Source organism: Perognathus longimembris, chromosome 12, assembly GCF_023159225.1.
Source record: "Perognathus longimembris pacificus isolate PPM17 chromosome 12, ASM2315922v1, whole genome shotgun sequence".
Lineage (NCBI taxonomy): Eukaryota > Metazoa > Chordata > Mammalia > Rodentia > Heteromyidae > Perognathus > Perognathus longimembris.
In genome coordinates, this window is record NC_063172.1 from 141,092 (window position 1) to 412,188 (window position 271,097).

The 271,097-nt window shown below is 51.6% G+C and overlaps 17 protein-coding genes and 2 pseudogenes across 48 annotated transcripts in view; 13 read left to right on the forward strand and 6 right to left on the reverse strand.

Moving 5' to 3' along the window:
- Window positions 1–6,039, reverse strand: part of Znf7 (zinc finger protein 7) — a 15,063-nt gene extending 9,024 nt beyond the window's left edge. For 2 of the 3 annotated variants that reach the window (XM_048358803.1, XM_048358801.1), the window contains exons 1-3: window positions 5,967–6,039; window positions 4,724–4,773; window positions 4,221–4,347 (exon numbers count right to left, since the gene is read on the reverse strand). In XM_048358803.1, coding sequence (XP_048214760.1) covers window positions 4,221–4,347; window positions 4,724–4,750 — 154 coding nt within the window. In that variant the 5' untranslated portion in view covers window positions 4,751–4,773; window positions 5,967–6,039. Of the gene's footprint in view, window positions 1–4,220; window positions 4,348–4,723; window positions 5,474–5,966 lie in introns of those variants that run through there. The other variant, XM_048358802.1, reaches the window with a different exon arrangement.
- LOC125360793 lies at window positions 745–1,016 on the forward strand (annotated as a pseudogene).
- Window positions 6,040–11,342: 5,303 nt separating the features above from the next.
- Window positions 11,343–21,094, forward strand: Znf251 (zinc finger protein 251). Of its 4 annotated transcripts, none has more exons than XM_048359109.1 (4): window positions 11,343–11,388; window positions 12,351–12,483; window positions 12,831–12,944; window positions 19,325–21,094. In XM_048359109.1, the coding sequence occupies exons 2-4, from the start codon at window positions 12,357–12,359 to the stop codon at window positions 20,983–20,985; spliced, it is 1,902 nt and encodes a 633-aa protein (XP_048215066.1). In that variant the 5' UTR covers window positions 11,343–11,388; window positions 12,351–12,356; the 3' UTR covers window positions 20,986–21,094. The 4 variants fall into 4 exon arrangements, with proteins under 4 accessions (XP_048215066.1, XP_048215064.1, XP_048215065.1 ...); XM_048359107.1 differs by lacking the exon at window positions 11,343–11,388 and adding an exon at window positions 11,412–11,484; XM_048359108.1 differs by lacking the exon at window positions 11,343–11,388 and adding an exon at window positions 11,773–11,922.
- A 19,076-nt stretch (window positions 21,095–40,170) lies between these two features.
- On the forward strand, window positions 40,171–110,410 carry Arhgap39 (Rho GTPase activating protein 39). Of its 4 annotated transcripts, none has more exons than XM_048359102.1 (12): window positions 40,171–40,338; window positions 74,791–74,960; window positions 79,383–79,811; window positions 87,790–87,873; window positions 94,354–95,719; window positions 97,038–97,599; window positions 103,833–103,925; window positions 106,899–106,972; window positions 107,927–108,126; window positions 108,845–108,936; window positions 109,498–109,667; window positions 109,761–110,409. In XM_048359102.1, the coding sequence occupies exons 2-12, from the start codon at window positions 74,875–74,877 to the stop codon at window positions 109,953–109,955; spliced, it is 3,351 nt and encodes a 1,116-aa protein (XP_048215059.1). In that variant the 5' UTR covers window positions 40,171–40,338; window positions 74,791–74,874; the 3' UTR covers window positions 109,956–110,409. The 4 variants fall into 4 exon arrangements, with proteins under 4 accessions (XP_048215059.1, XP_048215060.1, XP_048215061.1 ...); XM_048359103.1 differs by having other exon boundaries at window positions 40,180–40,279; XM_048359104.1 differs by lacking the exon at window positions 103,833–103,925 and having other exon boundaries at window positions 40,180–40,338; window positions 109,761–110,410.
- Window positions 110,411–110,965: 555 nt separating this feature from the next.
- On the forward strand, window positions 110,966–113,392 carry C12H8orf82 (chromosome 12 C8orf82 homolog). The gene is made up of 3 exons (XM_048359116.1): window positions 110,966–111,240; window positions 111,655–111,703; window positions 111,891–113,392. The coding sequence occupies exons 1-3, from the start codon at window positions 111,085–111,087 to the stop codon at window positions 112,334–112,336; spliced, it is 651 nt and encodes a 216-aa protein (XP_048215073.1). The 5' UTR covers window positions 110,966–111,084; the 3' UTR covers window positions 112,337–113,392.
- Lrrc24 (leucine rich repeat containing 24) lies at window positions 112,620–117,810 on the forward strand. 2 transcript variants are annotated; one of them, XM_048359111.1, is made up of 5 exons: window positions 112,620–112,730; window positions 115,116–115,368; window positions 115,543–115,821; window positions 115,935–116,103; window positions 116,574–117,810. In XM_048359111.1, the coding sequence occupies exons 2-5, from the start codon at window positions 115,174–115,176 to the stop codon at window positions 117,506–117,508; spliced, it is 1,578 nt and encodes a 525-aa protein (XP_048215068.1). In that variant the 5' UTR covers window positions 112,620–112,730; window positions 115,116–115,173; the 3' UTR covers window positions 117,509–117,810. The 2 variants fall into 2 exon arrangements, with proteins under 2 accessions (XP_048215068.1, XP_048215067.1); XM_048359110.1 differs by having other exon boundaries at window positions 112,633–112,730; window positions 115,054–115,368.
- Lrrc14 (leucine rich repeat containing 14) lies at window positions 117,561–122,170 on the reverse strand. 2 transcript variants are annotated; one of them, XM_048359113.1, is made up of 4 exons: window positions 122,126–122,170; window positions 119,758–120,108; window positions 118,983–119,567; window positions 117,561–118,887 (listed from the first exon to the last, which is right to left on the reverse strand). In XM_048359113.1, exons 2-4 carry the CDS (start codon window positions 120,084–120,086, stop codon window positions 118,320–118,322), a joined length of 1,482 nt encoding a protein of 493 aa, XP_048215070.1. In that variant the 5' UTR covers window positions 120,087–120,108; window positions 122,126–122,170; the 3' UTR covers window positions 117,561–118,319. The 2 variants fall into 2 exon arrangements, with proteins under 2 accessions (XP_048215070.1, XP_048215069.1); XM_048359112.1 differs by lacking the exon at window positions 122,126–122,170 and having other exon boundaries at window positions 117,562–118,887; window positions 119,758–120,660.
- Window positions 122,171–122,328: 158 nt separating this feature from the next.
- Recql4 (RecQ like helicase 4) lies at window positions 122,329–128,780 on the forward strand. Of its 4 annotated transcripts, XM_048359100.1 has the most exons (22): window positions 122,329–122,422; window positions 122,496–122,529; window positions 122,627–122,724; window positions 122,913–123,056; window positions 123,319–124,068; window positions 124,157–124,283; window positions 124,375–124,485; window positions 124,591–124,689; window positions 124,773–124,865; window positions 124,948–125,084; window positions 125,556–125,639; window positions 125,719–125,907; window positions 125,990–126,169; window positions 126,240–126,377; window positions 126,464–126,730; window positions 126,896–127,181; window positions 127,256–127,385; window positions 127,463–127,632; window positions 127,706–127,886; window positions 127,965–128,112; window positions 128,284–128,392; window positions 128,476–128,780. In XM_048359100.1, exons 1-22 carry the CDS (start codon window positions 122,339–122,341, stop codon window positions 128,598–128,600), a joined length of 3,684 nt encoding a protein of 1,227 aa, XP_048215057.1. In that variant the 5' UTR covers window positions 122,329–122,338; the 3' UTR covers window positions 128,601–128,780. The 4 variants fall into 4 exon arrangements, with proteins under 4 accessions (XP_048215057.1, XP_048215054.1, XP_048215055.1 ...); XM_048359097.1 differs by lacking the exon at window positions 124,375–124,485; XM_048359098.1 differs by lacking the exon at window positions 124,375–124,485 and having other exon boundaries at window positions 125,725–125,907.
- Mfsd3 (major facilitator superfamily domain containing 3) lies at window positions 126,980–131,287 on the reverse strand. Of its 2 annotated transcripts, XR_007212834.1 has the most exons (7): window positions 130,416–131,287; window positions 129,955–130,102; window positions 129,770–129,873; window positions 129,592–129,701; window positions 129,210–129,514; window positions 128,196–128,334; window positions 126,980–127,604 (listed from the first exon to the last, which is right to left on the reverse strand). XR_007212834.1 is itself a non-coding variant. In XM_048359115.1 (5 exons), the coding sequence occupies exons 1-5, from the start codon at window positions 131,083–131,085 to the stop codon at window positions 129,317–129,319; spliced, it is 1,230 nt and encodes a 409-aa protein (XP_048215072.1). In that variant the 5' UTR covers window positions 131,086–131,287; the 3' UTR covers window positions 129,008–129,316. The 2 variants fall into 2 exon arrangements, 1 of the variants encoding a protein (XP_048215072.1); XM_048359115.1 differs by lacking the exons at window positions 126,980–127,604; window positions 128,196–128,334 and having other exon boundaries at window positions 129,008–129,514.
- A 2,130-nt stretch (window positions 131,288–133,417) lies between these two features.
- LOC125360551 (alanine aminotransferase 1) lies at window positions 133,418–158,382 on the reverse strand. Of its 8 annotated transcripts, XM_048358593.1 has the most exons (22): window positions 158,253–158,382; window positions 142,369–143,305; window positions 141,141–141,211; window positions 140,927–141,072; window positions 139,961–140,064; window positions 139,768–139,892; window positions 139,546–139,671; window positions 139,392–139,467; window positions 139,186–139,315; window positions 138,901–139,066; window positions 138,279–138,646; window positions 135,897–136,062; window positions 135,654–135,743; window positions 135,433–135,541; window positions 135,188–135,321; window positions 134,808–135,051; window positions 134,633–134,712; window positions 134,426–134,562; window positions 134,153–134,327; window positions 133,912–134,067; window positions 133,722–133,834; window positions 133,418–133,653 (listed from the first exon to the last, which is right to left on the reverse strand). In XM_048358593.1, the coding sequence occupies exons 2-22, from the start codon at window positions 142,625–142,627 to the stop codon at window positions 133,563–133,565; spliced, it is 3,066 nt and encodes a 1,021-aa protein (XP_048214550.1). In that variant the 5' UTR covers window positions 142,628–143,305; window positions 158,253–158,382; the 3' UTR covers window positions 133,418–133,562. The 8 variants fall into 8 exon arrangements, with proteins under 8 accessions (XP_048214550.1, XP_048214551.1, XP_048214555.1 ...); XM_048358594.1 differs by lacking the exon at window positions 158,253–158,382 and having other exon boundaries at window positions 141,141–141,271; window positions 142,369–142,508; XM_048358598.1 differs by lacking the exons at window positions 138,279–138,646; window positions 138,901–139,066; window positions 139,186–139,315; ... (6 more) ...; window positions 142,369–143,305; window positions 158,253–158,382 and adding an exon at window positions 137,200–138,263 and having other exon boundaries at window positions 135,897–136,163.
- A 430-nt stretch (window positions 158,383–158,812) lies between these two features.
- On the forward strand, window positions 158,813–161,952 carry Foxh1 (forkhead box H1). Its single transcript, XM_048358374.1, has 4 exons — window positions 158,813–158,996; window positions 159,861–160,145; window positions 160,432–160,536; window positions 160,641–161,952. Exons 2-4 carry the CDS (start codon window positions 159,972–159,974, stop codon window positions 161,466–161,468), a joined length of 1,107 nt encoding a protein of 368 aa, XP_048214331.1. The 5' UTR covers window positions 158,813–158,996; window positions 159,861–159,971; the 3' UTR covers window positions 161,469–161,952.
- Window positions 161,940–171,052, reverse strand: Kifc2 (kinesin family member C2). Of its 2 annotated transcripts, XM_048358368.1 has the most exons (18): window positions 170,866–171,050; window positions 170,536–170,617; window positions 170,208–170,359; window positions 169,271–169,409; window positions 168,983–169,128; window positions 168,579–168,644; window positions 168,359–168,487; window positions 167,910–167,987; window positions 167,682–167,796; window positions 167,493–167,602; window positions 167,021–167,129; window positions 166,754–166,911; window positions 163,655–163,759; window positions 163,449–163,570; window positions 163,217–163,340; window positions 163,007–163,136; window positions 162,661–162,917; window positions 161,940–162,567 (listed from the first exon to the last, which is right to left on the reverse strand). In XM_048358368.1, the coding sequence occupies exons 1-18, from the start codon at window positions 170,962–170,964 to the stop codon at window positions 162,313–162,315; spliced, it is 2,376 nt and encodes a 791-aa protein (XP_048214325.1). In that variant the 5' UTR covers window positions 170,965–171,050; the 3' UTR covers window positions 161,940–162,312. The 2 variants fall into 2 exon arrangements, with proteins under 2 accessions (XP_048214325.1, XP_048214324.1); XM_048358367.1 differs by having other exon boundaries at window positions 167,493–167,796; window positions 167,910–168,004; window positions 170,866–171,052.
- Window positions 171,053–171,500: 448 nt separating this feature from the next.
- On the forward strand, window positions 171,501–187,428 carry LOC125360432 (cysteine and histidine-rich protein 1). 4 transcript variants are annotated; one of them, XM_048358373.1, is made up of 4 exons: window positions 171,543–172,234; window positions 183,792–184,030; window positions 184,530–184,741; window positions 186,291–187,428. In XM_048358373.1, the coding sequence occupies exons 1-4, from the start codon at window positions 172,142–172,144 to the stop codon at window positions 186,680–186,682; spliced, it is 936 nt and encodes a 311-aa protein (XP_048214330.1). In that variant the 5' UTR covers window positions 171,543–172,141; the 3' UTR covers window positions 186,683–187,428. The 4 variants fall into 4 exon arrangements, with proteins under 4 accessions (XP_048214329.1, XP_048214330.1, XP_048214328.1 ...); XM_048358371.1 differs by lacking the exons at window positions 171,543–172,234; window positions 186,291–187,428 and adding exons at window positions 175,174–175,723; window positions 184,994–186,264; XM_048358369.1 differs by lacking the exon at window positions 171,543–172,234 and adding an exon at window positions 175,178–175,723.
- Window positions 187,429–192,528: 5,100 nt separating this feature from the next.
- On the forward strand, window positions 192,529–206,608 carry Tonsl (tonsoku like, DNA repair protein). 4 transcript variants are annotated; one of them, XM_048358883.1, is made up of 26 exons: window positions 192,529–192,590; window positions 192,673–192,768; window positions 192,871–193,013; window positions 193,694–193,877; window positions 194,113–194,242; window positions 194,491–194,662; window positions 194,748–194,862; window positions 195,545–195,690; window positions 195,780–195,932; window positions 196,166–196,291; window positions 196,454–196,637; window positions 199,773–199,855; window positions 199,958–200,047; window positions 200,917–200,989; window positions 201,092–201,255; window positions 201,327–201,450; window positions 201,586–202,346; window positions 202,441–202,517; window positions 202,822–202,975; window positions 203,054–203,132; window positions 203,551–203,852; window positions 204,062–204,233; window positions 204,879–205,054; window positions 205,416–205,489; window positions 205,911–206,044; window positions 206,368–206,608. In XM_048358883.1, exons 1-26 carry the CDS (start codon window positions 192,566–192,568, stop codon window positions 206,553–206,555), a joined length of 4,125 nt encoding a protein of 1,374 aa, XP_048214840.1. In that variant the 5' UTR covers window positions 192,529–192,565; the 3' UTR covers window positions 206,556–206,608. The 4 variants fall into 4 exon arrangements, with proteins under 4 accessions (XP_048214840.1, XP_048214842.1, XP_048214839.1 ...); XM_048358885.1 differs by having other exon boundaries at window positions 202,825–202,975; XM_048358882.1 differs by lacking the exon at window positions 206,368–206,608 and having other exon boundaries at window positions 205,911–206,312.
- Window positions 206,609–206,747: 139 nt separating this feature from the next.
- Vps28 (VPS28 subunit of ESCRT-I) lies at window positions 206,748–211,186 on the forward strand. Of its 2 annotated transcripts, XM_048358988.1 has the most exons (10): window positions 206,748–206,881; window positions 207,801–207,869; window positions 208,419–208,447; window positions 208,570–208,607; window positions 208,825–208,914; window positions 209,915–210,020; window positions 210,130–210,231; window positions 210,627–210,680; window positions 210,763–210,854; window positions 210,935–211,186. In XM_048358988.1, exons 2-10 carry the CDS (start codon window positions 207,833–207,835, stop codon window positions 211,050–211,052), a joined length of 666 nt encoding a protein of 221 aa, XP_048214945.1. In that variant the 5' UTR covers window positions 206,748–206,881; window positions 207,801–207,832; the 3' UTR covers window positions 211,053–211,186. The 2 variants fall into 2 exon arrangements, with proteins under 2 accessions (XP_048214945.1, XP_048214947.1); XM_048358990.1 differs by lacking the exon at window positions 208,419–208,447 and having other exon boundaries at window positions 206,754–206,881.
- A 2,582-nt stretch (window positions 211,187–213,768) lies between these two features.
- Slc39a4 (solute carrier family 39 member 4) lies at window positions 213,769–220,011 on the forward strand. The gene is made up of 12 exons (XM_048358493.1): window positions 213,769–214,227; window positions 214,619–214,903; window positions 215,345–215,540; window positions 215,636–215,787; window positions 215,871–216,042; window positions 216,293–216,465; window positions 216,566–216,733; window positions 216,805–216,924; window positions 217,010–217,064; window positions 217,166–217,318; window positions 219,564–219,751; window positions 219,833–220,011. Exons 1-12 carry the CDS (start codon window positions 214,033–214,035, stop codon window positions 219,959–219,961), a joined length of 1,986 nt encoding a protein of 661 aa, XP_048214450.1. The 5' UTR covers window positions 213,769–214,032; the 3' UTR covers window positions 219,962–220,011.
- An 11,178-nt stretch (window positions 220,012–231,189) lies between these two features.
- On the forward strand, window positions 231,190–241,853 carry Cpsf1 (cleavage and polyadenylation specific factor 1). Of its 2 annotated transcripts, XM_048358478.1 has the most exons (38): window positions 231,190–231,225; window positions 231,424–231,619; window positions 233,510–233,537; window positions 233,639–233,772; window positions 233,861–233,941; window positions 234,048–234,199; window positions 234,275–234,421; window positions 234,553–234,692; window positions 234,768–234,878; window positions 234,955–235,048; window positions 235,151–235,238; window positions 235,306–235,428; window positions 235,506–235,557; window positions 235,636–235,730; window positions 235,796–235,870; window positions 235,960–236,040; window positions 236,113–236,202; window positions 236,298–236,408; window positions 236,489–236,630; window positions 236,708–236,886; window positions 237,392–237,528; window positions 237,596–237,770; window positions 237,857–238,063; window positions 238,154–238,243; window positions 238,336–238,479; window positions 238,564–238,716; window positions 239,318–239,434; window positions 239,534–239,624; window positions 239,705–239,789; window positions 239,866–240,007; window positions 240,096–240,248; window positions 240,335–240,511; window positions 240,592–240,658; window positions 240,944–240,991; window positions 241,068–241,223; window positions 241,301–241,430; window positions 241,501–241,639; window positions 241,718–241,853. In XM_048358478.1, the coding sequence occupies exons 2-38, from the start codon at window positions 231,476–231,478 to the stop codon at window positions 241,763–241,765; spliced, it is 4,326 nt and encodes a 1,441-aa protein (XP_048214435.1). In that variant the 5' UTR covers window positions 231,190–231,225; window positions 231,424–231,475; the 3' UTR covers window positions 241,766–241,853. The 2 variants fall into 2 exon arrangements, with proteins under 2 accessions (XP_048214435.1, XP_048214434.1); XM_048358477.1 differs by lacking the exon at window positions 231,190–231,225 and having other exon boundaries at window positions 231,377–231,619.
- Window positions 241,854–241,952: 99 nt separating this feature from the next.
- On the reverse strand, window positions 241,953–253,743 carry Adck5 (aarF domain containing kinase 5). Of its 2 annotated transcripts, XM_048358480.1 has the most exons (15): window positions 253,634–253,682; window positions 249,081–249,184; window positions 248,050–248,199; window positions 244,330–244,405; window positions 244,023–244,223; window positions 243,805–243,945; window positions 243,614–243,727; window positions 243,398–243,529; window positions 243,238–243,321; window positions 243,086–243,167; window positions 242,941–243,019; window positions 242,687–242,778; window positions 242,362–242,614; window positions 242,173–242,289; window positions 241,953–242,089 (listed from the first exon to the last, which is right to left on the reverse strand). In XM_048358480.1, exons 1-15 carry the CDS (start codon window positions 253,643–253,645, stop codon window positions 241,984–241,986), a joined length of 1,743 nt encoding a protein of 580 aa, XP_048214437.1. In that variant the 5' UTR covers window positions 253,646–253,682; the 3' UTR covers window positions 241,953–241,983. The 2 variants fall into 2 exon arrangements, with proteins under 2 accessions (XP_048214437.1, XP_048214436.1); XM_048358479.1 differs by lacking the exon at window positions 248,050–248,199 and having other exon boundaries at window positions 253,634–253,743.
- A 12,293-nt stretch (window positions 253,744–266,036) lies between these two features.
- On the forward strand, window positions 266,037–266,674 carry LOC125361008 (annotated as a pseudogene).
- The last annotated feature ends 4,423 nt before the right edge of the window (window positions 266,675–271,097 follow it).

The following is a 271,097-nucleotide window of genomic DNA, read 5'->3' on the forward strand; positions in this document are numbered from 1 at the left end:
AGAGAGAGGAAGAGGAGGAGGGAGAAAAGGAGAGGAAGGGGGAGAGGGAGAGGGAAAGAGATAAGAGGGAGAGGGAGAGAGAAAAAAAGAGAGGGAGAGGGTCTGGGAAGATGGCCTAGTGGTAAGAGCGCTTGCCTCGTATACATTAAGCCCTGGGTTCGATTCCCCAGCACCACATATATAGAAAACGGCCAGAATTGGTGCTGTGGCTCAAGTGGCAGAGTGCTAGCCTTGAGCAAAAGGAAGCCAGGGACAGTACTCAAGCCCTGAGTTCAAGGCCCAGGACTGACCACAAAAAAAAGAGAGAGAGAGAGAGGGAGAGAGGAAGAGTGACTCACACCCCAACAGATTCTTGTGAAACTCAGTGCGAGGGATTGAAACCACAGTCTTATGGTAGGTGAACATTCTGCCACTGGCCTGCACCCCTAACCCTTGCTGTACATTATGCCACTGGCAAAACATCTAGAAAGCTTGGCTTCCCCAGACTGAACAGGATGAAGGGGTGCAGGCCTGGCCTGGTATTGGGAAGAATGTGAGAAAGGGTAAGGGAAGAGAAAGGGTGACATTGCCCAAAAAGAAATATACTCTTTATCTGACTGATGTATCTGTAAACTCTCCAAAATAACTGTTTTTTGTTTGGGTTTTTTTTTTTTTTTGTCAGTTGTGGGGCTTGAACTCAGGGCCTGGGCCCTGTCCCTGAGCTTTTGCACTCAAGGTTAGCACTCTAGTTTCTGGTGATGATGACCTCCTCCCGAGAACACGCCTCTCGCAAAGGATCTTCTCCATCCCTCTCCTGAAGAGGAGAAGAGGAAACACAAGTGCCTGGTGCAGAGCCTCAATTCCTACTTCATGGATGTGAAATGCCCAGGATTCTATAAAATCACCACGGTCTTTAGCCATGCACAGACAGTAGTTTGGTGTGTTGGTTGCTCCACTGTCCTCTGCTAGCCTACAGGCGGGAAAGAAAGGCTTACAGAAGGATGTTCCTTCAGAAGGAAGCAGCACTAAAAGCACAGTGAACCAGGATGAGTGGGAAACCATCCCAATATACACGTTTTGGATTAAAGAAAAAAAAAGTTAGCACTCTATCACTTTGAACCATAGTGCCACTTTCTGGCACTTTCTGTTTTTGTTTATTTGTTTTTTTTTTGGCCAGTCCTGGGGCTTAGACTCAGGACCTGAGCACTGTCCCTGGCTTCTTCTTGCTCAAGGCTAGCACTCTGCCACTTGAGCCACAGCGCCACTTCTGGCCATTTTCTGTATATGTGGTGCTGGGGAACCGAACCCAGGGCCTCATGTATACGAGGCAAGCACTCTTGCCACTAGGCCATATCCCCAGCCCTATTTGTTTTGTTTTTGTTGCCAGTCCTGGGGTGTGGACTCAGGACCTGAGCACTGTCCCTGGTTTCTTTTTGCTCAAGGCTAGCAGTCTACCTCTTGAACCACAGCACCACTTCTGGCTTTTTTCTATATATGTGGTGCTGGGGAATCGAACCCAGGGCTTCATGTATATGAGGCGAGCACTTTACCACTAGGCCATATTCCAGGCCCCTGGCACTTTCTGGTAGTTAACTGGAGATAAGAGTCTCAGGGAGGGTTGGGGTGTAGCTCAGTGGCAAAGCGCTTGCCTAGCAAGTGCAATGTCCTGGGTTCAATCCCCATTACCAAAAAAAAGAAAAGACAAAAAAAAAAAAAGAGAGAGAGAGTCTCTCAGGGACTTTCCTGTCCCAGCTGGCTTTGAATTGCCATCCTCAGATCTCAGCCTCCTGAGTAGCTAGGATTACAAGCATGAGCCATTAGCGCCCAGTTTTATATATTACCTTTATAATAACAACATTTTCTTTTTGCCAGTCCTGGGGCTTGAACTCGGCCTGAACACTGTTCCTGAGCTTTTTGCTCAAGTCTAGCACTCTACCACTTGAGCCACAGTGCCACCTCCAGCTATTTCTGTTTATGTGGTGCTGAGGAATTGAACCCAGGGTTTCACACATGCTAGGCAAGCACTCTACCAATAAGCCACATTCCAAGCCCCTCAACAACATTTTTTTTTTTTTTTTGGCCAGTCCTGGGGCTTGGACTCAGGGCCTGAGCACTGTCCCTGGCTTCTTTTTGCTCAAGGCTAGCACTCTGCCACTTGAGCCACAGTGCTACTTCTGGCCATTTTCTGTATATGTGGTGCTGGGGAATCAAACCCAGGGCCTCATGTATATGAGGCAGGCACTCTTGCCACTAGGCCATATCCCCAGCCCTCAACAACATTTTTTTAAATGTGGCTGACCAACTACCTCTTACCTAGCCCATTCCTGGTCCATCACCCAGGTAGTCTCTCTCTATGTGCGGTGCTGGAAATAACATGGGACCAACAAAGAGTAGGTTTAGTACTGAGTAACATGCACATTGCCTTCTATAAAGTTGAAATCCAGCAACAGGGCATATGTTGCAAGGCCACAAATACAAAAGGGACAAGAGGTGTACTGGCAAGGATAGGAGAGGAAGACTGATAGGACAGATGTGTGAAGATACCCTTGGCATAAATGCCACTCTGGTTCTGGATAGTAGATCCATTTCCTCCAATTCGTCAAGCCAATAATTTCTTCCTTTGTCTATGCTACTTCAAGTTTGGGTTCTACTTTTTTTTTTTTGGCCAGTCCTGGGGCTTGGACTCAGGGCCTGAGCACTGTCCCTGGCTTCTTTTTGCCCGAGGCTAGCACTCTGCCACTTGAGCCACAGCACCACTTCTGGCCGTTTTCTGTATATGTGGTGCTGGGGAATCGAACCCAGGGCCTCATGTATACGAGGCAAGCACTCTTGCCACTAGGCCATATCCCCAGCCCTGGGTTCTACTTTTGACAAGATAATGTATTTATTCATTTTTAATTAGCATACATTAGTTATACTAATGTGCCACATTTCCACACATTTATAATCTATTGACAAATCTTGGGGCTGGGAATACGGCCTAGTGGCAAGAGTGCTTGCCTCATATACATGAAGCCCTGGGTTCGATTCCTAAGCACCACATATACAGAAAACGGCCAGAAGGGGACTGGGGATATGGCCTAGTGGCAAGAGAGCTTGCCTTGTATACATGAGGCCCTGGGTTCGATTCCCCAGCACCACATATACAGAAAACGGCCAGAAGTGGCGCTGTGGCTCAAGTGGCAGAGTGCTAGCCTTGAGCAAAAGGAAGCCAGGGATAGTGCTCAGCCCCTGAGTCCAAGCCCCAGGACTGGGGAAAAAAAAAAAAAAAAAGAAAAAAGAAAAATCTTATCCTATCACTTTCCCTTCCCTCTTCCTAAAGCCATATCAACAGGTTTCGATATTCTATTTTCTTTTCTTCCTTCCCCCCCCCCCCTCTCTTTTGGTCCATTGTAAGGCTTAAACTCTGGGTCTGGATGCTGTCTCAGCTTTTTTGCTCAAGGCTAGTGCTCTACCACTTTGAGTCACAGTGCCACTCCAGTTTTCTGGTTTTAGGACTTTTCTTCCTGGGCTGACTTCCAATCACAATCCTCTCTCCTCAGATATCAGCCTTCTGAGTAGGTAGGATTACAAGCATGAGCCACTGGGACTTGGCTTGTGTTTTGTGTGTGTGTGTGTGTGTGTGTGTGTGTGTGTGTGTGTGTGTGTGTATTGAAGATCAAACTGGAGCATTACACTTGCTAGGCAAGTGCTTTGCCACTGAGCTACACCTCAGCGCTACTATTCTATTTTCTTTTTTTGGTTGTGTGTGTTTTTTTTGTTTTGTTTTGTTTTCCAGTCTTGGGGCTTGAACTCGGGGCCTGTCCCTGAGCACTGTCCCTGGCTTTTTGCTCAAAGCTAGCACTCTACCACTTGGGCCATAGCGCCACTTCTGGCTTTTTGTATATATGTGATGCTGAGGAATTGAACCCAGGGCCTCATGTATACGAGGCAAGCACTCTACCACTATGCCATATTCCCAGCCCCACCACTATTCTATTTTTATACATACAATCTGCATCAATCATACTCATCCTCTTCCACAAACTAATCACTTAAGGAAAACATATTTTTCTAGCTTCCAGAAGTCCAGGTACCTAGTGGTTACCATATAAGAGGCCTGACACTCTCACAGGTTCAAGACCCAGTTAGCCCACAAAGGTCTGAACCCTTAGCTTCCACATTCCTTGCTTCTTAGGGAAGCCTTGCAGGGTGGCTGCTGAATGATGTTGCAGGGTAAGAGTCACATAGGGCAGCCTTACCTAGTCCAGCCACACTGCTGTGGTTCTCCAGCATCACTTCCTTGTAGAGGGCTCTCTGGCCAGAGTCCAGACACTGCCACTCCTCCCGAGAGAAGTGCACAGCCACATCGCCAAATGTCACTGCCTCCTGAAAGGATACAAACCACCACTCCATGGAATTCTGCATTCCAGTCTCCATGGTACTGCATCATGTCTATGTCAGGCAGGTGCATCACAAGACTGGATAAGAGTCACCTGGATCATTCAATCTAAAATCCTAAGAAATCAAGAACTCAACCATGGTGACTTTAGAACCTTCCTCTCCCCTGCCCTCTCCCCCCTCAAGAGTAAATAGGTAGGCTCACTGCCTTGGGGATTAGAGCAAAGGGCCTGCCTGAACCTAGCAGGAGCCTAGTAAGGGCGAAGGCTAAGTTTGAGCCCTGGTTCAGTGCAGATTTCCCAAGCAGGAGGTGAGGGATGCTTCATAAGACAAGTGAGGGAATGGAGACAACCAGATTTCCTACCATGAGGCTTGGTGGGTGGGCATCCATTCGTCCTGGTTCAGATACTTGCTGGAAATCACAAAAGATTCAGAGGTCAGGGTGCTAGTAGCTCCTCTAAATTTTAGAATAGTCAAGGCAGGTATTGTGTCCCTGCTACTTGACCTCCAACCTGATATACCATAACAGGGATATGGGGCTGGGCTGAAACAGCCCTGGTACTTGAGTATCTGTCCCCTGAAGCTTCGTTCATCTTTATGTCTGAGTGTGTATGATGTGTGAATCACTTCACAAACACCCGTAGTGGCTGCCACATGCCATATACTAAGCAGTGCAAAGGCAATAGTGAATGCATGAGGACCTTGTGTCCATGAGGCATGTAATGGCGGGAAGTGATTATCACAGAAACACACAACTATGACAGTGCTGAAGTATGGGAAACTATAATACCACTTAATGGCGAAAATTCTCTCTGGGCCAAAGTCATGGTGATGGGGAAACATAAAGAACATGTCCAATGGACCTGAGGTAGACTGAAATGGTATTGAGTTATCCAGTAGCTCACAGGCAGTAAGATCAGTAGGGAGTGACTAGAAGCTGCAGTAGACAGGAGCCAGAAGAAAGGATGACAGGAAAACGGTTATCAGTGCAACAACCCTTCCTGCTCCCCAGTATATAAACTCCAGGATAGGTCACTAGGATGGCACCAGCCTCAGAACACAAACGGAGGTAGCCAGGTGCTGGTGGCTCACACCTGTAATCCTAACAACTCAGTAGGCTGAGATCTGAAGAGCCCAATTCGAAGCCAGCCCAGACAGGAAAGTCCATGAGACTCTTCTCTCCAATGAACCACCAGAAAATGGGAAGTGGAGCTGTGGCTCAAGGTGATAGAGCGCTAGCCCTGAGTTCAAGTCCCACGACTAACAACAAAAAGGAACAGAACCACACCCACCCCAGACCCGCCCCTTTGCCACTGTCAACAATTCCAGGCCTTCCCGAGCAGAAAGCCAGCGAGGAGGAGACCGCGCAGGAAGGAGGCTCCCCAGGCCTGGAAGGAGGGCCGCAGCTGCGTCTCGCCTCCCTCCAGCGGACACCGGAACCTGTGGCGGCCAGGGAAGGGCTGCGCGGCCCCGCGTCCGCCGACCGTGGACAGACCTGGACAGACCGGCGGCCACTCGGCCACAGAGCCCGGAGCCCGCAGCCCGCGCCCGCCCGCCCGCCAGCCACGCCGGAGCCCGCAGCCGCGCCCGCCACGCCGGCTCACCTGCCCGGGGCGGGCTTAGGGACCGCAGCCGCGCACGCCCGCCGCCAGCGACCGCGGCCTTCCACCCCGTCCGGCGCCCCGCGGACTTCCGGCCGCGCGGGTTGGCCCGCCGGGGCGTCCCGGTGGCTCACAGCCCCGCCTCCAGGACTCAGGGGGCGGGGCCTGACCGGGGCTCCCCGACCGGCGGGCGCGCGGCCGGAGAGGAGGCGCGAGCGGGGAGGGCGGGGCCTGGGTGGAGGGGCGGGCGGGCGGGGGCGGGGGGGGGGCGGGAGTCCCGGGTCCCCGCCGAGCGAGTCTGGAGCAGAGCGCCGGCTCCTCCTCTGGCGACCAGGGCTGGCCCCCGGAGATGGTCACCAGGACGGGGCCCGGCCGACCTCTGGCCCTGAATCTCGGGTCTCTGGTTCCCCGCACGCCCCGTCCGGACTCAGCCGCCCGGTTGGCCGAAAGCCCTTCGGGCACCCCGGCCTCCCCGGGACGGGGGGAGCCGCCAGCCTCAGGGCCGAGTGTTAGCGGGGGCTGGAGGTGGGCTGGGGCCCACTTCAACCGCCGAAGCCCGGGCATGCAGAGACTCCGCAGAGGAAGAGGGCGAGGGCGAGAACCCCGCGTGGGCTCCTGCCCATCCTCGGTGCCAGTCCCCCACACGTGACCGGCTGCTAGGTGTTCCAGGCACCTCCAGATCCACTCTGCCCATCCATGCCGCCCCCCTAGGATTCTGTGTGGCTCCAGTCATTGGAACCCCCCCCTTCACTGTATTATGCTTGAATTCGAGACCCCCCAAAGACCACCAAGAAGCCGATTCTGATGTAAGAGCAAAAGGGTCGTTTCTTAGCAAGCTGGAGCCTGGTCTCACGACCGTCACCGACACAGTGGGTCTGAATGAGAGCCCTGACCTCCCAGTCGACAGGGATTTTATAGGGTTTTCAGGGACCCTCTGTACATCATGGCATTACTCGGCAAATCATATCACGCCGCGGGAAAATAACAAAACAACTCCTTAAAATGATTGGCTCTGGGCTGCAAGGGTGTATGTACTGAACGGAGGATTGTTTGTCCAGTTATTGATTATCTTAATTGCCTGGTGGAACACCTGGCCCTTCAAGTATTTTCTGTTATCTGCTGATCTGTTGCTTGAGGAGTTTACTGCAAGAAGGGGATTGTTTATGCCTTTCTTGGAAATCGGGTCCTTGACTTCTTTCTGAGAGTCTGCATTTTGTCATTGAGATGAGGGGAAGCTATAGTCACGGAGCTGCCAGGAAATGGCCCTTACCTAGTAACAGAACTTTGTTAATAGTTAATCACATCTATGAGAAACATATTCCAGTACACAGCACAATTATCAAACAAGGCAGTGAAGCTTCTTACAAACAATGGCGAAAGCATTCTAACTTTAACTGACCTCTGGTCAAATGAAGTCTCTCTGGCTACCTTGATTATTTTAGACTGCATTTTGTTCAGGCTCTCCACATGGACATGTTCTGCAGTTATTCCAGGAAGCTTCAGGGCCCAGTCAGGCCCAAGATACAATATGGAGGTGCAACAGCTGCTCAGGTTCTTCTTGGTGCTCAGGAAGTGGGGGAAAATAGCTGGACTTGTTACCAAATTGGTGACTCCACTCACTGTTCCCGTGGAATCCCTTTCTCTGCCAGGTTTCTTTCCTAATAAATGTTCCTATCACATTTTCACTGCTCACATCTTCCCTGAATTATTTCCATACTAGACTAGGTTGGCTCAATTTCTGGTAATGCTACTGTCAAATTAGTAACAGAATCAGCCGTAGTCATCAGTCTTCTGGAACATTGTTTGTTTTTTTTTTTATTAATTGGACATAAATTTTTTTACAAGGTGTTGTGCAAAGAGGGTGCAGTTACATAGTAGGGCAGTGTGTACATTTCTTATGATATCTTACGACCTGTTTTTCTATCCCTTGTCTAGGTCAGGTTGACATATATGCAATATACAATGTATCAAGAACATATACAGTATTCACAGACTTGGTCTCTACTGTCTCTCCATCTCCCTTTGTTAACAGTCATATATCAGGGAGATCATGCCCCTTTGTTTTCTGTGTTCTAGGCTTGTCTCACTCAACATTATTTGTTCGAGTTCTGACCATTTCCCTGCGAATAACAGTATTTCACCATTCCTAATCGCTATGTAGTATTCCATTGTGTATAAGTACCATATTTTTTGGATCCATTCGTCTGTGGAGGGGCATCTGGGTTGTTTCCATATTTTAGCTATTGTGAATTGTGCCGCGATAAACATGGAAGTACAAATGCCTTTTTGATATCTTGGATTTTGCTGTTTAGGATAGATGCCTAGGAGTGGTATGGCTGGGTCATAGGGTAGGTCTATATTGAGCTTTTTGAGAAACCTCCATACTGTTCTCCAAAGTGGTTGTACTAATTTGCACTCCCACCAACAATGGAGAAGGGTTCCTCTTTCCCCACAGACCCTCCAGCATTTGTTGTTTCCTGAGTTCAGAGTATAGGCCATTCTAACTGGGGTGAGGTGGTATCTCAGGGTTGTTTTTATTTGCATTTCCTTTACTAGCAGGGATGTTGAGCATTTCCTCATGTGTTTCTTTGCCATTTTTATATCTTCTCTTGTGAAGTCTCTCTTTAGCTCTTTTGCCCATTTCCTAATAGGTTTATTGGGCTTGGAGGGGCTTAGTTTTTTGAGTTCTCTGTAGATGACAGATATCAGGCCTTTGTCTGTTGCTGTGCTGGTATGGAACATTGTTTTTAATGGACTTAATTAAATCCCCAAACTATAATTGAGGTAACAGCATAAAAAAGATTTTGCACATTTTTTTTCATTTTTTGTTGGTCGTGAGGATTGAACTCTGGGCCTGGGCGCTATCCCTGAACTGTTCAGCTCAAGGCTAGGGCTCTACCACTTGAGTCACAGCACCACTTCTGGTTTTCTGGTGGTTACTTGGAGATCAGAGTCTCATGGACTTTCCTGCCTGGGCTGGCTTGAACCTTGATCCCCTGATCTCATCCTCCGGAGAAGCTAGGATTACAGGCATGAGCCACCGGTGCCCAGCTTGCCATTTTCTCATTCTATTTCATAAGCATTAGGCTTGCCAATACACTTTAGTAAAAAAAAAAATATATGAAGTAGTTGTGCAATCCTCACATGTGTGCACAAAGAACTGACTTATCTCTTCTATTGTAGAAATAGGCTTCTTCAAACTCCTCACCAAAATTCTGCTAAGACAAAAAAAATCCCCAAGGATAGGTGTCCTTAACTTTATAACTTCTGTTGCTTCCTTGGGATAGAACCCAAGATTTCTGGAGGCACTTAAGGCCTCTTTTCCACAGTTCATTTCATCCTGGAGATTGTACTGGTCACACTCCCATCAACAAGGAACCCTTTAAGCCTGCACATGGACACTCTCACTGGACACTAACACTGCATGGCATTTTAATTATATGCAAAACTCCACTTGGTCTCTTTTTTCTATCATTGTCATATATACACGTATAAAAACATACATACATTATACTCTAAAAGTGGCATTTCTACTCATGTATACAAATGTATTCCAATCATTCTCCCCTCCTCCAGCTCTCTCTTCTCTTTCCTCAAACAATGTTACCAAGTTTCATTGTTTTCATTCCTTCAAATCACCTGCTCCCCCATAGTCATCCTCCTCACATTCCTCATTAGTCCAACCCCATCCTGGGCGTTGTTGTATTCCAGGGAGCAGAAAATCCACCAAGCACTGTTAAAGGTGACATATAAGTTTTATTAGTCAGTTTGCAACTGCCTTGCCCCGGGCTACCCCAGAGCTAGGAGCAGTTGCAGCCTCATGAGTTTCTTTCCTTTCTTCCTTCCCACAGGCTTTTCCTGGCCACAGGCCTCTTGTTCTCCACAGGCCTCTGTTCTTCATAGGCCTCTCCCCTCTCTGAGGGCCTCCGCTCTCCGCAGGCCTCCGCTCTCCGCCGGCCTCCGGTCCGCTGTGTCCCGGAGCTCTGGCTTCGACAGGCACCAGGCTTCAGACTTTCCCACAGGCCTCAGGCTCTTCTGGGCTTGGCTCCACTCTGCTCCTCTCCGTCTGCTCTCCCCGGGCCTCTGGCTCTCAGCAGGCCTCGGCTCTGCAGGCCTCGCCTCCCTTCCAGCCCAGAGCTAGGCTGCTCCGGCTTGTCTGGACTCGGGCCTCTCTCCACTGCTGGTCCGGGGTCAGGCCTCCTCCATCCGCAGGGCGGGGGTGGGGGGGAGGGGGGCGGCGGGGATCAGGCCTCAGGCCTCCTCCTGCTTTTCTCCTCTCCCTCTTTCCCTTCTCTCCCTGGCTGCCCAGGCAGCCTATATATACACCCGGGGCCTCTGAAGCCCCGGCCCCCTCCTGTCACCAGACCAATTTGGGGTGCCATGTGGCTGGGGGGCGGGACTTCCTAGGCTACCCCTCCCTTACCTGACAGAGCCTGGGCAGTGACACAGTGCGGGGCGGATTTCCCTGCCCAGCCGGTAATTACAGTCCTGGGTCTTGGAAAGTTCACGGAAAGGAGACCCCCACACAGTTCAGTAGGAAAAGAGTTTATTGGGGAACAGCATACTGCTGGCCTGCCCAAGATGGAGGGTGCAGGGGGTGCAAGGGATGCAGGGGAAGGGAAAGGGATAAATCGGGCAAGGGAAGGAACTGAGACTGATATGTAGGGAGAGGGAGGGGAGGAGGTGCGGCCACAGCGAAGACCTCAGAGCCTGGGACCCGTTGTCTCCAGGTGTGCCAGTTACCTGGGATTCGAGTGCTGGGCAGGGGACTTCTAGGGAAGGGGCCAAATGTACAGAGGGAGAACAAGGGAAGGAGCCACTTTTCCTGGGCGTACCTAAAGAGTATCCCCTCAACAAAGCCTGTCCCACTTAGTGTTGAACATGTGAACCTCAGACCTTGTAGCGCATTCCCTCCTTGGCTTCATCTTTCTTTTCATTGCAAACCCAACGCTGCTCCTCAAATTTTACCTTTTTTTTTGAGATCAGGTCTTGCTATGTACCTGGCCCTTAAACCCTAACACTCCCCGCTCAGCCTCCTAGCTCGGGGATTACAGCTGTGCCCATCACGTCAGCCCCAAGCTGCGTTAGGCCGTGATTTATTAGGACATCAGTTTGTGCAACTCTGTGGCTGTGATGAAGATGACCTGCCACTCAGATCCGGTTGGGCCGACCACCAGATTCCAGAGTAGTCGGGGAGTTGCCCCCGCCCACCATAGATAGTAAAGTCCTCCCGGATTCCTAGAGTAGCCCCGGAAGTACGAGGCAAAGCCACCAAGGGTGAGACTGGGCTGGGCTGCAGTTGATTCCGGCCTCGCGGGCCGTCAGGGTCTGAGTGCGCATGGGCGGGCCGGCCCCGACCCGCCCTCTCCTTCTGGCCCCGCCCCTGGCGGGTCGGCGGCCGAGCCGGGGGGCGGGGGGCGGGATTAAGGTGAATTCCCAGCGGGCTCGCCTCGGAGCTGGCGGGCGGGGGCGGCAGGAGCCAGGACGGATGGGAGGGCTTCAGCCCGGTGGGAGTGACGCGCAGGTCAGGCGGCTTCGACGGGCTTGGGGAAGGGGTGTCTGGCGGCAGGTGGCTCCCCGCCGAAGGCCTCGGGTCCGGGGAACGCCGGGGAGGGGGACGGCGGCGAGGGCGGAGACCCGTGGGGGGGGGGCGTCATAGTCTGGAGGCCCGGGGGGGGGGGCGTGGAGGCCCGCCTGGGTGCCGCGCGGTGGAGGCCCGTCCTAGGGTGGAGGCCCGACGGGGGCAGTGGCTGGGGGCGGTCCGGGGAAGGAAGCCGGTCAGGGAACCGGTGCTGGGAGCGAAGGAGGGTCTGCGCACCCCGCCAGGCTTGGGAGGCGCTGGTGGGAGTCGCCCCGCTGCCCCGGGCTGGACCCGGAACCCCGAGCGGCGCTGTCCCAACTCGGGACAGCTAGTTTTCGTCCCCCTGGACTCCACCTGCACTCAGCGTGGGAAAGTTCTCAGGTTTGGGGAGTAGCTGTGGGCGGGGAGGGGGGTCGGGGAGTAATTCTAGTTCTGGCGATTTAGATGTCTCTGCAGGCCACTCCAGGAACCAAAGCCTGCCCCCTTCCTTGGCCAGCTGTTAGGATGAATTTGGGTTCCACTCATGGCAAGAGGCCACCTCTTGCCAACTTGGGATCCCAGAGTAGTCCGTGGCTCGGATGGCAGCTGTCCAGGGCCCTTGACTGATGAGCTGATCAGCGGCTGAAGCCAGAAAGTGTCAGCAGTGTAGACCCGCGCCTTCTCCCAGGAGCAGAACTCCCAAGTTCTGGGGGATAAGGTTCATCAATTTCTGTGCTTGATATTGGCTTGGGCTGCCTCTTCTGCTCCTTTGTGGACCTCAGCACATGCCTCCACCCCGTGGATGCACTCAAAGTACGGTGTCATTACAGGGAGAGATGCCGTTGACCTTCCAGGATGTGGCTGTGTACTTCTCCCGGGCCGAGGGGCAGCAGCTGGGTCCCCAGCAGCGAGCGCTATACAGGGACGTGATGCTGGAGAACTATGGGAACATGGCCTCGCTGGGTGAGGATTACCCTGGTTCCCTGTTTCATATTGAATGTGTCTAGGAACTTGTGGGTTCTTTTGGCTCTTGGGATCCTAAAGAAGGCCTGCCTTTGTCCCCAGGTACCAGTCTGTTCTCTGTTGAACTTATCCTATGGGAAAGAAGCCTTACTACCCATTTCTAGGGACTTTACTCTGTGTTGCCAGTGTCCCACAGTTCCAGAACTAGTGAGAGAGTTCTCTGTTGGCACTTGGCATCCCTTCCCCTGATCAGTTGCACCCATGCACTCAGGGTATTTCTCACCTGGTATGGAGACCCCACAGTCAATATCCTGCCTCAGCTCACTCAGAGTCCTCACTCTCAATAGGATTTCCGATCCCTAAGCCAGAGCTGATCTCCCAACTGGAGCAAGGGGAGGAGCTGTGGGTCCTGGATCTTCTGGGGGCTGAAGAACCAGAGGTCTTGAGAAGCTGCCAGACAGGTGAGCATGAGCTGGAAACTGGTCCTGGGAATGGCCTCTCAGCCCTGACATGGGCTGAAATGAGGGGAAATTGGGAGGGCAGATAGAGTGATGGTGCTTACCTTCCAGGGGCAGACACAGTTCCTAATACACCCATGGGTATATGCACCTGCTTTGAAAGGCTTTTTGCTCCATTTGCTTTGCTTAAAAACAAAACAAAACAAAAAACATAGTTCTCGGGTCATGTCAGTTGTGTTCTAGTGATTATCTTTACACACATTTCTTCTTGTTATATAATACAACTAACTGCCTGTCCTCCTTTGGCAGTAGGTACTGGTACTCTACTGTGTCCTTTTCTCCTTCATCTTTTCTTTCCTTTGCCTTCAGTTTTGGTCAGTAGTTGTTCTCTCTTCCTTTCTTTGAGATGGGGTCTCCATGGTACTGAGGATGGTGTTCAACTTAAGGATTCAAGTGATCATCCTGCCTCACCTTCCTTAGCAGCTGGGACTACAAGTTCATATTAGTACACTAGATTTAATAGTATTTGTGTATGTGTGTGTACATGTGCACGCATGTGTGCACACACCAATACTGAGGCATGAACTCAGAGCTTCTCACTCTCAATTAGCTTTTTCTCTTAAGACAGGTTTTCTATCACTTGAGCCACACTTGCACTTCCAGGTCTTTTCTGGTTAATTAGAAATTAATTAGAGCTTCATGATTTGTCTCTCTAGGTTGGCTTGAGCCTTAATTCTCAGATCTCAGCCTCCTGAGTAAGTAGGAATAGACACTGTGCCTATCTTAATAGTATTTAAAAATATTTATCTTTGTTCTGTTGAAATCTATTTCTCTACTTGATTCATCAATTCTGAGTCATTTTGATGCCCAGCTGCTGAGGCTTATTCTGCTTTTTACTCTTTCCTCATTCCCTTCTTATGTTTTGTTTAGTGTACTGTTCCTCACAGTTATTTTGTATGTCAGCCAGGTGCAGGTGGCTCATGTCTATAATCCTAGCTACTCAGGAGGCTGAGATCTGAGGATTACAGTTCAAAACCAGCCCTGGCAGGAAAGTCCATGAGACTCATATCTCCAATAAACTACTCAGAAAAAGCTGGAAGTGGAGCTGTGGCGCAAAGTGGTAGAGAGCTAGCGTTGAGCAAAAGAGCTCAGGGAAAGGGCCTAGGCCATGAGTTCACGCCCCACAACTGACCAAAAAAGAGAAAAAAAAAAGATACAGACAGTAGGAAGATCTAGTATTGTCAGGGTGTAGGAAAGGGGACTTGGGGATAAATAGGGAGAGTTTGGGGAAATATTAGGGCAGTAGAACTGTTCAGTTCAGTGGCAGATCCATTCATACATTTGTTTAAACCCATACTGTCTACAACACCAAGATTGAATCCTACTGTAAACTATGAACTTTTGGTGGTGATACATCATTAGTTGTAGGTTTATTCTTTGTAACACAGTGCATATTGTTTCTTAAGAATTCAATTTTATTACTGCAGATATTGAAATTCAAATTTGTGATTTTATATCTCCTTCTCAGTTGAGGTGGGAAGAAGGATCTCATTTCATCTTTTTTCACAAGTTCCTACTGTCCTGGGGTTTTCATTCCTTTCATATCCAAATGAGAGACAAGATGGAAAATGAAGATTTTATTGCTCATAATTCTTGGGATGCCCTGAATTCCAAAGGCCAGCAGAGCCTGGTCAGCCTCTGACCAGCCTATGAGAGATGGGTAGAAGGTGAGGGCCTGGAACAACTGCCTTTGATGGTGTCCAAGATATAGACAGAAACAGGAAAGGATGGATTAGAGGGGTTTAAAGCACATATGCAGAAGAGATGCCTGGTTCTAATGGCTTAATCTAGATTTTGTATTTAGTCAAACAGCTAGATATGGATGTGGGGCCTGGAGCATTGGTTCCCACTGGGGAACTAAGAGGGACAGGGCCCAGTGGTTTATGCCTGTGCCGGGCACCAGTGGTTTAGGCTTGTAATCCTAGCTACTAGAGAGGCTAGGATCTGAGGATCATCATTCAAAGCCAACCTGGGCAGGAAAGTCTGTGAGACTCATCTCTAATTAACCTCCAGAAAACCTAAAGTGGCACTGACTCAAGTGGTAGAGCACTAGCCTTGAGCCGAAGAGCTCAAGGACAGGCCCAGAGTTCAAGCCCCATGACCAGCAAATAATAAAGAAATAAATAATAAAGAATTAAAACAAAAAGCAGTAGTTGGAGAACTCAGGGTAAGTACTTCTGTGGTTGGAGTAAACGTCCCCCAAAGCTCCGTATGTTAAAGACTTTGTTCCTAGGGTGGTACTACTGGACTGTAGGGGCTTGTGGTGTCACTGGACTTATATCCTTAAAGGATATATGGGGCCCTTCCAGTCCTCTTACATCCTGACTCACCATGTAAGGGATTTGCTCCACCATGTATTACCTTCCATCGTTACCTGGTACCTCAAGTGGGGGCCTAAAGCAATGGCCTGAGCAGGATCTTTAACATCCATAACCTTTTATCTTTGTGTGCGTGTGCGTGTGCGTGTGTGTGTGTGTGTGTGTGTGTGTGTGTGTCTTTGGGCTTGAACTCAGGGCCTGGGTGCTGTTCCTGAGTTCTTTTGCTTAAGGCTAACCCTGTACCACTTTGAGCCACAGTGCTGCTTCCAGTTTTCTGGTGGTTAATTGGAGCAGAACCAAGATCCTCAGATCTCAGCCTCCTGAGTAGCTATGATTACAGATGTCAGCAATCAGCACCCATTGTATGTGTGTCTGTGTCTGTTGGTACTGAGCCTTAACTTTAGGGTCATTTGCCCTACATGGCTTTTTGTTCATAGCTAGCACTCTTTTCTTTATTTCTTGGTCCTATACCAGGACTTGAACTCGGTACCTGTAGCTGCTTTCATTCATTGGCTAGGGTTCTACCAACTAAGACATGCCTCCACTGTGGCTTTTTTTTTTTTTTTTGCTGGTTAATTGGTGATTGAGTCTCCTAGTGGATTTTTCTGCCAGCTTCAAACCTCAATTCTCCATGCCTAAGCCTCCTGAGTAGCTAGGATTACACTAGCACCTTGCTGCTTTAGCTAATATTTGAATAGGGTCTTGCACTTTTGCCCAGGCTGCCCAAGATTCTCCTACCTTCTGGATAGTAGGGATGACAGAGCCATGCTTGGCTTATTGGTTGAGACAGGGTCTCACTAACTTTTGTCCAGGTTGTCCTGTAAATTTCATCTTTCCAATCCTCACCCCCTAACTAGCTGGGATTACTGGTGTGACTTATGCATACCCTGGATTTGTAAATGTTGTGGGTTTTTTGTTGGCCTTGGGACTTGAACTCAGCCTGGATGCTGTCCCTGACCTCTTCAGCTCAAGGCTCTATCACTTGAGCCCCAGCACTACTTCTGGTTTTCTGGTGGTTACTTGGAGATAAGATTCTCACAGACTTTAATGCTCAGACTGGCTTTGAACCGTGATTCTCAGATCTCAGCCTCCTGAGTAAGATTACAGGTGTGAGGTCCTGTGCCATGCTATAAAGTTTTCTTTAAACAATTTTCATCTTCTATTGTTTTTATTCTTTCCAAGAGCTAGAGATTGAGCCAGGGCCTTAAACGTACAAAGAACATTCCCGGCATTCATCTATTTTTTTTTTCCTACACAGTATCTTTTACTTGGTGACTTATGATGATGAACTGTTTGTAAAACTTTTATGTGGATTTAAGTAATATTAACATTTTTGTTACATACAAGCAAAGTATTCACATTATTGGCCCTTGGAGCTACTCTGGGGAACAAACATGTGAACATTTGACTTGATCTTATTGGACAGCTATTTTTACTGTGCTGGTCATATATAGGTTATAGATTTTTTAGTATCTGAGTCTTACCATTTTTCGCAACATCTTACTATGGAAAATTTTAAACATACATCGTTTTGCAAAATTTTTTGTAATGAACATCATACCCCAATACTTGGATTTTGTCATTAACATTTCCCTTAATCTAAGCTTTTGGCATAAAGAATTTTTTTTCCAGTCCTGGCTCTTGAACTCGGGGCCTGAGCTTCTTTTTGTTCATGTCTAGCACTCTGCCACTTGAGCCACAGCACCATCTCTGGCTTTTTCTGTATATGTGGTGCTTAGGAATTGAACCCAGGGCTTCATGTATGCTAGGCAAGCACTCTTGCCACTAGGCCATATTCCCAGCCCTCAGATTTTGTTGGTAGTGCCACCTGAGGTCAAGGCATTGAGCTGGTATTTTAACTGTAGTGTCCATTTATCACGTGGCTGGCCTCCTGAGATGGGTTGTGGCCCAGCTAACTCATCAACACATAGTTTGGAGAGATTCAGTTCCTCTTCCTCATCCCTGTGACACTGGGCTCACTGCCCGCTGGGTCCTGCAGCCTTCCCTCAGCTCCTCGGATAGGGTATGCCCCCCCCCCCCCCCCCCCCCCCCCCCCAGTCCTGAGTAAGGTCACTTGGAAGCAGACGGTTCCTGTTTTGCTCATTTATGCTTTCGAAGTCCCACAGGCATCCACACATCAACTCAGTGGGAGTGCTGGTGGAGGTCGAGGCTCCTTAGGCCTGCCAGTCCTTGCTTGGCTGTACTTTTCCGCCTCGCCTGGCAGGCAGCTCGGGAACTGTGGTGTGGACACCACTTCCCAGTGGCTCAGTGGTCCTTCGTGGGACGCCACAGCTCCTCATGGGTGCCGTGCCGCGGATAGCCTCCGGGCGGCAGCAGAGGGCCGCGGGGCCAGGCCCAGTGGGGCTGAAGCCTGGCACAGTGGGGCCATGCTGAGCACCTTCCCAAGGTGTGGCCCAGTGGTGAGGGCACATCCAGCTCACAGGGCATCCGGTTAATCTTACATTTTTCCTAATCCACTCATACTGACCATCATGGTTAACTATCATACTTTTCTGGTTGTCTGTCTTCCTGAGTACAGTATAGGCTTATGATTATTATTATAAAGGTGATATACAGAGGAAAGATAGGCATCTTTAGGCCAGAGACAGTGTTTGTATTCCTGTTGTGTTCCATTAGTAGAACCTACCTGACCTGAATATTTAGTGAATGGATTAGTTTGCCAGTTTGATAAGTAAAATGTTGTAATTAGTTTGAACTTTCCTTTCTTTGATACTTAATGAAAGTAGCTGTTTTCATCCTGCCTATTGACTATTTACATCTTTTTCTTTTTCTTTTTCCTTTTTTTGCCAGTCCTGGGGCTTGCACTCAGGGCCTGAGCACCATCCCTGGCTTCTTTTTACTCAAGGCTAGCACTCTGCCACTTGAGCCACAGCACCATTTCTGGCCATTTTCTGTATAAGTGGTGCTGGGGAATCGAATCATGTATGGGAGGTGAGCACTTTACCACTACGCCATGTTCCCAGCCCAACTGTTTACTTATTATTATTATTTTTTTTTTTTTTTGCCAGTCCTGGGCCTTGGACTCAGGGCCTGAGCACTGTCCCTGGCTTCTTTTTGCTCAAGGCTAGCACTCTGCCACTTGAGCCACAGCGCCACTTCTGGCCATTTTCTGTATATGTGGTGCTGGGGAATCAAACCCAGGGCCTCATGTATATGAGGCAGGCACGCTTGCCACTAGGCCATATCCCCAGCCCCCCAACTGTTTACTTCTGAACTCTGCCTGTCACATGTTTTTCTACCTGAGTATCTGATTTTTTTCCCCTTTTTTGGTGCCAGTCCTGGGGCTTGAACTGTGGTCCTGTGTGCTCCAGGGTAAGTACTCTGCCACTTGAGCCACAGCTCTACTTCTGCTTTTTTTTTTTTTTTTAATACCAGTCCTGGCCTTGGACTCAGGGTCTGAGCACTGTCCCTGTCTTCCTTTTCTCAAGGTTAGCACTCTACCTCTTGTGCCACAACTCCACTTCTGGCTTTTTCTATGTGGTGCTGAGGAATTGAACCCAGGGCTTTGTGCATGCTAGGCAAGCACTCTACCACTAAGCCACATTCCCAGCCCCTCTACTTTTGCTTTTGAGTGATTAATTGACCATAAGAGTCTCACAAAGTTTTGAGCCTGGGCTGGCTTCTTCTAATCTTAGTCTGAGTAGCTAGGATTATAGGCTTGAGCCACTGGGGTTATCCCAGAGCTGCTGCTATTTGCATGATGATTTATAGGAGTATCAAACTTCCTCTGTTCATTTGTGTGTGTGTTTTGTTTTGTTTTTGTTGTTTTTGCCAGTCCTGGGCCTTGAACTCAGGGCCTGAGCAGTGTCCCTGGCTTCTTTTTGCTCAAGGATAGCACTCTGCCACTTGAGCCACAGTGCCACTTCTGTTTTTTTCTGCATATGTGGTGCTGAGGAATCAAACCCAGGGCTTCATGTATGTGAGGCAAGCACTCTACCACTAGGCCATGTTCCCATCCCTAATTCATTTGTTTTTGTGTAACAGAACCTGCACTTGGGAACAAGAAGGAACTATCCATTCTAAGCCAGAAATACTCTGAAAAAGTGAAAACTCAAGAATTTATATTCAGAAGCTCAAGGCCTAATTTACAGGCACCTGAGTCCCAGGAAGCTCAGGACCATGAGTGTAAAATAGAAGGGAAGCAGGGAAGCTCTGCTGAGCAGAATTTGAAGAAACACTGTCTTCACAAGAGAGCTTTTAGAGAGGAGTCTGTTGTATGCAGGGAACAACCTACAGAACAGAGATCTGAGGCATGTGGTGTGTTTGATAGAAACTTGAAACCAAACCAAAGTATTGTTAGGCTTCAAAGAAAGAAAATAGAGGATAGAGCCTTTAAATGTGGCATATGCAGCAAAGCCTTCAAATATAAGTCAGACCTAAAACGCCATCGGAGAAGTCACACTGGGGAAAAGCCTTATGTATGTGGTCGTTGTGGGCGAGCCTTTACTCACAGTTCAGGCCTTAATATGCACCATCAAGTTCACACTGGGAATAAACCATTTAAATGTAATGACTGTGGGAAAACCTTTGGGCTCAATTCCCACCTCCGTCTGCATCAGAGAATTCACACTGGAGAAAGACCTTTTGGGTGTAGAGAATGTGGGAAGGCCTTCAGTCGAAGCTCATCTCTTATTCAGCATCGTGTGATACATACAGGACAGAAACCTTACAAGTGTAATGACTGTGGGAAAGCCTTCAGCCAGAGCCCTCAGTTAACTCAACACCAGAGGATTCACACAGGAGAGAAACCCCATGCATGCACTTGGTGTGGGAAGGCCTTTAGTCGCAGCTCAAGCCTTATTCAGCACCAGAGGATTCACACAGGAGAGAAGCCCCACAAATGCAAGCAGTGTGGCAAGGCCTTCAGTCAGAGCTCTAGCCTTTTTCTCCATCACAGGGTTCATACCGGAGAGAAGCCCTATGTGTGCAGTGAATGTGGCAGAGCCTTTGGCTTCAACTCTCACCTTACTGAACATGTAAGAATTCACACTGGAGAGAAGCCTTATGTTTGCAATGAGTGTGGCAAAGCCTTCAGCCGAAGTTCTACCCTTGTACAGCACCGCAGAGTGCACACAGGAGAGAAGCCCTATAGGTGCACTGAGTGTGGGAAGGCCTTCAGCCAGAGCTCCCAGCTCACGCTACATCAGCGTGTCCACACTGGAGAGAAGCCCTATGAATGTGGAAGCTGTGGGAAGGCCTTTAGCCGGAGGTCAACCCTAACTCAGCATCAGCGGGTTCACACAGGGAAGATTCCTCTTGGAGGCAAATGCAGCCCAACTTTTGCTCATGACTCCAGTCATCCATCTACCAGAGAGAGATGTGGCAGGGCCTTCAGCCATGGTGAAAACCTCATTCTGCACTGGACAGTTCATACTGGTCAGAAGATCCTGGGATGTAATGAATGTGGGAAAACACTCAGCCCTACTCAGCCCATTATGTATCAGAAAACTGATGCTGGGGACAAACCTTTTAAATGCCAAGAGTGTGCAAAGGCTGTTGGTGGGGGTTTAGCCCTTATTCAACACCAGGTAACTCCTGTTGGAGATAAATCCCTGTTGAATGATGGATCTCAAAGATACTTTATTCATATCAAAAAGATTTTCCAAGAAAGACATTTTGAATGTGATAAATATGAGAAACAGTAATAGATCATCTTGTTAGTAGAGATGGTAGAATAGAAGAAGGCACAAATATTACTACCAAACAAAAGTAAATAGATTGGATGATTTTAATTAAATGTGAAAGTGAACAAGAGAATTCATACTAGAAAGCAGTTATCTGTATAGAGGTTACTGTTGTGCTCATGAGTGACCTGTGTGGCACCACATTCATATGTCATGCTGAAAGAGTGGGATTCCAAAGGCGTACACTTACCTAATTCCAGGAATGCCCCTTCTTCCAGAGATGGGGTGTTAAATAGTCTTTTCTAAGTCCAGGTTTGTGGCTGAGAGTACCCAGCTTCAGGACCACTGGGAAGATTGGAGCCTTTCCTCCACCACCACCATGTTCCAGCTGGTCTCCCCCCTGCTCACAGGAGCCAACTTCTGAAAAGCTCAGCAGAGGAGCAGCCCTTGTGGATCAATAAGGCACTGACTGCACGTTTTGTGTTGTTTTGTTTTTGTCGGTCATGGGGCTTCAACTCAGGGCCTTGGATGCTGTCCCTGAGCTCTTTTGATCAAAGCTAGCACTCTACCACATGAGCCACAGCTGCACTTCAGGTTTTCTGATGGTTATTGGAGATAAGAACTTTCCTGCCTGGGCTGGCTTTAAACCATGATCCTCAGATCTCAGCCTCCTGAGTAGCTAGGATTACAAGCATGAGCCTTTAGTGGCTAGCCCATGTCTCCACTTTTGAGAATTGTGATTGCCAGTGGAATTGTTTTGTTGGTTTAATATGTAGTCCAGGTCTCGAACTCATGATCCTCCTGCCTTAGCCTCCTGGATGTTGAGATTATAAATCTAACAACCATGACCAGCTCACCAATAAGATTCTGTAATAGGTTTCTTGAGGTATAATTTATATAAAGTAAAATTCACTTTCTCCCCCATCATCCTCATCTTTTTATTAAAGTGATAGGAAAGTTTCTTAGGAAAAAATGCAGGTCATCTCTAGAATGAGAATGACCTAGAATTCACTGTTTTTAGTGTAAAGTTCTACAGGTTTTAACAAAAACATAGTTTTGTAGCCACCACCACAAATAACATTTCCATCCCTTTCCAAGATTCTTTTCTGTCTCTATAGCTTTAGGCCCTACTTGCAAGATCACACTGGGTAGCCTTTTGAGTATGGCATAATCTATGTAACACATTGGAATTTCACCCATATTTTTGCATGTATCAGTATTTCACTTTTCTTATTGTCAAGTACCAATCCATAGTGTGGGTGAAAGCAGTCTATTACTTCACTCAATAAAGGATATTTGTGTATTCTCCACTTGGAGCAACTATGAATAAAGCCGGTACAAACATTTAACTTCCTGCTGGTTTGTAAACTTAACTTTTCAGTTGTCTTGGGAAATTACCTAACTTGAGGGGTTAAAGTCATGGTTCAGGTAGTATGGACCTTGTCAATGAGCATAAAGTATCAGAGAGCCAATTTGAATCCCAGTCTCCCACAAGAAAAATTAAAAAGCCAGAAAATAACTAAGTGGAGTTACTGGATCTCTGGCAAACTTATCCCTAACTTTTTTCCCCCCAGTCCTGGGGCTTGAACCTGGCCTGAGCACTGTCCCTCAGCCTCTTTACCATATGAACCACAGCCCACTTCTGGCTTTTTCTGAGTAGTTTATTGGCAATAAGAGTCTTACAGACTTTTCTGCCTTGGCTGTCTTTGAACCTCCATCCTCAGATCTCAGCCTACTGAGTAGCTAGGATGACAGGCCACAGGGCCCAGCTGGCTGTGTTCTAAAGTTTCACTGTATAGTGTTGTGCCAAGTTGCAAAACCACCACCAAGAAGACCACCGAGACTCAGACATTCTGAAATGCAAAAGCAAGGCAAGGCTTTAAGCGAGCTGCGACTCGGGCCTCGTCCTACCCACTGACACAGCGGAGGTTAGGAGGGAGCCCCAAGCTGTGATTACACAGGGCTTATAAAGGCAAAGAACAAGGTTACAAGAATCAGGTGTTCAAGTAAGCAAGATTAGGACACAGGTACAAATCTGATTGGCTCAGGGTTTGATTCTAAAATGGGGTTCATGTGGTAAAATGGGGTTCACATGGTAAAATGGGGCCTGACTTCAAAGTCTGGCACTTCATTTCCCCCTTTTTCTTTTTGGTACCTTGGGAGCCAATCATGGCTCCATTCTGTCCATTTCAATGGCTTGCATGTCTAGGGGATAATATAGAGGTAAGGCATGGGCCAGTAGGGCCCAATGTAGTAACCAAAGGGCCTGTCACCATTTCTTACAAGTATAGTCTCTGTACCTCTGTTTTGCATGCCTCTAGTTTATCCTGACTCATCTTCCCAGAAACAACTCTGGTCCCTCGGTTTTAAAGGGGGGCTGATGGGTGAAGATCATCCATCTTCCGTAACTTCTTCAGGCTGACTCAGGGGCGTTGACCTTACCTAGCCAGGAACCTATAACCTTAGTCTACTTTACCAAGGGACTGCAGGATTACTGCAAACTGAAAGTTAACTTTCAGCTATACAGACTTACCATTAGCTGTATAGTGTTTCGTATCCAAATGTAAGCAACAAAATAATACGTAAACTTCTCAGCTGTGCTCTTAAGGGTTGGGTGGCTATACCCGTATTCCTGAGCAAGCCCAAAACTACCTAAAATAAGGGGGTCACCTCACTTTGGAATGAGCTGCCAAAATAACATCAACACTAGCCAGGGTAGTAAGGAAAGAATGCAAAAAGAAAATTATAACAATATTCAGTCTAACTTTCTTTTCTTGAGGCGAAGGCGAAGCGGCTGAGTTGGGTGGTGCTTGGAGACCTCCCATGTTCCACCACGGTAGTCGTCCAGGGCAAAGGGGTCAGCTGGCCTGGCGTGGGAGCAATGAACCCAAGTGGCAATGCCGTCTAGGGTTCCTTCCACCGTGGTTCTAAGGATTTCAGTCCCCTGGTTTTTGAGACAAAAGCCGGTCCGTTGTCCGACCCAATGGTGGATGGGAAGCCATACCTGGGTAGGATTTCTTCCAGGATCTTCTTAGCCACTACATTCGCAGTCTCATGCTTTGTTGGATAGGCTTCAACACATCCTGAAAAGGTGTCTACAAAAACTAGCAAATATTTGTAATTTCTGTGAAATCTTCCCAATATACGCCTGGCCTATTCCCACAGAGGCGAGCTCCTTTAGTAATCTGTTGATTGGGGGCATTGGCAAGCTGACAGACCTTGCAATTTTTAACAATATCTTCAATAAGTTGATCTCCTTGTCTAATTTTCACTTTGGTTTGTCGGAGCAAGTCCTGCATTTTTCGGGTTCCCATGTGAGAAGCTCAGATTCTCTTAAGGATCCCCTTACCCAGCCCTTGTGGCAGGATAAGTTTCCCTTCACAAGTTTTTCACCAGTCATTGTTTCCTTCTCTGTCCAGGGGTTTGTGGGCCATGGGAATTTTCTTTATCCACTCCAAGTCTTCTTGGGAATACTGGGGCACAGGAGGCAAAGCTCATGGCCCTGGGTCTACTAAAGTCTGTTCCCAGGAACTCTGACTTGTCTGGCTGATTTAGGCACAGGGATTTTCAGCACAGTCTACGTGCATCTGACAGCCAACGCTTGCTCTCTTTTAATATGAAGCCCAGATGGGTGACTTCAGGTTTACAAATTTGTGCCTTTTAACATTCTAGTTTGTAAAAGCATTTTCCTGACTGGCTGGGGAACTGATCTCTGATGACCTAAAAAGTTACCTTTGCAGGCCTTTAACAGATCTCAATAAGGACACAATCTCAGGTCTACAAGCTTTCTTTCCTAAACAGATGTATCAGCTTAAAGTTCTCACTGCCAGTCAGAGCTTTGAGTAAATGCGGGGGGGGGGGGGGGGGTTGAGATTTTAATCTATCCTCTCATTTGACAAACTTACCCTTACTAACCACTATCACAGATGACTGGCAAGTTCCTGCCCAGTAGACAGACATGGGCATTGGAAAGGCATGCTTATGAACTATTCTTCTAGGACTTCCCGGCTTTGATTAACTTTTGAAAGGCCAAACAGCAGTGACTCTAGGATCTGACACCATCTCTGCCATCCAAGCAGTGGCTTACTGCCTCTGGATGCTCCATCACTTTTGTCCCAGGAGGAGTGACTTTCCACTGGACTTGGACTCAGGGCCTGAGCGCTGTCCCCCAGCTCTCCAGCTCAAGACTAGCGCCCTACCACTTTGAGCTCCACACAACTCCATTCCCAGCACTCTGCTGGCTGATTAGAGACAAGTCTCTCACAGGGACCTTTCTTTGCCCGGGCTGGCTTTGAACCGCAGATTCAGATCAGTGAGTCTTATAAGGGGCCACTTTACTCCAATTATAAGCAACAAGGTGGTCCACACAGAAGTAGTTTTTTTTTTTTTTTTTTTTTTTTGGCCAGTCCTGGGCCTTGGACTCAGGGCCTGAGCACTGTCCCTGGCTTCTTCCTGATCAAGGCTAGCACTCTGCCACTTGAGCCACAACGCCGCTTCTGGCCGTTTTCTGTATATGTGGTACTGGGGAATCGAACCTAGGGCCTCGTGTATCCGAGGCATGCACTCTTGCCACTAGGCTATATCCCCAGCCCCCAGAAGTAGTTTTTAAGCATGCTCTCTTACCTGGAACTTATTAAGGGTCAGTATTAGATCTCGACAAACTTGTAGGAATCACCTGTGCTTCTCTGTGGGCCTGCTGGAAATGGTTACAAAAAACCTATAAAGAAGCTGGAATGGCAATTAAACATTTTGGTAGCCATAATTCTCCTTTTCTCACTTTGCAATAATTATTTAGGACAATTTTACTTCCAAATTTCTTATCTAGAAATGTATTCTTGATTTCCAAAGCCTTTTTAACACTAACAACATTTTAGCTTTTATCTGCATCGGAAAAACTGAAGCTCACAGGCATTCTGAAACCAGGTGCCGCCCTTTGCCTATGGGCTGCTTGTTTCAAAAGAGCCTCTTTTTTTTTTTTCATTCAGTCCCAGTTACTGCATGGCATGAAGACCTTTGAATTTTTCCTTAATGCAAGAATTACAATTAGAAATACTTATCCATTCAGCTTTCCAATATATTAGTGAGAAACATTGGCCCATTTTGCCATTTCTTCCTACATACATAGAGTTAATGAGAGTTTACTTCTATCCCCATTAGTTTAGTATATATATATATACTATATATAGTATATATATATATACTATATATATATACTATATATATATAGTATATATATATATCCTTTTAAATCCAAATTTCTGACACTTAGCTCTGATTTTTTTTATTTTAATTAAAGAACCCTGAGAAATCCTTTAAAGCATTTGGCAATGCCCAAACTTGATGACCCTTTGACTTTAGACTTAAACTTAGTTTTGCATCATACTGCATGCAGTCTTGAACATGTTCACACTCACACATGCACACACATACATTTTCAAAAGATCTTAAAGCGCGTTGAATAAGCATCGGCCGTACATTTTAAGACAAAAACTTTTTTTTTTTTTGCCAGTCCTGGGGCTTGGACTCAGGGCCTGAGCACTGTCCCTGGCTTCTTCTTGCTCAAGGCTAGCACTCTGCCACTTGAGCCACAGCGCCACTTCTGGCCATTTTCTGTATATGTGGTGCTGGGGAATCGAACCTAGGGCCTCATGTATACGAGGCAAGCACTCTTGCCACTAGGCCATATCCCCAGCCCCTTAAGACAAAAACTTTTAACAAATGATTTTAGCATTCTCCAGCCTCATTTTCCAGGGCTTGATAGTTTTAGTAAAACATTTTTAGTCTTAGTAAAACATTTTAGCGCACCAAACAATTTTCTGCTTAAGAAGGCTGGGTGGGGGTCCCCCTAGAGTTCTTTTTTGCGGACACTCTGACTGACTGATTGTGGGCTGTCACCTGTACATCTTTCCAGTGAGCTAAAGTCAAGTCCAGGGGAGTGGAAGGAACGTTCCCCATCATCCGTTTGTTAGTCAGGCACAGCACAAGAAAGAAACACAAAAATAATCACAGGCACAAAGACCAGACAACACTTACAGACAGACTTAGGGAGCCGCGGCTTACAGGTTCGATTGTGTCTCTCCTGCCCCTGTGAGGAGGCAGACCACACAGTCTCACTGTGTCTCTCCTGCCCCTGTGAGGGGGCAGACCACACAGTCTCACTGAGTCTCTCCTGCCCCTGTGAGAGGGCAGACCACACAGTCTCACTGTGTCTCTCCTGCCCCTGTGAGGGGGCAGACCACACAGTCTTGAGGCTCTCTCTCTCCCGTTCCTGTGTAGGAGCGGACCGAATATCGAGTGGACTAGACAGGCGCCCGTTAGAAGGGCCTCCCGGTCCAGTCCTTCAGGTCCAGGGTGGTAGTGGGAAGCCTGAGCCCCCTGTGGAGGGCTTGAGGTCCCCCAGGACTGCCCATATGAGCGTGTCCACTCGGGCTGGTCCTTCACTACCTACAGGTTCAGATTCAAGCGGCTGGCCTAAACAGAAAACAAAACTACAAATCACACAGACACAGACACACAGAATGAACTGCCCTATTTTCTTACCTTCGGAGTCTGGGGTCTCAGGGGTCTCTGGGGTCATCCCGGACGAAACCCCAAATGTTGTGCCAAGTTGCGAAACCACCACCAAGAAGACCACCGAGACTCAGACATTCCAAAATGCAAAAGCAAGGCAAGGCTTTATTTAAGCGAGCTGCGACTCGGGCCTCGTCCCACCCACTGACACAGCGGAGGTTAGGAGGGAGCCCCAAGCTGTGATTACACAGGGCTTATAAAGGCAAAGAACAAGGTTACAAGAATCAGGTGTTCAAGTAAGAAAGATTAGGACACAGGTATAAATCTGATTGGCTCAGGGTTTGATTCTAAAATGGGGTTCACGTGGTAAAATGGGGTTCACGTGATAAAATGGGGCCTGACTTCAAAGTCTGGCACTTCAATAGCACTGGAATAATCTGGAAGGACATGATTACATCTGATTTTTTTTTTTTGCCAGTCCTGGGGCTTGAACTCAGGGCCTGAGCACTGTCCCTGGCTGCTTTTTGCTCAAGTCTAGCACTCTACCACTTGAGCCACAGCGCCGCTTCTGGCCATTTTCTGTATATGTGGTGCTGGGGAATCGAACCCAGGGCTTCACGCATGCGAGGCAAGTACTCTACCACTAAACCTGGCTGCTTTTTATTTAACGCTAGCACTCTACCACTTGAGCTACAGCGCCACTCTGGTTTTTTCTATATATATGGTGCTGAGGAATTGAAACCAGGGCTTCATGCATGCTAGGCAAGCACTCTACCACCAGGCCACATTCCCAGCCCCTACTTTTAAAATTTGATTTTCAATTTTGAAGCTCCATCTGTAGCATCTGAAGATCTCAGACTTCTGAGTAGCTAGGATTATAGACATGAACCACCAGTACTCAGCGGAGAATCCTTTTTCTAACCTACATCTCTAGTCTTGCCTGAAATAACATCCTTCAAAGAGTCTTCCTTAATCACTTCTGTCCTTATTGGGGTTTTGTTTGTTTGGTGCCAATCCTGGGGCTTGAATTCAAGGCCTGGCCACTGTCTCTAAGCTTCTTTTGCTCAAAGAAAACATTAACCACTTGAGCCACAGCGCCACTTCTGGTTTCCTGGTTGGAGATAAGGGTCTCAGAGAGTTTCCTGGCCTGGCTGACTCTGAACCATGCTCCTCAGATCTCAGCCTCCTGAGTAGTTAAGGTTATAGGCATGAGCCACTGGCACCTGGCTCTTACTGTGTTTTTGTTTGTTCTTTGTTTTGTTTTTGGGCTTGAATTCTGGGACTGGGTGCTGTCCCTGAGTTCTTCAGCTCAGGGCTAGCACTCTACCACTTGAGCCACAGCTCTACTTCTGGTTTTCTGGTAGTTAATTGGAGATAACAGTCTCACTGACTTTCCTGCCCAGGCTGTCTTTGAACAGCGATCCTCAGATCTCAGCCTTCTGAGTAGCAAGGATTACAGGTTTGAGCCACCAGCTCCCAGCTCTTACTATGATTTGATACAGTGTCTTGAAGTGTTGCACAGGATGGTTTCTAGCTCACAATCTTACTGCCTCTGCCTCCTGAGTTCTGGGATTATAGGCATACACTACTACACTTAGCATTTGTGGGGATTTGGGTTTGAATGGTATGGTTTTTTGTTTGGTTTGTTTTGGGCCAATCCTGAGGCTAGGACCTACAAGTGCCCACATAATTTCATTAATTTATGAGCTTTGGATAATGCATAATTTGGTCGTTGTTGGTCATGAGGCTTGAACTCTGGGCCTGGGTGCTGTTCCTGAGCTCTTCATCTCAAGGCTAATGCTCTACCACTAGAGCTACAGCACCACTTCTGGTTTTCTCATGGTTAAATGGAGATGAGAGTCTCACAGACTTTCCTGCCTTGGGTGGCTTTGAACCAGCCTCCTGAGTGGCTAGGATTATAGGCATGAACCACCAGCAATTTATAATCTTTTTTTTTTTTTTGACCAGTCCTAGGGCTTGAACGCTGAGCCTGAGCACTGCCCCTTTCTCTCTGCTCAAGGCTGGCACTCTACCACTTGAACCACAACACCACTTCCTGTTTCTTTGTTGTTGTTTATGTGGTGCTGAGGAATTGAACCCAGGGCTTCATGCATGCTAGGCAAGTACCCTACTGCTAAGCCACATTCCCAGCCCAATTTATAATCTTTTAAAAGTTACAAATCAAGAATGTATTCAAGAGTGCACTGGGGCCAGGTGTAGTGGCTCACACCCATTGTCCCAGCTACTTAGGAAGTAGAGAATAGAAGGAATATATATATTATATATATATATATATTGCCAGTTGTGGGGCTTGAACTCAGGGCCTGAACACTGTCCCTGGCTTCTTTTTGCTCAAGACCAGCACTCTGCCACTTGAGACACAGCTCTACTTACGGCTTTATCTGTATATGTGGTGCCAAGGAATTGAACCCAGGGCTTCACATATGCTAAGCAAGCACTCTACCACTAGGCTACATTCCCAGCCCAAGGATCATAATTTGAAATTAGTCAGGCAAAATGCTATCTTGGGAGTGCTGGCCTTGAGCAAAAAGAAGCCAGGGACAGTGCTCAGGCCCTGAGTTCAAGCCCCAGGACTGGCAAAAAAAAAATCATCTCAAGTGCTGGATATGTGGCTTAGTGGTAGAGTGCTTGCCCAGCACGTGAAGCCTTGGGTGTGATTCCTCAGTACCCCATACACAGAAAAAGTTGTGGCTCAAGCGGTAGAGTGTTAGCCTTGATCAGAAACAGCTCAGGGACAATGCACAGGCTGAGTTCAAGTCCCAGGTCTGGCCAAAAAAAAAGATTCATCTCAGTAAGCCAGGTATTTAGTGCTGGGAATATGGTCTAGTGGTAGAGTGCTTGCCTCCTATACACGAAGCCCTGGGTTCAATTCCTCGGCACCACGTATATAGAAAAAGCCAGAAGTGGCGCTGTGGCTCAAGAGGTGGAGTGCTAGCCTTGAACAAAAAGAAGCCAGGGACAGTGCTCAGGCCCTGAGTCCAAGCCCCAGGACTGGCAAAAACAAAGTTGAGCAAACTGATGGATATGAGCCACCAGTCCAAGAATCTGTTTAAAATTCAGAGTTTTAATAGTGACAAATCTTATTTTGCCAGTCCTGGGGCTCGAACTCAGGGTCTGGGCACTGTCCTTGAGCTTCCCTATGCTTAAGACTACCACTCTACCATTTGAGCCACGGTGCCTTTCCAGCTTTTCTGTGTCTGTGGTACTGAGGAATGGAACCCAGGGCTTCATGCATGCTAGGCAAGCACTCTACCACTAAGCCACATTCCCAGCTACCATAAAAGGCCTATTTGTAAACAAACAAAATAAAAAGGTTACTAATGGTTTTAGAGGAATTCTCTTCCTCAGGCCTGCTTCTAGGGGACCCAGCCTTACACACAGGTTTTGCCCGTTTTCTCCCCTTTTTGTTGGTGGTGGGGCTTGAACTCAGGGTGTAGGTACTATCCCCGAGCTTTTTCGCTCAAGGCTAGCTTCACCTCTATCACTTTGAGCCCAGCACCACTTCCGGCTTTCTGGGGGTTAATCGGAGATAAGTCTCACAGCAGTCCTCATTCAGCACCAGCGAGGGACTCTGAAGCGTTTGTTGATGGTTCTCCCGCGCGCTCGCACACGCACACAGTGGGCGGGGCGCCAGGGTCCCCACCCTAGGCCGGTCCCCCCTTACTCTCCTCCAGGTTTGGAGCTGCCCTGGGCCCGGGAGGGGATGCTTCCTGAGCTCCCGCCTCCAGGAGCGCGACCACCACACTACCGGCCCCACCGGCCCCTCGGCGCCTGAATGGGCGGGCAGTGGCCCCCAGCCTTAGCCTCACTCGCTACGGGCGGAGTCATCGTGGGACCGGAACCCGGACTGTGCGGGCGAGCGCCTGCGCAGAAGTACGCAAGTCTCGGGAACCCGGGACCACCACCTGAGATGGCCTCGGGTCACTCGGGAATGCCAAGTCGCTAGTCAGTGGTGCCGGTCCCCGACTCTAGTCCGGCCCTTGCCCTTCGCCGGGCTGGTCGCAGCCTTCCCCGGGGATGGAGTGGTGGACTAGAACCGCAGCGGCCTCTCCCGGGGAAGCACAGGTCTCACACCCGGGGGTCGCCTCGCCGTCGGGGAGGTGCCGGGGTTCCGAGGCCGACTCGGAGCTGCGGCCTGGTGTCCAGCCTAGCGCTCCGCGACGCCGGGGGAGGGGCGGGGGCTGGCCGGGGCCGGTCTCTGCGGGGGCCGAGTTCCAGGCTGCCCACCGGGTGGAAGCAGGGCAGAACTTGAAGCGGAGTGCGCTCGCGAGTCGGTTCCAGGTCCGGGGTTTCTGGTCGAGCACCGTGCCCCGAGGTGATTTCCAGGAAGCGGCGGCAGGCCCAGGTCTGGCTCCTGGTCAGGGCTTCAGAGTCGCCGCGGACCGCTGCGCACGGCCCGGGGCGTGAGGACCGCTGCCGGCTCGGGAAGCGTGCGTGGAGGTAGAGCCGGAAGGGGCGCTGAGGCCCAAGTGGAAGAGCGCTAACCTGGAGCAAAGAAAGCTCAGGCACAGCGCCCAGGCCCAGGGTTTGAGCCCCAAGCCGGTGGCTCACGCCTGTAATCCTACCTACTCAGGAGGCTGAGATGGGAGGATCGGGTTCAACACCAGCCCGGGCAGGAAAGTCGGTGTGGCTCAAGCTCAGGGACAGCACCCAGGTCCTGAGTTCAAGCCCCACAACGGGATAAAATAAAAATAAAAGCAAAAACCATCTTTGTATTCTGCCTGCTTCTAGTCCTTCTTAGGCTTTAAAGAAAAAAATAGGACTGTTACGAATGAATTCATGCCAGGCGCCGGTGGCTCAGGCCTGTAATCCTAGCCGCCTAGGAGGCTGAGATCAGAGGATCCCGATTCAAAGCCAGCCCGGGCAGAAAAGTCCGTGAAACTCTTATCCCCAAGTAACCACCACAAAACCGGGCAGTGGTGCTGTGAGCGCTAGCCTGGAGCTGAACTGCTAGGGACAGCACCCAGGCCCAGAATTCAAGCCCCACAACCGACCCAAAAAAAGAAAAGAAAAGAAAATGGAACAACGACACTAACAGTGAAGTAAAGCTGTATTCAGGCTGAGACCTACAAGCTACACAGAAATTTGCTTTGACTTTATAAAAAACATGACTATAGCTGGGCGCTGGTGGCTCACCCCTGTAATACACCGGTAGGTACTCAGGAGGCTGAGCTCTGAGCTGTGAGGACTGCAGTTCAAAGCCGACCCAGAAAAGTCTGTGAGACTCTAACACCCAACAAACTATTCAGAAAAAGCTGGAAGTGATGCTGTAGCTCCAGCACTAAAGCACCAGCCTTGAGCAAAAGAAGCTCAAGGACAGTGCCGAGGCACAGAGTTCTAGCCCAAGACCAGCCTCCCCTCTCCCCCCCAAAAAAAGCATGACTACACTAGTTCTTCCTTACTCATGTTTTGATTTCCCTGGTTTCAATCAACAGTCTAAAAACATGAAATAGAAATTTATAAGAATAATAAAATTATATGCCATTTTGAATATTGAGATGAAATCTCTCACTGTTCTCTGCCCCATCTGTCCAATGTATCAATGTCTTACTACCAGCCTGTTGGTCAATAGCCGCCTGAGCTATAGATGTCATAGTTACAAGTCTTTGTGTTCAAGTAACCTTTATTTTACTTAATAACTTCAAGTAACAACATTAGTGATGTAGGCAATATAGACTAACCATAAGTTGCTTCCTTTAAGTGAAAAGGTGAAAAGAAAATATAAAGTCTGTATAGGGCTCAGATTTGTAATTCCCTGGGAGTGTTGTCTTATAGATAAGGGGAAATGTCCATATCTCTCTTCTCTTTGCACAGGGAAGCCTTTAATTTCCCTCTTGATTTCAGATTTTCAGATGAAGACAAAATACAAAGTTAACTCCAAAGGAAAAATCTTTTGAAGAAGAATTATAAGAAGTAACTCAGAAAGTTTTTCTAAGAGGCAATCTAGAAGAATTTGAATGCCAAGAAGACTGTGGAAGTGAGACAGAAATGGAACATTCATGGGAAAAATTTACAAGCAAGGCAGGAGATGGTTCCTTTTCCACAAGGGAGGGTCAGGGAAAGTGGCTATCTTTCCCCTCAAAATCAATAGAGCAGGGAAAGACCAGGAATGTAACAAATCAGAGAAATATTTGTCTCTGGGCACAAAGCCTGTTGCACACGAGAGACAACCTGGTGCACACCTGGCCCACACCAGAGAGACCCATCAGATGAAAGATGAGTGGGAGCTAGGCCCAAGAAAACAGAAAGCAGATCCTGGTGGGTCAAAGCTCTGTGGATGTCATGTATGTGGAAAATCTTTCAACAAGAACTCAGACCTTGGGGCTGGGAATATGGCCTAGTGGCAAGAGTGCTTGCCTTATATACATGAAGCCCTGGGTTCGATTCCCCAGCACCACATATATAGAAAATGGCCAGAAGTGGCGCTGTGGCTCAAGTGGCCGAGTGCTAGCCTCGAGCAAAACGAAGCCAGGGACAGTGCTCAGGCCCTGAGTCCAAGGCCCAGGACTGGCAAAAAAAAAAAAAAAAAAAAAAAAAAAAAAGAACTCAGACCTTACTTGACATAAAAAGGATAGAATCTCTATAAATGTATCCAATGTGGGAAACAAATTTAATTGTGACTCAATTCTTATAGAACATCAGAAAGTTTACCCTGGAGAAAAATTGCATATATGCAATGAATGTGGCAAGAGCTTTAGGAAGGAGGTATCAAGAGTTCACACTGGAGAAAAACTGTACAGGTATAATGAATACAGCAAAACTTTTAGTGGAAATTCAAACCTTATTAAACATTAGTTGATATATACTAGTGAGAGGCCTTACAACTGTAATGAGTGGAAAAGTCTTTAATCAGAAGGCAAATCTCATTAAACAGAGAATTTACACTGCAGAAAAGCCCTTTTCATGTAAAGAATGTGGGAAAAGCTTCATATAACCTTTATATCTGACTCATCGCAGAATGCATTCTGTGGCTGTCTTTTTTTTTTTCCAGTCCTGGGCCTTGGACTCAGGGCCTGAGCACTGTCCCTGGCTTCTTTGTGCTCAAGGCTAGCACTCTGCCACTTGAGCCACAGTGCCACTTCTGGCCATTTTCTATATATGTGGTGCTGGGGAATTGAACCCAGGGCATCATGTATATGAGGTAAGCACTCTTGCCACTAGGCCATATTCCCAGCCCCTCTGTGGCCGTTTTGTATGGTATGTGGACAAGCCTTTGGGAACCCAGTCATCTATAGTGGGCCCTAATCTAAAATATATAGAAGCTTGTTCTCTACCATTTGAACTACAGCTCCACTTTCAGCTTTTTGGGGGTGGGGTTGGGGTGGAGGAAGGAGTGCTTAATTGGAGATAAGAATCTAGTGGACTTTCCTGCCTGGGCTGGTTTCAAACTATGATCCACAGTTCTCAGCCTCTTGAGTAGTGAGGACAGGTGTGAGCCACTGACACCTGCCCTTGAAATTTTATTTTATTTCATTTGCAGAGTTGGGAATTTGACCCAGAGCCTTCTTTTTTTTTTTTTTTTTTTTTTTGGCCAGTCCTGGGCCTTGGACTCAGGGCCTGAGCACTGTCCCTGGCTTCCTTTTGCTCAAGGCTATCACTCTGCCACTTGAGCCACAGCGCCACTTCTGGCCGTTTTCTGTATATGTGGTGCTGGGGAATCGAACCCAGGGCCTCATGTATACGAGGCAAGCGCTCTTGCCACTAGGCCATATTCCCAGCCCTGACCCAGAGCCTTCTGCATGCTAGGCAAACAACCTACTAATGAGCCATACCTTCTGCCCCTACAGGTATGTGTGTGTGTACACTGGCGTTTGAACTTAGGACTTTACACTTGCTAGGCAGGCACTCTACCACTTGAGCTATACATGCCTACAGCCCTTTTAGCTTTTGCTATTTTTTTATTAGCATCCTGCTTTTGCCTGGGATGGACTGCAGTCCTACTTATTCTTTTTCATAGCTAGTATGACAAACATTAGCCACTGTACCTAACTTTATACTTGGTTAAGATGGCATCTTGAAAACTTTTTGCCCAGACTGGCCTTGAACCCGTGATCCTCCTGATTTAATCCTCCTGAGTAGGTAGGGTTACAGGCATGAGCCACTACGCCAGGCTAGTATTGTGATCTTTATAACAGTGTCGAGAATGTTGAAGATTGATAGTAAACAGACTATGTATTCGCATTAGCATCTGGGATGGGATAGCAGGTCTAGATCCACTCAGTGTGATCAAATAACAACCTGTTTAACCCTTCAACATCACTTCAAATCGTCCCTGGTACACTGGGACACTTACTCCTACCTGGTGGATGCTTAACAACTAGCGTTACTATTATCATCATGATATGCTATACCACATTCAAGCTCAAAGGGCAGCATTCTTTGTGAGCTCTGAGAACCTTAGAGATAAATGATTCTTTGAATGAATACAAGACACACTTCTGACCTGCTGCTTCTGGCTTGTGCTGTGGACTTTGTCTTTAGCCAGTCACCTAGAAGTGCTCCCAGGACATCGATATCCTGCCGGGAAGTAAAGCATTTTATTCTGCCTCTCTCCTTAGTTCTCATCCTGCATGGACCCCAACAGTCTTCAGCAACATGGATTCTGATAGCCTCATTCCATGAGACTATGTAACCAACCCAAGGGCCCCAGCGGTCCTTACCACCAGGTGCATACCCAGATGCCTTCTTGCTCTTGAACTGCACAGACCTTAAGATTCCCCAGCAGCACCAGGGTTCTTCTTTCCTCTCAACATTCTCCAGGTTGGACAGTCTCATGTCTATGGCATTAGTGACCCTCAATATGCCCGAGTTTATATAACCCAGACCTGGACAATTTTCCCACATGCTCTGGGTCTTTATTTATTTATTTATTTATTTATTTTGCTAGTCCTGGGTCTTGGACTCAGGGCCTGAGCACTGTCCCTGGCTTCTTTTTGCTCAAGGCTAGCACTCTGCCACTTGAGCCACAGCGCCACTTCAGGCCTTTTCTGTATATGTGGTGCTGGGGAATTGAACCCAGGGCCTCATGTATAGGAGGCAAGCACTCTTGTTACTAGGCCATATCCCCAGCCCAGCTCTGGGTCTTTTTGTACAACCTTGTTTGTTCTGAGGTTGAGTAGAAGATGTAAAGATATCCCTGTTGGGATTGAGTGGCTAGTGGCAGTAAAGATTCAAGATGGATGTTTAGATTCAGAGCAAGGCACTTAGCTGCAGCTCACCTGCCTGCACATCTGGACAGCAGGATATTATCCCTCTTTTCTTTTTCAGTGTATCTGTCAACCTACATCTGCACCTTTCCACCCAGGGGTGTACATGCCAATGATTTCCCCCGTGCTCCACCCCGCCCCCCGTCTTGGAGTTTGAACTCAGGGCCTGAGCACTGTCCCTAGCTGCTGCTTCTTCTTCTTCTTCTTCTTCTTCTTCTTCTTCTTCTTCTTCTTCTTCTTCTTCTTCTTCTTCTTCGTGATGACACTAAGAGATTTAAGTATTATTTATTTAGATTAACTTGGAACCCTTGAATCCACAAAGTAAAATAGGATATCCAGAATATAAGCAAATAGAGAAAAAAAGATGAATTAATTACTTCTACTTGGGAATGGTACAGTTTATTCTGGAAGCAGTTTGATATTAAGTCAAGTTGTTGTTGTTTCCCAGTCCTGGGGCTTGGACTCAGGACCTGAGCACTGTCCCTGGCTTCTTTTGGCCTAGCTTCTTTTTGCTCAAGGCTAGGACTCTGCCACTTGAGCCACAGTGCCACTTCTGGCTTTTTCTATATATGTGGTGCTAAGAAATTGAACCCAGAGCTTTATGCATATGAGGCAAGCACTCTAGGCCATATTCCCATCCCTCGCCTTTTATTTTTGTAAGGAAAAACAACATAGTGTGTTTATAGCCTCTTGGAAACTACTCAGTAGAGGGGAGAAAATGACAAAACAAGAGACAGGAGTTGATCCAGTTTATCCAGGAGCCATGGTCTTTGATAGAAGCATGGAGAGGTGGCCTGGAGCTTTCCAGAAAGATAGGAGGCATGAGTAGGGTCAGGAGAGGTACAGTAGGGCATTCCTGAGGTTTAGAAGTCGGAGCTTTGGAATTAACACCCATACTTCTCAAGCTCTTCTGTGAAACAGAATCAGAAGGAGTTATTCCAAACTCGTTCTATGAAGCCAATACCATACTCATCCCAAAACCAGGCAAGGATCCAACAAAGAAAGAAAACTACAGACCAATCTCTCTAATGAACACAGATGCAAAGCTCCTCAATAAAATATTAGCCAACAGAATCCAGAAACAAATTAAAAATTCATTCCACAATTGTAAGGCTGGTTTAACATACAAAATCAATAAATGTAATTCATCACATCAACAGAGCCAAAGTCAAGAACCACATGGTTATCTCAGTTGATGTTGAAAAAGCCTTCAACAGAATACAACACCCATTCATGTTAAAAGCTCAGGAGAAAATAGGAATAAAAGGAACATTCTTTAAAACAATAAAGTGATCCACGTAGGAAAAGAAATTAAGATATCCCTATTTGCAGATGATAGGTTCTTATACTGGAACGACTCCAAAAACTCCACTCCCAAACTCCTAGAACTAATAAACCAATTCAGCAAAGTAGCAGGATACAAAATTAATCCACAAAAATCAGTAGCCTTTTGGTATACCAACAGTGTACAAGCAGAAAGAGAAATCAGGAAAACAACCCCATTTGCAGTAACTTCAAAAAGAATAAAATATCTAGGAATTAACCTAACCAAAGATATAAAGGACCTATTTAATGAAAACTAAAAAAAATTTAAAGAGAGAAATCAAAGAGGACACAAGGAAATGGAAAGACATTTCCTGCTCATGGATACACAGAATCTATATTGTAAAAATGGGCATACTGCCATACCACTCCTAGGCATCTATCCTGAGCAACAGGAACCAGGATATGACAAGGACATCTGCACTCCGTGTTCACTGCTGCACTATTCACAATAACGAAAATATGGAAACAACCCAGATGCTCCACTACAGATGAATGGACTAAAAATATGGGGTACCTAGATACAATGGAATTTTCCACTGCCATAAGAAAGGATAAAATAATGGCATTCGCTGGAAAATGGATAGAACTAGAACAAATCATGTTGAATGGGACAAGCCAAGAACAGAGAGACAAACGGTATGGTCTCCCCAATATAGGGGTGTTAGAATTAAAATGCAAAGAGACAAAGAACACAGGTTACAAGATACCAAAATACAGTAAAAAAGAAACAACACAGAATGAGTGGAAAGTGTGTGAAAATAATAATAACAATAATATAGCAGAGGCAACCATCAGCTACAATAGACACTGATGAAAGTGAACTAGCAACTCATGGGTAGGAATGGGAAGGAGGGAATGAGTGCAAGAGGGAACAGATGTTACTAAACAAAAGGAAAGTAATGTACTTACCATCTGAAATGGAGGAAATGATTTCATAAAGTTCATAGACTTTGTATGTTATGTAGAGTATAATGATAATTTTCATCATTGTGAAAGTTAAAATGTGTACTGTAGTAACTTAAACCCAGTTTAAAAAAAAGAAATGAGCTTTGGTTTCTGTGGAGCCTTAACTAAGGGCCTGCTTTGGACAGATTCCCAAGATAGCTTGGAAGTGTGAAGTGTTCATTTAAAATTATGGTAAAAGAGTCAAGGGAATCCAGTCAACCATGGTGTCAGCAGCCATGGAAAGGACTGTAGGACTTACCCGCATTGGCTTTCCTCAAGCGGGCAAATTGCAGAGGGAGCGGGAAACACACAGGAAACCAGAGCTTATCCATGAGCATGAGGGTGCAGTGTGAGCACTCCTGTGAGCAGGATGGGTACCCATAGGGGCCATAGCATGTAGTGGTGGGGTGAGCTGCGGATTTCAAGCACTGGACTTTGCACTTTGTCAAAGTGGTGGGGCTGAGCCTGGCCACAGATAGACTGCTGTGCTAGTGTAGGAGTGTTTAGGGCTGGTTTATCTTCATTTCACTAGAAATGCAAATACCACTTATAGAAGTGAAGGAAACAAAAGGGAGCTCTTTCCTTTTTGAGAAGAGTGTTGTAGCTGAGTAAAGTACTCAGAGAAAAGATTATGGATACAAAGACAATAATAAAAAGAGAAATCTAGACATTTAGAGTGCAGGAGACTTTAGAGAACTGCTACCTTTCCAGGGACAAGAGGGAAATCTCAGGTGCAAAAATCCCGGTATGGTTTGAGCAGGTAAAAATGACACCAAATCCACAGGGTGACCACCTGACAGTTACCATTACATGTAGGGAAGAGGAAGAATGTTAGCGGTGGGCTGGGCAGAAGCAGGTAGCCGGGGGAAGGGACGTGCACTGGGGCAGCGGCATACAGCCGGGCAGGGCCATGCAGTGGGGGTAGGGGCATAGAGTGGGGTCAGGGGCGTGCAGCGGGGCAGGGGGCGTGCACAGGGGCAGAGGCGGGTGCGGGGGGGGGGAAGGGGCAGGGGCAGGGGCGTGTACTGGGGCAGGGGATTGCAGCGGGGCAGGGCCGGAGGCGGGGCCGGCAGGCGGGGCGGGGCCCGTTGCTGGTCCCGGCATGCCGCGGGCCGGCGTCCGCGCACTGCGGCCGGCCGGCGGCGCCCCCTGGTGGTGGCGGCTCGGGGGCGGAGCCGGAGGCGGGGGGTTGCGCTTGGTGACGGGGGACGCGCGGCCGCTGCGCTCTGGGCCGGCGGCCGTGGAGACGCGGACCTCAGGCTGCGGAGGCGGCTGCGCCGGCGGTCGGGGAGCCGTTGGCGGCTGAGGTGCAGCGCGCGGGCCGGGATGAGGGACGGTGGCGGCGCGGCCCGCGCGAAGCCGGCCGGTGAGAGTGCGGGCGGTGGGCGGCGCGGCTGGGAAGATGGCGGAGAGGCCGCGATGCGGCCCCGCGGCCTGGCGGAGCCCGCTCGGAGGCCCCGCGACCGGCCAGCTCGGAATCCCAGCCCGTGGCGACCCGTGGGGCGGGAGGGGCGAGTCGGGCGCTGCAGGCCCGGAGCGTGGCGCGTGGAGGGCCAGGCTGAGTGTGTGAGGGTGGGCGTGAGGGAGCTGGGCCCGAGGTGGGGCATGGGGTGTGAGGGTGTCTGGCCGGAGGGTGTGTGTGTGAGTGTGGTGTGTGAGGGCGCCGGGCCCGGGGTGCCCCTGCTCGAGCGTGTGTGTACGTGTGTGAGGGCGCCGGACCCGAGGGTGTGTGCGTGTGTGAGGGCGCCGGGCCCGGGGTGCCGCTGCTCGAAGGCGTGTGCGTGTGTGAGGGTTCAGGGCCCAGTGGTCGATGTGAAGGTGCCGTGGGCGAGGGCGTGTGTGAGTGAGGGTGCCCCTGCTAGAGGGTAGGCGTCAGTGTGCAGGGCCCAAAAGAGATGGTGTGTGGGCCCGGCCTATAGGTGGCCGAGAGCACGCCTGTGCCCTTGTCCAGAGATAATTGTGAGTGTACGCACAGCCTGAGGGTGGCTGGTGTGTGTGAAGGTCCTTGGCCTGTGTGAGCAGGAGTGCCCTGCCAAGAGACAGCGTGCGTGCGAGTGCCTACCTAAGGGCAGGTGTGAAGAGTACGCGTGCCCGGCCTTGAGAGGGCAGAGAGGTGTGCCCTCCCTGAGCGCGGGGCGCCATCGGGTTCCCAGGTGCGGTCAGGTGGGGACAGATGGTGCCGGCTGGGCAGGTTCTGGCGTCGCGGTTCCGGGGGAGGCTTTGTCCGCTGGGCTTGCGGAGTCGGGTGGGCGTCTCCGGAGCGGGTCATGGCTGCCTCCGCGTGGCGTGCCCTGCTCTGCGGCCCGGCCTCTGCGGCAGGCGCTAGTGGGCCCTTCCTGGGGCCTCCAGAGCGGGAACTCCCTTGTGTCTGCCGGTGCCCGGCGGGGTGTAGGTGGGGGTCGCCAGCGGGTAGGCTGCGCCTCTTGACCAGGATGTCTTTATTTTAAGCCGAGCAGCCGGTTCCGGGCGCGGCAGCTGTGGGTGTGTTCCATGCTGCTTCTCACCGCAGCTGCTGTGGGCGCTGCGCAGCCTTCAGCGGCAAAAATGCGGCTGAGCCCCCTCCCCCTTCCGTGGTGAGCGGGTTTGGCCAAGCCTCCAGTGACCGCTGCTGGGAACCTACAGTTGCAAGGCTTCAGTTCATCCCCTGCCAGACAATATGGACATTTGTCTTTGGGAGCAAGGGAGGGCAACTGAGCCTTGTGTCCCAGGCGCTGGCTAGAAACAGCAGGTAGTTTTGTCCATGGCTTCCTCTTACAAGGAAATAGAGGGAGGGGAATGATAGTGAGTTTGACTTGACAGCCAGAACACTCATTCCCTAAATCATCTTGGGTGCTTATTGGAGATCCTGCATGCTGGTAGCACTTGGTCTATCTTGCAAAGATGCAGAGCAGATTGACTGGAGGGCAGGTTCTGGAGCCAGACTGACCACCTTTGAGTGGTGACTCCTTCTTTACTGGCTTTGTGGTCTTAAAAGCAAAGGCTCTGTGCCTTTGGTTTCTTGGCTGTAAAATGGGTACAAGTAATAATATTGGCTTTAGAAGGTTGTTGTGAGGACTCAGTGAACTAACACTTGTGAAAAAACTCATGGTGCCTGGCATGTTGTAAGTGTTAGGGGTGGTTCTTATTGCTGAAATTTCAGTCTGGTAGGGTTGTGTGTTGTAGGGTTAGATTTGGTTATATAGGATCTGCAGGGTTGGGATGGGCTGCATTGGGTATGGCAGAGTGCATATGCTGGGCTATGGAGTTCTTCAGTTGTCCACCCACACCTGTCATTGGAGTATTCCATGGAATTGGAGTCTGTGGCTCCTTTTCCCCTCCCCTCTCCCCTTCTCCCTTGAAATAATTGGAGCATTTTATTGTATTACTACTATTAGTAGTACCAGGGTTTAAATACAGGGCCTTATGCTTGTTAGATATGGCTTTTGTTTCTTAGACAAGTAAACTGAGGAGAAGCAGATCTTTGTAAAGAAGCATGTCTCATGTATTCAGATAAATTATTATATTGAACTATTTTTGGTTTGTTTTTCTTTTTTCAGTCCTGGGGCTTGAAACCAGGGCCTAGGTGCTTTCCCTGACCTTCTTTTGCTCAAGGCTAGTGCTCTACCGCTTGATCCACAACTCCACTTCTAGCTTGCTCACTCTTTTTCTTTCTCTCTTTTTCTTTCTCTTTCCCTCCTTCCCTCCTTCTTTCTTTCCTTTCTTCCCTTCCACCCCCCTCTCCTTCTTTCTCTCTCCCTTCCTCCCTCCCTTCCTTGGTAATTTGTTGGAGGTAAGTATCTCACTTTCCTACCTAGGCTGGCTTTGAACCACGGTCCTCAGATCTAAGTTTCCAGAGTAGCTAGGATTATAGACATGAGCCACCAGTGCCTGGCTCCAGCATTGTTTGTTCATTCATTCATTCTTTCTTTCTTTTCTTTTTTTGCCAGTCCTGGGCCTTGGACTCAGGGGCAGAGCACTGTCCCTGGTTTCTCTTTGCTCAAGGCTAGCACTCTGCCACTTGAGTAACAGCGCCACTTCTGGCTGTTTTCTATATATGTAGTGCTGGGGAATTGAACCCAGGGCTTCATGTATTTGAGGCAAGCACTCTTGCCACTAGGCCATATTCCCAGCCTCTTTCTTTTTTTAGTGTTGTTGGTAGTGGGACTTGAACTCAGGGCCTGGTCACTGACCCTGAGGGTATTTTTTTTTTTTTTTTTTTCAAGACTAGCACTCTACCACTACCACAGCCCCACTTCCAGTTTTCTGGTGGTTAATTGGAGATAAGAGTCTCATGGAAGCTGGGCATGGTGGCTTACACTTATAATCTTAGCTACTCAGGTGGCTGAGATCTGAAGATTGTGGTTTGAAGCCAGCGGGGGCCGAAAAAAGGCTTACCTCCAATTAACCATTCAAAAACTCCAAGTGGTGCAGTAGCTTAATTGGTAGAACATTAGCCTAGCCTTGAGCACAAAGAGGCTCATACACAGTGCCCAGGCCCTGAGTTCAAGCCCTACAACAGACCAAAAAAGGAAATCTCATGGACTTTCCTGCTCAGGCTGCCTTTGAACTGCGATCCTCAGATCTCAGCCTCCTGAGTAGCAAGGATTACAAACAGGCATGAGCCACTGGTGCTTGGCTGTTGGCATTCTTTTTATTTTTATTTTCATTAAATTTTTTTTTTTGCCAGCCCTAGGGCTTGAACTCAGAGCTTGGGCTCTATCTCTGAGCCTCTTTGTGCTCAAGGCTTGCACTCTACCACTTGAGCCATAGCGCCATTTCTAGCTTTTTCTGTTTGTGGTACTGAGGAATCGAACTTAGGGCTTCATGCATGCGAGGCAAGCACTCTACCACTAGGCCATGTTTTCAGCCCTGTTGGCATTCTTTTTAAACAAACAAACATTTTTTTGGGAGATTGAATACTTCTAATGACCACCCTAGAATACTGCAGTTCTTACTGTACTTGGGATAGGAGAGCTTGGTGTTTATAGAAATAAAGTATAAGCAGTTGTGGAAAACATTGAATTTAACTTACAAAACATTTGGTAAAACTTCATAGTTTATCCTTTTGAGAGGAAAGATAGCATATTAAACTTTGATAATGAGGATATAAGTCACAGTCAAAACTTGGCACTACAGCCAGGAGCCGGTGGCGCATGCCTATAGTCCTAGCTACTCAGGAGGCTGAGATCTGAGGATCGCAGTTCAAAGCCAGCCTGGTCAGGAAAGTCCATGAGACTCTTATCTCCAGTTAACTACCAGAAAACCAGAAGTGGAGCTGTGGCTTAAAGTGGTAGAGGCTAGCCTTGAGTTGAAGAGCTCAGGAACAGCATCTAGGCCCAGAGTTCAAGCCCTATAGCCAACAAAAAACAGACAAAAAAAAAAAAAAAGCAAACAACAAACTTGGCATTACTAATGGCAATAACATTTTGCCTTCCTAAACTGTTGGAAAGAGTTAAGACTTGCCTTAGATCAAATTAGAAGAAATCTCCATCAGATTCAGTCCCCAATCCTCCTCAGATCTGGTCACACCATTCCTCTTTATCCTGTTAGTATTGAAAGCAAGAATGGATGTTTAGAAAAAGTGGAAACAGCTGGGCACTGATGGCTCATGCTTGTAATCCTAGAGACTTGGGAGGCTCAGATCTGAGGATCCCGGTTCAAAGCCAGCCTGGGCAGGTAAGTCCATGAGACACTTTTTTTTTTTTTTTTTGCCAGTCCTGGGGCTTGGACTCAGGACCTGAGCGCTGTCCCTGTCTTCTTTTTTTTTGCTCAAGGCTTGCACTCTGCCACTTGAGCCACAGTGCCACTTCTGGCTCTTTTCTATATATGTGGTACTGAGGAATCGAACCCAGGGCTTCATATATATGAGGCAAGCACTCTTGCCACTAGGCCATATTCCCAGCCCCTCCATAAGACTTATCTCCAATTAACCACCAGAAAACCAGAAGTGGAACTGTGGCTTAAAGTTGTAGAACACTAGCCTTGAGCACAAAAACTCAGGAATAGCACCCAGGCTCTGAGCTCAAGCCACATGCCTGCCTCCGCCCCCCCCCCCGCCAAAAAAAAAAAAAAAAGTAGCAGCAAAGATAGATTTTACTTAACTTTTTTTTTTTTTTTTGGCTAGTCCTGGGGCTTGGACTCAGGGCCTGAGCACTGTCCCTGGCTTCTTTTTACTCAAGGCTAGCACTCTGCCTCTTGAGCCACAGCGCCACTTCTGGCCATTTTCTATATATGTGGTGCTGAGGAATCGAACCTAGGGCTTCACATATAGGAGGCAAGCACTCTTGCCACTAGGCCATATGCCCAGCCTAACGATAGATTTTAAAATGTGTATCCTGTTTCCTCTTTACACATATGCTAGATCAGGAGAGCCCAAATTTAATAGTCTAGTAAGTATAGTCTCTAGTTATCTCGTTGGTTCCTTGGTGCTATTGAGAAAAAAATCCATGAACTTTGTTCCTAAATTGTGGTAGCTGTTTTAACTTGTTTTCGATCCTGTGCCCACCCTTTCAGCTTCTCAGGTGTCCTATACAGACACTGTAAGTCTTTGCTCAGACCAGGTATGTAGCTCAAGGCTAGCACTCTGCCACTTGAGCCACAGCGCCATTTCTGGCCATTTTCTGTATATGTGGTGCTTGGGAAATGAACCCAGGGCCTCATGTATATGAGGCAAGCACTCTTGCCACTAGGCCATATCCCCAGCCCCCAGGTATGTAGTTTTCTACTTGCAGTGTTGAGCTAGATTGGGCATCAGATACTGAGTCCAATTTCCCATTGCTGCCTTTCTTGTGGCAGGGTAAATGTGTTGATTAACAATGGGACCTCTTGTACCCACCTTACTATGTTTTTCTTTCTTTCTTTTTTTTTTCCAGTTTTTGTTTTTTTTGCCAGTCCTGGGGCTTGAAATCAGGGCCTGAGCACTGTCCCTGGCTTCTTTTTGCTCAAGGCTAGCACTCTACCACTTGAGTCACAGTGCTACTTCCAGCTTTTTTCTATATATGTGGTGCTGAGGAATCAAACCCAGGGCCTCATGTATACAAGGCGAGCAATTTACCACTAGGCCATATTCCCAGCCCCTGTTATGTTTTTCTATAAGCCTTTGAGTTGCCCCAATCTAAATTTGACAGATTTTCCCTGTGCCCTGCTGTCCAGTCCTCATCATCTGGCCACTATTTCCAACCTGCAGGGACATTCTTCTTCATCTGGCCTACAGTATTGTTCTAGGAGCAGCTAAACACAGGGCCTGACAATGCTGTAGCCAGCACTTATTGGATGTGTCCTCCTGAATTTGAATGCATTAGCAGTCTCTGCTATCTTGTCAACCCTTGAAGTAAAATAATGACACAAGTGAACTTTATTGCCAGTTATAAGTTTTGATGATGTGGAATTATACCCCAGTATACATTATCTAGAAATTTTGACATCCTAGTTTGCTCACTGGGTGGAGTTGTTCTTGGTTTACCCAGTTGATCTATTTCATACTTTCCTCTTAAGTCTTTGAAATTCTGTGTTAAACCCATAAGTCAGCATAAGAATGTTGAAAAAATATTCTGTACAAGGAGTGCTCAAGTATTGCTTATTCATTACCTTTAAAATTGAGTAGCCAGTCTGTGTAAATAGTTGTACATGTATTGTAATGCCATAGACTTGTGGAGCTTGGAAAGGCAAATGTTCACTAAAGAAAGAAACCTTTAGCTGAGCACCAGTGGCTTATGCCTGTAATCCTAGCTACTCAGGAGGCTGAAGTCTGAGAATCGCGGTTCAAAGCCAGCCCTGGCGGGAAAGTCCGTGAGACTCTTATCTCCAGTTAACTGCCAGCTGTGGCTCAAAGTTGTAGAGCATTACAGTTCAGCTGAAGAGCTCAGGGACAGTGCTCAGGCCCAGAATTCAAGCCCCAAACCAACAAAAAAGAAAGAAGGAAGGAAGGAAGGAAGGGAGAAAGGACCCTTTGGCTGGGTGTTGGCAGGAGGCTAAGACCTCAGGATTGAGGTTCAAAGCCATCCTTTTTTTTTTTTTTTTTGCCAGTCCTGGGCCTTGGACTCAGAGCCTGAGCACTGTCCCTGGCTTCCTTTTGCTCAAGGCTAGCACTATGGCACTTGAGCCACAGCGCCACTTCTGGTCGTTTTCCATATATGTGGTATTGGGGAATTGAACCCAGGGCTTTATGTATATGAGGCAAACTCTCTTGCCACTAGGCCATATTCCCAGCCCTCAAAGCCATCCTTGAGACCCTCCCCTCCCCTCCCCTCCCCTCCCTTCCCCTCCCCTCCCCTCCCCTCCCCTCCCCTCCCCTCCCCTCCTTCTATTGGTCCTGGGGCTTGAACTCTGCACCTGGGCACTCTCCCTGAGCTCTTCAGCTTAAGGCTAGTACTCTACCACTTTGATCCACAGCACCACTTCTGGCTTTCTGGTGGTTAATTGGAGATAAGAGTCTCACAGGCTTTCCTGCTCAGTCTGGCTTTGAACTGAGATCCTTAGATCTCAGCTTCCTGAGTAGCTAGGATTATAGGCATGAGCCACCGGCACCTGGCAGCTGTGAGACTCATCTCTAATTAATCTCCTGAAACCCAGAAGTGGAGCTGTGGCTCAAAGTGGTAGAATGCTAGCTTTGAGCAGAAAAGCTCAGGACAGGACCCTAGGTCCTGAGTTCAAGCTCCAGGACCACTACACACACACACACTCCCAAATTCATTCTCTAGACCAGGGATCAGTAAGTTGCCGCTCACTTGCAGAACATCTAGATGTTTGTCAATAAACTTTTATTAAAATATAAGCATACATGTTCAGTTTTGTGTTGGTTTGGTTGCTTTGGTGGAAATTTAATAGTTGTGACAGGTAACGTGGCTTTCTAAGCTTAAACTTTTGTTGTTGGAGGTAGTAGTGGTGGTTGTGGGGCTTGAATTCAGGGCCTGGGTTCTGTCCCTGAGCTCTTTTGCTCAAGGCTAGCAAAGCTTGACCTCTTTACTTTGGCCTGTTTACAGAAGATGTATGCCCTAGGAATTTGGAAGAGAAAGGATTGCAGGCGATAAAACCAATAAGGGAAGGCTGCAGGTAATAAAACCAATAAGGGAAGGCTTCAAGGAAAGAAGCAATCCATAGGCTGAACCTGACTTAGCCAGAATGGGGAGGACTGAGCACATCAAAACACCCACTGATCATAGGTATTTCAAGTTAGGGAACAAAGGGAAGAAAGTAGATTATGTGTGGTTCCTGGTAGTTTAAAATTTATGTAAAGAATAATGGGGGCTGGGAATATGGCTTAGTGGTTGAGTGCTTGCCTAGCATGCATGAAGCCTAGGATTCGATTCCTTAGTACCACATACACAGAAAAAGCTCAGAGTGGCACTGTGGCTCAAGTGGTAGAGTGCTAGCCTTGAGCAAAAGAAGCTCAGGGACAGAGCTCAGGCCCTGAGTTCAAGTCCCAGGAATGGCAAAAAAAAAAAAAGAATAATGGAAAATGAGGGTAACAATGGTAAGATCTTTGGAGACTTCAAATTTGAACCTCCTCCTTCTTCTTCTTCTTCTTCTTCTTCTTCTTCTTCTTCTTCTTCTTCTTCTTCTTCTTCTTCTTCTTTCTTCTTTCTTTTTTCTTCTTTCTTCTTCTTCTTCTTTTGCCAGTCCTGGGCCTTGAACTCAGGGCCTGAGCACTGTCCCTGGCTTCTTTTTGCTCAAGGCTAGCACTCTGCCACTTGAGCCATAGAGCCACTTCTGGCCATTTTCTGTATACATGGTGCTGGGGAATCGAATCCAGGGAGGGCTTCATGTATACGAGGCATACACTCTTGCTTCTAGGCCATATCCCCAGCCCCCAAATTTGAATTTTCTAGGTTATAGGAGCTATTACATTTATGTGAGTAGTGGCCATCCTGTTCAGCATTGACAGAAGAATCTACAGAAGAGGAGATGTTCCTCTCCGGGGAATTTGCAATAACATAGCCTCATGTTTCTATGGATTTAATGAAGGTCTTATATCATGCTTATGTGCGTTTGCTTATCACCTTGGTTTATTATTTCCTAGGACAATTGCTTTTTTTTTTTTTTTGCCAGTCCTGGGCCTTGAACTCAGGGCCTGAGCACTGTCCTTGGCTTCTTTTTGCACTCTGCCACTTAAGCCACAGCACCACTCCTGGACATTTTCTATATATGTGGTGCTGAGAAATCGAACCCAGGGCTTCACGTCTATGAGGCAAGCACTCTTGCCACTAGGCTATATTCCCATTCCCCAGATCTCAGTCTTTTGAGTAGCTAGGATTATATATGTGAGCCATCGGTGTCTGGCTTTTGCACATTGCCTTTAACATCAGCAAAAACATATATGGAGTTGTGACTTAGATGATAGAGCGACAGCCGTGAGTGAAAAATGCCAAGTGACAGCACCAGGCCCATCATTCAAGCCTCAGTACTGATATACATACAAAAAGATGAGTTTGGGCTTGGAGTGCCTTCAAAGAGTGGTCAATAGACTGTGCGAGTAAATGTAATTTCTTCCATGTTGGCTGTTTCCCACTAACTTGGGCCTCTTTCATGTCTTGCTTTCCAAAGTATAGCTTGTTTACTTCTCAATAGATGGACTATTTTCTTCAAATTTTTGGCTTATTTATTTTTGATATATTTGCATGGTACTGAAGTACAGAGGTTCTCAGTGAGCCCTCCTTCTGATCTTTCCCAAGGATCCTGGTTCCCTGGAAGATTAGCTGTGACCAGCTTCTTCCAGAGGTCTTTGAAACTATGTAGGCATCAGGTGTTCTTATTCTTTTTTTCTACCCTTTCCTTTAAAAAAAATAATTCTGAACTTTGCCCTTTTCAACTGTGTTGAGAAGTCATTGCTTCGCATTACTTCTTTCAGGACATTCATTTTTATAGCTTCATGGTGTTCTACAGTATGGATGTGCTATTTATCTAACCAACTACTGCTGGCAATATTACACTTGGTACAGTTACAAGTAAAGCTTCAGGAAGAACATGTTGCAAGTACTCCAGAGATCGATCCCTCCTAGAAACACCACTTTTCTGTCAGTTATTTCATGATTTCTCTGTGTGTATATTGGTCCTATGGAGATCTGAACTCAGAGCCTTGCACTTGTTAGGCAAGCATGCTACCACTTGAGCCTCTGCCCCAGTACTTTTGTCTCAAGTTTTTTGTTTGTTTGTTTTGGAGTTTTTTTTGGTGCTGGTCCTGGGGCTTCAATTCGGGGCCTGTGCGTGTTCTCCCTAAGCTTTAGTGCTCAAGGCTAGTGATCTAATCACTTTGAGCCACAGCTCCACTTCCAGCTTTTGGTGGTTAGTTGGAGATAAGCATCTCATGGTCTTTGCTGCCAAGAGTGGCTTTGAACCATGATTCTCAGATCTCAACCTCCTGAATAGTCAGGATTACAGGTGTGGGCCAACCCATCAGTGCCCAGCTGTTAAGTCTTTAACTTTGATTGTTCCTCCCATTTTTGTTTTGTTTTGTTTTGCCAGTCCTGGGGCTTGAACTCAGGGCCTGAGCACTGTGCCTGGCTTCTTTTTTTTTTTGTAATTTATTTATTAATTAAACACATTTTTTTTATTCGTACACAAATATTTATAGTAGTTTGATGCAGAATAACTAAAAATTGGAAACAAACTATATCAGCTTTATGCACAATTAGCAAAAGTTGGGAACTCTTCAAATGGAAACCAGTCAACCAGGTGACGAATGAACAAACGTGCTGCGTCCATGCAATGGAGTATTATTCTACAACAAAAAGATACAAGCTAATAATATATACAAACTAATAGCATATACAAAAATATATCACTAGCTCATTTATGATAATGAAAAAATGATTGTGCTGATTGTGAGAAGCCAGCAATGAAGGCTAGGATCCCATTTCTACAAAAATCTTACACAATACAAGAGGCTGTGGCAAAAAAAAAAAAAAAGTCAGGTCAATGCTGGTTGAACTCAAAATCAAAAGGAGCCACAGGAGACAGAACAAAGACCAAAAAAAAATGTGGAAGAATCTATCTTGCTTATAGCCAAGTTGTACATTATAAATAGAAGCAGGAAACTGCCGACAAACTTTACCTCAAGAGGTTGAGGTCTGAGTATTGCAGTTCAAAGCCAGCCTAGGCAGAAAACTTTGTGAGACCCCGATCTCCAATTACCCACCAAAAGAAAAGAAAAAGCAAGAGGTGGTTCAAATGGTAAAGTAAAAAAGCTCAGGGATAGCATCTAGGCCTTGCATTCAAGCCTTCGGACTGGCAACAACAACAAATAATCAATTATTAAACACAAATTTTTTGACAAGGTGTTGTGCAAAAAGGGTACAGTTACATAGTAGGGCAGTGTGTACATTTCTTGTGATATCTTACACCCTGTTTTTCTTTCCCTTCCCTGGGTCAGGTAGACATATATACAATATACAATGTACCAAGAACATATACAGTAGCCACGTGGCCTACGCCCAAGAAAATTCGCCTAGGGCTTTAAATGTAATGTTGATATTAGACAATATGTCGACAGTAGTCTTATATGAACGTACGTACATAGCTTTTGAGCTATTGTATTCCACTGAGAGGTCAAATTTTGACCTTTATATGTTGAGTAGTTGTTTGGTTTTAGTTACATAATGTTGGGTCGCTGACCCAGTCCTGTGGGAAATACCATTTGACAAGCAGTTTTTGGTTTCACAGACTTGGTCTCTACTGTCTCTCTGTCACCCCTTCTTAGCAGTCATATATCAGGGAGATCATGCCCCTTTGTTTTCTGTGTTCTAGGCTTGTCTCGCTCCACATTATGGGGAGGGTACCCTGGAGATTCTCCAGCTCCGTGCAGGTTATAGGCTCTTCTTTTTTTGCTCCTTTTTGTTTTCTGCATTTCTCCACTGCTTCTGGCTGCTGGTTTTGCTGGGTTCTTGATGGGGTGTTGGGTGCTGGAGTTCCCAGCTCGCTATTCAGTTGGAGCGAGTTGGGGTGCCTCTCTACTGTGGCGGCACCATCTTCCTCTCCCTGGCTTCTTTTTTTGCTAAAGGCCAGCACTCTACCACTTGAGCCACAACACCACTTCCAGCTTTTTTCTATATATGTGGTGCTGAGGAATCGAACCCAGGGCTTCATGTATACGAGATGAGCACTTTACCGCTAGACTATATTCCTAACCCCGTTCCTCCAATTTTTAAATACTGTAGTAGGTCAGAAAAATTAGTTTCTCCATTGGAAATTGGTTCGCTTTTTGTGTATTCTTATGTGTGTGTGTGTTCACAGTAGTTATATTTATAGCAGCTGAGAAGTGGAATGAGTCAGATGTCATCAATAGATAGATGAGCAGAAAGTGGCATATTGATAAGCTGGAATATTATTTGGTAATACAAAGAAAGGAGCTGTTGATTTGTGCTACAACACAGATGAACCTTGAGAATAATATGCTGGATGAAAGAAGCCAGACTCGCTGGGTACTGGCTCCCGCCTGTCATCCTAGCAACTGATGAGGCTGAGATCTGAGGATCCTCATTCAAAACCAGCCTGGGCAGGAAAGTCTGTGACACTCTTATCTCCAATTAACCACCAGAAAACCAGAAGTGGTGCTGTGGCTCAAAGTGGTAGAGCAGTAGCCTTGAGCAAAAGAGCTTGGGTACAATGCCCAGGCCCTGAGTTCATGCCCCATGATAAAGAAGAAAAAAGTGAAAGTTGTACATATCTGTGAATATACTAAAAATTTACACTTTTTTTTTTTTTGTGGTCCTGGGGCTTGAACTCAGGGCCTGGGCACTGTCCCTGAGCATCTCAGTCTCCAGGCTAGTCTTCTACCATTAGAGCCACAGCACCACTTCTGGCTTTTTTCTGAGTGCCCCAGGACTAATCAGACTAGATGGTGTAGATGGTGATGTTGCACTGAAATGTTTGCCCTGAGTACTGCTTGTGGTTTTCTGTCTTGGTCTTTTTTTTTTTTTTGCCAGTCCTGGGCTTGGACTCAGGGCCTGAGCACTGTCCCTGGCTTCTTTTTTTGCTCAAGGCTAGCACTCTGCCACTTGAGCCACAGTGCCACTTCTGGCCATTTTCTATATATGTGGTGCTGGGGAATCGAACTCAGGGCTTCATGTATGCGAGGCAAGCAAGCACTCTACCACTAGGCCATATTCCCAGCCCCTGTCTCAGTCTTTACCACTATTCCTTGGAACTCTGATAGCAAGCATGTTCTTCCCAGAAGTCAGAACCATGCTGAAACCCACACAGGACATTCCCCCAGACCAAGTTTCACATTATTTGAGTATCAGATTGTATCTAGTCAAGGTGAAGCAGCTATGGAACCTCCAGACATTCTTATTTAATTGCAATGGTATTGATCTTTTGCTTTGTATTCAGAATTCAGCTTGTCATAAAAAATCCTAATTCTTCCAGCCGGAGGCATTAGAAATGCTCTGGTTCTTAAAATCCAGAAGAGTAATTCTGTGGATCTCAGAGACTTTCATGTGGAAATTTCTTAGGGATGTGTCTTAAACCTTACTCAGGAACAGAGCCCTTTTCCATGGCTCCTCGGAGTTTGAATGCCTAGTTCTGTATTTGCTAGTCCTACTTGTTTTCACCTTACTTTCAATCTCTTTTGTCACCTGCTGAGTGCCAGCCATTTACTAGTCAAGTTTCCCTTAGAGGAGGCTTTGTTGAAGGCTACAGGAGATTGTTCTTATACTTGTGGGCAGCAATGCTGGCAGTATCCTGAGGTACTAGGTAGCCCATATAGCAGCTATGTAGGTAGCCCAAGGAGTCTTGGTAGCCTTCTGGAGAAGGATGTCTTACATAGGAAGGAGGACTTTTGAAGGGGTGGCTGTTCACCAAGCTCAGAAAGAGTTTATCTCAAGTGGAAGGAAGGAGTTAGTAGGCCTGTGGACAGATGCCAAGAACTTACGTGACTAGAGTACCCTGTGTAATGAGGGAATGAGCAATGTGAGAGCCGATCATTAGGAGCTAGAAGTATAGGGTGAGACCCCTTCTGAAACTCAGTTTCTAGCACTAAGCACAGACACACATATTGGTGACAATTGTAGAATGCGCATAGAAGGACAGGGATGGGCAGACCTACATAAGTGGGGTAGATAACGAATCAGGGCCAGTTTCCTGGGAGTGAGACCAAATCTAGGACCTGCAGAGAGGGTGGTAGTTTGGCTCTAGTTGCAGTACTGGGGCAGGAGCCAAGAGAGCCAGCAAGGCCAGGAATTGGGGCTGGCAAGGCCAGCCAGCCCATTCTGAGGGCTGATCTAAGGCACTGTATTTGAAGCATCACTTAGGCCTTTTCACTGTGTCAGTACAAAGTCTGGATCCTGTCAGGAGTCACAGAAACTGTTCCATGGTACAGGTGAGTGAGTTGTGGGGCTGAGGATAAAAGTTGGTGAAGGTCAAGGTTGATAGGAGGGGCTGGCTGTTCACAGTCTCTGGCCCAGGCCCTGCATTCCTTTTCACTGCCAAGTAGTACCCTTTGTAGGGATAGACTGCATGTCATTTGTCCATAGACCCATTGATGGACTTGGTGATTATAAAAATACCGCTACTTCTGTTTAAGTTTTTGAGCAGTTACATGTTTCTGATTCTTAGGTATATACCTTGGAGTGAAAATAGAATTGCTGTTTATTCTGTGTATAATTTACGTGTGTGCACGCGCGTGCATGCACACGTGCACATATGTGTGTATGCACACGTGTGTGCATGTGTGGGTCTTGGAGCTTGAACTCGGGCCTGGGTGCTGTCCTTGAGCTTTTTTACTGGATGCTAATACTCTTATCATTTGAGCCACAGTTCCACTTTCAACTTTTTGCTTTTGAATTGGACATAAGAGTTTCACAGACTAACCTGCTCAGGCTGGCTTTGAACCACAATCCTCAGATCTTTGCTTCCTGAGTGGCTAGGATTACAGGTGTGAGCCACTGGTGCTCAGCTGTTATTTAGTTTTAATTAAATACTCATATACTACAAGAAGTGGTTGCTATGTTGAACATAGTTGTTCCAGGAGGGGCTGGTATAATAAGTATCCCTTTGTTTTGGAACACAACTGAATGTTTATCATCAAAATGATGAGACCAGGGGCTGGGAATATGGCCTAGAGGCATGAGTGCTTGCCTCTTATACATGAAGCCCTGGGTTCGATTCCCCAGCACCACATAAACAGAAAAAGCTAGAAGTGGCACCGTGGCTCAAGAGGTAGAGTGCTAGCTTTGAGCGAAAAGAAGCCAGGGACAGTGCTCAGGCCCTGAGTCCAAGCCCCAGGACTGGCAAGATAAATAAATAAATAAAAATAAAATAAAAATGAAAATTTATTTTAAAAAATGATGAGACCATTACTAGCCTTTGGGAAGTTTTTATTAATCTGGTCATGGAGGTGAGATGAGACATGGGGGAAGGAAGGCTGAAAACATGGAAGCTATCAAGAAGGAACTCAAACTTGCATAGGTGAGAGGCTGTAGGATAGAGACTTGGATCAGATTAGAGAAGAATGAAGAACATTCTGACCCTTGTGCCTTGGAGCAGAGCACTTGATTCAGATATATTTGGTGTTTGAGAAAAGTGATTTGGAGAGTACCATTCAAAGAATCTCCACTTGGCATTTGTGAAGTTGCATGGACCTGGCAAAAGGTTGGGTCAGGGCAGGGATTTTGTTTTGTTTTGTTGCCAGTCCTGGGGCTTGAACTCAGGGCCTGAACACTGTCCCTTGGCTTCTTTTTGCTCAAGGCTAGCACTCTACCACTGGAGCCCCAGGGCCACTTCTGGCTTTTTCTATATATGTGGTGCTGAGGAATTGAACCCAGGGATTAATGTATACGAGGGGAGCATTTTACCACTAGGCCATATTCCTAGCCCGAGGGCAGAGATTTTGAGCAGCCACTAAGTGCCTCTTGTAGAAGCCATGGGAACAAAAATTCAAAGGCCCTGTTGAAGAGGGAGAAGAGCTATAGGGTGTCCTGCAGTAAAGGGGAACACGAGCGTCTAATATGGGGTAGCTAGGGAAGAGTCTAGGAAGGAGCTGGTCAGTGAATGTGAGTGTAAAGCCAATGAATCAGAGCAGAAGACTTGAAAAATACTGAATTGTACAGACAATTGTACAGACAAAGACAGCTTTGCTCTGAAGCCCTACAAAATATTTTACAAATCTCCTTCAGTTAGGCTTGAATGTGGAACTTGATAGTAACATTTGTGTCTTTAAATCAGAGGCCTTTGATTTATAGATCAGATTAAATGTGATAGAAAAGGGAGCATTCAGGAGCAATTGCTGTGACTAAAGCAGGTCTTACTGGAAATGTAAAGATGAACTTTGTAAACTTGCAGAATATGTGCAATTTCACGTGATTACACCTGACTGGATCCATATAAGTATCTTCCCAGCACATGCAGACTGTGTGATGAACCCTAGCCTCTTTGCTATGTTGGTACTGAGCATCCTTTTGCTGTCCCTCTGCATGATGCTAGCTGGCTAACTGCCTGTGGATTTGATTGTAATAATCATGACCTTTACAAATATGAATTATTAGTTACTCTCATGTTGGAAGCAGTCTGAAATGGAGAATTGCATTTAGTAAGCTTACTGGAGAGTACTTTTGGGACCAGCACTGGAAAGAGAGCCCTGGAGAAGGTAAGTGGACTACCAGGTATCCAGTCCACAAACAAGATGAGGACACTCTATGTAAATCAGTGCTTTGTAGTGCTCAGTGCCCATGTTTTGCCAGATTCATACCTCTTATTTACTAAATATTGATACCTATCTCAGTACTAAACATTAATTAATGTTTCTGACTTTTTACACATAGAACACATTATTTCTCCATTTCTAGTCTGTATGACTTTGAGTTTTTGTTTTTTTTCCTGCTTTATTGCACTGGCTAGAAATTCCTGCAAAATGCCATACAAAGTACTGAGTCAGGGGCTGGGAATATGGCCTAGTGGCAAGAGTGCTTGCCTCATATACATGAAGCCCTAGGTTTGATTCTCTAGCGCCACATATATAGAAAACGGCCAGAAGTGGCGCTGTGGCTCAAGTGGCAGAGTGCTAGCCTTGAGCAAAAAGAAGCCAGGGACAGTGCTCAGACCTTGAGTTCAAGGCCCGGGACTGGCAAAAAAAAAAAAAAAAAAAATACTGAGTAAGGTTCTTTTTTTTTTTTTTTTTTCCTATTATTTGTACTGGTAGAAAGTAGTTAGAGGTTTGCTTATATGCCCTGTCACTTTGGAGAAGGCGCCTTCAATTCTCAGGGTTTTCTGTCCTTACAGCCAGCCTTTCCCTGACACCTGGACACTCTTGCTTCACATACTCTTAGATCATCTCATATAGTGTGTATACTTGCTAATTGTCTGTGGTTAGCTCAGATGTAGCATTAGGAAAGGAGTGTTAATGTGTGAGAGCTAGATAGAGTGTGGCATAGATCCCACTTCCTGTGGCAGAGCTGCAGATGAGCCAGGAATTTTCTTTGCTTCCACCTTGATACCCAGTCAATGATGTGGTGAGTCCTTTGCCCATTCTAGGCCTGATGTTTTATCACCTGCTGCCTAGGTAGATCAGATGGGAAGCTGGCAGTGGCTGACATCTGCTCCCAGGCCTGAAGGAGCTTGGGGTGGTGTGGCTGCAAATGGCAAAGAACCTGCCTAGTGGGATGGTCTGATAAAGCAAACCTGAGTTCTAGAGCAGGAATAAGGCCAGCTTCTGGATGAAGGCACTGCTCTCACTTTTAGTGGAGGTGCCACTGATTGCTGAGTACTGTACATACCTAAGACCCAGAGAGAGGTAGGTGTGAGGTTGTAGATGTGTTGGGCTTATTATAACTGAGCTGAAGGCAGGGGTTCCCAAGGTGGCATCTCCAGTGAGAGACTGTGGAGATAGAAGCCACAGATACAGAATATGGATCTGGAAACTTGGGGAAAAGAGGTGTTTTGCCCAGAAGCTGCATTCATCTGTAATGTTTCCAAAAGCTTTGTTTAGGTACAGTGTGTGTTCCTTACCTGTTAATTATATAATTCAGTAGCTTTTAGTAAATTTACATAGATGCACAACCATCACCGTGGTCCAATTTGAGAGTTGATTCTATCACCTCAAAAAGAGTCTACTAGCTCATTTTCAGCCCAGTTCTAGACTACAATATAGCCACTTTCTGTCTCTATAGTTACCTTTACTTGTCATTTAATACACATAGAATCATAGAGAAGGGAGCTTTGTATTGGGAGCACCTGGGTCTGGGCTCCCTCCCCCTTTGAGCTAGCAGTAGAGAGGCCTGGACCATTGTGAAGCCCAAAGCAATCACTGGCTCCCAGTGCCCCACACACCTGGGAGTCATGTGCTAGGCCTTCATTGGGACTCCCAGCGTGGTCGTGTCTGCCAAGGTTGCTTGTGCTTCTTGGGCACAGCATTGCCTTTCTTCCTTTTATATATGACACTCTTCATGACAGCAGGCCCTGTTCTCCTCTTTTACTCTCAGCTTTGCTGGGAGACTTTTTGTCTGTTCTGTTTACCCACTAGCCTAATTCCTTTTTTTTTTTTTAAATAAAATTACTTTATTGTTGTATAGAAGTGATGTACCGAGGGATTTCAGTTACACGAGTCAGGTAACATATATATTTCCTTTCATACAGTGTCTTCTATTCCTTCATTCTCTCCCAGTCCCATCCTCCTGTCTCCACCTATGAGTTGCATAGTTCACTTTCACCAGTGTCCAGTGAGTTCCACTGCTGTACTTTTCACCCTTTTCCCCTCAAGTTTTGTATCCTCCCCTCCACCCTCACAAAGCTAACATGTGAATACATTGTACATAAGGTAAAGAAGACAAAATCATCAAAAACTAAAAACAAAAATTTCTTTTGTTTCCATATCTTGGAGTTTGTTTCACTATGCATATTATTTTATATAAATATGAAGTGGCACTTCAGCATTTTAGCTTTGTGTTTTTTACTAAGAGTATCCTCTTTTGGTCTCACTGTGTGTAAATATCTAGAATCCTGTGTAATTTGTTAAATCCCAGTGCATTTTAGAGCTAACGTCTGCATATCATAGAGAACATGTGCCCTTTGTCTCTCTGATCTTGGCTTACCCCACTTAACATGATTTCTTAGTTCCATCCATTTGTCTGCAAATGACATTATTTTATTCCTTCTAATGGCTGTGTCAAATTCCATTGTTCCACATTTTTTGGATCCACTCATCTGTTGTGGGGCTATGTCTGGGCTGTTTCTATATTTCTATATTCTATGTTTCTATTGTGAATAGTGCAGCAGTGAACATGGAAGTGCAGGTGTCCTTATCACTTCGTGGCTCGTGATGTTCAGGGTGGATGCCTAGGAGTGGTATGGCTGAGTCGTAGGGAAGGTCTGTATTTAGTTTTTTGAGGAACCTCCAGACGTCTGTCCAGAGTGGTTGTACTAGTTTATATTCCCACCAACATTGCAATAGGAACTTTCCTTTTTCTTCACCTCCCCACCAACATTTGTTGTTTGAATTCACAACATTGGCCAATCTTACTGAGGTGAAATGGAAGCTCATGAGTTGTTTTGATTTGCATTTCCTGTACAGCCAGGGATTACAAACATTTCCTCATGTGTTCTTTGCCATTCTTACCTCATCTTCTGAGAAGTCACTCCTTAGCTGCCTTGTCCATTTAGTGATTCGTTTATTAGGTTTGGGAAGAGTTTGTTTTTTGAGCTCTATGTGTATATTAGATATTAGGCCTTTGTCCGATACATTTTTTTTTTTTTTGGCCAGTCCTGGGCCTTGACTCAGGGCCTGAGCACTGTCCCTGGCTTCCTTTTGCTCAAGGCTAGCACTCTGCCACTTGAGCCACAGCGCTACTTCTGGCCGTTTTTCTGTATATGTGGTGCTGGGGAATCGAACCCAGGGCCTCATGTATATGAGGCAAGCTCTCTTGCCACTAGGCCATATCCCCAGCCCTCCGATACATTCTTAGTAAAGATTTTTTTCTAGTTTGTTGGCTATCTTTCTAGTTTAGTAACTATGTCCTTACTTATGCTGAAACTTTTTTTATTTGGGGGGAGTCCCACTTGTCAAGTCTCTCTCCTATCTGTTGTGCCCTTGGGACTCTATTCAAGACGTTTCTACCTATACCTATAAGTTTTAATGTTTCTCCTACTCTGTCTTGCAGTAGTTTCAAAGTTTTGGATCTAACATTGAGGTCTTTTATCCACTTTGAATTGATATTAGTACATGGTGTCAAACAGGGATCCACTTTTAGTTTTTTGCATATGGATACCCAGTTTTCCCAACACCAGTTACTGAAGAAGCTATTTTCCCCCCACTGTATATCTTTGGGTCCCTTATCAAACATCAGATAACTGTAAGTATGTAGTTTTATTTCTGGGTTTTCTGTTCCATTGAAGGTCTATTTTGTGCCAATACCAAGCTGTTTTGTTATTCCATGGTAGAGTTTGAGGTCTGGTACTGTGATTCCATCTACATTGCTTTTTGTTTTGTTTTGTTTTGCTTTGTTTTACAGAATTCCTTTGGCTATTCTATGTCTTTTGTTGTTCCTACTGATTTTTATGGGTTAATTTTGTATCCTGGTATTTTGCCAAAGTGGTTGATCAGTTCTAGGCACTTGGGGATGGAGTTTTTTGGGATCCTTTAGGTATAAGATCATGTCATCTGCAAATAGGGATAGTTTGATTTCTTCTTTCCATATATAATCTCTTTTATGTCCTATTTATTCCCTTATTGCTGTGACTAGGGATTCCAGAACCACATGGTTCCTGATTTTAGAGAAAATAGTTTTACTGGGGCTGGGAATATGGCCTAGTGGCAAGAGTGCTTGCCTCGTATACATGAAGCCCTGGGTTCTATTCCCAAGCACCACAAATATAGAAAATGGCCAGAAATGGCGGTGTAGCCCAAGTGGCAGAGTGCTAGCTTTGAGCAAAAATAAGCCAGGGACAGTGCTCAGGCCCTGAGTCCAAGGCCCAGGACAGGGAAAAAAAAAATAATAATAGTTTTACTTTTTTCCCATTCAGTATGATGTTGGCTGTTGGTCTGCCATATATAGCCTTTATTGTTGTGAGGAATGTGGCTTCTATTCCTAGGTTCTCCAAAGCTTTTAAACATGAATAGATGTTTTATTATGCTGAAGGCCTTTTCTGTATCTAATAAGATGATCATGCGGTTCTTGTCTTTGATTCTGTTGACATGGTGAATTACATTTTTTGGTTTGCTATGTTAGACCAGCCTTGCATCTGTGGGATGAAGCTTACTTGGTTATAATGTATGCTTTTTTTTTTCTTTACCAGTCCTGGGGCTTGAACTCACGGCCGGAGTACTGTCCCAGCTTCTTTTTGCTCAAGGCTAGCACTCTACCACTCGAGCCACAGTGCCACTTCTGGCTTTTTCTATATATGTGGTGCTGTGGAATCGAACCCAGGGCTTCATGTATACAAGGCAAGCACTCTACCACTAGGCTGTATTCCCAGCCCATAATGTATGATTTTTTAAAAAATTGTTTCTGGGGCTGGGGATATGGCCTAGTGGCAAGAGTGCTTGCCTCGTATACATGAGGCCCTGGGTTCAATTCCCCAGCACCACATATACAGAAAACAGCCAGAAGTGGCGCTGTGGCTCAAGTGGCAGAGTGCTAGCCTTGAGCAAAAAGAAGCCAGGGACAGTGCTCAGGCCCTGAGTTCAAGGCCCAGAACTGGCCAAAAAAAAAAAAAATTGTTTCTGGATTCTATTGGGTAGTATTGAAAAGCTCTGCATCTGTGTTCATCAGAGAAATTGGGTGTAGTTCGTTTTTTTGTTGTTGTTGTTGGATCGTTCCTGGTTTGGGGATCAGTGTGATATTGGCTTCATAGAATAAGTTTGGAATTGCTCCCTCTTTCTATTTCATGGAAAAGCTTGAGGAGTGTTGGTCTTAGTTCATCTTTAAAAATCTTATAGAATTTAGCAGTGAATCCATCTGGGCCTGTGCTTTTCCTTGTTGGAAGATTTCACAGTACCACTTCTGGCAGAGGAATCGAACCCAGCGTTTCATGCATGGTAGGCAAGCACTCTATCACTAAGCCACCTTCCCAACCCTTAGGTTTTGAGTATAGGTTTTGAAAGAAGTCCTTTATAATTGTTTGGGTTTCTTGTATGTTTGTTGTAACATTTCCTGTGGCATCCCTGATTTTGTTTATTTTAATCTAGTCTCTTTTTGGTCAGTCTTGCTAGAGATCTGTCAATTTTATTATTTTTCTCATCAAACCAGCTTTTTGTTTCATTGATTTTTATGTACAGTTTTTTAGTCTCTATTTCATTAATTTCTGTCCTCTTTTCCATCTCTCTAGTAGTTTCGAGTTTGATTTGTTCTTGCTTTTCTAGCAGTTTTATTTGCATCATGAGGGTATTTACTTGAGCTGTTTCTGTTTTTGTTTTGCTGGACCTGGGGATTGAACTCTGGGTCTGGCACTGTCCCTGAGCTTCTTTTGCTCAAGACTAGCACTCTACCACTTGAGCCACAGTGCCACTTCTAGCTTTTTCTGAGTAATTTATTGGTGATAAAGAGTCTCACGGACTTTCCCACCTGGGCTGGCTTCCAACTGCGATCCTCAGATCTCAGCCTCCTGAGTAGCTAGGATTACAGGTTTGAGCCACCAGTGCCTGGCTTCCGTTTTCTTTATGTGAGCACTTAGAGCTACAAACTTTCCTCCCAGCATTGCTTTTTTTGTATCCCAGAAGTTCTATTGTGATGTGTTTTCATTGGATTGTAAGATCTTTCTAATTTCTTTCTTAATTTATTCTATGACCAGGTATTAGTAGTGTGTTATTCTGTCTCTCCATGTTTGAGTGCTTTCTGCAATGTTTTGTTGTTTAGACCTAGTTTGATCCCACTTTGGATTGGATTGGATGTGAGGAGTTATCTCAATCCTCTTGTATTTGCTTAAGTTCTTTGTGTGTCCTATGATATGATCAATTTTGGAGAATGTTCCATGTGCTTCTGAGAAGAATGTGAATTGGGCCATTGTTGTGTGGAATATTCAGTAACTATCTGGTAAGTCCATTTGGGTTGTGGTGTCATTTAGTTCAGAGGCTTCTTTGCTTATCTTTTGTTTGGCTGACCTGTCCTTTGGTGAGGGCAGAGTATTAACATCTCCCACTATTATTGTGTATGGGTCTATCATTGTCGGGGTCTCTAGCCCCCCACACTCTCCTGACCTGCAGGAGAGATGGGGAAACACGCCCTGACCAGAAAGGGTCGACAGACCAACCGCACCCAGCCTTCCCTCACCGGAGGACAAACAGATGGCCTGTGAGCTAAGTCAGTGCAAAGTCTCATTTATTGAGGTTGATCCCGCTCTTAAATAAGGTACAGGAGCCAATGAGGTCAAAGATCGGCAGGAAGGGGAGGGGTATACGTGCACCTATCTAGGGACTGAGAGGGACGGCCTGAGCTGTCTGTCAAGGGTGGAGGGCCGAGGGACCAATCTTAAGAGGCGGCCTTATTTTAAGTCACAGCCCACAGGACCGCCTCCAGGTTCACCAGGCGCCATCTTGGCCACACGTGGTCCCAAGGCTGGGAGGCATGGCCAGCTAAAACGCCTTTCCAGCATAATAGCCACAGTGACCCCAGAGCTGGGAAACAGGCGGGGCGGGCTGGGACTTCCTCTGAGGCAAGGCATCTGGGCGTGCCCCACATATCATGTTCTGTAAGTCCAAAAGCATTTAACGTATTTGGTGTTTCATTGTTTGGTGCAAAAGTTTTGACCACTGTGATTTCCTCTTCATGGATCATTCCCTTTATTAATATGTAATGGCCTTCCTTGTCTCTTCCTATTTAATTTAATGAAAAATGTATTTCATCAGATACCAATATGGCTGCTCCTGCCTTCTTGCAGGATGTATTTGCATGAAAGATCTTTTTCTAGTCCTTCACTTGGAATTTGTTTTTATCTTTGACTATGAAATGGTTCTCTGGGAGACAACAAATGGATGGATCTTGGTTTTGGTGTGTGTGTGTGTGTGTGTGTGTGTGTGTGTGTGTTTGCTGGACCTGTGGCTTGAACTCTGGAACTATGGGCCTCGGCGCTGTCCCTGACCTTTTTTGCTCAAGGCTAGTGCTCTACCACTTGAGCCACAGTGCCACTTCTGGTTTTGGGTGGTTAATTGGAGATAAAGAGTTTCATGGGGACTTTTCTGCCTGGGCTGGCTTGGAACCATGATCTTCAGATCTCAGCCTCCTGAGTAGCTAGAATTATAGGCATGAGTCACCAGCACCTGGCTGGATCTTCTTGTTGTTGTTATTAATGCAATCTGCTTCTCTACTTCTTTTGATCAGGGAATTGAGTCCATTAATGTTGAAGGTTATTATAGAGAGATGTGTCATGTTTCCTGACATTTTCTTGATTTCCTATATTTTGCTTCTTTACTCTTCCTGTGCTTACAAAACTGGTCTTCTAATGATTTTTGTCTAATGTATTTTTTTTTACTGATTAATTTCTTCACATTGTATGCTTCCCTTTAATATTCTTTGTAATGCTGGTTTAGTGTTCATGAATCTGGCATAAGCACTTGGCAAGGGGCCTGGCTGGGTTGCTCTTTGACATTTGTTGGGAACTTGCTTATGCCTGGTATGTGGTCAGTTTCAGAAATGTTCCATGCACAGCTGAAAGAATCAAGTGTTACTGCTTCCTGGGCACAGTTTTCTACACACCCACAAGATAGAAGTGAGCCAGTTGGTTTGCAGTCTCCCGCCACTACAGATGTTAAATCTCCTTTCTCCTTTGACTTGGGTCCCTTGTGTTTTGTATTATGAGGTTGGGCACCAGATCTGGAGTCCATTTGTTCTCTCTGTTGAAGAGGTCTTTTCCAGCATTGGCAGAGCTGCCTGACTTTCCCATTCATGGTTTTCTGAATTTCCCTGTGTTATTGTTTTCTCTGTCTTTTTGGAGTTGAACTCAACACCTCACAAATGCTAAATAAGGAAACACTCTCTCCCATTGAGCTGTATTCCCTTATGTCTGAGATATGTCTACCATGATATGAAGTCATGCATCACTCAGTGAGGGAGATCTGTTCTCGGGCATGTGTTCTGTGAACATTATAGAGTAATCTTATTTAACCTAAAGACCCAGTAATGTGGTCCTAGGGGACCTCTACTTTAGCTAGACCATCTATTTATCCATGTTTAATAAGTATACTTTGTTTGAACTTATTTTTGCTACCTTACTTTGTATTCTACCTCATGTCATTTTAGGGATGAGTTGCTTGCTTTTTCTTCCTCCTTTCTTGACCCTTTTAACTATTTTTCATTTTTTCTTCACTGTATACTAAAACTTGGTCACTTGTCCCCTATAGAAGTTGTCCTGGATATTTTAACATGTCCAATTTATTTGGCAAAATCTAAATTCAGCCAGATGCAGTGATACATGCTTATAATCCTTGCACTTGGAAGGAGTATGAGGCAGGAGAATGACAAGCTCCAAGCTAGACTGGGCTATATAATGAGACTCTGATTAAAAAAACAAAAACAACAAGCTAAAAACTACATAATGCACCTAAAATTCATCTACATTTGTGCCTTCCCCAAATGCTTCAGTTTTAGGACCCTCAAGTCTGATGGCAGCACCATCACCATGTTTCTAACAGCCTGACTTCAGGGGGCCAATCTGCAATTAGGACTTCTCTTGTGCCCCAAGTGCTGGATGGCAACTTTTCCTCCAGCCTGCTGAAAAGCCTCCTATGTATGACTTCACGATTTCTCCATATAGATTATTCCCTCTCCTTCTTTCCTCAAAGTGGTAAGTAAAACTCAAGGCCAGCTGCATGCCAAGTCCCTCAGAGGCCTGGCCACTCCATGTGTTCCCCTCTCTTCTCCAGGTTCATAGTTGTGTTTAGTCTTTACCCTCTTGTACTCTGAATTTGTCAGCTTACACAGGTTTCTATTTGGTATCAGTTCCTTCTCATTTTTCTCCAGAGGGTGGTTCACAGCTTTCTAGCTCATTCTTCTGTCAATGTAATTATTCTCTCCAATAACACTGACTTCAGTCTAAGAGTGGAACAGATCTCCAACCAAGGTTGACTTTTCTTCTGGCCCTTTCTATTTCTTTTCTTTTAGTAATGGCAGGGCTCTATTACTTTTAGAAGTCTCCTACATCTCTTGTTACCTGCTGTGGTTTAGTCTCAAGCTAGTTTGAAAGTTGTAAGTGTATGGTGGAGGCCAAGCGGGGAAGTTCTGGCAGGGGTCTCTGAAGATTGAGCTCACTGTGAAGTATGAAGAAGACATGTTTCTCAGCTGTGTACTCAGTTTGACGGGACCACAATAAGTAACTGGAAGTGACTTTCCTAGGCAGCCAAAGGCAGTAGCTGTGGGTGTTTGGATCTCCATCTTCTCTGTTTTCTGTTTGTATCCCTGACCTCATCATTTTTCCCCTGTACTCTATGCGATAGATTTTTCTTTTTCCTTGAAATAGATTATTTTCATAATGACTCTTAATAATTATCAGTCTTCCTGACTAAGCCATCCTCACTCAGCACTTCTGCAAAAGATGAGCACCCTGAGCCAACTGCTGAACTGACTCTGCCACAAATTTGCCTAGAACTATGGTTTTATCCCTTAAGAAAGCTATGAGCAAAAAAAGAAGCTAGGGACAGTGCTCAGGCCCTGAGTTCAATCCCCAGGACTGGCCAAAAAAAAAGATATCACAGAAAGTTAGAAATGAGCTTTAGACCTGTGGTCACTTACATTTACCTAGAACTTTCTCCAGCAAGTAGGGGCCGGAAAGGGCTATGGCTGATTGCTATACAGTTGCTTGGTGCCTGGAGCAGACATTTTTAAGAAGCACTGGGCTGACTTGGGAATACACACTGGTTGATGTTTTTTGCTGCTTGTCTTTGGTGTCCTCCCTAAGTGACTTACATGGTTTTTGCTGCCCTTGAAAACTGGCATGCTTTGCATTTCGGAAATGTCTGTGGCCTTTGAGCCATGAGGCTGCTGAGGTACTTGGAGAAGATAGGTGGTTTATACCAGAAAACATAGGGACTGGCTAGGAACTTCTCTGACCCTTCAGGAGACAGATGGGTGGTAAGCAAATCCCTCCTTTGACTATACCTTTGCAAACCAGGCCTTGAGGGCACCAGGTAGTAACAAGAGCTTCCTTAGGATGGTTCCTGTTCCTGGCATTTTTAGGTATTGGTCACTTTCTCGGGAATACTCCTGGAAAGTAGAAAGGTCTGTGATGACAGGCTTGGCCCACCCCAGACCACAAAGGTTACCTTGATGGAGATACGGCCAGTAGAGGCTTACTAGTCTGTACCATGTCTTTCCCGCCCTTATTGTCATCATCAGATCCTATATCCTCTGTGGAGACAAATGCCTGGCTGTACAGCAAGACGTGTAGCTCACCTAGTAGCTGGCCATGAGCTGACATACTTGCACATACTTGCACACATGGCCCACCAGCCCTGGAGATGGCAGGTGTGGGAGGACATTGTCTTGTGGGTGCTGCTGGCATCAGGAGCAGATTGCTGTTTCTGGGCTTGTTCTCCAAACAGACCCTGTCAGGAACAGCACAGGGCGTCCTCTGTTCCAGAGCTCTGCGTAGGAAGTTGGAATCAAGAACCTAATCGCCTACTCATGACCGGAACTTTCTTCAGTGAGAGGTGGGAGGAGCAGCAGCCATCACAGGGGTGGAGACTAACAGGAGAGCCTGGTGCTAGTGTGTGGGTAGCACCTCTACCCTTTGCTAGATCTTGGGTTTTAATTTTTACTGGTCCTAGGGCTGGAGCTCTGGGCCTGGGCGCTGACCTTGAGCTTTTACTCAAGATGAGTGCTCTACCACTTGAACCACAGCACCACTTCTGGCTTTTTTTTTTTTTTTTGAGTAGTTTATTGGAGACAAGAGTCTCATGGACTTTCCTGCCTGGGTTGGCGTCAAACCATAATCCTCTAATCTTAGAATAGCTAGGATTATAGACGTGAGCCATCGGCTCCCAGCTCATCCTTTTAAAAAATTAATTTTTACTTTATTGTTACTATAGATGTGATGTACAGAAGGAATACAATTACATGAGTCCAGTAATGAGTACATTTCCTTTTGTACATGTCTTCTGTTCCCTCACTTCCAGTCTCTCCCATCTCTACTCACTCGTTGTATAGTTAGTTCACTTTCACCAGCGTCCAGTGGATTCCACTGCTGCACTTTTTCACCCTTTTCCCTCAAGTTCTGTACCCTCCTCTCAACCCTCCTGAAAATATGTACCTGAATACACATAAGGAAAAGAAGAATCATCAAAAATAAAAATATAAAAAAATACTTAAAATTAAAAGCAAAAGAAGAGAGGCCTCTTGTTTCCATAGCTTGGAGTTCATTTTTCATGATTTTATCAGCATTCTTTTTTTTGCTCTTGTTTTGTGTTTTGGGAGATATGATCTCACTAACCCAGCTGGCCAGCTGACCTCAAACTCTTGATCTTGTCTTGCCTCAGCATCTCCAGTGCTGACATTATATATGTATACCATCATACCTGGCTTCTTTTCAACTTTTATACTATTAAGAGGTTTTTTTCCTCCACACTGAGTAAGTTTTCCTTTGTGCTTGCGTGTGCGTGTATGTGTGTGCGCACACGCGGGGGCGTGCGAGCATACCAGCATAGGAGCTTGAACTCCAAGGTCTGGGTGCTGTTCTTTAGCTTTTTCACTGAATGCTGCCACTACCACTTGAGTCACAGCTCTTCTTTGGGCTTTTTGGTGTTTAGCCACAGAGAAGCATCTCACAGACTTTCCTGCTTGGGCTTTGAACCACTATCCTCAGATCTTAGCCTTCTGAGTAGTTAGGATTACAGTAAGGAGCAGAGTGAGGGGGTTGGGCTCCTGGATCTTGTGGTACCAGCTAGCCTCAGATGTCTGTGCTGGCTCTGGGTAGTGCTGGCACCTTTCCTCTCCCTCCCCAGCAACAGGTGAGATGAAAAGTCAGTATTGTTATTCAAAAGAGGACTTCTGTGAAAACAACCATTTCACTTTAAAACAGTTCTTTGACTGAGCTGCCATCTGGCGTGAGGACAGTGTGAGCGCAGACATTGTTTTTCCATGAGTTTCAAATAGTCCTCTTATAAAAAGGCTTAATAAGAAAAAATGCTAGGGGCTGGGAACATGGTATAGTGGTAGAGTGCTTGCCTCACATACATGAAGCCCTGGGTTCAATCCCCAGCACCACATATATAGAAAAAAAAGCCAGAAGTGGTGCTGTGGTATAAGAGCTAGAGTGCTAGCCTTGAGCAAAAAGAAGCCAGGGACAGTACTCAGGCCCTAAGTTCAAGCCCAAGGACTGGCAAAAAAAAAGAAAGAAAAAGAAAAAGAAAAGTGCTATAGTCCTGTTCTCCTTCCTTCATAGAGCTCAAGCCTCTGGCACCATGTCCCAGCTGAACCTTCCCTTGCTAAAGACTTTACATCTTCACCTGGGATTGTTCCCATGCCAAGGATGCCTACGGGAGAGTCCATTCTGATAGGGTGTCTGAAAGTATACAGACTTCTCTCACATCCTGGAGAGGGATTGGGGGTTGTACTGAAAGAGGCTGAGGGAGTAGTTATCAGCTCAAGACACTCAGTGGTAGACAAGGCAAACACTGGAAAGCATCAGATCTGTAGTTGCTTGGCTGCCCCTCTTCTCTTATTTCTCACTCATAGTGTCTGCTTGTGGTGGGCTGTGTCCCTTCATGATTTGTGGGCAAACCAGGACCCTATCCAGGCTTCTGTGTAGGCAGGAGCCACCTGTCAGTTGGGTCTGTGTGCTGAGGACATGTATAAACAAACAGAAATCTTTGTGTGCACCAACAAAGTAGCTCCAGCCACACTCCTTTTCTGTGTGGGGTATAGTCTGGGGTCCTTTTCTCTTCCTAGGAAAAGTTTCAAAAACTGGTCCTAATGAACAGCATTGTTCCCATGACTTACCCACTAGTTAGATCACAGAGCTAGATGCAGTGTGGCTGTCTCTTGGGGAAGTAAAGAGTCTGAGAGAGCAGATTGTCAAAGGCAATGGATGTTGCCAGAAGCACTGTGCTGCTTGCAGGGTCTACACTGTGCCCAAACAGGCCATAGGCATGGGGCTGGGAGAATGGGCCATTGTGTGCCCAGAGCACAGTCGAGCTTTCAGAGTGTGAACCAGTTCATTGTGCAGGACTTGGAAAGCTCTTGATATATGGCTTGGGAATGGACCTTAAGCCTTGTAGAAATGCTGGCCAAGCAGAGACACATTCCTCCTAATTTCTTCTTGAAACCTACTGAAATGAACAAAAAGAATGAAAAATGGGGAACAGGAGCTCATCAAGAATTTGAGACTAGTCACAGTCCAAGAAAGAATGTCAGACAGAAAAGAGCGGCTACTGTCCTGTTTTATAAGACCTGGCTCTTGTAGAGTAATACTTAGAAGACTAGAGTCATACGGGGTCACACCTGCAATCCTAGCTACTCAGGAGGCCTCACTTTCTTGAAGATGTAGGTTTGAAGCTAATCTGGGAAGAAAAGTCTTTGAGACCTCATTTACAATTAACTGGCAAAATGTTGGACTGTTGGACATTGGTGGCTCACACCTGTAATCCTAGTTACTCAGGAGGTTGAGATTTGAGGATTGTGACTCAAAGTCAGTCCAGGCATAGTCTGTTAGACCCCCATCTCCAAAAATAAGTAAAAAGTAGGGTTGGATATTGATTCAAGTGATAGAGGGCCAGCCCAGCAAGCTTGAGGCCTTGAGTTGAAATCCTAGTTCCTACAAAATAAATGGAACTAAGTTAAAAACAAAAAACAGTATCTGGAAAATTGGCAGTTATTGGGTAATTACTTTTATATAAGCTATGAATTGAAGAAGAAGCCAAAAGAGAAACTAGAAAGCTTTTGAATGGAGTTAAATGAAAATACAGTACTTTGAAATTAAGCAGTGTGTCAGAAGCTGTATCCAGGGAAACTTCAACAGGAAACACATAAACTAGGTTTAAAAACTTTTTTGTGAGTGTGCCAGTATTGGGGCTTGAACTCAGGGCTTCCCACTCTCACTTGGATTTTTTGCTTAAGGCTCGAACTCTACCACTTGAGCCACATCTCCACTTGTAGCTTTTTGCTAGTTAGCTGGAAACAGAGTCTCAGGATTTCTCTGCCTGGGCTAGTTTTAAACCTTGATCCATAGATCTCATCTCCCTGAGTAGCAGGATTACAGGTGTGAGCCATTTGCACCTGGTTTCCTAAGCTATTTTTTTAAAGATGCAAGTCACTGGGCTGGGGATATAGCCTAGTGGCAAGAGTGCCTGCCTCGGATACACGAGGCCCTAGGTTCGATTCCCCAGCACCACATATACAGAAAATGGCCAGAAGCGGCGCTGTGGCTCAAGTGGCGGAGTGCTAGCCTTGAGCGGGAAGAAGCCAGGGACAGTGCTCAGGCCCTGAGTCCAAGGCCCAGGACTGGCCAAAAAAAAAAAAAAAAGATGCAAGTCACTAAACCCTACTTCCACCTGAAAAAAAACAATACTAGAAAAAGGAGATAATAAAGACCAAGGGGAATTGACCATAGCATGGGCACTGGTGGTTCACACCTGTAATCCTAGCCACTCAGAAGGCTGAGATCTGAGGATCACAGTTCAAAGCCAGCCCAGAGAGGAAAGCCCATCTGTCTCATCTCCAGTTAAGCACCATGAAATCTGGTAGTGGAGCTGTGGTTCAGGAGGTAGAGTGCTATCCTTGAGCAAAAGATCTCAGGGACAATACCCAGGCCCTGAGTTCAAGCCCCATAACTGACAAAACAAACAAACAACTAAAAATGCTTTAAAGTACAGGAGTACATTTAGCTAAATGTAAGATTTGAACACTAGAAGTACAGAAAAAAAAAAAACTGCTGGAAGAAAGCAGACCTAACGATCTGGAGGGACATTAAGTCATGTGCTATTCAGACTTGGTGATCAGCTGCTGCTATTCTTCATCTGGCCACAGGTTCAACCAGGCTAGTCAGGGTCCCCATAGACTGCTGTAGAGCCCAAGAAACTGGTTCTGAAATTCATAAGGAAATACAAAGATGCTAACATAATCAGAACCCTCAGAAAGGAAAGCAAGAGTGCCTTATCTTCTGACACAGGGTCACTAAATTGTCCTGGCTAGAGGCAACTATCTGAGGTGAAGCTGGGTCTGATCTAAAACGGTGAGCAATGATCTGGGCTGCCCCAGGCTGTGCACAGAACATCTTTGCTCCTTGCCAGCTTGAAAGGGTAGATAGAGAGGCATACGTACAAATGGTTGGTTATTTGACTTACTTTCCTGCTATAGTAGGTAACTTGTAAGTTTTTCAAAATTTCATTAAACTTGGTTGATTTTTTTTCTTTTAATGTTTGAAGCCATAATGGAAGGTAACCTGTCTTTCTCTTGAACAAACAAGAAATTAGGAACATTTGGGTTCTTGTTCAAAAACAGTGTTCCTAGCTCTTTGCATGTATGTAAATGTTTATTTGGATATTCAAGTGGCAGCAAGGAGAAGCTTGGGACATTTCTTCCCAGAGGAATTCTTTACCTTCTGGGAAGTAAAAGAATTGGCTGGACCTGAGTTAGATTTGTCTTGCCCTCCATGGTTGGCTATGCCCTCACCTAGTGCTTTGAACCTTTTCAAATTTCCTGTTAGTACCCATGGGATGTCCTCCTACTTGGGAGGGCTGAGTCCTGATACCAGCCAGAAATGGGCTGGGAGCTGGGAGGAGGTCCACAGAAGTGGAAGCCCATGCATGCACCCTGGCTGGAGACAGGAGGGTGACATCCATGGGCCACTCCTCTCATGGCTGATCAAGAAACCACTGGTTCTGATTCTTGACAACTGCATCTATTTTTACCTGATTGTGAACTTTATGAAAGGGAACCTCATGGTAAGTACAGTTGTGTCTGCCTTCTTGCTCTCATTGTCAAGTTTGGAAGGCATACTTATTGTTGATGCTTGCTTCTCAGTAGATCCCATATGCAATGTCATGATAGTCTCCGAGAGCACGGGGGCTGTTTCATGAGGATATCCTGGGTTGGCAGGGGTGTGTGTGTGTGTGTGTGTGTGTGTGTGTGTGTGTGTGTGTGTGTGTGTTTGGTGTTAAGAAATGCTGTAATTTAGCAGCATTTGTTGGCACAAGTTTCGTATTATGTTGTTGATGAGTGTTTCCTTGATGAGGAATGAAGCTGAGTACATCTCTAGGATTGTCGGTTTTCTGCCCTTCTCATTTATTTGTAAGGATCTTTTTTTAATGTTCTGGGTGTGGCTCTTTGTCAGGTCGAACACACCATGCTTTGTGCATATTCCATGTAAAGCATATTTCCCAGTATATACTTGCCATTTTTTTTCTCTTTGAGACAGGGCCTCTCTGTGTAGCCCAGGCAGATTTCAAATTTATCATACTTCTACAGAACTCCCAGGTATTGGGATAGTAAGTATGTACCACAATGCCTAGCTGCCACTATCACTGCTTTTTCTTCTCTTATCACTCTTGTTTTTGTTTGCATGTACGTGTGTGTGTGTGTGTGTGTGAGAGAGAGAGAGAGAGAGAGAAAGAGAGAGAGAGAGAGAGGAGGAAAAGGGAAAGGAGAGAGAGATCGGCTCTGGGTGCTGTCCCTGAGCTTTTTATAAGGCCAGTCCTGAGGCTTAAACTCAGGACCTGGGCACTGTTCTTGAGGTTTTTGGTTGCTAATAAAAAAGTATCTTAGCCGGGCATCAATGCTTCACACCTATAATCCTAGCTACTCAGAAGGCTGAGATCTGAGGATCACAGTTCAGAGGCAGCCTAAGCAGGAAAGTCTGTGAGACTCTTACCTCCAATTAATCACCAGAAAACTGGAAGTGGCTTTGTAGCTCAAGATTTAGAATGCTAGTCTTGAGCTGAAGAGCTCGGGGACAGTGCCCAGGATGAGTTCAAGCCCCATGACTGGGGGGAAAAAAGTATTTTGTAAGTAAAAAAAGCCTCCTGAGTATCTAGGATTAAAGGCATGAGTGGTCTGAGGATGATAGGATGGTTCAAAGCAAGCTCAGTCAAGAAAGTCTGTAAAACTCTTATTTCCAATTAAACACCAAAGCCAAAAGTGGAGCTGTGGCTCAAGTGGTAGAGCTTTAGCTTTGAGGAAAAGCTCAGAGACTGTTCCCAGGCCCTGAGTTCAAGCCCCAGTACCAGCACATACATACATGTGCACACACATATACACACTTGCGTGTACACACACACACACACACTATCTGGTGTTTTGTTGGTGGTGGTGGTCATGGGGCTTGAACTCTGGGCCTGGGTGCTGTCCCTTCGCTCTTCAGCTCAAGGCTAGCACTCTACCACTACAGCATCACTTCCGGTTTTCTGGTGGTTAATTGGAGATAAGAATCTCATGGAAATTTCTGCTTGGGCTGGCTTTGAATTGCGATCCTAAGATCTTAGCCTCCTGAGTAGCTAGGATTACAGGCATGAGCTATTGGTGCCTGGAATTTTTAACCTTCAAACCCACAATTTATTGAGAATTAGTTTTGTGTCTTGCATGAACATAGGACCAAGGTTTTGTTCTCATATGTATATGTGGCTGGTGTAGCACATCTGTGAATGGCTGATACATATCACAGGTTAAGAGAGCTACATGTGCCTAGCATGTTTCTGAGTGCTGTCCTGTCTGCATAGTGACTACTGGGTATGTATAATGTCCTGAGTTGGAGGCATAGGTATAAATGTCATGTGCAAATGAGGATGATCAGGCCCAGGTGGTCCTCTGCATCCCTAACCCTGCAGTTTCTAATCTCCATCTGTACTTGTCTGGCCTACACCAAGTTGTCCTGCTGCACAGAAGGGGCAGGATATAGCAGCAATCCTGGGAGGAGAGCTTCTCACTCAGGTCAGCTTCTCACTCACTGCTGAATGGGTGAAGTTGTTGCTGAAGTCATACCATTTTCCTCTTTCTAGTGCACCCCTTCCCTGAAGTCTGGGGCTGAAGGAGGCATCCTCAGAATCCTCTGAAGTCCGTTTACATTGGTGCACTTGAAGCAAATGGCAATGTCACAGACACAGGACTACGAATGCAGGAGCCATCATATCGATGGTCAGGACCCCAGGATTCCAGGGTCCAGCACCAGGTAAGGAAGCACTGTCTACCCCTGCTGAGGTGTCCAGGCCCTAGGAATAGAAGGAAAAGGTTCTTCTTAGGGAAGACATCATGGTTGTAGGGTTCTCCCAGCCCCACACTACGGCCACCCACATGTACCTTCTCACAGGGCCTCACCAGTTTGGCCTTCTGTGTCTACAATTTCCACATACCAAGGCAATCCCTAGCCACAGGGATGGCTGCTATGTTTGCCAGAGGCCAGCATGGTCAAGATCCTTTGAGGGCCTTGAAGCTGGGGCTGGACACATAAGCTCCTGTGCTGGACCAAATTCTTTGGCCTGTGTATTCATTCATGTGGATGATGGCAGCCATGGCTCCTTATTTTTATTTTCCTGATTTTGAGCTTATTATCTGGACATAATTCCATGAATACAGAAAAGCTGCCAGAATAAGAATGTGCTCAGGAAGGCTAGTGTGACTTCCCCAGAGTTGTTAGCATCTGTTACTCAGCCCCCTCTTCAGAGTCACTTGGAGTTAGGTCACATGTATTTTGCCCTAGGCTGCTGATGCTTGAGTGTATGTCCATCAGATAACTTTCATATAACCAGGACACATGTTACCACTGTGAGTAGATAGGATGTTGACATAAGACTTTGATCTCTGCTATCCTGGCCCATGTGCCAACTAATTCTCTTTTGGCCCTTGCAGCTTCCAGACCCTGGCCTCTTCCCTATATAAGAGGATTTGTCTGCCAATTTATCTTTGGCTTCTGAATTTACCTCCCTCTCCCCACAGAGATTAGGATATGCACCAGTAGATCAAATGGAACCAAAGAGATGTGTGTTGAAAGCATACAGTGCTCATACCCTTAGACCTAGAGAGGCGATGGACATGCCATAGCATGAGTGGAAGACAACAGTACCATAAGATGGAGACAGGGGCTGGTAATATGGCCTAGTGGTAGAGTGCTTGCCTTCTATACATGAAGCCCTGGGTTTGATTCCTCAGCACCACATATATAGAAAAAGCCAGAAGTGGCACTGTGGCTTCAGTGGTAGAGTGCTAGCCTTGAGCAAAAAGAAGCCAGGGACAGTGCTCTGAGTCCCAAGCCCCAGCACTGGCCAAAAAAAAAAAAAAAAAAAAAGATGGAGCTAAATTCATCATTAATATTAATATATATCTAACAAAGATGTCAGCAGGGTTGCATACAAAGTTGACAGTCCAATGCTTAATCAATTATAAGGAAGGAAAATGGGGTAAGAATAGACAAAAGCCACGTTGTCATGGTATACAGTTATAGTCCCATTTATTTGGGAGGCAGAGATCTGAAGACATGTGTTTCAAAGCCAGCCCAGGGAAAGCATTAGCAAGGCCTCCATCTCAACCAACAAGCTGGATGTGGTGGTATGCACCTATGAGCTCAATGTGGGAGGGTATAGATACAAGGATCATAATCCAGGGCAAGCCCCAGGGCAAAAACGCAGTACCCTGTCTGAAAAATAGCTAAACGGAATGAATACCTTCCTACAAGGCCCTCAGCTCAAACCTCAGTACTACCCCTTCCATACAAGGCAAGCAGTAGTTCTTTGTAGCACATAACTAAGGGGGTGTCATTATCTAGAATATGTATATTTAAAATACAACTCATGCAGATCAGTAAAAGTAAAAATTCAACAGGAAAAATCTTGTGCATTTCATAAATGGGAATATAAATGGTTCGTGAATATGAGAAAAATACTTGACCACATTCACAATCAAGAAGAAGTAAAAACCACATACGTGGAAATTTCAAAGTTGGAAAAAAAAGATAAATTTAAAAAGGGAAGAAAGAAATTCTACTACATTAAAAAAAAAGCTTTATCTTTGGCTTTCTACATCCAGTGATTTCCTATACAAACATACATATAGAAGCAGATATGAGGCATTTTAATAAAGGGTACATAGCTTAACTCGTGAATTATGATAGGCCTTCCTCATCTAATTTTGCATTCACATTAAAACCTGCCTGCAGGGTTTGCTCCTTGTTATACCCTGTGCTCCATATGAGTTGTACATGCCATGGCCATCACAAGTGCATAAGTTTAATGGAAACACAGTACTACATCTTTAAAACCTTAATGTCTTAACTGTGCCCATGTGTCACCTATAATCCCATTTACTCAAGAACAGGTGGAGGCAGGAGGATCAAGAGTTGGATGCCAGCCCTGGCAAAATCACTGAGGCTCTGTTTTAAAAATGAAGTACTGGGCTGGGGCTATAGCCTAGTGGCAAGAGTGCCTGCCTCGGATACATGAGGCCCTAGGTTCGATTCCCCAGCACCACATATACAGAAAAACGGCCAGAAGCGGCGCTGTGGCTCAAGTGGCAGAGTGCTAGCCTTGAGCGGGAAGAAGCCAGGGACAGTGCTCAGGCCCTGAGTCCAAGGCCCAGGACTGGCCAAAAAAAAAAAAAAAAAAATGAAGTACTGAGGGGCTGGGAATATGGCCTAGTGGCAAGAGAGTTTGCCTCGTATACATGAAGCCCTGGGTTCAATTCCGCAGCACCACATATACAGAAAATGACCAGAGGTGGTGCTGTGGCTCAAGTGGCAGAATGCTAGCCTTGAGCAAAAAGAAGCCAGGGACAGTGCTCAGGCCCTGAGTCCAAGGCCCAGAACTGGCAAAAGAAAAAAGTACTGACTAAAGTATGTGAAGCCCTGGGTTCAAGACCCAGTACTGCAAAACAAGAAAACATTTTAAAGTCCGACACTTTGAGCCTGGCACAGATGGTTCACAACTATAACTCTAACTGCTTAGGAGGTTTAGATCTGAGGATCATGATTTGAAACCAGCCCAGACAGAAAAATCTTTGAGACTCTTATATCCAATTAACAAACAAACAACAACCAAAAAACCAAAAGTGAGACAGGTACCAGCAGCTCACACCTGTAATTCTAGCTACTCAGAAGGCTGAGATCAGAGGATCATGGTTCAAAGCTAACCTGAGCAGGAAAGTCTGTGAGACTTTTTATCTCTAACAAAATACTCAGAAAAATCCCAAAGTGCACTGGAGCTGGAAGTACGCTAGCCTTGAGCACTAGAGAGACTCAAGAACAGAGCCCAGACCCTGAGTTCAAGCTCCAGGACCAGGGGGAAAAAACACACACACAAAACAAACAAAAAATTCATGCACTGTTTTATAGAAGATAATGTCCCATTTATTTTAAACATGCCTTTTATTTTTCCCAATCTCAAAAATAATACTGTGAACTGGTGGCTCATGCCTGTAATCCTAGTTACTCAGGAAGCTGAGATCTGAAGATTGCGGTTCAAAACCAACCCAGGTAGGAAATGCCATAAGACTTCTATCTGCAATAAGCCACCAAAAAGCCAGAAGTAGAACTACTGCTCAAGTGTTAGAGCACTAACCTTGAGACAGAAAAGTTCAGGGGCAGCACCCATACCCAGAGTTCAATCCCTAGGACTATTACCAAAAACTCTTTATCTCCAGTTAATCACCAAAAAGTTGAAAGTGCAGCTATAGCTCAAGTGGTAGAATGCCGGCCTTGAACAAAAAAGCTAAGGGATAGTGCCTAGTCCCTGAGTTCAAACCCCAGTACTGGCACAAAAAGAAAGGAAGGTAGGAAGGGAAAGAGAAAAGAACAAATAGAGAAGGAAAAAAGAAAAAGAAAAAGATATGGAATGTGTATAGTCTACTTGGAGCCATGAGTTCATGAGGGCATTTGTTTTCAGAGCAACTCCGGCGGTCTAGGGCCACATTAGCTCAGTAAGAGCCAGGAACAGCAGATGACTTCTTCTGTTTATTACTGTCTTGGCAGAACTGTGGGAGTATTGCCATCAGGCTCGCTTCCTGCCTCTTCCCCTTCTATCCTAAGTCCTTATTTTGGCAACAAATGTAACCAGCCTAGTGACAGACCAGGCCCATGGAAGAATGATGCACAAGACAGCAGGACAGAGGCAAAGTCCACACTGAGGGGCCCTCTGTACCTTTGAAGGATTTCTTTTCTGGAATGTATATTTAAGAAAATGTTAACCTGACATCATACATACCTGCATTAAAATGGTCTGGTGGGGCATATGTTAATTTATGTTACATTCCAAGTTTTCTTTTCTAACTAAAAGTTGCTACAAAGCTAGAGGAAGGGTTGGAGGCATAGTAGAACACTAGCCAATGAGCCAGAGCATCAGGTATCAAGTTCAAGTTACAGTTTCAGATTATGAAAAACAAAAATTTTAAAGTGGAGGAGGAGAGTTCAGAGAGCTCCTTAGGGCTGTCAGAGTTGGGGGTCCTGTTGCACTGGGAGCCATGAGCACTTTGTAGGGGCCAAGCCCCAGTCCCTGTAGTGCAAAGACTTGGTGCTCTTGCTATGGTGGCTGACTGCAGACTGGGATGGGCAGATGGTAATGTGCGGGGAGGGGAGGGTCCTGGCTGACTAACACTTGTGTCCCCACAGGCTGGAGTGGGTAGAGATCATCGAGCCACGCACCCGTGAGCGCATGTATGCCAATCTGGTCACTGGTGAGTGTGTGTGGGACCCACCTGCTGGCGTGCGCATCAAACGTACCAGCGAGGACCAGTGGTGGGAGCTCTTTGACCCCAACACATCACGCTTCTACTACTACAGTGCTGCTTCGCAGCGCACTGTGTGGCATCGCCCACAGAACTGTGACATCATCCCACTTGCCAAGCTGCAGACACTGAAGCAGAACACTGAGTCCCCGCGTGTCTCTGCTGACAGCAGCCCTGGGCGAGGCAGCCGTGATGGTAGCACAGGATCCTCATTGGAACCGGAGCCTGATGCTGCCACTGAAAGGGCACAGGAGCTTCAGGCCAGGGCCGGTCGACCAGCCACACTGGGGACCTCGAAGGAAGAGAGCAGCAGGTGAGGGGGCTGGGCCTCTAAAAATGGGCAGGGCAAGGCAGAGCAGGGCAGGATGGATCGGTAGGCCTGAATGTGGGTGCAGGTAGTAGGCTGTCTGCCACTTTGTTTCTTAGTAAGTACTCTCTTTAGTTCTTGTGACTAGCAATAAAGAGAATTTTCAGATCTTTCTGCTAGGATCTCCTTTTGCTGCTGAGTGGCCTCAGGTCAGTAACCCAGCTAGTTCCCAGACCACCCAACAGACTATCATTTCTCAGTGCTTTTTTTTTTTTTTCTTGCCAGTCCTGGGGCTTGAACTCAGGGCCTGGGCACTGTCCTGACTTTTTGCTCAAGGCTAGCACTCTACCACTTGAACCACAGTGCCACTTCTGGCTTTTTCTGTTTATGTGGTGCTAAGGAATTGAACCCAGGGCTTCATGCATGCTAGGCCAGTACTCTACAGGTAAGCCGTAGTCCCAGCCCCTGACTATCATTTTTCTTAGTTCACATTGTGATTAACCACAATCTAGGGTCAGGAGCTAATTAGTTGATCAGATCCTGTGAAGTAAAAAAAAGCCAAAGACAAAAATACAATCATAATTCCACCCTTTCTGGGCTCAGCCTGGGGATCCATAAGGACCATAACTTTACTGGCACCACCTGTGCCTAAACCAGACTGATTGTCTTGGATCTTGTTACACAGGGGGAGGACTGAAGTTTGGGCAGATGACTTTGTCTATATATGGTCAGGTGCTGGGCTTCGCTCTGCCCCCCCATCCACATGGGGAGGTCCTGAGCTTCTCTACCTCTTCCGTGTGTGGTCCTCTGCCACCCTCTCACATCCCCCTGGCCAGTAGGGAAATAACTGCGGGAGCGGAGTCTACGGGTAGCCTCAAGTGACGCGCAGTCGTGAGACCCCCAAGCCCACCAAGGAAAGACACGGGCGCGTGGGTGTCCCGGAGAAAGCCTCAGGGGCGTTCTGGTTTATTCAGGGGAGGGGCTACTGGATCTTAACGATTGGCTAAAGGACTGTCCATCTGGTGATGTCACGGAACTTCCTCCATGGGCGGAGACCACAGCACCCCAAGGACCAGGTCTTCGCCATTACACACGTGGCTGAGCCAAGAGGTGGGGGCTGCTTTGCTTCTCTTCTGGTTGAAGCCGGAAGGTGGGGGGATGGGCTAGCTGGGCCGTCCCCTCTTAAAGGCACAGCTGTCCCCAACATCTGCCCCCCCTTTTTTTTTAATTAGCAGGGGATGCTGTAAACATATGGCATATATAGGCATGAGGCAAATGCTGACATAAGACATATATGTAGGGCCTCTTCCACGAAGGGAAGGGGTAGGTAAAGTGGCCATGCATTTGGCTCAGTCCAGAGAAGTTGGAGTCCTTAGTCTGTTTCCATGCCACTTGGTATAAGTGCAGACATCATTCTTCTTTTGGCGGTGAGGTAGAAGCAGGTCTAAGTTCTGGCGACTCTGGTAGTCCACTGCTGGTAACTTAAATACATGTGGTTAGTAAAACATTCTTTTTTTTTTTTTTTTTTACAAACATTGAGGCGAAGGCGCTAAACCTTTGCGCTTACTTTTTAAAACATTTTTATCATGAAACATTGCGGTTGAGTGTCAAAACCCTCAGCTCCGGGCTGGGGATATAGCCTAGTGGCAAGAGTGCCTGCCTCCGATACACGAGGCCCTAGGTTCGATTCCCCAGCACCACATATACAGAAAACGGCCAGAAGCGGCGCTGTGGCTCAAGTGGCAGAGTGCTAGCCTTGAGCGGGAAGAAGCCAGGGACAGTGCTCAGGCCCTGAGTCCAAGGCCCAGGACTGGCCAAAAAAAAAAAAAAAAAACAAACCCTCAGCTCCTATTTCCCTCCAACCGGAGCCCCTAAACCAAATAGCAAGGGGAGAGGAAAGGAAGGAACACGGTGCAAAATTTCTTTAGTTTTTTGTACAAAACTGTAGGTGACACTGCCACAGCGAAATATTGCGCCACGAGAGATGCTTGAGAAGAGTTTGTAAAGCAAAGAGGGAAAGGAAGCGGGTTGCCTCCTACCGCTACCGCTGTTGTATGCAGGCAGGCTTTCTATATTCTCTTGGAAGAGTTGAAGAAATCCAGCATGGTCCTTGTTTTCCTAGAGAGAACAAGAAGAACATTTCTCCAGAGCAAGTGCTCTGGGTTTAGTTTTCCAATCTGGAAAAGAATAAACAAGGCTATTTCCCACGGTTTTGGGAAGATTTAACATTTCTTAAGATATTTCTTAATATATTTAATATAAGCATAGCTACCCTTACTAATCATGGGGGCTTCTCCCCCTCTCTTTTTTTTTCTTATTTATTTATTTATTTTGACACAAGCGCTAGCCCCGCCCAGCTGCAGTGAAGTTGCTGGAGGTCTGTCAGTCTCTGAGTCCCTGCCCAACTGCAGCGGTGGGAAAATTTAGAATCTATTTCATCTGTTAACCAAGTTTAGGATTTAGCCCGCGACCTCAGAGTTAATGAATCTCCAACTAGTGAACATTGACAAAAACCGAGAACCCTTTTGTCTCCTTTAAAGCCAGCCTTAGATTGTAGGCAGGCAAGCCTGGTAAGTTCCCCGGCCTCAGAGGCGGGGGGGGGGGGGGGGGGGGGGGGGGGGGGGAGGGAGGGAGCCAGTGCAAGGCAGTTTCCACCCAAAACCTCCGCCGTGCTGCTGCCAATACCACCAGGTACCAAGCCACCCGCTCTGTGCACTTCCGCCGCCACCGCACTCAGCGGCCCCAGAAGCAGAAGGGGAAAGTGGGGGGGGGGGCAGGGGAGCTCCAAGCGCCCCATGAGCCTTGTCGCTTTTGCACCCGCCATGTCCCAACATTGCCAGGGCCGTGACCTCCCGCAGTAGGCGCGGAATTCGGGCCAAATGCCCTGGGCCCTGCGTCCCCAGAGCCCAGCACACGGAGCCGCCGCCGCTCGCTAGTCGTGCCACCCAGGGCTCGCATTTGTGCCCATCTCCGTGGGCTGCAGAAATCCCTTGGCCCTTGGCCCAAGTGTCCCAAAAATCCGATCCTGTCTCTTGGAACACGGATCAATTCTGCCCCACCTTTTCTGCTACCTGGTGGGGTATTACGCGCTCCAGAGAACTCACTCCCATTTTTCTGAGAGCTACCGACAACTCTGGACTTGTTTCCCCGTGGGCATCCTGCCCCACGTCTGGGTCGCCATTTGCTGGGCTTCGCTCTGCCCCCTATCCACATTGGGGGGTCCTGGGCTTCTCTGACTCTTCCGTGTGTGGTCCTCTGCTGCCCTCTCACATCCCCCTGGCCAGTAGGGAAATAACTGCGGGAGCTGAGTGCACGGGTAGCCTCAGGTGATGCGCATTCGTGAGACCCCCATGCCCGTCAAGGAAAGACAAGGGTCGGGAGAAAGCCTCGGGCATTCTGGTTTATTCAGGGGAGGGGCTAACAGTTCATACCCCCAGAGGTGCGCGCAGGAGAGGGGCTACTGGGTCTTAACGATTGGCTAAAGGACTGTCCATCTGGTGATGTCATGGAACTTCCTCTATGTGCAGAGACCACAGCCCCCCAAGGACCGGGTCTCCGCCATTACACACATGGCTGAGCCAAGAGGCGGGGCTGCTTTGCTTCTCTTCCGGTTGAAGCCGGAAGGTGGGGGGATGGGCTAGCTGGGCCGTCCCCTCTTAAAGGCACAGCTGTCCCCAACAGTCAGGCAAGTCAAATAGATGGGCTGTGGTGAGAGCCCTTGGTCAGCCATACCCCAGTTTCAGGAAGTTTATGTCTGCATAGTGGTTGGTGTTGTACACTTGTTTCTGTTCACAAAACTAAGAATATAGTGTGTGCCTGGCCTGGAAGTACCTTTGGCTTTCTTTCTATGACCCTAGTACCAATCATCTTGCTGTTTTAGTGGCAGCATCCATGATTATCTTCATGAGGTTGCCATGACTGAGCACCTGTGTGGAGATCAAAGGAGAGGAATCAAAAGAAGTGCTGATGAAACTCAGACATGAGGAAGATGGGAGTGGAGCTCAGAAAGATGTGTTGATGCATCACTGAGGCAAATGTGAGCTGTATGAGACGCCTCCTAGGTGAAGGGCTTCCTGAGGAGAGTTATTTCCTCTTGGGGCTTTAAGGGAACCCTGGTAATACATGAGATAAGTTAGATTGTATCTGATTCACACCTCTAGGTTCATTTGTTCCTGCTAAGAGTGATGTAGACGGAACCCAGAATGGAAATGGACCTGTTGGGCAGCCATCACAAAGGTTGAAAGTAGTTGTTCTATGTAGTGCAATAGGATTGGAACAGACAGGTTGGGGTCCATTTGGAATATAGACTGCTGGCTGGGTACTGGTGAAGAGTGAAGCCAGGTGGACATGGATGTTGGACGTAGTGTGAGTTGACATTTGGTAATTGCCAGCAAAGCTTAGGGCTTCTGTTCATGGGAACTGTGGAGCCCCTGCCCTCAGAAATGAGAAGTGCCCAGAGTGCAACAAAGATGACATTGATTGAGGAAGAAGCAGGAAGAAAGTGAAAATGGACTTATCTGTGTATGGACAGAAGCCTTGTGGAAGTTAGAATATTCTGAGGTCTTTTGGAATCATAGAAATGTTATGGATAAGCCCCTCCCAATGTATGAGTCCCAGCTCTGTGTTTAGCCTGGCCTCATCATTATCTTGCATGAAACAGACCCCAGATTGTAGAGTACAGTTTACTGGGCACACACAGACAAGTGTGGTTCTGGATGGCAGCAAGACAATTGGATGCCACAATTTGGGTCAGAAGGATGGTATATATAATGATCAGGACAGAAGTGATTCCTTCCTTGGGGCTGGGGATATAGCCTAGTGGCAAGAGTGCCTGCCTCGGATACACGAGGCCCTAGGTTCGATTCCCCAGCACCACATATACAGAAAATGGCCAGAAGCGGCGCTGTGGCTCAAGTGGCAGAGTGCTAGCCTTGAGCGGGAAGAAGCCAGGGACAGTGCTCAGGCCCTGAGTCCAAGGCCCAGGACTGGCAAAAAAAAAAAAAAAAAAGAAGTGATTCCTTCCAAGTTGGAGTATACTTGGTTTATCTTGAGCTAATAACAAGGAAATCAGGCACTTTCTTGGTGCTGATGGTCCAGAGTCCAAGCATAAAGTGACACCTCTGTGCTGACAGAGTAGTCTTTATAGTTTGCTGAGAAACTATGCAAGAAAACCAACCAGGGCCACATGAGGATGATTATAGTGGTTAGAAGTCAAGATGAGCTAAGCTCGTGGCTCACATCTATCAGAAAGATGTGAAATATAATGAAAGCGATACAAAAGTTTATTATGGAAAAATTACACTTTCAATAAATGGAAAGCAGGTTATGCCATGTCTAAAGGGTGAATAGTAACCTATATTTGTTTTTGTTTTGTTTTGCCAGTCCTGGAGCTTGAACTCAGGGCCTGAGCACTGTCCCTGGCTTCTCTTTTTGCTCAAGACTAGCATTCTACCTCTTGAGCAACAGCGCCACTTCCAGCTTTTTCTATATATGTGGGCTTCATGTATACGAGGCGAGCACTTTACCACTAGATCATATTCCCAACCCCCTATATTTTTTTGGACATAGGCCCTTGCTAATAACTCTGACCACACTGGTCTCAAACGTGTAATCTTGCCTTCACCTCCTCAGTAATTGGGCTTACAGGCATGAGCCACCATACCTAGCTTTGTTTTTATTGTTGCTGCTGTTATTTTGTCACAAGGATTAACTTGGTTCCTAACTAGTTACTGTTAATTAATAAGCAGAAAATCCACGTGTCATGTATTACATTAAGTGAAGGCTGCATTACCAGGCTCCATTAATATTACTAGTAGGCTTTTATTTGATTCTTAGAGCTTTTTTTTTTTTTTTTTTTTGCCAGTCCTGGGGCTTGAACTCAGGGCCTGAGCGCTGTCCCTGGCTTCTTTTTTTGCTCAAGGCTAGCACTCTACCACTTGAGCCACAGCGTCACTTCTGGCTTTTTCTATATATGTGGTGCTGAGGAATCCAACCCAGGGCTTCATGTATACAAGGCAAGCACTTTACCACTAGGCCATATTCCCAGCCTCTCTCCCCCTCCCCCTTTTTAGCTTTTCAAGGACAACAAATTTAACTTTCTTCAAGATACTTAAGTCTCACTAAGTGCTAGTGGTTCATATCTGTATTCCTAGATACTCTGGAAACAGATCTGCTGGTCATGGTTCAAAGCCTGTATGGTCAGAAAAGTCCATGAGACTCTTTCATCTCTAACAAACTATATAAGAGCTGAAAGAAGAGCTGTGACTGAAGTGGGAATAAAAGAAGCCCAGGGACAGTGCCCAGGCCCTGTGTTCAAACCCTAAACTTGAAATCTCTTGCTTTTTTCCCCTTTGACTTAATCGCATTGGAGGCTGGGAATATGGCCTAGTGGTAAAGTGCTCGCCTCATATACATGAAGCCCTGGGTTCGATTCCTCAGCACCACATATATAGAAACAAGCCAGAAGTGGCGCTGTGGCTCTAGAGGTAGAGTGTTAGCCTTGAGCAAAAAGAATTCTGCCAGGGCCCAGGCTCTGAGTCCATGCCCAGGACTGGCAACAAAAACAAAACAAAACAGACTTAACCGCATTGGATAATACTTGTAAGTGAATGTTCCTATCCTAACTTCAGTAAGTCTTTTGCTCTTTTGCTCTTTTGCTCCTGAGTGTTACAGAGGCCTAGGTTTAATACAAGTAGTCCTTTTTCTTTTGATTGGTCATGTGCCTTGAACTCAGGGTCTAGGCGTTGTCCTTAAGCTCTTTTGCTCAAGGCTGGTGCTCTACCACTTTGAGCCACAGTGCCACTTTCAGTTTTCTGGTGATTAATTGGAGAAAGTCTCACAGAGTTTCCTGCTGGGGCTGGCTTTGAACTGCCATCCTCACATCTCAGCCTCTTGAGTAACCAGGATTATAGGGGTGAGCCACTGGCACCCATCTTTTTTTTTTTTTGCTTTTTTTTGGTTAAGCTACTCTTTTTTTTTTTTTTTTTTTTTTTTTTTTGCCAGTCCTGGGCCTTGGACTCAGGGCCTGAGCACTGTCCCTGGCTTCTTCCGGCTCAAGGCTAGCACTCTGCCACTTGAGCCACAGCGCCGCTTCTGGCCGTTTTCTGTATATGTGGTGCTGGGGAATCGAACCTAGGGCCTCGTGTATCTGAGGCAGGCACTCTTGCCACTAGGCTATATCCCGAGCCCACTGGCACCCATCTTAATATGAATAGTCTTGATCAAGTTAAGTAATTTTTTTCCTTTTCTAGGCCATTGTTGTTGGTTTTTTTTTTGTTGTTGTTTTTGCCAGTCCTGGGGCTTGGACTCAGGGCCTGAGCACTGTCCCTGGCTTCTTTTTGCTCAAGGCTAGCACTCTACCACTTGAGCCACAGCGCCACTTCTGGCCATTTTCTGTATATGTGGTGCTGGGGAATTGAATCCAGGGCTTCATGTATACAAGGCAAGCACTCTTGCCACTAGGCCATATTCCCAGACCCCATTGTTCTTTATAATCATAAGTAGATAATAATGTGGTCACATGGTTTTTGAATATTTGTCAGGATAAAAGCCTAGTCACTCAGAGCACGGATAATTGTTGGGTACCTTTGTGTGTTAAGCTCTAACCCTCATTCCATTATAGTCCCCATGAAAGTCTTTCTAGCTGTTTCCTCCTCAGGTCATTCTGTCATGTCCCATTCAAGTTGTAATTCCTACTCACCCCATCTCTGAGCTCTTAGAACAGCAGCTCTGCATTCTGGTGGTCTGAGCTACAGAAAACTGGGATAGTGCAGGTCCCATGCTACCAAGCAGGATTCTGTATGCTCTGGACAGGCAACTGTATTCTCCCTGTGGGGGAAAAGTGGGTGTAGGACATAAGGAATACCATTTAGACTGATGAAGGGTCTGACTTTGTGGAAGAGGTTACAAACCAGGTTCTTTTGTAGAGACCGAAGGGAAGATGTACATGTTCACTTACACTCACATCTTGTTCATTCTGTTTCAGTTCTTCACCACCGGGTATGTTCCTGGAGAAGGAGTATGAGGTTTATCAAGATTACAGTGTGGACAGCCAGCTCCTTCACTACAGGTAGAACCTGCCATTGGGCACATCCATCTGTTGGTTCAGGAGATCAGCTGGGTGGATTGGGTCAGGACCCTGGTGCTTCTTTGCTAGGCAGGCAGGTAGGCAGGACTGTTCCCAGGCTGACTGGATTTTTCCTTCCTGGTCCTGCTTTTCTGTGGAAAATGCAGGGCAAGATCAGGGTTCTGTGGGGTAGCCAGGTATCCCAGTCACTGACTGACTACCCAAGCAGTGCTGCTGCTGGGAAAAGTACTGAGAGACCTGAGTGTCCTTAGCAGTTTGTTCAGCCAGTTGGGTTTGTTTCTCAGGTTTATGTTTATTGTATATCAGGAGTGTGTAAGAGAATATAAGCCTTCCCTGGTCCTGAATTGGGTCTGTGTGGCTGTAGGGACATGTTCTGTGCTCTTGGCATCAATTCATTGTCTGGGCATCAACTGTGAACTAAGCATATTCATGGTGGAGGCTCATTCTTACAGTGGCAAGTCATATTTCAGCTCAGGCCAGCTGGCTTAGGGTTCCCGATGACCTTAGTGGTACCTCTCCTCTCATGGATCAAGAGCTGTACTTTTCTTTTTTCTTCCAGTCCTGGGGCTTGAACTTAGGGCCTGAGCACTGTCCCTGGCTTCTATTTGCTCAAGGCTAGAACTCTACCACTTGAACCATAGCCCCACTTCTGGCTTTTTCTATTTATGTGGTGCTGAGGAATTGAACCTAGGGCTTCATGCATACTAGGCAAACACTCTACTGCTAAGCTACATCCCCAACCCCATGTGCTGTACTCTTTATGGTAGCCCTATCTACCAAACCTTTAATTACCACAACTATGCTATGCCACCCTCAGGAACCATTGTCTAGCTCCATTCCTCCCCCCTCCAAATCAGCAGCTTCCCATCCTTATCTATAGGCATATGTAGAGGTTTTGTTTTTGTGCCATACTGGAACATGAATTCATGACCTTATGTTGTTATTCAACTTAGCTCTATCTCTCATGATTGTTGCTCTACTGTTTGAGCCATACCTCCAGTTCTGACTTTTGCTGGTTAGAGATAAGAATCTCTAGGATTTGTTTGCCTGGACTGGCTTTTAACCTTTATCATTGGATCTCAGCTTCTTTAGTAACTAGGATTATAGACATAAGCCATAGGCACCTAGATAGCTGGTTGTTGTAGAGTCTCATGAACATTTTACCCAGGCTGGCTTCAAATGGTGATTGTGTGGATCAATGAGGATTACATGTGTGAGCTAATTGTGCCCAGTAGGAAAACTCTTTTTTTGTTGTTATTATTGGTCATGAGGCTTGAACTCATAGCGTGGGCATTGTCCCTGAGCTCATTCGTTCAAGACTAGCTCTCTTACTACTTTGAGCCACAGCACCACTTATGATTTTCTGGTAGTTAATTGGAGATAAGAGTCTACCCTGGCTGTCTTTGAACCACAGTCCTCAGATATCACACTCTTTTGTTTGTTTTTTGCCTGTCCTGGGGCTTGAACTCAGCGTCTGAGCACTGTCTTTTTGCTCAAGGCTGGTACTCTGCCACTTGAGCCACATTGCCTCTTCTGGCTCTTTTCTATATATGTGGTGCTCAGGAATCGAATCCAGGGCTTCATGTATCTGAGGCAAGCACTCTACCCACTAGGCCATATTCCTAGCCCCAGATATCAGACTCTTGAGTAACTAGGATTACGGGCATGAACCATATTTCTTGTTGTTTTTTTACTTTTTGATACCTACAACACATATGTTTACTGACCACACCAACTATTGGTGAAGGATGACATAATTATTACTTAAAATAAATTCTCTTCTATTGCTTTTGGAAATGTCAAAAGGTACACTCTTTATAATTCAGCCTGGGCAGGAAAGTCCATGAAACTCTTATCTACAGTTATTAACCATCAGAAAACTGGAACTAGTGCTGTAGCTCAGAGTGGTAGAGCGAGCACTAGCCTTGAGCACAAGAGCTCAGGGACAGCGCCTAAGCCCCGAGTTCAAGCCCCACAACCAAAAACAACAACCAAAAAAAAACATAAAGAACCTTAGTGAAAAGAGTCAATCAAAAGTGGATTGTGTGACTTAGGGAAGAGAAAGCAATAGAGAGGGTTATTTTCAGCAAAACATATGCATACATGTCTGAAATACCATAGACAAATCCTTTGGTTTAATTAATCCATACCTTTAAGGAAAAAAAAAAGGTGGGGGGGAGGCATAAAACAGGGAGAGTAGATACCAGTAGGAGCAGGGAAGGTTAATGAAGAGATGAATGAGGATGAATATGGTTGATATAGCTTATTTGCATGTATGAAAATAGCACAGTGAAGCCCATTGAAATTGTTTTAAGAAGAGGGAGGGAGAAAAGAAAGAGTATGGGAAAGGTTCATCAGGATACATTGTATACTTATGTGGAAATCTTCCTTTAAGTGTGTGTGTGTGTGTGTGTGTGTGTGTGTGTGTGTGATGAAAACCTTTCATCAATTTCAAGTAAGAGGTCCATGCCTGATAATAATCATTATAGATTTCATTAACAGCATTCTCTCTCTTTTTTTCTTTTCTTTTTTTTTTTTTTTTTTTTTTGCCAATCCTGGGGCTTGAACTCAGGGCCTGAGCACTGTCCCACTGTCCCTGGCTTCTTCTTTTGCTCAAGGTTAGCACTCTACCATTTGAGCCACAGCACCACTTCTGGCTTTTTCTATATATGTGGTGCTGAGGAATCAAACTCAGGGCTTCATGTATAGGAGGCAAGCACTCTACCACTAGGCTCTATTCCCAGCTAACAGCACTCTCTTGAACACTGAAATAAAAAAAGGTTCTACATGACCTAAAATAAATCAAGTAGATAATTTAGAACTGAAAGATACATTAATTCAACCCAAGAATTCAGTACTGACAATGCTAAAGTCTGATTGTGTGTCTCCCATGTTGAAATCCTTACCCTCAAGTGGATAATGTAAATGAGATAATGAGGTCTCCATGACCTCAAATCAGTGCCTTCATGGGAGTGAAGAATGAGGTTCTTGTTCTTATAGAGTTCCCAGAGACTTCACCCTTCCACTATGTGAGGAAACAACAACCAGCTACAATCTCTGAACCAGGAAGAACTGATTCTGTTGGTGCCTTGACTTGGAACTTCTAGCCTCCAGACTATTGGAAATAAATTTCTGGGTTTCTGTTTTTGTTTTCTTCAGAGCTGAGGACCAAACTCAGGGCCTTGTTCTTACCAGGGAATAGCTCTTTGACTGAGCTAAATCAGCAACCCCATTTCTGTTGTTTTTAGGCTACCAGGGCAACATATTTTGTTATAGCAGCCTGAATAGAGCAAAAATAATAATTTCATGGGGAGAGAAAATGAGAAAGAATAGTAAGAGATGAATTTGATCCATGTATTATATGTATGTTTGAAAATATCACAATGAAGCATCTTTGTCTGATTGATATGTGCTAACAACCAATTATAAAAACAAAACAATGATCTTTTTGTGTATATTTGCTGGTCCTAAGTCTTGAACTCAGACTGGCCATGAGCTTCTTTTATTCATTTTGCCCCAGTGCCTGGCTGTGATTTAAAAATTAGATTGACCCAGACACTGGTGGCTCATGCATGTAATCCTAGCTACTCAGGAGGCTGAGATCTCAGGATTATGGTTCAAAGCCAGCCAGTCAGGAACGTTTGTGAGGCTCTTATCTCCAATTAACCAACAAATAGCCAGAGGTAGAGCTGTGGTTCAAATGGTAGAACACTAGCCTTGAGCAAAAAAGCTCCGAGACAGCAACCAGGCCCTGAATTCAAGCCCCAGTACTGGTGTGCGCGCACACACACACACACACACACACACACATACACACACACATTAGCCAGCCATTGGTGTCTCATGCCCATAATCCTAGCTACTCTGGAAGAATCACTGGATCTGGAAATCACTGTTCAAAACCAGCTTGTGCAGGAAAGTTGATGAGACTCTTATCTCCGATTAACCACCAGAAAACCGTAAGTGGCTCTGTGGGTCAGAGTGTTAAGGAGTACTAGCCTTGAGCAAAAACAAAACAAAACAAAACAAAACAGCTCAGGGATAGCATCACGACTGTTCAAGCCCCACGACTGACAAAAAAAAAGGGGGGTGGGGCTGGGAATATGGCCTAGTGGTGAAGTGCTCGCCTCACATACATGAAGCCCTGAGTTCTATTCCTCGGCACCATATATATAGAAAAAGCCAGAAGTGGCGCTGTGGCTCAAGTGGTAGAGTGCTAGCCTGGAGCAAAAAGAGAAGCCAGGGACAGTGCTCAGGCCCTGAGTTCAAGACCTAGGACTGGCAAAACAAAACAAAACAAAAACACCAAAAAACAAAGAAGAGAGAGAGAGAGAAGGAGGGAGGGAGGGAGGGAGGGAGGGAGGGAGGAAGGAAGGAAGGAAGGAAGGAAGGAAGGAAGGAAGGAAGGAAGGAAGGAAGGAAGGAAGGCCAGGCATGGTGGTGCATGCCTATAATCCCAATACTAAGGAGGCTGAGGCAAGAGGATTCAAGTTCAAGCTTATGTTAGGAGACCCTATCTCCAAATAAAGAAACATCTGGGTGCTGATGGTCCACACCTGTAATCCTAGCTGCTCAGGAGGCTGAGATCTGAGAGGTTCACTCTTCAAAACCAGCCTGGGCCTGAAGTATGTAAGCTCTTATCAAAAAGGAAGTGTGGGGGCTGGGGATATAGCCTAGTGGCAAGAGTGCCTGCCTCAGATACACGAGGCCCTAGGTTCGATTCCCCAGCACCACATATACAGAAAACGGCCAGAAGTGGCGCTGTGGTTCAAGTGGCAGAGTGCTAGCCTTGAGCCGGAAGAAGCCCAGGGACAGTGCTCAGGCCCTGAGTCCAAGCCCCAGGACTGGCCAAAAAAAAAAAAAAAAAAAGGAAGTGTGGGTGTGGGTGTGGGTATGTAGAGAGAATTGGCAGATGGAAGGCAGATGAGAAGAAATGCCTGTTCTGAGTACAGACAAGATAAAGATGGGCAGTACAGAAATGTACATCATGAAAACTGTCCAGTACACAATGGAAACTCTAATTGCTTCCCAGAGGAGAAGAAATGGAATAAGCATATTTCAAAAGGGAATGGGAAGCTGGGTGCCAGTGGCTCATGCTTGTAAATCTAGTTACTAAGGAGGCTGAGATCTGAAGATTGCAATTCAAAGCCTACCTAGGTATAAAAGTGTATAAGATTCTTATCTCCAACTGACTACAAAAAAAAAAAAGTGGAAATAGAGCTGTGCTCAAGTGCTAAAGTGCTAGCCTTGAACATAAAATGCTCAGGGATACCACCCATACCTAGTAAATATATATATCCAATCATGGATTCAAGAAGTGCTGGCAGGTCTGGGAATATGGCCTAGTGGTAGAGTGCTCACCTCCTATACATGAAGCCCTGGGTTTGATTCCTCAGCACCACATATATAGAAAAAGCCAGAAGTGGCGCTGTGGCTCAAGTGGTAGAGTGCTAGCCTTGAGAAAAAAGAAGCCATGGACCATGCTCAGGCCCTTAGTTCAAGCCCCAGGAATGGCAAAAAAAATAAATGAATGAATGAATGAATGAATGAATGAATATAAATAAATAAATAAATAAATAAATAAATAAATAAATAAATAAATAAATAAATAAATGAAGAAGTGCTGGAAGTTCCAGACAGGCCTAAGCAGCCTGGGAAAAGAATAGGACAATGTCTTGTGTGTGGCCACCTGGTGTGATAGACATAGGTATGGATGCAGGGCCTGTACCAACCTTTGGTCTGTGGGGTAGGACATATGTGAGCATATTGTCAGCATGTCCCCAGCAGTATGGCCCAGTGGTAGTACCTCTGTCATCAGTGAGCAAGGAAGGTTGAGAAGAGACCAGATATTCAGCACTACCCTACTAGGTGATGGGTCAAGATCCAGACAGTGCAACTCCCAGAGGGTATGTGGAGGATTCATAGAAGCCTCTGGTTGTGCAGTAGGCCTGAGGTAGTGGTATAAAGCCATACTAGGCTATTGGCAACATCATGGGCAGACTTTAGACCCTGGAGTGAGGTCTGTTGTTGATTTCTGTGTTCTATGGAGAAATCCCTTAAGTCATCACCCACCCTCAGCCTTAGAAGCCACTTGGACACAGGAACAGTCAAGATAGAGGTTTCCGGGGCTGGGGATATGACCGTGGTAAAGTGCTTGCCTCGTATACATGAAACCTTGGGTTCAATTCCTTGGCACCACATATATAGAAAAAGCCAGAATTGGTGCTGTGGCTCAAGTGGCAGAGTGCTAGCCTTGAGCAAAAAAGAAGCCAGGGACAGTGCTGAGGCCCTGAGTCCAAGGCCCAGGACTGGCAAAAAAAAAAAAAAAAAAAAGAGGATTCCCTAAGAAGGATGATTCATGGGGAGTCACCTAAGAGGTGGGGGGAAGGGAACACTAAGAAACCACAGGCTGGATAGAGAGGCTTACCACCACCAGTAACCACCTGTCCACTTCCTGCACAGGACCTCCTCACTTCGGTGGAACTCAGGCACCAAGGAGCGAATGCTCATCAAAGTTGCTGACAGAGAGCCCAGCTTCCTTGCCCCTCAGGGCAATGGCTACTCCCTGGATGGCCAGCCTGGGGGTCGCCCCCGCAGACCCTCTGGTAGCCAGCACTCACCCAACTTACAAACCTTCACCCCTGACTCAGATGGCACTGTCTTCTTCCCTGAGAGACGTCCCTCACCATTCATGAGGAGGGCCGAACTCTCTGGGAGCTGTTCACCATTGCTTGCACAGCCCCGAAAGCCCTCCAGCGATTCTCAGCCCTCCTCCCCTCGCTATGGCTATGAGCCCCCCCTCTATGAGGAGCCCCCTGTGGAATACCAGGCCCCCATTTATGATGAGCCCCCCATGGATATGCAGTTTGAAGCCAGTGGCCCCTACCAGGTGGGCTCACCACAGAGGTCTCCAGGCCGAAAGCCCCGCCCGTTCCTGCCAGCAGCCAAGCAGGCTCCCACCTCACCCTGCCAGCAGCTGGTGCGCACTAAGCAGAAGTGTCCCGAACGCTTTCTGAGTCTGGAGTACAGCCCGGTGGGCAAGGAGTATGTGCGGCAGCTGGTATATGTGGAGCAGGCAGGCTCCAGCCCCAAACTTCGTGCAGGACCAAGGCACAAGTATACACCCAACCCAGGTGGCGGCTCCTACTCCCTTCAGCCCAGCCCCTGCTTACTAAGGGACCAACGCCTGGGTGTCAGGTCTGGAGACTATAGTACCATGGAGGGGCCTGAGCCACCACGGTCAGGCCAGCCATCCACATCACTGCCCCAAACCCAGGAGGATGCCATGTCCTGGTCCAGCCAGCAGGATACCATGTCCTCCACGGGCTATTCCCCAGGTACCCGAAAGAGAAAGAGTAGAAAGCCCTCTCTCTGCCAAGTCCCTAGTGCCGCCTCCACTGATGGCCCAGGGGACCTGCTAGGCGAGCAGCCCCTGGCTGAGGAGCGCTCCCCATGTGGACCCAGCCTCACTCAGATGAAGCGTGCAGAGGCTGAGGCAGATGTGGCACGAGGTGCAGCTGAGCCCTTCATGGCTCAGGCACGGCTGGCATGGGAGGCACAGCAGGCCCACTTCCACATGAAGCAGAGGGGCAGCTGGGACTCCCAGCAAGATGGCTCAGGGTATGAGAGTGATGGCGCTGTGCCACTACCCATGCCTGGGCCTGTGGTGCGTGCCTTTAGTGAGGATGAGGCACTGGCCCAGCAGGACAGCAAGCACTGGAAGCGGAGCACCTTCGAGAAGCTTGGCTTTCCCCAGATCCTGCTAGAGAAGAGTGTCTCTGTGCAGACCAACCTGGCCTCACCGGAACCTTACCTCCACCCCTCACAGGTGAGGGGTTGATAGGGGGTGCATGGGCTGTGGGCCCACCAGGGCCTCAGGTAATGTCCAAGAGCCTGGGGTCCGCGCAGGGCAGAGCGGACTCATGTGTGCTTAGTATCCACACATGAGTGTGGTGCTTAGAAACATGAGGGCCTCACATACTATGGACATTGAAAGCATAGATACAGGGTTTCTCTCTAGACTGCTACCAGTCATAGGGCTTTGTAGCTCACTAACTTGGCCTGAGAGCTAGAGGCTGTGTCCTGACTCCAAGGCTCAGAAGCAAGATCACAGCAACTAGGGATGCGCCAGTTCTGTGACTAGGATACCCTGAAGTGCTGGGAAGATGCGTGTCAGGCACTCTTAAGTGTGGCAACCCAGATTATCCCCAGATGTCACAACCATAGCTAAAATGAAAGCCAGAAGATGGCTGGTCATATCCTCCCATGTGGTGCCAAGAACATGTCAGTCAGTTCCTCTATTTTACAGGCTCAGATTCTGAGCATCCATGCCCACAGGCTTTCCTCTAGAGACCACTAGGTCCCAAGACCCCCAGCCCTGATGTCCTTGTTCTCATTTCCTGGCCCCACCATCTATGTTGGGTTGCTGTAGCCCAGGTAACCAAGGTAGAGGGTGGCCTGTGTCTGCTAGGTCTGCCCAGTAGACTGGGCCCACAGCCAGCAGAATGAGAACAAAAAGGCCTGGAAAGATGTCTACCTCCACACAGCTGGGCAGCCAGTGTTATGCCGCTTTGTGTAGCCTCAGTGAAACACTAGAACCACTACTAGTCAGTGTTTCTGTCCACTTCTTGTAAATGTGGGGGTCAACAGGATAGACAGAAGAGGCAACTTTGGGAAATATGGAATGGGCAGACAAAAGGCCACCATCTATCAGGAGCTGAAGTTTGGAGCCCAGAGGCATGTCTCAGAACGGCACAAACAGAAGGTCTTTGCAGTGATGAGTCCTAGAGCAAGTGCAAAAGAGCATCTTTTCCAGCACCAGGGTCCCACAGAAGTGGGAGTAGGGACAGGAGCATCACCTGAGGAGACTGGGATGTCAGCTATTTCTTGGAGACAACAGGATGAGTTTGTGTCCCACCTGGGGATGCCCTTCCCTCCCCCTACCATAAGCAGGGTTACCTGGGAGTCTGACAGCAAGGCCATTATTACTTAGCTGCCCCAGGAGTGCAAGCTTAGCTTCTTGGATGTATCTGCTAGGCAGGCCATGCTGTACCTGGATTGTTTATGCCCCTTGAGGCTGTAGTCTAGGTGAGACTGGCTGGCCAGCCACTCCACCCTGATGGCCCAGCCCCATTTGTCCTTCCCAGTCTGAAGACCTTGGTGCCTGTGCCCAGTTTGAGAGCAGCCGGCAGAATCGCAGTGCAATACCCAGCTCCAGTTGTGTCTTCCCCACCTTCACACTACGCAAGCCCTCATCAGAAACAGACATCGAGAACTGGGCCTCCAAGCATTTTAACAAGCATACTCAGGGCCTCTTCCGGCGGAAAGTGTCCATTGCCAACATGCTGGCCTGGAGCAGCGAGTCTATCAAGAAGCCCATGATTGTGACCAGTGACCGGCATGTAAAGAAGGAGGCTTGTGAGATCTTCAAGTTGATCCAGATGTACATGGGTGACCGGAGGGCTAAGACAGACCCCTTGCATGTGGCCCTGGAGATTGCCACCAAAGGCTGGAGTGCACAGGGTCTTCGGGATGAGCTGTACATACAGCTGTGCAGGCAAACCACTGAGAACTTCCGCCTGGAGAGCCTAGCTCGTGGCTGGGAACTCATGGCTATCTGCTTGGCCTTCTTCCCTCCCACACCGAAGTTCCACTCCTACCTAGAGGGCTACATCTACCGGCACATGGACCCCGTCAATGACACCAAAGGTAAGGCCCACTGCGTAGGGCCATTGATACCTTGCTCTGGCTCTACTGAGGTAAGAGCCATGGAAAGGGTTCCCAAACACTGGTCAGTTTCTTGGTAACTTCCCAGGCAGCGTCATACACTAGGGCTCCCTCCAGAAAAGACACACATGTCCCCTGAAAGACCCTGTACCCCAGTTTCCACGGGGTCATGGGTATATTCAGGGAACCCTACCTGGGCCTGAGAAGAACCTGGACAGGCCTGGCAGAGACAAGGACATTCGGCCTCCTGTCTCAGTCAGCTGATGTCCTTTGCTGCAAGTCCCTGTGGTCTGTTGACCTCTCTGCCTGCCACAGTAGAGTTGCATTTGGTGTCTCTCATCCTGCAACTCCAAGCAATTGCCCAAGGAGGCTCAGACCTGTACTCTAGGCAGGGTCCTGTCCAAAGGCCCGAGCAGGAAGGAACATGGTGACCATAGTGCATTGACAAACCCAAACCTATAGGCACATGAAATGCTCATGTGCACAAGACCAGCAGCCTCTGGGCACTATGAGATGAACTGCCTTCAGAGGTCAGAAGGTGGCTGTGGGACCAACACAAGGCCCCCAGTGGTGATGTGCCAGGTTGGTCTAGGTCCAAGCATGGACCTGTCAGCCAGATGGCTGACCTGAGCCCTAGGCAGACTGAATACAAGGCAGGGCCATAGCACCTGTGTGCAGCAGGCCGTGCACCACTCCAATGATTGTACACACCTATAGAGCACAACCATGGAATTAACATCTGAACATGATATGCACCTTTATACCCACAGATTAGACACACTGCACTGTTCCTCAGGAAGGAGAGTGAAACCTAGGCTCCTTCAGCCTTTGCCTCTGTACAAACTGAGCCTCTCATCAGAGATTTCTATAGGCCCTGCCCTGCTGGTATGAACGAAGCACATTGTGGGGCTAGTCTGTGTACATGAAAATGGGCAGTGGCTGTAGGCAGGGATGGGTTCCTGGGGAAGATATGTTGGCAGATCACTGTGTAGAACCTCAACCACTTGTAAGGGAAAGCTCTGAAGCCGTGTGTTTCATCCCCCATGCACTTTTCAACATAGGTCCCAGAAACTACACAGCCTACTGTGTAGCCTTGGCTCCCACACCTATACCAAGCTCCAAAGCTGGGTGCCAGGCAGCCTGAGTTTGGGTCAGTGGGCTGAGTAGGGCCTTGGAAACCCCATTCGCTGGTCCTCAGGCCTTTCTAGGAGCAGGAGGAAAGTCCTAGGTAGGAGCTGTGTTGCTGTGGCTTCATAGGTTGCCTAATCTGCTTCTTCTAAAGAGACATTGAGATGGGACTCTGTCTCATGTGTAAGAATCCCTTCCTGGCAACCATGAGGTCCTGAATTTGAACCTTAGCATTGGCCTCCCTGCCTCCAAAAAAACAAAAAAAAAGAAAGAAAAAAGTCAAGAGAACAAATGTGTCTTGATCTGGAGGCCATGGAAACATATCTCCACTGCCCAACCGAGCAGTGCTCTGTGGCAGGCACCCAGGAGTGCACTTAGTGAAAGTTAGTGAGCAAGTAAGTAGTTGGAGACTGACACCCAAGATTCCCCAACAGAGCTTGGGCTAGCTGACTAGCAAGTATGTAGCAGAGGTAATCCCACCAGCCAGGACTGCTAAAACCACTGCTGTAAACACAGAGTTCTGTTGTACTTTCTAATGTCTCACACTAAAGAGTCCTGGAGTCCTAATTTGCACTAAAGTTAAGTTCAGTCTGGGGACTGAGGCTTTCTGTGTGGTCCCATCAGCAGGTAACTTACATCCAGGCTGTTGTACCTATGTTGCCCTCTTAGCCAGGACTCCAGCCCCACGATTCAATCCTAGGTTTATCTGACTGAGTCTCTGCTTGCCCTGGAACCTGAGAAGAGACTTCCACACAGAGGGTGACTGCTCCTTCTTCAGTGGGCCTCATGCTGCTCTCTCCAGCAAGCTTGCTGTCCCTGAGAGGTCCCACGTGCAAACAACATTGGTTAAGAACGTGGCTTCTGGCTGTTAGCCAGGAAGACTGACTTTACCAACCCAGAAGGCTGCAGCCTGGGTTCTGGAGGACCAACTAGTCTGATGCACAGCACTTAGAAAAAGGAAACTGCAGTCAAGAGATCAGGTACCTATTCGAGGCTAGGCACTTGTCTTATGACATATGATAAAGGTGGCCGAACTGAGTCTGGCTCCTGTGTTTGGTGCATTATTCTGAACTGCCTGTCCCCAATGTAAGGCCATGAGAGAACTTCGTGAGCATCTGATTTCTTCACCAGCATCTTTGTGGTATCTATTACATGGTCACCACCCCAGGATAAAGGCACCATAATATAACCCTAGGTCAACTTTTGTGTCTTAGATGGTAGCACCTATGTGCCAGGTACTAACAGGTCTCTAAGGATCCCTGCAGACAAGCCCAGACATCAAGAAGCACATGCCACTGGATACAAGTTCCATGAAGGAACAGTTCTGCATCAGCCTCTTGGAAAACTGTGCCTTGCTTTCAGCACAACTTTCCTAGATACTGGCTAAAGATGGCAGGTTGAGCAAGACATGGTGACTCACCTATAATTCCAGCACTTGAGAGACTATGATGAGAATATCATGAGTTTGATGCCAACCTCAGTGAAAACCATAGCCAGAAGTGGTGGTGCATATCTGTAATTCCAGCTACTCTGAGACAGAGATCAGGAGGATGGTAATTCAAGACTGACCCAGGTGGAAAGTTAGTGAGACCTATCTCAACCAAGTCAGACATACTAGCATGTGCCTGTCAATCAAACTATGCTGGAAGAATAAGAGGAAGACTGTAATCAAAGACCAGCCCTGGCAAAAAATGCAAGACCCTATCTGAATAACTGAAGGGAGGGGGAGGCCCAGGTGTATGACTAAAATGGGTAGAGCCCATGCAAGCCCCGGGCGACATTCAAACCCCACTACCACTTAAAAAAGTTAAATACTCCATTTCGGTTTTTTTGTTTGTTTGTTTGTTTGTTTGTTTTTTTGCCAGTCCTGGGACTTGAACTCAGGGCCTAGGCTCTGTCTCTGAGCTTCTTTTGCTCAAGGCTAGCAATCTACCACTTGAGCCATAGTGCCACTTCCAGCCTTTTCTGTTTATGTGGTACTGAGGAATTGAATCCAGGGCTTCATGCATGCTAGGCAAGCACTCTACCACTAAGCCACATTCCCAGCCCATACCCCATTTCCTTTTACTCCACCTTTTTCACTACAAAAACTGTGTGTGTGTGTGTGTCTGTCTGTCTGTCTGTCTGTGTCTGTGTGTGTTTTTAAAGACAAAAACCCTATAAGTAGCTGAGTGCTGGTGGCTCATACCTGTAATCCTAGCTACTCAGGAGGATGAGAGCTAAGGATCATGGTTCAAAGCCAGCATGGGCAGGAAAGTCCAGGAAACTCTTACCTCTAACCACCAGAAAACCAGAAGTAAAGCTGTGGCTCAAAGTTGTAGAGTGCTAGTCTTGAGCAGAAAGAGCTCAGGGACAGTGCCCAGTCCCTCAGTTCAAGCCCCACAACTGACCACAAAAAAACAACAACAAGAAAACAAAACAAAAAACCCTACAAGGAAAACAATATGGTGATTTCTCAATAGTTAAAAATAGAATTGCAAGAGAGAATTGTTGGAATTGGAGTGTGGCTTAAGTGGTAGAGTACTAGCTATGAGCAAAAAGACAAAGCAAGAATACAAGACTGAATTCAAGCTCCAGTATTAGCACACACACAAAAAAAGGAGGAAGTGGAGGAAAGAAAGAAATAGAATTGCTTTTATCAGCAAATTTGTGTAGGTTTGTATCTGAAAGAATTGAGAAAGGGCTCAACAGATACCTGTCTACTAGCAAATGAGTAGAAACAACTCAGATGTCCAGCACCTCGGATAAATATAGTAAACGCATACAAGAAAGGAAATTCTGCTACCACATGTTGTAAAATGGATGAACCTTGAGGACATCATAATAAGTGGAAGAAGCCTGCTACAGAAGGACATGATGCCACTTCCATGATGTCCCTAGAATCATCAGAAAGTGGACAGAAAGTGGAATGATAGGTGCCAAGGGCTAGGAAAGAAAATGAGGAGTTAATTTTTAATGGAGAGTTTCTGTTTGGAAAGGTAAAAAGTTTATAGAGATGAATGGTAGTAATGGTTTCATGACAGTGTGAGTGTGCTTATTGCAACTGAACTATAGGCTTAAAAATGGTTAAAAGAGTTGAACAGTAGTGGCTCCTTGCCTGTGATCCTTGCTACAGAGGAGGCTGAGATCTGAGGGTGGCAGTTCAAAGCCAGCCAGGGCAGGAAAGTCTGTGAGACTAACTCCAATTAACCACCAAAAAAGCCAGAAGTGGAGCTGTGGCTCAAGTGGTAGAGCACTAGCCTTAAGCAAAAGCAGCTCAGGGACAATGCCCATGCCCTGTGTTCAAGCCCCAGAACTGGCACAAAAATTTAAAAATGTTGAAGTGGACTAGGCACCCATAACTCACACCTATAATCTTAAGTACTGAAAAAGGCTAAGATCTGAGAATCATGGTTTATAGCCAGCCTGTGCAGACAAATCCTCACAACTCTTATCTCCAAATAACCAACAAAAAGCTCGAAGTAGAAGTGTAACTCAAGTGATAGAAAACCATCAGCTATGAGCAGAAAAAGCTCCGGGCCCTGAGTCAAGCCCCACTATCAGAAGAAGGAGAAGAAGAAAAAATTTAAATGGTAAATTTGATGTTATACATATTTCACTACAATTAGAAAAATAAACCCACAAAGACCAAAGAGAATGGACAAGGAAAAGCAGCTGTTTTGAAAGCAGGAAAGAACATGAATAAGTGGCAGAAACCTGACTTGGCAGACCAAGAAAAGTAGATCTTAAACAGATTGGTAAACTCAGAAGCTGAAACAGGTAGCAAACCCTTAAAAGCTCAAGAATGGGCAGAACCAGTGTCTTGTGTCATTTATCACCCTGAAGCTTTAAAAAAAACAAAAAAAAAAAAGGTTGGTTGAAAGTCTCTTTAAGAAACAAAACAACTGGGGCTGGGAATGTGGCTTATTGGTAGAATGCTTGTTCTCAGTACCATATAAACAGAAATCGCCAGAAGTGGCACTGTGGCTCCAATGGTAGAGTGCTAGCCTTGAGCAAAAGAAGCTCAGGGACAGTGCCCAGGCTCTAAGTTCAAGCCCCAGGACTGACAAAAGGAACGAAAAAAAAAAAAAAAGAGGAAAAAAGAAAACAACTGCAGTGGAGTAAGAACAGATTTTGAGTTCAGATCACCAGTACACAAATGCCAGTACATTACAAGGGCAGGCTGTATTAAGAGTTCTAGCTCTGTGCCAGTGGCTTACACCTTGTAATTCTAGCTACTCAGGAGGCTGAGATCTGAGGATCCTGGTTCAAAGCAAGCATGAGCAGAAAAGTCCCTGGGAGATACTTCTCTCCAATTAGCCATGCAAAAAACGGTAGTGGCACTGTGGCACAAGTGGTAGAGCATTAGTCTTGAGCATAAGGCTTAGGAACAGTGGCCAGGCCCTGAGTTCAAGCCCCATGACCAGCACACACATACACAAAAAGTTATCCAGACTGGGAGACTGTAATGGGACACAGAGCCAACCTATAGCTTCTGGTGGCGAAGCTGGGACAATGTGAGCAACAAAACAGTCATACTGGATTATAACCTAAAGTATAAAGCAAATATCCATAATTCTAACCTACTCCTTCCCTGTGGCTTCCTCCAAAAAGTATATGGAGGGGAATGGCAGGAAGAATAAACAGTACAGAAGTCTGACAAGCATGACCTCAGCTAGGTGACTATAGTCACTCAACACCAGGAACCACACTGACAATAGGAGGAAGCCCCTTCTGCACCTTTCACAGCAGTGCCTGTGTGGTGCCTTAGCCTCTGTTCCTTGGTTTTATAGTCATGGACAGGCAGGTGGACTGGGCACCAGCTCAGGCTGCTCCAGGCTTCCAGTGAGCCAGAGGGGTGCTGGTGGGTTACACTCACATCCCTACCCTTCTGCCCACCTTCAGGATGGGGAGAGCAGAAGAGTCCTGCATATCCTGCAGCCCCATGTATGCACAGGTCTGCACACTGCCACCTGCCCTGGGGCCTAGCTGCATGGAGACAGCCCCCAACAGGCCCAGGGGCCTCCTTGCCACCAAATGCGGGAACCACATAGGCAATGGTTCCTGGTTTGTGTCCTGTGGTCCTCATGGTTCTGTTTGCTCCCCAGTGACACAGCACATAAAAGAGCTTCTGGAAAGGAACAGTAAGAAGAAGTCCAAACTGAGAAAGAAACCCAAGCCTTATGTTGAAGAGCCGGATGGTAGGGCCTCCTACAGCCTTGGTGCTGCCTCTGCACCACTCTGCTTTCCAGCCATGGCCGCCTGGCCTTCTCTTTTCTAACCACTTCGGGGCTGGGGGAGGGGCACTAACCTCAGGCTTGGGCACGTGCAAGTAGCAAGCTCCTTTCCTGCACATTTCTTGATGGTACCTAGAAAAATTCCCAATTTGCTGGCTGGGTTCTTGATAGGCACTGGGCATGAGGACAAGCCTGTGAAAGCCTGGAGGTACCCCATGTGAATGAATGATGGAAAGTGAAGCTCACAGAGGGGCTAGGTTGCCCTATGAAATGTGACCCCCCACCCCCAGTCCAGGGACCTCTGGGGCAGGTGATTAGTGCCTAGTATTCAGAAATCATAAAGGAATTTTTCCTTCAATGGTGAACTTCTAGCACAGCTGCCCAAAGCTTGGAGTTTCCCCACCCGCCTCTACCAACACCCTTCTTCCTTGGCCCTGGATTAGGACCACCCTGCCTAATTGGAGCTCCAGGACAGATTGTGCCTTCCCTGTCTAGATGTATTTGTGGTTCTGATTGATGTGCCAAGTCACTGAGCCTCTAGAGCCTTCCACCCTGACCCTTAGTGCAGCTCTGGACCTGCTGTACCTCCTCTCTGTGGGCTGCTTCTATCAAGCTGTGGCTACACTTGCTGGTCTCAAAATCTCTGACTTGCTCTTTGTTCCACTCTGAAAATTTTCACCAGTTCTCTGCTGCCCATGGGGACCCAACACAAGACCAGAGGGGAATTTTGCAAATAAGCCTGCTTAAAACAAATTGGGCAAGGAAGAGGCTCCAAGGACATGAGAGGCACCCATGGGTGAATCCAGTGGGGCATCTCCAGGGCTGGGGACTCATGCCCCAGCAGGCCCATGCCAGGCAGCCGCAATCCAGGCTCTGAGCTCTTGCCTGAGAAAAACTCATGTGGAGTGGAGCTGGACAGTTGTCAGCAATCCATGAGAGTCTTGTTGCTATAGGGAGCAGACTCCTCTGTAGGGTAGAACTGGGCAGAACAGTACAAGCCACGGTGTAAGGTAGGGAACAGGCCCTCCTGGGACCAGGCAAGGTAAAAAGCTTATCATGCCTTCTTCCACCACTGAGAAGTCATGATCCCAAGCAGGCATAGGCTAAAGGCCTGTATGTTTGCCACATGGGATGGTTTTAAGGCAGGAAGTAGCAGGCTTACCTCCTTCTTCTGTCCTCAAACCTCAGTTGCTAATGACCACATTTCCAGTTGCTAACACCGAGAAGAGAGAGGCACCTGGGCTTCTCTGGTGTTGACCAGACAGAGTGCTTACACACTATCCATGCTTCTTAAAATAAAGGAGCCTCAGAGCTACCTAGAAAAGCGAAATGGCCTGTGGTAGATAGTTCTAGCACTGTTGAAAGTCAGATGAGGCTGGAACCTGCTAAGGGTTGTGGTTCCCATGGGACTGAGGAATGTGATCCAGGACTTGAATAGCTGATTTTTAAATTTTTTTTTTTTGCTGTTTTCACTTGGATTAAATCATTCCCTTTACAGAAATAGTGAATGGCAAAACTATTTTAGTTTTGTTTGTTTTGTTTTTTGCCAGTCCTGGGGCTTGAACTCAGGGCCTGAGCACTGTCCCTGGCTTCTTTTTGCTCAAGGCTAGCACTCTACCACTGGAGCCCCAGGGCCACTTCCGGCTTTTTCTGTGCGTGTGGTGCTGAGGAGTCGAACCCAGGGCTTCATGTATATGAGGCGAGCACTTTACCGCTAGGCCATATTCACAGCCCCAAAACTATTTTATGATAGCTAGTAATGAAAATGTTTTCATGGACTAAGACATACTTGTTTTTGAAAACTGGGATCCAGGTACACCTGAATCCTCAAATATCTGGGGGAAGGGGAACTTCCTTCCTAAAGCGAAGGTGTTTCCACTTGAGAGCCCAGATCTAGAAGACTACCACACCAAGTAGTAGGTATGGGGCTTGAGGGTCAGCATCTTCCAAAGGAGGGGTGTCCCATGCCCAGGTGCTCATATTCCAGGCTAGTGACCTGTCTGTGATACCTCTTGACATGTTCTTTCATCTTCCTTCTCCTATTCCTGGTGAGACCAGGCAGGTGCCACACACACACACACACACACACACACACACACACACACACACACACACACACACTAGCTCTTTAGGGAGAGAGAACTCTCTCCCCTTCACACTGTGCCTTGGTCTGTCTTCCACCTACCCTTTCTTCTAGCCTAGCAGCTAGAACCACTGTTGTTGGGACTGAGTCCCAGAAAGCCCCTTCCTGAAGAGAGGACACTGGACTCAAGTATCAGAATAAGCCCTGACAGTCTTCTGCTGGCTTGGCCTCTGATTAAGCGGATGTTGACTTAAGATACTGGCATCTCCACACTGTCCCTTCCCTCTGTGGCGAGGCCTTAGGCCACTTCCCTAACACACCGACACTCAGCCCACTCCACTCTCGGTCAGACCTGGGCCAGCCAGAGCTGCAGAAGAACTGGAACTGCCATCATGTTAGCTTTTCACCTACCCCCAGCACTGGCCAAGATGTTGGATGCCTTGTTCAGAGGTTCCTGCCCAGGATCAGGGGTTAAGGAGGCTCCCTAGGTTCTAGCCAGTGAAGGAAAGAGTGGCCTTAGACACTCCAGGCCTAAGGACATGCTCTAACCTTCCTCTGACCTCTTACAGTTCTGTATCTACAGTTCCTATGCCTGGGAGAAGTGGGTAGGCTGGCATAGGAACTCCTCTCCCAGCCTGGTCCCTGGATATGGGGAAATACTCCCTTAATAACTTCATTTGGGTCTCTCCTCTAACAGGACATTGCCTGGGAGGAAGTTTTAGACTGCTGCCCTGGTCAGGGGCAGTTGGTAGCCTGGCCAGATTGGCTGTACCCCAGAGCCCCTGTAGGGACCACCCCTCTCCTGCACACCCCACACATATACACCAGGTTGACCAGTGCCCATTCTTTTCCAGGGGTAGCGATAAGCACCTACGCCAAGTACTGCTACCACAAGCTGCAGAAGGCGGCTCTGACAGGGGCCAAGAAGGTACAAGCACTGTGGGAAAATGAGGGCAGGGTGGGAAAGTTTCAAGCACAGTCTAGTGAGGAGGCAGCAAGGCTCATGGGTGTGCTGGTTGGCTGGCAGAGTCGTGGGTACTGCACACAGCTTGCCTTAGTGGCTAGCCAAAAGGCCTCAGAATGTGTGTGCTTTCCTGCCTTTCCCCTCAGGAGGGCTCATTTTCATCCCTGGACCCCCAGTTGAGCAATTCAGAGAAATCAGTGTGTGGGCTGTTAGGGCATCAGGCAGTCTACCAGGGTGGGATGGACCTGCCTCCTCTTCTGGTATTTGGCATGGAGAGCCTAGGCTGAACAGCATCATGGCTGCACTGACTCCCTAAAATACCCTGGCTTTTGTGGCAAGATGCAGGGGCTGTGCACAGCCACAGCAGGCCAAGAGACGATCCTATGACAGGACTTTTGCCCCTGGAAGATGTGGGTTGTAGAATGGGCCCATGTTGAAGCACACCACCTGCCCACAAACTGTATGAACCAGCCCAGGCCCTGCTGTTAGTCCTTTCCTACATCCAGTCTTGCCTGTTCCTATCAAGTGCCCTCTAGCTCCTTTCTCTCCTCTAGAAGACATCTAGGCCCCAATCATATCACACTCCTAGACCTCATACCTACAGCTCATCTTTACCCAGGAATTCCTTTGGATTCCCCTGTACCTGCCCCAGAGCCTGGCCTCCTACCTCCCTGTGTAACTATTTGTGGGACTCTTTGATGCTTTGGGTGTTACAGATGGACCACAGGGAAGAAGCCGCCTTGGTGACTTGAGCTGTGGGTTTGGTCTTCCCTGCCTCTTGCGAGGCAAAAGCCTGGATTCAGGGAGGGTCGGGTAGCTGAGCTGAATAGCCCTGCCAGGTGCTTGGAGAAGGACGGGGTGAATGGAAAGAAGATGACTGGGCCAGACCAGGATGGGAGATTTGGGCTATCTTCACAGGGGCTGAAGAAGCCCAATGTGGAGGAGATCCGTCACGCCAAGAATGCCGTGTTCAGCCCATCAATGTTCGGTAGCGCACTGCAGGAAGTCATGAGTATGCAGAAGGAGCGTTACCCTGACCGCCAGCTGCCCTGGGTACAGACTCGGCTCTCTGAGGAAGTGCTAGCGCTGAATGGTGACCAGACGGAGGGCATATTCAGGTGCTGCACCAAATCCAGACCCTGGGTGTGTGGGATGCAAGTATGTGTCTATTGTGCATCTGATGGCAGACCATTAACCCTCAGGCCCACAGGACCCGCTTCCATGCCTGCCTCTGAGCTGGTATGTTATGGAAGCTGATCCAGAAGTAGGGCTGGGCCCCATACTTAGGAGGCAAATCTTCTGAGTAATCCCCCACAACAGCAGTAGAGCCAGTGACTACAACATGAGCTTGATATGATGTGCAGCTGGTTAAGCCGCTCAGCCTCCCCCCCACCCCAGTCCCCCTGGCTTGCCAGACTGTGAACAGGGATATGACAGCCCCTTCCCTGGTGGTGACACTTTTTGCCTGCTCAGTGTTCAGCCACTGTAATGGCTCACTTGTTATCACCAGGGATGCCCAGGCTTCCCCCCCCCCCCGCCCCCCCCAAAACAAAAACAGCTGGAGGACCTGAGACTTGTGAGCTTGGACCTTCGTGGCCTACAGGGAGAGGTAGCTAGCTGCATAGGGAAGCTAGAAGATGCTCTAGGAAGAGCCAATGGCCTGGTTGAACTCCATACCACTAACAAGTGCATGGGACATGATGCCAGAAGAAGACAAGACCTAGAATCATGCTAGCCCATGGGAGACAGGTGGTTGAAGTGGGAGGGCCTTAAGGCTCCGTACCCCATCTACATTAGCAAGTCAGCCTCAGTCTGAGCCTGCCTTGTGCTTCCCAGGGTTCCTGGAGACATTGATGAGGTAAATGCCCTGAAGCTGCAAGTGGACCAGTGGAAGGTACCTACAGGCCTGGAGGACCCTCACGTTCCTGGTGAGCCCCCAACCCACTCAACAACAGGGTAGGCCTGGTCCAGACCACAGAGTCTAAAAAGTTTCATGGCATTAGCTCACATGTACATCCTTGAAGGCTGACATTCAGGCCAAGGCCTCCATACTCCTCTTGCAGTGTCACCCACAACCTCTTCTCTCGGTTTAGGCCTACAATGGCTATATCTCTTGGCCCACCCTCCACCACTAATGGGGTAACTCCGTAATCACTTCCAGATATCCTCCTGTTCAGTGGACAATCTCACTTAGTGTCCTTGGGGCACCTGGTTCAACCTAGCCAGCCAACCAGTGGCTCTGCCTGGTGCCTTCCACTGTAGCTGCTGCACTGAAAAACTCAATTTTGCAGTCATCACAGGCATGCTCCTCTGTGCTTCCAGGACTGAGCCCAGACAATTGAGCCCTAAGCATCTCTGGGGTCTTGGCTGGGTCCAACCCACCTTCATCAGAAGGCCCTCTCTCCAGATGGCCTAGTCACCCACCCCCCTCATGCCATTCTGCCCAGAGGTCCCCAGAGCAAACTAATGTGAGTGTTGACTGCCCACAGCATCCTTGCTGAAGCTGTGGTACAGGGAGCTGGAGGAGCCCCTGATCCCCCATGAGTTCTACGAGCAGTGCATCGCACACTATGAGAACCCAGAGGCTGCCGTGGCCGTGGTGCATGCGTTGCCACGCATCAATCGCATGGTGCTGTGCTACCTCATCCGCTTCCTCCAGGTAGGCAAGCACCACTTCCCACTGCCACCCCATGCCCACCAAGGTTCTGGCAAGGTCCTTCCCCATTCCCTGCCTGTCCACATCCCCATACAGGTGTTTGTGCAGCCCGCCAATGTAGCCATCACCAAAATGGATGTCAGCAACCTGGCCATGGTGATGGCGCCTAACTGCCTACGCTGCCAGTCGGATGACCCACGCATCATCTTCGAGAACACTCGCAAGGAGATGTCCTTCCTGCGCGTGCTCATCCAACACCTGGATACCAGCTTCATGGAGGGCATACTATAGCCTGAGGCCAGGACTTGGGTTGGGGCAGCGCACGCGGAGGGAGGGAGGGAGGGAAGGCCCTAGCGGGGCAGCATGCCAAGCCCCGCCCAACACCCCACCTGCCCACCCCGGACCCGCCTGGGCAGAACAGCCGCACGCCACCTCGCGGCCAGTTCAGCGGGCACTGGCTCTTCCCGCCGGCCACAGGCCAGCCCTGAGAAGTGCCTTCTGTTTCCCAGAGCCGAGCGTCACTGCCCCCCAACCCTGGCCGAAGCACACGTCAGGCTGCCCCGGGCGGCCTAGCCCCGGCATTGTCAAGCGGCTCCAGCCCCAGCTGGAGGAGACTGAGGGAAGCCCCCGGCCGGAAGCTGCGCGAGCGTCCAGGGCCCTGGGCTGTCCACCACCAGAGCGCGGCCCCGCTGGCCCAGGGCCTGTAGCTCTCGGGTGCGGGGAGGCCCCAAACCAAAGTCCTCTGGGGTGGGACAGGGCTGGGCAGGCCTCCTGGGGGGGAGGGAGGGGGGAGGGCGAGAGTATTTTTTTCTCGGTGTAACTGAGTCCAGAATCAATCTCATACCTAGTCCACCTGTGTATAGAGCTATAAATAGAGCGACAGATGCCAGAACTAAATTTGCTATGGACAAAGTTTTAACCAGATACTATTTATCTCTGAGCTGTCCTCACCGTCCTTGCGCAGAGCTAGTAGGCACCACCTGTCCGACCGGGCGGCCTCTGACCAAACCCAACGCCCTGGCGGCGCACAGACTCGTCTGTGTTTTCCGTGGTGGAATCGTGAGCTCCAACACATGTCAAATTTAATTTCTTCCGTTTTTATATATATATATTTTTAGAGTTTTTATTTATTAAAAAAAAAAAAACACAAAAACCTCGCGACCCGAGACCCACGGCCTGCTTTAGGCGGTGAGCCCAGGCCTGGCTGGCGGCCGGCCGTGGGACGCTCGCTCTGATGCGTGGACCGAGGCGGCAGCGCTTCGTGTGAATAAAGTTCTGTGGACCCTCAGGCCAGCGCCGCCTCTTCCTTCAGATGTGGCGGCGGGCGGAACCTAAAGCGCGAGGTTGCGGCGACGGTGGGGTGCGTGTTCGCGCAGCACCCCCGCCTGGGTGACCCGCTGGCCGCTTCCGGCGAGAGAGGATGTGGCCGCCGTGCGGAGTGCTCCGGGCCCGGGCCTTGGTAGGGTCGAGGGGAGTTCGGGCCTACAGCGGAGATGGAGGCGTCTCCTACACGCAGGGTCAGAGCCCCGAGCCCCGGACCCGCGAGTACTTCTACTACGTGGATCACCAGGGCCAGGTGGGCTGGGGTGGCGGGGGAGAGCAGAGAAGTCCCGAGGGGCGGGCTGAGGAGGGAGGCCGTCTGGGGAGGGGGCGGAACCTCTATGTAGTGCGGGATCTCGTCTGGGTCCGACCCGCCGGTTCCAGTCTCACGGCTTAGGTTCCTGCAGTGCTGGAGTCACCGGCCTGCGTTCTAAGTCCTGCCTAGAAATCCAGCACTTCCCAGAGAGAGAGCGCACACAGCTAATTTAAAACTTGGAAAACTGAGAAGGCCCGCTAGCTCAGGAAGCCTGGGTGTAAGGGATCCCCTCCAGGTGCTGAGCGCTAAGTTTACCCACACACTGTGTGCACAATAGGCACAGGCCTCGGCTCAGAGCCTCCCCTTCCCCACCTGTCCGTGGGGACTCACTGTCCACCACCTGTACCTCTGCAGCTTTTCCTGGATGATTCCAAAATGAAGAATTTCATCACCTGCTTCAAAGGTACTGCTGTGCTCCCCTTCCCTCCTTCTTTCGCCCTTGAGGGCGGCTCTAAGGGGACTCTGCAGGCAAGGCTCGCCTGCAGCGGGGACCGGTAGTTTTAGCGAGGCGGGTTCCGTCCCTGGTAGAGCAGGACCCCCGGGCCTTGGGCGCGCAGCCTGGCCAACAGCCGCGCGATCTGCTTCCCTAGACCCGCAGTTCCTGGTCACTTTCTTCTCCCGCCTGAGACCCAACCGCAGTGGGCGCTACGAGGCCTCCTTCCCTTTCCTCTCGCTGTGCGGAAGAGAGCGCAACTTCCTGCGCTGTGAGGACCAGCCCGTGGTCTTCACGCACCTGCTGGCCGCGGACCACGGGTCCCCGCGCCTCTCCTACTGTGGCGGCGGCGAGGCCCTGACCGTGCCCTTCGAGCCGGCGCGCCTGCTGCCCCTGGCGGCCAACGGGCGCCTGTACCACCCGGCTCCGGAGCGTGCGGGCGGCGTTGGCCTGGTACGCTCAGCTCTCGCGTTCGAGCTCAGCTCCTGCTTCGAGTACGAGCCGGGCGCCCCAGCGCTGCCCTCCTACGTGCGCTGGCAAGGCCGCCGCTTCGCCCTCACGATGGACCTGGCCCCGTTGCTGCTCGCGACACCACAGCCCTGACCTTCTGGCGGGCGCCCGGGCGGGAGCGCAGAGCGACCCTTAGTGCCCCGGCCACCCGGCGGCCCCGGCGCTCTAGGTCCACCCGGCACGGGCCACCCCGGCCGGCCTGGTGCGCGTGCGCGCCGAAGCCCCGCCCGGCTGGCGCTGTCCGAGGTGCTAGCACGGCCCGGCCCCGGCCCCTGGGTCCCAGCCGCGGGTCCTCTCCGCACCCCTCGCCCCTCACACTGCGCGGGGTGTCCTCGGGATTGGCCCGCGCTGGCGACGTCAGGCCCGAGCCGCGGGCGCAGGCTGCGCGAAGCTCCGGTGCGCGTGCGCGTCTGCTCTCTGCACAGCTGCTGCTCGGGCCTGGCTGCCACGGGCCCAGCGGGGAGCCGCTCGCCGCCTGGGCCATCAGGTGAGAGGGCGCGCGGCCCAAGGTCATCGGCCTGGGGCACGGGTGGGGGTGCCCCCCGCAAGATCTTGGCGCACCCTGAGAAGAGGCAGACCTGGTGGAGGGGAGGGGGCTTGGAGACCATACCCCTCCCCTTCCCCCGCCCCCCTCCCCCCCGTGAACCTACCCGGGACCCAGCGGCACCTGAGGGGCTGTCAGGGGTGGTGTGTGGGACCTTGGCACCAAGTTGTAGGGGCTGCTGGGAGACTTGGCTGGAACCTTGCGCTGTGCCCGAAGAACAACACAGGCCTCCCACATGCACAGATGGGCACCCATGAGACCAAACCTCCCCCTCCCTGCTCCTGCCCAGCAGGACCCCGGGGTTATTTACTCCTGAAAGGATTTCTGCGCTCTTCATGCCTGGGTCCCTCACTCCCTTTCCCAACCGCTGATGTGCACCTGAGGGTCCCTGTGAGCAACAGCCCTGAAGAGGAAAATATTTGCTTTTGTAGTTTGGGTGGGTGAGCAAGGCCTGGAGCCGGGGGCCGGCTCATCCTGCTCAGGTAAATTAACTCCAGGGGCCCAGAGAATGCCCCTGTCTTTTGGGAGCTCACATACATTGAGGCACCTGGGAAATGCCTCAGCCTTGGCCAAAGCTATTCTATTAAAACTTTATTGCTGTATTACCTCATCTCAAGTGACGTTAATAATCATGTGAGTTATAGCTTAAGATCATATTGAAAAAAATTCTAAGGCCACTTGGTATCTTTCACCTTGAGTCAGAGCAGGAAAACCTAGTGAATAAGCAGAGTGGAGAACATGCCACAAGAGTCTGCAGGTTAGGGAACAAGTATACCCTTACCTGTCTCCCCAATTCAGATGAATTGGCTTTTCCACCCATATCTTTCCTTAAAATTATGCTCATTGGGTCAGGAACAGGTGGTTTGTGCATGTAACCCCTAGCTACTCAGGAGGCTGAGATGTGAGAGTCTTGGATCAAAGACAGGAAGGTCTGAGACTCATCTCCAATTAACTACCAAAAAGCTGGAAGTGGGGCTGTGACTCAAGTGGTGGAGTGCTAGCCTTGAGTGAAAAAGCACAGGGATAACACCCCCACCCTGAGTTCTCCGCCCCCCCCCCCCTCCATCCACCACCAGCACCAAAGGGAGAAAAAAGGCTCATTGTGCCTGGAACTAGACCTCAGCTTTCCCATCCCGAGGATCAGCTGGGCACACAGCAAGCTACACCATACTCCTTTATAGTCTCAGAACATTGCTCCTAGGTCTGCTTATTCTAACTAGACATTCAGTTGCTAATTGGGGCAAGGGAGGAATGGATTAAATCTCTGGCATACACAACAAAGCAGTCAGTGGCCTAAGGTCCTAACATCCCAGCTTCTACTTCTCTACTCCAAAGGCAGAGGCTTGTTTTTGGGGAAACACCTTGGGGACCACAGGCCCATTTGCTGCTGAATTTATTTTTTTTCCACTATTTTCCTTATCCTCCAATTCTGTTACTTGAGAAAAAGGCCCCAACTCTAGGCAGGCTGTTTACTGACTTCTACCCCCAGAACAGCAGGAATAATGGGCTAGATCAAACTGTGCCTTACTTCTTTGTAAGGCTATGGCTGCCACAAGTTCTGCCCATCTCCTCCCTGAAGTCATAACAGGTGGAGGCCAGAGCATGAATGCTAAGGACTGCAGTTAGCTGGGTAACAGTGGCTCACATCTGTAATCTGATACTCAGGAGAGTGTGGTTCTAAGCCAACGAGGGGGTCTGGGAATATGGCCTAGTGGCAAGAGTGTTTGCCTCATGTACCTGAGGTTCAATTCCTTAGCATCACATATATAAAATATGGCCAGAAGTGGCTCAAGTGGCAGAGTGTTAGCCTTGAGCAAAAAGAAGCCAGGGGCAGTGCTCAGACCCTGAGTTCAAGCCTCAGGACTGGCCAAAAGAAAGGGAAAAAAAAGCCAACGTGGGCAGAAAAGTTCTGACACTCCATCTGTAGTTGATGAGCAAAACAAGCTAGGTTTGATGGGCTAGGGATGTGTCTTAGTGGTAGAGTGCTTGACTAGCATGAGTGAAGCTTGGGTTCGATTCCTCAGTAGCACATATACAGAAAAGGCCGAAAGTGGCACTGTGGCTCAAGTGGTAGAATTTGTTAACCTTGAGCTAAAGAAGGTCAGGGACAGTGCCCAAGCCCTGAGTTCAAGCCCCACGACAAAAAAAAAAAAAAAAAAAGCTGGTTTTGAGGCATGATTCAAATAGAACATTAGCTTTGAGCCGGCAAGCCCAGCAAGAGCATGGCCCTGAGTTTGAGCCATCCAACTTTATTCGTTGTTTTTAGGCCCTTGGTGCTCATGCACTGGCTCTAGGATGGCAGCACTGGCCTGGCAACCTGTGTTTTAGGGAGTCACATCTCACCTGGGCCAGAACCTGGGCAAGCTGCAGCTTGTGGACTCCCAAAATGGTCTCTGGGGCTCTCCCGCTGCTGCTGCCTCCACTGCTGCTGGGTCTGCTGCTACTGCTGCCACCGCCACTGCCCGGGCTCACATCCCGTGCTACTGTTTGTCCTGCTGCCTGCCGCTGCTACAGCGCCACGGTGGAGTGCGGCGCCCTGCGGCTGCGCGTCATCCCACCCGGGATACCCCCAGGGACACAGGTGGGCACATTTGTGGGCTACTGGGCCTTGGGTTGGAGCAGTGGGCTTCAAATGCCCCCCAGGAGGGAGGCATGTGCGAGCGTCTGGTTGAGGCGGATGTGGCATTCTACCAGAGCGGGAAATCCTTGCGGTGATGTAGACAACCCCCTAAGCCCTGCTCCCCACTGCCTGCAGACCCTGTTCCTTCAAGACAACAGTATTGCCCGCCTAGAGCCAAGCACCTTGGCGCAACTCTCTGCCCTGCGACATCTCTACTTGCACAACAACAGTCTGCGCGCTCTGGAGTCAGGCGCCTTCAGAGCACAGCCGCGACTACTGGAACTGGCACTTACTGGCAACCGGCTCCGCGGCTTGCGAGGCAGTGCATTTGCAGGTCTGGCCCAATTGCGAGTACTCTACCTGGCGGGAAACCAGCTGGCGAGGCTGCTGGATTTCACCTTTTTGCACCTGCCGGTGAGTTCACATATCCAAAACCTCACAATCGCCCTGTAGGTTGGAGTACTAGGAGGGAGAAAAGTCAAACCTGCTTCTCAGGACCCTTTCCTGATAATCTGTCCCTACTTCAGCGACTACAGGAGCTACATCTGCAGGAAAACAGCATTGAACTGCTGGAGAACCAAGCCCTGGCTGGACTCTCTTCTCTTGCCTTGCTAGACCTCAGTAGGAATCAGCTGGGCACCATCAGCAGAGAGGCCCTGCAGCCCCTAGCCAGCCTACAAGTTCTGCGCCTTACAGGTAACTCCTCCTTAGGCAAGGGTCTCGGCCTCGTCCAGTGGTGGCAGTGAGGCACAGGTCCAGGTGTGTAGAGGGGGCTCTTATGGCAGACCTTAGGTCAACCCTTTGAAGGGCCATAGGAAAGACTTGCAAACTCGGTGATAGGCTGCCATGAATGGCTGTGGGGCTTAGATCAGGGACCTACCTAAGGAAAATGTAAGAGTGACAAAATTGAAATTCTTGCATTGTGGGGCTGTCAGAGGCAGGCCTATAGAGACGGCCAAGATTGGGAGCACGTTCACTAGTGGGCACAAAAACACAAGGACAAGTTATTAAGTGTGTGTGAGAGGGAGGAGGCTCATGCCTTACCCTAGATGGGGTCAGAGAAGAAATAGAAATCCTAGACTTTGTGGAAAGTGGCTGTGGGAGGTGAGAACGGACTACCGTCCCGGCTAGCAGAACTTCAACTGCACGGGCTACTCTGCCCACAGAGAATCCATGGCGCTGTGATTGTGCCCTCCATTGGTTGGGCACTTGGATCAAGGAGGGAGGCCAGCGTTTACTCAGCTCCAGAGACAAGAAGATCACCTGTGCAGAGCCCCCGCGCCTGGCGTTGCAGAGTCTCCTGGAAGTCTCTGGTAGTAGCCTCATCTGCATTCCACCCACTGTGCATATAGAGCCACTGGAGCTCACAGCCAGTCTGGGGGAGGATCTGCGGGTGGCCTGTCAGGCGTCTGGCTACCCGCAGCCCCTAGTGACCTGGAGGAAGGTGTTCCAGCCTCGTGAAGGCAGGCCGCAGGCCCAGGCCCGGCCGGAAGGCCGGGCCCCAGGCCTGGGAGGGCCTGGCACTCGAGACACGGGCAGTGGCATGCTCTTCCTCACCAACATCACACTGGAGCACGCGGGCAAGTACGAGTGTGAGGCCACGAACGCGGGTGGCATCGCGCGCATGCCCTTCCACCTCCTGGTCAATGCGTCCAAGCAGCGGTCCCTGGAGCCGCCATCCTCGCCAGTCCCCGTCGCACGCCCTCCAGGGAGCGCATCTCAGCACGACACGGGCAGCATGGCCTTCCGCGCCCTGGGCCTGGCCACGCAGACCGCCATCGCGGCAGCCATCGCACTCCTGGCGCTCACAGCGCTGCTCCTGGCGGCCATGATTTGCCGCCGCCGGCGGCGGAGGAAAAAGGCGCAGGCGCCCCCCGGGGAGGGCGCGCTGTTCGTCAACGACTACTCGGACGGGCCGTGCACTTTCGCGCAGCTGGAGGAGCTCCGCGATGAGCGGGGGCACGAGATGTTTGTTATTGACCGCTCCAAGCCCCTGTTTGCACCGGGGCCCGAAGAGGCGCCCGCTAACTCCGGCCGGACCGAAGGCCCCGCGCCCGGGCTCCGCCTCCCGCCGCGCGTCGCCTACGAGATCCACTGCTGAGCTCGCGACGCGCGCTGATGACGTGGGCGCCAGGGATCGGCTGCCCGGACGGCGCCCAACCGCCTCAGTAAAGGTGGAAGGTGCTCTTGTGCATAGAGCCGTGTGTTTGGGCGCCTCATTTGGGAGTGCTGGGGCTGGGAGGGCAGAGGCCAGAGAGGCTCTCAAACCCCATGGGTGGGCTCCACCGCCCTTTGGGGTCCCCAACCCCTAAAGGAGTTTCTCAGAGTGGGGACAGCAGGGTTGAGCTGTGGCCTTCCTGGGGTGGTTGAGGGGGGTAGAATCACTGAGGCCAGCTAGAGGGAAAAATAAAAGCCATAGATTGGCGTCCCAAAGACGCTGAACATTCGTACCTGGAGGACCTTCTCGTCCCAAAACCGGCCAATAGGATCGCTTGGGTGCCAGAGCAACGAACATAGTTCAAGGCCCCATAACTTCAGGAAGGCCCTAAGCCACCCTAAAGGGATTCCCATCCGAACATCAACCCTGGAACACTGAGCACAGCCCAGAGACCACCGCCTCTCCACTCGCCCCTGGGATTCCGCAAACATCTGCAGGGAAAAGGGCCCTGGAGAGCAGCCAAATGCAGCCATACAAAGCAGAGGAGTGCAGGCCTAAAATCTAACCAGAAGGAACACAGCCAGTTAAGAAGCTGGTGCAGGGCACTGCAGGAAAGAGAGCAGGCTTAAGGTTCCGACATTAAAGTATAGCAGACCCTGAAGGAAACCTGAAACAAGTGCCTTTGAGTCAGGCCTCTCACAGAATCCTAGCAAACAAAGGGTCTGAAAGGCCTGTCTCACCCAGAACTTGGAGATCACAGGCTGAAATAATCTGCAGCCAAGCGCCCATAGATGTCTGTGGTCCAGAGGATATGGGCACGGCCTGAGGCCAGCAGCAGCTGCTGCAATTCAGCTTCCACACGGGCAAACTTCTCCTCATTGATGGAAGCCTCTAGCAGGACAGATGCAGGTGGTGGCCAAGGCAGGTCCTCATAGCAGTCCACAGGGAAGGGATGCACTACAGTACGCAGCTCAGTCTGCACCACTGAGTCCCGTAGCAGACCCTTGAGGCCTGCCATGGACAGTGGGTTTCCATAGAGACCAAGGTAGCGGAGATTAGCACAGCGTGTCAAGGCGGGCAACATGGCCAGCAGCTGGGCATCAGCAAACTGGCATTCGGTCAGCTCAAGATGCAGCAGTGTGGCTGCTGCTGCCTGCAACAAACCCTGAAAGGGCACCAGCTGGCTGCCTGACAGATCATTACCACTCAGATCCAGCTTCTTAAGGTGGGCAGCATGGGAACTCTGTGCTAGGAAGTGTAGGTCTTCAGGCAGCAAAGCACAGAAGGCCAGCTCCAGGCTCTCCAGGGGGCTCTGCAGGGTACTGCAAAGACAAAGGACAGAGGGGTCAGAGACGTGCATGCCCAAAAAAGGGTCTTCACAGAGGGGAGAGGCAAAGCAGTGGTGAAGCCCATGTACCTGAGCAACTGGTCCAGCTTGCCTGAAAGGAGAGAAGAGCCAATGCTGAGCTCTCGCAAAGAAGTGAACCGGCCCATTTGAGCCAGGACATAGCGGAAGTTGTCTTCGCCATCCACAGAGGGCTGTCTTGAGTCCCCATGTACATAATGCAGTCTAAGACTAGCCAGGTGCTGGAAGCGGGCCACGTGTGGGATGATGACAGACAGGCCACGCAGGCCCAGGTTATTGAAGCGCAAGTCTACACGGCGCAGGCAGCCCGCATCCAGAAGCTGCAGTAGAGCCACAGTGTTGCGCATAGGCAGGTCCTCAGCTCGGAGATCCCGGCAGCAGAGCCGCAGTGGGCTGTCCACACTGCTTTGGAGTGCCTCATGCAGAAAGGTGTAGGAGGCTCGGTTCACACGAAGGTCCACATGAACCTCCACAGGGACAGGAGCTAGCCCTGCCTCAGAAGGCCCACCCTGGTGCTGGGCGATACATGTGCGGGCCACAGCTGCTGTGCAGTCCCACATGCTCATAGTAGCAGGATCTTGCTCCACACCATCATCCAGGAGACCAGTCATATCCAGAACCCTCAAGGTGTGCTTCCTGGGAGCAAGAATAACCTAAGACAAGGGACAAGGAGGCAGGGCCCACATCCCTCCCTACCATTTTAAGAGCCACATGCCTGTTACCAAACTGAACTCTTGCTAACCTCAGGACCACAGCCTAGAGCCTCTTCAGTGAACCCTCCTTGTTCCTCTAAGTTTATCTATAGGCCCCTCAGGTAAGTCCATACCTGCAGAGGGACTGTGTGCCAGTCCCAGCTTCTGGAGTGTGGAGGCGGGCAGTCAGCCCCAGGATCACAGCCTGCATGCTCTCTGTGCTGGGTCGTTCCTGCAGCAGGGTACGGCTGCAGTGGGTACACTCCTGCAGCAGCTTCTGGAAGCTAAGTAGTGGGAAGGGCCATGTGTGCACCAGCTCACGCAGTACAAGTGTCTTCTTGTCCATGAAGGCCACCTTAAACAGCAGGGGGAAAAGCTCTCTGGGAAGCAGGGGCAGAGCCTGGCAGGCAGCTCGCTGGCATTGAAGCACCTGGCGTGTGCTCAGGAATACAAGTGTGTGCATGGCGTTGGGCAGTGAAGGTCACCTGCAGGAAAGGAACCTTCAGTTCAGAAGACAAACCCTAGGCTACCACCAGGCCATATCCTCTCCATGTATCAGTGGTGGAAGCCCAATACAATGTCTGGAGTTGGCAGTGAATAGAGGATAGTGACACAAAGGAGCATGGCTGAAACTGCAGAGCTGTTTGCCTAGTAAATATGAGAACAGCTCAATTCCTGAAACCAAGAAACAAATAACATATTAAAGTCCTAACAACGCTGGCTGGGCAGCGTTTTACAGAAAGTATGGATTCCTAGAGAAAGTAAGCAGTACATGAACAGCAAGGAAACATTAATAATAAGCTAGCCTATGTGTGCTTCAGACAAATGGCTTTGTTGCTGTGTGGAGTCCAAATTGATACTCCAGGCCTCCAAAATCACAAATATGCTTCAGAAATCCTTCCTCAAAAATGGAACAAAAGCCAGGTGCTGGTGGCTCACGCCTGTAATCCTAGCTACTCAGAAAGCTGAGATCTAAGGGCTGTAGTTTGAAGCCAGCCTGGGCAGGAAAGTCTGTGAGACTCTTATCTCCAAACCACCAAAAAGCTGGAACTAGAGCTGTGGCTCAAGTGGTTGAGCATTAGCCTGGAGCAAAAAAGCTCAGAGACATTGCTCAGGCTCTGAGTTCAAGCCCCACAACCAGCACTAAATAAAGTAAGTAAATAAATCCCACACCACCATTCTCACAGTGTTTCATTAGCACTAGAACAGGCCAAAAACTCCCAAGTGAGGGGGCAGCAGCCACACTGGGATTCCCTTCCTAACTCTCCCCACATATATGCTCCAGGGCTCCCTTAAATTTTATCAAACAGACACAGCTTAATAAGCACCAGGACCAACAGGAAAAAAAGACTACAACCCACAGAACCCTGAGTCTCGAGAACCTAGCCTATGAAATCTAGTCTAATCTCTAGAGGGGCTATTTTCACTAGGCACAGAAAACTCAAAAGCAACGAAGCACTTTTCTGTGGTCCTTGCCAACTACTTTCTTCCCTGAGAAACCAATGTGGGCAGAGACCATAATGGGATTCATTCAGAAGAGCCCAGGTCAGACAGAGATAACTACCTAAGTAGTCATCTAAGTTGCACACAAAAGATCCCTGAGTCCAAAGGATATCTAAGACGCAGGGTCAGCCTTGCTGCTGACAGCAGACTTTCTGTGAGCCACATACTTCACCCTCAAAACTACACTGTAGGGCTGGGAATATGGCTCAGTGGCAAGAGTGCCTGCCTCCTATACGTGAAGCCCTGGATTCAAGCCCAGCGCCACATATACAGAAAATGGCCAGAGGTGGCGCTGTGGCTCAAGTGGCAGAGTGCTAGCCTTGAGCAAAAAGGAAGCCAGGGAACAGTGCTCAGGCCCTGAGTCCAAGGCCCAGGACTGGCAAAAACCAAACCAAACCAAAACAAAACAAAACAAAAAACTACACTGTAGCCACCTCTGTCAGTTTGGAAAACTAAGGGCCCATGTTTTGTCCAAAGTCACAGCAGGAGAAAGGCGAGGAGCACTCCGGCTGCGGGGTATGCTTGTCGACCTCCCAGGAAGTTAGGCCAGTCCTCAAGTTGTGCGTTCTTGGGAGGACCACACCCGCCCCGCCAGCCGGCTTCGCGCAAACACTAATCTCGCGAGGACGATGCATTCCTCATCAACTGGGAACCTGCCATGAGAGGAAAAGATAGCAAGCGGCCTGGCCGCGGAGGGAGCTCCGCAGGGCGACACCTCTACACGTCGCGGGGCTGGCGCTGGGACCCACACAAATACCCTCGCCGATTCTTCAATCCGCCAGGCGCGCCGACGGCCCCGAGGCCGCGCTCCGGGTGCGGGAAGCACCCAGTCCCGCCCCTGCCCGCAGGGGGGCGGGGCGGGACACCGTCCGGGGCCTCCTAAGTGTCGGCCCTCGCTCCCCAGCGCCCGGTAGTCCGAGAGCGTCCAGCGTCCGTTCCACCTCACTGCACAGCCGCGCACACTGGCCCGGCAGCGACCCCAGCCCCACCCTAGCTCACCAGACCCGCAGTCTCCACCACTGCCTCGGGCCCCGCCTCCTCGGTCCTCGGGCCCCGCCCATTTCCGCGGCGCGCGGAGATGACGCAAACTCCTACCATTGGCCGCGGCGCCGGCGGCCGGAGGACGTGGCCGGGCGCTCTTCGCGCTCCCATTGGCTGGCGGCCGGAGCGCTCTGGCGGCGGGACATTCGTGGAGCGCGGAACCCCGGCGTCATGGAGCGGCTGCGAGTTGTGCGGGGCCAGCTGCAGGCGTGGGAGCGGGAGTTCGCGCGACTTCACGGGCGACGGCCTTGCCAGGTGAGGCCCTGCCAGGTGAGGGCGGGAGCAGGGGCGGAGGGCTCGACCTCCCGCTGACGCGCTCCTTCCGCAGGAGGATATAGAGGCGGCGCCCGATGAGACGCGAGGTGAGCCAGCGGCCCTAGGCTCGTACCGAGACGCAGCGGGGCCGGGCGGGACCCAGGAGTCCCGAGCCCCACCCTGACCCCACTGTCGCCTACCCAGACCTCTACAGGGAGTACCGTACTTTGAAACAAGTTGTGCGTCGGGCCTGCGGCGCGCCCCCCGGCTCCGAACAACCACTTCCCACGGTGGCCCAGGAGGTACTCAGACCTGTCACCCCAGCTTCCCAGTCAACTTCCTATAAGGCCGAGTGGCAGAAGCCATAAACAATCGCAGCCAAGCCGCTATCGTGGCAGAACTTGAGGGGAGGAAGGGGCAGGGTGTTGGAAAGCAGCTCTGGACCCATGTCAGCCTTTCTTTCGTCTGGACTGCTACTTGTCTCCCGCAGGCACAGGAAACCAGCTGCTGGGGACCCCACCTGAATCGAGCTACAACCCAGAGTCCACAACCCACTGTTGGGCAGAGCCGGCGGGCATCTGTTCAGGACTATGGGAAGAGGCTCAAGGCCAATCTGAAGGACACCACTCTACAGGTGACATGTGGAGGTGGGCTGGCCAGTGCATCCAAGCCGGGCACAGAGCTCCCTTTGGCCCAGGAGCAGGTTCACCAGGTCCCCTTTCCTGTCCACCCTTCCCCATATCCATGCACAAATGGGCAGAGTCTCCTATATTGCCTGGGTTTGACTCTTGAAAGCTGCTCAGAGAACTCTTGCCTTCAGCTTCCTGCCCCAGCCTCCTGCCACAGCAACTCATGAGCATAAGTCCCTGCTTACTATCGTGTCCTCCCCCTCCCAGATTGGGCCAGCCCTGGGCAGAAGACTCCAGTCTTCACAAAGGCCCTTATCCAAGATGCCTACCCCAAGGCCACCAGATTCAAAGCCTGCCTCCACTTATCCAGATGAAATTGGTGATGTATTTCTCCAGCCTTCTGAACCCCACCCAACGCCAGGGCGGCTCCAGCAGCTCCGGGCATCCCTACGCCTTGGTCTTGCCTCTCTAGACCCTGACTGGCTGCAGCGGTGTCAGAACACAACCTCTGATTTTCTGGAGGCCCCCAGTACCTGCTGGCCTGGCCTCGGTGCAGAGGAATCACCGTCCATGGCCACAAGTGATTTGGCCATTCTTGGACCTGACACTCAGGAGGAGGCATCTACCCAGGGTCCAGAGGCTTCTGCCCCACCAGCAACTGGCATTGCTTTGGAGAGCCCCCAGCTCAGCAACAGTAAAAAGAAAAAGTGGAAGTGGAGTAAGGAGAACCAGGGGGAGCCTGCACAGGTCCATTGGGACAGCAGTCACACAGGACCTGAGGGAGCTAAGGCCTTAGCACTTGAGGAAAACTTTCCAGAAGAACCGGTACAAGTGAAACCACCTCAGCCATGCAGCAGCTCAGGTGAAAGGAGGGCCAAGAAGGCTAAGGTCACGGCCCAGGTGCACATGTCCCCTCGACCAGCTGTCCTTGACAGGGGTAATTACGTTCGTCTCAACATGAAGCAAAAGTGCTATGTGCGCGGTAGGGCCCTTAGAGGCAGGCTCCTTCGAAAGCAGGTGAGAGGTGGGATGGGACAGGGTTTGTCTTCACCTCGCCACTCTGTTGTATTGTTCCTGAATGATTCTCCCTGTGTTTACTCCCCAGGCACGGAAGCAGAAGTGGCAGAAAAAGGGGCAGCGTCTTGGGGGTTGTAGACTTAGAGCCCCAGTTGAGGATTCTTGTTTCCAGTGTGGGGAGTCTGGCCACTGGGCATCCCGCTGTCCCCAGCCAGGTGCGACAGCTGCCCTGAGGGTCAAAGAGGGTGCTGTGCTAGACAAGGGCACTTCTGCCAGATGGTGGGTCCAACCAGCTCTTCACCCCAGGTCCACGACTCATCCAAAAGGAGGGGACCAAGGACAAGGATGATCAACAGTCTTTTTCTGGTTTGGACAAAGCCGTTCAGCTGACAGGGACCACCGACTTCCAGCTCCCTGGTGAGTGAGAGGAGGAGGGTGTTCATAATCAGTGGCCAATGTGCCAAGATGGTCTTGGACCAGCCTTGAGCTACTGTACCATTAGCCTCTTGCTTACCTTACCAGGTGAGGACATAGAACCTACTAAACCCAAGCTTCAGGCACCCCCCAGCCCCCACCCAGTGCAGCCCCTCTACCCACCAGGGCCCTTGGGACAGGTGGCAGGTGAGCAGAATCTTACTGCCCTAGAGTCTTCACTGATAGGTAGAGAAACTCAGGGCCCTGATGATCAACACCTGTGTCCACAGAGACACCTCTTGAGGTATTCCAGGCCCTTAAACAGCTAGGGCACCAAGCCTTCCGCCCTGGGCAGGAACAAGCAGTCATGCGGATCCTGTCTGGTGAGTGTACTGCCAGGAAGCCGGGGGTAGGGTGGAGTATGGCAAGCCACTACGCCTTACAGTTGACTTTTCTCTTGCCCAGGCATCTCCACACTGCTGGTGCTGCCCACAGGTGCCGGCAAGTCCCTGTGTTACCAGATTCCTGCACTGCTGTATGCCCAGCGCAGTCCCTGCCTCACGCTGGTGGTCTCTCCTCTCCTGTCACTCATGGACAACCAGGTATGTGGATGGGGTCCTCCACCCATAGAAGGCTTTTGACAACTTTGAATGGCTGCTTGTTTCGTGAACTCACTGAAAACTAACTTCCTTCCTTTTCTTGTGTGCCAGTAGTCCTGGGGCTTGAACTCAGGGTTCCAGGCACTGTCCCTGAGCTTTTGTGCTCATGGTTAGCACTCTACCACTTGAGCCACATACAGCTTCAGTTCTGGCTATTTGGGTGACTAACTGGAGATAAAAGTCTTTCATTGGTTTTCCTGCCTGGGGAGGCTTCAAACCATGATCCTCAGATCTGAGCCTCCTAGGATTATAGACTTGAGCCACCAGTGCCCAGCCAATGTCTACCGTCTGGGTCCCTAGCCCAGCATTCCTGAGCCCATGCCCAAGAGTTACTTCAATTTTTCTTTTCAGGATTCAGGGCCTGATGTTTCTGGAGGGATTCAGGGCTATCTTGTGACAGCATTGTATCTACAGGTGTCCAGCCTGCCCCCCTGTCTGAAGGCAGCCTGCCTCCACTCAGGAATGACCAGGAAGCAGCAGGAGTCTGTCTTGCAGAAGGTTAGGAGGACCTTTAATGTGGGGGGAGGGGGGGGAGGGGGCAACCACATGGGCAGTGCCTTGACCCTATTTCCTTTAGGTGCAGGCAGCCCAGGTGCATGTGCTACTGTTGTCACCAGAGGCCCTGGTTGGGGTTGGGACCAGAAGCTCTGGCAGTCTTCCCCCAGCTGCCCAGCTACCCCCGGTGGCCTTTGCCTGCATTGATGAGGCCCACTGCCTCTCTCAGTGGTCACACAACTTCCGGCCCTGCTACTTTCGTATTTGCAAAGTAAGAAGTAGATGTTGGTCAAGGTAGGAGTAGACGAGGGCCAGGTGGACTAGGTAGCTCCTCACTGTCCCTCCCGCTCCAGGTGCTTCGGGAACACATGGGTGTGCGCTGCTTCCTGGGTCTCACAGCCACAGCTACACGCAGCACCACCCGTGATGTGGCCCAGCACCTGGGTATCACTGAAGACCTTGACCTTGTCAGGTCAACCACCATCCCCGCCAACCTGCATCTCTCTGTATCCATGGACAGAGACCCGGAACAGGTAAACAGGCACACCCCAGGAGCTGGAACAGAGGGTCCACCTCTCATACCTAACCACTGTTCTTTGTCAGGCTCTGGTGATGCTGCTACAGAGTGGTCGTTTTCATACCCTGGACTCTGTCATTGTGTACTGCAACAGACGTGAGACCACGGAGAGGGTGGCTGCCCTCCTGAGGACATGCCTGTGTGTGGAGAGAGGCCCAGGTCCTCGAGGTGAGGCAGAGGCACAGTTAGGGCCCCAGGGATCCGGTCTGCCATAACCTGCCCAGTCCCACTAACCATGGCCATCTCTCCCAAAGGCCCGGCCCCCGAAGCTGTGGCCGAAGCATACCATGCTGGCATGTGTAGCCGGGAGCGACAGCGAGTGCAGCGGGCTTTCATGCAGGGTCGTCTGCGGGTGGTGGTGGCCACTGTGGCCTTCGGGATGGGGCTGGACCGGCCTGACGTGCGGGCTGTACTACACCTGGGACTGCCCCCAAGCTTGGAGAGCTACGTGCAGGCAATAGGGCGTGCCGGGCGTGATGGGCAGCCTGCCCACTGCCACTTGTTTCTGCATCCCCAGGTTGGCAGCCTTTCCACACACACCCTCCCCCCTCCCCCCTCCACCACCCTAACCCTGGATCCTGGCCTGTCCCCCTGTACCATGTCAGCCCTGGTTGCTGCCTTGTTCCTGCTATCCCAGTCCAGTCCCCCAGGGGCTGCTCTGGACATGACTATCCTGCTTCAGGGTGAAGATCTCCAGGAGCTGCGCAGACATGTGCATGCTGCTAGCACCGACTTCCTGGCTGTGAAGAAGCTGGTGCAGCGGGTATTCCCACCCTGCACCTGCACATGGCTGCCCCCAGAGCAGGGCGAGGGCAGTATCGGCGTGAAGCCTACCGCTGAGTCCTCACTTCGGGAGGCCAAGCCCAGTGGCCAACAAGCAGCTCCTGTGCCAGGACCAGCATGCCCAGGCCATGAGCGGGCACTCCCCATGCAGCCAATAGTAGAGGTCTTGGACATGCCAGAGGAGGGTGAGGAGCCAGGAAAGATGTGGGGTGCGTGGAAAGGCTGCCCCCACCGGCACTGAGCCCTGCTTTGCCCACAGCCATTGAGACTCTGCTGTGTTACCTGGAGCTGCACCCACGGCACTGGCTGGAACTGCTGCCAGCTGTCTACGCCCGTTGCCATCTGCATTGCCCTGGGGGCCGCACCCAGCTTCAGGCCCTGGCCCACAAGTGAGCACGCCCCATCCCCTTGATGTTAAGAACAAAGAACCAGGACAGCTAACCACATACCACTTTCCTCTGGGCAGGTGTCCCCTTGTAGCTGCGTGCTGGGCCAGGTGGCCACCTGAAGACACGAGTGAGGACAGTAGCTCCCTGGACTTCGATGTGGTGGAGCTTGTGGACTCAATGGGCTGGGAGCTGGCCTCTGTGAAGCGGGCTCTCCATCGGCTGGAGTGGGACCAAGTGCCAAGGACAGGTTTGCCCACCCCTACCCCACCCTGGGCACTGCTTGTTACCTGCCCACCTGTGTCTGACACACTTTCTAACAGATAGAGTGCAGGGCCCCAGAGTGAGTGTGGAGTTCAGGGAGTTGGCCTTCCACCTGCGGAGCCCCGGGGACCTGACAGCAGAGGAAAAGGACCACCTGTGCGACTTTCTGTATAACTGCGTGCAGGCCCGTGAGCGCAGGGCCCTGGCCCATCTGCGCCGGATCTCTGAGACCTTTCGCAGGTGGGGAGGACATAGGCAGGGCCCAGGGGCACCCCCTCTGATCCTATGGGAGTTCTGACAGGAGTGTCCCACCCCCAGTGTGGCCTTGCCCAGTTGTGGGTCCTGCCTGGAGCAGCCTAACAAGGAGTGCAGTGCTCGACTAAAGGCCCTCCTCAGCCACTACTTTGAGGAAGAGGAAGCGGAGAGTGTGGAAGAAGAGCAAGGCTCAGAGCCTGGGCAGGCCCAGGTGAGTGTAGTCCTCTAAAGGTGATTCCTGTGGCCTACAGGAACGGCAGACCACCTGCACCCTGCAGTCTGACGCCTGCCTACCCTAGCTTGAGGCTTCAGACTGCTACAAGCTTGGCTGTGGAGGCAGTGTCCTGGGGACTCGAGGAAATGGTGTACTGTCCACCCACAGCTCCAGGACTGGGAAGACCAGATCCGCCGTGACACCCGTCAGCTCCTGTCCCTGTGGCCAGAGCAGAGATTCTCGGGTCGGGCCGTGGCCCGCATCTTCCACGGCATTGGTGAGGATTAGGGGCCTGCCAGATGCAGGAACTGGCAGCTGGAACCAACCCAGGGTCAGACCTGTGTCTCTGCTCTGCCTTAGGAAGCCCCTGCTATCCAGCCCAGGTTTATGGGCGGGACCGACGCTTCTGGAGAAAGTACCTGCACGTGAGCTTCCATGCTGTGATGCGCTTAGCCACAGAGGAGCTTCTGGTGAGGGGCAGATGACCACCCTGCACAGGAGGGCATTGTCCCACAGAGACATAGGTGCTGGGACCTGTGGCCAGCCACTACATGGAGGTGTCGGGTGTATTACTCATCAGAACAACAGTGGCCCTCAACAGCCAGGATAGTAACCACTAGGCAAAACAAACCAGCATTAGTGAGACGAGGAGGCTCCAAAATGCAGACTAATGGGGCTGGGGATATGGCCTAGTGGCAAGAGTGCTTGCCTCGTATACATGAAGCCCTGGGTTCAATTCCCCAGCACCACATATATAGAAAACGGCCAGAAGTGGCGCTGTGGCTCAAGTGGCAGAGTGCTAGCCTTGAGCAAAAGGGAGCCAGGGACAGTGCTCAGGCCCTGAGTCCCAAGGCCCAGGGCTTGCAAAAAAAAAAAAAAAAAAAAAAAAATTCAGACTAAGAAGCACTCAGTAATATGGGTCCTCCTTTCTGATGACAACCCTCAACCTGGCAGGCCAGGCTCTCAAGCTTTAACCACAGCACTGATCTCAAAAGGGAAAACAGCTGCCTCGGCTGAGGGTGGAAATTTGATCAGATCAGAGCAATCCAAGCAGGGGGTGGAAGAGGTAGCATGTTTGGTTGGGGAAGGCTCACCCGTGCCTAGGCAGTGGGGTTCCACCCTAGGGGAAGCCAGCTAATAATAAAGCAAAGTCAGCAGTATCTGGTCAAGCTCCAGACATCCAAGCCATGCGCACTGGAATTTATTGACAGTCCTGCGGTCTAACGCAGGCCAGGGTGCTGGGTGCCAGGCCCAGGTCCAGAAGTGGTAGGACTGAGAGTGTGAGGAAGATGGTGAAGCAGGGCTGTGGGCCGAGGCCATCCGCCAGGACTCCTGCCAAGGCCCCCAACAGCAGCTTGCCCAGAAGCTCCAGGGTGGCAAGGAGGCTGTAATGTGTGGCCTATGGAAAGGAGGCTGGGTGAGGCCTCGTGACTTCCCAGCCAGGAAGCCCTGGCTATCCCTGCTGTATCTACTCACCTGCAGCGTCCTGGGTGCCAGCTGGCTGCAGCGCATCATCACAGTGAAGGTGGCTGTGGTGACCAGGCCCCCCAGGAAGTGCTGCAGACACAGGCTCAGCAAGGCCATCCCTGGGAGGGCAGAGATCAGCAGTGCCCAAGGTTCCTGGCTCCTCCCCTCCCCAGGGGTTGTGGCTCACCTCTCAGGGCTGTTCCAGTGTCCAGATGAAAGAGCAGGGCAGTCTGGCAGGCCAGGCCCCCAAGCCGTAACCACAGCACTGACTTCAACAGGGAAAGTGGCTGCCTAAGGTATGGGTAGGAATTAGGTCAGAAGGTTCCAGGTAGTGGTTGGGAAATGGGGCAGGGCCAGCTGGGGAGGGCTCACCAGTGCCGGGCCAGTAGGGTCCCACACAAGGAGGAGCCAGCAATGGAGCAAGCCACAGCACCAAAGCCATTCCACAGCCCCAGTTCTGGAGCAGAGGCACCTCGGTCCAGCAGGAGAAGTGGAAACAGGCTGGCAGCACCCTGTTCACCTGCAAAAGGCCACAAGCAAGGGCGGTCTCCATACCTGCACCTGCCTTCTTTCTCCCCCATGTGGGTCCAACAGCCAGACCCCTGCTCTGCCTCATCTTGCTGGGCCACAGTTATTGGGAAAGAAATGGCACTGGCCATTGGCCAAGCCCAAGGTCACTGGGAAGCAACACCAGGACAATTCTAAGGCTGCAAGGCCTGGATGCCATGGCTAGGCTGGGTTTCAGCCTGCAGAGGATACCCTAGAAGGAGGGCAGCCCCTCCGTGGGGGTCCTGAGCTCCTGGGGACCCACTTGGAACTAAGGCCTCACTCACCCAGCTTGTAGGTGAGTACAAAGCCTGCTGTCCACAAGGTCCCAGGCACAGCCATCAAATCCTGCAGGTGGTGGGTGTGCTCCGAGGGCAGAGGCCAGGGTAGCTGTCGCAAGGCTGGTGCAGCCCAGGCCAGCGCAGCAGCCAGCCAGTAGGTGGCAGCCAACAGCAGGAAGAGCAGAGGCCAGGAGAGGTTGGGCAAGAGGATCAGTAGCCCTCCCCCAGCCAGTGCTGCCCCCAGCTTGTAAGCCACCACCTGCACAGTATTGCCGGGTCCCAGCTCCCTTGGCTCCAGAAGCAGTACGGCCACAGTGTCGAGGGCCACATCCTGAACAGCTGCACCTAGGTTCAGCAGCAGCAGCAATCCCATCACAGTGGTGGGGAGGCCCACCTGGCCAGTTTGAGTGGGAGGCACTGCAGCCAACAGCCCACACACCAGGCCCAGGGCCCCCGTGCTGAGGGCAAGCCAGGCTCGCGGGGAGCCTCGCCTGTCCACCAGCGGGGCCCACGCCAGTTTGAACAGCCACGGTGTGTACAGTCCTTTGGCCATGCCCACGCGCGTCAAGGAGAGGCCACGGGCCCGCAGCAGGAGGGGCAGCAGGCCGGACTGCAGCCCATAGGGGAGGCCCTGCACCAGGTAGAGGCCGGCCAGCGGCAGCAGCTTCGCGCGCATGGCGGCCGGCCTCCAGGAGGAGGCCTGACGGCGCAGGCCCGTTCACGAGGGATCCAGACGGGGGTGAGTCCGCCAGGACCCGCCCCCCAGGACGCCGCAGCCCGGGATCGGGGACGCCAGGCCCGGGGGCCTGGGAGGGCCCGCGGGCGGGCGGCTCACGCGCAGCCTTCCTCTTGGTCTGGTCCGCAGTAGCGCCCTGGCGCTGCGCCCAGGCTTCGCACACGGTTACCGGAACTGCCCGACCTCTATCCTGGACACAGAGACCCGGCAGGCCCAGAGCGTCGCTGGTGCCGGCTCTCGAGCGCCCCAGGCGGCCAGCCTGGGCGCACTGCCGGCAGCCGGGCGGCCCGCGCCTCAGGAACAGCTAAAAATACCTGGGAATCACGCTTTTTATTTATTGGTCACCAGCCCTGCTCCAAGTAATCACTTCTCATTATCCAATCGCAGGCTTGCTTACTGATGTGTCTGCCACCGTTCCTCCTATGCCTGTGGATGGACTCAGCCACCTCCACAGGGCACTGGCCACAGAGGGGCCAAGACCAACACGGGCAGAACACAGGCAGACATGGTTCGTGACGTCCTTCGGTGATAAAGCTGGGAGAGCCTGGCCAGTCAGAGCCAGCTGAAAGAAAGGTAGCCAGGCGTTGGTGGCTCACACCTGTAATCCTGGCTCCTCAGGAAGCTGAGCTCTGAGGCTTAGGGTTGAAAGCCAGCGTGGGCAGGAAAGTCTGTCCTCTTCTCATGAGACTATCTCCAAATAACTGCTCAAAAACCAGAAGTAGAGGCTGGGGATATGGCCTAGTGGTAGAGCTTGCCTCGTATACATGAAGCCCTAGGTTTGATTCCTCGGCACCAAATAAACAGAAAAAGCCAGAAGTGGTGTGGCTCAAGTGGCAGAGTGCTAGACTTGAACAAAAAGAAGCCAGGGACAGTGCTCAGGCCCTGAGTCCAAGACCCAGGACTGGAAAAATAAGTAAAACAAAAGAATCACTTCCAAAATGCTAGTGGCAGGGGAATAAAGAAGGGGAGCCCTATAGAGTAGGCAGCACTGGGTGCTTTGACCAGCTCTTCAAGTATTTTGGCAGGTTGCTGAGTCATTCTGAGTGGGTCTCCTGACACGTCTAGATATTCTCAGAGCTTTCTTATCTATAAAATGGGGACCAGTGCACTAGGGGAGAGGACTCTGGTGGCTCAAGCCTATAATTTTAGCTACTAGGGAGGCTAAGATAGGAAGATCGCAGTTCGAAGCCACCCAGAACAGGGATGTCCATGAGACTTATCTCCAATTAACCACCTAAAAAGCCAGAAGTAGAACTGTCATTCAAGTGATAGAGTACTCGCTTGAATGGAAAAGCTAAGGGACAGCACTTGGGCACCAAATTCAAGCCCCAGTACTAGCACCAAAAAAGAATAAAAAGAGCTGGGGATATAGCTCAGTCATTCCCAGGTGAACCCCAGTACAACTAGTAAAAATAAATCTTCCTATGAATAAACAGGGACCACCATGTCCACCGGGTGACCTGCAGAACTTCATACCTTCCTAAAGTGCAAGGATGACTGACCCTCCCCTGGGAGTTCTCTTCCCTCTCTTCCCTTCTCTGTCCCTAAGCCCCCCAGCCAAAGGAACGGTTTGCAAAATGATCTCCCAAGCTTCCTTTCTGGGTGGAACGTGGACCAGCAGCTTTGTCCTGTGGTCAGCACAAGGAAGTCCTGTGCTTGTTTTCTTTTTGGTCAGTCATGGGGCTTGATCTTAGGGCCTGGGTGCTATCTCTGAGCTCTTTTCTGCTCAAGACTAGCTTTCTACCACTTTAAGCTACGGTTCCACTTCTGATTTTCTGGTAGTTAATTAGAGATGAGAGTCTCGTGACTTTCCTGCCCCGGCTGGCTTTGAATCCTCAGCTCTTGACCTTCGGAGTAGCTAGGATTACAGGCATGAGCTCCCAGTGCCCGACCCGTTTTTTATGTTACTCCTCTGGGATCCCTGACCCCAGGATCCCCTGTGACCCTATTCTGACCCTATTCTTTCTGACTCATTAGGCAGCCCCAGGAGGCACAGGTGGTCCCTACCTGTCTTCACACCCCTTACTAGTCAATTGATTTTTTAAAATCTGAATGGGCCCCCGTGTGCCCCAGTAGGAAGCAGACCTAGCTCATGAAGGTGCCTCATCTCCAGGATGAATGGGTGGAGACTATCTGAAAAGGTCCCACTCTGGAAGCTCTCCTTGAGCGTTCCTCCAGAAAGTGTCCCCGAGTCCCTGCAGTAGAGTCCCACGCCTACACAAAGGCCAAAGGCTGTCCTCAGCAGATGCAGCGGCACAAACTGCATCCAAAGTCAGAGTAACACCCAGCTTTATTAGAGGGTCAGAGTCAGGTGCTCAGCCCACAGGCAAAGCAAGTCCTGAGGAGTTTGGGGGTTCCAGGGGACCTGGCATGGCAAAGTCAGTCTAGGGAAGCCCCGCCCGGCCCCAGCAGTGACCTCAGGAGTACTCGCTAGTGAACTTGGCGTGGAAATGGCTCAGCTTCTCCAGCATCAACCGCAGCTTCTCCATGGGGGGCAGAATAGTCATCCTGAAAGGGGCAAGCAGTAAGCCAAGAGGCATGGTGGCTGTGAGCTGACTGTGTGGGCTGTGCCTCACCGGAAGTGATAGGTGCCCTCCCGCTGCCCGAAGCCGCTCCCAGGCACCACGCAGATGCCAGTCTCCTCCAGTAGGCACAGGCAGAAGAACATGTCTGGGGCCAGGCCAAGCTCCTGGGGGTGGGGGGTGCAGAAGGTCAGCCAGAGAGTCTTACTTGCTCTCCCTGCCTCCCACCCGGCCCTGCTTTGACCTGAGCACGTTGCACAGCGCGTGGGGGCAGCTCGATGCGAGGAAAGGAATACATGGCGCCCTGCACCGGGTTGCAGCGGATCCCCGGAGTGGCGTTGATGATCTGCTCTGTGAGCCTGGCCTTGGCTGCCAGCTCATCCAGCACGTCCTTCCTCTCCTGCAGCCACACAAGGGGTGGTCGCAGCCACCCGGGAACGTGGCCTCGCACGGCGCCACCCTGCCCCTCGGCCAGGACCACTCACCGCGTGGAACTGCGCGAAGGAGGGGTCGGAAGGAGCAGGCGGGCTGACCACCATGTCCACCAGAGCCTGACCAGGCACTGGTGGGCAGAGCTGCACCGTCATCAGCTTCTGCATCTGCTGCTGCACCGCAGGGTCCATGTTCACCACCTCCACGTAGCCACCACGAAAGCCACATCTGCCAAGCAGAGCAGGCACTGAGCAGGGGCTAAGGAGAGGCCCACGCCGCCCCCTCCTCCCCGCCCGCCCCCCCCCCCCCCCCCCGGCCACACGCACTCGCCCATGTAGCCCTTAGAGACCGAGTGGAAGGAGGCCAGCTCCTGCTGTGCTGCGAACGGTGGCCCCATCTCCATGAGCACTTTCTTGAAGGAGTGAAACTGCGAGCCCTCGGCATACACGTTGTCCTGGTACACCTGCAGAGGCACTGTTGTCACCTGGGCTGGCTCTGCTGCTGCCCGCCCTGGGCACGCCCCCGTCCTGTACCTCATCAGCCATCAGGAAGAGCCCCTCCTCAAAGGCGAAGCGAATAATGGCCTCGATGCACTCGCGCGTCTGCACCTGCCCTGAGGGATGGGACAGCAGTACTTCTGGTCACTTAGGTGCCCCTCGGGGCGGGGATCAGAGATGGGGCAGGGGGAAGGGGCAGGGGGCGGCGCACCAGTCGGGTTGCCTGGGTTAATGACACAGAGTGCACGTGGGTGGCAGTGGTCGCGAGCCTGGTTCAGAGCGCGCCGTAGCTCAGGGACATCAAGAGCCCAGGCGTGGTCCTCATCCAGGTAGTAGTCCACCTGCACGGCATCCAGCTCAGCCAGCGCGGCTGAGTAGAGTGGGTACTGGGGGATGGGAATGAGCACTCCAGTGCGCCTGCGGCCAGCACCAGACACCAGCAGCTTTAGCACTGTCTGTGAAAAGGAGGAACCGCACGGCATTGACTGGACCAGGGTCTGCACCATCTCCCCCCACCTTGGGCAGCTGCAGCCAGACCAGGCCAGACCAGACCACGGCAAGCTGGGCCTCACATGCCCTTGCCCAGCCTACCACAATGGCATCGCTGGCCCCTGTGGACAGGAAAATGTTGTTGGGGTCTGCAGGGATGCCTCCGTCCCGCCTCTCGATATACAGTGCCACATCCTCTCGGATCATCTGGATACCAGAGCTGATGCTATAGGCTCCTAGACTCCGGGAGGGTAGCGCAAGATTGGGCCTGTGAGGGTAACCCAGCACCTTTTGCAAGCTCTCCTAGGCAACCTTGGGGCCTGAGCCGGACTGACACCGGCACTCACCCATGCTGTGGCCCCCGCATGCCTGTAAGATGCGTTCAGCCCTTCTCTTGGCATCCTCTGGGAAGTCAGGGCTACTCAGGAGATCTGGGTGAACACAGAGGGCCAGGACCTAGGGAAGCAGAGTGCTGAGGTCAGGGTCCGGAGGCGGGGGTGGGGGTGGGGGGACGGGGGACGGGGAGGATGGGGCAGAGGTGGCAGCACAAGCAGTGCACCAGGCTCACCTGGCGCAAGAAGGTTATGGGCTTCTGCCCCATGGCCTGTGCATCCCCAATGTTGACGTGGATGATCTCTGTAAAGGGCTTCTTTATACCCTGGGAAGAGGAGCATGAGGCAATACTGTGCATTACTACCCTCACAGCCCTTAGAGCCCTGCGGCGACAGGGGCTGGGAACCCCACATGGGCTAGGGACAGATCTGGTAGCCCAGGAGCAGCAGGAATGACAGCACAGGGCCCCAGCTCATACCTGACGCAACTCCCGCTCCAGCTCTAGGGCACGCAGCAGTATGGGGCCACGCACGGCATACTCCACCCTCCTTATGCACGGGTTCATGGTGTCCAGCGTCAGCACCTTCTCCTTTAGCCCCTTCCTTGGAGCCTGGCCCTGATCACTTCCTCTCAAAGCCATGGTTCTGCTCAAACCAGGTAGTTACGTATCAGCCAGGAAGGTGCCAGGCTTGAGGTGTAGAGGGGCTCAAGACCACAACCTCTTCACAGCAGCCTGCTGGCCCCACTGAGAGGGAAAGGACTGAGGAACTGGAGCAGCCTGGGCCAGCCCCAACTGCCAGGCACAGCTCTGCCCTGGGGAGCCAAAGGGAGTGGGTGAGGCAGGAGGCGGGGCTTGGGGTGAGGCCCAGTGCCTCCCAGTGTCCCCATGATAGGGGAGCAGGAGACCCACAGTGGGGTAGGAACTGACAGACTGGGTTCCAGGAGATGGGAGAGCTCAGTACTTGGGCCAGTGGCCCTGAGAGGTTATCAGAATGGAAAGAGGTGACCAGGGTGGTCCCCCAAGGTAAGAATGGGAGCCAGGAATCGCTGGAGATTTACCCCAGCAGGGCCCAGCAGAGGCCAAGATTTCTGGTCTATCCTTGCTTGGGCCAGACAACTTCTCTCCTAGGAAACTGAGACAGGCCTTAGGAACAGGCCTCTGGGGGGACACTCCAGGAGGGGAGCAAAGGGTTCAGATTGGGTTCTACCTAGTTGGAAGCTACAGCCTGAAGGATATATAGTTTGGACCTTGGTCCCTGGTCAGCACTACAAGGAGTTGGGTGGAGGGGCAGGGGACTGGAGACAGGGCAGGCTGGCCTTGGACCTTCAGACAACTCACCCTGGGCTGCCCACATGCCTTTTCAACACAGCTCCCCAGAGCTATACTTGGAGCCATACCCCAGGCCAGATATAACCTTAAGATACCTTTCTCTTTCACTCCTGTTTGGTTGAGGGAGCAGGAAGTAAGCTGTGATTGGTCCTCAGAGCCCCGCCTCTGCTGGCACTGCAGGGAGCTAATAAGCCCTAGGGAGGGTTGGCTACCAAGGCCACAGGCTGCATCTACAACTGAGGATCAGGAAGCCAGGCCTCTCAGCTATGGAGCAGGAAACTGGTCAAATCCAAGATGAGCACTGGCCCTTACCACTTGCCTCTTCAGGCTTGGAGAGTGGACAAGTAGAGCCCTGAGTGGGCCTGGAGTACGTGTGGACAGATACACACACACACACACTCACCTTGCACTTCCTGGCACTATTACCTCGGCAGCCTTCCAGCTCACTGACCTGCCTCTCCTGTCCTCAGGCCAGAATGTAGGTTAGTATGGGCCTGGCCCCAGGCAGAGCCAGCCACCGCCCGCTCTCTGGCAGTGGGGTCCAAGTAGCAGCTCTAGTGGCAGGTGGACCTTGGGCAGCCGTGCCGCCCCACTCTAAATTTAACCAGCAACCAGCCCCTGGCCCTCCTCCAGTACTGCCAAGGACACCAGTCCTCCAACTGCCTAGGAAGAAGGGCAGGTCCTAGGGACACGTGGCCGGCCAGGTCAGTGCTCACAGGAGGGCAAGATGGCAACTCATGCCATTGGGCACTGAACAGGTGACCGGCCCTCCAGCTTGAGGCCCCTAAGGGGCCCCTCTCACTCTGACACACTGTGCCCACCCAGCTATGCCTGAGTGGCCACTTGCTTGTCACCTCTACCACCCCAGGCTGAAGCTGGAAGGCAGGCTCTAGGATCAGGGCTACAAGCCAGGAGCTGGGGGCCACGGTGCCTGGGAAGCGCCTGATGATGGCCTGGTTCCTGTTTTGCCTCACTGGCTCTGGCCCAAGTCCTGTGGGAAACACTTGCAGGCTAGGGTCCCTATTCTTCTGTTTGGTTACCTTTAGCCCTTGCCCCTAAAATGTCCTTCTAAAGCACCCTGCTGTCCTCAGGAAAGTAGAGTTACAGAGGAGCCTACAAGAAGTGGCATGCAGCCAGGGAGGGTGTGGATGGAAACTAAGCTTCTTGCCTGTGTCTGAGTTCTCCCACACAGAGGCACAGGCCGCCTCCTGCAAGTCCTAGCGTGCACCTACAGGCTGGGCACTCCTAGGCTTGAGAGGCCCCTGACCCAGATGCACCACCTGCCCCTCCCCAGTGAGACACACAGGAAGGCTCGGTGGCAGACAGCCTTTATCAAGTCACAGGACAAACAGTCTCTACGGTCTTCCTGCTCACAGGCCCATCCCTGAAAGGGGCAGCCAGTGTCCTAGGCAGTGGAAGCCAGAGGAGGCACCATGCTGGCTGTCCCCTCGCCCCCAGGGGGCATACCGGGGTGGGGCTCCGGAGCAGTGGCCGGAGGGTCCCTCAGCCAGGGGGAGGGGGGTCCCTCACATGAGCAGGCAGCATGGCCTCTTCTCCACAGGGGCATCCTCGGAGGGAGCTGTGAGCTTGAGCAGGGGTGGATCCCCCACAGCACTGGAGTCACAATCCGTCTGGGAGCTCTCCGTGTCACGCAGGCCATCCTCTAGGACCTGAGGCCCCTCCGAGGTTGGCCGCTGAAGCTTGGCAGCAGCTCGCTGGCGCTTGAGCTGTGCCAGGGTGTGGTGAGCCTTATCCCGGACAAGGGCATCAGGAGCAGTATTCTCCAGGGGGCTCAGCTGGTAGGAGACGCTCCGGTCTAGCCGCTTGGAGTACAGGTGCCGTCCCGGGGGAAGCCCCACGCGGCCGTTGTGTGTCCTGGCTACCTTAGGGTCCTCCTCCTGTGGGCAGAACCGGGGCCCAATAGGCTATCAGGAGGCGTTGCCTCCCCGGCCCCACCCAGCCTTGGGTTCCAGGTGGGGTGGAGTGGACATGGAGGGGTGGTGGGTCAGCCACCAGCCCATCTGGGAATGCAAGGCCACCAGCCCTACCACCTCCACAGGGCCAGTGCAGACAGACAGAGGATTAGGCACTAGAGCCGACCACAGCCCAGGCGGACTCGCCAAGGCCTCTCCACAGGCCCAGCAGTGCTCACCTCGGGGGGCGGCAGGCGGAGCTCAGTGTCTGTCTGACGGTCCTCATCATCCTCTGGCGACTCCAGACTGGCGGGCGGTGGCTGCTGCCACACGATGGCCTCCTGGGCATGTTCCTTGCGGTACAGGTTTGTGCGCTGGGTCAGGCTCACCCGCCTCACCACTTTCCTGGGTGGGAGGGAGAGAGGAAAGGGCAAGAGGGGTGGCTGCTTCCTGGGAATGCTGCTGGGACTCGCAGGGACAAAGCCTGGGGCGGAGGTGGTCGGGGTCTGCAGCAGGAGGCTCACCCGCGGCTGCCTGCACTGGAGGCGCGCCGGCGCAGCAGGGAACGCTGGCGGCCCTGGGCCCGAAGGAGTGCATCCTGCTTGTGCTTCAGCTCTAGAAGTTTGGCCCTCACCTCCTCGTCCCCACACACATCTGAGGGAAGGTGGGTGGTGGTGTCACAGGAACCCCTCCCCGTATGTCCCTTGGTAGAGGCAGGCCTCACACTCACCAAGAGGTGTCTCATCCAACAGTGATTTTCCATTCAGGTCAGCCCCATGAGCCACAAGCAGCTCCACCAGGTGCACCTACGGGCAGCCAGCAAGAGCTGCTGAGGGCTCAGGCGGAGGCCGGGAGTCACTCCCTGCTTGTTGCCACACACTCACCTGACCCCAGTATGCTGCAGCATGCAGTGGCTGCCATCCATCACGGTCCTTGGCGCTCAGGCTGGCTCCGTGCTCCAGGAGTAGGGTAGCTGCCTCACTGAACCCATTAGCAGCAGCGATGTGCAGCTGCAGAAAGGCCACCCCGCCTCGAATCCTGGCCCCGTAACCCTCTGCAGAAAGCACCCACCCAGGGCCCGATCCCTCCCGTGGCCAGGTCCTCACCAGCGTGGCCCCATTATCCAGGGGGTTATTGAGGTCAGCCCCAGCATGCAGCAGGCTCTGGAGGTCATCCAGCATGTGAAGCTCTGGCACTGCTCGGGCCTCCTCAATGCTGTCTTGGGTGATACCTATGGGGCAGCAGGCTCAGAGAGAGGCTGCTGGGGCCCACCCCCGGCAGCAGGCAGAGTGCACTCACCACAGTTAGCCATGGCCGTCTCGAGGCAGTCCAGCGTCTGCTCATCCTCACACAGGTCATAGGGCATGTTTCCATCGGTATTTACTGCCAGGAGATCTGCGCCCCTGTGGGGCGGACAGACAGGCACTCGTGTCAGGACCTCTCTCCACACACCAGACCACCATGCCGGGAGCACAGCCCTCTCAGCAGGTTCTCCCTCTGCAGAGGCCCTCAGCCTCCACCATCCTAGGGAACTGAGGACAGAATGAGGAGACGGCTCACGCTCCACCTGCTGCCAGGAGAGGTGGCCAGCCATCAGTCCTAGATCCTGTCCTTAATCCAGACAGCCCATCCTGCAGTCTACACTTACCTGGGCCCCAGGCTCAAGGCACCTATCTGTACCTGCCCCCAATACAGTGGATGCCCCTAGGGCAGGAGGCAGGGTCTGAGGACCCCAGGTGTGCCAGAAGAACAGGGCAGGAGCTGTCTGGGGTTTGAAGCCCACCTGATAACCCATGACCAGCTGTCAGCTGGGAGCCCAAAGGGCCTTCCAAACCACCCACCCTTCATCCCCACCCCACTGCTGAGGCACTGGGGTATGACTAACTGCTACCCGCCCATATGATGCTGGCTAAGCTCCTTCCCTCTGATGTACTAGAGAGGCAGGGCTACAGGAAGGCTACTGAAGCCACGGGTTTCCTCCACTCTCCCTTCTCCCAAACTTCACTCCCTCGCCTCCCTTAGCAATTCTACTTTCAACACTAACCAAAATGGCACTTCTCCATATAGACCATGGGTTGGTCATCAGGCCAGAGCTGGAGGTCCAGCCTGCCAGACAGGACCCTGACCACACTGAGGACTCCTCCCCCCGCCAATCCCCGGAGGCCCAGATGGGATCAGCAGGGTAAATGGCAATGTCACAGAAAGACCACCTGAGAAGCTGTATGTGTTGAAACCCTTTCCTGACAGGTGCCAGGCGGGCCCTACCGGGAAATGAGGAGTTCCACAAGATGCAGGTGGCCGCAGGTGGCTGCAGCATGCAGAGGCGTCCAGCACTCACTGTCACGAGCATTAACATCAGCCCCGGCCTCCAGGAGCTGCTGCACCATCTCTTGAAAGTCATCGATGCAGCACTGCAAACAAGCAACCTGAGCACCAGAGCCCTGGCCAATTCCCCACCCCCCACCCTGCACGGGCTGACCTGGTGCAGCGCCGTCAGGCCATCCTCGTTGGCCAGGTCAGGGCTGACCCCACTCCTGAGGAACTGGCGGACTGCAAGAAGGGTGAGGCAAGTGGAGGTGAGGCTGTGACTGGCTTAGGTGACCCGCTGTGCTAAAGCCCAGGCGTCAGGAAAGAACGAGGCACATGGACTCAGGAGGCTCGGGCACCTGTCTGATCCAAGCGATCACACCCATGGCAGCCCAACAAGCCCGCATCACAGCACCTACCCCCTCAGCCCCTGCCAGTAATCCCACAGGTCACTCCCTCCCCACTGATGTTGCAGCCTGGAGCGTAGAAGCAGGCAACTGTCTAAGGAGCCTGTCCAGTCCCAGCACAGGGCCCACTCTCTCCTTCTCTTTCCCAGCTCTACAAGCTGGGAACACACTGCTCTATTCCCACCCTCACTCCCCTAGAGATGTCCTACCTCAGGCCCCAGCTCTTACCAAGGTCACTGAGGTTCCTCTCCTCAGTGTGTAGGACACGCCCTCCTTCCTCCCACAGTTCCCTACAGCCTGACCTACAGCATACCTACAGCACTGTCCTCTACTCCCTCTGCCTCTAAGCCTCTCAGAAGGGCTGCTGGCCAGGCACTGCCCTCTTCCTCACCCTCTGTCCTACAGGGAAGCAGGAAGAACCCTCAAGGGACACCAAGACCCCTCTTCCTCGGGTCCCAGGTCCTTCCTTGCACACAGGGGAGCTACAAGCAAGGGAAATGGAGGAGCAACAGGGCCTGTTGTCAGGTCAGGCCTGTCTTTGGGCTAGGAAGGTTCCAACATGAAGGAAAGAGCCAAAGGCAGTGCCTGGAGCAGCAATGAGCAAAAAGCAACCCATGTGTGTTCTGGGCCTCATCCTGGGCCTGGCCAGCCCTATTCCGCCTCTAGAGGTGAGTATTACCAACCCACATTACCCATGTGAGGATCAGACACACAGGGACGAGGCCTCATACAGGAGGCAATGAGGGCCACCCAGCTAAGCCCAACACTGGTTTCTACAGGACCCTCTGGCCCACCCTGTGGCCTGCTCCGTAAGCCCCACGTACCTCACACTAGGACCTTCGGTGCACAGTCCTGCTACAGGACAGTTGTCTAAGGGTGGGACCTGGGACTTCCCAGTGGCTGGATTCCAGGATCTGCATAGGCCTAGGTCCAATTCTGAGCCCCAACATGAGATGGATCATAAGGATAAGAGTACCCACTATGCACACTCACCTTCTTCCAGATCGTTCCGAGCAGCGGCCTCCAGAAGGACAATACTGGGAGGGAAGAGAACCTGCTTCTGAGGCCCCTGGCCAGCTACCTCCTTCTGTGACTGCTCCCCATGGCCCTTCTTTCCCTGGGCCTCCTTCTCAGCCTGGGCCCACATCTTCACCTGCTGAGCACGTCGCTTCTGGGCGTGCTTTAGCCGCTCTTGGGTGCTCATCCTGCCCACCATGGGCATCTCTGCCAGCAGCTCCAGGTGCTCGGCCATGGTGGGGGATGTCTGCCCACAGGACTTCTTGGGGCACCACAGTGGGGGACTCAGGGGCCAGGCTAGGCCTGAGGGGTGGGGCAGCTGGCTGAACTGGCACCCTTGAGGGCATCCCCTTTCCAAGGCTAGGTGCCCTTTGTCCCTGGCAAGGCTGGGTCAGGAGGGCCTACGCTGTAACCAGGTCCAGGCACAGCTCGGGCAAGGAGGGTGTGGGGGTGGTGCAGCTGTTCCCAGGGGAGCCTGACACCTCAGCTGCTCCAGCCAGCAGTGCTGTGCCCCTGAAGCACCTCTCCTCCTTCTTGGGATCAGGGTGCACAGCCTTTAGGAAGTGGCCCTAAGACCTGGGAGGCTTCAGTCCAGGGTCTGAAGAAAATTACCGAGATAACAAACTTCCAGCTTCCTGGCACTCTGCCAGAGGAAGGGAGGGCAGAGGCAATCAACTGCCGGGCCCCTGACAGCCCCTGGGAGTCTGCTCTCCTCCCATGCCCTCCCCTCCGTATGGTCTTCCAATCAGCACGTTAGGATTAATGAAGTGCGGCCAAAGAAAATGAACATGGGGCCAGTCCTGGCTGCCAGTGTCCAGGGCCGAGAATTCCTAGGTAGCTAGGGAGCAGAGGGGACAACGGAGCTTGCCAACATGTCCTGAAGGGAGCCTCCCCTTCCAGCAGCTGCACACACCTGAGAAGTAAATAAGGAAGCACATCAAAGCCAGTTCATAGGGCAAGGCAGGTGAGCTCGGATGAACTCTGGCTCCTTGCCACCTCAGGGTCTACGTGCGATTTACCCTCTGCCAGCACACCACACACCCAGGAAAGGGCAAAAAGGGCATCTCAGCCCCTTCCCCCATCCAGACTGTGTTGCAGGCTGCACAACAGGACAGAAGAACTAGGACTGGCCATCCTCAGGGAGCTGCCCCAGGACCAGCAAGGCTAGAGAAAGTCTCCTCTCCAGATTCTCCCAGGATGGTCCAAGGACATGGCATACTCTGCCATGTCTTCCGTCTTCACCTGTCCTGACCAGATAGCTCCAGACCTTCTCATCATCTGTTCCTCAGTAAGACGCCAGCCAGTCAGTACTTCAGCCATCCTGGGCCACACTAAAAGCTGGAGTTGTATGGACGCTGGTAGAGGTGGACCCACCTATCATGAAGTAGGCTGGGAAACAATCCAAACCCTACCCAGCACCCAGAAGCCATCACTGGGATGCTCACAGCCAGGGTAGGCTCACAGGTAGGATCATGTTGTATCCACAGGAGACCTAACCAGAGTCCTGTTTTCCATGTAGCTGGGCCAAGCCCGCCTTTGCTCTGACCAGGCACACAGGGATCTCAGCGAACACCAGCTCTGCCATGAAGGGGAGTGCTGGCTAGGCCACATCAGTCCTGTCAGATTGCTCCTGAGACCTGGAGTCACTCTTTGCAGGTTTAATCTGCCTAGACTTGGTGCCCTGTGCACCTGTTTGAGGCTGTTTGGGGTCAGGACATGCAAGGGCCATTAGCTCCTGCCCAAGCACTCTAGATCAAGAGCTTTCCCAGTGGCACTCTCCTTCTGAGCACCTGCTTCATGTTGGCCATGGCTCATGGTTATTGAGGCCAGGGCAGGCAGGAGCCACCCAACACTCTGCTCAAATACCTCATCTTGCTCTCACTCTCTAGGACTCAGGATCCCCACCTAAAACAGGCCAGATGGATCCTCAGACAGCTGCTAGCATCTCCACCAGAGGACGAGATGCCAGACTCCACCGGCATAGTAGAGTCCTGTCTCTTGCTGCCTCCTCTGATCGGACTGGGAAGGTAAGATCCACATCTCTCAGTAATCAGTACCCTTGCAGGAAGATGCCCCTAGTCCACCTGACAAGATCACAGCAGCAGAGTCATATATACTGCACTTGCCTACCTTGGCTACAGGAAGGAAAGATTGTCCTACACAATAGAAAACTCAAGGAGAGCAGACAGTTTTCAATGGGAACATATGTTGGCCTTTGGGTTTTGGTTTTTTCTCCGAGGCATAACAGGGAAAACCATCACTGGGCTGGGAGCTAGCCCAGCTTCACTTCTTCTGAGAAAAAAGGAAGTAGCCAATGGGCCAGGGGCCTCAGGCCCTCTTTCCTGGTGGTTCACTCTGACAGTCCTTCTTCTAAGGACATACCTATGCCCAGCTCCTCTCAGGCTGAACCCTAAGCTTCCAACTCCCCAGGTCTCCCAGAAGCTGGACTCTTGAGAGAACAGGCTAGCCAAAGGCCAACTGCAGAGTATGATGTTCCAGAAAGGCCACCTCCTACCTACTTGGACCTTGGCTGCTGACCCAGCTGAACTTCACTAAGGTGTGGTGCCTGCTCCCTGCCGGCCATGAAGGGGTGACATTGCCCAAAAAGAAATGTACTCTTTACCTGAGTTACGCAACTAACTAACCCATTTGAACATCACTTTTATAGTAACAATTTTAAAAACTGAAAAAAAAAAACTTAGCTGAGCCATTAAGACAGAGTGGCTGGTGCAGCAGAGTCCTACCCAATTTCTACCCCACCACACTCAGGCTAAGAGAAGGGCTGAGCAGGGCAGCTACTGCCCCGGTCCATAAACCTTCCCCAAGCCTTCCTGGAATGTCAAACAGATAATCTGGTTGCTCTATACTGCCTTCAGCTTCAAGGTTGGGTGAGCTATATCAGGATGCAGGATCCACTATGGAGCAGGCTCCTGGAGGGACACTGGCAACTGTCCCACCTCTACCCCTTTTAGCCTATACTGCAAAGAAACATACTGTTTTGTTACTCTTAGACAAAGCTGACCATTGTCAAAGGACAGCACCCATTAACCAGCCCAGGTCCCACAGCTCTAGTGAAAATATATCCAACCCAGCTGACTGTCCAAACCTAATGTTCTCGACATCCCACCGAGGCCCACTGCTAGTCTCCAACTATAGGTCTCTGCTGTCATTCCACACAGGGAAACCAAGGCCATGCCTAAATCCAGAGCTGTCCTGTTAACCATCTACCATAATGCCTCTCATACACACCCCTTAAGGCATGATACAGCAAAAGCCCAGCAATGGGCAGGTGCAAGGGCCATGAGGTAATTTTACTCACACAGAAATAGTAACAAGCGATAGATGGAAGAGTATGCCATCCAAACAAAAGACAGAATAAATAAGGGGCATGGAGGGAAGAAGCTCAGAGAAAAGCCAAGCTAGGACAGGAGACTAGGTGCCCGCTATAGGCCAAACCCTAAATATGCCACCACCACCCCTTTCTGGGAGCTCCCTACTAAAATCCATTGAGCAGATAGGGCAGGCAGCAGGGGCAGCACCACAGACATGAAGAGAGCCTCCTGCCTCCAGCTATCACAGGAAGTCCACACCACAGGGTAGCAGGGCCACAGTTAGGCAGCTGACACAGGAGTCCCTGTGGGCACCAAGTATCCCAGCAATTCTGGAGACTTTGCTGGACCTACTGGAGTTGATTCCTGTAATTAATAACCAGAAGAGTTGATCTTGTTTACAATATCCATCAGTAAAATATGTAAGTCTCAGCCAGGCACTGGTGGCTCATGCCTGTCATCCTAGCTACTCAGGAGGCTGAGATCTGAGGACTGTGGTTCAAAGCCAGCCCATGCTGGAAAGGCCATAACTCTTATCTCTAATAAACTACACAGAAGGGCTGGGGATATGGCCTAGTGGCAAGAGTGCTTGCCTTGTATACATGAGGCCCTGGGTTTGATTCCCCAGCACCACATATACAGAAAAATGGCCAGAAGTGGTGCTGTGGCTGAAGTGGCAGAGTGCTAGCCTTGAGCAAAAAGAAGCCAGGGACAGTGCTCAGGCCCTGAGTCCAAGCCCCAGGACTGGCAAAAAAAAAAAATAAATAGATAAACTACACAGAAAAAAAGCCAAAAGTGGTGCTGTGGCTCAAGTAATACAGCACTAGCCTTGAGTGAAAAAAGCTTAGGGACAGCACCCAGGCCCTGAGTTCAAGCCCCAGGATTGGCAAAAACAAAACAACAACAATCACAACAAAACAAACAAGCAAACAAAAACAAAAGAGGGGCTGGGAATATGACCTAGTGGCAAGAGTGAAGCCCTGGGTTTGATTCCTCAGCATCACATATATAGAAAATGGCCAGAAGTGGCACTGTGGCTCAAGTGGTAGAGTGCTAGTCTTGAGCAAAAAGAAGCCAAGGACAGTGCTCAGGCCCTGAGTCCAGGCCCCAGGACGCACACGCACACGCACGCGCACACACACACACACACACACACACACACACACACACACACACACACACACCCCCCCCCATAAGAAATGATGAAGGTGGAGGCAGGAGAATGTGAGAGGAACTTGTATTGGAGCCTTGTGCATTGTTGAACTTGGACCATGCATGCAAAAGTTACTCTGTTTGGGGGCTGGGGATATAGCCTAGTGGCAAGAGTGCCTGCCTCGGATACACGAGGCCCTAGGTTCGATTCCCCAGCACCACATATATGGAAAACGGCCAGAAGGGGCGCTGTGGCTCAGGTGGCAGAGTGCTAGCCTTGAGCAGGAAGAAGCCAGGGACAGTGCTCAGGCCCTGAGTCCAAGGCCCAGGACTGGCCAAAAAAAAAAAGTTACTCTGTTTGGGGCAGGGCAGATATGAAGTGCCACTGCACAGGTATTCGGTTGGTACTAGGAAGAGGAAAAGCACATAGTAGATTCCAGCCTGGGGGCCAGGGGAGATAATACTAGAAGGCCAAGGCTACATGGGCAGCCACACTATCCCCTGTTCTATTTCCTGATCTCAGACCAAGGAATGATGAAGGTTGTGCCAGAGGCTGAGGGAGATGACAAGGCAGGGCAAGGACACTCCCACAGCAGGGAGTAGACAGCCCAGGGAAATGGTATAAGTCTAGAGTAACAGGGCTGAGGAGCATCATGTAGCCAAATGCCACGAAGACAGACAGAGCAGCCCTGAGGAGCAGGACTGTGTCCAGAGAGGTCCAAAGAGAATATCTAGGCATGTGTGATTAGCAGGAGCATAAACAGAACCTAAAGAGGTCCTGTAGGAAGCTGGGGTGGCAAGTAGGGTCCCTCAGAGCCCGTATAACCATAGGAGGTCTACCTAAACCCAGTGGGGAGGGACTCTGAATATGGAAGTGCTGGCTGTCAAAAGCTACCTGGGAAACAGGGCAAGACCCTCCTCACTCCTCACAGAAAAGCAACTATGACAGCATACATATGGCCCAACATTAGAAAACCACACAGTACAAGAGCAATGGTAGAAGATGTTCTGTAATCCTAGCATAGAGGGAAGCCTTTCTAAACATGACATGAAACCAAAGGAAAAACAACTGACAAATCCAATCACACTTAATTCTCAAACACATTGTAAAGCAAAAATAAAACCTACAATGTTGGAAGATAGGTGACCACCTGAACATTTATAATGACTAAAACTAACGAAATGATCCTCAGTCAATGCAGAAGTAAAGGACTAACAGTTTATGAACAGATGACATAGACCCCAGGGAGATGTCAGGCAGCTATTTACCTCCTCAGAACCTAACTCACAAAAATCCAAAGGAGGGAGCATATTGGACCCTGGGCTGACACAGCACACATGGAGGAGGCTTTGTCCAGTCAGTGCCCTGCCCCTGAGGTAGGAAAGCACAGGTAAGACTGGAGATCTCAGACACCAAGGCTCTCCAAGCCCTGCATAAGGGGTAGCATTTGTAGGAGAAGCCTTCAGAGAACTTGGCTGAGGGGTGGAGCCAAGGCTTCTGACCCAAACTTCTCTCCCCCCCCCCCCCCCCCCCCGCAACCTTCAAATCCTCCTTTGGGCTTCAGCCAACCACAAGCCAGCCCCACACTCTTTCCTGAGCAAGCTGATTCTTCTCTTGTTGCTTCCACCCTGGAGGCCCTCTCTTGGGCCCATGACAGGCACGTGGGGCACAAACCTTTTGTTCCCTCCTTTCCCCAGTAGTCCTATCTGGGATGCCAGTTATTGACTGCAGTGACCAGCCCCAGCCCTTACCATAACTCATAACTCCCTCCTCTCTCTCTCTCTCTCTCCCACACACACAATATCACATATCACTGTGGTGAATTCCTGCTAGTTTAAGAACTCTTATGGATGACCCTTCATGTCCCTACCACCTTTCAGCCTTGACCTCCTCTTGCTAATGACCTCATCTGTCCTACCTACACCCTCCACCTAGTCACCAAAGTAGCTGGCCCCATTCCAACTTCTCAATCTAACTCTGACATCTGTTATTCTTGTGACTATGACCACAACCCCAACATTCCAGCAGCTCCCCACACTGTCCCGTCCTCATCCCATCTACCTCTCAGCTTCAGCTCTGTATTCTCTACTCCCTTCATTAGCAGAGCTAGTAACCAGGCACAACGCTTGGCTCTGCCAGACCAGCCCTGCTGATGGCCTAATGGTGCACAAATTTCAGTCCAGCGTACACAAGATCAAGTCAGGAGAGGCATCATGGCTTCTTCCTTGCAATCCCACAGGTCACACATTCTGCAAGGGGCCAGCTACCAGTGTGCTGAGAACACTCAGCCCGTGGAAAGATCTGCTGGGAGACACTGACTGAGGCCTCCAGCCCTAGAGCCCACAGAGAGCACAGTTCTGGCTGGCAGTGTAACTGCAGCCCTGAGAGAGTCAGAACCAGCCAAGAGCAAGATACGTTCACATCCCTAACTGGTTGACCAGGGGATGGTTGAAGTCCCTTTAAGCCACTACACATAAACTAATCATGCTGCAATATGAATCAGAATAGGCCCTACTTTCACACCCTCCCTATTCTGATGTCGGCCACTCAGCACCAGGACTCCACAGCATTCTCTAGTAAGTTACAGCACAATGCTTGTCTACCCATGTGGGCCTGCAGGCAGCTAATTCCTATTCATCCTCTAGTCTCAGTTGCCCTCCTGACCTTCACTTGAAGCTCAGGATTTCCTGGCATCATGAAATAGAAATCTTCTGTTTCCAAACTATAAAAACAAACTGTCATTTAGCTACATACCAACTGCCTATGATGAGGGAGAACCCCACACAGTTAGACATATGCAACACTCAGAGCTGGAGCTGTAAGACCATACAGGGGATTGCACTCAAAAAAAAAAAAACAAAAAACTTCTGGGGCAGAAAATCTAGAAAGGCTTTTCCTCAGAAATCAGGAGTTTCTGAATCTCTCTCAATTTCCTTTCCTTTGGCTACCTGGCTCTAAAATCTAATAAATTAACTTACAGCCAAGTGTCAGAGGCCTAGCTGCACAAATGAAAGCAGCTAGGAAGCATAAGATATCTGCATTTGAAAAGAGATTCAAAGGGGCTGGGGATATAGCCTAGTGGCAAGAGTGCCTGCCTCGGATACACGAGGCCCTAGGTTCGATTCCCCAGCACCACATATACAGAAAACGGCCAGAAGCGGCGCTGTGGCTCAAGTGGCAGAGTGCTAGCCTTGAGCGGGAAGAAGCCAGGGACAGTGCTCAGGCCCTGAGTCCAAGGCCCAGGACTGGCCAAAAAAAAAAAAAAAAAAAAAAATGAAAAGAGATTCAAAGAGAACTGAAGATAAAAGTCAGCCAGAACTAGGAAAGAAAAGGGAGCAAGGGAAGGAGGGTAACTCTGCAAATGGCAACCTCCTGGGAGCCAGTGCCACAGGCTCCACTGGCCCTGCACTGTATCAACTAGTTCCACAGCTCTACAGAGCCATGACCCTAAGGGTTAGACTTGGAAACAGGTCTGTCAAGTACAACAGTGACAAAATCTGGGCTGGAAACAGGGCTTAGGGGTAGAGTGCTTGGCCTAGCATGCATGAAGCGCTGGGTTCAATTCCTCATTACCACAAAAGCAGAAAAGCCAGAAGTGGCACTGTGGCTCAAGTGACAGAGTGCTAGCCTTGAGCAAAAGGAAGCTTAGGGACAGTGCTCAGGCCCTGAGTTCAAGCCCGAGGATTAGCAAAAAACAAAAAATAAATAGTAAGCTGGCACCAGTGGCTGACTCCTATAATCCAAGCAAACTCAAGAGGCTGAGATCTGAGAATCCTGATTCAATGCCAGCCCAGGCAGGAAAGTCAGTGAACCTCCTAACTCCAATTAGCCACAAAAAACCTGGAAGTAAAACTGTGGCTCAAGTGGTAGAGTGCTAGCCTTGAGCAAAGAAGGCTCAGGAACAGCACCCAGGCCAAAAGTTCAAGCCCCAGGACTAGCAATAAAGAAACAAACAAATAAATAATTGCTAACAAGGCCAACCTAGCTCTTTTTGTTTGTTTGTTTCTGTGAGATTCTGGCGCTTGGACTCTTAAGCATCTTTTGCTCAAGCCTAGCACTTCCACTTCTGGCTTTTTTTCCCCTTTAGTAGTTTATTGGCAATAAGAATCTCAAAGACTTTCCTGCCAGGCCTGACTTTGAACCGCTATCCCCAGATCTCAGCCTCCGGAGTGGCTAGAATTATAGGTATGAGCCACCACTACCTGGCTGTTTTTGTTTTTGTTTTTTTAAGCTCGTACACATAAAAATTATTTTGGGACAGGGTCTTACTAAATTGTTCAGGCTGGCCTCAAACGTACTCTCCTTTTGCTTTAGCCATCTCAGTAACTGGGATTAGAGTAGCTGGATGTGTTGCCATGCCCATTTCTTGGTACTTCTAATTTTTGTCCCCTCCTCAACCTCAGTAACCAGGCTTGGACTCTTGACCTCTCACTATTACAAACTTAAAATCACTGCCAGTGTTCTACCACTTACCCTCTAGTTCTGACTCTTTGCTGGCTAATTAGATATAAAAATCTTCTACAGTCAGGGCGCTGGTGGCTCATGCCTATAATCCTAGCTACTAATGAGCACGGTTCAAAGCCAGCCAGCCCAGGGAGGAAAGGCCGTGAGACTCTTATCTCCAATTAACCGCCAGAAAACCAGAAGTGGCGCTGTGAGTCAAGTGGCAGAGTGCTAGCCTTGAGCAAAAGGAAACCAGGGACAGTGCTCAGGCCCTGAGTTCAAGGCCCAGGACTGGCAAAAAAAAAAACACAAAAACTGGAAAAAAAATACCAATATCATAAATAAAAAAGTGATATGCTAGACACAGGTGGTTCAAGCCTGTAATCCTAGCTACTTAATAGGCTGAGATCGGGGATGGGAATATGGCCTACTGGTAGAGTGCTTGCCTCGTATACACGAAGCCCTGGGTTCGATTCCCTAGCACCACATATACAGAAAACGGCCAGAAGTGGCACTGTGGCTCAAGTAGCAGAGTGCTAGCCTTGAGCAAAAAAAGAAGCCAGGGACAGTGCTCAGGCCCTGAATCCAAGGCCCAGGACTGGCAAAAATAAATACATACATACATACATACATACATACATAAAATAGGCTGAGATCTGGGGATTGAGGTTCAAAGCCAGCCTGAGCCAGAAGTATATGAGGTTCTTATCATCAATAAATCACCAAAACACCAAAAGTAGAGCTGTGGCTCAAGAAGTAGAACATCAGCCTTGAGTTAAAAAAAAAAAAAAAAACCCTAAGGGACAGTGCTCAGGCCCTGAGTTCAAGCCCCAGCACCAGTGTACACAGACCTTCCCCTTATCCCACACCCTTAGAAACCTACAGAAAGGTCCCCAAAAGCACTAGATATATTTAGCAAACATTATGTCAAATCAATTGTATAGATTTGTATTGGCAACAATCAGAAAACTTTAAAGTATATACTCCTCTTTAGATCACCTTTATAATAACAAAAAAATGGGGCGGGTTTGGGAATGTGGCTTGGCAGTAGAGTGCTTGTCTAGCATGCATGAAGCCCTGAGTTCGACTATTCAGTACCACATGAACAGAAAAAGCTGAAAGTGACACTATGGCTCAAGTTGTAGAGTGCTAGACTTGAGCACAGGAGGTTTGGGAATGCACCTTAGTGGCAGAATGCTTGCCTAGCATGCATGAAACCCTAAGGTTCGATTCCTAAGGACCATATACACAGAGAAAGCTGCAAGTGGCGCTGTGGCTCAAGTGGCAGAGTGCTAGCCTTGAGCAAAAGAAGCTCAGAGACAGTGCCCAGGCCCTAAGTTCAATCCCCAGGACTGGCAAAAAAAAAAAAAAAAAAAAAAAAAAAAGCCAGACATAATGGTACAAACCTTCAGAGACACGTCATAAAAGGCAATGCAGCTTCCTGCTTACTCTCCTTGGAACACTTGGAAGCTGGCAGCCATGTTGTGCTATTCAAGCACCTGTTGGGAAGGCAGGTCCACACTGTGAGGAAGCAAGGCCTCCTGCCACACAAGCAGAGCAAGGAGGCATCTTTCAAGAGGATCCTCAATCAGCCTTTCAGCCCTTGCTGATTATTCTAACTGCAACAGTGAGATGAAGCCTGACCACTCAGCTAGGCCATTTTGAATTCATGATCGATAGCATCTGTGAGATTGAAGAAAAAAAAAAAAAGTTTGGTCTAGGGATATAAGTCAATGGTAGAACACTTGCCTATCATATGTAAAAGTCCTAAGTAAGATCTCCAGTACAATGAGGGAAGAGATGTTACTGTATTAAGTCACTTTGGAATGATTTATTATACAGCAGTACCTATTTAATAGAGTTCTAACTGAATGGAGAAACATACCAATATTGTATACCATTAAAATATTGATTCTCAGGGCTGGGAATATGGCCTAGTGGCAAGAGTGCTTGCCTAGTATACATGAAGCCCTGGGTTCAATTCCACAGCACCACATATATAGAAAATGGCCAGAAGTGGCACTATGGCACAAGTGGAAGAGTGCTAGCCTTGAGCAAAAAGAAACCAGGGACAGTGCTCAGGCTCTGAGTCCAAGCTCCAGGACTGGCCAATATATATATATGTGTGTGTGTGTGTGTGTGTGTGTGTGTGTGTGTGTGTGTGTGTGTATATGTATGTATATATATGTATATATGTGTGTATATATATTATACATATAGATACAGATTCTCTCTAAATGGATCTATGACTGCAATTACAATCCTAATCAAAATCACAGTACAGGACTGGGAATATGGCTTAGGAGTAGAGTGCTTGCCTAGCATGCATGAAGCCCTGGGTTCAATTCCCCAGCACCACATAAACGGAAAAGGCCAGAAGTGGCACTATGGCGCAAGTGGTAGAGTGCTAGCCTTGACCAAAAGGAAGCCAGGGACAGTGCTCAGGCCCTGAGTTCAAGTCCCAGGACTGGCAAAAAAAAAATCACAGTACATATTTTGTAGAAATTGACAAGCTACTTATAAAACTTATATAAAATTACATAAAACCATGAGAAGTAAAAATTACTTAGGAATAGGAACTAGGTTTGAGAATTCCCATTGCTCTATTTCAAGACCATCCTAATGCTACAAAAGCCAAATCTATGGGATATTAACATAAGATCAGTGAACAGGACATAGAATTCAGGAATGCATTTACACACATACCATCCACTGATTTTCAATAAAAATTCAGTGGAGAATAGATAGTGCTAAAACAACTGAATATCCACAAGGAATACTCACTTCTACTCCCAGCACAAACACACACACACACACACACACACACACACGTACACTACTCAGAGGGAAAAATCTGATTGACTGAATTTCATCAAAATTAACAAAATCTAACCCAGTCATGGTTTTACAAGTCTATAGTACCTGCAGCAATCAAGAAGCAGAGGCAAAAGGATCCCCAGTTCCAGGACAGCCCAGATTACATAGTGAGACTCTGTCTCCAAAAAATAATAATACTGTCATAATAATTAATAATTTTTAAAAAGCACATAACCTTGCCTCTAAGCCAGGCCACTAACTACTCAGGAGGCAGAGACTTAAGGATGGCAGATTGAAGCAAGCCCCAGGAGAAAAGTCCATGAGAGCTAGGCGCTAGTCATGCCTGTCATCACTGAGGTGGCTGAGATCTGAGGATCACAGTTCAAAGCCAGCCTGGGCAGAAAAGTCCATGAGATCCTTATCTCCAATTAACCACCAGAAAACCGGAAGGGAAGCTGTGAGTCAAGTAAGTGCTAGAGTACTAGCCTTGTGCACAAAAGCTTAGGGACAGCACCCAAGCTGAATTCAAGAAAAAAAAAAAAGTCAAGCAAATGCATGAGGTCCTGAGTTCAAGCCCCACTACTAGCACTGTTGCATGTGTGCATGTGCTCTATCCCTCCCTCCCTCCCCACTAAGCTCTATGGGGCTGGCTCCCACTTGCCTGACCTCTCAGCAGAGAAGCACAAGCCCATTTAAACCTTAAGAGTCACAGGGGGCTGGGGATATGGCCTAGTGGCAAGAGTGCTTGCCTCGTATACATGAGGGCCCTGGGTTCAATTCCCCAGCACCAGATATACAGGAAATGGCCAGAAGTGGCACTGTGGCTCAAGTGGTAGAGTGCTAGCCTTGAGCAAAAAGAAGCCAGGGACAGTGCTCAGACCCTGAGTCCAAGCCCCAGGACTGGCCAAAAAAAAAAAAAAAAAAAAGAGTCACAGGCCCCTCAAACCAGAAATCCCAGACCCCACTGTAAAGCAGTCAGAGCTGCAAGGCTGGTCAAGCTCTAAGGTCTTGTCTATAAACACAATGTGATAGAGAGAACCTTCCCTGTGAGGGTCTGGTGAGGAATCAGAAAAACAATATACAGAGCATTTTGGTGTCTAGTACAGTGGTTGGCAAGCTACAGCCCTCAGTCTGTTCTTATGTGACCCCTGAACAAAAATATAACCTTTAGGGGCTGGGGATATAGCCTAGTGGCAAGAGTGCCTGCCTCGGATACATGAGGCCCTAGGTTCGATTCCCCAGCACCACATATGCAGAAAATGGCCAGAAGCGGCGCTGTGGCTCAAGTGGCAGAGTGCTAGCCTTGAGTGGGAAGAAGCCAGGGACAGTGCTCGGGCCCTGAGTCCAAGGCCCAGGACTGGCCAAAAAAAAATATATATATATATAACCTTTAGGGCTGGCATGTAGCTCATAGCAAAGTACCTACCTAGCAAGTGCAACATGCTGGGTTCAATCTCCAGTACCAAGAAAGAAAAACAATACATACATATACATATATGTATATGTATATGTGTATACACACAGATAAAAACCTTTACATTTTTAAATGCTTGACGAAAATTTCACAATTTTGTACAACACATGAGAATTACGGGAAATTCAAATTTTAGTGGGTTTTTTTTTTTGTCTCTTCTTTTTTGGTACTGGGGCTCGAACCCAGGACATTGCACTTGCTAGGCAAGTGCTTTGCCACTGAGCTACATCCCAGCCCCAAATTTTAGTGTTCACACATGTGTGTGTGCCTGTGCACTGGAACTGAAGCCTGAACTCAGGGCCTAGGCACTGGCCTTAACGTTTTTGCTCAATACTGACATTCTACCATTTGAGCCACACCTCCATTTCCAGCTTTTTGTTGGTTAATTGGAAACAAGAGTCTCATGGACTTTCCCGCTCAGATTTGTTTTGAACTGATATCCTTAGATCTCAGCCTCCTGAGTAGCTAGGATTACAGGCATGAGCCACCAGCACCCAGCAGAGTTCACAAAGTTTTGGTGAAACATAGCTTGCCACTAGTGTATCATCTGTGGCTGCTTTTCCATAAACAGCAGGAAACAGATGTGAAGGAAGACACATAGCTGACAAACCTGAGATATTTATAGAATAGGTTGGCAAGCCCTAGTCTATCATATGCCTATCTAAGGCTATGATCACCCCAGGCCATTCACCTCACAGTGGCTAAAAGTTCCCATGTCACCAGATCACATTTTCGCTCTCTCTCTCTCTCTCTCTCTCTCTCTCTCTCTCTCTCTCTCTCTCTCTCTCTCTCTCTCTCTCTCTCTCTCTCTCTGTCAGTTGTGGGGCTTGAACGCAAGGTCTGGGCACTGTCCCTGAGCTCTTTTGTTCAAGGCTAGCACTCTACCACTTTGAGCCACAGGGCCAATCCCAGTTTTCTGGTAGTTAATTGAAGATAAGAATCTCACAGACTTTCCTGTCTGGGCTGGCTTTGAACTGTGATCCTCAGATCTCAGCCTCCTGAGTAGCTTACAGGAGTGAGTCACCAGCACCTGGCTCAGATCACATCTTAAATGTTACCTCCTCAGCAGTCTTCTGTAATTACTTTGTAACTCTCTTACTACATTTTAATTTTTGACATACCACTTAGTATCCTAAGTATAGCTTAGCCCAGTATGTGCCTCACAGGAAACAGTTAACTGGTGAATGAACAGGTGGTCACTTCAAGTGCAACACAGAACGGGACACAGGATACATCACAGAAAGGCTTTCACTCAGATGAACATGCTTTGGTACCAGGGACAGATCTAGAAGGAAGTTCCGAGAGACTGTGAGGCACATTAGCAGGGGGATGTAGAGCAAGCACTGGAATGGGGCACATTTAGGGTAGAGCAATAACCTGTAGGTTCATACAATCTCTTGGGTTACCTGCAGTAGGGCTCCTAAACTGTACACAATGGAGACATCACAGCAACCAGCTACCAGTACGTACCAGAGATTCAGGAATCTCTCAGATGCAGCCCCAAAGTTGACCCCAAAGATACTGGAGAGCCCTTCTTAGGCATCTGCCAGCCCAGGCAACTCTCTGGTAAGAGAAAAATCCAGGCACACCCTAAGCAGGAGAGGAAGCAGAGACCAGGAAGAGCCAATATCAAGTGGTGTTGGGAGTTAGCACCATGGCCCAGGCCTAAAATCACAGAGAACTCTGGAGGCTGTGGCAGAAGGATCATGAGCTGGTGGCCAGACCAGGAATGAGAGTAAAGGATGGGCTAAAGCCATCACAACACAACCAAAGATAAGAGACAGACTTGGGATAGAGACAAGCAGCTGACCCTTCAGAGCTCTGAACATTGATGTGGCATGATGAAAACATGGAGCCAGTGTCTAGGCAGATCTCATTAGTCCCTTAGGCAACCTAGGTCCACTGTGGAGCTCTCCACACTGGGTAGTATCAGCTCTGTCTCCCTGAAGCAAACCAGGTGGTGTTCCAGAGGACCAGGCCTTCACGAAGGCTAGGCAGCTTCAGGGAAAAGAATCATCCCGGGGAAACACCACCCTGTCAGGGAAAATGACAGAAGGCAAAAATGACCCAGAGGATTTACTTCTGGGCTAGGTCTAAGAAAGGAAGGCACAGAGCTTTGAGGAGAGCTAGATTTGCTCTAGCTCCTCTGAGCTTGAAGTGAGTCCACACACACCTCCCTTCTTTGCACTCGAAGGGAATTAATTCCACCATGTTTTGGGCCCAAACCAGCCCATGAACTTTTCACAGATGGGTCAGCCCTTCTCGCCCGACCCCAATCCATGTGGTGTGCGCGGCCCAGGCGCCTGCCTGCAACCCACACAAACGAGGTCACCTGAATCTCTGAGCCTCCCAGTGTCTCCCCTCGCCCAACTCGAGCCCCGCCACACCCTTCCCTGTGGCCTCCACGTCCGCAGGGGAACATGAAGATCGTAGGCCGGTCTGCCTGACTAACAGGTTGCGAAAAACACAACTTCACTTTCGGGAAACGCGAGAAACGACAACCGGCGGCCTCCCCCGGGCTCTCTCTCCGAGAGGCCTCCCCCGACTCCCAGCGGCGGCCGGCCGCCGAGGCGCACGCCGGGCCGCTCGGCTCCGCGCCGCCGGGACCCCACGATCCGCCGCCCGCCGGCAGGTCGCGCCTCACCTGCAGCACCGCGGGCCGCACCCCAGCTCAAGCCACGCGGCGCGCCGCTCGACCCCGCGCGGCACCCGGCGCCGCGGGGGCGGACCCCGCTCCCGGCCTCACCATGGCAACGCGACACTTCCGACCCGCGCCGCCCGGAGCGGAAGCCGCAAGGCCCCGTGGGAACGGGGGGCGGGGTCTCCGCCGGGGCGGGGCGGGGCCTCCGCCGGGGGCGGCGCCCTCGCGGGGCTGCGGGGAGGGCGGGCCCGGCCGCTCGGGACGCCGCGGCGCAGGGAGTAGTGAGCTGCCCCGGCAGGGTGGGTGGTTTTGTGGGCTTCACACAACCTGAAGAGAGGGTAGGAGCCCATCGCTCAAAGCGGAGTCCTCTAGGGGGGCCTGAGGGAACAACAGAGCGCGTGCCAAGGACAAAGGGCCCGCCCGAGCTGCCGACAGGAAGGGCCGCAGCTCGGGTGCGGGTTGAGGGACCTGGGAAGTATGGTCAGAGAACAGCAGCCAGGTCGAGAAGCCTTTAAACGCCAGACCAGGGGGCCAGACTTCATCCTGAGGCATGGGGAACTCCTCAGACTTGTAGGAGAGACCAGAAGGACCTTTTCGCCAAGTGGGGCTGTGGACATAGGTTCTAGCCTCGAGATATAGAGGTCTGGGAACGGGAGAGCCGGCCTCCTGGGGTAGGAGATGACCGCTCTAGAGGAAACCAGGTGAGGTCTGGAAACAGTCCGAGGTAGAGGCACAACCCAGGCAAAGGTGAGATGGGCTGAAGCAATATGGTTTTCACACTCATCCTGTATTTGGCCTCAAGCTTTGTCCTTCAGTGTACTCCTGGCTCATGCCTTCCCTCAGCATCTCAAGATGCGAAACATCCACTTCAGGCTGAAAGATTTCACCCTTTCCACTGGAAAAGATGAGTTCTCAAAGCACTACTGAAGCATTCCTGTAGATCTAAGCCCTTGGTCCCAGCAGCAACCACCACTATTGGCACCCTGCTACTGAGACCTTCATGGGCAAACCTCAGTGTGATGAGAAGGACCTAGGCTTTGGGGCAGAGTACAGAGTATATCTCTTTACTGACCCTAGGGACAGGACCATATATACAGAAAAGAGGTGAAGAGCTCACTTGGGCTCCTGTGACACTCCTGAGAAAACACTCGAGTCCACTATAACCTCCTTTTGCTCCTGGGGTTGGGGTTTCTTGGCCTTTCCCCCCAGGAAGGGCTCCTGGTCATCCTAGGGTAGACAATCAGAGCCCCTAAAGCTTGTGTTCTATTTGTTTTGGACTCCAGGGAAGCCCCTACCCTTCCCTGGCAACTTGGTTGGCAAGTCACACTCTCTGTTAAATAAGAGTCTGAGGCTTGGCCCAGGCAAAATGATTCTGGTGTGAGCTACTTACAAGGACTTTTCCTCCCAATTTGCCATCCGCTCAAGAACCCAAAGGCTGTCTGGAAGTGGAGACTGTGGTTCCAAGGAGGTCACCAGAAGTCCCCACTGGAATCCTTTTGGCCCCTCCCTTTTAGATTAACCAAAACCTGCTAATTGTGGCAGCCTCCATAGGTTCCCCTCCCCCATAGCCTCTTCCTCCTTTCCCCTCCCCCTTTCATCCGAATGATAAAGGACCAGCCGGCCAGCCGAGCTTCAAGCCCTGGCCCTGCCTCAGCATTCTACCCCTATGCTTTGAGCCCTTCACTAGACCAGGATCCAGCCAAAGTTGTCTAACTCCCCTGCATGGGTCCCTGTAGTGACTCCCGCCTGGGGTCCCATGAGACAGAGTCACCCTCGAAGCCACCCAAGAGGAGGAAGAAGAGATACCTGCGACATGACAAGCCCCCATACACCTACTTGGCTATGATCGCCTTGGTGATTCAGGCAGCACCCTCCCGCAGGCTGAAGCTGGCCCAGGTGAGCTCCCTCACACTTGGTGGTCGGACCTTTCCCTGACCCATTCCCCCAGCAACTCAAGGACCAGGTTTGGCTTTTACCTCCACCTAGTCTCTCTGCTACCAAGACATGTCCTGAAAGCTGAGATACTCAGGGGAGACCCTTCTCCCAGAACTGCACGCCTGTAGGCCTTAGAGGTGTTCCTTTGTGAAGGGGGGGGGTGCTGGGTAACCCCTAGACCAGGCTCCGGGTGAGGGCTGGGGCATTCTTCAATCCCACTCACAGCCCTGGCTGTACCTGGTTTCAGATCATTCGTCAGGTCCAGGCCATGTTCCCCTTCTTCAGGGATGACTACGAAGGCTGGAAGGACTCTATCCGCCACAACCTTTCCTCCAACCGGTGCTTCCGCAAGGTGGGGCAGGAAAGGGTCAGAGCCCAGGGGCAGGGCGGGCACGGAGGCCTTGAGCAACTGAAGTCTGAATGCCTCTACTCAAGCCTACCCCTCCACACACACAGGTGCCCAAGGACCCTTCGAAGCCACAGGCCAAGGGCAACTTCTGGGTGGTCGATGTGAGCCTGATTCCAGCTGAGGCACTGCGACTGCAGAACACTGCTCTGTGCCGGCGCTGGCAGAGCCACGGTGCACACAGAGCCTTTGCCAAGGACCTGAGCCCCTATGTGCTTCAAGGCCGGCCTTACCCGCCACCCAGTCCCCTGCCGCTACCCAGGGAGGGCTTTAGCATCAAGTCCCTACTAGGGGATCCAAAGGAGGGGGTAACCTGGCCCCAGCAGTCCACCCAGGTTGGACAGAGCAGCCCAACTCAAGTAGGCACAGGGTCCAATACGGAGGAGGTGGTGCCCACACCACCCCAGCCCTCTGAGAGGCCTCTGTGGCCCCTCTGCTCTTTCCCAGGGCCCACAAGAGAAGGGGAGACTTCCCAAGGGCCAATCATCAGGCCATCACCCCTCTCCCCAGAGCCCAGGACCTGGCCCTTCCACTTACTGCAGGGTACTCCAGACCCAGGGGAACTATCCAGCGGGAGACAAAGGACCTCTCTGTGGGGTCAGCTGCCTACCTCCTACTTACCCATTTATACTCCCAATGTAGTAATGCCCTTGGCCCCCCTACCACCTACTTCCTGTCCTGGGTGCCCACCTTCAAGTAATCGGGCCTACTGGGGAGTAGCTCCTGAATCCCAAGGATCCCAGAGGCTGCTCTGGGATCTGGACTCCCTCTTTCAGGGAGTGCCACCCAACAAGAGCATCTATGATGTGTGGGTCAGCCACCCTCGGGACCTAGCTGCTTCTGCCCCAGGCTGGCTGCTGTCTTGGTGCAGCCTTTGAAGCCTCTTGGACAGGGACTGCTTTTCTCTTATCCCCAGCTTGATGGCAAACCTAGTTTAGGAAGTGTCAAATGGTCACAATAATCTTGAAACAGCAGGCACAGCCTTGCTGAGAATCCTCAGTTTTTATTGGGCTACCCAAGAAAGGGTTGTGGCCCGGCGGGTCACAAACCTCACCCTGGTCAGTCATGCCTCTGCCTCCCCCATATCCAGGGGCAGAGGTGGAGAAGCAGCCTGGGGCAGTCCTTCTTGGTCCCCATTTTCTTAGGCTCACACACCATCTATCTATCAATCCATCACTATCTGTTGCCTCCTCTCCCTGGCTCCAGGTTGGGGGAGGGATCCAGCCTGAAGTCCTGCCTTCCCTCAACTATCTGGGGAAGAGTTAGCACCTTTTGAGGAAACGTTTAGGAAATGAAGACACAATCCTACACAAATCTTGGGCTGATGCAGGTTGGGAAATAACAGTAAAGGAATTTACAGCATTTTAATTTCAAGTCTGATTTGGGGGCAGGGGATCTTGACTTGGGAAACCACTTGGCCAGAGTCTGAGTTCTGGTTCCTGCAGCTCTAGGATCTCCTGCTGTGGGCTGTGATAACAGGCAAATGGTGATAAGGAGAGCTGAGGGCTCTAGCCAGCTGGGGGGAGGGGGCAATTATTTCTCCAGACATAACTCTGCTGGCTAAGAAGCAGGAGACCACTGGACCTGGGAGGGAACAATAGATCCCCAGGGGTCAAGGAGGTTACTGAGAGGATGGGGTGGGTGCAGGAACTTTTCTATTGCCTCTGCCAGCAGAGGAGCTTCCCCGGCCCCTGCCACCCCAGGCAGGGCTTCTACCCAGGACTAGGGAGGCAAGCTCCCCGGGGCAGAGAGATCCAAGCCAGAGCAACTGCCGAGGCTGTGGCTTGCAGGGCTGCCGGGTGATGGCGTAGGAGTGCAGGGCGTTCCAGTGAGTGGGGTGTCGGTACTAAGGGAGGAAGGAGTCGCAGAGCCCCGGGCACTGTGGCGTCGGGCGGGACCCAGCTCCACTTGACCCACTCGCTCGGCAAACTTGAGTGAGCAGACGGTCTCCCCGAGGTCTTCCGGCCGCGTGGAGATCTGCAGGGAGCAGAGACGGTGGGTGGGAGGGCTTCGTGGGTGGTGCCTGCCATGCAAACGCCCCCCTAAGCCCCGCCCCGCGCCGGCGCCCACCTGCAGGAGCAGCACTGCGGTGGTTCCCGGGCCGAGCGCCGGCTGCAGCAGGCGCGTGAGCTTCGAGTCTCGGAAGGGCACGTGGGGCCGCCGAGCCCGCAGGGCAGCCATCACACCTCCGAGGGCCAGCAGCGAGCGGTTGATAGTCTGCGCCTCTCGCAGGCGCCGTGGGCCGTTCGGGTCTCCCCGGGACGTGCTTGCGGCCGCCACTTTCCATGCGCGCTCGGATCCCGCCAGGTCCACCAGGTGCAGCGTGCCTGTGGGGATGCGCGAGACCCACGTGGAGAAAGGCCAGACCTGTGAGGCCTGTGGTGCGCTGGAAAACACCCTGGCCCAGGCAGTGTACCTGCAGTGCCCGGGGCACAGGGAGAAGCCGTGGAGCACAACCTGAGCGTGACCAGGGCGTGGGAGCGGGAGCTATGCTGGTTCATAGCGGTTGCAGCGGTGGCCCGGTTGCTCCTCCCCAAACTCAGCATCTGGAAAGTGCAGTCAGGGCTGGCCTGGTGTAGGATTCTCACTCCCCAGCGCAAGGAAAGACCCTAGCGGGCAACCTTACCTGGTGTAGGGTCTTTAGGTCAGGCACATCCCAGTGAGTGAGACCTGCCACCTGGATTCCCCCGTGGCCTCCTGCCCCCTGCCTCAGCACCAGGCGTTCCGGAGGCCCTGGGGCCAGGAGGTCCCTGGTGAGAAAGAGAAAGCGGGTAAGCTGGGTAGCTCTGCCTGGCTCTAGGGATGGCCAGAGAGGCCTTAGGCCAAACGAGGAGGAGATCCCACAGGGCAGCTCCAACCTGACTGCCTCATTGTAGATCTCCACCATGCTGAGGGTCACTCGGTGCTGGCCTCCAGTCTCCATTTCCTGGAACAGGGACTGCAGCGCCCTAGGGGCAATGCCAGGGTCCTCAGGTGGGCCCTGGGGATAGTGCATAGTCCCACATTGGACTCACACCCAGGTACCCAGGGCCTTCCCCTTGTCCAAGTTTACTTTCTAACTCACCTCCATGCTGTAGGTTTTCCCAGACCCAGTCTGACCATAGGTGAAGATGCAGACACTGTAGCCTCTGAGGCAGGACAGCACAGCTGGCTCTAGTTGACTGAACACCTAAGGGCAGAAGGGGTGGAAAAATGTCTTGATCACCTCCCTAATTTCCTATTCAGAACCTGGAAAGGTGAGCAGAGTATAACTTGACTGGAATGTGACTCCCAGAGATCACAGTGGGTAACAGAAGAGACCCTCTACCTCCCTGGAAAAGGTGGTAATTTTGTGTGTGTGTGTGTGTGTGTGTGTGTGTGTGTGTGCTGGTTCTTGGATTTGAACTCAGGGCCTTGGGGGCTGTCCCTGAGCTTTTCCTCAAGGCTAGCACTCTACCTCTTGAGCCACAGGGCCACTGCTGGCTTTTTGCTATATATGTAGTGCTGAGGAATCGAACCCAGGGCTTCATGTATATGGGGCAAGCACTTTTACCCCTAGGCCATATTCCCAGCCCGGCCATGAGACTCTTGTCTCCAGTTAACCATCAGAAAACTGGAAATAGTTGTTGGCTCAAGTGGTAGAGCACTAACCTTGAGCTAACGAGCTCAGAGACAGCACCCAGGCCCAAAGTTCAAGTCTCACGACCCCCACCACCAACAACAACAACAGAGTCTCACAGACTTTTCTGCCTGGGCTGGCTTCAAGCAACGATCCTCATATCTCTCATATCTTAGCATCCTGAGTAGCTGGGCTTATAGGCATAAGCTACCAGCATTGGACAAAAGGTGGTATTTTTAAGAATTAGCCAAGCAAGAGCTGGGAATGTGACAGTGGTAGAGTGCTTGCCTAGCATGCATGAAGCCCTGGGTCCAATTCCTCAGGACCACATAAACAGAAAAGGCTAGAAGTGGCACTGTGGCTCAAGTGGTAGAGTGCTAGCCTTGAGCAAAAAGAAGCCCACGCCCTGAATTGAAGCCCCAGGACTGGCAGAAAGAAAGAAAGAAAGAAAGAAAGAAAGAAAGAAAGAAAGAAAGAAAGAAAGAAAGAAAAGAAGGAAGGAAGGAAGGAAGGAAGAAAGAAAGAAAGAAAGGAAGGAAGGAAGGAAGAAAGAAAAAGAGGGGCTGGGGATATGGCCTAGTGGCAAGAGAGCTTGCCTCATATACATGAGGCCCTGGGTTCGATTCCCCAGCACCACATATACAGAAAACGGCCAGAAGTGACGCTGTGGCTCAAGTGGCAGAGTGCTAGCCTTGAGCAAAAGGAAGCCAGGGACAGTGCTCAGGCCCTGAGTCCAAGGCCCAGGTCTGGCCAAAAAAAAAGAAAGAAAGAAAGAAAGAGAAGAATTAGCCAGGCGATAAAAGGGAGAAGATGAGGGGGAGAAGATGAGGGGCTGGGAATGTGCCTTAGTGGTAGAGTGCTTGCCTAGCATGCACAAAGCCCTGGGTTTGATTCCCCAACACCACATAAACAGAAAAAGCCGGAAGTGGTGCTGTGGCTCAAGTGGTAGAGTGCTGGCCTTGAGCAAAAAGAAGCCAGGGACAGTGCTCAGGCCCTGAGTCCACGCCTCAGGACTGGCAAAAAAAAAAAAAAGGGCGGGGGAGAAGATGAGATGTGACAAAAGGAAATAGCATGTACAGAATGTGGGATCCAAAAACTAAGGAGATTCTGAGAGCAGCAGTTGAGGGCCAGATGCTGGGGCCTGATTGCCTTGCTCAAGCCAGGCATTTACTTCTCATCCTTGAAACCAGTTACTGTTTATCCTTTCTGCAAGTTTCCCTCTGTAGCACCTGTTTGGAGGGCCAGAGTAATGCAAAGGATGTGCTCAGAAAAGGCCTGTGGGTTGTGAAGGATAATGGTCAGCCAAGACTGCTGGAACCTGGTACCTGAAAAGTAAAGAGGAGGCTGAGGGGGAGATACAACTGAGACAGCTATCCTGTTGGCAGCTGGATACAGTAGTAGCCTTCTGAGCAACAACATGGCCAGCTTTAGTACCAGAAAGGTCCCTAGTGCCTAGATGGCTGTCACTTCTGCATGAACTCTAAGCTGATAGCCATGAGGACACAATCTAGAATCACCAGAGTGGGTGCTAAGAATTCCTGACTGAGCAAAAGAATCACTGTGAATGTTGATGCAGAAATGAAAACAGTTGAATTGTTTCATAACAGATGCTTTGGGTCTAGACACACCACATAGAGAAGGCAGTGTCCAGAAGGCAGTGGACAAGAGAAAGGAAAGGAGGGTGTGCAGAGCTCTAGTTTGGGGTAGGAGCTGTGGCCAGGGGGACTAATGTGACAGAAGACAGGTGGGTGCAAAATGAGTCAGTAGTGTGCCCTCTGCCCTTGCCAGTCATTCACCATACTGTACCTGGGAGACCAGCAGGTGACCTGGGTCTACGTTGTCTCTACCTAATCCCCCCTCAGCTCTGAGACTCCCTGTCAGTTACAGAAGCTCCAGAGGCAATACCTGTGCAAATATGAAACAAGTGGGTGGGCTGGGCCATGAGCCACTGCTTTTCTACTGATGTCTAGCATGGAAATGGGATAAAAGAAAAAAACAATGGGGTTCTGCCCTTACAGGTGGACCATCTAAATCCTCAGGAGGAGTGGCCAGCCAGTGAAGCTTGAGAGGGGAAGGTACTAAGTCAACACCTGTGGGGTAACTGTCCTCTACCACTATAGCACCCAGAGATGCTCTACAGCCAGTTCTACCAAGCCCATGATACTCTTTTTTTTTTTTTTTTGCCAGTCCTGGACCTTGAACTCAGGGCCTGAGCACTGTCCCTGGCTTCTTTTTGCTCAAGGCTAGCACTCTGCCACTTGAGCCACAGCGCCACCTCTGGCCATTTTCTATATATATGTGGTTCTGGGGAATCGAACCCAGGGCTTCATGTATACGAGTCAAGCACTCTTGCCACTAGGCCATATTCCCAGCCCGCCAGTTCTACCAAGTAGTCAATGTCACCTCAAACTGTGGCTGGTCCAGCCTCCCAGGCATTCTAGTAGTTCCATTCCCTGCTGGAGCCCACCCTCCCTTTTCCAGGTGGACAAACAGAAAAGAGAAGGGGAAATGAGCCTCTTATGGACTTGTAAAGTTCAGGACCAGTGAAGAAAGGGGCTGTCACACCTCCTCCTGGCTGGCATCTGGAGGGAAGACCCAGTCCAGGCAGAAGCGACGCTGGCGCCCTCTATAGCAAGTGGTGATGGAGCCACCAGGTCCAGGCTCTAGGTTCATCAGGCTAGAGGATGTTCCCGGCCTCAGACGACACAGGACTCGGATATTGCCTGCAATGGAGATCAGATTAGCAGGTCACATTCTTAGCCCTGAAGCCCAAAGAGGCTACACTTCCTCCAGCCCGATCTTCCCATTGCTCCCTGCCCCAAGCCACCATACCCTTAAGCTCCAACAGACGCCCTGGGCATCCAGTTGGGGGCCTCTGATGCCCCTCAGGATGCTGAGACACAGCCCTTTCAGATGACAGTGCCCCCAAGGCCCAGGACACCTGAGGGAATAGGGATGTGAGGAAGGCAAAGACAGGTCTCCAGGCAACTCCAAATGTGGTGCAATGCTGACAGCAAGTGAGCCACTGTGTGGCCACCAACTGTGGTGGGCTACAATTTTCCATGGTTGTCAGTCCCAGTGGGTCTGAGGTGGAACTTAGTAATCTTAGGTAAGGATATTATATCATCTGTTCTTCTGAGTTTCTCAGCAACTGGTTTACACAGAATAATAACAGTGAGCCAACAACTGACCCACGGATGCATACGACTTCCTAAGGCTAAGAAGGGAGAGGTAACAGAGGCTCTCCCAGGAATGAGAAAGCTACCCCCAGACACTAGGAAAGGAGGAAAGATGGAAGTCTAACCTGGCCTTGGGCCTCACTCAGAGAACCCTGGCAGCTTTGGGTAAAGGTGCTGACCAGTCCTCGGAGGTCCCCACAGCCCTGACGAAGGCTGGCCATCCGTGCTCGAAGTCCTGGAGGAGGATGGATGTTGAGAAGGAAAGCCCAAATGCCCAGAGGGCGTTCCACAAGCCCTCTCCCCCCAGCCCTTACCTGCCAGCTGCCCATGCACCTGCTGCAGCTCCCGTCTGCAGTTCTGCTCTGTCTCCTGCTGGAGCTGCTGAAGGGCCCCTCGAAGGCCCTGCAGCTGCACCTCCTGCACTCCCAGCTGTCCCACCCAACCCCACCCCTGTCACTGAGGAAACAGGCACTTGCCAGACCCTACCTCAGATTCCCCCTCCCAGTGCCTCAGCCCTGTTTATCGGTGGGACCCACGCCCACCTGGACTCGGAGGGCTTCTGTGGTGTCTTGGGCCTCCTGCAGCCGGCCCTGGAGCTCCAACAGAGCCTCTGCCTCCTCCTGCAGGAGGGTGGGAGCTAGGTGGGCCATGGAACCAGTTAGCAACTCAGAAAGGGGAAATCTTTGGGCCCATTTCACAAATAGGAAGGGCAAATAAAAAGTAGCCAGTACAACTGAATCCATGACTCCCAACTCCCTGCAGGGCTCCTTCCCCTAGTTCCTCTGCTTTCCTGGGGTCACTTAGAGATGCCACTAAAGAGGGTTCTGCCTCTTGTGCATCCCAGGGCATGTCTGTAATCAAAGATGGCCCCCTGACAGGGCCTGCTTCAGAAAGCACCAAGTCCTGAAGAGGCTGAGGCATTGTTGGTAGATGCCAGATGTGCTGTAGGAGCCTGGGCTTCAGGCACAGCAGTAGTCAGGGAGCAGGGTACCTGTGAGGGCCTGGTAGCAGGGCTGGGGCCCCAGTGTAACAGGAGGTCTCGAGTGAGGCTCAAGCTTTGCTTTAAGGCCTCATTCTCCAATGTGAGATGCTGAACCCGTTTTTCTGAATCTGTTGCCCCCTGGCAGAGAGAAAGAACGTAATGCCTTCAGGACCCACGGAAGACTCCAGTCCTCCTGCCCTGCTCCATAGGCCCACTCCAGCAGCCTTACCACTCCCAAGCGCAGTCGGCCCAGCTCCTCCTCCTGCTGCTCCAGCTGCTGCCTCAGCTCTTCCAGCTGCAAAGGAGTCAAAGGACAGAGGGAACTCCTTTTTTATTTTTATTTTCTGGTCAGTCGTGGGACTTGAACTCTGGGCCTGGACCCTGTCCCTGAGCTCTTCAGCTCAAGCTAGTGCTCTACCAGTTTGAGCCACAGCACCACTTCCAGTTTTCTGGTGGTTAATTATAGATAAGAGTCTCACGGGCTTTGCTGCCTGAGCTGGCTTTGAACCTCGATCCTCAGATCTCAGCCTCCTGAGCAGCTAGGATTACAGGCTTGAGCCACTGACGTTCAGCAGGGAACTCCTTTTTTGGGGTCTCCCACTCCCCAGTTCCTGCAGCTCTTGGGTCCCTCACCTGTCCAAGGATGAGCTGCTCCAGCCGCTGCCAAGCCCCCTGATCTTCCCCCAACTGGGAAGGCCTCCATCCTTGGGCCTCACCCCTTGGTACTTCATTGAGGATAGGTGTGGGATAGGAAGGGCTTTCTTCTGGTGACAGAGATCCTGGAAATGGGTAGACCTAATTAGGATTGAGAATCTGATTGGCCTGAGTCCTGAGGAGTACAATTGGGTTTAGTACTCTGGATTCCAGGCCACCCATGTTCTGATAGACCTTCTCCTCCCACAGGCTATACCCCTTACAAACCATCTAGGGTGGGGAGCTGCACTGGTGAGGTTGGCTGAGTTCCCTGAAGCAGAGCCTGCCTTCCTCTGGGGCTCTGAATCCATGTTAGAAGGGCCAAGAGCTGACTGGTCAAGGTCAATAGTGGAGGGACCTCACCAGGCTGTGAAGGAGATAAGAATAAGAGAAGAAAGCTGGAAGCGGGTGGCTCATGCCTGCAATCCTAGCTACTCAGGAGGTTGAGATCGGAGGATCTCAGTTCAAAGCCAGCCAGAGCAGGAAAGTCTGTGAGACCTTTTTTTTTTTTTTTGGCCAGTCCTGGGTCTTGAACTCAGGGCTTGAGCACTGTCCCTGAGTTTTTGCTCTACTACTTGAGCCACAGAGTCACTTCCTGCTTTTTCTGTATATGTGGTGCTGAGGAATCAAACCCAGGGCTTTATGCATGCTAGGCTAGCACTCTACCGTTAAGCCACATTCCCAGCCCTGTTGTGCAATTCATCTCCATTTAACCACCAGAAAACCGGAAGTGTCAAAAAGTGGTAGAGCGGGGCTGGGGATATGGCCTAGTGGCAAGAGAGCTTGCCTCGTATACATGAGGCCCTGGGTTCGATTCCCCAGCACCACATATACAGAAAAAAACGGCCAGAAGTGGCGCTGTGACTCAAGTGGCAGAGTGCTAGCCTTGAGCAAAAAGAAGCCAGGGACAGTGCTCAGGCCCTGAGTCCAAGGCCCAGGACTGGCCAAAAAAAAAAAAAAAAAAAAAAAAAAAAAAAAAGTGGTAGAGCGCTAGCCTTGAGTAAAAGGGCTCCCGGACAGCACTCAGGCCCTGAGTTCAAGCCCCACAACCGACAAAAAAAAAAAAAAGAATCAGAGAAAAGAAAACGGAGAGGCAGGGCTGTGGGGACCACAAGAACAGAGGTAGTGAGAAATGATGGCTGAAGACAGCCCCTGTGTGGCTCACCTTGTCCAAGTTGGGAGGATTTTCACCGCCCTCCTCTGCCCCCAGCTGGACGGAAAGGAACTCGGCAAGGCGCAGGAGAGCTTCTTCCAGGGAAACCTCGGCTGGACGGCCCTCAGCTCGCGCTTCCAGGCCATCCCCAGAGTCGGAGCAGCCTGCGAGGCGGCGCGTGGGGGGCGGGGGGTGGGGGGGTGGGTTCTGTGTCACGTGCAGGAGGGTGGGGCTGCTCTCCTCCCAATGAGGTCACCCTCCCTCTCCACTGCAGGGCTTGCTCCAGGTCCCCGTCAGAGCTCCGATCCCCCCCCCCCACACACACACACCACTTCCCTACCGGCCAGGCCGGTCAGCTCGGTCCACAGTTCCGACGACAGCCGATCGGGATGACGACGACTCCTGGGCTTGCATCCGGCTCTCTAGAGAGGGAGCAAGGAGCACCCCTGAGGAGGGGCAGGAAGCCTGTGATGGGCTCCTTCCCTCGTGGAACTGGGCCAGAGGGCTGCCGCCGGTCTCTGCTTCCAACACCTGGACCCAGTCAGGAGTCCTCAGCGCGGCCCACTCCCCAGCGACCGCAACCTAAGGATTTCAGCTGTGCCAGCCTGCCGCCACCCGACCTCGGGGTGGGGGCGGGGGTCCGCCCGCGATGCAGACCCACCCTGCTCACCTGAGCGGGGTCCCCGGGGTCCGCAGCTGCCGCCGCCCCGCCATCCCTGCGGAAGAGGCTGTAGAAGATATAGATGAGCAGCGAATAGAAGGCATACATGGGCTCGCGGGGCGGCCGAGAACCCCGCTACGTGCCGCCCCGCGTCCCGACTCGCCACCGCACCCGCCCGCCGCAGTGCCCGTGCGCATGCTCGCGGCAGCCGCCCCCACGGCCGGGATCCCACGGGTGGAGGACGCGCGCCTCGGGGCGGGCGCGGGGACCAAGGCCCCCAAAACGGGAGTCACCGCGGCCTCACCCAGTAGGGCTCATCCCTTCTCCCTACCCTACCGGCCGACCCCGTCTCCGTCTCACGGCGCCCACAGCGGCCTCATCTCCGGAAGCCGAGCCCGCGCTGGGAAGCCACCCCAGTACGGGCAAGCTAACAGCCCACTCTCAAGGTAAAGGTGCGCAGCCTCCTCGCCCCGCCCAGGGCCCATCGGACGCCCCACCCCTCCTCTTGAAGCCCCGCCCAGACAACGCGCCCACCCCCGCCCCGCCCCCCGAAGCCCCGCCCAGACGCTCCGCCAGGACACCTAAGCCCCGCCCCGCTCCCGCGGCCCCGCCTGGGCCCTTCACCACGACGACGACGTCGCTCTCGTCACCTGGCGCCTCACGGCCACCCGTACGCCGCTCTCGGCCCCGCCCTCCTTTCCAGCAGCCCCCACTAGAGTCTCCCACTGGCCTCCCCAGAGCCCGCCTCGCCGCTCTAGCCGGCGCCCCCTCGCTGGCGGGCCCGGCGGCGCTCTCCCGCGCCACGGAAGCCGGCCGGGGCGGCGGCGCTGGTGGCAGATTCAGCTCGCAGCTCTGCGCCTCACCTCGGCCCGGCCGCCCGCGCCCCTCGGCCCCCGGGCCGGCCCGCGCGCCCTCCCCTTCCCTCGGATGCGCCGGAGGCGGCTCCGCGCCCAGCTCCGAGAGTGAGCCGGGCCGCCGCCAGGGCCTGCGCTTCGCGCCGCGCCGTTTCCCGGCCCCGAGTCCCCGTTTCACGCCTCTCCGGAGCGGACGGAGTCTTGTTACCCCGTCTCACCCGAATTCGAGCCCTTCCCCTCCGGTTCACCCCGGGGCCTCGGTTTCGGAAAGTTTGGGACTGACTCTCACTTAGGTCTACTCAAAGCCCTGGAGCCCTGGATTGCTGGAGAGCGGCCCTTAGAGCCCCGGGTCGCCAACTCCGGTGCAATTTTCTCTCCAAACTTGAAGATCCCTTTCTTGTCTTGGCAAATTTACGGCTGGCCGAGGTGCCATGGCCCCAAAGCCGGGAAGCGAATGGAGTACGGTCCTGTCGCATCTGGTGCTGGGAGCCGTGTCTCTGCACGCAGCAGTGAGCTCTGTGCAGGTGAGTCTCCCCAAGTCCACAGCTAAGTCCCTCGCGCCCTTAACTGGAGGCTCCGTCGCCAGATCCCCGCACTCCAGTGGTGGAAGGCAAGTCTGGGGGTCCCCGTAAGACCCCAAACGTTTGTTGTGTAAAAGGGTTGTCCTTGCTAGGCACTGTGGCTCAGGTCTGTGTAACTCAGGACCTGCACGCTGTCTCGTAGCTATTTTTGTTCGGGGCCAGTACCCTGCCACTTGAGCCGTAGCTCCACCTTTTTTTTTTTTTTTTTGGTTTTTGCCAGTCCTGGGCCTTGAACTCAGAGCCTGAGCACTGTCCCTGGCTTCCTTTTGCTCAAGGCTAGCACTCTGCCACTTGAGCCACAGCGCCACCTCTGGCTTTTTCTATATCTGTGGTGCTGAGGAGTTGAACCCAGGGCTTCATGTATATGAGGCAAGCACTCTACCACTAGGCCAAATTCCCAGCCCCATAGCTCCCCTTCTTTATTTTTGGAGATAAGAGTCTCATGGAGTTTCCTGCCTGGGCTGGCTTCAAACTTCAATCCTCAGATCCCAGACTCCTGAGTATCTAGGATTACAGGTGTGAGTCACCAGTATCCAACAAGAACTTTTTTTTTTCCTTTTTGTCGGTCGTGGGCCTTGAACTCAGGGCCTGGGCACTGTCCCGGGGCTTTTCTGCTAAAGGCTAGTACTCTACCACTTTGAACCACAGTGCCACTTCCAGTTTTCTGGTGGCTAATTGTAGATAAGAGCCTCATGGACTTTCTTGCTCAGGTAGTCATCAAAATCATGATCCTCAGATCTCAGCCTCTTGAGTTGCTAAGATTATATGCATGAGCCATTGGTGCCTGGCTCCAATATTATTTGAAAAATAACTTAGAGCAAAGGTGCTGGAGATGTGGCTTTAGTACACACCCTGAATTCAAAACCTCAATACCACCAAAAAAATAAAGTGGTTCCTGGCTTTCCCCTACATGTCCTCCTTTTCCTGTATCAACAGTCAAGTCGAGGGGCTGCTGCTGGCTTCCTGCTCCAGGCTTTGGCTGCCGCCACCATGCTGACCCCAGGGCCCGGCACACATGAAGACTGTTTTGCTGGAGCCTGGGTAGCAACAGTTATCGGCCTTCCCCTTCTGGCCTTCGATTTCCACTGGGTGAATGGGGACCGATCCTCTGCCAACCTGCTACTGGGAGGAGGCATGGTGCTTGCAGTGGCTGGTGACCACCTCGGCCCTGAAGGCTGCTCTGTGGCTGGTCAGGCAATGCTGTTGGTGGTCGCCGTGACCATCCTCATTGTGGCCGTCTTCACAGCCAACACTTATGGGATGTGGGGGGGTGCAATGCTGGGGACAGCAGGCCTCCTCAGCCGGCTGGAAGAGGACAGGTTGCTGCTGCTGCTGAAGGAAGACATCTGTCGCTGGGCCCTGGCTGCAGGCAGTTGGGCCTACTGTCGAGCCCTACACGCACAACGCTTACAGTGGGAATGACAGGCACGGCAAGACAAGGCTCTCCTGGCTACCATCTCCCCTTTACTGGCCTGCCCTTGGGGGCCTACTCCTGTAGGCATAGGCTTTCCTTCTTCCTGAATTGAACCTGCTGCAGGTTGGGGCAGAGCCTGAATGCTGTCCCTTTTCTAAGGACTTGCCTAGACCAGAATGAAAGGGACAGGGTCCCAGGTATGTTTGGGGACTGGTTATGTGAAAATCATGGATCCAGAGAGAGGTTTGATTTCCAATAAACTTTAACATCTCTCCAGAAATTTGGAATTACCTTTTTTGTTGTTGTTGTTGCCAATCCTGGAGCTTGGACTTGGTTGGGGCCTGGGCACTATCCCTGAGCTAGTTCAAAGCTAGTGCTCTACCACTTGAGCCACAGCACCACTTATGGCTTTTTCTGAGTTACTGGAGATAAGTGTTTCACAGACTTTCCTGCCTGGGTTGGTTTTGAACCACGATCCTCAGATCTCACCTCCTGAAGTAGCTAGGATTACAGGTGTGAGCCACCAGCACTCAAGTTAACTAGTCCATCCTTGAAAGGAATTAGGGGACCTTGGGTGAGTACCTTAAGACCCCTAAGACCCCAGCTGGTTTCCCTTGAGGAGATGTGCTGGAACTAGCATGCAACCTCATTCCTGGCACCTTTGCTAGGAGGGCTCCTATGTTGGGAAGATGTAGTCCCGGCTCCTTGCTCTCTAGAGACATGGTGGGTTTACAGATATTCTTGCCGGTCTTGGCAGGTGACCCCTGAGGCAATGACATTCACAGGCTAATAGCTGGGTATTAATAAGAGGGCTGTGCCGCAGTGATTCCCAGAAACGCACATCCTTCTTGGGTGCTGACTCTATGTGTGCAAGCCAAGACCTTCACTTTAACTCCGTGGATTTTTCGTCAACCTCCAACCCCAGGGATAGGAAACGGGGCTAAGCATAGCATTGGATTTGAGGTCTGGCGTGCACCGCTCCCACGCAGTACCTGTGCTTGCATCTTGTGGAAGCATATCCTGTCTGTCCTGCACAAGACAGGGGTGGTCGCCAGGGTGGTTACAGTTCCTGCCCTTCCACGCCAATGAGCCAGGACAGGGCCCAGCACATACAAATCTGAGTATCTGGGGACAATGGTGGGTGCAGGGCACCCACCCCGACGTGGAAGTCGGGATGCTCACTGTAGCTCGCTCGCGACAGCCGCGGACTCTGGAGCTACAGGTGCAGTCCCTGGCCCCCGCCCAGGCTTGGCGCTCCAGGTGTGCGCCCACAGTGGGCTGCCTGAACCCCGCCTCCTCCGGTCCACCTTTGGCAGAGGGAGGGCTCTCGGCGCCCTCGCTCACACATTGGCTGCGGCGGCCGGCCCGTCTGCACCCAGGCGGCGCTCCCATTGGCCCGCGGGGAACCACGTAGCGGGAAGAAGGGGGCGGTGGCGCGCGGGGGTGGGGCGCGCAGCGAAAACAAAGATGGCGGCCGCGCCGGGGTCGGTGGCCGGGGTGGCTGCGGGCCGACGCGCGGGCTGGGCCCTGTGAGGCGGCGGCGCGGCAAGCGGGCTGCGGGGTCGCAGCGGCGGCGAGAGGCCGGCAGGGGCGCGCGGTGCCCCTAACTTCCAGCCGGCGAACGCGCCGGCACCCGCCCGCCGGGCCGGCCGGCCGCGATGTCCGGCGCGGAGGAGGCCGGCGGGGGCGGCCCGGCTGCAGGGCCCGCGGGTGCCATGCCGGCCGGAGTCGGGGTCGGGGCTGGGCCCGGGGCGGCCGCGGGGCCGGCGGCGGCGGCGGCGCTGGGCGAGGCGGCGGGGCCTGGACTCCCGGACGAGGCGGGCCTGGCCGGCGCCCGGCAGCTGCAGGAGGCGGCCGGCGACCCCGACGCGCCGCCCAAGAAGCGGCTGCGGGCGGCCGAGGCGGCTGAGGCGGCGGCGGCCGCGGCGGCGGCTGGCAGCGGGAAGCTGGAGGAGCGGCTCTACTCGGTGCTGTGTTGCACCGTGTGCCTGGACCTGCCCAAAGCCTCCGTGTACCAGGTAGGGCCGCCGGCCCGGCGCCGCGTCTCCTCGAGGCCGGGCCCGGAGGCCGGTGGCCGGGTACCCTCAGATCCTCGCATCCGCCTTCCGCGCCCGCGAGACCCGCGCCTACCCCGGAGCGCCTCTTCCTGCCTCGAGCCCCCTTTTTGTGTTCCGGCTCGCTCCCTTCCCGGTCTTAGTTTCCTTTCTTCCTTAGATCCTGCCTCGCTTCCAGGTTCCTTCAGGGTCCCTTCCTCGACACCTCCCAGCTTCCCTCCTGTTGCCCCGGCAGAGGGCTGGATACTGGTGTCCTCGCTCCCTGCCTGCCTCTCTTCATCGCCGCCCCTCACTCCTAGGCCGTCCCGGCGCCGAGGCCTCCAGAGTTCTTGGGTTCTGGCAGCCACACCCCCAACCGTGTCCCTCCTCATCTGAACTCCTGTGCACCTCTTTTTCTGCCCGTCGGAGAGCCCTGTTTCCGTCTGAAGAACAGGAAGAAGGGAGGGGCTTGTTTCTCCTCTTTGCTCCCTGGTCTAGAGGAACTCGCCTGCAAGAAGCCCCACACAGGCTGGCTTTCTAGGCTGCCAGTGCCACAGATCTTCCCTCCTCTTCCTCAGTTGACGACCCAGTGTGGCAGCTAGACTCAGGGTCTTTGAGGGGTTACCTGGTATAGGTGGATGCCTCTTCCACCCTGCTTACTCTGCTTCAACATCCAGCCTCTTCAAGAAGCAAAGCAGATTTCCTTTCAGATTTTTTCCCCCACTTACAGCAGCTGGAAGTCACTAGGGGTTGGATGTTCCTTTCTCTGCTTCTGTGTAGCCTGGAGGCTTATCTAGGTTGTTACTTCTGGGTTTCCAGATCCTCTTCTGGCCGGAGGGTGTTTGGAAGGACACAGATAACCAGGATGGGACCCTCACCTTTCTGGGTGTCAGGAGCCAACCAGGTTTCCCACAGATGCTGATCTCAGCTCTAATGTTAACCCCTTGCTTTGGAAGCCATTTGGACCTGGTGTCCTCACAGCTCCCTTTTCCTTGCTATATCTTTCTGGTCCTCCCTGGTGGAAGAGTTCTTCTTTTTCTGGGCCTTGAGTCTAACAAGACAAAGCAGTGGAGAGGGGAGTCTTGTTTTCTCTCCTATGCATGGGCTGCAGCTGGACCTGGCATGATGACAGGCTTTTGGATGCTGGCTTCTGGCCCACACATACAGCCACAACTTCTGCTCAGAGTAGATGATGACCAGGCTTCTGAGACTGGCTGGTTCAAACCATCCTGCCCTATGTTGAAAGTGAGCTCTGGCCTGGGCAGCTGGAGGGAGGCAGCTGAGCAGCTGTAGCATTGGGATGGCAGGAGCTGCCCTTCCAGGCTTGACTGCCCAGTGGCTTCCCTGGATGCAAACCTCTGAAAGGAGCTATGGGCACTGACACTGGGCTATAGTCCTGCCACTTGTCCCTGCCCCACCTGCATTTTCCCCAGGTAATACATGGAGTAAAGTGGCTTCCCTGTTGTCTACAGAAGCCCAGAATTAATAGGCAATGAATTTGAAGGTATGGTTGTGGGAGAGCTGTAGGCAAGTATTGGAATTTGCTCTGGTTAATAGTTACTATATAAGATACATAGATACTAAGATGGGGGGCGGGGAGTAGGAGAAGGAATGAAGCTTCTTACTGTCTCAGTGCCCCCAGAGATGCTTCCATAGCCCTGGAGGGTTATTGTTGCTATCCTTACCAAGGTTCTATGGGGTCTGGGTAGGAGAAGAGACTGTCATATTTTACCACTTACGCTGTGCTCAGACCCTCTGTCTTCTAGCCCTCTTTTTAACCAGTCTTGGGGCTAGAACTCAGGGCCTGGGCTCTGACCCTGAGCCTCTCTGTACTAAAGGCTAGAGCTCTACCACTTGAGCCATAGCCCCACTTCGTTTTTTTCTGTTTATGTGGTATTGAGGAATTGAATGCAGGGCTTCATGTATACTAGGCAAGCACACTAATTTATTTTTGGTTGGTTGTGGAGCTTGAACTCAGGGCCTGGGTGCTGTGCCTGAGCTCTTCAGCTCAAGGCTAGTGCTGTACCACTTGAGCCACAGGGCCACTTCCTTCTAGCCCTCTTAAGTGACCCATATTAATAGTCTGCCTTCTGTGTCCCAGTCTCCTTCTGTTCCTTCTGTCCTTCTGTTCCTGCTGTCAACATTTTGCCTGACCCCAACAGAACATGGCACTGGCTAAGTGCCAGCCATATTGTACATCCTAGTGGCAGGCTCAAGCATTTGCTCTGGGGTAAGAAGAAGACTTGAGTGCCTGGCACTGGACTGTGGGGAAAACCCCACAGGCCTCTGGAGTTAGCTGAGTGCATAATGATTTCAGAGTGTATCTGCCAAATACCACCTGTGCTGCCAGGGAAATTTTAGGTAGTGATAAGAGCAGATGTAGGATATAAGCATTGGCTCATATACCTGGTCCTGAGACAGCCCTTGGACCTGCACCTGCAGGGCCAGCTTCCCTGTGGCCCAAACCCACATATGCACACACCAAAGGCTGGGGAACTTCCTCAGGTGTCAAGCGAAGGCCCTTAACCTGGTGACTCTTACTGCTGTGCCCCTGTCATGTCAGGTTAAGGGCCACAGAAGGTACATCAGATGTGTGCTTTTATGTTCTCTGTGGTTGTTAGGTGTATCTTGGGCAGCTGGCTTGGCAAGATTTGCATCCACCTCCATGTATCCTGATTAAGTCCTAGAAAGTTCCAGGCAGGCACCAGTGGATGTCTGGAGGGCAGCAGGAGTATCCACATAAGAAGGCAGGCACACACCCTGCTCTGGGTACAACCCTGAGATCTGAGGGCAGTATGACCTGTTGGCATCTCTGCTCATGGAAGTGCCTATTCTGAGGAAGACGCAGCCTCAGTGGTGCCTGAGATGTTGCAGCCATAACCTTCCTTGCTCCTCCCAGCTGTCTTAGTGCAGCCTTTCATACAAGATTCAGTGTGAGCCAGGCGCCAGTGGCTTACATCTTAATCCTAGCTACTCAGGAGGCTGAGATCTGAGGATCACAGTTAGAAGCCAGCCAGGAAAGTCTACGAGGCTCTTACCTCCAATTAACCACCAGAAAACCAGAGATGGTACTGTGGTTCACAGTGGTAGAATGCTAGCCTTGAGCACAAAAGCTCAGGGACAGAACCCGGGCCCTAGGTTCAAGACGCCACAACCAACAAGAAAAAAAAAAAAAAGATTCAATATGGGGGCTGGGAATATGGCCTGGTGGCAAGAGTACTTGCCTCCTACACATGAAGCTCTCGGTTCGATTCCCCAGCACCACATATACGGAAAACGGCCAGAAGGGGCGCTGTGGCTCAGGCGGCAGAGTGCTAGCCTTGAGCAAAAAAGAAGCCAGGGACAGTGCTCAGGCCCTGAGTCCAAGGCCCACGACTGGCAAAAAAAAAAGAAGAAAAAAAAAGAAAAAAGATTCAATATGGTCCTCCATGGGAGGTGCAGATCCAAGGGCTCAGTTTCAGGAACAGGTGTATGAGCCACTGCTTATATCCTGTATCTGCTCTTATCACTATCTAAAATTTCCCTGGCAGCACAGGTGGCATTTGGCAGGCCCGACCGTTCCTATGGATAACAGAAGGCCTAAAGCCTTAGCACTGACATGTTGAGGAAGACACACTAATTATTCTCACTCCTCATGAACTGTTGAGTGCGGGGATCGGTGGTCATTTGGGGGTGGAGAGGCTCTGTAACCGCAGTGGTTCATTCTGTATCTAGTTGGCTTGTAGCTGCTTCCTCTGACCTGGGCCCTGTGGCATCGCCCTGTCTTCTGCTAGCTTTTTGCCTGAGCTGCCCCTCATCACATCCCTGTCCATCTCTGCTCTTCCTCTTGGGCTTGACTGAGGTGGGATGTTCTTTTAGAGCCTTCTCTTTTCCCTGCCGCAAAGATTCCTTCCCATCTATGTCCACCTGACTCAGGCTATCTCCACTTTCAAGGGGAAGAGTTCATATGTTCTGCTGCTCTACCACCTCAATGCTTCTGCCTCTGCATCAGGTCTCAGCATGAGGGAGTAATTACTTGGTTGACAGGTGAAAGGCCCAGGAAGCAGAGGCAGTTCCATCTCTGCTTAAGACCCCCATGAGACCACATGGTACTTAGCAAGTCACCACAGGGCCTGAGATCTGTTACTACTGACTAGTTCTTTGAAGCAGGGAAGAGGTTTGGAAATAAGTCTGCTTAATTGTCCAAAATCCTGAGCCAGGAGGATTTCTAGACTAGGTTGTACTTTTTGCAGTGGTAAATATATAGATAGATAGATTGATAGATAGATAGATACACAGATAGATAGATAGATACACACACACACATATAATTTTGGGCAGTACTGGGGTTTGAACTCAAGACCTTGTACTTACTAAGCTGGTGCACTACCACTTGAGCCAAGTCTCTACTGAGAACTTCAGATCTAGCCTGGGCACTTCTGCCAGGCTGAAGTTCATGCCCTTATTTCTTCCTTTCTGGCTATATGACCTTGGACAAGGAACTAATCCTGTTTAGGCCTGTGGTTAACAGAGTAGGTTCAAAAGGCTGGGTTAAGTACATGGATTAGAACACCTCTAGGTGCTGCTGAACCTGGAGGAGCTTTGCACCCTAGACACTAGAAGGCTCTGGAGAGGAAGGGAGCTTCCATCTGGCTGAGCAGTGCTTTGGGGTTAGTGCTCCAAGGGAAGCACCTGGGTTGCAATTTGGCACTAATGTCCTCTATTTAGGACCTATGGTCCCTTACCTTCTGAGCAGGAGGGTGGATGGTCCACATGGGTCTGAGTGCCAACTGGCATCAAGTGCCAAGAATGAGTTCCCAGGGTTTGAAAGGGATCCGAAAAGCCAACTGACTGTAAGGAACGTATTGCTGGGCTGGGAGTATGGCCTAGTGGCAAGAGTGCCTGCCTAGCATGCATGAAGCCCTAGGTTCAATTCCTCAGTACTACATATATAGAAAAGGCCAGAAGTGGCACTGTGGCCCAACTTGGCAGAGTAGCCTTGAGCAAAAAAGAAGCCAGGAACAGCGCTCAGGCCCTGAGTTTGAGCCCCAGGACTGGCCAAAAAAAAAAAAAAGGACTTATTGCCAACTAGAAGTCATGGAGGCTGGTTACCTAAGACCTATTCATGGCCCAGGAGCAGGGCTTCTCCTTGAGCCCAGCGAATTCACCCAACTCCCTTAACCCAGAGTAAAAGCCAGCTCAGATGCATGTGGCCCAGGTATGCATAGGCTGACCATACATGAGCTGACCATAGCAAGGCCAGTGGGGTTGGGAAGGACTAGGTGCTGTTCCAGAGGTGCAAGCACAGATGGCTTTTATAGACTACTTGTGTGTATTCAGCATCTACAAAGGACCTAGAACCTCAGCTTTCCTGGTGATAGAGTCCCCAGGGAGTCTGCCTTGGATGGATACAAGTGGTATTTGTTCTTAGCCTGCTTTGGTATGGGTGCCAAGCCTTGCTTCCAGACATGTTGTCTCTCCCATCTCATCAAATTCATCTCTTTGTGCACCTGAGAAAACAGTCACACAGAGGAAAATGAGCCCAAGGTTGTGCTGTTGATAACCTGTGGAATGGGGTCTGAGCCAGCACTGTGTCTCCAAACCAGCACCTTTCCTAGGAGGTCCTGTGGTATCATCCTAGATTATGGGTCCAGGACCTTACTTGCTGCTGGTGGGCAAGGCAACCTCACCTAGATACAGTAGAGGCTGTTTCTGGAGGCACCTGGGCTCTTGGGGCTGACATAAAGCATGTTGCATGTAAGTTCTATGACCGGCATGCCAGGCATAACCTGGGACCCAGCTTCTGGCTCGGCAGTGGGCACAAGTCTGGGCGCCAACTACAGTCTGGCCCAGCCATATAGCTGTATGTGTAGAGAATTGAGTCTTACTCAGGAAGTTGTGGGAAGGCTCTGGAGCATGATGATCTCCTGCTATGGGAACACTACAGATTGGTCTGGGTGTTGTCCTGTGGCTTACCTAAATAGCATCCACTCAACAGCTGGTGAGGTGTGGGTTGACCCTTGGCTGGATGGATCTTGCTGTGCTCAGACTCAGAGCTGAGCTGTTGAGGCTATGGTACTCCACATCCTCCCGCCCTCCTTCATACATAGTTTGTAGATCCATCTGGAGGCCCAGAGGAAGCCAGAGGAGGAAAGCACTTACCTCTGTAGTATAGAATTGCCTGAGCCTGTGTTGGAACCTATAGCCAGAGCTGGCTGAGATTCTTAGGGCTCTCTGAAGGGGAGCAGGAATAGTGTTGGGAAGCAAGTGGTAACATGCTTAGTGGCCTCAGTGCTCCCTTGGAGTAGGGCCTGGGACACCTTTCTGAGTTTTCTGAACTGCTCAGAACCAGGAGGAAAGGCTCAGGGGACTGAGAGGTACGAGTTAGTGTCTCCAGCCCAGCTTGAAAACACTGGGAGGGCCAGGAAAGATCTGCACAGGCTTGATGGTTCCTCGAATTAAGTTTACAGAGCCAGGCCTAGATCCTCATCAAAGACCTAGGCAGCTTCTTACCAGGAAGGACCTGGATCTGTCCACATGGATCAGTGTTGGGATTCCAAGTCCCAGAGAGTCTCACTGCTGATGATCTATTTATTGGGTTTCCTCATTGGGGGGTGCTCATTGGGTGCTGTGTCACTGGGCTTCACTTCTGAGGGGTTCTCTTGAGATTCCCTCCCTGGAACACATGGTGATTTGGTACTATGTTGTGTCCTTCCATGCCTTCCAGAAGACATAGTACCCCTCAGCCCAGACAGCACTCAGTCAGGGGCTTTGGGGACTTATAACCTGGGTTCCACAATTGTGTTGCCTCCAACCTTGAGTCCATTCCCACTGGCTTCTTGGCAGGTAGATTTTCTCATTTAGGACCTGTCTCACCCCACTACCCACCTGTTCACCAGACTCAACTTAGCCAGATCATTCTTATAACCAGTAGTACACATTTTAATTTTTAACTTTACTCAGATTTGAATGCAGATAATAGGTGGCATTGCTATAGAAGCAGGCCTGTCACTGTCCTCCGCAGATTCTATCACTCACTGGATCTCAGACCTGGCCTGTGGGATCTGAAAGAACCGCTGAGGCAAGGTTCCAGCTGGAGTTTACTAAGCACCCCACCTGTGCAGGAGTGTCACAGTCAGGCAGTGCCCTTCTCAGTACCTTGCCCCAGGGCACACTGCAGAAAAGCATCTGTGTGGTATACCTAGTGTTTGGGCCACCTCTCATACTGTGAGCCCCTCAAAAGCCAAGCCCACATCCATTCTGTATCTCTTGATGGCACCAAGTGGCACTCAGTGCATTGAGTGAGTGAGACACCTAGGATGGGAGTGGTTCCCGCAGCCTGCTATCCACATGAGCAAGGAAGGGCCTGGGTCCTGCTGACCCAGCCAAACTCAGCACCATGTCTACCTGCAGTCCCTTCCTCACCTGCTTTCATCTTGAGCCAACTCAGCTTCCTGCCTGCCGCAGCTTTGTTCCAGGGCTTCTGGAGAAGTCCCGACAGGTAGTTGCATTCCTTGGGTGCTAGCATTTACAGGCCTTCACTTGTGTTCACCAGTGAGGGCTGGCATGGAAGGGCCAGGGTTGAGGTCAGCCTAGACCAATTCTAGCCCCCTCATCAGTAACCTTTCTAAAAGCCAAGGAGAGGGTGCCTGCCTCGGTACAAGTAAGCAGCATCTGCTTTCCTAATGGATAGCTGCTAGCTGAGCACCCCTGTTGTGCTAGGCTGAGAGCTGAGTGTTCTTGTAAGACAGGAAAAATGGAAAAAAAAAAACAGGTTTCTAGTCCTGATGTGTTAGCTCAGTTACAGTTTGGCCACAGGTAGTGGGGACCTTCATGACCTGAAAAGACCTTGCTCTCCACAGAGCTAGCTATGTCCTGGCACATCCCCTTTGAGACGCTCTCAGTGTTTCTAGACACTAACTCAACTTGGAACCAGCACATACTCCTTTCTTCACAACTAAAGTCCCTTTGGACAGTTGGCCTGACCTGGCTGGAGCCAGCAGGGCAGGCAGGCACATGTACAGGTGTGCATCCTGTGGGCCTGTGAGCTTCACCTCCCTTTCCTTCTTCGCAGTGTACTAACGGTCACTTGATGTGCGCTGGCTGTTTTATCCACCTACTAGCAGATGCCCGGCTGAAGGAGGAGCAGGCCACATGCCCCAACTGTCGTTGTGAGATCAGTAAGAGCCTCTGCTGCCGAAACCTGGCTGTGGAGAAAGCTGTGAGTGAGCTGCCCTCAGAGTGTGGCTTCTGCCTGCGCCAGTTTCCCCGCTCCCTCTTAGAGAGGCACCAGAAAGAGGAGTGCCAGGACAGGTAACTGCGACTGCTAAGGGTCAGCCACACCGTGGGGGCTCAGGATAGGACTGGGAGTCTACCCTGGTAGAGGCATGTCTTGACAGGATGACCTGACTGGTCACCATTGGCTGCGGGTATTATACATGCACTTGCCCTATTGTCCCAGACAATAGCTGTGCGCATAGGCTCCTGGAGCAAGGCTGAATGGGGTCCAGGACCATGGTCAGCAGCTGCTTTAGTACTAAGCAGAGGAGAGACACCACGGCAGCGGATGCAGGAGGCATGCTAGAACATAGAGCTCTTGCACCTCCCCCCTCACCTTGCTCCCACTCTTTCTCTCTTTTGTCCACAAGTACACAAATGTGTGCTTTGAACTCGTCCTGGTTGGCTAGGGTTACCATTCAATGTGTCCTGCAGGGAGAAGTTTGTGGTGGGGCAGACATGGTCTCTGGAAGATAGCTGGACATGACTGCCTGTCCTAGGCACAGGCATGACCACTGTGCTCACCTTCTTCCAGGGTGACCCAGTGCAAGTACAAGCGCATTGGCTGCCCATGGCACGGCCCCTTCCATGAGCTGACAGTGCATGAGGCTGCATGTGCCCACCCAACCAAGACAGGCAATGAGCTGATGGAAATCCTCGATGAGATGGACCAGAGCCACCGCAAGGAGATGCAGCTATACAACAGCATCTTCAGCCTGCTGAGCTTCGAGAAGATCGGCTACACAGGTGAGGCGCCCCACCACTTGCTGCATGCTGCACAGGTATTGCCTGGGGCAGAAGGCCCAGTGGTGGGGAGGAGGGAGTTGAGGCTCTGGGAAGTGGGCACAGGCTGTGTTGGAAGGCCGGGCTCTGGACAGCTCTTCTTGGCCAAGAGGATACCTTGGGGAAGAAGATGGTTTGGAGACTGAGCAATGGGATGTGCTGACAGGGCCCTAGGGCACACCTGCCTGGCTCTCACAGCGGCTCCTCCCCACCCTGGCCCACCACCCGAACAGGGTGGTGTCCTCACTATGAGCTGCTCCACAGACTTGAGATGGTTGGAGTCTAGCCAGGAAGTTGGGTGTGTCTCAGGGAGGCTTGGGAGCTCAGGGTGTTACCCTCGGAGCCTGGATCAAGAAGAGTTCTCCATCAAGTCAGGTCCTGCCTTCAGATGGTCTCTGACGTGGCCACAGCACCTCCTAAGGCTTGCATGAAGCCATTCAGGGACAGGGCTCCAGAGCAAGCTGAGGGCGCCAGCTCATACTGTAGAACTGGGAGTGATACCCACAGATGGGCAGGCTGGACTGGGCCTATGCCCGTTGGATCTTGTGGCTCGCCTTTGAACGTGTCGGGGAACAGAAGCCAGGCCAGAGACTAGGCCAAAGAGCAGCAAGAAGCATCTGCTGACATTGGGGCCACTCAGGGAAACTCCATTCCTCTACTGCTCAGCCCAGGTGGCCTGCTCAAAGTACCCAGGGCAGTTTTGGGCAGCCAGTCACACAAAGCTGTCTAGAGACTGAGCCTGGCTTTTTGTAGGCCAGAAAAGCCAAGGGCCCAGGGGACTGCACCGGCAGGAAGTCATGCCCCAGATTAGGAGCAGCCCTGGCTGGTCTGACCGACGGTGGGGTCTGGGTGAGCTGGGACATGTGGTTGTGAAAGGGACCAGGTGGGAAGCCCCGTTCACGCAGAAAGGACTGGCTGCCTGAGAGTCCACGCCTCCACAGAGAGAGACTTGCCAGCCACAGGCTATGGGCTCACAAGAGGACTGCGAAGGCAGGTCTGCCCACTGACTGATGGCCCCACAGATGGTCAAGGCAGAGCCTGCATCACAGTGCAACACCTGAGGAACCTGCATTCCCCTCAGGCAGGACCAGGTGTCACATGCCTGCCCACCGGCTTTTCTGGCAGCTCTGTATTGGAACCAATAAAGTGCACTTGTTCTCAGAACTGCATCCTGTCTGTGTGTCTGCTTACCCTGCCCCTGTGGGGCACTGGGGCTGAGGGTGAGGAGGGAGGCCTTGTGGGTTGGCCACACCTGAGATGTGGCATGACCTCCCATGGCCTTGAGATGATCCAGTATTGATTCTGTTTGTAGTTATTTCCCCCCAACAAAGCTTATGCGCCTCCATTTGCCATAATCGTGTTTTCTTGCCTTGTGACAAGTAGAGCTGGCTTTGTCCGGGTAAGTTGCCTTCCTCCCTGGCTGAGCCTTCCTTGGCCCGGTCGGAGAAGGCGCCACCACCAGGCCCTGCCCAAATTAACAGTTGGCCGTTTCCGGCCCTGTCTGTCTCCACAGAGGTTCAGTTCCGGCCTTACCGCACAGATGACTTCATCACACGCCTATACTATGAGACGCCGAGGTTCACGGTGCTGAACCAGACATGGGTCCTGAAGGCTCGTGTGAATGACTCGGAGCGCAACCCCAACCTGTCGTGCAAGCGCACGCTTTCCTTCCAGCTGCTCCTCAAAAGCAAGGTTACAGCACCCTTGGAGTGTTCCTTCCTGCTGCTCAAGGGCCCCTACGACGACGTGAGGATCAGTCCAGTCATCTACCACTTTGTCTTCACCAATGAGAGCAATGAGACGGACTACGTGCCGCTGCCCATCATCGACTCCGTGGAGTGCAACAAGCTGCTGGCCGCCAAGAACATCAACCTACGGCTCTTCCTATTCCAAATACAGAAATAGGCTGGGCCCAGGATGCCCAAGGAGCCGAGGGCCATTGTTCGACACCACTGTCCCCTTCACCCCTGGCTTGGCAGCGGCTTCACACGACTATCTGATCATTTTCAGCAAAGAAGGAGAACAAACAAACCAAGCACTGGGAAAGTCTGCATGCGTGTGCAACAGGGTCCCTGCCTCCAGCTCACCCCCTCACTCCTGCCTCTCCCCTCCTGCGGGCAGCCAGAGGCTGAGCTGATCACAGAGGAAACTACTCTGGGCTCCCCCAGGCACACAGGGACAGGTGGCAAGGAGGGTGAGAAGCCAGCCGCCTCTGCCCCGGTTCCCATCCTCAACAAGGTGGCGCTGCCTGCTCTGGTTCCCGGGCTGGGCTCAGGGGCCCTCATTGACTTCAGACGGCATATTTGATTGCAATTAAAAAGGCAGCCTTGTTTCCTACTTTCTGTTTTGTTGGAGGGGAAGGCGTGGCCGTGAATGGACTGTAGGAGCTTTGGTTTAGCCTAGGAGTCTAAACCTTCCCTGTCTTGCACCTGTGTGTGCTTCCCCAGGAAAGACTCAAAGACACTGCCTGCTACTCTAGTCTGTCAGAGATGTTGGGAGGCCTGGCCAGGGAGAGCCAGGAAGGGGCTTCCTCAGCCACTGGCTGCACCAAGGAGGCAGGACATGGCCACCAGGGCTCAGCAAATGTTTTCGGAATGCAGGGTGAAATTCTCTTTTCCCAGGAAAAAAATTAAACTCTTCACAGGCTCTTCTATACGTGATGCAGTTCTAGTAAGAGAGAGTCTACTCGAAGGAGGCAGGCTCAGCTGCTGGCTGTGAAAGTACAGGCAACCGCCCCACGTGACTGCCTGTTTTAATTGGGGAGCCACTGCCAGGGCCAGGCAGGACAGTGGTTTGTTGCCTGAGGGAGGTAGACCCTCTCCAGCCTTGACTTGGCTGATGCTGTGTTGGAGGCTGAGTAGGGCCAGAGTTTGGGTCTCACGGGGTAGACAACAGCCCTTCATGGAGTGTCTGGGCCTGGTTTCTTCCCCAGGAACCTCCAAGCTACTGTGAAGACTAAGACTTACCCAGTTCGGTCCTGCTCAGGAGATGGGGATCCTCTGTGATCACTTTTTGTTGCTTTAAATACCAAAGAACTGCATTCCTCTGCCCTAGCCAGGCTGCCTCAGAGCAGTTACCGCCACCCCCTGTAGGGTCTGCCCCCCACTGCCACACCACCACATTGCCCTTGTTCTTCCAAGTGGAGAGGCAGCATCATCCTAGTTTTGTGAGTATAGGTCATTATATGACTGTCCCAGGATCTCCAGAGAGAAAGGGCCATGGCACAGGATACAAACACCACCTGTGTTCTTGAGCATGGCTAGGCATAGGGAACACTGTGGACCTCCAAATCAGTTCTCCCTTCCACCTTGGTCCTGCCCCCCCCCCCTCCCAGGCTAAAAGTTTCTCAGAGCTATTTTTGAGGAATCCTATTTTGAGGAATCTCCTGCAAAGCAGGCCTGACACTGGGCGCCTGGGACTCACGCCTGTAATCCTAGCTACTCAGGAGGCTGAGATCTGAGGATCAGTTTAAAGCCAGCCTCCGCAGGAAAGTCTGTGAGACTTTTATCTCCCATTAACTACCAGAAAACCAGAAATGGTGATGTGGCTCAAGTGGTAGAGTACTAACCTTGAGCTAAAGAGCTCAGGGACAGCATCCAGGCCCAGAGTTCAAGCATCACAACAAACAACAACAAAAAAGCTGACCTGACAAGCAGACAAAACCTCCATGGGGGGCTGGGAATATGGCCTAGTGGCAAGAGTGTTTGCCTCCTATACATGAAGCCCTGGGTTTGATTCCCCAGTGCCACATATATAGGAAACGGCCAGAGGTGGCGCTGTGGCTCAAGTGGCAAAAATACAAAAAATAAAAAAAACCTCCATGGGAGCCATGGCCTCTGACCTAGGTTCAACCCTGCAAACCTCCCCTGGCCTCATGGGTGGCCCCTTCTAAAGTCTTGTACTTTCTCAAAGAAAAAGGCTGTCCTTTCCTGAAGCCCCTCTAGATTCTGCTGTGATAGTGTGAGGGGCAGGGCAGAATTAACTTGCCTTGTTGACCTGTTGACCTGTATTTGGTGTGAGGGCAGCTAGCAGGTCTTCTGAGGCAGGGCAAATGGGAGGATTCTTCCCCATGGGCACGTTCAGGCTGGGGCCAGTGAGGCTGGCAAGGGCGTAAGGATGGCAAAGCTGTATGTAAAAGTTTGTGGCAGCTGGCTGAGAGGCCACAGGAGGATGGGGGCCTTGGGGCTGAGTCCTACAGCCCTGCTTGCTCAATGCTGGGACCAGATGCTCTCTGCATGGAGTAAAAGGGACAATGGGACCAGCCCAAGGCACACAAGGGGATGAAGGCAATGCCTTTCCTAGGGGAGTGATGTGTCTTCGGGTGCCAGGGAAGACTACCAAGACATCCTCAGTGTGGCCCCTGCACTATGGCTTTCAACCGAAGCAGCAACCTCGCAGCCTGCGGGAGAGAATCTGATACTTTGGAGGACAAGCACATCTCATATGCTGGAAACTGGCATTGAAAAACCCTTGTGGCATTATCCTGTGGGCTCTTGGTTATCAGGGGCACCACATATACTGGCTTGTCTCCAGAATCATGTCATCTTGCTATCTTGACCTGGTCTTCTGTCCGTCTTCTCTGAGAATAGGGGCTTCAGCGTTGGCAGAGGTAGGGGAGGCTAGGAGGACATAGACCAGGCCAAGACTCTCTCCCCCAGCCCCTCTTACTCCACTTCCTGTGAGCACCACATCCTTCAGATTGCCTAAAGTAAGACATTTACAAAATTAATAAAATAATTTTTTAAACAGCAGAACAAGAAGTGTTTTTATGGTTGTTGGAAATGACTTACACATCACTTTCGTGGTTTGTGTTTCTTTTGAATATTTTCTGTATGTGACTGTAGTTAAAAAAAATACTCCAAACCATGTTTTGTCTGTGTCTCCTTACCAGAATACAGCCTACCTCCTGAGTTCTGCTAGCTTCCCCCCACCGCCCCCCAGCAACTCCAGCTCAGGCCTTCACTTCTATGTAGCACCTTCTATATGGTCAGTGGGAAAACAGACAGCGTAGTCAGGTTGCCTCTGAAGGGGAAGTGGGCATCTGAGAGCTGCACTGTCCTGTGGTCCCTGTTGAGAAAAACGGTCCATGTTTTTCCCAACAACTCTGGGGCACTTCTTGCTTTTGGTCTTTTCCTGAGCCAGTCTCTGATTCTGCACCTTGTTCCTCGTCCCCTACTCCTCTTCCTTCACAGTGCCCCTTACATACTTTACCAGCTTGCTCATTCTTGACTTTTAGGGTTTTGTTGGGTGTTTTTTTTTGTTGTTGTTGTTGTTGTTTTGCCAGTCCTGGCACTTGGACTCAGGGCCTGAGCACTGTCCCTGGCTTCTTCTTGCTCAAGGCTAGCACTCTGCCACTTGAGCCACAGCGCCCCTTCTGGCCATTTTGTGTATATGTGGTGCTGGGGAATCGAACCCAGGGCCTCATGTATATGAGGCAAGCACTCTTGCCACTAGGCCATATCCCCAGCCCCTCCCTGGCTTCTTTTTGCTCAAGGCTAGCACTCTGCCACTTGAGCCACAGTGCCACTTCTGGCTTTTTCTATATATGTGGTGCCCAGGAATTGAACCCAGGGCTTCATGCATAGGAGGAAAGCACTCTTGCCAGTAGGCCACATTCCCAGCCCCTTTCTTGACTTTTAGAACCATGCTTCAGATGAGGAAAGGCTTGTCTCTGCAGATCTCCAAATCTTATCCTAAGATCCAACTAGAAGCAAAAGGAGGACAACCTGCAGCCTATTTCCCTCTCCCCCAGCCTCCCCTGCACAACTCTGTAAGATTCGTCTTGCCCAGCCCTGCAGCCTTAGAGCCCAGCTTCAGCCAGTATCAGGCCAGCACTGCATCCTGTCTGGCAACCCTTGGGTTCACCTTCTCTGGAAGTCTCTCTCTCTCTCTCTCTCTCTCTCTCTCTCTCTCTCTCTCTCTCTCTCTCTCTCTCTCTCTCTCTCTCTCTCTGTCTCTGTCTCTGTCTTGGGGCTTGAAGTCAGGGCCAGAGCACTGTCCCTGAGCTTTTTTTTTTTTTTGCTAGACCACTTGAGCCACAACTCCACTTCCAGGTTTTTGGCGGCTAACTGGAGATAAGTGTCTCATGGACTTTACTGTCTAGGCTGGGTTTGAACAGCAATTTTCAAATCTCAGCCTCCTGAGTAGCCAGAATTACAGGCATGAGCCATTGCTACCTGGCTCCATTATCTATTTTGGTTAAAATAGAATATAAAACCAGGGGGCTGGGAATGTGGCTTAGTGATAGAGTGCTTGCCTAGCCTGCAAGAAGCCCTGGGTTCCATTCCTCAGCACCACATAAACAGAAAAAGCTGGAAGTGGCACTGTGGCTCAAGTGATGGAGCGCTAGCCTTGAGCAAAAAGAAGTCAGGGACAGTGCTCAGGCCCTGAGTCCCCAGGCCCTCAGGACACACACACACACACACACACACACACACAATCCCCAGGCACCAGTGGTTCACACCTGTAATCCTAGCCACTCAGAAGGCTGAGATCTGAAGGGTCACAGCTTAAGCAGAAAAGTTCACAAGATGCCATCTCCAAAATAACTAGCACAAAGTAGGACTAGATTTGTAGCTCAAATAGTAGAGCAACAGCCAAACATGCAAAGCCCTGAGTTCAACCTATCTCCCACTTCTGAGGCTGTTGGACTTTACATCCAGCCTCCTGTGGGGCCTTTGGGACACAGCCAAGTGCCAAGCGGTAGGTTTGCCACATAGCCAATCTTCAAGTCAATAGAAGATGGGACACCCCAAGTCACATAATTCCAGACATTCATCAGATCCTCTGAGTATGAAGTTTGGGTTACAGTGCTTGGAGCCTAAACTCTATGTCCTTCTTACCTGTCAACACAAGTAATCTTACAGTTTTCCCATGTCTTTACTATGTTTTCCAGTGATAAAACTGTCTCCCTTAATTTACATGGGGCTTGAGCCTTCAAACGAGATAGGCACAAGTGTGCAAGTGGATGTAAGGAACCCTAATCAGAGGTGTCATCTACCCGCGGGCTGTTCCAGGAGCAGCAGAGTTAAGCCCCCACGCCTGAGTTCTCTGGTTGGTGGCCCTGTGTTTTTCACTCGAGGCTGGTACTCTACCACTAAAACTACACCCCGCTTCTGGCTTTTGCTCCTTAGGTGGCGGTTAAGTTTCATGGACTTCTCTGCTCTGGCTGGCATGGAACCTCAGTCCTGAGATCTCAGGTCCCTGAGTACTTAGGACTTCAGGCGTCAAGGATGAATCTCTTATTTAAAAAGAAAAAAATATATTAGGACACTATGTTACTTTTTGAAAGTTACAAATGTAACCCATAAGCGTAACGATGTTTGCTTTAATTCCAGGAAGAAACCTTTCATGAAAAGGGAAGTGACTTGACCCAGACTCTGATGGCCAGGTCAGGGCCCCGGCCAATGCCTGCAGCAGCGCGGACGGCCTCACCTAGGGAGACCGCGGGAAAGGGTAAGGACCCCCGCCCCCCCACACTCGCCGCAGGCCCCGGGCAGGCCAGGCCGCAGCCGTCCCCCTCCGGGCAGGGAGGGCGGGGGCGGGGGGGAGGAGTCTGCGCTCGCACCTTTAAACTGCCACGCCTGCCGGACTACAGCTCCCAGGATGCTTCGGAAAAGCGGACTACAGTTTCCAGGACGCTCTCCGCGCGACGCACGCCCCCGGGGCTAGACAACGCATGCGCAAGGAGTCTGCGCGTCAGCCAGTGTGGGCGGGATCGCGACGGGCGCGGGAAGTCTGGATCCCTGAGGCCGGCGCTGCGGTGCGGGTGCTAGCGGCGGCCGGAGCATGAACCTGGAGCGCGATCTTCGCCGTGGGTGCCTCGGGGCGCGTGCTGGGGGCAGGGCAAGGGTTGGGCTGAGGCTTAACCCCGGCTTCTTCCCCCTCCCTGTTAGAACTGAGTAAGGCCAAAGCCAGGGCCCAGAAGAGCGGTCAGCTGCGCGAGGAGGCAGCCTTCTGCCAGCAGCTGGGGGAGCTGCTGGCCAGCCATGGTGAGCAGGCCGGGGCGCGGGTTGGGGGGGATAGGCGGGCGGGCCCTGGCCTTTGTGCTGCCCACCCAACGCCGTAACCGCACGCGGTGGCCTTCCGGGCAGGCCGCTTCGCCGAAGCCCTGGAAGAGCACCAGCAGGAACTGCAGCTTCTGGAGAGCGCCCTGGACCCCCTGGGATGCGCCGTGGCCCATCGCAAGATCGGAGAGCGGCTTGCAGAAATGGAGAACTACTCTGCTGCCCTGCAGGTGCACAGCGGTGACTTTTTGAAGCCTCCGTTCTGAGGGAGTCCTGGACTGCATTGGAGTCTCAGGCAGCCCTAGACTCGGGGCTTTCCAGTGACTCTTGGCCTGGTCCTGGTCCTGATCCTGGTGGAGGCATGTGTGGATTTGTGGCAGTAGAAACGATTGAAGGACTATGATTTGCCTAGCACTGGTGGCTCACACCTGTAATCCTGCAGACTCAGGAGGCTGAGATCTGAAGATTACAGTTCAGTGCCACCCCGGGCAGAAAAGCCAGTGAGACTCTTATCTCCATTTAACCAAAAAGCCAGAAGTAGAGCTGTGGCTCAAGTAGTAAAGCTCTAGCCTTGATCAGAGAAGCTCAAGGACAGTCCTCAGGCCCTGAGTCCAAGCTCCCAAATGGGCATTTAAAAAAATAAACAAAAAACAAAAAGAACTATGACTTGAGCTCTGTCTACGGGACCTACTGTTATTATGGGCAGTTGGCAAAACACCCCAGACAGCTTTTAGTAGTGACATAGAACAGCTGTCACCACTGACATCCTTTAGCATGGACCAGATGGGACATATGTGTCCAGCACTCTGGAGAATTGGGAGATCAAGGGGTTCTCTTGTCCAAGAGAAGCTCTTTTTGGAGTCAGGACTTGTGGTAGAATCAGTTCTCAAGCGTTTCCTCTTCACACCAGCACCAACACCGTTACCTGGAGCTAGCTGGTTCCCTGTCAAACTACACTGAGCTGCAGAGGGCCTGGGCTACCATTGGCCGCACGCACTTGGACATCTATGACCACTGCCAGTCCAAGGATTCCTTGCTGCAGGCACAAGCTGCCTTTGAGAAGAGCTTGGCTATTGTGGATGAGAAGCTAGAAGGTCCGTTCCCTCACCCCAGCCTCTCCCTATGTTCTTAGTTTTGGAGCCCTCCTTTCGCAAGGTTCCTCGGCCTTCGCTGAGGGCTTTTGTTGCCCCTCGCCTTAATCTGACAGGCATCTGCTCTTTGTGCCTTCATGCACTGTCTGAAGCAGACCCCTGGCTCCTATAATGAAATGGGAAGAAGTGTGAGGAAACACCTGGAAGTCTCTGAATGTCTGGGGTGGGCACCTTCTAGGGACACTGGGCCAGAGAGAGCTGAGCGAGATGAGGACCCGACTGTATCTCAACCTGGGACTCACCTTTGAACGTCTACAACAGATGACCCTGTGCAATGACTACTTCAAAAAAAGCATCTTTCTTGCTGAGTAAGGCCCATCCCCACCCCAGAAAGGGAAAGGAAACGAGGGCAGCTTCTATTGGTCTTTCCATGAGTGAGAGGCCCTTCGCTTCTGTTTTACAGTCTGGGAAGGAGCCTGCTTAGACCTGAAGCCACAGTGAGGGAGGGCTTATAGAGATCTAGTGCCCTGCATCTTGGCTGCATCTTAAGCCCTCTGTCCATTGTCCCCAAGCTGGAGGCCCTGGTGCTCTAATACCTGTTACCCGCCTCCCATAGACAGAACCATCTCTATGAGGATCTATTCCGGGCCCGGTACAACTTAGGTGCCATCCACTGGTGTGGCGGTCAGCATTCCCAGGCCATGCGCTGCCTGGAGGGGGCCCGGGAATGCGCACGTGCCATGAAGATGCGGTTCATGGAGAGTGAGTGCTGCGTGACGATCTCCCAGGTGCCATTCTTACCTGTTTGGGGTTCAGCCGTATGTGGTCTTGGGCTCAGGGAAGTCTGCAGGTCTTACTTTTCTCTGTTCCCAGATCCTCCAAGACCTGGGGGACTTTCTGGCTGCCAAACGAGCCCTGAAGAAGGCCTATAGACTAGGCTCCCAGAAGCCTGCACAGAGAGCAGCTGTCTGCCAGAGTCTCAAATATGGTAAGGCCCCACAAAGGCCTGGGACTGAGTCCTGGAGGGAGAGGGGTCTACCAGCAGAGGATCCTAGAGCTCAGGACCTTGGAGGTGGCGGCTTCGAAGGCCTCTTCCAGCAAAGGGCTATAGGTCACTAGTCAGGAAGAGACCTGTGCTTTTGTCCTGCACAGTGATTGGGGTAATAGATGGTGGGAGACTGGCCTGGCCTTTGAGCACAAGGCAGCATCTTTGTTGACAAGCTGAGTATAATAGTCATTTTCTCAGTCTAATGGGATAGGACTGCAGATGGCATGTATGTGCTGAACACTGACACAGTCATGGTCCACATAGTTGACTGCAGACCGCCTTTCTTGCAGGCCACACTGTTATCACTTTTTTTTTTTTTTTTTTTGCCAATCCTGGGGCTTGAACTCAGGGTCTGGGTACTGTCCCTCATAAAAGTCTCACAGACTTTCCTGCCCAGGCTGGCTTTGAACCACGATCCTTTGATCTCAGCCTCCTGAGTAGCTAGGATTACAAGCTCAAGCCATCAGCCTTAGTCTAACTCTTGAGGACTCTGCAAAACAGTGATTCTCCTGTTGCTCTCTACTCTAAGGCTTTCCTACCTAAGGGAACACATGTGATACCAGATGGTCTAGGATCAGAGCACTTGCTGCATTGCCCTCTCACATCAGACTTTTTCTGTCAGTGTTGGCAGTGATCCGGCTACAGCAGAAGCTGGAGGAGGCTGAGGGCAGTGACCCTCAGGGTGCCTTGGCCATCTGTGAACAGTTGGGGGACTTGTTCTCCAAGGCAGGCAACTTTCCCAAGGCAGCTGAGGCTTATCAGAAGCAGGTGGGTGATTGCCCCCCCCTACCCCCATGGGGTAGGAAGGAGGGTGGGAGGTGCAGCGCAGCCTGGCCCTCACTGCACTGGCTTCCCAGCTCCATGTTGCTGAGTGGCTGAAGAGACCAGACCTCGAGCTGGCCATCATCCATGTGTCCCTGGCCACCACACTTGGAGACATGAAGGACCACCGCCAGGCTGTGCACCATTATGAAGAAGAACTAAGGCTGCGCAAGGGCAATGCCCTGGAGGTGACATGCCCCTCCCCTGTGTGACTCGGGTGTGGCCCCATGGCTCTGCATGGGGGCCACCATTTTCCAGTGGTGAGCGTGGAAGGATGTCCCCACTAGACAGGCCCTTCCTTCAAGGACTGTCCACCTCCATCAGTCTGGAGACACATAGCACAAAGCCAAGGTAGATCTTCCTATGTGGGCAGCAGAGGGAAGACAGCCCCAACCACCAACCTCGTCCTGCTCTGCTTCAGGAAGCCAAGACCTGGTTCAACATTGCACTGTCTCGTGAGGAGGCTGGTGATGCATATGAGTTGTTGGCACCCTGCTTCCAGAAGGCTCTTAACTGTGCCCAGCAGGCCCAGCAGCCCTGGCTCCAGGTATGTCCCACCCACACAGGGTTCCCAACAAGCCCAGCTTCCTTGCAGCCTGCCTGTCCTCATTGTGCCACATCCCCATGTCTCTCTGCATCCTCTGCCCCCTCAACTCTGCTTAGTCTACCCTGCCCATGAGCTGGACATCCCTCTCCCTCTCCTCCTTAGCGTCAGGTCTTGCAACACCTTCATGCCGTGCAGCTGAGGTTACAGCCTCAAGAGGCTCCTGGGACTGAAACCAGACTGCAGGAACTTAGTGTGGCCAAGGATGAGGAGAAAGAAGAGGAAGAAGAGGAGGAGGCTGAGGCCAGTGAGGCCCTGGACACTAGTGAGCTGGAACTCTCAGAGAGTGGTAAGGTCTAAATCCTGCCTTGGCTGCTGTGCTGGTGGACCTGATCTATCATCCTAGACCTCTGACCTAGGGTTAGACTGATGGGAGCTAGATCTGTATCCTCAGGGAGCTTGCTCAGGACTCACGATGGGGAAACAGCCACCGTCAAGTCAATCAGGGCAGCTGGTGCTTCTGTGGAAGCGATAGAGGAAGCTGACAACTTGCAGGAAGCCTGGGGCAGATTATTCAGAGGTTCTCTGAGGGAACTAGTAGTCAGAGGCTGAGTGGGCATCTGCCAGAGAAGGCTCCACAGGATTAGCAACATGATCCCTTTAGAGACACATGTTCCATGTCCAAGATAGATGAGACGTCAAAAACAGCTTTACTTCCCCATGCCAAAGCCGATTGTGTTATTGGAACTGTGGAGGCCAAAGTTGGCCTGTGGCTCTGGAGGCCATGGTAAGTCAGCCACTGTGGAGGTGAGGGATCAGCTGGAGCAAGGTGCCCACTGAAGCAGTCCTGGCTGTGGGGTCAAAGTAGAAGGAATGGACCTGAGAGCAGGGTTGTTGGGAGGCCATAGAGCTGTGGCCTGGTTTCTGGCTGAGGTTGGAGGGATGTGGTTCCTGGCATAACCTTCACTTCAGTTGTAAACGTGAGAGGCCTTAAGGACTTCAAGATGAATGTCGGACATATAGGAAGGTGGGATCATGCCTTAGAAGAGGGGGCAGGCTTGATGTTGCTGGTATGTAGGGGCTAAGGGAGAGAGGACCATGAACTTCAAGGAATATCATTCAGCAGGTGGCCACAGCAAAAGAAACTGAAGAAGGGCATAGAAAAGGCCAGAGGTACCGGGCACCAGTGGCTCACGTCTGTAATCCTAGCTATTCAGGAGGCTGAGATCTGAGGATCATGGTTTGAAGCCAGCCCAGGCAGTAAAGGCCCTGTTAACCATTGAAAAACAAAGTGGCACTATGGCTCAAGTGGTAGAGCACTAGCCTTGAGAACCAAGAGGCTCAGGGACAGCACCCAGGCTCTGAGTTCAAGCCCCACCACCAAGAGAAAAAAAAAGAAACAGGCCAGAGGTTGGGCTAGAAAATGTGGCTTACTGATAGAATACATACCTACCATGCATGAGGCCCTGCGTTCAATTCCTCATAAAATAAGAAACTTTTTTGTTTTTTGTTTTTGCCCAGTCCTGGGGCTTGGACTCAGGGCCTGAGCACTGTCCCTGGCTTCTTTTTGCTCAAGTCTAGCACTCTGCCATTTGAGCCACAGTGGCACCTCTGGCTTTTTCTATATATGTGGTGCTGAGGAATTGAACCCAGGGCTTCATGTATATGAGGTGAGCACTTTTACCACTAGGCCATATTCCCAGCCCAAAATAAGAAATTTTTTTAAGGGAGAAAGAAAAGGCTAGAGGCAGCCAGAGTGAAGCAAAGAGAGTCTAATGAGAATCATCGAAGCATCCAGGTGCTGGTGCCTCACGCCTATAATCCTAGCTACTCAGGGAGCTGAGATCTGAGGATCACAGTTCAAACCCAGCCCAGGCAGGAAAGTCTGTGAGACTCTTCTCTCCAATTAAGCACCAAAAAAACCAGAATTGGTGTGTGACTCAAGTGGTAGGGAGCTAGCCTTGATGAAAAAAGCCCAGGACCAGCAAAAAAAAAAAAAACAAAAAAAAACCCCAAAACATGAAGAGAGCTGGGGAGGGACTGGAAAGTCTGGAGCACATAGGGCTGGTGGGCCTCACAAGTGACTTGGCCTGACAAGCATTTGGTGCTTCCCAGGGGAGAGGGTAGCCAAAGTCTGATGAGGACTGGTCTGGTACGTGGATACTTGCCCAGTTCCCCTGGGGTGGGGCAGAAAGGGTGAGAGTAGTAGATGGAAGTGGACTGCTGGCAGGGCTGGTGTTGGTCCAGCAGCTGGCTTTTTTTTTTTTTTTTGCTTTATTTTATTATTATTATTTTTTATTTTTATTTTTGCCAGTCCTGGGGCTTGGACTCAGGGCCTGAGCACTGTCCCTGGCTTCTTTTTTGCTCAAGGCTAGCACTCTGCCACTTGAGCCACAGCGCCACTTCTGGCCATTTTCTGTATATGTGGTGCTGGGGAATTGAACCCAGGGCCTCATGTATACGAGGCAAGCACTCTTTTTTTTTTTTTTTTTTTTTGTTTTGTTTTGTTTTGTTTCCACTTCCTAGGGTTTATTTCAGTAAATACTACTTCATATGAACAGAGTGGTCTCAGATCTTGATTTTAGCACCTCACCCCGAATTTCCAGTGTTTCTGTAAAGTCGCTTACACACAGTACCATGACTTCAGCCAAAGCCTAAGGCCGAGGTTTGAATCTCAGCTTACTCCAAGGCCTGGGGCTTGTCAGGAACAATTCCGAACGCTGGCATCCCAGACGCGGGAAAAGGGCCACTTCTCCGCACACCCCTCTTTTTTTTATTTTTTTTTATTTTTTATTTTTTTATTAATTGGACATAAATTTTTTTACAAGGTGTTGTGCAAAGAGGGTGCAGTTACATAGTAGGGCAGTGTGTACATTTCTTATGATATCTTACAACCTGTTTTTCTATCCCTTGTCTAGGTCAGGTTGACATATATGCAATATACAATGTATCAAGAACATATACAGTATTCACAGACTTGGTCTCTACTGTCTCTCCGTCTCCCTTTGTTAACAGTCATATATCAGGGAGATCATGCCCCTTTGTTTTCTGTGTTCTAGGCTGAGGCAAGCACTCTTGCCACTAGGCCATATCCCCAGCCCCTTTATTTTATATATTTTTTGCCAGTCCTGGGGCTTGAACTCGGGGCCTGAGCACTGTCCCTGGCTTCCTTTTTGCTCAAAGCTAGCACTCTACCACTTGAGCCACAGTGCCGCTTCCAGCCTTTTCTGTTTATGTGGTGCTGGGGAATCGAACCCAGGGCTTCATGCATGCAAGGCGAGCACTCTACCGCTAACCCATATTCCTAGCTCCCAGCAGTTGACTTTGGCACCACCTCACTGAGAAGCCTCGGGAGCCCTCCAGATTTCCATCTTCCCATTCATGGCTGCTGTTCTTTCCTGGTAGCCAGAGGACTCAGGGTGGAGCAGGAGTTTCTGCTGCTTGTCTGGAAGGCTCAGGGTTTGTGGGCTTGACTTTGTTCCAGAGGACGACACCACCGGTCTGTCCCAGCCACTGGAAGAAGATGAGGAGCTTCTGGGCTGCCTGCGCCGGCGGCAGGTGAACAAGGTGAGGGTAACCTGCCCCTCCCCACCCTGGGCCTTACTTCTTCCCAGTAATACTTCCTTCCCCTTATACCTGTGCCCCGAGCTGGGGCAGCTATACCCACAGTGGAACCAGCGCAATGACATGGGAGAGACCCTGCTGCACCGAGCCTGCATCGAGGGCCATCTACGCCGTGTTCAGGACCTTGTGAGGCGGGTGAGACACCATACCTGGACAGACCTCCCAGCCTTTCCTCTCTCATGATGGAAGGTGTCCCTAACCATTCATCTTTTGTTGTTGTTAGCATGGGGCTTGGACTCCGGGCCTAGGTGCTGTCTCTGAGCTCCTTTACTCCATAACTAGCACTCTGCAACTTTGAGCCACAGCACTACTTCGAGTTTTCTGATACTTATTTGGAGATAGACTTTCCTGCCTGGGCTGTCTCAAACTGTGATCCTCAGATCTCAACCTCCTGAGTAGCTAGGATTACAGACATGAGTCACTAGCTCCCGAACCACTTGTCTTTAGAATGGGAGCTGAGGGGCTGGGAATGTGGCTCAGTGGTAGAGTGCTCGCCTAGCCTGCAGGAAGCCCTGGGTTTGATTCCTCGGCATCACATATACAGAAAAAGCCAGAAGTGGCACTGTGGCTCAAGAGGTAGAGCGCTAGCCTTGAGCAAAAAAGAAATCAGGGACAGTGCTCAGGCCCTGAGTCCAAGCTCCAGGACTGGCCAAAAATTAAAAAAAGAAATAAAATGGGAGCTGAGGTGTGAGCCACACATGCAGCCATCTGTGCTGTGGCTAAGTGGGCTGAGTTGGCTAGGATGGTGGTGATGGCCTACAAGCTAAGGCCCTCACGCACTCCTTCCTGCCTCAGGTCCTGCATTCAGGCATAGAGATCATGAGGTTGCTGGACACGCTAGTGCTTGGTCAGCCTGGTGTACAGTTGAGGAGAGTGTGGCCCTCATTGATAAGATTAAGGTCAGAGGAGAGGGTCAGACCAGGCCAAGGAGTAGAGCTATGGGGCCCATTCTAGTCCCTGAGATGAAGTGATTTGGGCCAGACTCCTTCCTGTCCTTTCTACAGGGCCACCCCCTGAATCCTCGGGACCACTGTGGCTGGACGCCTCTGCACGAAGCCTGCAACTACGGGCATCTGGGTGAGCTGCACCAATCCAGACAGGGCATGCATTCTGGACTTGTGGGTTTGGAGGGATCTGAGCAGGCTACTGGGAGCATGGCTAATTTCCACCGGCCCACAGAGATCGTCCGCTTCCTTCTGGACCATGGGGCTGCAGTGAATGACCCAGGTGGCCAGGGGTGTGATGGCATCACCCCACTGCACGATGCTCTGAACTGTGGCCACTTTGAGGTTGCTGAGCTGCTTATTCAGCGAGGGGCATCTGTTACCCTCCGAACCAGGAAGGTGAATTAGGGAAGGCAAGGGGTGGGTGTGGAAGGAGTTGCTTTTGCCTTGCTCAGCTGTGTACCATACAGGGCCACAGCCCACTGGAGACACTGCAGCACTGGGTGGAGCTGTACCACAGGGACTTAGACCTTGAGACACAACAGAAGGCAGCAGCCATGGAGAGGATGCTTCATGCGGCCTCCTCTGGGCCGGGTAAGCAGGGCCTCCTTGATGCCTGGGGATGTCATCGGTAGTCCCTGAGCTCTGACTCTGAGGAGACTTGAGGTTGGGAAGGAGGGGAAGGGAGGGGGTGCTGGCTCTGTCTCATGCCGATTCTCTTTTCCACAGCCCTGGACAGCTCCTCTGACCTTGCACCTGTTCCAAGTGACCATCTGTTTGACCCCGAGATCTCTCCTCCTTCTAGCCCTTGCCTAGAATCCCCTTTGTGTGCCCCTAGGACAGTAGAGGATGCCCTGGTCCCTTCTAGGGTCTCCCCAGAACAGATCACTCCAGCTGTGGCCAGGCCTCGAAGAAACAGGCACAGGCCAGCCAGCAGCAGCAGCAGCTCTGAGGATGAGGACAGGGTGGGCACCTTCAGGCCATCTCAGAAGAAGCCCAGAAACTCCAGCATGACCCCAGATGGCGTCCGGAAGCCTGGCCCTACCAGCAGCAAGGAAGCAGCTGCAATCCATACTGGCCGGGCTGCCTATGAGGCAGCCATCCGAGGCGTGGGCAGTGCTCAGAGCCGATACCTGGGCTCCTGCCCTCCTCGAGGCTCTGGTGAAGCCCCTGCCTCTCAGGCAGCACTCATTCCTGAGGAAGAATACCTGTCAGGGGACTGGCTAGAATTGGACACACCCCACACCCGGAGCCCACTGCCCCACCTACCTCGCCTTCAGGGAAGCTGGGATAATAACAGGCCCAGTGAGTCAGGGTCAGAGGAGGAAGAGTACCCAGTCAGGCCCCAGGCCCGGAACCAGCAAGGCCACGTGAGCTGTGTGGTGGACAAAGCAGGAGACGGCAGCTTGGCTGCAGAGCTCCAGAGAATCCCCAGTGTGCCCAGGGTCTTGGGGCCCAGTGGGGGAAACCTTGCAGCAGGCCAGTCCTCGGTGAGTGCAGGAGCTGGGAACAGCTGGCGTACCAGCTTGGGGGAGGTCAAGTGGAAGCCTGTCTTTTCTGACTGCTCCTCTCCTTACTTGCCAGGTTCTGATCCAGCCACCTTCCATCCGGGTTCGAGTTAGAATTCAGGATCATCTCTTCCTCATACCTGTCCCACACAGGTAAGGAATTACCCACTCTTTCCCAGCCCCCTCTGCCCACCATGCAGCTATGAGCTGGGCCATTAGTGGCAGCCAGGGTCATAGCACCCTCACATGCCTGTCAGAGTGGGCTCCCTTTAGCTTGATGCCCAACTTCACCTTGAGGCTGAGTGCCCCACGCAAGTCCCAGCAGCTTCCTCGGAGCAGCACGACACTCAGGGGTGGCCCGAGGGGCAGGTGGTCTGCTGCGCTACAGGGACAGCACCAGCTGAGGGATCCAGAGGCCCTAAGCTGCACCCCAGGGATAAGTGTGCCATTCCTACAGCAGTGATGTCCACTCTGTGGCCTGGCTGGCTGATCAGGCTGCCCAGCGCTACTACCAGACTTGTGGGCTCTTGCCAAGGCTCACTCTGAGGAAGGAGGGCGCCTTGCTGGCCTCACAAGACCCCATTCCTGATGTGCTACAGAGCGATGATGAGGTGAGAAGCAGGGTCAGGGGCACAGGCTATCTCCGTCACTGGGCACCCCCAGGTCTGCTCAGCAATGGCACTCTCTAGGTACTGGCTGAAGTAACCTCGTGGGACCTCCCCCCGCTAACTGACCGTTACCGCAGAGCCTGCCAGAGCCTTGGTCAAGGTGAGGGGCCCTGGCTTTGAGTCGAGGCCTTGGCAGAGGAGCTGGGCTCCCCCCACAGCCCATGCCATTCCCAGGGCTATGGGATACTCCTCTGAACCTCAGAACTGTTGTGCTCCGTGTGAGCAATAGGTAGGTGCAGACAGGTCAACGCTGGGCTCTCGGGGGCAGGATCTCATAAAGCAATCCAAGCCACAGAGGTCAAGCCAAGGGAAGAACCACCAGCCTGCTTGTCTGGGGTACGGGGAGATGTGAGCTGAGGAAGGTCAGAGCCTCCATGACCTACTTCATGTGGGGCTGGTGTGGAGTACCAGGATTGTGAGATGAGCTCAGCACCTCATCCCAGGCTGATGTTCGCCTAAAGGATTCTAAGGGGAAAGATGTAGTTTCTGACCTTAATGACCCTAATCTCTCCTCCCAGAGGAACACCAGTGGGTGCTGCAAGCCATGGAGCGCCAGGGCTCAAGCCCTTCATTTAGCGCCTGCTCCCTGGCCTTGCGTCAGGCCCAGCTCACACCCCTGCTGCGAGCCCTCAAGCTACACACTGTGCTCCGCGAGCTGCACCTGGCAGGGAACCGGCTAGGTGACGGATGTGTTCCTGAGCTGCTGGCTGCCCTGGGCACCGTGCCCAGCCTGGTCATCCTTGACCTTTCCTCCAATCATCTGGGCCAGGAAGGTCTACGCCAGCTTGCTGCGGGGGCCCTGGGCCAGGCTGCCTTGCAGGTAGAGACCCAGGGTATAGCAGATCAACAGTAAGACAGTAGTATTCCCATCACACTGGGCATGTGGTGTGGCTGGGACAATTGGCCAGTTCCAAGCTCTAGAGTGGAACACTAGGCCCTCGAGTGGAGGGCCAGTCATGATCTAGAGAAGCACACCAGGCCCTCATGGGCCCAAGGTCATGAAAGCTGAATTGACTGCCCCTTCCACAGAACTTGGAAGAGCTGGACTTAAGCATGAACCCACTGGGGGATAGCTGTGGCCAGGCTCTGGCCTCTCTCCTGCGGGCCTGCCCCTTGCTCAGCACCCTGCGTCTGCAGGCCTGTGGCTTCAGCTCCAGTTTCTTCCTGAACCACCAGGCAGTCTTGAGTAGTGCCTTCCAAGGTGAGTGAATAAGGCAGGTCTACGCCCTGGGCCTGTGTGTTGAAGGAATCATAGTTGAACAGAAGGTCTCTGGGATGTCAGGCCTGGCTTCTTCCAGAAGAGGCCAGCTCCTCTTAGCACACAGCTGAATATGTGCACGCTGGACCTGCCTGGACTCTGAGGGGTATTTGATGTTTGCCTGGCCTGGGTTGGATGCTCCCCTAGGACTTACCCCAGGCCCTGCTACACCATGGGTGGGATCCCAGTCTGTCTTTCTCTCCAAGGTCTCCCTGTGCCTGTGATGCGCTTTCTGTTTGCTTGAAGCAGTTCCTCTATAGGTGCAGAGGATTCACTCCCAGTGTAAGAGTCAGGGAATTAGGGAGCCTGGCAGAGGAAGGGGCCTGGGGTTAGGCAATGACCATTGGAGTGCTACCCTGGCCACCACTCACAGACATTCTGACTCAAAGCCACATCTCCCTCTAGCATGTAGGAACACAGGATTGGGAGAGCTGGACTCAGGAGACTTGAGCAAAAGCCATTATCTCTGTTTCCCCACCCAAAAAAAGTTTTTCTAAAGGGGTCATGAAGATTCTGGCCAAGGACTTGGGTGAGGGAAGGGCCAGGCAGTAACCATATGGGGCTAACAGAGGTTCTGATGCCATGCAGATGCTGAGCACCTGAAGACTCTGTCCCTATCATACAATGCTCTGGGCCCCCCTGCCTTGGCCAGAGCCTTGCAGAGCCTACCTGTCCACACCCTCCTACACCTAGAGCTTGGCTCTGTTGCAGCCAGCAAGAGTGACTTGGACCTCATGGACTCTGTTGTCAGATATCTGACTAAGGTACAAAGTGGAGAAGGGTCTGCCAAGCTAGGACAGTCCTCAGAGGCCAAAGACAGTCCCACAGCTGAGGCACTGGGGTCGGGGGAGGTCTGGCAGGAGAGGGCTTTAGGAACAGCCAGGGGAGACCCATGCAGCTGTGCAGATGGCTGCCTCAGGAGACCTGGGACCCAGTGTGGCCTCACCACCCTAGGTAGGTCCCAAGGGGCAAAGTATCCCTGTCCCCCATGCTGTCTCCTGGGTGCTTTCCCAGATGAGGCTGAATCTTGTATGATTTTCTTCTTTACTGGGTGTGGGTCCCCTATGGGGAGGAAGGAGGAAAGGTACCCACTGGGTGTGACCTGAGGCCTATGCTTGTATTCAGGAAGGCTGTGCTCTGACCCACCTGACCCTATCGGCAAACTGCTTGAGTGACAAGGCTGTGAGTGAACTGAGCAGGTAATGACCAGCCCCTCTGCTGCCATCTTGGGAGAGCCTGATCTCAAGGCCTGTGAGTCCAGGAAGCTTTCACAGATGACACTGGCTTTTTCCAGCATCTACTTTTTTCAGGGCTGGCCCCGGCAGACATTTGCCTTCCTCCTGTTTTTTATCACACTTTTGTGGCTCTTGAGAACTTTTGCCCTGGTAGATCCTTTCTTTCCCCTTGTGTATAGCATTCCATGCAAGGGTTCTTAGTCCCCTAAAGCCTCAGCTGTCTCCTGGGAATATCAGGTACTCAAGCCTAGCCATGCACAGCCAGAGCCTGGCCATTGTAATCCTTGACTCCAGGCTTTCTGAGGTTTGTCTGGGGCAGCCTTCCCTGGTGATGGAAGGCTACCCCTGGAAACCCATCCTGCCCATCCTGCACCCATTGTTTCAGGTATCTCCCTCTCTGCCCCACACTCACCTCCCTGGACCTCTCTGCCAACCCTGAAATCAGCAGTGTGGGCCTAGGTGAGCTTCTGTCTGCCCTTCAAGAGCGGCCCCAGGGCCTCAGCTTCCTTGGCCTGTCAGGTGAGGAATGGATGTGTCCGCCATACCTGCCATGCCCCCACCAGCCACACAACTTCCTTCCCAGTGACCCACCTCCCCCAGGGGCTCCTCAGGCTCTACCAACCTCTGCTGTAGCTTGTTCCCCAGCTACACCAGGGCAGCGCCCCACCTTAGCGGTCCGGAGAACAAACTCCTGGAGGTTCATTAGATGAACTTACTGATCGGTACAGGGTTCCTGTTCCTCACCCCCTACTTCCCAGGGTTCTGGCCTAGGATAAAGCCCCTGTGGACAATGGGGACCCTAAGTGAGCCCCGCTTCCGCTGGCCCCCACCCCCTCCCACAGGCTGCTCCATCCAGGGCCCCCTGAGTGCGGGGCTCTGGGACGCGATCCTCACGCAGCTGCGGGAGCTGCAGCTGTGCAGCAGGTCCCTGTGCGCCGAGGACCGCGAAGCCCTGCGCCAGCGGCTGCTGCCCTCCTCCGGCACCGGCGCGCTGGCCCGAGGCCCCCTGCTCTTCTTCCGACGCCCCTGACCCCAGTCCGCCCTCTCTGCCAATGAATCCTTAATAAAGGAGGCTGCTGTCTCGTCTTGTGTGCCTGAAAGGCCGGGTGTGGGTTTTTCCTGCGCCAAGTCCGCTCCGGGACGGCGAGCGCTGGCTGCGCAGGCGCACGGCACGGGGTGGGGCGGGAGGGGGGCGGAGCTGTCCCGCGCGCTCGCGTAGCAGGGAGTGGCAAGCGATCACCGATCCCTGAGTTCCCATCGATCCCAGCGTGCGCAGGGGGAAGAGAAGAGCGCCGAGCTGCTGATCGGGGGCGCTGGGTTTCGGCGCCATCTCTAGGAACGGCCAGGGGAGCCCAGGTACGCCGAGGTGGGGCGGTGCCGGCCGGGGTGGTCGCAGACAGCTCTACCGGTGAAGCACACCCCGCCTCTGGGTTCCGCGACCGTCACGGGTTCTGCCCTCGCCATCCTTCTTCAGGCGCGGCCCTCCCCGCGCTGTCGTGGGCCCTGGAGTCCAGCCGGTCCCCGCTGGCGGCGCCTGTTCCGCGGCCCCCCAGCCCAGCTGGCTGCCAGGTCACTCCGCCCCGGCGCGCCCACCTTCGGGGCCAGTACGCCTAGAGCTGCTGTGATTTTGTTTGTGGCCCTGGAGCCCCGCCTCCCTGCCCCAGGGGGCCATCTTAATTCCCACCATTTCAGATTCTCTGGGTGGGTCCGTGGTCCACCCCTGGAACCTGCACTCACCAACTTCCTCGGTACACAAGGTCCTCCTGGAGCTCTGCTTCCATTCTTTATGAAACAAAATCTTGGTGTGCCCCGGGTGGCTTCAAATTGAGGTTTCTGCTGTCACAACTTCTACGCTGGAGTTTTAGACATGCACTGACATTCTCTGAACATCCATTGGCCACAGTGCTGTGACAGGCTTTCCTTTAGCCTTCTAGTAGCTTCCACCACATTAGGTTAAAGCCCCAGCCCCCAGCTTCTCTGTTCCTTTAAATTCATCTGGATTGAAAAGCATTGTTAGTATGCTGTTCCCTGTGTCCAAAATTGTGGCCCAGGTCCTCTACCAGCTCTCTCCTCCTACCAGTCTCAGAGTGGCCTCAACTACACTGCAAGGTTGCACACCAGACCATCACTGTCCTCAGGGCTCCTCATCTACACCTTCCTTCTGTGTAAGAGCCCCACAGTATCCTGTGCACAGGAATGCTTTCTGAGAACTTCTCTTAGGCCCTGCTCTTGGGCCTCCGGAGTCCCTTGAGTCAGTGCCTGCTCTATTCCACAGGTCTTTGTGCTGTGGCCACCAGAGCCTAGAGGATGTTTCATGGGATTCCAGCCACTCCAGGAATGGGAGGTAAGTGTAACCTGAATTGGGCAGCGTCTGAAGGGCCCAGCAGTCCCTGCTGCAGAAACTGTGAGAGGTGGTATTAGGGGACTCCTCTTTCCCACCCTCCCTTCATGTAGCCTTGGGGGGTGGCCAGGGGACAGAACAGATTGTGATGGAATGCTAAGACCCATAGCTGGCCCTGCTGGGTACAGATGACCAGATTCAGGGTGCCAGAGCCACAGGTGCCCTGAGCATCTCTAGGTCAGTACAGAGAGATTGTGAAATGTGTGACAGAATTTATTTGCACCATATTACGATGCTGTAAGCAAGGTGTGGTCACCTCATGTCCTGGTGAGGTGGCTGGCCTGGCATGCAGCCCAGCAGCCTCTTAGAGGCAGTGTTGTGCCACTAATGATGAGGTGAGCTTGGAACCCCCAACCTGCAGCAAGCACCCTCTGAGCTCTCCAGACATATCACAGTTACTTCCTTCAAGTAACTGAAATGGGGCTGGGACTACAGCCTGCCGTGGGGTCACCTTGTAAGACTACCTGCCAGCTTCTGCTTGTTTTGTTGTAGCCCCTGGGAATAAGCCAGAACTGTATGAGGTGAGTAGTCATAGAGGCCTGCCTGGATAGCACTGACCCACATCAGACATCTGTGTGGCTCTCACACTGCTGCCACGGAGTGGTTAAATGGTGCTAGCTGACATGGCCACCCTTTCTGATAGGAAGTGAAGTTGTACAAGAATGCCCGGGAGCGGGAAAAGTAAGTCATGTGGCTGCTCCCAGCATGTACGCTGTGCCCATCCCCCCTCCCCCAGACCTACTGCCACATTTATGTTGGGAGCATCTGCCAGGGATGGGTGAGAGGTAGCTAATGTGCTTGCGATAGCAGTGATCTGGGGTAGGAATTGGCTTCCCCGGACACCAGAGACCTGGGCTTCCAGCCTAAGGATGGTGGCCTGATGCACAGGTTATCTCAGGTATGACAACATGGCAGAGCTGTTTGCGGTAGTGAAGACAATGCAGGCGCTGGAGAAGGCCTACATCAAGGACTGCGTCACCCCCAACGAGTGAGTGAGCCTGCTGGCCTGTAATGTCTGACGGACACCCACCCTCTGGAGTCTGGGGAATCATCAGGGTCAAGGATCTGAGCCCATGCGGGGAGCCCACCCAGTACCCTGGGGTGCTCCTGGGCTTTGCTGGCCTCGGTACGGTGTGAATCAAGGAAGTCCTACAGAGGTTGAGAAGTAGCCAGTGGTAGAGGTGGGATGCAAACGGATGGATAGTCGTCAGGCTTCCTGAAGGTTCACAGGACCTGACTGATAGAACAGCTTTAACAAGTGAGCTAGAACCTTAGCACATTCAGTTTGAAGTGATGCTGGTCCTGTGGCCCTCCTCCCTGCTCTTCTTATTCAGAGTTTTTGTTATTGTGTTGTGTTTCTTATTTTTTGTCTGTCATGGGGCTTAAACTCGGCCTGGGCATGTCCCTGAGCTCTTTTTTGCCCAAGGCTAGAGTTCTAACACTTTGAGCCACAGTGCCACTTCCAGTTTTCTGGTGGTTAATTGGAGATAAGAGTCTCACAGTTGGGGTTGGGGATATGGTCTACTGGCAAGAGTGCTTGTCTCATACATGAAGCCCTGAGTTCAGTTCCCCAGCACCACATATATAGAAAAGGCCAGAAGTGGCGCTGTGGCTCAAGTGGCAGAGTGGTAGCGGTGAGCAAAAAGAAGCCAGGGACAGTGCTCAGGCCCTGAGTCCAAGGCCCAGGACTGGAAGGAAAAAAAAAAAAAAGAGTCTCATGGACTTCCCTGCCAGGTCTGGCTTTGAACTGCAGATCTCAGTCTTCCTTTCTTTTTTTTTTTTTTTGCCAGTCCTGGGGCTTGAACTCAGCCTGAGCACTACCCCTGGCTTCTTTTTGCTCACGGCTAGCACTCTGCCACTTGAGCCACAGCGTCACGTCTGGCCTTTTCTATACATGTGGTGCATCTGGAACGGCTAAAGAACAGAATGCAGGACAAGTGGGACTAGGCTTATCTCAGGCCCATATCAGCAGTTGGCTATCTCCCTAGGTATACCGCAGCCTGCTCCCGCCTCCTGGTCCAGTACAAAGCTGCCTTCCGACAAGTTCAAGGCTCAGAAATCAACTCCATTGATGAATTCTGCCGCAAGTTTCGAGTGCGTGAGCAAGTCCCTCCATCCCACAGGAAAGATGCAATTGGGTACCAGCATGCCTAACAGGTACCACTGCCCTTCAAGGCTCAGTACCCTTGTCTGCTCCCCTCAGCTGGACTGCCCACTTGCCATGGAGAGGATCAAGGAGGACCGGCCCATCACCATCAAGGATGACAAGGGCAATCTCAACCGCTGTATTGCTGATGTGGTCTCGGTGCGTGGCATGCACACTCCCTGACCCCCAGGATGTCCATGTGTGGACTTGGAGGAAGGGAGTGCCTACAGTCCCCCAAAGCCAAATAGTACCTGGGTGGGGGGCCAATAGCTGGGCCTGTACCCAGGGGGTAAGGCACATCCCGGAAGCTCTCGGAAGCCTACCTGGCTTCCTGCAAACACCTCTGAACACCAATAGCCCCCAAGTACCTCTCAGACCCCTCTCAGGCAGGGAGGTGCTTTGGAACTGGATGTAGGGGAGGAAGGAGCCTGGGGGAAGAGGGTGGGGCGGGGGATGGAGTTCAGCCCTGGACCAAGCTCCTCTGCAGGGACCTAGAGCTCCAGGGGTTTCCCCACCCAAGGGGTGGGGAATGCCTCACGTCCACACTCCTGTAGCTCTTCATCACAGTCATGGATAAGCTGCGCCTGGAGATCCGAGCCATGGATGAGGTACAGGAGTGGAACTGGGGGGAGGGGCCTGGAGGGAAGGGAAAGGGCAGAGTGGGGTGTCAGCCTGTGCCTGTGGCCGCAGATCCAACCAGACCTGCGAGAGCTAATGGAAACCATGCACCGTATGAGCCACTTGCCCCCAGACTTTGAGGGCCGCCAAACCGTCAGCCAGTGGTGAGTGCCTTCCTGGGCGTGCAGAACAGCGGCTGGCGTCACATTCCTGCTGCCCCACACCCACACGTAGCTGTCCCTAGGTTGCAGACCCTGAGCGGCATGTCTGCGTCTGATGAGCTCGATGACTCTCAGGTGCGCCAGATGCTCTTTGACCTGGAGTCAGCCTACAATGCCTTCAACCGCTTCCTGCATGCTTGACCCCCGGCACCTCGTGTGGGGGCATTAAGAAGACAACCTTAGGAGATGCTTCCTGGTTCTTTTGTGCTCCTACTTGCACTGGATTTCTGTGTTGCTAGGACTTCACCCCCAATAAAGATGCTGTGTGACCCTCCTGCTCCTGGCTCTGAGCACTAAGTCCTAAGAATACACACACACACACACACACACACTTGGGCGTGCACACGCACCCTGTGGCCTGTCCCATACACCGCCCGTGCCTCTCCACAGGCACCAGCTGGCCAGGCCTGGTGAAGGCTGTGGAAGCCCTTGCAGTGCTTGGAGGGTGGGGCCATACATGCCATCTACTTGGGCCGGGTACAACCTCCCCTCGAGCTCTAGGAAGCCCGCAGGCCACAGCTGAGCTGCCAGCCCCACGTGGCTCCTGTGCCCCTTCACGTGTCAGACCATGACCCTGCCCTGTGCCCAGGAGCAGCAGTCAGCTCAGGCGTGGTGCACTCTGTGTGTCTCAACCCTGGCCTCACTGGCCAGAGAATAAGGGGCACAGCAGGGTTGAACGGTTGCACTTGCTCTCACTGGCTGGGAAAACCCATCTTTTTTTTTTTTTTTTTAATGCTAGTCCTGGGGCTTGAACTCAGGGCCCCAGCTCCATCTCTGAGCTTCTTTTTTGTGATCTACCATTTAAGCCATAGCGCCACTCTTTCAGATCTCAGCCTCCTGATTAGTAGTTAGAATTACAGGTGGAAGCCTGGCCTTTTTTCTTTTGTGGTGGTTCTAAGGTCTTTGCATACTAGTTAAACACTTGACTGGGCTGGGAATGTGGCCTAGTGGTAGAGTGCTTGCCTAGCATGCATGAAGCCCTGGGTTTTATTCCTTAGCACCACATATACAGAAAAAGCCAGAAGTGGCGCTGTGGCTCAAGTGGTAGAAAACTAGCCTTCTATTCCCAGCCCTTGGTTATACAAACAAAATGTATCCAGGCTAGTTTTGAACTCATGATACTCATGTCTGCATTGCTTGAGTGGTTAGCATTTAGAGAGCTACTTAAGTGGGCAACAGCTGATAGAGAGTATTGTTTTGATACACCTTTTATTTTGAGAAGATGTAAGACACTGTTGAGTGGCATTAAGCACATATTGTTGGGGCCATCCCTGCCACTTAAGCTCCACACTCTTCCCAAGCTGAATATCTGTACCACTCGACACTAATATTCTAGTTCTTGGTACCCACCATTCTGTTTTCCATCTCTAGATTATGGCTTAAGGCATGTTAGGCAGTCATGTAAATGGAATCGTGGTTCTGTAACAGACTTCTCGTTCAGCAATGATGTCCTCCAAGCTCATCCATATTATAGCATGTGTCAGCATCCCCCTCCCCTTTTCTTTTTGGTCAGTCACAGGCTTGGACTCCGGGCCTGAGCACTGTCCCCGGCTTCCTGACTTCTTTTTGCTCAAGGCTAGCACTCTGCCACTTGAGCCACAGCGCCACTTCTGGCCATTTTCTATATATGTGGTGCTGAGGAATTGAACCCAGGGCCCCAGTACACAAGGCAAGCACTCTTGCCACTAGGTCATATTCCCAGCCCCTCAGCCTCGGTTTTGTTTTGTTTTGTTTTGTTTTGTTTTTTGTGCTCCTCGGGGCAGGGGCTGGAAGTGCACTGCAGGTGTTCCAGCCAGAAAGCTGCAGGTTTTCCCAGATGAGGTGGGAGAAGCACCAAATCCCAGGGCCAGGACATGCCCCACCCAAAGGGCCCCACCCTGTCCTATCCGGCTTTGCCTCCAGGACATTAGAGAGCAGAGTCCTTAGGCTCCCTGCCTGAGCAGCACCCACAAGACTCAGGTCAGGGGTTGGTGGAACCTGGTGGCCCCACAGGGTGGCCATGGGTGGTGCCTCCTGGGCCTCCCAGGCCCCGGTGGAATAAGCTGCCTGCCCCCTGGGGTATGACTTCTCAGCCCTCTGACTTTTACCCCGGCCTGCCCCTTCCCCCAGGGGGCCCTAGGAGTGGCGATGAGGCCCAGGGGTCAAAGGCTGAACCTGCAGGGAGGGACCGGCGCTGGGGTCCACCCCCAACCTTCCGGGAGTTCAGAGCAGGCAATCTGGCTCCAACCTCTTCCGGACCCCAGGAGCCTGCCAGGCGGTGTCGGGGGCCAAGGCTCCTCTTCCCTTCCTGTTTGTCTGGGTTTTGGCTTTAGCCATTTCCTGGGGATTTTCCCTGGAGGGCTGGGGGTGGGGAGCATGACTCAGCAAGCTCCTGCCCTCCCCCTCCCCCTCCCTAGGTGGCCCCAGCCCCACCCAATGCCGGTCGCAGGGCTCGGGGGGTTAGGGCCCTTGAAAGGGATGGGGGTTGGGCACTGGTGGCCCATCTTTTTTGAGGCCATACCTCCCAAATCCTGCCACAGTCCAGTGTCAAAAAGAAACTGAAAAACACATTTTCGTAGCCAGGGCTCTGGTGGCTTACACCTGTAACCCTAACTACTCAGGAAGGGGAAATCTGCCGATTCGGGCAGGAAAATCTTAAAAAGCCTTGGGCAAAAGCAGCTCAGGGCAGCACCCGGGCTCAGAGTTCAAGCCCCAAGAGGGGCACAAAAAAAAGGACTAGAAAGGATGGGTCCAGATGTGACCCGGTGCCGTCCATGTGCCTGTCCCAGGCGCCCAGGGCAGAGTCGGCCTCCAGCTGGAGGAGGGGTCCCCGCCCTGCAGACATGGCATGGCAGGCAGGGCAGGGGCTGTCCAGGCCACCCACCCAGGGTAAGGGGCCCGGCCCTTGCCTCAGGCAGGCAGCAGCTCTGGCCGCTAGGGAGGATCTGCCACTGGAATGGTTAACCTGGCACCTCCAGCAGCCAATCACAGAGCCCTGCAGGAAATACCTGGGAGAGGTCCTCGAGCTGGGGCCCAGCAGGTCAAGCCCAGCCCCAGTCTGGACCTAGGCGGCCCCAGCAGCCCACGCCTGGCCCAGACGCACCAAGTCTCCACACAGTCCTGAGGGCTCTAGGCTGGAGGCATGGCGATATTCCTGCACCGGCTCACACCAGGGCTCCTGTTGTCGGTGCTGGTGGTGACAGCCACAGTGGCTCAGCCTACCCATCTGCTAAACCTGCTCACCTCGGGTCAGGGTGCTCTGGATCGAGAGACACTGGTCAGCCTGTTAAATACGCTGGCGGACCGTGTGCACTGCACCGAGGTGCCGTGTGGAAAGGTAACGGCCCCACCCGACGGGTCCCCCAGCCCTTCCTGCCTGCTCCACCCCCACCCCGCAGCCTGCAGGAAAGGCTCCTGGGCAAACTCCAGGAGGCGGGCTGAGGCCGGTGGATGTGGCTACTGGGAGGTCAGAGCCTCCCTTCACTGCTCAGGGCTCTGATAGACAGTCTGCCCTGCCAGCTCCACTTCTCCTGACAATCAAATGTCAGGGGCTCTGGCAAGAAGCCACCCCAAGACGGGGACCCCTCTGTTGGGGCTCCTAAATGGACTAGTGGATCCCAGGACAGGAGAAGAGCTGGGCATGAGAGAGATGCTGGGTTCATCCTTGCCTGAGTCTTTCCCTTCTGTGATACGCCCACCCCAGCCCCTTCCCACCTGTCTGTCTACAGTGCCTGTCGGCGGAGGCTGTCTTGGCCCTGGGCAGGCCTGACAAGCCAGGGCTTGTCCCAAGGCCAGTTCTGGAGTCCAAATACATTGGCCACCTCAGTGCTGCGGCCGCCCTCTACCTTAGCAACCCTGAGGGTACATGTGGGGATGTCCAGGCTGGCCGCTTGGCTTCCCAAGTTGACCATTTCCTGGCCCTGCTTGGGAGTCCTGACGCCATGACCCTACGCCTGAACCAGCTGCTGCAGGAGCTGGAGACCCAGAGTTCCATCCAGTCTACTGGGAAGAAGGTGAGGGACTGGGGAGGCCCTGAGGTGAGGGACCTGAGGGGATCTCACCCAGAGACCTCCGGGGCATCCCGCAGACACAGTTGGGAGGCTGGAATATGCTGGAACTGCAAATGGATATTCACTACTGAGTGGGGTTGGAGGATTGCTGGAGGGAGGGGGGTCAGAAAAGCTCTGGGGCCCAAAGGAGGGAAGAATTGGGGTGGGGCTGGGGCTGTCTGGAGCAGGGCTTGATATGGCCCAGCAAAGCATGGAGGCCAGACCCCACTTTAGATGACCCAGGGGTACTGTGAAATCTAGGAAAAGTTTCCATGAGGGTGGTAGGCCCAGACCATGAGAAACAAGGCACCTGACTGGTTGTGCTAAGCTGGGTAGTGATGATGGTGGGGCTGGACTCCTGAAGCTCACACCGATGTGGGGCTGAGGGGCCTATCCCCTCTCCAGGCCTGTGTAGGTATCCCTCAGCTGCTGGAGGAGGCTGAAGAAGCAGGAGCTCCTGCCAGTCCAGGCCCCGTCCTGGCTGCCCTGCTGGACCACATCAGCAGTGGGTCTTGTTTCCGTACCCTTCCAAGCCCTCAGTACTTTGTGGACTTCGTGTTCCAGCAGCACAATGGAGAGACTCACAATATCACACTAGCTGGTGAGGCCTGAGTGGAAAATTCCAGACCGCACTTCCTCGGAGCAGGTGGGTCTGGAGTCCACCCACAACTGCTCCCTCGCTCTCCCTCCTGCCAGAGCTAGAGGTTTTGATGCAGCGCCTAGGGGTGGGCAGAGAGGACCACAGTGACCATGATGACCATGACCACGGTGGCCACCACAATCTGGGCAGGGACACCAACTATCTGCCTCTTGCCCCTCTCAACAGCAGCGCCAGTGAGTGGGATAAGGTGAGCCGCTGTGGGGTCCTAGGGAGAGAAGATGGGGTCCTGTGGATCTGCTTGGGCACCTGACCCCTGTCTTGACCTCACAGGTATGCTTGAGTGCCAGGGATGTGATGGCTGTATATGGACTGTCTGAGAAGGATGGGGTCACCCCTCAGGCCTGGGCTCAGATGAGCCCTGCCCTGCTTCAACAGCAGCTGAGTGGAGCCTGCAACCCCCAGCCCAGGTCCCCCACCAAGGACCAGCTCAGCCAAGCGGAGAGTGAGTTCCCATTCTGAAGTTGTGCCTACCTGGTTGTGCCCCCAGAATTCTGGCCTGTGGAAACCGAGCCCCCCCCCCCACCAAGGGCAGGAGGGAGGGGCTGGCAGGGGAGAAAGTGGGGCTTTAAGGCCGAAGGGCCAGTTTAAGCAGACACCTAGCCCACCTGACTACCCTGGGCCAGGCAAGCTCTGGCTCTTGCACCCGAATCTCCCTGGGAAGCAGGGGGTGCTCAGTGTGACCCCGCCTCCAGGGTATCTGTATGGGTCCCTTGCCACACTGGTCATCTGCCTTTGTGCCGTGTTCGGCCTTCTGCTGTTGACATGCACCCGCTGCAGCACAGCCACCCACTATATCATGCAAACCTTCCTGGGCATGGCCGTGGGGGCACTCACTGGAGACGCGCTTCTGCACCTGATACCCAAGGTCTGTGCTCACTTGCCACTTCCTCCCTTTCCCTCCCTGCCCATCCCCTCTTCCTTGCTGGGGCCCCAAGGCCCCCGGAGTCAGTGCCCCTGATCCCCAGGTGCTGGGCTTGCACACCCACAGCGGGGAAGGTCACACACACGAGGAGGAGGAGGAGGCGATGGGCCTTGGCCCACAGTCAACCTGGCGCCTTCTGGCTGTGCTCGGAGGCCTGTACCTCTTCTTCCTGTTTGAGAGCCTCTTCAACCTCCTGCTGCCCAGAGAACAGGTCAGGCTGTGGTGCCCAGGCAGGCGGGCAGAGTCGGGGGGCTTCACGGGCCCTGATCGGCATCTTCACAGGACCCCGAGAAGAACGGGCCCTGCAGCCACGGGGGCCACAGCCACGGAGTGTCCCTGCAGCTGGCGCCCCGGGAGCTGCAGCCGCGCAAGCAGCCCCTGGCCGGCTCGCAAGCCGACCTGGTGAGCCCGCCGACCCGCCCCACACCGAGCCCCTCCGCAAGGGCCCAGCCTGGGCCTAGCCCCGACTCACTCCAGTTCCTTCCAGGTGGCCGAGGAGGGACCCGAGCCGCTGGACCCGGAGCCCGGGACACTGCGCCCAGGTGAGACCCGGGGGAGGCCCAGGAGGGCTGCGGGCCGAGGGTCTGGGTCCCGGGGGCGGGGCGGGCCGGCCCGCAGGCAGACCCACCCCCGCCGCCCGCAGAGCTGAGGCTGCTGCCCTACATGATCACTTTTGGGGACGCGGTGCACAACTTCGCCGACGGACTGGCCGTGGGTGCAGCCTTCGCGTCCTCCTGGAAGACCGGGCTGGCCACCTCCCTGGCCGTGTTCTGCCACGAGCTGCCCCACGAGCTGGGTGAGCACCGGGGAGAGCTGCCCTGGATGGGGCCGGGGGGCGGGGGGGTGGGGGGGGAGAACTGAGGGGTGGCAGTGTGGGCGGAGCTGTGGGCGGAGCGGAGGGGCGTGGTCTACTGAGGGGTAGGGGGCGGCGTGGGCGTGGCCCGAGGGGGCGGGGCGGCGGCGTGGGCGGAGCTGTGGGAGGGGCAGGGGCGGCGGCGTGGGCGGGGCCTTGGAGGGGCGGGGCCTTGGGTGGTATGCCCTGCAGTAGGTGGACTCGCATACCCTGTGGTCTGCTGGCAGAATAGAAATGGCTTGGGTGCAGTCCCAAGGGGAGGCAGGGGGCTCTGGGCACAGTCCTCCGGGTGGGTGGTGGCTCTGGGCACAGTCCTCCGGGTGTGTGTGGGGCTCTGGGCACAGTCCTCCGGGTGGGTGGTGGCTCTGGGCACAGTCCTCCGGGTGTGTGTGGGGCTCTGGGCACAGTCCTCCGGGTGGGTGGGGGCTCTGGGCACAGTCCTCCGGGTGTGTGTGGGGCTCTGGGCACAGTCCTCCGGGTGTGTGTGGGGCTCTGGGCACAGTCCTCCGGGTGTGTGGGGCTCTGGGCACAGTCCTCCGCATGTGTATATGGCTCTGGGCACAGTCCTCCGGGTGTGTGTGCGGCTCTGGGCACAGTCCTCCGGGTGTGTGTGGGGCTCTGGGCACAGTCCTCCGCGTGTGTATATGGCTCTGGGCACAGTCCTCCGGGTGTGTGTGGGGCTCTGGGCACAGTCCTCCGGGTGTGTGTGGGGCTCTGGGCACAGTCCTCCGGATGTGTGTGAGGCTCTGGGCACAGTCCTCCGGGTGCTGTGGGGCTCTGGGCACAGTCCTCCGCGTGTGTATATGGCTCTGGGCACAGTCCTCCGGGTGTGTGTGGGGCTCTGGGCACAGTCCTCCGGGTGTGTGTGGGGCTCTGGGCACAGTCCTCCGGGTGTGTGTGGGGCTCTGGGCACAGTCCTCTGGGTGTGTGGGGCTCTGGGCACAGTCCTCCGGGTGTGTGGGGCTCTGGGCACAGTCCTCCGGGTGCTGTGGGGCTCTGGGCACAGTCCTCCGGGTGTGTATATGGCTCTGGGCACAGTCCTCCGGGTGTGTGTGGGGCTCTGGGCACAGTCCTCCGGGTGTGTGTGGGGCTCTGGGCACAGTCCTCCGGGTGTGTGTGGGGCTCTGGGCACAGTCCTCTGGGTGTGTGGGGCTCTGGGCACAGTCCTCCGGGTGCTGTGGGGCTCTGGGCACAGTCCTCCGGGTGTGTATATGGCTCTGGGCACAGTCCTCCGGGTGTGTGTGGGGCTCTGGGCACAGTCCTCCGGGTGTGTGTGGGGCTCTGGGCACAGTCCTCCGGGTGCTGTGGGGCTCTGGGCACAGTCCTCTGGGTGTGTATATGGCTCTGGGCACAGTCCTCCGGGTGTGTGTGGGGCTCTGGGCACAGTCCTCCGGGTGTGTGTGTGGCTCTGGGCACAGTCCTCCGGGTGTGTGGTGGCTCTGGGCACAGTCCTCCGGGTGCTGTGGGGCTCTGGGCACAGTCCTCCGGGTGGGTGGTGGCTCTGGGCACAGTCCTCCGGGTGCTGTGGGGCTCTGGGCACAGTCTTCCGGGTGTGTATATGGCTCTGGGCACAGTCCTCTGGGTGCTGTGCGGCTCTGGGCACAGTCCTCCAGGTGCTGTGGGGCTCTGGGCACAGTCCTCCGGGTGTGTATATGGCTCTGGGCACAGTCCTCCGGGTGTGTGTGGGGCTCTGGGCACAGTCCTCCGGGTGTGTGTGTGGCTCTGGGCACAGTCCTCCGGGTGTGTGGTGGCTCTGGGCACAGTCCTCCGGGTGCTGTGGGGCTCTGGGCACAGTCCTCCGGGTGGGTGGTGGCTCTGGGCACAGTCCTCCGGGTGCTGTGGGGCTCTGGGCACAGTCTTCCGGGTGTGTATATGGCTCTGGGCACAGTCCTCCGGGTGTGTATATGGCTCTGGGCACAGTCCTCTGGGTGATGTGGGGCTCTGGGCACAGTCCTCTGGGTGATGTGGGGCTCTGGACACAGTCCTCCGGGTGCTGTGGGGCTCTGGGCACAGTCCTCCGGGTGTGTGTGGGGCTCTGGGCACAATCCTCCGGGTGGGTGGGGGCTCTGGGCACAATCCTCCGGGTGGGTGGGGGCTCTGGGCACAGTCCTCTGGGTGATGTGGGGCTCTGGGCACAGTCCTCTGGGTGAGGTCCTGAGGTGACCCACCCCACCCCACCCCACTCCAGGAGACTTTGCTGCCCTGCTGCACGCGGGGCTGACTGTGCGGCGAGCCCTGCTGCTGAACCTGGCCTCTGCACTCACGGCCTTTGCCGGCCTCTACCTGGCACTCGCAGTCGGAGTTGGTGAAGAGAGCGAGTCTTGGATCTTGGCGGTGGCCACTGGCCTCTTCCTCTACGTGGCGCTTGGAGACATGGTAGGATGCTGACATGTGCTGGGGTGGGGAGCCCCAGGAGCTTCACACAGGCTGCTGAGCTGGGGCCCACCTCCTTTTTAGCTCCCAGCTATGCTCAATGTGCGGGACCAGCGGCCCTGGTTCCTCTTCCTGCTGCACAACCTGGGCCTTCTGGGAGGCTGGACCATCCTGCTGCTGCTGTCCTTGTATGAGGAGAGCATCACCTTCTGACAGCACTGCCCTGGTCCCAAGCCCGTTACCCAGCCTCCCCGTCCTGGCCCCAAGCCTGCAAGCCTTTGAATAATCCCTTTGCCTGGTGTCCCATTTCTGACTCAATAAAGACTTGCCCTTGAGTTCACCTGTGCTCTCCTTGCCTGGAAGGAAGGGTCTCTGGCATGAGGCAGAGTGCTGCCTGGAGAGGGCTTCAAGAGGAGCCTGTGGGCAAGTCAGCCTGTCTTCTCTGTCTTGGAGACCCTGCCTGAAGAACTGTCAGAGGAATTTCTAAGAGATATGACTACAGATTCCCAGTCAAAAACCCACGTCACCAACACTGCGTACATAGACCAGCTCCCAGTGTGGCAACCTGTGGGCCTTGGGCCGCTTCACTGACCTCAGCAGAAGCAGCCATTAATCTTCTTGTAGAAGTCTCATGGGTCTTCCTTAATGTGGCCTACCTTGTATTGGGTGCTTAAAACAACAGAAATATATTTTCTCACAGAATTCCAAAGCCAAGGTGTATGCTGAGGCTTGCTTCAAGAATGTCTCTGCCCGGCACCAGTGGCTCATGTCTGTAATCCTACCTACTCAGGAGTCTGAAATCTGAGGATCACTGTGTGAAGCCAGCCCAGGCAGAAAAGTCCCCAGAAGACTCTTATCTCTAAGTAACCAGTCAAAACCCGGAAGTGGAGGTGTATCTCAAAGTGGTAGAGTACTAGGCTTGAACTCAGGGACAGCACCTAGGTCCTGTGTTCAAGCCCCATGACCCACCAAAAAAAAAGAATACCTCTGAAGTCTAGGGAAGAATCTGTTCTGAGAGCTGTGATATCTGGTAGCAATAGGACTCTCTCTCTCTCTCTCTCTCTCTCTCTCACACATTAAGGGTTGAACCACAGTCTCAAGGGTTCTACATAGGGTCTTAAAATAAGATATCGATATTGAGTCATCCTACCTTCTGAGTGCAGGGTCTATAGGCATGGACCACCATAACTAGCTTGTTATCTTTTTGTTGGACACAATTCAGCCTATAACACCCCTCATCCAAAATGTGTGGCAGAACTCTAGCCATTGTGTGAACCCTACATGTAGCAGAAAGGAGGTAGTAGGAAAGAGCAAAAGGATAGAGAACAAAACCTTTAGTGAGGAGCTAATACCAATACTCCTCAAACTCTTCCGTGAAATAGAAACAGAGGGAGAAATCCCAAACTCATTCTATGAAGCTAATATCATACTCATTCCCAAACCAGGCAAAGACCCAACAAAAAAAGAGAACTACAGACCAATATCACTAATGAACACAGACGCAAAGCTCCTCAATAAAATATTAGCTAACAGGATCCAGAAACTGATCAAGAAAATCATACATCATGACCAAGTAGGCTTCATCCCACAGTCACAAGGATGGTTCATCCGTAAATCAATCAACGTAATTCACCACATAAACAGATCTAAAATTAAGAATTACATTGTTATCTCAGTCGATGCCCAAAAAGCCTTTGACAAAATACAACATCCATACCTATTAAAAGCTTTGGAGAGAACAGGAATAGATGGAACATTCCTCAAAACAATAAAAGCCATATACAACAGACCAACTGCTAATATCATATTAAATGGAGAGAAACTTAAATCATTCCCCCTAAACTCAGGAACAAGACAAGGATGCCCACTCTCCCCACTTCTGTTCAACATAGTGCTGGAATCCCTAGCCATAGCAATAAGGCAAGAGGAGGACATCAAAGGGACCCACATCGGCAAGGAAGAAATCAAGTTATCCCTATTCGCAGACGACATGATCTTATATCTGAAGGACCCAAAAAACTCAGTACCCAAACTCCTACACCTAATAAACCAATTTGGCAAAGTAGCAGGATACAAAATCAATCCACCAAAGTCAGCAGCTTTTCTGTACGCCAGCAATATACAAACAGAAAAGGAAATTATGGAAACAATTCCATTTACAGTAGCCAAAAAAAGATGGGCTGGGGATATGGCCTAGTGGCGAGAGAGCTTGCCTCGTATACATGAGGCCCTGGGTTCGATTCCCCAGCACCACATATACAGAAAACGGCCAGAAGTGGTGCTGTGGCTCAAGTGGCAGAATGCTAGCCTTGAGCAAAAAGGAAGCCAGGGACAGTGCTCAGGCCCTGAGTCCAAGCCCCAGGACTGGCCAAAAAAAAAAAAAAAAGAATAAAGTACCTAGGGATCAACTTAACCAAGGACGTGACGGACCTATTCAATGAAAACTACAAAAATCTAATAAGGGAAATCAAAGAAGACACAAGGAGATGGAAAGACCTCCCATGCTCATGGGTAGGCAGAATCAATATAGTGAAAATGGCCATATTGCCCAAATTGTTATACAAATTCAATGCAATACCTATCAAAATCCCAGCCACATTCTTCACTGAAATAGAGAAACCAATCCATGAATTCATATGGAACAGCAAAAAACCTAGAATAGCCAAAGCAATTCTAGGCAAAAAAAGCAATGCAGGAGGCATCACAATACCAGACTTCAAGCTCTACTACAAGGCCATCATAACAAAAACAGCATGGTATTGGTATAAAAACAGATCGGAAGACCAATGGATTAGAACTGAAGACCCAGAAATAAAACCGCACTCTTACAGCCAACTGATATTCGACAAAGGAGCTAGAGACATACAATGGAATAAACATAGCCTCTTCAACTACTGGTGCTGGGAAAACTGGGCAGCCATATGCAGAAAACTCAAAGTAGACCCAAGCCTATCACCATGCACCAAGAGCAACTCAAAATGGATCAAGGACCTCAATATCAGACCTGAATCCTTGAAACTACTGAAGGACAGAGTAGGAAAGACACTAGAACTTATAGGCACAGGAAGGAACTTCCTGAATAGAGTCCCAGGGGCACAACAAATAGGGGAAAGACTTGACAAATGGGACTACTACAAATTAAAAAGTTTCTGCACAGCTAAGGACATAGCCACCAAAATAGAAAGACAGCCAACAATATGGGAAAGGATATTTACCAGCACAGCAACAGACAAAGGCCTGATATCTGTCATCTACAGAGAACTCAAAAAACTAAGCCCCTCCAAGCCCAATAAACCTATTAGGAAATGGGCAAAGGAGCTAAAGAGAGACTTCACAAGAGAAGATATAAAAATGGCAAAGAAACACATGAGGAAATGCTCAACATCCCTGGTAGTAAAGGAAATGCAAATAAAAACAACCCTGAGATACCACCTCACCCCAGTTAGAATGGCCTATACTCTGAACTCAGGAAACAACAAATGCTGGAGGGGGTGTGGGGAAAGAGGAACCCTTCTCCATTGTTGGTGGGAGTGCAAATTAGTACAACCACTTTGGAGAACAGTATGGAGGTTTCTCAAAAAGCTCAATATAGACCTACCCTATGACCCAGCCATACCACTGCTAGGCATCTATCCTAAACAGCAAAACCTAAGATATCAAAAAGACATTTGTACTTCCATGTTTATCGTGGCACAATTCACAATAGCCAAAATATGGAAACAACCCAGATGCCCCTCTACAGACGAATGGATCCAAAAAATATGGTACTTATACACAATGGAATACTACATAGGGATTAGGAATGGTGAAATACTGTTATTCGCAGGGAAATGGTCAGAACTCGAACAAATAATGTGGAGCGAGACAAGCCTAGAACACAGAAAACAAAGGGGCATGATCTCCCTGATATATGACTGTTAACAAAGGGAGACGGAGAGACAGTAGAGACCAAGTCTGTGAATACTGTATATGTTCTTGATACATTGTATATTATATATATGTCTACCTGACCTAGAGAAGGGATAGAAAAACAGGACGTAAGATATCACAAGAAATGTATACACTGCCCTACTATGTAACTGTACCCTTTTTGCACAACACCTTATAAAAAATTTGTGTTCAATTAATAAACAAACAAACAAAAAAAAAGGATAGAGAGACTATAGGCATCAGATCCAAGCTGTCATTCACTCAACACCACAGCCAGGAGCAGGAGCTGGATTCACCTCAAGTCCTGCTCCACAGACAGAGGGAGCCACTGTCTGCCGGGATCAGGTGACTTGGGCAGGAGGGCTGCAGTTGAGGGGCCCTTGGCCTTGGGATGGAGGGCACAGGGAGCCAAATACTTTGACTAACTCCAGGAGACATGGATCCTTTAAAAACCTTCCCCACCTCACAAGAGAGGTCTAGAATTCACCAACTCCCCCCTAAACCCAGTTCATGATATGGAAATACGAAAGGGCCTGAGCATAGCACAGAAGGTAGAAAGACATGGACCACTTTTCTTGTCCCCCTCAGTGCCTATTTTACTCTTCTGTCCTTCTTTGTTGGGGTGTATATTCATTGTGCCAAGGGTATCACTGTGGTATTTGCACATATATATGATGTACTCAGTATAACCTCTTCTATTGCTCTTTTTTATTAGCATACACTTGTTATTCAAGGGTGATTCATTGTCACATTTTCACTCATGTACTTTCATTCCAATCTCTATTGTTCTTTTTCTGTGTTCCTTACCCTATGGTGTTCAATAGCTTTCAGTAAGATAACTATGTCATCTTCGTATGCAGATGCAACATACTTTGTGTTTCAATATTATTCATCCTCCATCATTAGCTTTGTCTCTGTCCCTGTCCACATCATTCATTCCCCAAGCAGTCCCTTACAACGAACTTGTGTGTATATAAGAATATACATACATAGAATCTATATGTGTATGTGTGAATGTGTGTCTTTGAACATCTAGATTCCACAAATGAGTGAAAACATGATATTTGGCTTTGGGGGGTGGGGCCTGGGGCTTGGGCCTGGGTGTTATCCATGAGCATTTTAGCTCATGGCTAGTGTTTTACCACTTAGAGCCACAGCTCCACTTCAGGCTATTTAATGATTAGTTGGAAATGAGAAATGAGAGTGGCATGGACTTTCCTTCCCAGGCTGGCTTTGAACCACAATCCTCATGTTTCAGCCTCCTCCTGAGTAGCTAGGATTATAGGTGTGAGCCATGGGCACTCCCTGTGGTACTTGGATTTTTTAACTTCTCACTCAACATGATGTTCTCTAGCCATTCATATTATTTCACTTTTCTTTGTGGCTGATTAATAGTCAATGGTATGTATGTACCACGTTTTCTTTTTTTTTTTTTTTCCTTTTTTGCCAGTCCTGGAGCTTGAACTCAGGGCCTGAGCACTGTCCCTGAGCTTCTTTTTGCTTAAGGCTATCACTCTGCCACTTGAGCCACAGCACGACTTCTGGCCGTTTTCTATATATGTGGTGCTGAGGAATTGAACCTAGGGCTTCATGTATATGAGGCAAGCACTCTTGCCACTAGGCCATACTCCCAGCCCTATCTTAACTGATTTTACCATTTGGCTATTGTAAACAAAGCTGCAATAAACCTGAGTATATAAATATTTCCTTTGTATACTGATTTTAACTCCTTCAAACATATGCCCAAAAGTGGTATAGATACTTTGCCAATTTTTTTTTTTTTTTTGCCAGTCCTGGGACTTGGACTCAGGGCCTGAGCACTGTCCCTGGCTTCTTGCTCAAGGCTAGCACTCTGCCACCTGAGCCACAGCGCCCCTTCTGGCCGTTTTCCATATATGTGGTGCTGGGGAATCGAACCCGAGAGCTTCATGCGTAGGAGGCAAGCACTCTTGCCACTAGGCCATATTCCCAGCCCAACTTTGCCAATTTTTTAATATGTAATTTTATTGCTATTATTAAGATGTTGTACAAACTGGGCACTGGTGGCTCATACTTGTAATCCTAGATACTCAGGAGTTTGAGATCTTAGGATTGTGGTTCAAAGGCAGCCTAGGCAAGAAAGTCTATGAGACTTTTATCTCCAATTAATCACAGAAAAAGCCAGAAGTGGTGCTGTACCTCAAGTAGTAGAGTGGTACCTTTGAGTAACAGGAGCTTAAGGATAGGGCTCAGGCCCAGAGTTCAAGGATCAGGACCAGCCCCCCTTCCCCCCAAAAAAAAGACATTGTACAGAGGGGTTACTAAGTCAGGTAATGAGTATATTTCTTTTTTTTTTTTGAACAATGTTATCCCTTACTTTGCTTTTCCTAGATTCCTCCCTCCATCCCTTCCCACAAGTTATATAGGTCATTTTATTTTATTATTTTGTCAATTGTGGGGCTTGAACAGCCTAAGCATTGTCCCTGAACTCTTTTGCTCAAGGCTGGTGCTCTACCACTTTGAGTCACAACTCCACTTCTGTTTTTTGTGTGACTATTGGAGATAGGAGTCTCATGAGGACTTTTCTGTCCGAGTGGGCTTCGAACCTCAATCCTCACATCTCAGCCTCCTGAGTAGTTAGAATTACAGTGTGAGGCACTGGCACCTGGCTTACTTTTATTTTTTGAGGAAACGCCATACTAATTTTCATAGTGGCTGCATTAGTTTATATTCCTTTTGTCTATGAGAGTGTCTCTTCTACACCAAGGATCCCTGGGCTCCTCTTCCCAGAGTCAAACTATTGTAAGTGGGGAATGCGAAACAATCAAATTGACAAGATGATTCAGTGATTCAGTCAGGTGCCGGTGGCTCACCCCTGTGATCCCAGCTACTCAGGAGGCTGAGATTTGAGGATCACAGTTTAAAGTCAGCCTGGGCAGGAAAGTCCATGAGACTCTTATCTTCAATATACCACTCAAAAAAAGCTGGAAGTGGCATTGTGGCTCAAGTGGTAGAGTGCTAGCCTTAAGCACAAATTGGCTCAGGGACAGTGCTCAGGCCCCAGGACTGGCAAAAAAAAAAAAAAAAAATCAACAGAGCTGGATACTGGAAAGAACATCAAAAGGAACAAAACAAAGGTAAAGAGGGATCTATTTTTATAGCTACTTAAAACCACTTAAGGCTTAGAATGTGGCTTAGTGGTAGAGTGCTTGTCTAGCATGTATGAAGCCCTGGGTTCAATTCCTCAGCACCACATAAACAGAAAAAGCCAGAAGTGGCGCTGTGGCTCAAGTGGCAGAGTGCTAGACTTGAACAAAAAGAAGCCAGGGACAGTGCTCAGGCCCTGAGTCCAAGTCCCATGACTGACCAAAAGAAAGGAGAAAGAGAAAGGAAAGACAGAAAGATAGATGATATACGCAATGATTTCACTTGCATGAGTCAGGTAATGAGTACATGTCTTCCCTTCCCTTGTTCTATCCTAGGCCCTTCTTTATTTTATTTTATTTATTTATTTATTTTTGCCAGTCCTGGGCCTTGGACTCAGGGCCTGATCACTGTCCCTGGCTTCTTTTTGCTCAAGGCTAGCACTCTGCCACTTGAGCCACAGTGCCACTTCTGGCCATTTTCTATATATGTGGTGCTGGGGAATTGAACCCAAGGCTTCATGTGTAGGAGGCAAGCACTCTTGCTACTAGGCCATATTCCCAGCCCCATCCTGGGCCCTTCTTCCCTCCTCCAGTCTCCACCCATGAGTTGTATAGTTCATCAATATCCAGTGAGCTCCACTGCTGCACTTTTTCACTCTTTTCCCCTGGAGTTCTGTACTTTCCCCCAACCACCCCCATCCCCGCAAAGATATGCACACAAATACACCATATGTATTTTGCTTGTTTTTGTTTTTTTTTTTTTTTCACTCAAGGCTGGAGCTCTACACACTTGAGCTCCATTTTCACTCTGACTTTTAGTGGGTTAATTAGAGATGAGAGTCTCTTGCCAGGTGCTGGTGGCTCACACCTGTAACCCTGCCTAGGTACTCAGAAGGCTGAGATCCAAGGATTGCGGGTGTTTTTTGTTTTTTGTTTTTTGCCAGTCCTGGGCCTTGGACTCAGGGTCTGAGCACTGTCCCTGGCTTCTTTTTGCTCAAGGCTAGCACTCTGCCACTTGAGCCACAGCGCCACTTCTGGCCGTTTTCTATATATGTGGTGCTGGGGAATTGAACCCAGGGCTTCATGTATAAGAGGCAAGCACTCTTGCCACTAGGCCATATCCCCAGCCCCAAGGATTGCAGTTTTGAAGCCAGCCCAGGCAGAAAAGTCCATGAGACTCTCTGTACAATTAACTACTCACAGACCAGGAATAGAGCTGTGGCTCAAAGTAGTAGAGTGCTAGCCTTGAGCAAAAGAGCTCAGGGAGAACACCCAGGCCCTGACTTCAGGCTCCACAACCAACCCATCACTACTCACCATCACCACCATCACCACCAACAAAGAGTCTCATGGATTTTCCTGCCTTGTCTGGCTTCCAACCTCCATTCTCCTATCTTAGACTTCTGACTTGGCTAGGGTGACAGGTGTGAGCCACCAGTGCCTGGCCATCAAAGGCATCGTCTGCCTCAATTGAGATGATCACAGGGCTTTAGTCTTTGGTTCTGTTTGTGTGTTGCATTATTGTCAATGTCAACCATCTGAGAGCCCGGGACTTTTTCCACAATCACCAGAACGCGGCCAGGGTAGGTACTTCGCTCTGATCTTTGCAGTTTCACATATCTGTGTTCTGGAGAGTGGGCCTCCTAGAACACCCACTACATGTAGTGGGGAGGGGCAGAGCCGGCTCTCCAGCCCCGGAGTACAGCGAACTGACCACAACAACCTCATTGTTTCTTTATGTAGTTTTTTTTTTTCCTCTCAATTTTGTTGAGAGTTAAGTTAATTTCTATCTTTTTTTTTTCTTTTTCTTAGGCTGGTCCTGGGGCTTGAACTCTGGACCTGGGCACAGTCCCTGAGCTATTTTTGCTCAAGGCTAGTGGTTCTACCACTTGAGCCACTCCACTTCCTCTTTTTCTGAGGAGTTTATTGGAGATAAGAGTCTAATGCACAACTGAACCACTCATGAGGGGAAAGGGAAAGGAGGAGGGGGAGTGAGGGGAGGGGTAACAAACAGTACAAGAAATGTACTCAAGGCCTAACGTATGAAACTGTCTGCCCCAAAGGCTGGGAACCACAATATTCAGATTGCAGCTTCCCGAGTAGGATTACAGGCATGAGCTACCAGCATTTAGCATGTCCCTGAGCTTTTATGCTCAAATGAGTGCTCTACCACTGGAGCCATTGCTCCATTTCTGTCTTACGGTTGTGACGGGAACCTGCATTGTTCTCATAACCCAAGGCTGCCTTCACAGCACACTCGACACTCCCCACCCAGGCCATTCTTGGAAGTCCTCACCTCAGCCCTGGCAGGGCTGGAGAGAGTAAGCACTGCCCTGGGTGGGGGCAGAGTTGACTTCCTTGTTGACTGTATACTTAAGTACTTAAGCCCTGGACTCTTCCCACTCCCCCCACCCGGTACTAGCTTACACATCTGACCCTGCCTGGTGATACTTGGCGCCTGCTCCAGTGATGAATAAAATCTGACCTGACCTGTTGAGGTCTCTGCCTTCTCTCTCCTCCTTTCTTCCACTTAAGTTTTCCTAAGAAATTGGAGATAAGAATCCATGGATTTTCCTGCCTGGGCTGGCTTTGAGCTGTGATCCTTGGATCTCAGCCTCCAGAGTAGCTAGGATTACAAGTCTGAGTCACTAGTGCCCAGCTTAATCTGTGTGTGTGTGTGTGAGGCCTGGGGCTTGAACTCAGAGCTCAAGTGCAGAGCTTTTAGCTGAGCTTTTTAGCTTAAAGATAGTGCACTACCACATGAAGCACACCTCTACCTTCCTGCCTGGGCTGTCTTCAAACCAAGATCTTCAGATCTTGTTGTATACAGGATACCCAGGTGGGCTTCAAACCCATGATAAGTCACCAGCACTCAGTCAATTGGGCTAGGAGTCTTTATTTAGCTGTGCAACAAATAGCGCTGGGGCCTAATAGGGCTGGGCTTTTAAAGGCAGATATCACATTCACCACTCACAGGTGGTCATGGGTTAAGAGGCACATTCACCACAATCAGGAGGTCTGGCAAGTTAGGCAAAGCAAGCAGCGAGACATACACAAGCAGGAGGATGGTTGTTAATGATTACAATTCCAGTAAACTCCTTAAACAAAGCAATACAAGTCTTGGTTCTGGGTGTGACTGGTCTTAATTAGCCTTAAATCTTTCTCTTCCTAGAACTTCCTCTGAACTGAGTGGTCTTCCTCATTCCTTTCTTTTGCCTAGGTCAAGCAGCTTTTGGCCCCTCCCCAAGCCCACTACCTGGTCTAAGCCTGTTTCCAGGGACTCAAAAAGAGGGTTCCCCTACACCTTTCACTTGGTTACCACAATCTCAGCCTTCTGGATAGGTAGGGTTACAAGCATGAGCTACTGGTGCCTAGCCTATCTAGTCTTTGTCTTCCAATCTGCTAATTTTCAGTTTGGCTACTTTTTCAAGGAGCTCTAGGTGCATCACTATTCATTTTAGGTTCTCTGTTTTACTGATATCAGCACTGATAACTACAAACATTCCTCTTGGCACTGCCTTCATTTGCATTAGATTCTAGGAATTATTTTTTTGGGGGGGTGTCGGTTGTGGGGCTTGAATTCAGGGCGTGTGCGCGGTCCCTGAGCCTCTTAGGGGTCAAGGCTAGCGCCCTATCACCTGAGCCGCAGCGCCAGGTCCGCTTCCTGCGCGATTGACTGGAGATGACTCTCGCGGGGGATCCTCTGCCTGGGTGGCGAGGGCTCCGGCCTGCGCCCCGCGCCCGGCCCCGCCGGGGCTTTTCCTGCACTGGCCAGCGGGCCTGTGCGCGCAGGTCTGGCTGTGACACACGCGCTTCCGTGCACTCCGGTGGGCGGGGAGCGGCTCTGCCTTCCGCGCTGACTTCCTGGGAGTCCCACGCGGGCGCGAAGGGCCCTGGCCGGGGAGGGGCCACCGCGACGCCTCGCCGGACAGCTAGGGGCCGGGCGGCCGGGCAGCTCGGTCTCCGCGAGCCGCCGGCGAGTCCGCCGTGGCCCAAGGCCCGGGTCGCGGCTGCACGGGGCCGGCTACGTAGGCGCAGGAGGCCGGAACTCCGCCGCTCGGCTTCGGTCCCCAGCCCGGCCGGGTCCGCCGCGCTCCCACTCTCCCGTCAGCCGCGTTGAGGCATTTGCGCAGGCGCAAGAGGCCGGAACCTAGAACCCGGTGTCTTGGTATCGGTGTTCCTCCAGATTAAATCCGTTGCACACCCAAGCCCCGGTTTCGGCCGCATCTGGCGGTTTGCACGTGCGCAAGAGATTGGAATCGGGCTCCATTGTCTCGGCTTCTGTGCCCGGCCCGGCCGAGTCCGTGGCGTCCCGGCCCCCGGCGTCGGCCTCATCAGGCGGTTTGCGCAGGCGCAGGCGGCCGGAACTCTGCGACGCGGCTGCGGTGCCCGGCCGGGCCGAGTCCGCCGCGTCCCGGCCCCCGGCGTCGGCCGCCACAGGTGGTTGGCGCAGGCGCAGGCGGCCGGAACTCTGCGACGCGGCTGCGGTGCCCGGCCGGACCGAGTCCGCCGCGTCCCGGCCCCCGGCGTCGGCCGCCACAGGCGGTTGGCGCAGGCGCAGGCGCAGGCGGCCGGAACTCTGCGACGCGGCTGCGGTGCCCGGCCGGGCCGAGTCCGCCGCGTCCCGGTCCCGGTGAGGCCCGCACGCGCGCGCGGTGGTCGTGGCGGCGCGATGTACGCGGTGTACAAGCAGGCGCACCCGCCCACCGGGCTGGAGTTCGCCATGTACTGCAACTTCTTCAACAACAGCGAGCGCAACCTGGTGGTGGCCGGCACCTCGCAGCTCTACGTGTACCGCCTGAACCGGGACGCCGAGGTAGGCAGCGCGGCCGGGCTCCCGCCGCGGGAACGGGCCCTCTCCTCGGTCTCCGGCTTCCGGAGCCCGCGCTTCACCGCCTGGCCGTGCGTCCTAGCCCCGAGTTGGCGGGAACGCCGCCCCTTCACGCTTTCTGCGGACTCCATTGTTTTCAAGCGGTGGTTGCGAGCGTCAGCCGGGTGCTGGGTAGTAGCCCCCCGAAAGAGAACCAGACCTGTTGGCCTTGGGGAGGGGACCCTGCGCTCCACAGGTGGCCGCCACAGCGCCACTGAGGGCGTGAATGAGAGAGGGAGCCGAGGAGGTGAGGTGAGGTGGTAACTGTAAGATCACAGCAGGGCAAGGGTTTGTCGAGGGAAGAACATTCCTAGCTAAAGGACAAGGTCAGACCACTGACAGGACGAAGTGGGACAATCCCATCAGTGGATGGTATACAGGGGTGCCTTGGGCGTCAACAGGAAATGAATTGGTTCAGGAGGACTTGCACTAAGCAGCTGCTTAGCTGTTCTCCAAGGAGATGGTACACTTAGCGGAATGAGGAGTGGAAGGGAAGGGAGACGAGGTGTTCCTGGCAGATAAACTACTTGGGCCTAGGCCAGAGCGCCTGTGTGTAAGTATGTACAATATGGTCATGTGTAGAGGAAAAGTTGGGAAGCAGAGGGTACGCTGAGGTCAGATTTGTTCTCCCCAACGATGGGAAAAGCTGTGGGAAATTTTGTTTTTCCCTTTGGCAATATTGGTGTTTGAATTCAGGACTTAGGTTTCATAGAGGCAGGTGCTATACCATTTGAACCACCCTGCCAGCCCCCAGAGAGGATTTTGAGGAGAGGCTGAGAGCAGTCAGAGGGGCACACTAGAGGTGATGGTCCCTCCGGGGCACTTGCCACAGCACATATTTGCTTGTGCATGAAATAAGTGTATTACTTTACAGAATAGAAAAGGATGAAATACTTTAGTAGGAGTTTTGTAACTGGATATAACATTGAAAAGTCTTGGCTTAACCAGGTGCTGATGGCTCATGCCTATAATCCTAGTGCTCTTTTTTTTTTTTTCTCCCCCCCCCCCTTTTTTTTTTGGTGCCAGTCCTGAGGCTTGAACTCAAGGCCTGGGCACTGTCCCTGGGCTTCCTTTTGCTCAAGGGTAGCACTCTATGACTTTGAGCCACATCGCTGCTTCTGGTTTTCTTGATGGTTCTTTGGTGATAAGAGTCTCAGGGTCTTTCTTGCTCCTGCTGGCTTTGAACAATGATTCTTGCATCTCAGCCTCCTGAGTAGGAAGGATTATAAGTATGAGCCACTAGTGCCTGACTCAGTCTGTTGTTCAAAGCAGCCCCAGCCTGTATTTATTTGGAGGGAGTTCTGCCCGCAGTTGTGGCTGTCTTAAATCTGTTCTGTGAGCCTAATGCGAGGGCAGCTTCATTCTGGGGGACGCCCAGTCAGGGCCTCCCTTTTGGTTTTGTTTAGACAGGTCTCACTATGTAGTCTAGGCTGGCCTGTAACTCAGGATGCTCCTAACTCAGCCTTCCAAGTGCTGGGATTATAGTGGTGCATCCAGCATGGACTCCTTTCTAACAATCTTGGCTGACGGTAGCTCTAGCACCTCAGCTTTGGCTGGAGTATATTTTTTGCGGCTTGTGCTGTGTTGCTTGAGCTGTGGTACAGATGTGTAGGTGCATAGCTGGGCAGGTTTGGGGTGTGCTGCAGAGCAGCCTTGTGGCCAGGCCCAGCTGAGGCGAGTGAGTTTCTGGGCACACAGAGGTATGCACAGTTGTTTACAGCAGTATCCAGCTTGCACACTGGCACTGCAGGAAGATTGAGCAGGGCTTCCTGGTGTTCCATCCATCCCAAGGGCCCCCAGGATTGGTCCTCACTGTCCTCTCTGTCTTTGCTCCAGGTTTTGACCAAGAATGATGGGAGCACAGGTGAGTGGAGGGAGCGCTGCCCCGGCTTGCACCGGGGTTAAAGGGTCGCCAGAGTTCAGAGTTCAGTGGGTCAGAGCCTGACCCGCTGGTGCCTTGCCCAGAGGGGAAGACTCACCGGGAGAAGCTGGAGCTGGTGGCCTCCTTTTCCTTCTTTGGCAACGTCATGTCCATGGCCAGTGTGCAGCTTGCCGGCGCCAAGCGTGATGCGCTGCTCCTCAGCTTCAAGGATGCCAAGGTAAGTGGTGGGCTGGTGAGGCGTGGACACAGTGGCGGGGGGTAGAGGCACTGCTGAGCAGAACCCCACTTCTGACCTTCCTCCCCAGCTGTCAGTTGTGGAGTACGATCCGGGCACCCACGACCTAAAGACCCTGTCCCTGCACTACTTTGAGGAGCCTGAGCTTCGGGTAGGCAGTCCCAGTACTTCTGGGAGGTCACGGAGCTGTTTGCTCCCCCAGCGTTGCTCCCGTGTCTCCTGTCGCGTAGCTCTGCTGACCTCCCCTCTGTCCCCAGGACGGGTTTGTGCAGAATGTGCACACGCCTCGTGTGCGGGTCGACCCTGATGGGCGCTGTGCAGCCATGCTCATCTATGGCACGCGGTTGGTGGTGCTGCCCTTCCGCAGGGAGAGCCTCGCTGAGGAGCACGAGGGACTCGTGGGCGAGGGGTGAGTGCCGGGCCTGGGCCGCAAGGGGGAGCCCTGCATTCCCCTCCCCTGCTGACAGACACCCCCGGCCCCCAGGCAGAGGTCCAGCTTCCTGCCCAGCTACATCATTGACGTGAGGGCCCTAGATGAGAAGCTGCTCAACATTGTGGACCTGCAGTTCCTCCATGGCTACTATGAGCCCACCTTGCTCATCCTGTTTGAGCCTAACCAGACTTGGCCCGGGTGAGGTGGGGCCCAAAGCACTCCTTGCTCTTTTCCTTGGGGTCCTGGACAGGGTGTGGAGATGGGAGGACCTGTGCCACTTCACCTGGGGTCCTGTGATGGTCCCCGGCTGACCGCACCTGCTGCTCTAGGCGAGTGGCTGTAAGGCAGGACACATGCTCCATCGTGGCTATCTCACTGAACATCACGCAGAAGGTCCACCCCGTCATCTGGTCTCTCACCAGCCTGCCTTTTGACTGCACCCAGGCCCTGGCTGTGCCCAAACCCATAGGTGAGGGCCCAGTGGTGCAGTGTGGTCGTGGGGGAGGTGGAGCCGGGCCTGCCTCCCAGCCACGTCTTCCTGCAGGTGGGGTGGTGATCTTCGCGGTCAACTCTCTGTTGTATCTGAATCAGAGTGTCCCCCCATACGGCGTGTCTCTGAACAGCCTCACCACAGGCACCACTGCCTTCCCGCTACGTGAGTGGGCGCGCCCGGGGGAGGGTGGCTTGTGCCCACAGTGGGGCCTTCAGTCGTATGACCCCCTGCCCCACAGGCACCCAGGAGGGCGTGCGGATCACCCTGGACTGTGCCCAGGCGGCCTTCATCTCCTATGACAAGATGGTCATTTCCCTCAAGGGCGGAGAGATGTGAGCACCCAGCCCAAGAGCCTTCTCGCCCCATCTCCTCTGTCCCCTAAGCCCTGCCGTGCCCCTGCCCTACTTACCACCCCACTCACACCTTACCCGCAGCTATGTGCTGACCCTCATCACCGATGGCATGCGCAGTGTCCGAGCATTCCACTTCGACAAGGCAGCCGCTAGTGTCCTCACCAGCAGTGTGAGTAGAGAGCGGGGAATGGCTCCAGGCCTGGTGTGGCACTGCCCTCACCTCACCTCTCCTGCAGATGGTCACCATGGAGCCGGGATACCTCTTCCTTGGCTCCCGCCTGGGGAACTCCCTCCTCCTCAAGTACACAGAGAAGCTGCAGGAGCCCCCAGCCAGTGCTGTCCGGGAAGCCGCTGACAAGGTGGGTGCCCACAGGCGGTGCCGCCTCCTGGTACGAGGCGGCCTCGCAAGGCCGCTCACTCTGCTCTCACCCCACAGGAAGAGCCTCCCTCCAAGAAGAAGCGAGTAGACTCCGCTGCGGGCTGGTCAGGTGAGGGCCAGGGTGTGCTGGGCCGGCTGAGGCCTGAGCCCAGGGCTTGGTGCGGGGGCTCAGCTCTCTGTGTTGCAGGAAGCAAGTCTGTGCCGCAGGACGAGGTGGACGAGATTGAAGTGTATGGCAGTGAGGCCCAGTCTGGCACACAGCTGGCAACCTACTCCTTTGAGGTGAGACTGGGGACAGCAGTGGTCCCCCCTCCGCTGGTTTCCCTTGACCCCTGCTGTCCCCCTAGGTGTGTGACAGCATGCTCAACATTGGACCCTGTGCCAACGCTGCTGTGGGCGAGCCTGCTTTCCTATCAGAAGAGGTGCTGGGGGGGACGGGGGACTGGAGGGTGAGTGGGCCGGCTGGGGGATGAGGGGTGTCAGGGGAAACTGTGTCCTTGCCTCTCTGCAGTTTCAGAACAGTCCTGAGCCAGACTTGGAGATTGTGGTTTGCTCCGGCTATGGGAAGAATGGCGCCCTGTCTGTGCTGCAGGTGCGTCGAGGAAGGGTAGGGACTTGCTATTAGGACCTGGCTGGGCTGACCCCGACCCTATCTTTATTCCAGAAGAGCATCCGACCCCAGGTAGTGACGACCTTTGAGCTCCCTGGTTGCTATGACATGTGGACTGTCATAGCCCCTGTGCGTAAGGAGGAGGTAAGCTCGACATGTATGGGCAGCAGGGTCCAGAGAGGCGCAGCCACGTGCGCCTCTGCCCACTGTGTCTCCTTCCTGCCCTCTTCCCCTCCCAGGAGGAAACGTCCAAGGCAGAGGGTGCAGAGCAGGGGCCCAGTGCCCCTGAAGCAGAGGACGACGGGCGAAGGCACGGTTTCCTCATTTTGAGCCGGGAAGACTCAACCATGGTAAAGGGCAGGGCCATGGGCAGGGCAGGGCTGGGCTTGGGGTTGCCGAGGGGAGGGGCTGCTCACCACTGTCTCCATAGATCCTGCAGACAGGCCAGGAGATCATGGAGCTGGACACCAGTGGCTTTGCCACGCAGGGCCCCACCGTCTTTGCTGGAAACATTGGGGACAATCGCTACATTGTCCAAGTGTCCCCTCTGGGCATCCGTTTGCTGGAGGGAGGTAGGCGCTGGGTCCGGTCAGTGGGCTGTGGGAGGTGCACCCTGTGCTACCCCATGCTCACCACTCCATGCTCACAGTGAACCAGCTACACTTCATCCCGGTGGACCTGGGTGCCCCGATCGTACAGTGTGCAGTGGCTGACCCCTACGTGGTCATCATGAGCGCCGAGGGCCATGTCACCATGTTCCTACTCAAGAATGATTCTTACAGTGGCCGCCACCATCGCCTTGCCCTGCACAAGCCCCCACTGCACCATGTAGGCGTCTCATGTCTGATGCCCCCCATCTGCCTGCCGCCGCTGCATCTGAACCCTCCCTCCCCCATCTGAACCCTCCCCTCATCTGAACCCTCCCTCCCCTCATCTGCCCCCCCCACATCTGAACCCTCCCTCCCCTCATCTGCCCCTGCCCCCATGTGCCTCCCCCTGCATCTGGACCCTCCCTCCCCTCATCTGCATCTGAACCCTCCCTCCCCTCATCTGAACCCTCCCCCATCTGCCTGCCCCCGCCACATCTGAAACCTCCTTCCCCCATGTGTCCCCCCCGCATCTGAACCCTCCCTCCCCTCATCTGTACCCCCCCCGCATCTGAACCCTCCCTCCCCTCATCTGCCCCCCTCCCCTCATCTGCCACCCCCCGCATCTGAACCCTCCCTCCCCTCATCTGTACCCCCCCATCTGAACCCTCCCTCCATCTGCCTGCCCCCTCCCTCCCCCCATCTGCCTCCCCCCCTCTTTCATCTGAAGCCCCTCCCTTCTGCAGCAGTCCAAGGTCATCGCGCTCTGCTTGTACCGGGATGTCAGCGGCATGCTCACCACGGAGAGCCGCCTGGGCGGGACGCGGGACGAGCTGGGGGGCCGCAGTGGCTCAGAGGCCGATGGCCTGGGCGCGGAGACCAGGTACATGGTGGCCAGGGTGTGAGGGGTCTGGATCTCCGTGCCGTCCTATGAGATGTCTGTTCTGCAGTCCCACAGTGGATGACGAGGAGGAGATGCTCTATGGGGACTCCAGCTCCCTCTTTAGCCCCTGCAAGGAAGAGACCCGCAGGAGCAGCCAGCCCCCTGCTGACCGTGACCCTGTGCCCTTTCGGGCAGAGCCCACACACTGGTGTCTGCTGGTGCGAGAGAATGGCACCATGGAGGTGGGTGTGCCTGAGCATGGTAGCCCCTATGGCCCGGCGGGGTGGTGGCTTCTGCCCCACTGCTGCTAACCATTGTCCCTCCGCAGATCTACCAGCTCCCTGACTGGCGGCTGGTGTTTCTGGTAAAGAACTTCCCTGTGGGGCAGCGGGTCCTCGTGGACAGTTCCTTTGGACAGCCCACCACCCAGGGCGAGGCCCGTAAGGAGGAGGCCACCCGTCAGGGAGAGCTGCCCCTGGTCAAGGAGGTGCTGCTGGTGGCGCTGGGGAGCCGCCAGAGCAGGCCCTACTTGCTGGTGAGTGCGGGCGTCTGGCTGCTGCCTGCCTGCCTGCCGGGCCCCGCCACGGCTGCGCTAACACCTGCCCTGCTCTGGTTGCCTCCCCAGGTGCATGTGGACCAGGAGCTGCTCATCTACGAGGCCTTCCCCCACGACTCTCAGCTGGGTCAGGGCAACCTCAAAGTCCGCTTCAAGAAGGTGCCAGTGGCTGGAGCCTCCTGGGTGTAGGGAGGGGAGGGCCAGGTGAACAGGGGCCCAGAGGACCAGATGTTCACTGTAGCGTCTACCAGGTCCCCCACAACATTAACTTCCGTGAGAAGAAGCCAAAGCCATCCAAGAAGAAGGCAGAAGGTGGCGGCACTGAGGAGGGTCCTGGAGTCCGGGGCAGAGTGGCTCGTTTCCGCTACTTTGAGGATATTTATGGCTATTCAGGGGTAGGCAGGCGGCTTCACAGGGGCCCAGGGTAGAGGAGGGTGGCCTCGCCCACGAGTGTGTGTGCTCATAGTGCCTGTCTCCAGGTGTTCATCTGTGGCCCTTCACCTCACTGGCTTCTGGTCACTGGCCGGGGTGCTCTACGGTTGCACCCAATGGGCATCGACGGCCCCATTGACTCTTTTGCTCCATTTCACAATGTCAATTGCCCCCGTGGCTTCCTGTATTTCAACAGACAGGTAGGAAGGCCTGGCTTGCTTCCTTCCAAGACCACTGATGTTAAGACCAGATCTGGGGCCCCAGAAAGGAAGCCTTTGATACCTGGGAGCCGGTGGGCTGGGTAGTGATGCACCCAGGGCGCAAGAATAGTGTGAACTCGTATGGCCAGAGGACTAGCCAGTGAGGCTACTTGCTGCTGCTGTTGGGGGTCACCCCTAAGGCTTTGCCCCTAGCATAGCCTCAGCCCTTTCTCCAGAGCCAGGCTAAGCTGGCGTCTGCTTCTGACCGCCTGGGAGAGACACGCCTCTGTGCTTCGTTCCTCTCTGTGCTGTTCAGATGGTAGCAGTGACCAGTTGGGTCACTTGGGGTTGCTGACAGTGACATGGTGAGTGTCTGGAGAGCAGCCCAGCTCCCTCTTGTAGAATCCTCGGCACGACCAGGCCCTCAGGGTCCCCTTGGCCTTGTGCTAGAGCCCCCCAACCCAAGATGACCCTGAAAATGGACAGCTCACTGGCCATCAAAAATGTGGGCCCTGCAGAACCACTACCAGACATGGCAGCCCCAGCACTGGTGGGTGGTCTGGGTCACCCCCCAATAGCCACCCGCTGCACCCCACCCCAGGGTGAGCTGAGGATCAGTGTTCTGCCTGCCTACTTGTCCTATGACGCCCCGTGGCCGGTCCGGAAGATCCCACTGCGCTGTACAGCCCACTACGTGGCTTACCACGTGGAGTCCAAGGTCTGTAAGCCTGCTATCGGTGTCATCCAACCCCCCCCCCCCCCCCGCAATGTCTTCCAGGCCTGGCATCTGGTTTGTAACCTCCTCCTCCCCCCCCAGGTGTATGCAGTAGCCACCAGCACCAACACTCCATGTACCCGCATCCCTCGCATGACTGGCGAGGAGAAGGAGTTTGAGGCCATTGAGCGAGGTGTGTGTGCAGCCCCGGGAGTGGGGCAGGGCTCGGGCCGCACTGGGCTCAGCTGTGACCCAGTTTGCCGGTCCCTGCAGACGACAGGTACGTCCACCCCCAGCAGGAGGCATTCTCCATCCAGCTCATCTCCCCGGTCAGCTGGGAGGCCATCCCCAATGCCAGGTGAGGCGGGCCCGCGGCACCTCTCCCCTGCCACACAGCAGAGGGCGGCTCGCTGATGCCGCCCTTCCCCATGCAGAATCGAGCTGGAGGAGTGGGAGCATGTCACCTGCATGAAGACCGTGTCACTGCGCAGCGAGGAGACTGTGTCTGGCCTCAAGGGCTACGTGGCAGCTGGGACTTGCCTCATGCAGGGCGAGGAGGTCACGTGCCGTGGGCGGGTGAGAGCCCTAGAGGTGTGGAGGGTGGGCGTGCAGGTGGCCCCTGACTGGCCCTCTGCCATCCCTGCTCATCCCCTCACTCTGACAGATCTTGATCATGGATGTGATTGAGGTGGTGCCTGAGCCTGGCCAGCCTCTGACCAAGAACAAGTTTAAGGTGCTGTATGAGAAGGAACAGAAGGGGCCAGTGACGGCCTTGTGCCACTGCAACGGCCACTTGGTGTCAGCCATCGGGCAGAAGGTGTGCCATCTCCCTGCCCCAGCTGTGCGTCTGCCCTGTCCGCAGTGTTGTTCTTTACTCATGCTGTACCCCGCGCCCGCCCCCAGATCTTCCTGTGGAGCCTACGGGCCAGTGAGCTGACAGGCATGGCCTTCATCGACACTCAGCTGTACATCCACCAGATGATCAGTGTTAAGAACTTCATCCTGGCAGCTGATGTCATGAAGAGCATCTCACTGCTACGCTACCAGGAAGAGAGCAAGACGCTGAGCCTGGTGTCCCGAGTACTGGCGGGAGGCTGGCCGCTGGGGGAGGAGGGCACCAGCCCAAGGCCTACCCTGACACCCCCCCACCCCTCCCCCAGGATGCCAAGCCCCTGGAGGTGTATAGTGTGGACTTCATGGTGGACAATGCCCAGCTGGGATTCCTTGGTAAGAGCGATGCCTTTCCATGTGCAGGTGGCTCATACCTGTTATTCTAGCTACTCAGAAGGCCTCATGCGATTTGAGCATTGAGCTAGCCCAGGCAGACAAATCCAGGAGATTCTTACCTCCAATTAATCAGAAAAAAGAAAGAAGTGGCTCAAGTACTGTATTGTCAGCCGTGAGCAAAAGAGCCAAGCAAGAAGGCAAGGACCTGAGACCTGAGTTCAAGCCCCAGTATAGGCACAGTGCCTTGGAGGTGGCTGGGGTTGATTCTAGCTTTCTGCTCCTCAGTTTCTGACCGAGATCGCAACCTCATGGTGTACATGTACCTGCCGGAAGGTGAGTGGCCCCAGCCCACCTGTGCCAGGGTGCCTGCAGGTGCAGGGGCAGCGGTGACATGAGTCCTTCTGCCTAGCCAAGGAGAGTTTTGGGGGCATGCGCCTGCTGCGCCGGGCAGACTTCCATGTGGGAGCCCACGTGAACACGTTCTGGAGGACCCCATGCCGAGGGGCTGCTGAGGGGCCCAGCAAGAAATCTGTTGTGTGGGAAAACAAACACATCACCTGGTTTGGTGAGTGTTGCCCAGGGGGTCTTGGGGAGCGGGCATGCCCAGGGGCAGGCGGCTGAGCTCCCCCACCCTGCCCCCAGCGACCCTGGACGGTGGCATTGGGCTGCTGCTGCCCATGCAGGAGAAGACCTATCGGCGGCTGCTCATGCTACAGAACGCACTGACCACCATGCTGCCCCACCATGCCGGCCTCAACCCCCGCGCCTTCCGGTGAGCACCCTCCCTCCCTGGCCCCACCCGCCCTGGACGTGTCCTGACCCCCTTGTGTCCACCCGGTCAGGATGCTGCACGTGGACCGGCGAGTCCTGCAGAATGCTGTGCGCAACGTGCTTGACGGGGAGCTGCTCAACCGCTACCTCTACCTCAGCACCATGGAGCGTGGTGAGCTGGCCAAGAAGATCGGCACCACCCCGGACATTGTGAGTACTCGCTGCCCGCCCCAGCCCGTCCCTCTGCCTGTCCCTTTCCTCGTGCCCTCATCTTCCCTCACCCCACAGATACTCGATGACTTGCTGGAGACGGACCGAGTCACTGCCCACTTCTAGCCCCTCTGAAGCTGCCCTGGCCCATGTACACTGACTCCCACCCCACCCCCCTTTTTGTACAAAACAAACCAAGAACAATTTCTTTGAGGCAAGTGTGTGGTCATTGTGTTGTCAGAGCCCCACAGAGCGTCCCCCATCCCAGGCCCCCAAGATGTGTCCATACTGCTGGCCAGGGCCAGCACCATCTGTTGAAACCAGAAGTCTTGCTGGCCCCAAGCCTAGGTCTCCAGATACTGGTAGAGTTCCTTGTTCTGGGGCACAAGGCCTAAGTAGACCAGAAGCCGAACCATGAGGGCAGTGAGACGCATGGCCAAGGTCTCCAGCCTGTGGGGGGCGGGGGGCAGGCGTCATAGGCTGGCAGGGTGCGTGTGCGGGCATCCGGTCCGTCCGCCCGTGCACCCCCTTACCTCAGGGCCACTTCGAACTTGAGCAGCTCCCAGAAGACCTTGGTGTGGCGCAGGAGGCTGCTGCCGTAGATGCCCTGGTACGCTGTGGCCACCAGGCGGCTCCAGCCCCGGATGGCACTGCACGAGACACACCCATCAGCACACGGCCTGCCTGTGGCGTCCCCCTGGGGGCCCCCTCGGGCCACCAACCTCTTGGCCATGAGGAAGTAGCGGTCAACGGGGTTGCCCAGCACTGTGATGATGGAGCGCACAGTGTTGATGTTCCGCAACACAAGCAGCATGGGCCGGGGCAGCTCTTTAAGCACCACCATGATATTCTCAAAATGGTCCCGGGCCATGTCCTGCATGTAGGCCGTCTCCTCACGGCTCAGCAAGTGGGAGCCCCACAGCTGACCCAGACGCACTGGCCGCTGCATGAGCACCTCGGAGAACAGCAAGTAGTCTGCAGAAGATGAGTGGTCAGGGCTTCGCAGCCAGCTGTGCCTGCCCCCCCTCAGCACAGCTCTGACCTCACCTTGTACCCCGAGGGCAGCCGAGTGCGTCTTCATTGCAGCATCGTCTCTCAAGATGATGGCTCGCCACAGCTGGCACAGGGCTGACCGGTCCCTGTGAGAGTTCAGCTGTGAACCCCAAAGGAGAGGATCCCAGGGAGAAGGAGCCCGGGGAGTGGGCACCTGGGAGAGGGGCCCGGGGAGGGGAGCTTGGGGAGAAGACCCCAGGGGAGAGGGCCCTGGACAATCCTGCTTGCTGGTGCCTGTCCTGCCTTACTTCTTATCCAGGAACTGGTAGAGTCCATGGTCTAGCAACACCAGCTCTGCCTTTCCATCCGGACCTTTCCGCACCAGAACTAGGGATACTGCATGTCAGTGTTCATTCCCTACTATCAAAACCCCGCCCCTGAGGACGTCCCTACCGTTGCCAGGGTGGGGGTCAGAGTGGATGAAACCGGTGTAGAATATCTGCTCTGCAAAAGCCTGGATCAGCTTCTTGGCTACCTGGAGAGAACGTGGGATGTGTGATGGACAGGCCGAATGCCGCCCCCACCCTGCCCTTGCCAGCACTCACGTCCTGCATGGCCAGCCCTTGGCTTTTGATGGCCTCCACGTCGTTGACCTTGCAGCCTTCACAGAAGTCAGCCGTCAGCACGCGCTGGGAGAGAGGAAGAGGCCGAGTTCAGAAGGCCCATGCAGCCACCTCCCACCAGAAAGGGGCCAACCAGGCCCACCTTGCTGGATTTTTCCCAGTGCACACGAGGGACCACAACGTATCGGAAGTGCTTCAGCTCCTGCGCACAGCGCTCAGCATTCCGGCCCTCGTTCTCAAAGTCCAGTTCCTGGGCCAGGGTGCCCTTCAGGTCCTAGGAACATATATGATCAGAGGCCAGCTCCCGGTCTGGCGTCCCACCACTGGCTGCCCGCAGGCTGTAGTTCCCCAGGACTACCTGCAAGACCCAGCCAAAGCCGAAGCTGGGGTGCATGAGGCCCACGAGCTGTAGGAGGAGCTCCAGTGTGTGCACATCGCCCTCAAAGCGATCTCGAAGATCAGCATACTGCACCTGCAGCAGGCGAAGGTGCCACCTGACTCAGTCGGCCAGGGAGGCCCAGAGCCCCCCAGGGCCAGGCAGCCCGGTACCTTCACAGCCACTGGGGCTCCACTGTGCAGCTTGGCGCGGTGCACTTGGGCCAGGCTTGCAGCAGCGATGGGCTGGTAGTCAAACTCCTGGAAGAGCTCACTGGGCAGGGCATGGAAGTCTTCAAGGAACAGCTGGTCCACCTAGAGAGAAGTGTACTTGGAGTGGCATCGGGCCCTGGGGCAGCCCTCTGCCCCTCCCAGCCTGTTGTGGGGCTCACCTCCCCGAGGTCCCTGGTGAGGGCCTTGTCCTCCAGGACCCGCAGCGTCTGGATGTACTCGGGTGGCAGCAGGTGGTTGAAGGAGCACAGCCCCTGCCCCAGCTTCACATACAGGCCCCCGTTGCTGATGGCCCCCGCCACCAGGGCATCTGCTGCCCGCTGGTGACACGCAGACATCACCTCCACGTACCCCGGGCTGTTCTGACCACAGGCATGGAGGGGAGGTTGGGACAGATGGCCACTCCGTGGGCCCTAGAGCACCCACAACCTCCAGCCTGGCCCGCACACCCAGGACTCGGGGACAAACCTCTTCTACCCCTCGCAGGGTGACATTTGTGCACCACCAGTAGTCCAGGGAGATGTTCAGGCCAATCCACAGGGACCTGTGGGCAGAGAGGTCTTGGCTCCAGCAGGCCAGTTCTAGGGGTTCCTCTGCCCTGGGCTCTATCAAGGTCGAGCTAACCACCAGGTCTAAGACGAGACTAGGCTGAGGTCCATCCACTGGGATCCTTGGAGCACCCAGAGGATTCCTTTGTGTGTGTGTGTGTGTGTGACAGGTAAGAGTGGGAGAGCATTTGTTAGGTTCAAACTCCAGGGTGGGGAGGGGGGGAGGTGACACAAGCCAGGATGACATGACTCTAGCCTCTGGCAAGCCAAATCTGGGACAGACTTCCCAACAAAACCGATACTGCCTGGCGCTGGTGGCTCACACCTGTGATCCTGGCTACTCACAAGGCTGAGAGCTGAGGATACGGTTCAAAGCCAGCCCAGGCAGGAAAATCCGTGAGCTTCTCATCTCCAATTAACCACCAGAAAACTAGAAATGGCGCTGTGGCTCAAAGTGGTTGATGCTAGCTTTGAGCAAAAGAGCTCAGGGACAGTGCCTGGGCCCTGAATTCAAGCCCTGCCACCAAGAGAAAAAGTGGTGCTCATAGGTAACACTGACTAAAATGTAAATTGGTATGAATAAGCTAATAGCTTCTAAATGGGAGAAAACTTTCTTATAATCAAGTGCCAAACAAGACATGCTAAAGGGATGACTAAATCAGGAAAAACACCATTTGACAACCATCAGTGAGGTGTGCATCAGCGTCATCCCAGCGCCTGGCTGGACACTGACAGGTGACGAGGACTCGGGGGGACGCCCGACACACATGGCATCTGGCTGGGCACATAAGAGCACGGGTTGCTTTTTAAACTTCTGGACACAACTGCAGTGCTTGTGTTGACTTGTCTCAGACAAACCCAAGTGGAAGCTTTGGCAGGTAAAGCCTTCCAGTCAGCGGCTGCTCCAGGCTCTTAGCCTGTGGGCTTGGGGTCAAGTCAGTTGCTCTGTCTCTGTAGGTACTGTGCATACTGAGCAAGTTTTTTTGTTTTTTGTTTTTTTTTAAAGCTTCTTTTTGCTCAAGGCTAGCACTCTGCCACTTGAGCCACAGCGCCATTTCTGGCTTTTTCTGTATATGTGGTGCTGAGGAATTGAACCCAGGGCTTCATGTATACGAGGCAAGCACTTTATCACTAGGCCATATTCCCACTCACTGAAAAAGTTTTATATATACAACAAGGGCAGCAACCATCCTGGCAGTTGGTCCAAGGAGCACAGTTTGCCACTAGTCTGGAGTTTTTTAGAGTAACTCTGCCTGGAGGCCAGGCCTATTTTCTGATTTCTGGGGACTGACTGCCTCTAAAGCCTGCAGTCTCCTGAGAGGCATGTCTGTTCTTCAATGATTGGCCTTCACAGCTTATGCCAGCAAGAGATTTGTAACCAAAAAGACCAGCTGTTGACCAGCGTTCCAGGGCTGTGGGTGGAGAGAGAGGAATGGTGGCTAATGACTTATTAAAACCCTGGCTGGGCACCAGTGGCTCACAACTGAAACCCTAGCTACTCAGGAGGCTGAGATCTGAGAATCATAGTTCAAGCCCAGCTGGGGCAGGAAAGTCCATGAAAACCAGAAATGGCATTGGGGCTCAAAGTGGTAGAGTGTTAGCCTTGAACATAAAAGCTCAGCAACAGTGCCCAGGCTGAGTTCAAGTCCCACAACCAACAGCAACAACAAACAAACCTGGACCTGTCTGATACTGGTGGCTCATACCTTTAATCCTGACTTCATAGGAGGCTAAAATCTGAGGACCAGGGTTCAAAGCCAGCCTAGACTGAAAGGTCCACAAGACTCTCATCTCCAACGAACCAGCAAAAAGCCAGAAGCTGAAGCATGGCTCAAGTGGCCAAGTGTCAGCTTTAAGCAAAGAAGCAGTCTCCGGTGGGTTTCCGGGTGGCAGGAGGGTAGAGACCCCCAAGGACCACTCAAGCTCCGGATGAGGGGCTCACCTGGGTCTTTCTTCCTCTTCTCTCAGCCTTGGGGATTCCTACAGAACTACCAAAAGTAAGGGGCAGTGGAACAGATCACTGGACCAGCCTGTGCAAGGTCCTGGAGTCATCCGTAGTAGCAGAAAAGAAAATACCAAAAACTGAGGAAGGTCCAGTGATTCACATCTGTCACCCCAGCTACTCAGGAGGCTGAGATCTGAGGATAGAGGGTCAAAGCCAGCCTGGGCAGAAAAGTCTGTGACACTCTTATCTTCAATGATCTACCAGAAAACAAAATGGCGCTGTGGCTCAAGCTGAAGAGCTCAGGGACAGCACCCAGGCCCAGAGTTCAAGCCCCAGGACCAGAAAATTAAAAACTTCAGACTGCACTTAGGCCCTGAGCTCAAGTCCAGGATCAGCACGTGTGCACATGTGCATGCAGACAGGCATGCGCACGCGCGTGCACACATATAACTGAGGAAGACCCTAAGATTGTATCCACCTCGTTTCAGCTGGTCTGAAGCAAAAGTGGCCCCAGGGGCCCCAAATGTAATGTGTACATGATATCAGAAGTCCTGACCAAACATGGCCTGAAGAATTATGCATCTAACCTTGAGCCTGTCAATCTTGGGCAGTCACAAAAGCCAAGGAGATACAGAAGGGGCTCCTCTAGACCAGAGAACACCAGAGAGACGCCATCACTGAATGACACTGGCAACCCGGGATTGATCTTTTCACTAAAGGAATGGGCCTATATGCAAGACAGTTGTAATGGGTTAGGGTTTGTTTTGGTTTTTGAGACCATGTTTCACTCTAGCCCAGGCTGGCCTAGAACTTATGATCCTCGTACCACATCCTCCCAAGTGCTGAGATTACAGACCTGCATCACTATGCCCAGGATCAGTTGTTTTTACTCTTTTGTCAGTCGTGGGGCTTGAACTCTGGGCCTGGGTGCTGTCCCTGAGCTCTTCAGCTCAAGGCTAGTGCTCTACCACTTGGGCCACAGCTCCATTTCCAGTTTTCTGGTGGTTAAATGGAAATAAGTCTCACGGACTTTCTTGTCAGGGCTGGCTTTGAACTGACCCTCAGATCTCGGCCTCCTGAGTAGGTGGGATTACAGGCCTGAGCACCTGGTCTTTTCTTTTTATCTTGTTTGTCCATTTATCTGTCTTCCCCAACCTCCACCCATCCACACGCGAACTGCGTTCTCAGTTGCCAAGAGCTGATGCCCAGAAGGCTGTGCTTGGTGACTATGAGAATGCCACAAGTTCTGCATCAGGAGAGGGAGAGTGACAGGCCCTTGGCACCATGTCAGAAAGGGGCCCCTGCTCCACTACTCCCAGCCTGTCTGAGATGCCAGCTTTCCTCGGGTAAGAAGGGAGGGGCAGAGGCCACCACCCCTAAGGCCAAAGCTGACACGGGGAAAGGTCTGCTGAGTGCATGGGGGGCCCTTCAGAGGGCCCCTCAACCACAGTTCACAGGGCCCAGGGCAGCGTGCACACATGCACGCACGTGCCCTGAGCAGCACACACACGTGCGCGCGGCCCTGAGCAGCACACACACACACACACACACACACGTGCGCGCGCGCGCAGCCCTGAACAGCACAGGACACCGGGACGGTGGCCGCAGTCTCAATGGAACCCTGAAGCCCTCCAAGATCAAATGAGGGAGAAGCCAAGCCACCCACCTACCACAGGGGCTGTCAGCCCAAAGTACCTGCCAAAGCGCCCGATGCCGTCTACTGCAAGCCGCAGCCTCCTCTTCTCCCGTGCCTCTGCCGTGAAATAGTAGACCCCAAAGAGCAGAGGCACTCCCACCATGGTAGCAGGGAAGACCCTCCGCCAGAGGGGCGTGGGTCTTGAGGCCCTGAGGGGAGATACAGACAGGAGCTGGGAGTCTGACCCTCCACAAGGCTGGGCACACAGCCATCAGCTCCCTTACCCCACCCCCTGCATCGCACAGCGGCACGGATGCCAGGCAGGTCAAGGGGCAGGTCTTCCTGGGCTTGTGGAGCCCAGGGAAGGCACTGGTGAGAAGGGCCCCTGGGCTGGGTTGGGCTGTCCCAGGAGAGGACCACACTCCAGACACGGCCTAGCTGCGCTGCTCAGAGCCCAGCCGCTGTCCCCTCAGTCTGGATGACTAAACCCTAAGTCCTAGGTACCGCCAGGGACACACTGAGGTTGGCACAGACCGAGCAAGGGAGAGTTGGGAACAAAGAGGAGAGCGGAGCTCACTGCTCAACAGGGCAAGTGCCTGGACTGGGGCAGCTGGGGCCACCACCTCTGTCCACAGAGCCCACAGAGCTTAGACAGACCCACCGGCCTCCCGGGAGCTGCTCCTTGGCCTGGCGAGGCCCGCCGCAATCCCCTCTTTCTGTGCCCCTAGCGTCACCCTATTTGCTCGGCACAGTGGAGGCTGATCCGAAAGGCTCCTGCGGTGCCAGCGCCTGTCCATGGCAGTGCAGCTGTTGGGTGTCTACCCTGAGTGTCCTATCTTGGAGGCACAGCGGAGGGCTTGGCTCAGGCCCCCCACCTGCTGGCTGCTGAGGCCTTCCCTGGACCCTTCTCCCCGTGCTCTGGATGGCCCTTTGCCCAGCTGGAGATGCTTCCAGGCCCGCTGGTCCCGGACGTGTAGGTCCTTCCCTGACACCCAGCTTGGCCTCGAGCAGCACCCTGTGCAGCCCGTCCTCCCACCCTCACGCAGCACAGAGGGTCACCTGCCTGTCTGTGTCTGGGGGGACATGTTACCTTGCAGGGGGGGCCCTGAGGCTTCTCCTGAAGAACGCGGCGGGGCATGGCCAGGGCTTCTGCCTGCTCTGCAGCAGAGCCGAGTGGAAGCGGCACAGTCGCACCTTTGAAGGGAGTAGACAGTTCAAGCTCAGCAGGGACAGGTGCATTCACTCCGGCCTCGGTCTCTGTCCAGCATCTGCACAGGCGCGTACCCAAGCTCAAGCAGCCTATGCTGCCCCGAACTCCCCACCGAGTGTGTCAGCATCAACTGCATGCCCAGGGCTCCTGCCTGTAAGTGAAGCTCCACCTTGGGCCACGGAATAAGAGACAGCCCCCACTGGAACTCACCACCTGGGAGCAAGGCTAGGGGCAGGATACCCAGACAGGAGAGACCTATGGACTTGTCACTGAGCACATCCCATCTCTGAATGTCCTCTCACTGTTGCTGGCTTGTCTGTCCAGACTGACTATCTCTCTTTTATTGGCACCGTGACTGTTCCTTTACCATTTCCTGCTGCTGAGACCGCTGACACCGGTGGCCACAAGTAAGCAGGTGCATCGTCAAAGGAAGCATCAGCTATGCTCAGCCTAGCCACCCAAAAGGGGAGCCCAACTCTAAGGGGGAGGCCCAAACAGGAGAAGAGTCACTGTTCTAAAATCAAAGAGTACAGGAGCTGGCTCAAGCCTGTAATCCTAGCTACTCAGGAGACTGAGAGCTGAGGACTGTAGTTCAAAGCCAGCCCAGGCAGTTAAGTCCATGAGACTCTCATCTCCAACTGAACACCAAAAAGCCAGAAGTGGAGCTGTGGCTCAAGTACTAGAGAGCTAACCTTGAGCAAAAATGCTCAGGGATGGTACCTAGGCCCCGAGTTCAAGTTTCAGGACCAGCACAAAAATAAAAGAAAAAAAGAAAAAAAGTACACGGCATATAATCCACTAAGACCCCAGAGGTGGCACCCTGAGGAGCCCCACCTGGAGGAGGGTGGGGGAAGCAGGGTGGACGATACACACAGCCCTGGCACACAGGACGTGGAGCTAGCAAGGGCCTCAGACACTCCATGGCAACCTTGCTCTCCAGTTTTGTTTCTGATGTTTTTTGAGAGGAGGGTTTCTCACTTTGTTGCTCAGGCTGGTCTCAAACTCTGGGGCTGCAGTCATCTTCCCACCTTAGTTTTCCAAGTAGCTGGGACAACAGATGTGGATGTCACTGCACAAGGCTCCTGCTCTTATTTGAATTGTGAGCTGGGTATGAGTGGCCCACATCTGTCATCCTGGCTACTCAGGAAGCCGAGTTCTGAGGATCACTATTCAAAGCCAGCCCAGGTAGTGACGTCCGTGAGACTTAACTTCAATAAACTACCAAAAAAACCTTCAAGTGGCGCTATGGCTCAAGGAGTAGAGAGCTAGCCTTGAGCAAAAGAAATTCCAGGGACAGTGCCCACAGACAGATCAAGCCCCAGGACTGGGGGGGGGGGGGGAAGTTCAACTGTAAATTAATTTAACAGTAATAGGGAAAAATACTGCAATCATTTCACCCAGCGATACAGGTGTGCCGCATCAAATATGTAGCAAATATGTAGCTGATTCTTAATCTCTTTCTGGACAAGGGATATAGTCCAACAGATAGACAAGGCAAGGGCATCAAACAACACAAAGACTGAGGCCCATGACCTATCATCCAAGGAGGACAGAGGCTGGCTGAACCCTGTGCCCAGCCCTGCACGCAGCCCCGTGCAGCAGGCCAATGTGCAAGAACACCAGAGGTGAGAAGAGCAGAGCAGTCCCAGGCCGATGGGGCTCCTGGGTGCCGTCACCTGTGACCCTCCTGGCCCTGACTGCGTCCACTGCCAGCGCACAAGCAGAAGGCCACTGGGACCAGCGGAGCTGCTCGGGGTGCAGGCTAGTAACGGTGCACAGGGAGCTGGTGTCCACTGTGACCTGAATGAGCCTCAGCCCAGGACCCCTGCCCTGTTCTTCTCAAGGCCACACTGCCTGTGGCATGCACTGCCTTCTGGGAGCAGCACGTGGACAGGACGGCACATGACGAGAGGAGCTCGGATCTGGGTGGTGGATGGGATTATGTGGGGACACGCCTTCCCGAGGCCCACAGGGCTGGAAAGCTAAACTGTGCTCAGGAGTAGGATGTTCACTCTAAAAGAAAAGCTCAGGCAAGCAAGGCGGAGCTAGGCCAGATGTTTCACAGGCCCCAAAGTTTACCGGCAGGGAGGAAGTGAGGGGAGTCGGTCCCACTTGGGCAGCAGGCACATGCTAGAAGGTCATCCCAAGGACGTAAGGACAAGTGTCCAGTCAAGGGGGTCAGAGCCAAGTAGATCCACGGCAGGATAGGTCTGCACACCAGTGTATCCCTGCTGCCCGCTCCAACGGCCTCAGGATTCCTCTCTCCCTGCTCTCCCTCAGCAAGACCGCATGCCAGTGAACAAGGCCGCCCCAGCCACCAATCACCAACTGTGCTCGAGGTACCACAGACATCCTCAGTGATCCTGAAAAACAGCACTCTCCAATCTGCAACCCAGCCTCTTTGGAAAGCCAGTGGTGCTGGGCTAGGCTAGGTGCTTTGTAACTCTTTCTATATCCCTAAGTATCTGAACATCTCAAAATATAAAGTGGGGCTGGGAATGTGGCTTAGCGGTGGAGTGCTTGCCTTGCATGTGTGAAGCCCTGGGTTCCATTCCTCAGCACCACATATAGAAAAAGCCAGAAGTGGCGCTGTGGCTCAAGTGGTAGAGTGCTGAAAAGAAGCCAGGGACCATCCTCAGGCCCTGAGTCCACGCCCCAGGACTGGCAAAAAAATAAAATAAAGTGAAAAGGGCAGGGAAATGGCTATAAATAGGTGTGTTCTGGTACTGGAACTTGAACTCAGGGCCTGGGTCCTGTCCGGTTAGCTTTTTCTGCTCAAGACTTGCACTCTATCACTTGAGCTATAGCTCCACTTGCAGTTTTTGGTGGTTAACTGGAGATAGGAGCCTCAGGGACTTTCCTGCCCAGGCTGGCTTCACACTGGCTTCAAATCCTTAGATCATAGCCATCTGAGTGAGCCATGGCACCCAGCTCTACTTACTTTTGAATGAAATCACGAGCCAGGAGTGGTGCTACCATCCCAGCACGTGAAGCCTGAGCAGGAGTACTTTGAGCTCAAGACTAGCCTGGGCTACGAAGCAAGACCCTGTCTCAAAACAAAAACAAAACTTAACTGGCTGGGTGTTCGCCCAGCCCCTAGTGACCGCTGCTGTCAGAGTTTTCCTGGGGAAGCTGGTCCTTGAACTCAGTCAGGGCTTAGGCCTGAGGTTGTGCTCATGGCTAGCGCCCTACCACTTAAGCCACAGCTCCACTTACAGCTTCCCCCCCACCCCGGGTGTGGGGGGGTGTGGATGGATAAGAGTCTCATGGACTTTCCTGCCCAGGCTGGATTTGAACCACAATCCTCAGATTTCAGCCTCCTGTGTAGTTAGGATTATAAGCGTCAGCCACCAGCACCAATAAAGATTTTTTGGACTCAAGACCTGGCACTCTTCGCTTAGCTGGTGTTTTACCACTTGAGTCACACACTCCACTTCCTAACGATTTTGGAAGGAAAGGAGAGAGGGAAAGAGGGAGGGAAAAAGGTGACTGAGAGCAACCTATAAAGCAGCAAAAATATGTCTTCTGAGTAGGAACTCTCCACTTAGGTCCACAAAGTTCACAAATCAAAGTGTGTGATGTCGGGCAGAACTATGGGCATATGTGCTTGAGTTGGTGGCACAAGCTGAGCCATTGTTTTCTAACACCCTGTGGATTAGACACAGCCAATTAGAGAAGGATGAAAGGCAGGAGGGAAGCTGGCCTGGAGCAGGAAGAAGCCACTGCTGAGACTCAGGATAAAGCTTGAAACAGAAAAAAGGTAAGTGGGTGACCAGACCCAGCAGCCTAATAACACCTCCTCAGGAGAGGAAACGCACAGGACCATGCCCCAAGTGAGGAAGTGATGGACTGGGCATCTGGGCCAGACCTGGTGCCGGGGAATGAACGGAAGGCTGAGCGGCCTGGATATGTAAGGAAGCTCCGCGGTGGGAAGCGCCGAAGCCACGGGCCCCCCGAGGTCCCGGCCTGACTCACTAACAGTGCTCCTCCTTCCCGTGGGCCCGGAGAGCGCTCGCGGCCGGGGCACGAAGTCCTCGCCTATCAGTCTCCAGCCCTACAAGGCCAGGCCGGCCGGGAAAACACGGGCTTGCAGGGACGGCGCGGCCGTCAAGGCCAGGCGAGGCGGGGGCGTCCGAGGGCCGGGAGCTCGGGCGGGGAGCCCGGGAGCGGGGGGCGGGCGGGCCGAGGGGGCGTCCGCCCCGCCGCGAGGAGGGCGGGCGTCGCCGCCCGCCGGGCTCGGGGCGCTCGGCCCCCGGCGGGGTCCGCGGGACGCGGGGGTTTGGGGTGCGGGTGCTGTCGCGGGCCCGGGGGCGCCGAGGCGGGACGCCGGGAGGGGCGCCCGGGCGGGTGGGGCGTGAGCCTAGGGCGGGCGTGCGCGGAGGGGACGCGCGGGTCAGGGTAGGGAGCGGGGTCCGAGGCGCGGGGGTCCTCACCGGCCGCCACATGTCCCCGCCGCGCTCCTCCGCTCCGCAGCAGGCGTCCCGGCGCCCAGCAGGCCCTGCGGGCGGGGCGCGCGGGGCGCATGCGCGCCGGACGCGCGCGCCCGGCCTCGGGCGGGGCGGGGCCTGGGCGGATCTCCGGGACCCGAGCCCCAGCGCCCCCTGGCGGCGCCCGGCGGCCTCGCCTCGCACTCCGCGGCCGCGGCGGCGGGGAGCGGGAGCCGCAGCCCGCCCGGCCTGGCGCGTGCTGGGCCGGCCCCGGTGAGGCCTCCTCCCCTGTCAGGGCTCCGGGGGCTCCGCGTCAGCCGGTGCTCCCAGGACTGCGCACCATCTCGGCTCGCACCCCAGGCTACTCCTTTCGGCATCCACCCGGCAGATTCCGCCAGCCATGCCGCGCGGGACGTGCAGCGCCCCGGGCGGTGCGCAGGCCTCAGCCCCGCATCGCAGGGCGCCCGTGTCCTTCGCAGGACCACCTCCCCTGGCTCTGATCCCTGCTAGGAAGGGTCCCGGTGGACACCTGACGCACCCGGGCTATCGAGGGTCTCTGGGAGCTGTGGTCCAGGGACAGAGGTGATTCAGGTGCACTAACCCCAAGGTAGGAAGGGAAGGGTTGAGTTCTGGGGACCAGGCCACTCAGCTGTGTAGCAGGTGACAGGATGCAAGTGGACCAAAACCAGACGGTGGGGAGCTGGCCATGAGGTTCTCCGCCTATAAAGGCCAAGCCTGCAATTTGAGACAGGTCAAGGGCTGGGAATATGGCCTAGTGGCAAGAGTGCTTGCCTCGTAGACGTGAAGCTCTGGGTTCGATTCCCCAGCACCACATATATAGAAAAAGCTGCAAGTGGCGCTGTGACTCAAGTGGCAGAGTGCTAGCCATGAGCAAAAAGAAACCAGGGGACAGTGCTCAGGCCCTGAGTCCAAGACCCAGGACTGGCAAAAACAAAACAAAAAAAAAAAAATCTTGAGTGTTGCAGAAGCACCTGGAACTTCCAGGACAAGTGCTCATCCTGAGGCAGTGGGTGTGCATTCTAAACACAGTAGGTGGAGTGTCAGCCAGTAGCTTGACCTCAAGCACCTGCAGCTGTCTTATAAAGTTCATATGGCTGTTTGGTGTAACTGAACTGAACAACTCATGGGGGTGAAAAGGAAAGGGGAGGAGGAGGGGGAATGAGGGAGGAGGTAACGAACAATACAAGAAATGCCTAACGTATGAAACTGTAACCTCTGTACATCCGTTTGACAACAACAATAAAAAAAATTTTTTAAAGGAAAAAAAAGTTCATATGGTCTGGGATCTAGCTCAGCGGCAAAGCCCTTGACTAGCAAGTACAACATCCTGGGTTCCAACCCCAGTACCAAAAAAGACAAAAACAAAAGTTCATATAGTGTGATGTTTCTGATGCCAAATATCATTTGTACCTGAAGATGTCTAGCCACATAGGGGCTCAGAAACTGGGACGTCTTAAACATCTGTCACCTCACAGTGACAGCTGTGGTTGATTGCCCCATCCGTGCAGCCAAGAGCTTGGCTTGGAGCAGGGGACAGTGGATACACAGAGAAGTGACCTCATGTAGGAGACACCTGGAGGGAACCCAAAGTATTTCAGATGGAGAGAGGAGTTGGGGTTCAGGATACCCTCAGCTCTGACTAGCACAGCAGGTAGGAGTGGGCAGCACTTGACAAGAAGATGATAGTAATCAGCTTTAAGGAGGTACAGGAGCTGGACCCCAGTGGCTCACACCTGTAATCCTAGCTACTCAGGATCAAAGCCAGCTGGGCAGGAAAGTCTGTGAGACTCTTTATCTCCAATTAACCACTAGAAAACTGGAAGTGGTGCTGTGGCTTAAGTGGTAGAGAGGTAGCCTTAGGCTGAAGAGCTCAGGGACAGCGCCCAGACCCAGAGCTCAAGGCCCATGGCCAACAACAACAAAAAAACAACAAAGGAGGTGCAGGGTGCTCAGGGCATCTACGCTGGGTGTGTCCAGTGCCGAGGGCTTAGTCCTGCTTCTCGTGGAGGATCCACCTCCAGGGCACAGGAAAGGACTAAAGAAGTCTCCTCCAGCGTAGGCCCCCTGCCCCTGCAAGGAGAGCCCAGGGCTCCCTGGGTGCCTGTGTTGCTGCCCCTCAGTAGTCCTACACATCATGGCCTCTTGAGGGCCTGCCCTGTGGCTCAGGACTCACCCTTCATGTGCCTGTCCTCTGGGATCACTGAAGCACAGGTGTCTGCCTTCCACGCTGTACTCGGGCAGGGGGAGGGTCTCTTGACCATCACTCCTGCTCCTGACCTCAGACCTCAGAGACCACCACCTTCCAGAACCCCGCTCTGTATACCCCACAGCCTCTTAGGTCTTTTCCATTCTGCCTCTCTCAGGAACCTGACAGATCTTTACCTGGTAGGAAACAGGCCTGGTGCATCAAGTCTATCCTTTCCTAAGTATGCATGATCTGGTCTGGCCTAGGGGGTGCCACAGTGACTAGGAGTTGGGAGTTTGTTGGCCTCAGGGCCTTTGAACCGTCAGGCATCCACAGACTTTTCTCCCTCTCCTGTTCCTCCCCCATGGCCTCCACCCCGCAGCCAAACATGCAGCATGGTAATCCCTGAGTTCGGCTCACCCTAGCTTCAGCTGTTGTGATATGCCCAGTACGTACAGTCACCTTGTCCTTATTTTCTCCAGGGTACTGAGTTCTGGACCCCACAGCGAGCCGAGCAGTAGGCCACCATCCTCACTCATTCTTTGCTCACCTTGCCAGAAGGACTGAGGCTTGATTCTCATCCTCCAAGTCCAGGCCGGAGTTTGACAGAGGAACATGGAGCTCCTCCCTGGACCAGGATTTCTGGAATGTTCCCATTTAGCCCGGGAGATTGTGTGGTGACACAGAAGGTGGACATGACGGGAGAAAGGAAGAGCTACATGCCCCACAGCATCCGCTGCCCGGCACAGACTCCACCGGAAGCCTCTCCCCGCCTGCCACTGCCACCTCTGCAGCCAAGAAGGGGAAGATTGCGGGCTTTTCCCGATGAAGAAGGAATTCCACCCTGTTTCCAAATCAAAGGCCCAAATCCTGGTCTAGGCCACAGGGTTTTGTTCCAGATGGACAGTGCATGCCCTGGACTGAATGTGGGCACCCAGTGTCCTGGGTGCTGCTGTGAGGTGCCAGACTTTGAAGTCAGGCCCCACCACGTGAACCCCATTTTAGAATCGAACCCTGAGCCAATCAGATTTGTACCTGTGTTCTAATCTTGCTTGCACAGCTGATTGTTGTAACCTTGTTCTTTGCCTTTATAAGCCCTGTGTAATCACAGCTCGGGGCTTCCTCCTAACCTCCGCTGTGTCGGTGGGTAGGACGAGGCCCGAGTTGGCAGCTCGTTAAATAAAGCCTTGCCTTGCTTTTGCATTTCGGAGTGTCTGAATCTCGGTGGTCTTCTTGGGGGTGGTCTTGCAACTTGGCACAACATTTGGGGGCTCGTCCGGGATAGCCCCAGAGACCCTGAGATCCCAGACTCCGAAGGTAAGAAAACAGCGCTGTTCATTTGTCTTGTCCTGTAATTTGTCTGTTTGTCTGTTTTGCTTTTGCTTATACTTGTAGGGCGCGAGTCAGTTTGGTTTTTGGCCGGAACTGACCAGGAGGGCCTCCTAAATGAGACTCAACCCGCCCACCTTGTACTTGGGTCTGCTCCTTCTGCTTATCTGGCAGGAGGTTGTGGGCCAACTCGGGTCCACTCCTTCTGCACCCTTGCAGGAGGTTGTGGGCCAACTCGGGTCCACTCCTTCTTGCAGGAGGTTGTGGGCCAACTCGGCCATTCCTTCTGCACCCTTGTAGGAGGTTGTGGGCCAGCTTGGGAGATCTCCAACTCATAGCTTTTCTTAGGCCTGTGTGTTTTCCTCCTTTTGTATTAATTGTTTTGTTTTTGTAGCCTTTTGGAAGAAATTTGGAAGTAAATTTGGAAGTAAAATTGTCCTAAATAATTATTGCAAAGTGAGAAAAGGAGAATTATGGCTACCAAAATGTTTAATTGCCATTCCAGCTTCTTTGTAGGTTTTTTTTGTAACAGTTTCCAGCAGGCCCACAGAGAAGCACAGGTGATTCTTACAAGTTTGTCAAGATCTAATACTGACCCTTAATAAGTTCCAGGTAAGATAGCATGCTTAAAAACTACTTCTGTGTGGACCACCTTGTTGCTTATAATTGGAGTAAAGTGGCCCCTTATAAGACTCATTGATCTGAATCTGCGGTTCGAAGCCAGCCCGGGCAAAGAAAGGTCCCTGTGAGAGACTTGTCTCTAATCAGCCAGCAGAGTGCTGGGAATGGAGTGGTGTGGAGCTCAAAAGTGGTACGGTGCTAGTCTTGAGCTGGAGAGCTGAGGGACAGCACTCAGGCCCTGAGTCCAAGTCGAAAGTCACTCCTCCTGGGACAAAAGTGATGGAGCATCGAGGCAGTAAGCCACTGCTTGGATGGCAGAGATGGTGTCAGATCCTAGAGTCACTACTGTTGGCCTTTCAAAAGTTAAAGCCGGGAAGTCCTAGAAGCATAGTTCATAAGCATGCCTTTCCAATGCCCATGTCTGTCTACTGGGCAGGAATTTACCAGTCATCTGTGATAGTGGTTAGTAAGGGTAAGTTTGTCAAATGAGAGGATAGATTAAAATCTCACCCCCCGCATTTACTCAAAGCCCTGACTGGCAGTGAGAATTTTAAGCTCATACATCTGTTTAGTAAAGAAAGCTTGTAGACCTGAGATTGTGTCCTTATTGAGATCTGTTAAAGGCCTGTCAGCTTGCCAATGCCCCCAATCAACAGATTACTAAAGGAGCTCGCCTCTGTGGGAATAGGCCAGGTGTGTATTGGGAAGTAGATTTCACAGAATATTTGCTAGTTTTTGTAGACACCTTTTCAGGATGGGTTGAAGCCTATCCAACAAAGCATGAGACTGCGAATGTAGTGGCTAAGAAGATCCTGGAAGAAATCCTACCCAGGTATGGCTTCCCATCCACCATTGGGTCAGACAACGGACAGGCTTTCGTCTCAAAACTAAGTCAGGGAATAGCTGCAGCACTGGGGACAGATTGGAAATTGCATTGTGCTTATAGACCCCAGAGTGCAGGACAGGTAGAGAAAATGAACTGGACTCTAAAAGATATGATTCTGCTTCTGTCCCTACCCCCCATTTATTCAGACCAGGGGACTGAAATCCTAAGAACCACGGTGGAAGGTGTTGGGGATTATTATGGCCTGGGAAAGACTGCCCTTCCACCAGCCTTGGGACAATAGAAGCCCCTCCCACCTTCTGACCTCCACCCCTTGGGAGGTGAACACGTGCGTGCCACCATGATGGGGTTGTCCCGCCCACAAAGGGAAGTTTCGTGATGTCACTTGATGAACGTGACCCCTAGCCTATGACTGACCCTTTGGCCAGCCCCCTTTCCTTCCCGCCATTACTTCTATATAAGTGCCCTTCCATATTAAAGTCTTTGAGACGCATTCCACCACCGCAGCGTGTCCCTGATGCCTTCCTTTCGCCTCCGCCCTCGGTAACATGTGGGGGGGACTGGGGGGAGGGGAAGCTTCAGCAACCCGTCCTCAACTTAGCGTTTGCCCATGTGAGCACGCCTTTGGCCTTCCGCTGGCGGAGGGCCAGGCTGAGTGCTCTTTCATAGAGTTTGTGGTTACCATTCTCCCCGTGGGGGGAGAAAGGGGGTGTCCAGAACCCCAACAGAAGGAACCCTAGACGGCATCGCCACTTGGGTTCATTGCTTCCACGCCAGGCCAGCTGACCCCTTTGCCCTGGATGACAACTACTGTGGTGGAACATGGGAGGTCTCCAAGCACCCAACTCAGCCGCTTCGCCTTCGCCTCAAGAAAAGAAAGTTAGACTGAATATTGTTATAATTTTCTTTTTGCCTTCTTTCCTTACTACCCTGGCTAGTGTTAATGTTATTTTGGCAGCTCACTCCAAAGTGAGGTGAATCCTGCAGTCCCTTGGTAAAGTAGACTAAGGTTATAGGTTCCTGGCTAGGTAAGGTCAACGCCCCTGAGTCAGCCTGAAGAAATTACAGAAGATGGATGATCTTCACCCATCAGCCCCCCTTTAAAACCGAGGGACCAGAGTTATTTTCGGATACTACTTTTGGCCCTACTGGCCCATGCCTTACCTCTATATCATCCCCTAGACATGCAAGCCATTGAAATGGACAGAATGGAGCCATGATTGGCTCCCAAGGTACCAAAAAGAAAAAGGGGGAAATGAGGTGCCAGACTTTGAAGTCAGGCCCCACCACGTGAACCCCATTTTAGAATCGAACCCTGAGCCAATCAGATTTGTACCTGTGTTCTAATCTTGCTTGCACAGCTGATTGTTGTAACCTTGTTCTTTGCCTTTATAAGCCCTGTGTAATCACAGCTCGGGGCTTCCTCCCAACCTCCGCTGTGTCGGTAGGTAGGACGAGGCCCGAGTTGGCAGCTCGTTAAATAAAGCCTTGCCTTGCTTTTGCATTTCGGAGTGTCTGAATCTCGGTGGTCTTCTTGGGGGTGGTCTTGCAACTTGGCACAACAGCTGGACCCCATCACACTGAGAAAACCTCGGCTAGTCCCAGAGGACCATGACAGCTTCCCATGTGCACCCCATTCTAGCACCCCATGACAACTCCTCCTCCAGAGTCCATCTCCCTAATTGTGAGCACTTCATGCTTCCCTCAAACCCATGGCCCCACGGCCTGCAGATTTCATAAGTGATACAGCAGAAAGAAAGAGCTTAAGTAGCACTAAGAAGCAGGGCTTCTCCACAGAGGTGAAATGAGCATGCATGTACAGGCTAAGCAGCACCTCCGCAAAGGGCCACTGTCCTAGTCCCAGTGCCTGGAACCTGGGAGTAGGACCTTATTTGGAAATTGGATCTTGAGGGATGTGATTAATTCAAGGACTTCTAGAACCCTTGAAGGTCATGGGCCCTAAACCCAATAGTTGGGGTCCACCAGGAGAAAGGGAAGATCTGTGCAATGATAACAGGGAGTGTTCTGGAAAGGTGCTTCCTCTGCCTTCAGGGGGAACCAGCCCGGTTGATTTCTGGACTTCAGACTTCCAGCCTCTGGAACTATGAGCAAGTAAATGGCTATTGTTCCAGTTTTTTGTATTTTTTTTTTTTTTTTGGGCCAGTCCTGGGCCTTGGACTCAGGGCCTGAGCACTGTCCCTGGCTTCTTTTTTTTGCTCAAGGCTAGCACTCTGCCACTTGAGCCACAGCGCCACTTCTGGCCGTTTTCTGTATATGTGGTGCTGGGGAATCGAACCCAGGGCCTCATGTATATGAGGCAGGCACTCTTGCCACTAGGCCATATCCCCAGCCCCAGTTTTTTGTATACTAATGTGTTCTTACATCCCTGAGAAACTAGGATATTGGGTTAAAGGTTTACCTAACTCATTAACTAGTTGAGGAGCCAAGACATTTGTTAAGACCAGCTCGAAAGAGACATTCAAGCTGGGTGTCAGTGGCTCATGCTTGTGATCCTAGCTACTCAGAAGGCTGAGATCTGAGGATCACAGTTCAAAGCCAACCCAGGCATGAAAGTCTGTGAGACTCCTGTCTCCAATTAAGCAGCAGAAAACTGGAAGTGGTGCTATGGCTCAAGTGGTAGAGTGCTAGCCTTAAGCTGAAGAGCTCAGGGACAATGTCCAGGCCTAAAGTTCAAGCCCCACAGCTAACGAGAGAGAGAAGAGAGAGAGAGAGAGAGAGAGAGAGAGAGAGAGAGAGAGAGAGAGAGAGAGAGAGAGAGAGAGAGAAGAGCTTTTCAAAAGCCAGGCACTAGTGGTTCATACCTATAATCCTAGCTACACAGGAGGCTGAGATTTAAGGATCAAGATTTGGAACTAGTTTTGGCAGACAAATCCAAGAGACTCTTACCTCCACTTAGCCAGCAAAAAGCTGAAACTCCAGAAGTGGTTTAAGTGATAAGAAGTGATAAGAGTGCCAGCCTTGAATGGATAAAGGTAAGAGCAAGAGTGCAAGGCTCTGAGTTTTAGCTCCAATACACACACACACACACACACACACACACACACACACACACACACGAACCATGCATTTGAGCTGGGAATGTGGCTTAGTGGTAGAGTGCTTGCCTAGCATGCATGAAGCCCTGGGTTCAATTCCTCAGTATCACCTACACAGAAAAAGCTGGAAATGGTGCTGTGGCACAAGTGGCAGAGTGCTAGCCTTGAGCAAAAGAAGCTCATGGACAGTGTCCAGGTCCTGAGTTCAGGCCCCAGGACTGGCAAGAAGAAAAAAAAGAACCATGCGTTTATATGGGTAAAGGCATGTTGCAATAAGGTTACAGATAGGCAGGATTGGCTTTTTCATCCAGAAGATACAATGGGATGGCCCTTGAACCCAAGTTCTCTGCGGGCCTGCAAACAGGAAGTGCCTGGCCTGCTGGGAAGCATCTGGCTTCTGGCATTGACCGAGCCCTAACACCATGGGGAGCAGGAATCTGGCAGTTGGTATCCGACGGCCTGGAAGGGTAGGCTCCAAGTGTTATTTCCCCTAGAAGCCTCTGTACATGTTAGAAGTTTTCATTAGACATCTCACTTCTTTTTGACTTAAAAAAAATCTAAAGAAAAAGAAAAGGCAGTGAGCCTAGGCCCCGGCCACAGAAGGAATGCTGCTCTGTAAGGGTGCCAGTATTTATACAGGTGCAGTCAGGGCCCCAGGCTGCAAGGCCATCTCAAGTCTGTTTTTCTGGAAGTTTCCATGAGAAATCTGAGATTGGATTGGAGCTTCTAGAACCACTCTTTTTTGCTTAATAGGTAGAAAGAAGACCTCTAATTTAAGTGAATTTCTATGTTCCTGGGTTGATTACCACAAGCTCTCAGAAAGGTTTGCAAATACTCCCCACCTACCATCCTGTTTCCCAACAAGCTGCACTCTCCGAATGACAGCGTGGGCAGGTTCTCCTCCATGGGTTAGCCTGAACTCCCAGTTCTATGCTGGCAAAAGGAAGGCTGACCCTCTATGGTCTTTTTTGTAGTAAGGCTTGAACTCAGAGCCTGGGCACTGTCCCTGAGCTCTTTTTGCTCAAGGCTAGAGCTACCACTTTGAGTCACAGTGCTACTTCTAGTTTCTTGAATAGTTAGTTGGAGAAAAGAATCTCACAGGGACTTACCTGCCTGGGCTGGCTTTGAACTTCGATCCTCAGATCTCAACCTCCTGAATAGCTAGGATTACAGGTGTGAGCCCCAGGCATCTGGCCCCTCTATGGTCTTTGTTTGTTTGTTTGTTTTTGGCCAGTCCTGGGGCTGGGACTCAGGGCCTGAGCACTGTCCCTGGCTTCTTTTTTGCTCAAGGCTAGCACTCTGCCACTTAAGCCACAGCACCACTTCTGGCCGTTTTCTGTATATGTGGTGCTGGGGAATCAAACCCAGGGCCTCACGTATACGAGGCAGGCGCTCTTGCCATTAGGCCATATCCCCAGCCCCCCTCTATGGTCTTAATATGCCCCCACATTCATGTGCTAGAAACTGAATTTCTAAGGGATAGCATTAGGAGGGGCCTTCAAAGTGGCACTAAGCCCTCTGAGTGGGTTAATGCATTACCAAAAAAGCGTGCCCATCATGGGAGGGTTAGTTCAACTTTCCCCTCTGTCTTTCTCCCTTCCTTTCACCACAGGACGACTTTTGCCACAAGCAAGAAGGCCCTTCCAAGCTGTGGCTCTCAGTCTTGGACTTTAGCACCAAAACTGTGAGTTGACAAATTCCTGTTCCTGTTCCTGGAAAAGTACCTATCTGTGGCATTCTGTTATGGCAGTGCAAAACAGGCCAGGACTCTGCACGTGTCTCCCCTGAGGCGCTTTGGTGAGAGGACAAGCGGCAGAACAGTAGAGATTTCTCTGGGAAATCTCCAAGGAGGGTTTGTGGTTAATTAATTTAATTTTTGTGCCAGTCCTGGGCTTGAACTCAGGACCTGGGCACTGTCCCTGAGCTTTTTTGCTCAAGGTTGGCCCTCTACCACTGAGTCATAGCTCTACTTCTGGCTTTTTGCTGGTTAATTGGAGATTAGACTTTGCTGCCCAGGCTGTCTTTGAACCAAGACCCTCAGATCTCAGTCTACTGAGTAGTTTAGGGTTACAGGCGTGAGCCACTGGTGCCCAGCTCCTTAGGCTTTTCTATACACGAAGATGTATGTTATCTGTGAACACAGAGAGTTTTACTTCTTTCCCAATCTGAGTGAGTTTTTCTTTTCTTTCTTTCTTTCTTTCTTTTTTTTTTTTGCCAGTCCTGGGCCTTGGACTCAGGGCCTGAGCACTGTTCCTGGCTTCTTTTTGCTCAAGGCTAGCACTCTGCCACTTGAGCCACAGTGCCACTTCTGGCCGTTTTCTGTATATGTGGTGCTGGGGAATTGCCACATGTATATGAGGCAAGCTCTCTTGCCACTAGGCCATATCCCCAGCCCCTTTTCTTATTTTTTTGACTGCATTGCTCTGAACAGGACTTCCACTACAATGTCGAGTGGGATTAGAGAGTGTTCCTTCTTACATCAGTCCTGATCTTAGAAGAATATGAAGTATTTAGCCGCATCATTAAGAGTGAACCAAGTGCCAGGTGCTGGTGGCTCACACCTGTAATCCTAGCTACTTAGGAGGCTGAGATCTGAGGCTCACAGTGTGAAGCCAGCCTGCTCAGAAAAGTCTGTGAGACTTCTTTTGTTTGTTTGGCTTTTTTATTTGTTGTTTGTTTTTTTTTTGACAGTGAACTCAGGGCCTGAGCACTGTCCCTGGCTTCTTTTTGTTCAAGGCTAGCACTCTGCCAACTTAAGCCACAGTACCACTTCTGGCGTTTTCTATATATGTGGTGCTGGGGGATCAAACCCAGGGCTTCATGTATGTGAGGCAAGCTCTCTACCGCTAGGCCATATTCCCACCCCCACCCCCCACCCCCAGCTCTTTTGCTCAAGACTAGCACTCTACCAGTTTGAGCCACAGCACTACTTCCAGTTTTCTAGTGGTCAATTGAGAATAAAAGTCTCACAGACTTTCCTATCTAGGCTGGCTTCGAACCACAAACCTCATATCTCAGCCTCCTAAGTAGCTAGTATTACAGGCATGAGCCACCAGTACCCGGTTTAAGTTTTTGTTTTTGTTTTTCTCGCATAACTTTATTTCCTAATTCCCACAAATATTTTTGAAACAGAGCAAGTACATGGGTTGAGTTCTGTGTAAGAAGCTGGAACAAGGGCTGGGGATATGGCCTAGTGGCAAGAGCACTTGCCTCGTATACTTGAAGCCCTGGGTTCAATTCCCCAGCACCACATATACAGAAAATGGCCACAAGTGGCACTGTGGCTCAAGTGGCAGAGTGCTAGCCTTGAGCAAAAAGAAGCCAGGGACAGTGCTCAGGCCCTGAGTCCAAGGCCCAGGACTGGCAAAAAAAAAAAAAAAAAAAAAAAAGAAGCTGGAACAAGATTTGTCCATAGCTTAAGTTCAGTTCTTCAAAAAGTGATTTTATTTTCAATTGACCAGCGCTTCCCAAGTAAGTAGGAGAGACAAATACAGCAATTCCAATGAAGGGCTACATGGCTCCCTTTTTTTTTTTTTTGCATACAAGCATTTAGGGAGGTTCAACCTTACTAAGCACAATTTGCATGAGTGGTTTTACTAATGGACACAAGGCTAAGAAAAACTGTGCAGCATGAAGTGGTATAGAACATTATTATTGGGATATTAGAAACGGCAGTAAATGACATGTCTGATAGTCACTGTGGCTAAAAAAGAGAATGATAGAAACTCAGGATATGATGATGACATAACATAGTACTGAAAATCTGGTAATATTTGGTAACAGTTATGTTTATGATAATAAGTATTGATAGGTTGTAATTATCTCTATGTATGCATTTCCTAATTTCATTGTAAGTAGTGAAAAAGGCCTAATGATTATTTGACTTCCTCACCAGACATGGAGCAGTGTGTGAAGTGCCCAGATCATCAGTACGCCAACATGCAGAGAAACCAGTGCCTCCAAAGAGCTCCAAGTTCCGGTTTAAGTTTTTGATCTTTTAAAAACATCCTTGGCTTCACACAGTAAGTGCTACCTGCACTGTCACTCTAGCTGCAGTCATCTGCCTTCCTTCCAGGCTGGATGGTCTGCAGGGCTGAAGAGTTAGGAAAAAGCCAGGTGCCGAGGGCTCACACCTGTAATCCTAGCTACTCAGGAGGCTGAGATCTGAGGATCCCAATTTGAAGCCAGCCAGGGCAGGAAAGTCCCTATGAGACTCTTATCTCCAGTTAACCACTCAAGAAACCAGAAGTGGAGCTGTGGCTTCATTGGTAGAGCCCTAGCATTGGACACAAAGAGGCTCAGGGACAGCGCTTAGGCCCTGAGTTCAACCCCCACAGCCAGAGTTAGGAAGAAATGCCCAGTGAAGCCACAGAAACCATCCCTGCTGCCGTGCAGGAAGAACCTGACAGTGACGAATCAGTACCAGAGCTGAGGAACAGAACTCCACACAAGTGGCCACACAGCAAGCCCAGTTGGCAGCAGCAGCAGAAATGGATGAAGAACCTGTCAGTGAAACCAAACAGAGTTGGAGTAAAAAGAAGTTATGACAGGCCAGGTCCAAGCTGGGTCTTCAACAAGTTACAGGAGTTACTAGACTCACTGTCCGGAAATCTAAGACTATCCTCTTGGTCATCACAAAACCAGCTGTCTACAAGAGCCAGCTTTAGATTCCTACATAGTTTTGGGGGAGGCCAAGATTCAGGACTTATCTCAGCAAGCTAAGTTAGCAGCTGCTGAGAAATTTAAAGCTCAAGGTGAAGATGTCTCAAACATTCAAGAAAACACATAGACTCCAACTGTACAAGAGGAGAGTGAAGAGGAGGAGGTTGATGAAACAAGTGTGCAAGGACAGAATAGGTCATGTCACAAGCAAATGTGTCAAGAGCAAAGGCAGTCTGAGCACTGAAGAATAATAGTAATGATATTGTAAATGCTTTAATGGAATTAACAGTATAACCATATGAAAACAAGGACCCTTTTTGTGTGTGTGTCTGTGTCTCAAGAGGGTTTGGTTTGAAGCTTGTACTGTTTCTATCATTAATAAAGTATGGCTTCTTGGTGGATGAAAAAAAACTGTTGGTTTTTATTAAATTTATCATTTTTCTATTCTCCATTTATTTTTTTCTGCTTTCACCTTCCTTCTATCCTCCTTTTTCCGGGTTTAGTTTGTTCTGTTTTTGTTTTTCTGGCTCCTCCTCCTCCTCCTCCTCCTCCTCCTCCTCCTCCTCCTCCTCCTCCTCCTCCTCCTCCTCCTCCTCCTCCTCCTCCTCCTCCTCCTCCTCCTCCTCCTCCTCCTCCTCCTCCTCCTCCTCCTCCTCCTCCTCCTCCTCCTCCTCCTCCTCCTCCTCCTCCTCCTCCTCCTCCTCCTCCTCCTCCTCCTCCTCCTCCTCCTCCTCCTCCTCCTCCTCCTCCTCCTCCTCCTCCTCCTCCTCCTCCTCCTCCTCCTCCTCCTCCTCCTCCTCCTCCTCCTCCTCCTCCTCCTCCTCCTCCTCCTCCTCCTCCTCCTCCTCCTCCTCCTCCTCCTCCTCCTCCTCCTCCTCCTCCTCCTCCTCCTCCTCCTCCTCCTCCTTCTTCTTCTTTCCAATTCTTAGGCTTGAACTCCGGGTCTGGGTGCTGTCCCTGAGCCTCTTTGTGCTCAAGGCCCAATGCTCTACCCCTTGAGCCATAATGCCACTTCTTTTTCTGAGAAGTTTATGGTGTGGGTTGGGGTGTGAGTATGTAAGTGTGTGTGTGCACTAGGCTTAAACTCAGGATCTCACACATTGATTTTTTTCACTTGTGGCTGGTACTCTACAACACCTCCATTTCTTTAGGGTGGAGGGAGGTTGGTCATGAGGCTTGAACCCAGGGCTTGGGTTCTGTCCCTGAGATTTTTTGCTCAAGGCTGGCACTCTACAACTTTAAGCCATAGCTTCACTTCCAGTTTTCAGGTGTTTAATTGGAGCTAAGTCTCACAGACTTTCCTGCCTGAACTGGCTTTGAACCCCAATCCTCAGAGCCCAGCTTCCTGAGTACCTAGGATTAAAGGAATGAGCCATAGGTACTAGACGTTTTTCTGGTTTCGTGAGGTGGAAGTCAAGATTATTGATTTGATGGCTGGGAATGTGACTTAGTGGTAGAGTGCTTGCCTAGCATGCATGAAGCCCTGGCTTCCATTCCTCAGTACCACATACACAGAAAAAGCCGGAAGTGGCTCAAGTGATAGAGTACCAGCCTTGAGCAAAAGAAGCTCAGGGACAGTATCCTGAGTTTAAGCTTCCGGACTGGTTAAAAAAAAAAAAAAGGTTGATTTGAATCTGGCAAAGTAGCCTGGGGCTGTAATTGCGCCTACTCAGGAGGAAATAGAGATCAGGAAGATTGAGGCCAGCCGGGAGGAAAATTAGCAATACTTCATCTCAACAAATACATCAAATGGCTGCTCACAGGGGCTGGGAATATGGCCTAGTGGCAAGAGTGCTTGCCTCGTATACATGAAGCTCTGGGTTCGATTCCTCCCTTGTTAGGGCTGACCTGAAAACTGGAGAAACTAAATATAAGTTTTAGTGTTAAAATTATAACAGCTTCTAAACTCTGGTGATGACTCCATGATAGAAGGCTGCACCCCCACCTGTGAGACTAGTTTCTTTTTTTTTTTTTTTTTGGCCAGTCCTGGGGCTTGGACTCAGGGCCTGAGCACTGTCCCTGGCTTCTTTTTGCTCAAGGCTAGCACTCTGCCACTTGAGCCACAGTGCCACTTCTGGCCATTTTCTGTATATGTGGTGCTGGGGAATTGAATCCAGGGCCTCATGTATATGAGGCAAGCACTCTTGCCACTAGGCCATATCCCCAGCCCCGACTAGTTTCTTATAGTTTGACATTTAAAAATGTAGGGAGCACTTGTTCACCTCTATACCTGGGTAACAACCATGGTAACGGACAGTAAAAAATGATCTTAGTCATAGACTATAGAAATATCCATAATAGTAGTAGAAATGCCATGGTAACTGTTGGGTTGGATTACTTATGATTGAGTACTGGATTGTTTTAGCCCGCTCAAGCTTGCTTAGTGGTAATGGGAAAACATGGTCGCAATTGTTCAAATAAAGTTGGTACTAGGTCAGCCTGACTGCAATATTCTGCTTCTGTAAACAGCTTGCTTAACCCATTTGTGACTTGCTCTACCCCCTGCACTAACCCCCTGCATCAGTGCTACGTGACCACCTATTGTCAATTCTTGATATCGAGGCCAGTTCCCGATATCAAAGCCAAAATAGGTTGCTCACAGCAATAATCCTAGGTACCCAGGAGGCATAGAAGGATCACAGGGGCTAGGATATAGCTCAGTGGCAAAGTGCTCTCCTAGCAAGTGTAACATCCTGGGTTTGATCCCCAGTACCCAAAAAGAAAAGACAAAGAGAAAAAAAAAAAAGATCATAGTCTGGGGCTGATTGTAGGCAAAATTAGGTTACCCTACCAGAAAAAATAACAATAGAAAAAAATGTTTAGAGATATGGTTCAAAGAAGTACAGTGCCTGCCTTAGCAGATGCAAAGCCCTACACTCAAATATCAGTAATACACACACACACACACACACACACACACACACACGAGCATTATTTGCTGGGTGCTGGTGGCTCACACCTGCAATCCTAGCTACTCGGGAGGCTGAGATCTGAGGGTCCTGATTCAAGGCCAGTCGAGGCAGGACAAATAAAAAACACCGAACTCTGCCAGGTGCCAGTGGCTCACATCAGTAATCTCAGCTACTCAGGAGGCTGAGATCTGAGGATTGAGGTTTGAAGCCAGCCTGGCAGGAAAGTTCATGAGACTCTTATTTCCAATTAACTACCAAAAACATGGAAATAGAACTGTGGCTCAAGTGGTAGAGCAGTAGCCTCTAGCTCAAGGATAACCCAGCCCCTCCCCTCCCGCCAATGGTGTGTCACACAGCTGTGATCCCAGCACCTGAGAGGCTAGGGTAGGAGGAGCACAAGGTCAGAGCCAACCTGGGGTTTGTACGGGGTTTTAGGCTAGCTTCTGCTATACAGTGAGACTGACTCACCAAAAAACAACACAAACATGCCGGGAGCCAGTGGCACACACCTGTAATCCTAGGTACTAAGGAGGCTGACTGAGATCTGAGGATCGTGGCTCAAAGCCAGCTGGGCAGGAAAATCTATGAGACTCTTTGATTAATCACCAAAAGGCTAGAAATTGAGCTGTACCTCAAGTGGTAGACCACTAGAGTTGAACAAAAGCAGCGTAGGGGCAGTGTTGAGGCCCTGAATTCAAGCCCCAGGACCTGCACAAAAACTAATAGACAGGGCTGGGAATATGGCCTAGTGGCAAGAGTGCTTGCCTCATATACATGAGGCCCTGGGTTCAATTCCCCAGCACCACATATACAGAAAATGGCCACAAGTGGCGCTGTGGCTCAAGTGGCAGAGTGCTAGCCTTGAGCAAGAAGAAGCCAGGGACAGTGCTCAAGCCCTGAGTCCAAGCCCCAGGACTGCCCCCCTCCAAAAAAAAAAAAACCTAATAGACAAACAAGCAACTAGCATTCTGAGCCAGGAACAGTGGCATAGACATGAAAACTCAGCTACACAGGAGGCAAAAATTCAAGAATCATGACTTTGAGGCCAGCCGTAGCTACATAGCAAGACCATTCCTCAAAACCATAAAGGCCACTAGATTCTGCCCAGCTAAACCTAAAGATGGAATTACTTCCAAAGCAGGGACAGGAAAGGCTCTTATTTCAGAAATGGAGTCTCAGACTTTTGCCCAGGCTGGCTTTGAACTGTGGTCCTCCAGATCTTGGTCTCCTAGCTAGGTAAGATTGTATATGTGAGACACTATCATCCCGCTGCTTTCTAATATTTAAAAACTAATTTGTGAGTTGTAGTCAGAGAACATGCTTGTGTGATTTCTATCCCCAGGGCCACAGCTTGAGTGACTACAGTCGTCTGGAGTTGTAATTGCCATGATTGCCCCCGATAACCCTACTTTGCTTCTAGGAATATAAATGAACACATAATGGCACCATTACAGTGGTGTGTGGAGCTTTATGGCTGAACCCTGGCACATCAGCTCCACGACCATGCCTGGTGCCCTCGATATTCTCTTGAGATAAACCAGGTGCATTTCAGTGCAGAGTGAGTCATCTTTGTCCTACTATATGCACCCTGACTTCCTTTATTTATTAATTAAATTTTGTTGACAAGGTGTTGTGCAAAAGGGGTACAGTTACATAATAGGGCAGTGAGTACATTTCTTGTGATATCTTATACCCTCATTTTTCTTTCCCTTCCCTAGACCAGGTAGGCATGTATACAATACACAATGTATCAAAAACAAATTCAGTAGCCACGTGGCCTACGCCAAAGGAATTTCACCTAGAACTTTAAATATAATGTCAACAATAGAGTTTGCTTATC

Bases quoted from the DNA above. Each gene is read 5' to 3' on its own strand.
- Mfsd3 (XM_048359115.1), bottom strand. From the start codon at position 131,085: ATGCGCGCGAAGCTGCTGCCGCTGGCCGGCCTCTACCTGGTGCAGGGC. The intron at 130,103-130,415 runs GTGAGTGAGGCC...GGCCTTTTGCAG, and splicing joins TGTACTCACCTACAAGCTGG to GTGAACAGGGTGCTGCCAGC. The intron at 129,702-129,769 runs GTGAGCCACAAC...CTGCCCTCCCAG, and splicing joins CACTGGAACAGCCCTGAGAG to GGATGGCCTTGCTGAGCCTG.
- Foxh1 (XM_048358374.1), top strand. From the start codon at position 159,972: ATGGGTCCCTGTAGTGACTCCCGCCTGGGGTCCCATGAGACAGAGTCA. The intron at 160,146-160,431 runs GTGAGCTCCCTC...ACCTGGTTTCAG, and splicing joins GCAGGCTGAAGCTGGCCCAG to ATCATTCGTCAGGTCCAGGC. The intron at 160,537-160,640 runs GTGGGGCAGGAA...CCACACACACAG, and splicing joins CCAACCGGTGCTTCCGCAAG to GTGCCCAAGGACCCTTCGAA.
- LOC125360551 (XM_048358593.1), bottom strand. From the start codon at position 142,627: ATGGCCGAGCACCTGGAGCTGCTGGCAGAGATGCCCATGGTGGGCAGG. The intron at 139,893-139,960 runs GTGAGTGCACTC...GCTGCCCCATAG, and splicing joins GACGGCCATGGCTAACTGTG to GTATCACCCAAGACAGCATT. The intron at 139,468-139,545 runs GTGAGTGTGTGG...GGCTGCCCGTAG, and splicing joins CTGCAGCATACTGGGGTCAG to GTGCACCTGGTGGAGCTGCT.
- Kifc2 (XM_048358367.1), bottom strand. From the start codon at position 170,964: ATGTATGCCTTCTATTCGCTGCTCATCTATATCTTCTACAGCCTCTTC. The intron at 167,130-167,492 runs GTTAGACTTCCA...CTATTCCCTCAG, and splicing joins TGAGTGAGGCCCAAGGCCAG to GTGTCCTGGGCCTTGGGGGC. The intron at 163,341-163,448 runs GTTGGAGCTGCC...CTTTCTCACCAG, and splicing joins ATCTACAATGAGGCAGTCAG to GGACCTCCTGGCCCCAGGGC.
- C12H8orf82 (XM_048359116.1), top strand. From the start codon at position 111,085: ATGTGGCCGCCGTGCGGAGTGCTCCGGGCCCGGGCCTTGGTAGGGTCG. The intron at 111,241-111,654 runs GTGGGCTGGGGT...GTACCTCTGCAG, and splicing joins ACGTGGATCACCAGGGCCAG to CTTTTCCTGGATGATTCCAA. The intron at 111,704-111,890 runs GTACTGCTGTGC...CTGCTTCCCTAG, and splicing joins TTTCATCACCTGCTTCAAAG to ACCCGCAGTTCCTGGTCACT.
- Vps28 (XM_048358988.1), top strand. From the start codon at position 207,833: ATGTTTCATGGGATTCCAGCCACTCCAGGAATGGGAG. The intron at 207,870-208,418 runs GTAAGTGTAACC...GTTTTGTTGTAG, and splicing joins AGCCACTCCAGGAATGGGAG to CCCCTGGGAATAAGCCAGAA. The intron at 210,232-210,626 runs GTGCGTGGCATG...ACACTCCTGTAG, and splicing joins GTATTGCTGATGTGGTCTCG to CTCTTCATCACAGTCATGGA.
- LOC125360432 (XM_048358369.1), top strand. From the start codon at position 175,364: ATGTCCGGCGCGGAGGAGGCCGGCGGGGGCGGCCCGGCTGCAGGGCCC. The intron at 175,724-183,791 runs GTAGGGCCGCCG...CCTTCTTCGCAG, and splicing joins CCAAAGCCTCCGTGTACCAG to TGTACTAACGGTCACTTGAT. The intron at 184,742-186,290 runs GTGAGGCGCCCC...CTGTCTCCACAG, and splicing joins CGAGAAGATCGGCTACACAG to AGGTTCAGTTCCGGCCTTAC.
- Znf251 (XM_048359106.1), top strand. From the start codon at position 12,306: ATGCCTCCACCCCGTGGATGCACTCAAAGTACGGTGTCATTACAGGGA. The intron at 12,484-12,830 runs GTGAGGATTACC...CACTCTCAATAG, and splicing joins TGGGAACATGGCCTCGCTGG to GATTTCCGATCCCTAAGCCA. The intron at 12,945-19,324 runs GTGAGCATGAGC...TTTGTGTAACAG, and splicing joins CTTGAGAAGCTGCCAGACAG to AACCTGCACTTGGGAACAAG.
- Lrrc24 (XM_048359111.1), top strand. From the start codon at position 115,174: ATGGTCTCTGGGGCTCTCCCGCTGCTGCTGCCTCCACTGCTGCTGGGT. The intron at 115,369-115,542 runs GTGGGCACATTT...CACTGCCTGCAG, and splicing joins GGATACCCCCAGGGACACAG to ACCCTGTTCCTTCAAGACAA. The intron at 116,104-116,573 runs GTAACTCCTCCT...CTCTGCCCACAG, and splicing joins ACAAGTTCTGCGCCTTACAG to AGAATCCATGGCGCTGTGAT.
- Adck5 (XM_048358480.1), bottom strand. The intron at 243,530-243,613 runs GTAGTCCTGGGG...ATATGTTCCTAG, and splicing joins GCTTTGGCTGGGTCTTGCAG to GACCTGAAGGGCACCCTGGC. The intron at 243,322-243,397 runs GTGGGCCTGGTT...CCTCTCTCCCAG, and splicing joins ACTGGGAAAAATCCAGCAAG to CGCGTGCTGACGGCTGACTT.
- Recql4 (XM_048359100.1), top strand. From the start codon at position 122,339: ATGGAGCGGCTGCGAGTTGTGCGGGGCCAGCTGCAGGCGTGGGAGCGG. The intron at 123,057-123,318 runs GTGACATGTGGA...TCCCCCTCCCAG, and splicing joins TGAAGGACACCACTCTACAG to ATTGGGCCAGCCCTGGGCAG. The intron at 124,284-124,374 runs GTGCGACAGCTG...TCTTCACCCCAG, and splicing joins ATCCCGCTGTCCCCAGCCAG to GTCCACGACTCATCCAAAAG.
- Cpsf1 (XM_048358478.1), top strand. From the start codon at position 231,476: ATGTACGCGGTGTACAAGCAGGCGCACCCGCCCACCGGGCTGGAGTTC. The intron at 236,409-236,488 runs GTAAAGGGCAGG...CTGTCTCCATAG, and splicing joins GCCGGGAAGACTCAACCATG to ATCCTGCAGACAGGCCAGGA. The intron at 239,790-239,865 runs GTGAGGCGGGCC...TTCCCCATGCAG, and splicing joins GAGGCCATCCCCAATGCCAG to AATCGAGCTGGAGGAGTGGG.
- Tonsl (XM_048358882.1), top strand. From the start codon at position 192,566: ATGAACCTGGAGCGCGATCTTCGCC. The intron at 194,243-194,490 runs GTAAGGCCCATC...CGCCTCCCATAG, and splicing joins AAAAGCATCTTTCTTGCTGA to ACAGAACCATCTCTATGAGG. The intron at 204,234-204,878 runs GTGAGTGAATAA...GATGCCATGCAG, and splicing joins CTTGAGTAGTGCCTTCCAAG to ATGCTGAGCACCTGAAGACT.
- Slc39a4 (XM_048358493.1), top strand. From the start codon at position 214,033: ATGGCGATATTCCTGCACCGGCTCACACCAGGGCTCCTGTTGTCGGTG. The intron at 214,904-215,344 runs GTGAGGGACTGG...TCCCCTCTCCAG, and splicing joins TCCAGTCTACTGGGAAGAAG to GCCTGTGTAGGTATCCCTCA. The intron at 216,043-216,292 runs GTGAGTTCCCAT...CCCCGCCTCCAG, and splicing joins CCAGCTCAGCCAAGCGGAGA to GGTATCTGTATGGGTCCCTT.
- Arhgap39 (XM_048359102.1), top strand. From the start codon at position 74,875: ATGGCAATGTCACAGACACAGGACTACGAATGCAGGAGCCATCATATC. The intron at 95,720-97,037 runs GTGAGGGGTTGA...TGTCCTTCCCAG, and splicing joins CTTACCTCCACCCCTCACAG to TCTGAAGACCTTGGTGCCTG. The intron at 97,600-103,832 runs GTAAGGCCCACT...TTTGCTCCCCAG, and splicing joins CCCCGTCAATGACACCAAAG to TGACACAGCACATAAAAGAG.
- Lrrc14 (XM_048359113.1), bottom strand. From the start codon at position 120,086: ATGCACACACTTGTATTCCTGAGCACACGCCAGGTGCTTCAATGCCAG. The intron at 119,568-119,757 runs GTATGGACTTAC...TCTTGCTCCCAG, and splicing joins GGCACACAGTCCCTCTGCAG to GAAGCACACCTTGAGGGTTC. The intron at 118,888-118,982 runs GTACATGGGCTT...TTGTCTTTGCAG, and splicing joins AAGCTGGACCAGTTGCTCAG to TACCCTGCAGAGCCCCCTGG.